We start from the raw sequence: 282,341 nt of genomic DNA on the forward strand, positions 1-282,341 counted from the left end.
GTCTCAGTATTTAATGTATCAAATTTTTTAATTGATTCAATTATCACTTCGGGCTTAAAATTTTTAAGTAGTTCTAAATATAAGTTTTTGTTTGTGTCTTTGTTTTTTAATACTAAATTACCTACAACCTTATACCAGATAAATCAGGATCATTTGGTCTTCTTGAATATCCAAGATTTTGTTATTAATAGATATCATTATATGACATAAAGCATGATGGGATCAAGTATAATAAGGTAGGGATCAGGTAGTGGCACAGCTGGTTGAGCACACATTATAATGTTCAAAGATCGAGGTTCAAGCTCCTAGTCCCCACTTGCAGGTGGAAAGCTTTGTGAGTGGTGTAGCAGTGTTGCAAATCTCTCTCTCTCTCTCTCTCTTTCTCCCTCTCTACCACCCACTTCCCTCTTGATTTCTGGCTGTCTCTAATAAATAAGTAAATAAAGATAATTTTAAAAAATTAAGTATAATAAGGTAAATCCCAACCATGGCTTTTTCACAGAAAAACAAGCTCCCAATTACCTTAGTTATAATAATTATCAATTGCCTTCTTAAACCCTAAGACTACAAGGAACCTTCCCCATTCTCTTTAAAAATCTTTGTTTCTTCCAGTCCTGAAGCCTCTGGGACTTTGCTTGTATTTCTTGATGCCACTCCTCTTGACCCTGTTACACTACCTCTCAACTAAATCAATGCAACCAGTGTCACCATGCCACGCTATGCTGCCACTGCCTTTTTGCTTTGGATTATACCCAGAGGCGCCAAGCCTGAGATATCAACCTTCCAACTCCAGTAATCTGGTGAGACTTTTCCTAACACATGGGACTACTTAGTTTCACTTCAGATGGTGCTTTCTCTAGCAAAGGTACAGATTCTAGATATAAGCTAGGGCCTAGGGGACTGGGTACATGTATACTTGTATCCATAAATTAGGAGCAATTATATACCTACCTTAGAGTAAAAGTGCTTAATAGTTCACTGTGATTAGATTTAGAATTATTTAGCTCAGCAATCTCGTAGAAAGGTCTAAAAATGACACCATAGATTTTCTAATCAAATATATTTTTTAATTTTTTATATTTATTTATTTATTTCCTTTTATTGCCCTTGTTGTTTTTCTAGTCAAATATTTTTTACTTAAGCTCAGACGCCCTCCTCTCCTACCACTTACTTGCCTCAATCACTCTATCTACTCAACTAATTATACAAAAGAAAGTAAGGTAAACCTCTTACTCTCTTCTGACAGCATGACATTATTGTTACCTTTTGATAATATTTAGAAAAAAACATTGTATACCGTTGGACAAAAGATATAATGGCAAAAGAATTTATCAACTACAGGACAATTATTGTCTCTATATGACAACCTTTATTAGAATCACCAAACAAGCAAATGTTGTAAAACTCAAGGTTAACTTGGTCCCCATTAAAATCCTAGTTGTATTTCCTCCCTAACTTGAGGCCAGACCCCATAAACCTAACACTGGTTTGGATACAACAAAAGGCATACAACACTTTAACAATTGGGAAAAAGCCTAAGCTTTTCAGGTAAAGGGACCACAAAAGTTGGAAAAGGGCAAGAGACTGGCTCAATTAATGATGGCCTTCTTGGTCAATACCATCATCTGGGGCTCTAGTCAGGGAATTTTTAGATTCCCCTATAGATTCAATGGGCCTGGAATGCTAATAGGTCCCTCTCTCTGCCATCAGGAACATCACTATAAGCCCTCTTGTGGGCTTCTTTAAGACTATACCCTCACTATGAACTACCAACAGTAGGGACTGCCCCACTCACCAAAGGGAGGCTGGGTCATCCTACTCTGCCACTTGAGGAAGACTGATCCTGAAATGAGTGCAGCCTACAATTTTCCCAGCTATGACTGTGGACTGGAAACACTGACTGACAAGAGACTCAGAGGTTACACAGGCACCTGTCTAAATATGAATAGATATGGGCCCCAGGTCAGTTTAATGTAGTAAATAGTTATTGGTATTTATATATTTCTTCAAGTTTTGGGAGCTACTCTCTGCACTGATCCAACTTTCTAATTCTGTTCTCAACTCTGACACCATCTTCCCAGAAAATATTTTTAGATTGCCTCGATGTTAGCTATCAAGCTCCAGCAAAAATTACCAAAGTTGTGGGCCCCTAGAAACATAACTAAAATAGACTTCCTAGCTTTTCACCCTAAAATCCCTATTCCTATCTGCTCTATTCCTACTTTACTGTTGCTGTTTATTAAACATTTTATCCTCCATTATATCTTACCTTCTTCCAGCCACCAATTTGCGGATGCTACTGTGATTCCATCCTCACTTCCTTAGGCAGATGATTTCACCAGAGTGTCTTGGAACCTCACCTGAAGCCAGAACTCCCACCTTCTGTACCCCGAAAAGAATTTTGGTTCATACTTCCAGAGGGGTCAATGTTAGGGTAAGATGAGCAGAGGGCTCTGAACTCTGAGAAAAACAAAGAGTAAGGACTTCTGGGAGGCATGGCCATGGAATAACTAACTGGGACAAAATCACCTCTCCTCCCAAAACAACAAATAAATACAAGAGACCCAACTTAAGTCATAATCTACAGCTGAAAGTTCTGCAGCCTCAGGTGGGTGCTCATGTGCATTTGGAGTGAAAAGGGGTGTGGGCACAGGCTGAAGAACAGCAAAGTCAAATCAGAGCTCTGGGCCCTGTGGGTGCTGAGCTGCACCATTTTGGCTCTTTCAGTTTAAGCACAGCAAGCAACATTGTTCCTAGTGCCAGAAGAAAAGAGACAGGGGCTTAAAACCTCTTAGTCTTAGACTAAGGGGTGGGGGGGGGGGCTTTAGCCTTCTGAATTCAAGGAAAGGACACAACATAAAATAGGGAATGTATGACCACAAGACAGCCCAAAACAACCACCTCACAATCCGGTCCCACACACCTCAGATCATACAAGCAAAACAAACCTAGAGTCACAAGAGCTCCACCTGCTGGCCATCAATAACCAGCACAAAGCATGTGCAAGCAGAGAAACAGAACTAAACAGCCAACTATGCCATATCAGCTAGACAGAAATGAAACAGAGGAAACCCAAGGAATTACAGATTTAGATAGACTCTCAGAAACAGACTACACAGAACTCATTTTGAGGACTCTCCAAGAATTTAAGCAAGAATTAAAAGAGCATGTTACTATGGAAATAAAACACACAGGAGAGGAACTTATAACAGAGATCACTAAGTTCTTGAAAGAACTTCAGTCAGAACTCCAGGGAGTAAAAGACACCCCAACTGCAACCCATGCTCAGGCAGAAGGCTTAGCAAATAGATTCATACATTCAGAAGAAACAATCTCCAGTCCAGAAGATACAGCCAGGCCACTCTTTCAATTCAAAGATGAAGGAGAAGAATGGTTTAGAAAGACTGAAGCAACTCTCTGTGAAACTGCAGACTCCATAAAAAGATCGAATATAAGAGTGATAGGTATAGTAAGATAGAGCATATGTCACATGTATCTATAAATTAGGGCAAAACATACCTGAAAGCAAAAATATACAATAGTCTGTAGTGAGTCAGTATCAAGTTCATAATGAAATAGTGTCCACTTAGACTTAGATTACCCTCCTCACCTACTTCCTATTACAGTTCTCTCACTCAGTCCAAAGCTAACTTTAGCAAAGCAAGGACTGCAAAAGCTGAATCAGGGCAAGAGACTGGCATACTTTAACGATGACTCTTCAGTCACTATCAGGCCACCCCATCAGCTGGGGCCCTATTTGGGGAGTCTCGAGACTCCCAAACAGACCTGATAGATCTAGACCTCAAATAAATCCCTCTCTCCATTGTTACTGGTCATCTCTATCAGGAACAACAAGATAGACCCCTTTGTGGGCCCCCATAGGACCTTGCCCTCAACCTGGATCAACGATAGTAGAGAATGTTCCATCCTCTGAAGGAAGTATGGACAACATACTCTATGATAAACCTGAGGAAGATGGGTCGATACTGGGGCAGCATGGAATGTTCCTACTCTTGACCACAGAATGTGAGCTCAGATCTAGAGGGATGTAGAGGTCACACAGGCTCCTAAGCTAATTATGGGCCCCAGATCACATCAAATTGATAGGGTTTACAGTAATATTTATACTCCTTTCCCATACTAGGGAGCTAGCCTCTTCCCTGATCCAGCTCTCTGGTCCTTTTCCCAGCCAAGACTTCATCTCCCCAGACAATAATTAGGATTCTCCTGCATATCAGATTTCAGGCTCAGGCAAAAAAACAAAACAAAACAACAACAAAAAAACACACTAGTATAGCTACAGGCCCTTTGAAATATAAATAAAATATGTCTCCTAACTATCTACAAAATGGAGGACCCCCCCCCCCAACGCTTCACCTGCACTATTCCAGACTTTAGGTCCATAATTGTACAACAGTTTGTTTGGCTTTGTATATTAACTCTCTTTTCAGCCACCAGGTTCCAGATGCTAACAGGATTCAACCAGACTTCCCTGGACAGACAACCCCACCAATGTGCCTTGGAGCTCCACTTCCCCAGAGCCCTTCCCCACTAGGGAAAGAGAGAGACAGGATGGGAGTATGAATCGACCTGTCAACGCCCATGTTCAGAGGGGAAGCAATTACAGAAGCCAGACCTTCAACCTTCTGCATCCCACAATGATCTTGGGTCCATACTCCTAGAGAGTTAGAGTAGGAAATCTATCAGGGGAGGAGTTGGTATACAGAGGTCTGGTGGTGGGAACTGTGTGAAGCTGTACCCCTCTTATCCTATGGTTTTGTCAATGTTTCCTTTTTATAAATAATTTAAAAAAAAAAGAGTGGTAGGTATATCTGAAGAGGAAGACAAGGCCAAAGACCCAGAGTCCATTTTCAGAGCAATTTTAGCTGAGAACTTCCCTCACCAAGGAAACCATCAGAACATTCTCATCCAAGAGGCAGAACAATCACCCAGATTTATAAATACAAAAAAGACCAATGCCAAGGCACATTACTGTAAAACTATCAAAAGTTAACAACAAGGAAAAAAAATTGCTGGCTGCTAGGCAAAGGAAAGAAGTTACATACAAAGGCAGAGCTATAAGACTTTCATCAGATTTCTCTTTACAAATTTTAGAGGCAAGGAGAGAGTGGAATGACATATTCAAAGTTCTTTTTTTTTTTTTCTAGGACATGTACTTTATTTTTTTTTTTAATTTAAGAAAGGATTAATTAACAAAACCATAAGGTAAGAGGGGTATAACTCCACACAATTCCCACCACCCAATCTCCATAACCCACCCCCTCCCCTGATAGCTTTCCCATTCTCTAGCCCTCTGGGAGCATGGACCCAGGGTCATTGAGGGTTGCAGAAGGTAGAAGGTCTGGCTTCTGTAATTGCTTCCCCGCTGAACATGGGTGTTGACTGGTCGGTCCATACTCCCAGTCTGCCTCTCTCTTTCCCTAGTAGGGTGGGTCTCTGGGGAAGCTGAGCTCCAGGACACATTGGTGGGGTCTTCAATCCAGGGAAGCCCGGCCAGCATCCTGGTGGCATCTGGAACCTGGTGATTGAAAAGAGAGTTAACATACAAAGCCAAATAAATTGTTGAGCAATCATGGACCCAAAACTTGGAATAGTGGAGAGGAAGTGTTAGGGAGGTACTCACTGCAAACTCTAGTGTACTTCTGCTTTCAGGTATATATTTTGCAGTATATGGATACGTGTGAACATAAGCTCTCTCTCACAGAAACTGGTGTATATCTAGGTTATGGGACTTTGTTAGAAAGTGAATCACCTGAGATGAAATTAGAGTGTACTTTAAAAGGAAAGGTCTCACTCGAGTAATGAAGCTGAAGAGTTGTCATTCCACACATGAAGTCTCTGGACACAGTCTGAAGTGAAGCATGTTGAGGTGGCAATCATTGCGTTGGTTAGGTTGTGATCAGCGGATGCAATATCATTTGGTATGGATTGGGAGACGCATACGGGAAAATGAGCCCTATCCAAGGGTTCCAGGACTGGGGGAAGTAGGGGCTCTATAGTGGAGATGTGAGGTTCCTGCTGTCTTAGGGTTCAAAAAGACAATCGATAGTTAATGTTATCATCACATTATTTGTTAATTGGGTTAACTTTGAAAAGTCCTTTTGTTATGGTTTGCTGTACAGTACCCAGTATCTTGTATATAGCTGTGCTATTGAATGCTTCTAATCTACTTGGTCTAGGCTTTTGAGAGAGCCCGCATATCAAATACACAGCCTATATATTAAAAAGATTCAGTTTGTGTTTTGAAAAACTTTGAGACATACAATTGATTTTCCCCCTCTCATATTAATCAACTACTGATTTATATGTCTACATTTTTCTAGGAGTGTACATAAACACCATTCCCACCACCAAAAGACTGTGACCCATCCCTCCTACCCACTCCCACCCCCCGACATATTCAAAGTTCTAAAGGAGAGGAAATTCCAACCATTAATATTGTATCCTACAAAATTATCCTTCAAATATGAAGGAGAAATAAAGGTTTTCTCAAATATTCAAGAAGTAAAGGAATTTGCCACAATCAACCCCAGCTTACAACAACTACTGAATCAAGTCCCACCAGAGAAAGGAGGAAGCAAAGGAATACATGTTCCAAACACCAAATTGCAGATGATACCATGATGCTAATTTGACTCACCTGGACAGACAAGTTCACCAGTGTACCCTGGAACCTCACCTCTCCAGAGCCCTGCCCCAGTAGGGAAAGATGGGGACAGGCTGGGAGCATGGATCAACCTATTAATGTCCATGTTCATCAGAGAAGCAATTACAGAAACCAGACCTCCCACCTTCTGCACCCAATAATGACCCTGGGTCCATGCTCCCAGAGGAATAAAGAATAGAAAGCTTCCAGTGGAGGGAATAGGATATGGAACTCTGGTGGTGGGAAAATGTGTGGAATTTCACTTCTCTTATTCTATGGTTTTGTCGATATTTTCTATTTTACAAATAAAAGAAAAAAGAAAAAGAAAATAAAACAACAAACAAAAAGGAAGGACAGTCTAGAAACATTTCCATTAAAGTCATAAATAATAAGAGGAGCCCATCAACACCATTATTTTTAAGCATTGTTTGAACTGAAGTTCTAACTGATCTAAACAGGCCAGAAAATAAACTCATTTCCCTTCCCTCAGCTATAACCCTGGACAAGACAGTTAAGTGGCAGAGAGTGGACGGGTGTATAAAGATAAAATATGAGAGGAAATATGTAGAAGTTGATCCTGCCCTCCTTCCTATCCTAAATCTCCCAGGCTGAAGCAGCAGGATGAAGCCAAGGGAGGGCATAATCTCAAGCTATCAATGAACTTTAGAGCTTTTATTATTAAACTGGGTTGCACCTTGAAATTGATGAACTGAGACTACTCTTATGACCTGCAGTAATTGAAGAGTTTTATAATCTAAGAGTTACTGGAAAATCTATGAGAACTTAAACAAGCACACTGAGTGGGTTTGATAGGACCACAAGAGAAATCATAAAGGTAGTTTATGATTGTACCCTGTTGAGTTCATTTTTTTTGTGATGTGGCAATTACTCCTCCCCTATGAGAAATGGTGAGTAAAAACACTCCAGGCTGTTTAATGGAGAACAGAAATGAAAAACGGAAACCCAGGCATTCTCATTGTGACTGGCCAACACAAAGCACTCTTATTTATTTCATCTAAATTATAAACCTAGTGTAGAAGAGACTCAAGAAAATATTTTGTCATTAGTATGCCGTTGGTATCAAAAAAAGGTAACCATCTGACTCCCAGGTGTCAGACATGGCTGCTGGTGAGAACATTTTGGTCAAAGTGGTGTCATCATGACATCTACAATTTAACCAGCCCTCCATGAAACAACTTGATTCCTCTATCTGTTTCTCTACACCTCCTAAGGAGTTACCAGGACTGGAAAGTAATAATTCTCTGATTGCTGCAGTGACTAAGGAGGAAATGCCTGATAATTCAGTGTCCACAGTATTCAGGAAAATCGGATTTGCAGTAGCACATACATCACATGCTCATTAAAGATTATGCTAAGTAAATCTCTTGCAAGAGCTGGTGTGTGGCTGTGTTTTTGTTGTTGTTGTTGTTTTTTGCAGTCTTTCAATTTTTTTCTTACTCATTTGCAAGCTCATTTCCCATTCCCAATGACCTTCTTCTCTTAAAGGGCAACATTCATTGAGTATAGCCCCAAAGGCTAAGGAAACAGCTTAGTGGTTAGTGGTTATGCAAAAATGCTTCCATGCCTGAGGCTCCAAGCTCCTAGGCTCAAACTTCTGCACCACCATGAGCCAGAGCTGGGCAATGCTATGTCATTCATCTTCATTTGTTTTTAGTAAAATAGTTTATGAACTATTTTGTGTTAATATAATTTAATGTCAATAAGTGGCACTGTCAGAAAGAGAGGATGAATAAATATGGGATGATCTCATAAATAGACAAAAGCTGAGAAATAAGAACAGAAGGGAAAACACAAAGCAGAACTTGGACTGGAATTGGTATACTGCACCAAAGTAAAAGACTCTGGGGTGTGTGTGCATGGGGGCGGGTGTTCAGGTCCTGCAACAGGATGGCAGAGGAGGACATGATGGGGGGGGCAGACTGTTAGGTGAAAAACTGAGAAATGTTACACATGTATCAACTATTGTATTTTACTGTTAACTGTAAACCATTAATCCCCCAATAAAGAAAAATAAAATAAAATAAACAAACAAAAATAAGTGTCATTGTACTATAAAGTTTACTCTACTCTTTATTTACTTTTCCTTTTCTTCAGCAGGCACTGTGTTCTCCTCCAGCCAAATGCTTCTAATGACTGAACTAGTAGTAGCTCATGGTGTGTATTCATCCCTCCCACAATGATGAGCAACCAGATTTTTTTTTTGACATGAAACCAAGAAGTACTTGATACAATCTACATTTGCCACACAATGAATCTGTGTGATGTTTTCTTTGAGGTACATACAAAAAAAGAAGCAAATGAACAAACAACAATAACAACAAAAAAAACTCAGCAGGATTACTGGGCTTTGGGGTTCATTTATCTGTATCTAGATTTAGAATTTAACTAAACAGGCACAGTCCTCTTTGAACCAGCTGCAACAGTCACTCTCCCACAATCTACTAGGTTTTTATTTCTTTTTTTGCCTCCAGGGTTATCACTGGGGCTCAATGCCTACACTATGAATTGATTGCTCCTAGCAGCCATTTTTCCATTTGTTGTTGTTGTTGGATAGGACAGAGAGAAATGGAGAGAGAAGGGGAAGAGAGACAGGGAGTGAAAGATAGATACCTGCACACTTACTTCATTCTTTGTGAAGTGACCTCCCTTCAGGTGGGGAGCCGGGGGTTCGAACCGAGATCCTTACACTGGTCCTTGCTCTTTGAGCCATGTGCACTTAACCCAGTGCCCAGCCCCCTCTACTAGGACTTATGATCTCTATGATCCACTGAGTATATAGCCCTCTAACTGGTGGGGGCTATAGTACTAGCTTGAAGAAACCTGCCTAGCCTTTAGTATTGCCTTTGTTTTCATCCATTTTTAAAGCCTGTTACTCTTCTGTCAGTGTTGACTCTACACTTCCTCAGTAGAGGGAAATATAATGGTAAATTATTCACTTAGGATAGTCTAGTCTTTTCTTGTTTCCTACTGACAATGCAAAGGTCAGTTTATAAGGAAATACCAAACTCAAAAATAAAAAATTGTCCTCGGTTATTCAACAAAAACAGCACAAAATAAATGTCTTCATGCACAGCAAAAGAAACCATCATTCAGATAAAGAGAATTATCCTCACAGAATGGGAGAATATATGCAATACATCAGACAAGAGGCTTGTAACCAAACTATATGAAGAGGTCACCAAACTTAGCAACAAAAAAGCAAATGACCCAGTCCAAAAGTGGGGAGAGGATATGAACCGAATATTCATTACAGAAGAAAAATACAGAAGGCCAGCAGACATATGGAAAATTGCTCCAAATCACTGATTGCCAGATAAATGTAAATAAAGACAACAATGAGATACCACATCACTCCTGTGAAAAACAACAGTAACAACAAATGCTGGAGAGGTTTTGGGGACAAAGGAACCCTCCTACACTGATGGTGGGAACGTAAATTGATCCGATCCCTGTGGAGAGCAGTCTGGTGAACCCTCACAAGGCTAGAAATGGACCTTTCTTATAATCCAGTAATTCCTCTCCTTGGGATATATCCTAAGGAGTTAAACACACTTATCCAAAAGGATATGTGTACACCTATGTTCATAGCAGCGCAACTGATAATAGCCAAAATCTGGAAATAACCCAGATGTCTAAGAACAGATGAGTGGCTGAGAAAGTTGTGGTATATATAAATAATGGAATACTACTCAGCTACTAAGAATTTTTAATCCACCTTCTGCAACCCATCTTGGATGGAACTTGAAGAAATTACATTAAGTGAGATAGGCCAGAAAAAGAAAGATGAGTATGGGATGAGCCCACTCATAAACAGAAGTTGAGAAAGAATAACAGAAAGGGAAATTTAACTGAGTTTAACTGAGTTTGAAGTATTGCACCAAAGTAAATAACTCTAGGGTGGAGGGAGGATAGATTCTCAGTTCCAGTGTAGGGGGTAGGTTGGGGGGTAGGGACACAGACCTTTGGTGGTCGAAATGGTGTCCATATACACTCCTATTAACTTATAGTCTTAGAAATCACTATTTATTCAGTATGAGAGGGTGAAAACAGATTGAATGTCTTGAGATTTTTAATGCATAGACTTGAGTTCTGAGTATATATTCCTTTACTCTAAGCACTTAAGGTTTCAAATGAGCAAGCTGATTGAATTTTAACACTGGGTTTAAATTGTTAAAGCATTTCTAATAATAACTTTTTTCTGAAATATTATATCACCTGTAATTGTAGACCAGAGCAACTGGTCTTGTCAGCATATAAGATATAGTTCTTTGTCAATGTAACCAGTACCACCTCAACACATTTCACTTCAGACTGTGTCCAGGGACACCTGGTGTGGAATGTGAACCCTTCAGCTCCAGCACTCTGGTGAGACCATTCTTAGTTCAAAGGACTCCTCAAGACCATATGGGATGGTGCACCTCCTAACAAAGCCACAGAACCTAAATGTAGATCAGGGCCCATAAGACAGAACACATGTGCATATGTACCCATAAATTGGGGGAAATATATACCTCAAAGCAAAAGTGCACAATAGTTTGCAGTGATCCAAAACATCAAGCAAGTAGAAAGACCAAAAAAAAAAAAGACACCATAAAATGATACTTATATACTTTTCCCATATTTGGGAGCTACTCTCTGCCCTGATCCAGCTTTCTAGTCCTTTTTCCAACTCGGACACCATCTCCCTAGATAATACCTTTGATCCACCTATGGTAGCATTGTGCTAAGGCAAAAATTAGTAAAGTCACGGGCTCCTTGGGATATACCTAAAATAACCCTTTTCCAAAATGGAGACCCCAAAACTCATCTGCTATATTCTTGCCTTTAGGTTCATGACAAGTCAACAATTGTTTCTGCTTTTTATCTTAATGCTTTTTCAGTCACCAAGTTGAACATGCGACCATGATGCCAACCTGACTTTCTTAGACAGAGGACTTCACCAATGTACCCTGGACCCCCACCTCTCCAGAGCCCTGCCTCACTAGGGAAAGACAGAGACAGGCTGGGAGTATGGATCAACCTGCCACCGCCCATATTCAGTGGAGAGGCAATTATAGAAACCAGACCTTCCACTTTCTGTACCCCACAATGATCCTGTGGGTCCATGCTCCCAGAGGGATAGAGAGTGGGAGGGCTTTCAGAAGGTGGGAGGGGTGGGATGTAGAGTTCTGGTGGTGGGAGTTATGTGGAACTGTACCCCTCTTATCTTACTGTCTTATCAATTTTTATTTTATAAATAAATTAATTTAAGAAAGATCATTTGTAAATAACATTAAATGACATAAATCATGGCAAGGTCTTGTATGATACAATAAATCTTAACCATCCTAAATAACTCGATTATAATAATAATTATCTTTTGCCTTTTTGAACTCTAAGACAGCAAGAAGATTTCCTTATGCTCTGTAAACCTCGTATTACTCCCAGTCCTGGAGCCTCTGGGGCTTTGCTTTTTTTTTTTTTCTTCATATTTCTCTTGATCCATACCATTTGATACTGCATCTGCTGGTCTCAACCAAATCAATGCAACCAGTGCCACCTCGACATGTTTCACTTTGGACTATGTCCAGAGATACCAGGCCTGATATGTCAACCCTCCAGCTCCAATACTCTGGTGAGACCTTTCCTAGCTCACAGGGATCCTTGGTTCCATTTCAGGTAGCACATATCCTAACAAAATTACAGAACCTAGATACAGACCAGGGACCATGAGGTAGGGCACATGTGCACAAGTATATATAAGTTAGAGGAAAATATATACCTCAAAGTAAAAGGGCACAATAGTTTAAAGTGACTCAGTAAGTGCAGCAAAAAAATAGAAAGAGGCGGCTAGGTGGGGCAAACTTGGCTGAGAGCACATAGCTCCCAGGCCCACCTGCAGGTGGAAGCTTTGTAAGTGGTGAAGCAGTGCTGCAGGTGTCTCTGTCTCTTCCCCTTACTATCTCCCCCCTCTCAAATTCTGACTGTCTCTATCCAACATGCAAAGATAATACAAAAAAAAAAAATTTAAAGTAGAAAGACCTACAAAGGAAACCACAAAGTACTTAATCAAATATTTTCTACTTAGACCTAGATACCCTCCTCATATACTACTTATTCCTCTTTCCTCAATCATTCTAAAGCTAACTCTGTTAGATAAAGTAAGGAATACAAAAGCTGGATAAGGGCAAGAGACTGGCACACATTAATGACGGTCCTTTTGGTCACTAGCAGGCCACTCCATCATCTGAGGCCCTAGTCAGGAAATGCTGGATTTGTCACAAAGATATGATGGGCCTAGACCTCTAACAAATCCCTCTTTCCACCATCACTGGTCATCTCCATCAGGAACAACATCATAAACCCTCTTGTGGGCCTCTACAGGACCTTACACTCACTGTAGAACAATAATGGTAGAATCTGCCCCACTTTTGGAAGGGACGCTGGGTCCTGGAATGAGTGCCATCTAGAATGTTCCTATCTGTGACCGTGGAATGTGAGCTCAGACTGACAGGGATCCAGAGGTTACACAGGCTCCTGTACTAAATATGAATAAACATGTGTCTTGGTCAGATTGCTGATATTTATAGTTAATGGTATTAATATTTGGGAGCTACTCTCTGACCTGATCCAGGTCTCTAGTCCTATTAGCAACTCAGACACCATCTTCCCAGACAATACTTTTAGCCCACTTGCAAATTAGCTATGGAGCTCAGGCAAAAATTAGTAAAATCATGGGCCCTTTGGAATATACCTAATATAGACTTCCTAGCTTCTTACAGCATGAAGACGCTAAGTCTCATCTAGTCTATTCTTACCTTTAGGTTCCTGATTATTAAACAATTTGTCCTCCTTTGTATCTTAATGCTTTTCAGCCACCAAGTTGCGGATGCTTTTATGACACCAACCTGACTTCCCTAGGCAGATGGCCTCACCAATGTGTCCTGGAACCTCACCTCTCCAGAGCCCTACCTCACTTGAGAAAGATATAAACAGGTTGAGAGTATGGATAAACCTGTTAACACCAATGTCCTGCAGGAAAGCAACTACAGAAGCCACCCCATAAAGATCTTTGGTCCATAACCCCAGAGGGATAAAGAAGAGGGAACTTTCCAATGGAGGGGATGGGAAATAGAACTCTGGTGGTGGGAATTGTGCTTCTCTTATCCAACAATCTTGTCGATCATTATTAAATCACTAGTAAAAAATTTTAAAGCCACATACACAAAAAAAGAAATGAATACATACATGAGAATACAAAGAATACATACATGAGTGGTCATTACCATGGTTTACCACCTTTCTATAGTGCAGGCGTGATGTAGAATTTAGTTCTTGACCTTCATTTCTTACTTTCAATTAATCCCTAGGTGGTTTTATTTGGGTATCTAGCCTTAAATATCACTTATATGTTGATGACTCCCAAGTTTATAAGCCAGTCTGGAATTCCAGAAATTCCATAATTCTATACACAACTCTCTATTGAGTCTCTCCTTGAAATCATAATATAGTTTGTATCCTGCTCAATAACAAGTCGTCGGTTTGCTTTATCTCATATTCTATATCTGATATAACTGAATTTAGTTTGAAAATTCGACCACTTTACCCACAACCACCACAGTCTAAGTCACCACCTTTTCTTCCCTAGCAATGGCCAGAGCCTCCAAACAGACACCCTTTTTTCTACCCTTATCACATTCATTTATCCTGAACAATTTGATGCTGGTAAAATGTGAGATTATATGTATTTACTGCTCAAAAGTGCTGAGTAACTTTCCAGTTCATCCAGAGTTAAGGCCTTCATCATCAGACCCCCTAGTCCTCTTTAACATAATCTTCTTCCACTATCCTCTCTATTCACTCCCTTCTAGACACACCGGCCTTCTTACTGTTCCACAAAGATTTTTGTACTTTGCACTCCATCTTCCTTTAATGCTCTTACCTCAAATAGTAATACTCTATCCCTTTCAAGTCTTTGTTTATAAGAGCCTTACATTTCACTGTCTACTCTGAACAATTCATGATTCTCTTAACTGCATTTTTATCTATATAAAAGGTTATATCATCAACCTATCTTATATCTTCAATTTCCCTTGATTCTTCTTGCCCATCACTGCCTCTATTTAACCCACTTCTAGCAATCAGAAAGCCAATAAGTATTCATTGTTGACTTGCCATGTGCCAGTCACAGAGTGTGGAACAGTGAAAAACACAGCAAATCAGGAGTCGGGTAGTAGTGCAGCGGGTTAAGCGCAGGTGGCACCAAGTGCAAGGAAAGGCATAAGGTTCCTGGTTCGAGCCCCCAGCTCCCCACCTGCTGGGGAGTTGCTTCAGAGGTGGTAAAGCAGGTGTGCAGTTGTCTATCTTTCTCTCCCCCTCTCTGTCTTCCCCTCCTCTCTCCATTTCTCTCTGTCCTATCCAGCAATGATGACAGCAATAATAACTAAAACAATAAAACAAGGGCAACAAAAGGGAATGAATAAATAAATATTTAAAAAATAAAAACACAGCAAATCAAAGACAGTCTTTGTCTTTGAGGTACTCAGTATCTAGTGGGGAACTAGAAAGGTAGAAAATAACATAGTCTACAAAGAGTGACAGAAACATAGACAGTCACTTCCTCTAGTAACATCTCTTGTATCTATTCCATGGTTGACAGTGATGCATATAATGTTAAATGCATAATACAATGTGAAAATAAAGTGCTAACTTGATTTAAATTTTTAAAAAGAACAAATGAGAGAAAGAAAGAAAAGAATACAAGGAGAAAAAAGAGAGAGAAAGGAAGGAAAGAAGGAAGGAAAGGAGGGAGGGAGGGAGGGAGGGAGGGAGGGAGGAAGGGAAGAAGGGAGGGGAAAACATGGGTTTAAAATGATGCACTTCAAATCATGAACTGCAATTGCAGCCCTACCAGAATAAAAATCCAGACCAGACCTGGCAAGAGCAGCAGGTGTTCTGCAGAACAGCCTTTTTTTTTTTTTTTTTTTTTTAAGAAAGGAGACATTAACAAAACCATAGAATAAGACGGGTACAGTTCCGCACAATTCCCATAACCCGATCTCCATATCCCATCCCCTCCCCTGATAGCCTTCCCATTCTCTATCTCTCTGGGAGTATGGATCCAGGGTCGTTGTGGGTTGCAGAGGGTGGAAGGTCTGGTTTCTGTAATTGCTTCCCCGCTGAACATGGGCATGTGACTGATAGATCCATACTCCTAGTCTGCCTCTCTCTTTCCCTAGTAGGGTGGGGCTCTGGGGAAGCGGAGCTCCAGGACACTTGATGGGGTCATAGAATAGCCTTTCTATCCCATCTTCCCCTATGTTAGAGTAACCTTGCCTAGAACACATTTCTCCTTCTGCTAAAAATTCTTTCCCACTCTCTTTACATAAACCTTCTACTTTCTACAGCCCATTGCAGCAAGTTTCTACTAGCTAGGTGGCATGCTTACTGATTCAGATCATGTAATAAAGTCAATTAGATTTCTAAATTTGTTCAGAAGAATTTTTAAATGATACCACCACATGCAAAGAAAAATGTCTTATTCTTGTGTTGTGCCATCTCTCCAAGAACAGTAGTCTTAAATTTACCTAATGTGTTCATATACTGAATCATTTGACTTAAATTATCACACAATAAGTGATTTTAAAAGATAACATATTGGCCAGGAGTAGATAGCATAATGGTTATGCAAAGAGACTCTCATGCCTGAGGCTCTAAAGTCCCAAGTTCAATCCCCTGCACTACCATAAACCAGAGTTGCTCAGTGCTCTGGAAAAAAGAAACAAGCAAAAAACAAATTAATTAAAGATAACATAACCACAATAACTATCTACTCAACATATTCTACATGCGAAGCACTATAGTAGATAGCATGTTCATATCTCTATTTTATAAAGATTTTATTTATTTATTAATGAGAAAGGAGGAGAGAGAGTCAGACATCACTGTTATATGTGCTGCTGGGGATCAAACTCAGGACCTCATGCTTGAGAGTTTAATGCTTTATCCACTGTGCCACCTCTCAGACCACCATTCATTATCTCTAGACTGTGGAGAACTGCCCTTTAGATATTGATCTCACAGAGATCAAGCAAATGGTCTAGAATACAAGTTGTGGGGATTGAGGAGGAATGAGTCAGAGTTCAGATTCAAACTCTGCTTCCAAAATTCCTATTTCCAAAATCTCTCCCCTTTTTGAAACTGTGAATCCAAAGGAACATAAGGCTATATACAACACAGAATCCTGACACTGATTAATTGAGATACACACACACACACACACACACACACACACACACACACACACACTTTCTTTATCTCAGGGTCAAGGTTAGCACTTCATACAATCTGAGTGATTCTGGATCAGTCCCTACTCAAACTTTTTTTTTTTTTGCCTCCAGGGTTATTGCTGGGGCTCAGTGCCTGCACCATGAATCCACTGCTCCTGGAGGCCATTTTCCCCCTTTTGTTGCCCTTGTTGTTGTAGCCTTGTTGTGGTTATTATTGTTGATGTAGTTCATTGTTGGATAGGACAGAGAAAAATGGAGAGAGGAGGGGAAGACAGAGAGGAGAAGAGAAAGATAGACACCTGCAGACCTGCTTCACTGCCTGTGAAGCGACTCCCCTGCAGGTGGGGAGCCAGGTCCTGGAACCAGGATCCTTCTGCCAGTCCTTGTGCTTTGTGCCACTTGCACTTAACCTGCTGAGCTACCGCCCGACCCCCTCAAACTTATTATTTAAGGTTAAATGGCTCTTTCCATGCTACTTTGTACACATGAGTATAAATCCTGTCCCAAGGACACATCAGCACAGTCTAGCCCCTCCCCCTTTGTAGTAGCTGTCATACTATGTCCCTCCGCAGCTCTTCCTCACTCCACCCTAACTGCCAACACTTTAAACCCCTACCCTTAATCTACTTCTTCAATAGGATCTTCCCCAAGCACCACTGTCTTCCAAATGTTTTGAAAACTCCTGCTTAACCACTCATTTGTTACTGTAGAATCTGCTCCTGGGGATTGTTCTCTTTTGATAAATATGCCCTGTCCCACCAATCGGATAGCCATAATCTATCAGCTTCTCTGAAACTGGAAATGCAATTGTTAGCTCTCATGTAATAATTACCTAGAGCACTGAAACAATATACTTGGAAGAGAAAAACAACACTGATCCCCAATAGCTATGGATGACATCCTTATGCCTACCCCCGTCACAGGCTGAACAAGAAATCTGACAGGAAATCATGAGGTGGCAGCTCCCTGCTAGCATGGTAATGAATTAGGATCATGCTGATCAACATCTCCGTTCCCATCAACACGACACAATTACAAATCTATTTCCAGGGCCAACTCCATTCAACCCACCAGATGTCTCTGAGTATTCCATAATTCATTTGGTTTCATTATTAAAGAATCAGACATGTTGAAATGGAAAAGTGGGGTGCTCGTGGATGGTGGTGGAAATGATCCTAAAATGAGGGAGAGAGTGTTCTGCAGACACCTGCCAGGGGGAGATGAGAAGCTGTACCCTGTGTCAATAGCCATATTATAAACCTTTTGCCCTCCACAATAAAATGTGGGGGGAAAGAGGGAAGCTGAGGAATACTGCGCGTGCGCACACACACACACACACACACACACACACACACACACACACACACACACACACACACTGGCCATGGATGCAGATATTAAGAGCAAAACAGGCACAAAAGAAGTGATGACAGTCACCAGAAGCTGAAAGAGGTCTTTCTGAATTCTAGCCCTAAAGCTTCTAGGGAGAGTAGAGGCCTATCAACAACACTTTGCTTTGGGACAAGTGAAATTGATCTTGAACCTCCAGTGTCTAGAAATGTTGAACTTTTGACATTTTAAGTCGCAGAGTTCATTTGTAACATTTTTTTTAATAACATGGGGAAACTAATGTATGGGGTAAATGGCCTAAAGTCAAATCATAGAACTAGGTTCAACCAGAACTCCAATCCAGGTCCTCTTTTAAAGGTATTTTTTTATGAACATGAGGGAGAGGAGGAGAGGTAGAGAGAACTAGACCATCACTGTGGCATATGTGATGACAGGAATTAAATCCAGGACCTCGTTTTTTATTTAAGGAGTTGACATTTTTAATTGGATTAATGGTTTACAGTAAATACAGTTTTTGATGTGGGTGTAAAATTTCTCAGTTTTATGTAAAACACTCTTACCTCCTTGCTAGGTCCTCCTCTACCATTATGAACCAGGACCTGAAGCCCACCCCACAGAGTCCTTACACAGAGTACAATATAGCAAACTCAGTCCAAGTTCTACTTTGTATTTCCCCTTTCTGTTCTCATTATTCAACTTATGTCCATGAGTGAGATCATCCCATACTCATCCTTCTCTTTCTGACTTATCTCACTTAACATGATTCCTTCAAGTTTCATCCAAGATGAGATGAAGAAGGTGAATTTGCCATTTTTAATGTCTAAGTAGTATTCCGTTGTGTATATATGCCACAGCTTTCTCAGCCACTCATCTTTTGTTAGACACCTGGGTTGCTTCCAGGTTTTGGTTATTATAAATTGTGCTTCTATGAACATAAGTATATACAGATCTTTTTGGATGAGTGTGTTTAGTTCCTCAGGATATATCACCAGGAGAGGAACTGGAGAGTCATAAAGGGTAGAGAACATCATAATTTTAAGTCCAGTGCTCTAGTCATTGTGCTGCCTTCCAGGAAACCAGGTCCTATGACTTTAAATCCCAAACCCCCACTTGCAGGGGGGTCACTTCACAGGTGGTGAAGCAGGTCTGCAGGTGTCTACCTTTCTCTTCCCCTGTCTTCCCGTCCTCTCTTGATTTCTCTCTGTCCTATCCAACAACAATGACAGCAATAACAACAAGAACAACAATAATAAACAACAAGGGCAACAAAAGGGAAAACATAACTTCCAGGAGTGGTGGATTCATGGTGTGGGCACCTAGCCCCAGCGATAACCCTGGAGGAAAAAAGAAAAAAGAAAAGAATGAAAAGAAAAAACAAATCCTAAACCTGGGTCATCCTGGAGATGTTTCTCTTCCACCTCCTTCTCTGACAGATGATTCATTAGAAACCCCACCAGCAATGAAGTAATGCCCGTGTTAAGTCTCAATGTACTCCACTGGTGACAAGGGTTCCATCCATTTAACCCAGTCCCAGGCCTAGCAAGGATATAAGAGCCAGAAAGGGCAAGGCACCAATTACAGTGCATAATGCTTGGTCTGCTGAGTGAAGGGTAAATAGCAAGTGTGACCTTTTATACTTATACTACATATAGGTTACAGGGTCTACTACTTAGTTGAAAACCTTCTCCAAACCACTTCAAAGAATGAACAGTATAGCTGACCACCAGCAAACTCAGATTGTTTTTTGACACATTGAACCACACTCAATGCTTACATATTTCTAAAATGTTAGAACTTTCCATCTAATGAGGACACCTGAAGGACTCCATAAAATAGTGAATGGCATTTACCATTATTATTCAATAGGAGGAATATACTAAGCAACCAAATTCTAAGTGGTCCTCTATTTGGTGGATTGACAGGTTGTTTGCAATATTCTTATTTACCACCATGCCACAAACATTTTGACTGGTTTTCTAATATACTGATATATGTTTAGCACCAGGCCAGGTACCAAGCAGAATAAACCTTGAGTCATCGACCCTCTTTCTGATGCCCATGCAAGAATAATCGGTCTCTCCATAGTCGTGATGTCTCATCTGCTACTCCTGGAACATTAAATCATTGTAAGTCACAGGCAAGTCCCCTGAGATGGCCCATCTCTGCCCTTTGTGAGGGCATAACTCACAATACATGGGAATAATTAAAGCCTGAGTTGATCTGTTGAGTCATCATTGAGCAGAAACCATACAGCAGTCAGTCATCACGCTTGTTCTTCCTGTCCCTTCTCATTAAAGCCCTCCAAGCAAGCTTATCGACCCCTTCTGTGGTCCTTGGGGTGAATCAGGTTTGTAACTTTTTTTTTATCATTATTTAGTATTTTCTTAGTGCCTGCACCATGCCAGATTGACAAATTGCTTGGCATGTGTTTATTCTGCAGATATTCCAAGTATACTTAGTCACTGCCAGTGTTCTTCCAGTGTTGAAACTACCACAGAGGAAACATGCACTTGACCTGAACTCGAGTGTTGGCTCTTTTCAGTAAATGTAAACAAAGCAGAAATGCTTGCCATCAGAGAAACAGTTTCAAAACGAAGACCAGGTCAAAACATGAGCAGCAGATGGGGCTTGAGAGCCAAAGATGAAAAATCTAGAATGCATTCAAACTCCATATATCAGTATTGACTGAGCTCCATGCCATCTTAATGCCTTTTACTACGTCTCGGTTCCAATTCGAAATGCATATTAAAGCAAGCCACACTGCAAAGAACAGAGGGGCTAGAAGAGTAAACTACCCATAGCTTAGTGATCGTTATTCATTAATTATTCAGGAACTGGAGCTACTCTTCACAAACGTTAAAACCAGTGACAGCAAAGAAAAATGCCTTCTGTTTGGAGGATAGGAAGGAGTAGTGCTATTTGGGGTTGATGCTGGCATGATATCTAGCAGAGCATGACAGGTTTAGTAGATAAATAATGTGATGTAGTATCATGCAAACTGTTAGCAGTGTATTAGAAGGCTCAAGTATTCCCTAGAGGGCATTTACATCGGATTTGCTATGATTGCAATATCTGCACAGTGATGCATTACGTGTTTTATTCTCTTTATTATATGTTTTCATTACTTTGTGTGTTAGAATGCAATAAAGAAAGCTAAAGCAATAAAGGCTGATTGATAATAATAATTCTGCAAAGATGCAACTTCCTTTCTAAAGTAGTTCCTGAGTCAGAAGAAGCAATGGCATCCAATCGGCTGTTCCTTTGTTGAGATTTTTATCTTCTCTTCTGATAAAAGGACAGTAATTGGTTTGGAAGCAGCTTTAGTGACAGCTGGCATTGTATGGTAAGGGAGGAGGAAGGTTAGAAGAGAGTGTATTCTATTTAGAATGCTGGAACCTGTCTCTGGTTCCACTTTCTGCTTCTATTAATCCTTTCATATTCTACAATTAAGTATCTGGTGTCTCTTCTAAAGGAAATAAAAATAACCTTTCAGCATCAGTATTATTTGGGGTCTTTCACTCTTGTAAGTTATCCTACATTTTAAAGTTTGTTTAAAATTCCTCCCAAAGGATTCTCTTCAGTGGTTCTCAAAATGAAACCATACCAATCAGAAACTTAATACCCATGTGTATGTGAGGGATGGGGAAGAGTTCCAGCCTAAATTTAAAATGAACTTCAGGACTGGGAAGAGGGTGCAGTGGTCATGCAAAGATAGCATAATGGCTCTGTAAAAGATTTTCATGTCCAAGGCCTTGAGGATCCAGGTTTAATCCCCAGTACCACTATAACCCAGAGCTGTGCAGTGCTCTGATAAAGTGATAAGCAAACAAACAAGAGTTTATGACTACACACACATGAAAAACTAGTGGAATGGTCTGTAAGTAGATCTTCCACAGCCATCTTGTTTGGTATAGTTTATTTGTGGGCATCTGGAGGTGTAATTGAGCTGGAAACACAGGCTGGTATTGGAGCTGTTGGAGGGAAGAACTTCAGATAGAAACTGAATAAAGGGGACTTTAAAGTACTCAAGAGATTAATTGTTTTGCTCAAATGGGAAAAATATAACAACACTGAGTCAGGACAAGCACTTCTCACCCATTTTTTTAAAAAAATATTTCTTTTTTATGATCTTATTTATTTACTTAGAATACAGAAAGAAATTGAGAGGAGAAAGAGAGATAGAGAAGGAGAGACACACCTGTAGCACTGTTTCACTGCTTGTGAAGCTTCCCCCTGCAGGTGGGTACAGAGTCTTGTGTGTATTATTATTATTATTATCATTATTATTATTATTTTACACCAGTATCCTGGCTTATGGTGGTGTGAGGGATTGAATCTAGGACTTCAGAACCTCAGGAATGAAAGTCTCTTTGCATAACCATTATGCTATCTACCCCTGTCTGGGAGCAGTGTCTTGAACCCAGGACTTTTAATGTGTAGGTTCAAACAGGTGCACCACCACATGGTCCCCCATCCCACCCATACCAAGCACAGAATGATTCTATTCCAGTAAAGATGCCTGGAGACACACCAGTACTCTCAGCTCCCAAAGAATCTTCTGCTGTGGGAACACAAAGAGAGAACACCTAGCCCTGACAATGCAGATCAGCACCTGTGGGGCAGACACCAGTCTCAGAGATGTGGCGACACATGGTTTAAATTATTTGAAAAGCAACAAACTCAGAGTAGAGCAATGCAGAGAAGTGGAGCTGAGAACACCTGTAAGTCATCTCTCAAAACTTCCCAGAAGGACTCCCAGAGCATTCTGCAGAGAATTGAGTTCCTGTATTATGTAGGTATGGGCATGAGTCAGTAAATTTTGTGGGTAATCAACATCAAGTAAATTTGTACCCAAAAGTAGATGAGGATGTGAGAAACTTAGGCTATTTGTGAAGTACAGGGAAATTATATTTGATTTGCAAAGGGCAGACATTCACTATATGAATTTTCCAAAAGGTCCAAGCAAGTTAAACAACGGTCACCAAAAGACACTAGTCCTTGTTTAGGAACAAGGCAATGATATGTGTAGGTCAGGCCAGTGAGCCCTCATATGTCAGGGAATCATTGCAGAGGATGGCAGAAAGAGCATGGATACCTTGGGAGCACATAAACTGTGTACGATGTTTATAGAACATTGCTTATTTAAGAAACAATGAGAAAGGGACCAGATGGTAGCACACTGGGTTAAGCGCACATGGCGCAAAGCACACAGACCAGCCATGAACGGTATAAGGATCCCAGTTTGAGCCCCCAGCTCCCCACCTGCAGGGAGTTTGTTTCACAAGTGGTGAAGCAGGTTTGCAGGTGTCTACCTTTCTCTCGCCCCCCCTCTGTCTTCCCCTCCTCTCTATTTTTCTCTTTCCTATCCAACAACAACTCCAGCAATGACAACAACAAAAATAAACAACAAGGGCAACAAGAGGGGGAAAAAAATAGCCTCCAGGAGCCATGGATTTGAAGTGCAGGCACTGAGCCCCAGCAATAACCCTGGGGGATATATATATCAATGAGAAAACTTGTTTGTTGTTGAGCCAGATGTTGTTGTACATGGGCCGCGGAGAAGAGAGAGGGGGTCCGGAGCGAAGAGGAAACACAAATCTTTATTTGTGCTGGCACCTCAGAGTTGGGTGCTAGAGAAGCAGGTTGGGCCACGTGGAGGTAGTGAAAATGGCCGCCTCACGCAGTAACCTTTCCTGCGTCTGAACACCAGAGTGAAGCGCTAGCAAGAGAAAGAGGTGCGGAAGAAGAAGGGCTTTTATAGGAGCAGCTTTCACGAGAATGGGAATGGGGAGGAGTAACCATAGCACTCCAGGATAGGATGATAACTCTCGTGAGAATGGGAGGGGGGAGGAGTGACCAAAGCACTCCAGATATCGTGGGGATATAGACAATGTCCTGAGGGCATAACATGGCTGAACAGGCACTCCGAGAATGTCCCAACTCTCGCGGGAACTAGCAGTAGCCTGAGGAGACAACATGGCAGATGTGACTGCATCGGCATAATTTCCCAGCACTTGTTAAAGATTGCAAGGTGGGGGTGGGGGGCAATTAGTGTGAGCACACATGTTACAAAGTGCAATGACCTAGGTTCAAGTCCCTGGTCCCCACCTGTTAGGGAAAAGCTTTGAATGTGGTAAAGCAGGGCTACAGGTGTCTCTCTGTCTCTCTCCCTATCTTCCCCTCCCCTCTAGATTTCTGGCTCTCTATCCAGTAAATAAAGATAAAAAAACAAACTTAAAAAGATTACATATTCCTATGCCTCAGAGATCCTTGGTCAGCTCAGATAATTTACAAGCCTCCGTGCCCATATAACATAATCTTGATGGAAGTAGTCTTTAAACCACCCTGGAAAATGTCCTCATAGAAGTATCTGTCCAAGTGATCGATTAAGAAGGTTATCTGTCTGCACTTTGAAGCTAGAACCAGGCCATCATCAAGGGAATTAGTGAGGCTATAACTGGGAAAGAGGGAACTCTCTATAAGGCAGAGCAAAGGAAGAAAGATAGCACAGAACACTGTAACCAGACACAGGTCAGAAGATAGGAAGTCAGAAGAAGCAGAGAGAAGAGGAGGCAGGCAACAAGACCGTGGACAAGCAGGGGTACCAAGTCATAGCTTGTAGATGATGCCTTATTTTATTTATATTATCACCATCACAAATTCTCTCTGGGGCTTGCTGCCTGCATGATGAATCCACTGTGCCTGGCTGCCATCCCCTCCTTTTTTTTTTCCCCCTATTTGATAGGACAGACAGAAATTGAGAGGAGGAGAGAGACAGAAAGAGAAAGGAAGCACCTATAGCACTGCATCACTACTTGATGCAGGTGGAAACTGGGAGCTTAAACCCAGGTCCCTGTGCATGGTAGCTATGTGTATTCAACAGGGTATACCCCTGCCTGCCTGGCTCCCTCCATAATGTCCTTGACCTGGTGTTAGAGGCCACATTTTTAGCTGGGCAGTAATGTAAACCCATCAAGCGATAACTACATCTAACTAACAATTTCAGTAGTTTCTGTTGCCATTATATGTGACAGGTATGGTTCCAGGGATGGGAAAAAAATCTTAAATGAATGTTCCATAACTAGTAGCATTGCTTGCTACTGATCTGTAGGTGCTAGTTTGAAGAAGCTTTTGACTTCTTTGCAGATGCTATTCCTCAGAAGGTACATTGTGAACCAACCAAGTATGATACAGAGTTCTGGTGGTGGGAGCTGTGTGGAATTGTACCCCTCTTATCCTATGGTCTTGTCAATATTTCCATTTTATAAATAATTTTTGTAAAAGAAAAAAAAGGAAGTGCATGTGTTTTGGCAGCAAAAAGAAAGATTCTAATTCAGCTTCTACTCACAAAATAGGTGAAACTGAGAGAGTTATTTAACTTCTTGGTCCATTAACTGCTTGTTCCGTAAATGGGGATGGTTAGGGCCAGATGGTGGTACACCCAGCTGAGTGCACATATTACTGTGCACAAGTACCTGGCTTCAAGCCCCTATTCCTCACCTGGAGGTGGGGAGCTTCACGAGTGGTGAAACAGTGCTGCGGGTATCTCTTTGTCTCTTTTTCTCTCCCTCTCTATCCCACCCACACATTCTCTGTATCTTTATCAAATTTTTAAAAAGGAGAAAAAAAATGGTTTCTGCATATGGTGGATTTGCCATGCATACACCAGACCCCAGAAATAACCCTAGTGGCAATAAATATATTAAAATAAAATGAGGACGATTGTACCAGTTTATAAATAATCTTGTAAACAAATATTAAATCACTTAAAAAAAGGAACTTATTTTACCAAATGGGAGAAGATATTTGTACATCCCATGTCTGACAAGGGATTAAAGTCTAAAATATATAGTGAAAGTAAGCAACTCAGTAAAGGGGGGGTGGCTCAGAAATAGGTGTCTATGTGTAAATCTGGTACATGACAGTTATGGCACTGTAGATCAGTAGGTAATAATATAAGCATGGAAAAATGGAGCTTGATGCTTTCATTTTTCTTCTTTCTCCCTGAATTGCTTGGGCTATTAGTAACCTTTTAGAATTCTTTTGCTCTATTTCCTTGCGGTTGGGATTTTAATAGAGATTACTTTGAACCTATAAGTTACTTTAAGTAACATGACCATTTTAACAATGTTTATTCTTCCAATCCATGAGCATGACACACACCTCCTGTTCTTTCTTATTACTTTTTAAATTGTTTCTTATTTTTTTATTGATTTAATAATGATCTACAAGACTGTAGGATAAGAGGGGGTATAATTCCACACAATTCTCACCACCAGAGTTCATCCCTTACATTGGAAGCTTCCCTATTCTTTTTGATTGCAGAGTAGTATTCCATGGAATAGATATCCAGTAACTTCTTTAGCCAGTCAACTGATAATGGCCACCTAGGCTGCTTCCACTCTTTGGCTATTGTGAATAGTACAGCTATGAACATAGGGATGCATATGTCCCTTCTAATTAGTGCTTGAGTGTCCACTGGATAAATACCTGAGTGGTACCACTGGATCATAAGTTAATTCCATTTTTATTTGTGTAAGGACTCTCCATACAGTTTTCCAAAGGGGTTGTACCAGTTTGCATTCCCACCAGCAGTGTAACAGAGTTCCCTTTTCTCTATAATCTCTTCAACACCTGTCATTTCCTGGTTTGTTGATTTAAGCCATTCTCTCAGGTGTGAGATGATATCTCACTGTAGTTTAAATATGCATTTCTCTAATGATAACTGAAGTGGACCATTTCTTAATTTGTCCATGGGTTATGTGTATCTCTTCTTTAGAAAACTGTCTGTTTAGTTCTTTGTCCCACTTTTTTCTTGGTTTCTTTTTGCTTCTTTTATAGATTTCTACCAATTCTGTATTAGATGTTTGATATCAACTGTTTGTTGTGTGATGTAAAAATATCCTCTCCCATTTACTGGGTTGCCTGGTTATCCTTGAGTAGTTTGCTTTTGATGTAGAGAAGCCTTCTAGTTGCATGTAATCCATTTATTTACTCTTGTTTTCATTCCCATGTCCAAGGGCTTGAGTCTCCAAATGCGTCTCTAATGTGAAGGTCCTGCAAAATTTCCTTGACATTTCTTCTTCTTTTTCTTTCTTTTTTTTTTTTTACTGACATTTTCTTCTATAAATTTTAGAGTTTCTACTCTAATATATAGATCTTTAATGCCTTTTTATTTGACCTTGGTGTACAGTGTTAAGTGGTGGTCTAGTTTCGTTTTTTCAACTTGTGGCTGTCCAATTTTCCCAGCACCATCTATTGAAGAGACCTTCTTTATCCCATTGAATGATTTTGGCCACTTCACGTATTAGGTGGTTATATATGTGATTAGCTTATGTTGAAGCATCTATATATGATTGGGATGTATCAACTATGAGGAATATTTTCTTCAAAGGTTCCACTATACCCATCACCATTCCTGGGCCCTGCCCACACATGGAACACTCAGACTAAATAAGAATCTAGTCAACTATTCTTGGGACAGAGAGTTATACAGATCATATACAAACTAACCAAAAAAAACAAAACAAAAACTAGGGGGGGATAAATTAAAATATAAAATATGGCGTATTGCACCAAAGTAAAAGACTCTGGGATGGGTGGGTGGGGAGAATACAGATCCAAGAAGGATGACAGAGAACCTAGTGGGGGTTGTATTGTTATATGGAAAACTGGGAAATGTTATGCATGTACAAACTATTGTATTTACTATCAAATGTAAAACATTAATTCCCCAATAAAGCAATTAAATAAATATATATATATAATTTTAAAAACTTGAAAAAAATGACTTGTACAAAACCAAAACCTTGTGGTCTGGGAGGTGGCGCAGTGGATAAAGCATCGGACTCTCATGCATGAGGTCCTGAGTTCAATTCTCAGGAGCACATATACCAAAGTGATGACTGGTTCTTTCTCTCCTCCTATATTTTTCATTAATAAATAAATAAAATCTTTAAAAAAAATCTTTGAGTTTTAGACACTTTCTCAGCTACAAAGCCTTTATGTGTCTCCAGCCTTAATTAGAGGAAGATAGCCTTGTCTTCCATTCTGCATAGGCACTAGGAGATGTCAGTACTCAACAAAGAAGAAGCAAAAATAAAAGAATATAGCCAAAGCAGGAAGAGGAAACTTCAAGTATTTTTTTTGCCAAGTTTTGCTTTTGAAATCCTAAACTGCAAGCTGAACCATATGGTTCAACATACCTTTCTGACTAATGGTATCTCTCTTGGGTACAAGTCAGTGATGCATATGTCTTTCTGGGAATGGCCATGTTTTCAGAAGTCTGTCCTTTCCAAGTTTGCTCACATTTGATGGAAGGAAAACCTTGTGAAAAGGAAAAACATTCAAGAGTCATTAGTAGTCATACTTGTAAGCTTTCATGCTTACCCCACAATGCCCCAAGCAGGCCTCCCTGTGGATACTGAAATCTTACTCTTGCTGAGATTTCCCAGCATGCTCTAGGATTAGCAAGTAAAGCCAAATATTAAGAGGAAAATCTTGAAAATCCTCCAGTGCCTGGAGTGGAATCAAATCAGACAAGCTCTCCACTCTGGTACCAGCCAGCTGGGCTGCCAATACTGACCCAGCCCAGACTGAGGAGACTCATTATGAGGTGAAGCCTGTAATGTTCCCACAATGTGTTGTGGTCTCAAAAATGGAGGAAATGAAGGATATAAAACAGTGGGAAAGTTTGCAGAAATAACAGTTAATATTTATTCCAGGCATTCATCTGGACAAGGCAGCGCTGGAATGTTTTTCCCTTAGCATTTCTTTCTGCCCTCAAGGTCTTCTATTGGGTAAGATTCTGAAGTCCTTAATCATAGCAGCTACATACTGTGTCTCCATTTTAAACTAAATGTTGCTTTTGCCGAAGTAAGTGCTGGACTCAGAAAAGAGCTGACATTAAGATGAAAAATAAAAATAAAAGCTGAGCTGAAATGACAGAAATGTGAAAGCCTATATTTCCAGTCAAATGAATTTTATTAAGCCACATTTTAGTGTCTTCTTTATGTATTCTACATGGTAGCTCAGATTGTGAAAATTACAAAATAAAAATTAAGTGGCTGTGTAATGTCTGACTTGTCAGTTTTTCCACCTGGCGTTTATTTCCTTTGCAGTATTGACTCTGTCTCAAGGAAGGGATGCATGAAATACAGTAAGCCACCTGTCATACCTAGTGGGATGGGAAGGGTAGTGGGCTGGAAGGACGGGACTTTGCTCTCTAAACCTACCCCTGCTACTTTATGCGTGTGACCTTAATAAAATCCCTATGGTTCCTTGGACCTTCTTTGGGTTCAAAGTCTACAGGCAGACAATGCTACTCATTCTCAGTGAAGAAAACAGAGTTGCTTTTTTTATTTTTTACTTTATTTTATTTGTTCATTTGGTCTATGGTTTTTGTTTTACTAGAAGACTGCTCAGCTCTGGCTTATGGTGGTTCTGGGGAATGAACCCAGGACTTTTTATATCTCAGGCATAAAAGACTTTTTAAAATTTTTTTATATTTATTTTCCCTTTTGTTGCCCTTGTTTTTTTTATTGTTGTTGTAGTTATTATTGTTGTTTTTATTTATGTCATCGTTGTTAGGACAGAGAGAAATGGAGAGAGGAGGGAAAGACAGAGAGGGGGAGAGAAAGACAGACACCTGCAGACCTGCTTCACCACCTGTGAGGCGACTCTGCTGCAGGTGGGGAGCGGGGGGGCTTGAACCTGGATCCTTATGCAGGTCCTTGTGCTTTGTGCCACTTGTGCTTAACTCCCTGTTCTACAGCCTGACTCCCAAGTCTTTTTTTTTTCCCATAAGCATTATGCTATCTCCCCAGCCATTGAAAAACAGTTTGTAAGTGTTGTCACTGAAGAAGAAAGTCTCTAGGCAAAAGAAAAGCATATCTGACAAATACTCCAGACTAAAAAAAATATTAATAGCCGGTTTGACTGTCAAGTGAAAATGGTGCTCATAAAAATGTTTTGAATACAGGTAGATCAAGTGTTGCTGGTTGGCTGTTTTGTTTTACTCTATTTTGGTGTTTTGTTTGTTTGTACGTTCTATATGTAACAAGGGATTTTCTTTTTACTCCCCATATCATCACTTAGAATATTTAGAATACATGTACATGTTTGGAGTAGACAGCAGAGTGGTTATTAAAACACTCTTATGCCTGAGGCTCCAGAGTTCCAAGTTCAGTCCTCCACAGCATCATAAGCCAGAGGTGATAAATGTGCTGATAAAAAGAAAGCAAAAAAAAAATACATGTACGTAAAGATCAAGATTTAATACAATTAATACTTTATGCTTCATAAGGATCATTAAATAAAACTCTTGTTTTATTCTCTCAGTGCATATAGGTGAAGAATAGTGTGCTCTGATACTGTGGCTAGTGATACTACTTTGATGTGTGCTACAGTACCAGCCATTTTACCTTCTACAGCTTTTTTTATGATTACTGTAAATGTTAACACAGTGAAAAAAAGAAATAAGAAAAAGATGAGAATGCTTTGACCTCAAAGAACCCCTTGGAAATGTCTCACAGATCATCCACCATCCACAGACAGTACCTTGCTAACCATTCATTAATATAAAGCCAGGAAAGTGACACATTCAGCTTCAGGATAGCAGATAGACATTAGGAAAAAAAATCAAAGGGACCCACTGTTAAAATTCAATCTAATGGGAGTCAGATGGTAGCTCAGCGAGTTAAGTGCATGTGGCACAAAGCACAAGGGCCAGCGTAAGGATCCTGGTTCAAGGCCCCAGTTCCCCACCTGCAGGGGGCGTTGCTTCACAAATGGTGAAGCAGGTCTGCAGGTGTCTTTCCTCCTCTCTGTCTTCCTCTCCTCTCTCCATTTCTCTCTGTCCTATCCAACAACGACTACAACAATAAAACAACTAGGGCAACAAAAGGGGATAAATAAGTATTTTTTTAAAAATTCAATCTGAGCACCAATTTGAAGTCTTAAGCATTTAGACTGAAGGAATGTATATACTCAGCCTGTGGTCTATGCATCAAGAAGTTTGAGACATTCAATCCATTTTTCCCCTCTCATGTTAATTACATAGTGATTTGTGAGACTATAAATTAATAGGAGTGTATATTACCAAAGGTCTGTGTCCCTCCTCCTTCCTCCCACAGTGAAGTTGAACATCTATTCTGACCCCTCCACCCACAGATTTTTACTTTGGTGCCCTAATCCAAACTCAGTCAGATTCTGCTTTTGAGTTTCCTTTTCTGTTCTTCTTTCTCAACTTCTGTTTATGAGTGGGATCATCCCATACTCTTCTTTGTTTTTCTGATTTATCTCACTTAACATAATTCCTTCTAGCTCTATCTAAGATGGGTACACAGACATGCTAGGCTTAGACCTCTAACAGATCCCTTTCTCCACTGTCTGGGAGATGTATAGTCAATAATACTGGCATTACATAAATGCTGCTTTCTGCTTAATTGCCTCAGTCTGTCCCAATTGTCTATCTAAAAAGTCAACAACAAGAGTAACAGGGAATATTTCAAAGAAATCATAACAATCATAATCACACATGGGCAGTGTTCAAAACATAAATTCAGGAAGCTGAACTAACACCTAAATTCCTGACCCAAAATAGCACCCACCAAGACACATCACAGTAATACTGTCCAAAAGCAAAAACAAGGAAAAAAAAATTCAGGCTGCTAAGGAAAGGAAGAAAGGCACATACAGGAGCAGAATCATCAGACTTTTGTTAGATATCACATCAAAAACCATAGAGGCAAGGAGGGAGTACAATGACATATTCAGAGTATTAACAGTTAAAAACTGTCAGCCACAAATACTGTATCCTGATAATTATCCCTCAAGTATGAGGGAGAAGTTAAGATATTTTCAAATATTCAGAAACTGAAGGAATTCACCACTACTAATCCTGCCTTATAAGGATTACTGAGATGAGGTCTACATGAAAAGGAAAAGCAAATGAATTTCAGCTTTTAATGAGATGATCAGTATTCTACTCAGAAATGTAGAAATTTAACCTACAGGACTATTTTTAAAAAGAGGAAACTAGTTTTTTACAGACCTCTCTAGAATAGAAAAAATTTGGAATCAATTTAAATATATAATAAGTAAATGTTGAAATAATACGAGAATATATCAGATATAAAATATAGTCCAAAAAAGCATAACATGGAATTGTACCTAGATTTTGATTGCAACCATGTAATATTCAGATATATTGTGAATGTAGGAACTTAGCAAATCAGTGGTTAAGAAACTATGAGTGATATTTCTTTTAATTTTTTTAATTATATTTATTTTCCCTTTTGTTGCCCTTGTTTTTATTTTGCTATTGTTATTGATGTTGTCATTGTTGGATAGGACAGAAAGAAATGGAGAGAGGAGGGGAAGAGAAAGACACCTGCAGGCCTGCTTCACTGCCTGTGAAGTGACTCCCCTGCAGGTGAGGAGCAGGGGGTTAGAACCGGGATCCTTATGCTGGTCCTTGTGCTTTGCACCACGTGCGCTTAGCTGCACTATCACCCAACTCCCAATATTTCTTCTTACTATCTTTATTTTAATTACTTTATTAATACTTATTTCTTTGTGTAATGATAAAAAGAAGTAAAGAATCCCATTCTGGCATATGCAGTGATGGGGCTCAAACTCAGGACCTCACACATGCAAGTCTTGTATTCTGCCACTGAACTGCTACTTTATTTTCGTAATAAAATTTATGTCAGCATAAACAGCAGGAAAGACTTGACTGCCCTAAAGTAACTAAACCCATATCTTACCAACGATAATTTGCAAAACTGTAGGCATCCATCTGACTCGTTCTCTTGCATCAATAAACTAAATGAAAGCCAGTCAGATCTAGCAGTCAGAGGCCCAGTCTAATCTACTATGTATAAACATTTCTACACTTCAAAGATGATCTAGTAAATGGTTTTAGAAACCTATTCAGGGTGTCCTATTTGAGGCTTGAAAGCACATATAAGTAAAAAAAAAAAAAAGATGGAATGTACCATGTGCCAGTGAGATCTCATGCACTGCCAAAGTGTGTTTGATTTGGTATGACAATTAAAAAAAAACTATTTGGCATTATCTAATAATGCAGAATATATTTTATATACTATTACCATACCATACTATAACCAAATACCCAACAGAAATTCATATGCATGTTTAATAAATACATTTAATAATAGCATTGATTGTGGATAAATATTAGCATTATATGTCACTGACACAAATTAGAAACTGCCCAAATGCTATCAATGGAATGAATAAATTATGGTACAGAAACCCATTAAAGTGCTAACTGACAACTGGAATGAACAATCTACAATTATATATATGCAGCTGGTTGATTTTCACAATGTTTAAGGAGTTTAGTCAGATGCAACAGAGTATCTACTATAGATTTGACGCCATTTATATCAATATAAAACCAGACAAAATAAGTCTGTTTTTAGGGACCAGGGTAATAGTTTTCCTTGAAAGTACAAAGAGAAATCCTGAAAAGGATGTGATGAGGTTTCTGGAATGTTTACTATCTATTGATCCAAATTCTGGTTAAATGATTGTGTTTAATTTATAGAAATGTACCAAACTGTACTCATATGTGTACTTTTCTATAGTGCATATTATGCTGTAATGGTCTTTTTGTAAAGTCTACAGGCTTTAAAAAGCTTTGAAAGTGTTACCAGGAGCTTTATTTTTCATGTTGCCTCTGAAGAGAGGACCAGTTGGCAGAGTTAGTATAGTGTTGTTAAGTTTACAATGAACTAGAAAATCTGGGTTGTATAGCATGGTGCATCTGGGGAACTTTGTATGGTTTGTGTGATTACTGCAAGTCATGAAGTCGAAAGTTCTCAATAAATTTTGTTTCCTCTATTGTGTACTGTCTTATGATTGGCAAAGAAATGAAATAAAGAATCAAGAAGGCCAGAATGCCCTCTGTGAGTATAAAATGTATTTCCAATATGGCATACAACTATACTTCCATCCAAAGTTGTACAGGGTTGATGAGAAGTCCAAGCTATGATTTGGATTTTTATATGATTTGGAGAGCTAGTGTGGATCTCTTTGCCAGTTAGAAAAAAGCAACTGAAAATATATTTCCACTTAGATCCCTGAGGGATGAAAAGAAAACTTTTATCCAAGAGAGGAAAAAAGGAAGCATCTTGTCAACTTAAAGATGTAGTCCAAAAAAAAAAAAAAAAAAGTAGTCCAGATCCTCTGGCCACCTAAATGAGTATAATTTTCCTTTAATTTTCACACAAGTCCCATAAATTCTTGAGTTGACAGAATTTCTATTAAGAATTACAATTATGAAAACATGGCAGCCACAAGTTCTGGCACTTGTTGTTTTATGAGATGGTTTAGCTACATGTAAATGACTCTTCCTCAAAGAATGGTAGATAACAATTAGGAGAAGTCAAATGTACCTTAAATATATACTGTGTGAAGGTGAAGCATCAATGACCCAGAGCTTCTTTTCTTTGAGTCAACCAGTTAGATTGGTCGGTTGGAGAGAAATGGCAAGAGTATGGAATAACTTTGGCAGGTGAAGACTGAGTCTTGACTTGTGTGAGAAAATAAATAAGGAAATAAACATATCAATGTGGGGAGACTCAAGTTCAAATGGACCACATGGCCTGAATATGCATAAATATCTTCTTTCTCTTTCATTTGTTTGGACATATAAGAAAAAAAATTGAAGGAAAAAAATTAAAGGAGTATATACTTCCCTTTGAAGAAAAAAAGGTTAAGAGAAGGTAAGAGAATTGTGAAGGAAGGCATATTCTAGGGCCCAACACAGAAAAGGAGTCTAATGAAGTCAAGAGTCTTAATAATTTAAGTAAAATGCTGATGGCATAACAGACATAAGATTTTACTATAAATGCCCAAAGATTACTAATAGTTTAGTATTTGATAAATCAGTCTTCAAAAAGATAGCTTTCTGGGTTAAATCATTTTTGTGTTCTTTCCTAGACGAAACTTACTTGACAGATGATTTCTCTAGATGCTACTTACAAGTGCTTGTTAGCTGCAGTGGTATTCTTGGTTGAATTCTCCCCTTATTTGGCAGTTAGCTCCTCAGCTGCAGGCACTTTCTTGTTCCCTTTGGCTCAAAGGAAACTTTGAAATGTTTGTAGTTTCTGAAATGGAATTCTTTCAAGTTTGAATTCTAGGACACTTTAGAACCTGAATTTTATTTCACAAAATGGTAAATACCTACAATAAAAGACCAAGTGCTCACAAGAATAAATTTCAGCAAAGTCTTCTCAGATGCAAGATAAAAATGGTGTGTAAAGTGAAAATAAGAATAGCCTGACTTAGCGATGTCATTTGATTTCATTTTGTGAGTCCAAGGTTGGTCTTCTCTGAAACACGATGCCTTTTTCTTTTTGTGTTCTATATGATATTTCTCAAGCCCTAAGGTTTTTGCACATGTACCTATGTTTTGACAATGAAAAAAGAATTTCAACTATTTTAGTATTGGTTTTGAATCTCAAATTTTCTGCTAATGATAGGAGGAACATACCAGTTGCCTATATAATTGTCCCATATCATTTATATGACTTCCCAAATGAAAGGCAGGATCTAGCAAAATTGAGGTCAAATTGATTTCCAAAACTGGAATATGGTTAAATATATCATGGAGTGGGGGTCGGGCGGTGGCGCAGTGGGTTAAGCGCACGTGGCGCAAAGCGCAGGGACCGGCCTAAGGATCCCGGTTCGAGCCCCCCGCTCCCCACCTGCAGTGGAGTCGCTTCACGGGCGGTGAAGCAGGTCTGCAGGTGTCTGTCCTTCTCCCCCCCCCCTCTCTGTCTTCCCCTCCTCTCTCCGTTTCTCTCTGTCCTATCCAACAACAAAGCAACGTCAACAATGGCAATAATAAACTCAACGAGGATGCAACAACTAGGGCAACAAAAAAAAGGGGGAAAATGGCCTCCAGGAGCGGTGGATTCATGGTGCAGGCACCGAGCCCAGCAATAACCCTGGAGGGAAAAAAAAAAAAAAAAATATATATATATATCATGGAGTACCGTTAAAACATAATAAATTGACTTCCAAAACCAAGACTATGGTCTTTCATATCAGTAGAATTGCTTACTAACAGGGACCACTGTTAAAAGATGACAAGAGGAGAAAATTCAGATAATTTCCAGTGGCCATACATAGGACCATTTGGTCATCAAGTAGAATATTGACTTCAATAAACTAAAGCATAAATATTTGTATCTCAAGATGTAACTGATTAGGTCAGCAAAACAGCTCACTTGAATAGTGCACTTGCTTCACCATGAGTATGACGCAGATTTGAGATCCACACTAGCTCTCCAAATCATATAAAAATCCAAATCATAGCTTGGACTTCTCATCAACCCTGTACAACTTTGGATGGAAGTATAGTTGTATGCCATACTGGAAATACATTTTATACTCACAGAGGGCATTCTGGCCTTCTTGATTCTTTATTTCATTTCTTTGCCAATCATAAGATAGTACACAATAGAGGAAACAAAATTTATTGAGAACTTTTGACTTCGTGACTTGCAGTAATCAACTGTAATTGATCACCATTGGGTGTTGGTAATGTACTAGTTCATTATTCAGAAAATTAACAATTAAAAGGAAAGAACCAAAAAATAAAAAAATTAAAAGCAAAGAATCTTAATTCTGCCTGTGCAAACTCCTTCTCTAGGTAATTAATGTCAGGAGAATTTCAACTAGTAAATGCAGAATGAATAATATATTTAGAAAATGACTTTTCAAATCTGAATGAAATCATGGGTATGGGAAATGTTCAATACAGAAAGTTAAACCCATCAGGTAGAAATTACTGGAAAGGTTTATCATGGGGAAATGAAGCCAATTACATTTGGATCCACTGACCCATTTCAGCAGCATTTACAAAGAGACAGCCAACATTCACTTTTTCTCCAAGTGTGCAACAGGAAGTATACAGTGCCAGTCTTTAAATAGTCTTGCTAAAAGAGTTGAATCTGAATCTGTTCAACTCTCTATATTCAACTGAATATACAAAGGAAACACAAGGAGAAGAATGTGTCAAATGACACCTTAAGGTTTTAACAAGCCAGATCTAGAAAGTGGGAAATTATACAAAGAAATCAATTTGGTTTCTGCAGAAAGGAAGCATTAAAGGGAGAGAGGGCAAAAACACTCTTGTAATTTTAAAAAAGGAGTTATATGACAGTTTCTGGCCTGATCCCCAATCCAGTGCCATCCAAAGCCAAGCAGTGCTGGGTGGCCTAGTCAAAGAAAATGAAAACAGTTTACAAAAACCGTCCCAACAATAAAGTCCTGGACCAGATGTTTTTTACAAATGAATTCTACAAAACCTTCAAGGAATAATCAAAGCTTTTTCTTTTAAAATTTCCAAAAGATTGAAGACACAGGAATACTCCCAGTATCTATGAAGCCAACATCACCCTGATACCAAAAGCAGACAAGGACACAATGAAAAAAGAAAAGTACAAACCAATATCTCTGATAAACATAGATGCTAAAATATTTAACAAAATTCTAGCCAAACAGATACTGCAGTATATTAAAAAGATTGTTCTTCATGACCAAGTGGGATTTATCCCAGGGATGCAAGGTTAGTTTAATATATGTAAATCAATCAATGTGATCCACCATATCAATAAAAGCAAGGCAAAAAAAACCACACTATATTAATAGACGCAGAGAAAGCCTTTGACAAAATCCAAAATCCTTTCATGATCAAAACTCTTCAAAAAATGGGAATACGTGGAAAATTCCTTATGATAATGATGTCCATATATAGCAAACCTACAGCCAACATCATACTCAATGGTGAAAAACTGGAAGCATTCCCCCTCAGATCAGGTACTAGACAGGGATGCCCACTATCACCATTACTATACAACATAGTGTTGGAAGTTCTTGCCATAGCAATCAGGCAGGAGCAAGGAATTATGGGATACAGATTGGAAGAGGTCAAACTATCACTATTTGCAGATGATATGATAGTATAAATAAAAAACCTAAAGCATCCAACAAGAAGCTTTTGGACGTTATCAGGCAATATAGTAAGGTATCAGGCTACAAAATTAACATACAAAAGTCAGTAGCATTCCTCTATGCAAACACTAAGTTAGAAGAAGAATAAATCCAGAAATCCCTTTTACCACAGTAGCAAAAACAAAATATCTAGGAATAAACCTAACAAAAGAAGTGAAAAACCTGTATACTGAAAATTATGAGTCACTATTCACAGAAATAGAAAAATATACAAAGAAGTGGAAAGATATGCCATGTTCATGGATTGAAAGAATTAACATCATTAAAATGAATATACCACACAGAACCATATGCAAATTTAATGCAACCCCTGTCAAGGTCCCATCTTATATTTTTAGGAGAATATAACAAAAGCTACAAATGTTTATCTAGAACCAGAAAATATCTAGAATTGCCAAAACAGTCTTGAAAAGAAAGAAGAGAACTGGAAGCATCACAATCCTAGATTTCAAATTGTATTATAGGGCCATTGTAATCAAAACAGCTTGGTACTGGGACTTAGCACTAGAATGGACACACTTCCCAGTGGAATTGAATTGAGAGTCCAGAAATAAGCCCCCACACCTATAGACATATAATCTTTGACAAAGGTGCCCAGACTATTAAATGGAGAGTCTCTTCAAAAAATGGTGTAAAAAAAAAAAAAAAAAAAAAAAAAAAGGTTTTGTTGCATGGTAAAAAAAAAAAAAAAAGGTTTTGTTGCATGGTAAAAAAAAAAAAAATGGTGTTGAAAAAATTGGGTTGATATATGCAGAAGAGTGAAACTGAACCACTATATTTTACCAAATACAAAAGTAAATTCCAAGTGGATCAAGGACCTGGATGTTAGACCAGAAACTATCAGAAACTTAGAGGAAAATACTGACAGAACTCCTTTCCTGGAGTTGGACGGTAGCAGAGCGGGTTAAGCACACGTGGCGCCAAGTGCAAGGACCTGCATAAGGATCATGGTTCAAGCCCCCCGCTCCCCACCTGCAGGGGAGTCACTTCACAGGTGGTGAAGCAGGTCTGTAGGTGTCTATCTTCTCGCCCCATCTCTGTCTTCCCATCCTCTCTCCATTTCTCTCTGTCCTAACAATGATGACATCAATAATAACAATAATAACTACAACAACAGCAAAAACAAAGGGGCAAGAAAAGGGAAAAAAATATATATATATATATATATTCTTTTCCATATAAATTTTAAAGGCATCTTCAATGAAACGAATCCAATTACAAAGAAGATAAGCCAATGGGACTACATAAAATCAAGAAGCTTCTGCAGAGCTAAAGAAACCACCACCCAAACAAAGAGATCTCCCACTGAATGGGATAAGATCTTTACATGCCATACATCAGACAAGAGGCTAATAGCCAAAATATATAAAGAGTGCACAATACTCAGGACACAAAAGCAAATACCATCCAAAAATGGGGAAAACATATGAACAGAATATTCAGCAAAGAAGAAATCCAAAAGGCCAACATGAAAAAATGCTCCAAGTCATTGTCTGAGAAATACAAATAAAGACAACAATGAGATACCACTTCACTCCTGTGAGAATGTCATACAGCAGAAAAGGCAATAGCAACAAATGCTGGAGAGGTTGTGGGGATAAAAGAGCCCTCCTACACTGTTGGTGGGAATGTAAATTAATCCAACCCCTGTGGAGAGCAGTCTGGAGAAGTCTCAGAAGGCTTGAAGTGGACCTTCCCTATGACCCTGCAGTTCCTCTCCTGGGGAATACATCCTAGGGAAGCAAAAATACTCATCCAAAAAGATTTGTGTATACTTATGTTCATAGCAGCACAATTTTTTTTTTAAAACAGGCCTTTCTTTTTTTTGTATATATATTTATTTTATTTATTTATTCCCTTTTGTTGCCCTTGTTGTTTTATTGTTGTAGTTATTATTGTTGTTGTCGTTGTTGGATAGGACAGAGAGAAATGGAGAGAGGAGGGGAAGACAGAGAGGAGGAGAGAAAGATAGACACCTGCAGACCTGCTTCACCGCCTGTGAAGCGACTCCTCTGCAGGTGGGGAGCCGGGGTTCGAACCGGGATCCTTATGCCGGTCCTTGTGCTTTGCGCCACCTGCACTTAACCCGCTGCGCTACAGCCCGACTCCTGAGCAGCACAATTTTTAATAGCCAAAACCTGGAAGCAACTCAGGTGTCCAACAACAGATGAGTGACTAAGCAAATTGTGGTATGTATGGTCTATATACACAGTGGGACACTACTCAGCTATTAGAAACCTCATCTTGGATGGAGCTTGAAGGAATCATATTAAGTGAGATAAGTCAGAAAGAGAAAGATGAATATCAGATGATCTCACTCACAGACAAAAGTTGAAAAATACTACCATGATGCTTACCTGCCTTCCCTGGGCAGATGACATCACCAGTGTGTCCTGGAATCCCACCTTCCCAGAGCCTTACTTCACTAGGGAAAATGTAAGAGACAGGCTCGGGGTGTGGATATGCCTGTCAACACCCATGTCCAATTGAAAAGCAATTACAGAAGCCAGACCTCTGACCTTCTGGGCCCCTTAGAGATCTATGGTCCATATTTCCAGAGAGATAAAGAATCGGGAACCTTCAAATGGAGAGGATGGGATATGACATGCTGGTGGTGGGAACTGTATGAATTGTTCCCCTCTTATCCTACAATCTTGTTGATCATTATTAAATCACAAATAACAAAAAAAGTTGAAAAAATAAGAAAACACAAAGCTGAACTTGGATTCTGTTTGGTGTATTGCGCCAAGGTAAAGGACTTTGGGATGGGAGGGAGGGTTCAGGTCCTGGAACATGATGTCAGAGGAGCTAGAGGGAGTTGAATTGTTATGTGGAAAACTGAGAAATGTTATACATGTACAAACTACTGTATTGTATTTTTTGTTACTGTATTTTATTGTTGACTGTAAACCATTTACAATAAAAAATGAAAAAAGAAAAATAAGAACTGAAGGGGAAACACAAAGCAAAACTTGGACTGGAGTTGTTGTATTGCTCCAAAGTTAAAGACTCTGGGGTGGGGGTGGGGAGCATTCAGGTCCTAGAACATGAGAGCAGAGGACCTATCCAACCTGGGGGTTGGATTGTTATGTGGAAAACCAAGAAATGTTGAACATTTATAAACTACTGTATTTTACTATCAAATGTAAATCATTAATCCTCCAAAAAATATTTTTTAAAGTTATATGGCACATCAGGAAAATGCAATACTGGGCATTTGAATCTTCATTAAAACATACCAATTGTGCTGCTATGAACATAGGAGTACACACCTCTTTTTGGTTGCTCAACAATTTGTTTGGCTTTGTATGTTAACTCTCTTTTCAGTCACCAGGTTCCAGATACCATCAGGATGCCAGCCAGGCTTCCCTGGACTGAAGACCCCACCAATGTGTCCTGCAGCTCCGCTTCCCCAGAGACCCACCCTACTAGGGAAAGAGAGAGGCAGACTGGGAGTATGGACCGACCAGTCAACACATGTTCAGCGGGGAAGCAATTACAGAAGCCAGACCTTCTACCTTCTGCAACCCACAATGACCCTGGGTCCATGCTCCCAGAGGGATAGAGAATGGGAAAGCTATCAGGGGAGGGGATGGGATATGGAGATTGGGTGGTGGGAATTGTGTGGAGTTGTACCCCTCCTAGCCTATGGATTTGTTAATTTATCCTTTCTTAAATGAAAAAAAACCAATTACAAAAAATTTTTGAGGCAATGAAACAGATATTAGATAATTTCATTTTCTTTCTCTTTTTATTTTATTGCTACCAGGGCTTTTGCTGGGGCTTGGTGCTGATGCTCTCAGCAGCCACTTTTTCCTTTTTAAAAATTTTTTCCCCTAACATGTATTGGGACAGAGAGAAATTGAGAAAGGATGAGGAGATAGAAAGAGGGAGAGAAAGACAGACACCTACAGACCTGCTTCACCACTTGTGAAGCGACCCCCCTGCAGGTGGGGAGTGGGGGCTCAAATCCGGGTCCTGGAGCTTGGTAATATGTACACTTGACCGGGTGTGCCACCACCTGGCTCCCACTTTCAATTTTTTTAATATTAGATAATTTTAAAGGACAGCAAAAGAGGGACCAGGTGGTAGCAAACCTGGTTAAGTGTACATGTTACAATGCACAAGGACGTGGATTCAGGTTCCAGATCCCCCACCGGCAAGGTATAAGCTTCACAAATGAGGAAGAGGAAGCAGGGCTGCAGATGTCTCTCTCCTTCTCTGTATACCTCTTCCTTCTCAATTTCTCTCTGTCTATACCCAAAATATAAGATAAGATAGCATAACGTAATATACATAATATTTTGAAAAGGCAGAAAGTAAAGTGATGACTCAGCAGACAGAGAGTGGGATTTCTTTTTTTGCGGGGTGGGGGCGGGGGGGGGATTAAACATTCTTTAATGTCTTAAAAACTAAACAAAAGCTCTCAACCCCAAACTCCATTTTTAAGTACGTGACTGCAGAAGAGGAAGTGGAGTCTCTAAAGTTGATGAGTTGATTTTTCAGCCTATGCCATCGGGGCTGCCCTGCAGTGCTCTTAGATGTCCCACCATGCTTAAGAACAATTCTGGGTGTAGGCTCTCAGCATGCCCATTTGTCTGGTCAGAGTGAAACTCTTCTGCCTAGTGCTTATTCCATGTTGGAAAGCAAGAACTTGATGTGGGTCAGTCAGCACTGCACGGAAAAGCAGCTCTTTGGGGAAACATACTTATAAAATCTAAAATTGGAATCTCAAGACAGGTCAATGTTTTTTTTTTTCCCCAGTTGAGGCTTTCAGATCCTGAATTCCATGCCTGAATTCCAGGCAGAAAGGGAAATGATGGCTCAGCAGGCAGAGTGGGACTTCTATAGGAGGCTTTTGGTTGGGTCCCTAGAGCTGCTTATTCTGGAGCAGTGCTCTGATCTTCGTCACCCTTGCTCTTTTTTTCTTGTAAAATAAATATTTTGGGTTTTATAAGATAATAGTATAATGGTATGTTGTTTATGTCTTTTATTCTTTATTTTATTTTTATTTTTTTAATTTATTATTATTGGATAGAAAGAAGTCAAGAGGAAAGAGAAAGAGAAACACCTATAGTACTTCTTCATCACTCGTGAAGTTTTCCCCATGCAGGTGGGGACTAGGGGTTTAAACCCTGGTCCTTACACATTGTAACATGTGTGATCAATCAGGTGTACCACCATCCAGCCCCCCCTTTTTTTTATTAACCAGAGCACTGTTCAGCTCTGGTTTATGGTAATATATGTAATTGAACCTGGGACTTTAGAGATTCAGTCATGAAAAACTTATTGAATAACCATTATGCTATCATCTCCCTAGCCCTGTTGCAATTTTGTAAATGTGTTAGTAGTAAATCTATAGTGTTTATTGGATGAAAATACAAAATCTGTGATTTGCTTAAAAGTTTTTCAGCAAAAAAAATTAAATGTGAAAAACCTTCAAATTAGGTAGAATAAATGAAATTATAGTGACAAAATGCAATAGCTGTTGAAGGCAATGAGGGGTTATGAGGTCCATGGTATTGTTTTTCTCTGTTTTGTGTATTTATTTTTTATTATTTATTTATTCCATTTTGTTGCCCTTGTTTTATTGTTGTAGTTATTATTGTTGTTGTTATTGATGTCATCATTGTTGGATAGGACGGAAAGAAATGGAAAGAGGAGGGGAAGACAGAGAGGGGAAGAGAAAGATAGACACCTGCAGACCCGCTTTACTGCTTGTGAAGCGACTCCCCTGCAGGTGGGGAGCCAGAGGCTCAAACCGGGATCCTTACGCCAGTCCTTGCACTTTGCGTCACCTGCACTTAACCTGCTGCGCTATAGCCCAACTTCCCTTACGTATTTCTTAAACTTCTCATTTTTAGTTTTAAAAGAGTAAATTAGAGATTTTCCTTGAGCTGGAGCAATTTCTATGCGTTCTTATTGGGTGAAATGAATATATATAAATTAGGTACATATGATAATATTCTTTCCTATAGAACAATGAACTATTTGATAACACACACAGGCATGATACAAATACAGTAGATTCTTAAATAATATGTCACTCAACATCCTTTCTAATGATGTTGATAAGAAGTAAACAACTTTATCCCATCTTGAACTAGGTGACTTTCTGCAGGACCTGCTTTTGTTATTGTTCCATTTTAATAAAGTCACAGCTCCTAAGCACTGACATATATGTTCCCCCTATGACTTTCTGAGCACTGAGAATTATATAGAAAGACACATGCTAAGATATAATATGGCCTAACATATGGGTTTATATAAAATGATGTGTGTTTCAATATGAATATTTAACTCAATTTTTTCTCACATTTCCTGGCAATGGATTACTGATGGCCACATTAGAACTCTGCAAGTCTGCATTAAGTGGAAATAAGAACAGGTCAAGAGCTCCTGAGTAGCATTGCCCAATGAGCAAAAGTGAGGCAAATAGGAAGGATAAGACCTTCAAGATTGGTACTGACTGGAAATCAATACTTCAAAAAATGCACTCAAGCATTCACTAGTGTAGTGTAGCCATGGAGAACAAGGAATCAAAATGAGGTGTCAGTTGAGTGAACAACTGGGAATGAATATATTCTTTCCAAAGCCAAGGTATCTGTATCGGCAGAATCCTCACCAGCACCAAGCAACCATGGGCCAGAGGGAAAGCACTGACTAGAAGCCAACAATCTGCAGTTCATGTCTTTCCTCAGCTTGTCCACTTGGCACTGGCATACTTTGGGGAAGAAATGTGACTTCTTGGTCTCAGTGTCTACACACAGGAGACACTATGATGATCACATGAGATCATTGACTTTACAAAGTGCTTTCAAAATATCTTTCAAATGGGCTGAACATCTGAAAGGCTCAAGAAGCTTGCTGACTCCCTCCAAGACACACATACCACTTCACTTACATACATATTCACACATAGAAACATACACCTCTCACATGTGGAAATGTGAGGGAAAGGTCCACTGTCTGGGAAATCCAGGCCATCATCTCCATGAAGGTCTGAGAGGGTCGACCCCAAGCCCCCTACTTACAGGAGGGGCAGTAAGTAGGTCCTCACTCAACCCCATGACCTTATGATGGATGGAATTTTCCAGGTAGGAAATCTTCCTGCACATACTTCCTCATTCCTTTGAACAAAGGCCATAAATTACTGTGTATAGCCAATTGAAACCCACCACAAATATCCTGGCTTTGCTCAACTGCCCCCTTCCCACTGTAATTCACCCTTAGAGAAAAGCCTACCTATGCATGATGAGCTCATGACCAGAACTTATAGGGTAACTTTCCAGTTATGATCAAATACTAGATAGGTCAAGATTTAACCCTGTATTGTATATGGACTAATGATTACCTTAACCTTTTCCTAACCCTTGGGTATATCTACCTGCCTGTACCCCTGAATAAATGAGTTGTCTCTCTGAAGCTTCGCCCAGCGGTCATGATTTCCCTCTGCACACTCGCCCTCATCAGTAGGGTCCTCAGGACCCCTGGGGTGGCTTGTCTCCCCCCACTCCGAGTTTGCTGGCCGATGCAGGTAGGAGAACCATCCCCCACATGGAAATGTTGTATATGCCTAAATATGACAGCAACACAATTCTCCTACCAACTTAGACATGGGAAAACCAAGAGTTGGAGTCATTAAAGGTCAATGGTCACAGAGTAATATATGCTGAAGGTAGTTCTAGCCTAAATATATCTATTCAAAATAATCTCATTCATAACTGTTAGATACTATTTCTAAATACAATATAACACCTGGAATTGGAAAGCTTCTGAAACCAAGTATTATGGACTGAATTATGTCCTCCCGTGGTTTATGTTGGTGGTCTAGCCTCCAATGTGATGGTATTTGGAGATGGAAACTTTGGAGGTAATTATGTTTAGATAAGGTTATAACAAGGGGGTCCCCATAGGACCTTGCCCTCAACTTGGATCAACAATGGTAGAGTGTTCCATCCTCCAAAGCGAGGATGGACAATATATTCTATACTACACCTGAGGAAGATGGGTTGATATTGGGGTAGCTTGGAATGTTCCTACTTATGACCACAAGATGTGAGCTCAGATCTAGAGGGATGCAGAGGTCACATAGGCCCCTAAGCTGAATATGAGCCCCAGATCTTGTGTCCATACTCCCAGAGGGTTAAAGAATAGGAAAGCTATCAGGGTAAGAGATAGGATACAGAGTTCTGGTGGTGGGAATTGTGTGGAGTTGTACCCCTCTTATCCTATGGTTTAGTCAATGTTTCCTTTTTATAATTAAAAAATTAAAAAATATGGCAATGGGGCCCATATTATGGGGTCAATATCTTTATAAGGACACCAGAGAAATTGTGTACTTCCTGTTAGATAAGAACAAGTGAGAAGGCGGCCATCTGCAAGCAGAAAGAGAGCCATTGCCGGAAAGCGAAACTTGCTGAACCTTGAATTTGGACTATCCAGTTTCCAAAACAGTGAGCAAATAAGCATCTCTGAGTTAAGCCACCCAGACTAGGGTACTTTGCTTTGGCAGCCTGAATAAACTAAAACACCAGAATATGGGGCTCTAATTCATATTTTTATAATATCCTGGACTTTCAATATCCTAATACCATAACTTTATATTGCTAGTGTCTGATGCTAGCTGTGTGACCTTGGGAAAGTAATATAATACTTTCCAGTGTCTCTGTTTCTTTTTTTTTCACCTATCATGATAATAATGGAGTCCAGATCATATGTTATTGTGGTGATTGACTGATTTAATACAGGACCTCATCCAGAACAGTGAAAACAGACTACAAACACTTAGTAGGAGAAATGGTTATTTTTGTCAACTGTCTATTTAGTGAAACTATAAGCTCCATAAGAGACCTTATGGTCCCTTACTGACAATTGTCGCTCTAAGAACAAACAGTAAAAGAGCACGAAAGTAAATACTAGATTAATAGCTAGATGATGAGAAAGAGAAAGCTTTGACAAGAAGGAAAACACTTTCAGGTAGTACATACCTCATCTATAAATATAAACAAAAGCTATTTTCAGAGATTTTTAAGAAGAAATTTAAGGTTGGCCATTTAATTGATTGAACATACAGCCAAGATGAGGAGAGAAGAGTATAATATTCTTTGAACAACTGTCCTGTGAGCAGTAGAATGCAGCTTGGTAGGTGCTGTATCCTAGTGCCTATCAGTCTGTCTCTCTCTCTCTCTCTCTCTCTCTCTCTCTTCTTCCAGGGTTATTGCTGGGGCTCAGTGCCAGGCACTATAAATCCACTACTCTTAGTGGATATTTTCCTTTTTTTTTTAATTTGACAGGACAGAGAAATTGAGAGGAGATAGGATGAGTGATAGAGGGGGAGAGATAAAGATAGACACCTGCAGACCTACTTCACTCTCTGTGAGGCGTCCCCCCGTATATGTAGAGAGCCAGGGGATTTGAACTTGGATCCTTGCATGGGTCCTTGCCCTTAGTACTATGTGTGCTTAATGAGGTGCACCACAGTCAGGACACCTTCCATCAGTCTCTGAATAACAATCACCTAGGTTTTAGCTTTTCATTTAACTTGAACAAAATATCTTACTGGAGGAAAGTTTGGGTTGTCACAGCAATGAAGCATGTCTACTATGTTAGATGACATTTCATTTCTGAACACCTGTGGAGATGAATTCATTAACCTCAGTGCCTGGGATATTGGTTGCTGGTTATGCTGAGATGAAATGTCATGTACAAAAACTTCTTTTTCATTGTTTAATATCTAGCTGACTTCCCAGAAAACAAGAGTGACAAACACAATAGCTGTTCCAGGATGGGGTGCCAAATGCATCACTGGAAATGCATCTCGCTTGGAACTTCAGTCTCATTTTTAATGAGAAACCAATGAAAATGTGAACTCTACAATTGTCCATGTTACTTCCTCAATATGGATGATGATGAACCTTTATTTGTATTTCAATGAAATCATAAAGCAAAGGGTTGGATATGCTGTACAGCAAGAGCACCCACCAACTGCAGAAACAATCCATACCTCTGGGCAAACCTTTTTATAGCTGAAATAAGTCTGTAAGTCAATGAGAGCAGTAAATAAGTGAGATTTAAAAGTGATATGATGGCCTGTAGCTCCCAGAAGTCATAGCAGACAGAGAGCCTGTATATTCTATCACTAGGACCACAGTTGATTAATCTTCAACCATATCATATATCTCAAAGCTTCAGTGTATAATTCCCACTTTGGACAAAATTACCTAAAGAAATTTAGTGATATTGCTCTGCTCTTGAAGTACAGATACCCCAAAACAAGACAGGAAAAATATCCTCTAATCCGATCCAATCCTATCTCAGTTGCATGATTTCACTCATATGTGGAATATGGAGAAAACAAATGATGGATAAATAAATAAAGTGATAATAAACTTTTGGGCCATGAGGCCAGTCAGTGGTTACAACAAGAGAAGCAAGCGAAAGTGAGGGTAGATAGCATAATGGTTATGCAAAGACTCTCATACCTGAGGCTCAAAGTCCCAGGTTCAATATCCTGCACCACCATAAACCAGAGTTGAGCAGTGCTCTGGTAAAAATAATAATAACAATTACTTAAATTAAAAATGATATCTAAAAAAGAAGTAGGAAAGACATGGGAGCTAGATGGGGAGGGAGTTCTAATTGGAACAGAGGGAATGCACATGATGCCTTTCAATTATGCACATCTGAAACCGATGTAACATATGGCATTAAAAACAAAGTAAAGCCTGCCCATAGTAAAGACAAAATACTGTCATATTCTACAATATGCATGAACTTTGAGGACATACATCCATGCCAAGTGAGATACACCAATCCTGGAAGAACAAATACTATGTATGTGACTACACTAAGGTCATCAAACCCAAACAAGCAGAAAGTAGGATGGCAGTTGTCAGTAGTTTGGAGAAGGGAGAAGTAGGGAACTACCACTCAATGAGTATCAAGTTCCATTCATGCAACATAAGAGTTTTAGAGACCTATTGCATGACACCATTCATACAAAGCTGTACAGGGTTCACATATGCTAAGAGGCAGGTTTTATATTAGAATTTTTTAAACCAGGATTAAAAAACACTAGTCCTCAACTTGGATCAACAATGGTAGAGAGTGTTCCATCCTCCAAACGAAGGATGGACAACATACTCTATGCTACACCTGAGGAAGATGGGTCGATATTGGGGCAGCTTGGAATGTTCCAACTGATGACCACAGAATGTGAGCTCAGATCTAGAGGGATATAGAGGTCACATAGGCTCCTAAGCTGAATATGGGCCTCAGATCACATCAAATTGATGGGGTTTACAGTCAACAATATTTATACCCCTTCCCCATGTTAAGGAGCTACTCTCTTCCCTGATCCAGCTTTCTGCTCCTTTTCCCAGCTATGACATCATCTCCCCCAGACAATAATTAGGATTCACCTGCAAATCAGATTTCAGGCTCATGGGAAAAAAAGAAAAAGAAGGAAATAAAAAACTAGTATAGCCACAGACCCTTTCGAATATAACTAAAATATGCCTATTAGCTATCTACAAAATGGAGGAATACCCCTCCCAACTCTTAATCTGCACTATTCCAGCCTTTAGTTCCATGACTGTCAACAATTTGTTTGGCTTTGTATGTTAACTCTCTTTTCAGCCACCAGGTTCCAGATGCTAGCATGATGCTGACGAGACTTCCCTGGACAGACAACCCCACCAATGTGTCCTGGAGCTCTGCTTCCCCAGAGCCCTTCCCTACTAGGGAAAGAGAAAGACAGGCTGGGAGTATGGATCGACCTGTCAAAGCCCATGTTCAGTGGGGAAGCAATTACAGAAGCCAGACCTTCCACCTTCTGCATCCCACAATGACCTTGGGTCCATACTCCCAGAGCGTTAAAGAACAGGAAAGCTATCAGCGGAGAAAGAAAGGAAAGCATTTTAGTTTCATATAATCACATTTATTTACTTTTGTTTTCATTCCCCATGCCCAAGGGTTTGAGTCTCCTACAAAGTTTCACCAACATTTTCTTCTATAAATTTTAGTTTCTGGTCTAATATCTAGATCTTTAATGCATTTTTATTTGACTTTGTTCATGATGTATGTTGATATGTGGTAGTCTAGTTTCATTTTTCTACTTGTGGGTGTCCAATATTCCCAGCACCTTATGTTGAAGAAACCTTCTTTACCCTATTGACAGATTTACTTTTCTTTTTTTTTTTTTTTGTAGGCAGTATCTCTTTATTCATGCAGGACGCAGCACAATCTAAGACGAGCTAAGCTAAACTAAAGGTAAAGTACCGACAGATTTACTTTTCAATAAACTATTTTAAAAATAATTTAAAATAATAATAATTAAAATAATTGAAAGTATAAATCTCAAGGAATAAATAGTCACAGATAAGAATCAATTCAAGGTAGTAGAGCGGTAGCGCAGTGGGCTAAGTGCATGTAGTACAAAGTGCAAGGACCAGCGAAAGGATCCTGGTGCGAGCCCCCAGCTACCCACCTGCAGGGGAGTTGCTTCACAAGTGGTGAAGCAAGTCTGCAGGTGTCTGTCTTTCTCTCCCCCTTCTGTCTTCTCCTCCTCTCTCCATTTCTCTCTATCCTATCTAAAAACGACAACATCAATACCAACAACAATAATAACTACTACAACAATGAAAATCAACAATGGCAACAAATGGGAAAATAAATTTAAAAAAAAAATCTACTCAAGAGGAAATCAGGAAACTCCAGAAGTATCTGGGTAATTTATGCAAAGTGTAGAACAAATTCAGAGGAATGTAGTCTATAGATGGGATTAAGAAATGTGACGACAGAATAAAGGTTCAACACACACTGAACAAGATAGCAGGCAGAGAGGATGGTTAAAAAGTGATAAGTAGCTAACCACTGGGCACTATTTTTTAAAATACTTTATATACTTTTAATGAGAGAGATACAGAGTGAAAGACCAGAACACCACTCAGCTCTGACCAATGGTGGTGCTAGGGACTGAATCTAGGACATCAGAACTTCAGGCATGAGTCTTTTGCTTAACCATTATGCTGTCTCCACAGCCTTGGGACTCTGTTCACCTGGATGTAATGTTTATTCCCTACATGAGAAAATGTCCTAAAGAGACCAAATAGTATATTTTACTTCTCTATGTTTGAACTACAATATTGGAAGATTTTAAGAATTTTCTATGAGACTGCAAAACACGATGTCAGAAACAGAATAGAGTCTTTGTGTTGAGAGTAGGCAGATGTATAGCATGGGATAAAAAAAATAAAAAAAAAAAACTTTGACCATGCCTAACCTATTATTTTTTCACACTGATTTTACACAAGCTATATCCAGAGATGGTGAATCTTAAAAACAAAAGCACCAGCAGATTAAGTAGCTCACTTGGATATCATGCTGCTTTGCCATGTGCACAAGCCAGGTTGGAGTCTGGCCCCCACTGTGTTGGAGAAAGCTTTGGTGCTGTGTTTTTTCACTCTCTGCCTTTCTGTCTTTAAAAAAGAAAAAAAAAGTCCTCTTTGAAACCAACACCTTTTTAGGTGGACATAAGATGAATCTAAACTGATCCATGGAGAATCAGCCCTCAGGCAGCTGGAGGGGTTGAACAGCCAGGTGTCTCATTCAGAGCCCCCTCTGCTCTGTCGTCTTTCCTCCCAATTCCACAGCATCTTGCATCAGCTATGACAACGGCTGAGGGCTAAACACAAGTCTCCTCACCTCAGGCTCAAGCCTGAATTTGAGTTCAAAATGAATCAGTTGCACCTGTCTCTACCTGGCAGCCAGGGCTGCACTTGCAGGACCTCATTTCCATCAGCCTGGGCTGTCTAAGGTGTCTGTAAGGGTCAGCAATGATGGGAAAGTCTTATGATAGTTGTGGAAAAAATAAATAACATGCAAAAAACTTCTGCTTGTAGCCTAAAAGGGAGCATGGCCATATGGAGTTGGGCTCCTGGAACCAGAAGCCAGGGATCCCTGGATAGCAGTGGGCAGTGGACAGAGTGATTGAAAGGAATACTATGCAGCTATTAAGAACAATGAACCCACCTTCTCTGACCCATCTTGGATGGAGCTAGAAGGAATTATGTTAAGTCAGCTAAGTCAGAAAGATAAAGATGAGTATGGGATGATGCCACTCATCAACAGAAATTGAGAAAGAAGAACAGAAAGGTAAACTAAAAGCAGGATCTGATTAAATCGAGAGTAGGGCACTAAAGTAAAAATACTGTGGTGAGGGGGAGGGTAGACATTCGGGTTCCCGGGGCAGTGGGATGGAGGGGGTGGGACACAGTCTTTTGGTGGTGAGAATGGTGTTTACGTACACTCCTATTAAAGTGTAGTCATATAAACCACTATTTAATTAATATGAGAGGGGAAAATTGATCATAAACACAGAGTCTTTTTAATACATAGGCTGAGTCTTTGATGTGTTGACTCTCTCAAAAGCCTAGACCAGGGAGAACAGGAGCAACTGGTAGCACAGCTATATACAAGATGCTGGGTATTATACAGCAAACCCTAACAAAGGGACTTTTCAAAGTTAACCTAATTACCAAATAATGTGATGATAACAATAACTATCCATTGTCTTCTTGAACCCTAAGACAGCAGGAACCTCACATTTCCACTATAGAGCCTATATTTTCCCCAGTCCTGGAATCTTAGGGTGGGGCTCACTTTACTGCATGCTTCTCTCAAATAATATTGCATCCGCGGATCGTAGCCTAATCAACGCAACGAGTACCACCCCAGCATGCTTCACTTCAGACTGTGTCCAGAGACTTCAGGTGTGGAATGACAACCCTTCAGCTTCATCACTCGGGTGTTTTTTCTTATGAATTTTTTTATTAGTGATTTACAAAATTGTGAAATAACAAGGGTATAATTACAGTTCCTGTCACCAGAGTTCTGTGTCTCCATTCTCTCCATTGGAAACTGTAATAGTTCTAAGATCACAGATATGGGTTGATTACTAATTTCTACATCTATCTACACACACACACACACACACACACACACACACACACACACACACACACACACACACACACACACATATATATATATATATATATATATATATATATATATATGTATACCCTTTTTTTTACCAAAGCACTGCTCAGTTCTGGCTTATGGTGGTGTGAAGGTGGGATGCATTGGATTGACCTTCTCGTGGTGCATCCCGTGAGTACCCATTCATTGGGGAAACTAACGATCCTTCCTAGCCGACTGAATCCACATGGATCCCAGTCACTTTCAAAGCCAGCAACAAGCAGCTCCTGACAGCTTTCAACCTGACCTGTTGACTGGCTACAGAAGAAGGGCAAACGCTAGAAGAAGAAGTGGTGTGGAGGGATTGATCCTGGGACTCTGGAGCCTCAGGTACAAAAGTATCTTTGCATAACCATTATGCTATCTACCCCTGCCCTATTTGCTCATTTTTCTATGGCCCTGCCTTCTCTTCCTAAGTCATAACTACTACTTCTGAGTGTCTCTGTTTCCCCCTTTCCAGGTCCTGATGGAATTTAAGTTCAAAGCCCAATGGTCATCTTCTCCTAACATTTACCCCTCTGGGAGTATTAACCAATGATCTTTATGGGGTGCAGAAAGCAGAAGGTCTGGCTTCTGCAATTGCTTCTCCGCTGTACATGGATGTTGACAGAGCAATCTATACCCCCAGCCTGTTTCTGTCTTTCCCTAGTGGGGCAGGGGTCTGGAGAGGTGAAGTTCTAAGACACATTGGTGAGATCATCTGCCCAGGGAGGTCAGGATTAAATTGTAGTAACATCTGCAACTTGATGGCTGAAAGGCAGTAAGATATAAAGCAGAAGAAAAAGTTTAATAAACATGACCCATAAAGTAGGAGTAGAGCAGATGGGAATAGGGATTTTAAGGGTAGATAAATCCTAGAAGGTCTATTTTAGATATGTTCCTAGTTGCCCATGAACCAGTAATGTTTCCTGGAGCTTGATAAATGCTTTCACTTTCTACCATGGGCTTATCCAGAAGTTTATTAAAAGGCACACGCTAGAAATTAAATTTCCACTAATATAAGAATATCCAGAGATCATCTGTCCTGTTTTCCCATTCTTATCTAGACACAAGAAGGAGATGATGTGCTGATGACCAGATGCTTCTTCCAAGAAGGACTTCTGCCCAACTGTGGGCAGTAGCATGAAAAGACAACTTGGGCTACCAGTTTCTTCCAAGTCTGCCTCAGCTGTAGAAAGCCGCCACACTGAAGAACATGCATCTCGTGACCAGGCAGTAAAGCTGCAGCCCCTGTGGTTCTAATGCAGAACACCTCTGATGGACCTCACTTGCTCTAGAATTCCCAGCCATAGTAGCCAACTTCTCTGTCTGGCCTATATCTGTTGAACAACTTCTTCTGATGATCCTACTCTTTCCTCTTCCTTTCATGGGTCTCAATTCCAGATGAAGTTCTTATGCCCCAAACTTCTTCCTAGTATCTGCTTCTGGATGATTCAACTAGAAGCATAGCACGAGACATCCCTTTCCAAGATGGAAAAGTATCCCTTGGACCTTGGCAGTCAGGCTCAGGTCCCCTCTCCCATCTTGGAGGGCAGTGAGAGATGACTTGGTACTACTGCCTCTGCCACATGTTTGGGTTACCAACCCATTTTCTTCTTTGCCTCCAGGATTATTGCTGGGGCTCAGCACCTGCACCACAAATCCACTGAAGGCCATTTGTTTTCCTATTTTGTTGCCCATGTTGTTGTTATTGTTGCCACTGATGTTGTTGTTGTTGTTGGATAGGACAGAGAGAAATCTAGAGAGGAGGGGAGACAGAGAAGGAGAAAGATAGACACCTGCAGACCTGCTTTACTACCCGTGAAGCAACCCCCACCCCCTGAAGGTGGGGAGCCAGGGGCTCGAACCAGGATCCTTACGTTGGTCCTTGTGCTTTGCACCATGTGCGCTTAACCCACTGCTCTACCGCCTGACCCCACACCTACTCTTAATTTTAAGAAATGCTTGATGCCAGCAGGTTACCATTCAGTGCAGTCAGTGAAAAACAAGGGGATTTTTATTCTAGGGGTATGTGAGAAACTTTTTTTTTAAATTTTTTATTTAAGAAAGGATTAGTGAACAAAAACATAAGGTAGGAGGGGTACAACTCCACACAATTCCCACCACCAAATCCCCATAACCCACCCCCTCCCATGGTAGCTTTCCCATTCTCTAGCCCTCTGGGAGCATGGACCCAGGGTCGTTGAGGGTTGCAGAAGGTAGAAGGTCTGGCTTCTGTAATTACTTCCCCGCTGAACATGGGCGTTGACTGGTCGGTCCGTACTCCCAGTCTGTGAGAAACTTTTATGAGAAAGAGACTGAACAGTCCTGATGACACAGTATATTTTATCACACAGTATATACAGATGTCACCCACTATCCAGAGTAGAATGTTCTACTAACCTGTTAATAATGAAGTCAGCTCCTTCACTTCATCTTGTATGGAACTAGAAGGAATCATTGTTAACTGAGATAAGTAAAAAAAAAAAAAGAATAAGTATGGGATATGGGATGATCTCTTTTATAGGTGGAACTTAGGAGCAAAGACCAAAAGCAAAAACACATGATGGGACTTGAACTGGCTGAGGTGTATTGTACTGAAGCAAAGGACTCTGGGAGAAGAGCAGAAGGGAGGGAGTGGAGAAGGTGTAGGGAAACTGGTTTATGATGCTGGAACAGGACCTAAATAGAGATAAAGAGTGTTTTGCTGGCATCTATCTTTGGGGGAATGAGAAATTGTATCCTTGTGTCAACAACTCTACTGTAAACCATTACCCTCTCAATAAAATTATTTGGAAAAAATAAAAAAATAGAGAAAAAATGTTCTTTTTAGTAGGGTTTCATTGGTTATTTTGTGGGTCCTAGAATGCTCAAATTTTTTCTATAGAAACAAATAGCATTCCCAGACTACAAAAGCAAGCTTCCAGATCATACCCAATGAAGACATTTTAATTTTGAACAGCCAGGGAAATTGTGCAATTCAGAATCTAAATACTCATACTACAATGGTCTCAAAGTCAATGATTCAGTGTATACATCTACAACTTTTAAATTGGCTGATTATTTTGGCAGCACTTAAAGCATTTTGCAAATGTTTTGGTATTTGTGAACTCAAAGAAAAAAAAAAGGATAACTGATGAAGACTCATGAGAAAGTAGATTACAAATCTATAAATTCCAAAATGTTGATCAACACATACTGTCTGTGATGAGGGCCAAATGATATCACCAGGGCCATATAACCTAGAAGAGTGTTAGTATTAACTCCCAAAGACAAAGATCACACACACACACACACGCACACACACACACACACACACACACACACATACATACACACACACAAACACACACACACACACACCTGTGGGAAATATAAAGCAGAAGATGACTTTTCATTTTGATACAGCACATTATCCTCTGCATCCACTTCGCTCCAAATTATTAATTCTATTATCTTTTTCTTAGTTTTGTCTTCTATTTTTCTTGTGCATAAAGTCAAGAGAACTCGAATGTGATGCTTTCAGGGTGAGAAAAAAATATTTCAAAACAATTAGATGATAGCACTATTGCAGAAGTATAATCAAATGCTACAAATTGGAAAGTGATAGTTGTCGATAAAGACTTTTTTTATCTAGCTCATAGTACCAAACTAAAAAAAAAAAAAAAAAAAAAAAAGGAATTTCATTTTGTCAAAAGTAAAACAACTGGCATTATTAGAAGCAAGATGCCACTGTCAACTAATATAAATAAGTCAGTTCTTGTGGAAATTTAAGTATTCATTCATTCATTCATTTTTACTAGAACACTGTTCAGCTCTAACTTAGTGATCAGTCTCAAGCATGTCTTTTGCATAACCACTGCACTATCTCACCAGCCCTATAAACCCATCGTTTTAAAGCTCAAACGAAAGATACAGTTAATCTTACATAATTACATAAAGATTCCTTGAACATGGTGATAAAATAATAGTCTTTTTGAAGAAACTTACAGTATACAAATGTGTTTGGGAAACAAGCTGTGCTTGGGCAACACTTGCCTTGGCCTTCTCCCACCTTGAAGGTCATTTACCTTTTCAGAGCATTTCTTCCACCCAAGGTGTTCAAAACCTCTCCTGGAATATAGACAGAGAGGTAAGAGAGCTGTCCAAGGCGTGAACAACAGAGAAGACAGTGCTAGGTTCTCAGGTCTCCTTCAGCACATGGGTTCTCTTATTTTTCCAAAATATACACCTTGTGGCATTGCCAAAAATATGTAGGCACAAAAGGATAGGCATCACCAGCATCATTTTAGTACCACAAAGGGGAAAAGTAAGCCTGTAAGTTTGTGCCAGCAGCTGCAATTTGTCAGGGCCAGGAATTATGCTTCTCTTTCAGCTCTCCATGTGGTCGCTCACAGAATCCCACTTTGAATATCCTCAGGATTCCACACACCCCTCTCATGATCCCCAATCTCTATCAATACTCTAGCTAGAATGCTCATCAGAGGCCGCATGGGTGGAGTTAATCATCTCTAACTGGTTGCTCTGCTTCTAGTCTTGCTCCCCTCAAGTTATCTTCCATGGCATCACACATTACAATTTAAAATAGAAATCAAATCTGGTCCTCCCCCCCCACCACCACCCCCACCCCATGAAGTTGAAGATCCACCCTCACTCACCCTCAACCCAGGGTTTTTACTTTGGTGCCCTACTCCAAATTTAATCATACACTGCTTTGAGTTTCCCTTTCTGTTATTCTTTCTCAACTTCTGTTGATGAGTGGGATCATCCCATATACATCTTTATCTTTCTGACTTAGCTCACTTAACATAATTCCTTCTAGCTCCATCCAAGATGGGTCAGAGAAGGTGAGTTCATTGTTCTTAATAGCTGCATAGTACTCTATTGTGTATATATACCACAGCTTTCTCAGCCACTCAACTGTTGTTGGGTACCTGGGTTGATTCCAAGTTTAGCTACACAAATTATGCTGCTATGAACATAGCTGTACACATTTCTTTTGAGGTGGGTGTTATGGAGACCTTGGGGTATATCCCCAGGAGAGGAATTACTGGTCATATGGAAGGTCCATGTCTAGCCTTGTGAGAGTTCTCCAGACTGCTCTCCACAGAGGCTGGACCAATTTACATTCCCACCAGCAGTGCGGAAGGGTTCCTCTGTCCCCACAGCCTCTCCAGCATTTGTTGCTGCTGGATGGGGTCATTTGATTTTTTGTTGCTAAATTTGCTGAGCTCATTCTATATTTTGGGTATTATTCTCTTGTCTGATGTATAGCATGTGAAGATCTTTTCCCATTCTGTGAGGGGTCTCTTTGTTTGTGTGATAGTTTCTTTGGCTGTGTAGAAGCTTTTCAATTTGATATAGTCCCATTGGTTTGTTTCTGCTTTAGTCTTCCTTGCAATTGAGTTTGTTTCATCAAAGATGTCCTTGAGGTCTAGGTGGGAAAGTGTTCTCTCTCCTGAACTGCTAGCCTGTGCTTGAAGTAAAAAACAAGCAAGAAGCAAATATTATTACTCATGAATATTCTGGTGTGTCATAGTTAAGTCTTGATTTTTCTCACTCATTCACGTCCAATTTCAAGTCTTCCTGTCTTCCTGTTTCTGCTATCTCTGCAGCAAAGCTTCGTTTCTGTTCCATTTTAGCACAATCGTGGTTTCTAAGATGGAATCCAGTGATCACCCATGTCAGGTTTTGTGCAGTGGAATGTGCCTGAGCAGACCCTACAGCTCGGCTGCAACAATGGTCCTACAGGAAAGGGGGGAGGCAGGCTTGGAGCAGGTGTGTGCAGCAAAGCATGGGGACTGAACCATCAGCTGACTAGGAGATGAGAGTGTTGTGGGTACAGCGCGGGGCTCACTGCAGTCTCTACTCCTAGCAGATGGCACAAGTACATGGCAGTAAATGGGATGAAACGTCATCCCCATTTGCCTTTATGTGCCTTTTTAAAATCCTTTCTTCAGCATATACGTGAACAACAACAAAAAATTCCTCTATGATCCTTTTTAAACTCTATTGTTATGCAATGAACTATTCAAAAAGAAAAGACTTTCCAAACAGAGCCTCATGAAAGAAAAGGCCTAATATATATTTATTCTTTCTGTAATCCTTATGGGAATTTGGAAGGTGTAAATTCTTCTCTGCCATGTAAATGTATCACACATCTCTCCAATCTTACTTCAAACACACTGGGTAGAGCCAGCTATCATCACTAGCTAGCACGAGTTCATAAAGCTAAGAACAAAACAAAACAAAAGCTACATACCATACATTCATTATTTCTTTTATCTGTTAATCTTTCGAACAATAATGCTTAGTACCTCCTTCAGTACACACACTTTCAAACTTCCTCATTCACAGGAAAAGATGCAGCCAATCACACCCAACAGTTTATTGTCCTTAAAGCTAAATTTGAGCTTACAGGCAGTTTCCACGCCTACATGCTTCCTGAAGGCAGCTGCAAATTTTTAGCCAAAGATAGTGCCAAGATGAACTTTCCCATGCAGTTTCAATTTTTAGAAATGCCAAGTGTATTTTTTGAAGACAACTAGCTATATTGATATTTGTAAAGATACTTTCTGAAAGACTGCACATGCACATGTCACTTTCTCTCTCCCTCTCAACACCCCTTCTCAGTTTATCTCTATAAAAAATAAAAATTAAATTAAAAAAAAATTTTTAAATAAAAATAGGTGAGCAATGGATTTGCTGTGCAGGTACTGAACCCCAGCAACAATCCTGGTGCATAATAATAATAATAATAATAATAATAATACAATAAAAAAACAAGTGTGTACACTTTTTAAAGAGTATTTTTATAATTCCTTTTAACCAGAGCACTATTCAGCTCTAGCCTATGGTGGTGCAAAGGATTGAATATATATATATATTTTTTTTAACAAAAACAATCTAAAGAAAGAACTCAAATGTTTTATTCTTTCAACTGAAACTAGTACTTAGGAATTATAGGAAATAGTTTCCATTATAGGAAATAGTTCCCTTAGTGAGAAAGTACTGCAAACATAGGTGCCCTTGTGTCTACTGTGAGCAAGACCAGATCTCCTACCCTGTGATGACCAGAACTGCACTTTGCTGCAGGACAATCTCTATTTTTTTACAATGGTTCACTCACTGCTGTGTAGCTGCTTTGCGCATCTTAAAGACTATCATCATAGCACCAGGATGCCAACACAAAGGAAAACAAACAAAAAGAAAAGAGAGAGGGAGATATACGTACACAGGTATTTAGAACTATAGTGCTAATTTAAATAAAAAAATTAAAAGACTTAAAAAATTAGTTGGAGAGAATTAGCATATTGGCAGGGTGTGTGCCATTCTATGTGCACAGTCCAGGCCCAAGCACAGGTACCACATAGGAGGGGCACCATGGCACTGGGGAAGCTCCAGTGCTATGGTATCAATCTCTTTACCTGAATGAAAAAGTGGCTGGGCGCCCATTGTATTAAAGGAAGCTTTAGTGATGTGAACTCCTTCATTCTCTCTGTCTCTTTGCCTCTATCTAAAATTATATATATATATATATATATATATACATATATATATGTATATATATATATATATATATAATTTGATACTGGTGTCAGTAATAATATAGCCTCGCAAAAGAAATTAACATTTTCTACATTGGGATTTTTTTTTACAAGAGTTTGTGACTGCTGAGTATTAGATATAAGGATAATCATCGTAGAGGTATTATAAACATACAGATAGAAAAATAGTTATGCATGTACAAACTATTGTATTTACTGTTGAATGTAAAACATTAATTCCCAAATAAAGAAATTAAAAAAAAGAAATAGCAAAAAAAAAAAAAAGAAAGAAAAATAGTTGAAGGGTGGGGGTAGATAGCATAATGGCTATGTAAACAAAATCTCACACCTGAGGTTCCAAAGTCTCAGATTCAATCCCCCACACAAGAAAGAAAAGAAAAAGAAAAATAGTTCAAGTGGTATATATCAAATTTTAACTATTATTATGTACAAATAAATGTGAAAATCCATTAGTTATTTTCCCTTCTGTTGTTCAACTGTATGTCTCAAGCTTCAATAATAGGCACCTATACTTTCATAACCATTTGTCTCAGTCTTCTTTTTCAGAAAAATAAAACACTTTAGAGGTGTCGAATTCATGAATGGAATTTTAGTGCTTCTATCCAGTCACCCACAAGTGAAATTTTATTCCAATTAATTCATAAAACCAACTAAGTGTGAAAAGGAAAATGGGTGGTTCCCTTATACAGCAATACTTGTTTCTCTTCTTATTATTTCTGCCTATATAGGAAACTGCTTGAGGAAAATTTTTCCAACCATATACATACTCTAGATACTTGCAGCTAAAAATTCAAAATTTCCCATTCCTACATAATAATTTCTAATGAAATCAGACAGCTGGGAAAAAAATGTCTGAGTGGAAGTGAGAAATACAACAAGCAGGGGAAGAGAAATTGAGAAGAGAAATTGATCCAACTTTTCTGATAACTCCCAAAGTTAAAAGAAAAAAAAAAAAAATCCCTTCTCCTTACTCCAACTCCTGGTGACAGTGGAAAATAGCAGCAGGGGAGGAAACCAGACCTTGATTTGACTGTGAGGTAGCCAGGCTGGCAGCTGTAGGGCTGACATGGCTATATGGCACAGCAGTAAAAGGCCTGCGAAAGCCACACATTTACCATCAGTCTGGCAGCATTTCCCTTTCATGGCTCAGGGATTTAGTTTGCCTCTGTATGAGGCAACAACAAGGACTCCAAATGGACCAAACATTTTTATATTAGTGTCAACAGCACTAACACAGCTTCAGCTGGCAGAAGAGTGGGAAACCAAGATTATCTGTATTATTTACTCCAAAGAAACCAACTGAGCACCATCTGTTCTTAGCCACTGCCCCACAATGTAGTCTTTTCTATACTACTTCCTTGTTCTGCTACTGTGCACAATCCCTTGGTCTTCGCCCAAGAACCTGAAGACCCAATGTTTTTCTGAACACAGTGATTTGGAAAGTTAATTTCAACAGGTATTGAATAACACAGAAGAGTCCAGTGTTGCAAATATTATTATTATTATATTATTAATTGCCCAGCTGCAAAACTTAGTCACTCTTTCATTCACTCATTCTGAGACTGCAAGAATTCCTGTATAGAGCATGGAGAAACAATGAAGGAGACATCATAGAAAACCAATATTCATGCACTCTGGGGCCTATAGAGTGGTTCAAACTCATAAAAGTAAAATAGGGAAACCTACTGAATTAGCAATATCAAATAAGGTTACATACAGCAAAGAGAAGGGCTGGCTATTTAGCTCTGGTTATTTAGCTCAGTGTTCAAATGGGTGCTTCATGTGTATGAGGCCCTGGGTTTAACCCTTGGTACCACCAACACCACACCTCAAAAGAATAAAGAAACGAGGTCAACAACAAGTTCCCAAAATAACTACAAATCATGTGAAGTATCCACATCTATGTCTGGTTGCTTTTTATTAAAACAAAGGCCTTTCAGGAAATGAACCATCTTTCCCAAAGACTAGAGAAATAATATTAGTAAGTCAACTAAGACTAAAAGCCAGATCCACAGTTACTACCACACTACATTTATCTATATGGACTGTAAAGGGGAATGGGAAAATGTGGTCCTTCAAGGGAGAAAAACACAGGAGCATTTCACCCCCAAGTTAATTTAAAAAATAACAAAACAAAACACCCACTCATGCAGGTAGCTCAAAATTTATTTACAACTGTGTCACAAGAGCATTAAAACTGGGGGAGGAGAATCACATTTATATACTAGGTTAAGAAGACAGGAATCACAATTTTAAAAGATGCCAAAGCTTTCCAAAAATTAATATGAGAATGAGATAAGAGTTAGTGGCTCAGAGAAACATGCAGTGCCCACAACTCTCACTAACCTGAAAGCATCAAATGACACCCCCCCTTGTCTATGTTACTAATGTCGCTGTAATTACACTCATAGTAAGAAGCAAAGTCAATTAGAAAAACAATGCAAGACTTTGCTGGCAGTAGAGATTCAATATAAGCTCAGTAATCAGCTCCTGCAAACATGCAGAAGCAGTGACAGGGAGAAATCAGTTGTCCCTGACTGCTTTGCTGAGTAGGTGGGCAGTAAAAGGCAAGGTAAACACAGGGAGGCTGAACAAAATCACATTAAGGTTTTCATGGTCAGTTAACGAAGGCCGAATGCAAGTAAATGTTTTCTCACAGACCCTGGAAGAAAAAGAAAACAAACATTACCACCAGCAGCCAAACAACATCCAAAGGTTCTGTAGTTAAAAAAAAGAACACTTATGGGACTTATGATTTAAAGTCCCAATGAAATGATTTAATTTTTGAGTTGCATGGCATTTGATTTATGAAATAGTTTCTGTCAATAATGTCATGGCTTGTTGAATTATGGCTCGTCAGCTGTGTTCTTAGAGTCAGGCTACCATGGGTCATCATGCATAATAGTGCTCACAAATATTGTTATCTACCTCCTTGGTTACAGCAAGGACAGGAAGAGCACTGTGTGGAGCAGAGCAATTTAAATGGAAATGTATGGGGTGCTGTTGTATTATGCAGCAAGAATGTGACTTCTAAGGGGGACCTTGAGGAAGGGAAATGACTAAATGAATCCCTTCCTCCCAACTACATGAAAAGGGCAAAGAAATCTTTATCAAGCCACCCAAATGCTAGGTCAAGCTACATTGGACATTTGGACTATTGCTGTTCTAACAGTCTGGGAGACGTAACTCTGAGACTGCCTCAGAGATCACAGCAAGTGCTCAAGTGCCCTTGAAGATACAAGATTTAGAGTTTCCACAGCATCACACAAGACCTTACTTATTGGTGGAAAAGAAAATTTGCAGTGATCCCACCCAAGGTGCATCACGAAAACAGGACTCAAGAAACCCAAAATAAAAATTTAAGATATAAACATGAAAATACATAGAATAAGATGAGAAGAATGTGACTTGGATTTTTATAGGTTTAAAAAAATAATAATAAGTATCAGCAGCTAGGGAGGTGGCTCAGTAAGTAGAGAACAAGATGCCTGAGAGCCTGGGTTGGATCCATGGCACCACATGTGCCAGAGAGGTGCACTGATCTCGGTCTATTTCTCTCTCTCTCTCTCTCACCCTCTCTCTCTCTTTCTCTCTCTCTCTCTCACCCTTAGCCTCTCTCTGCCCCCTCCCTCTCTCCCTTTGTCATAAAATAAATAAATAAAAATGTCAGCCTAATTTATCTACACAGCCTACACTTACCAGAGGCCTACTGCTAAAGTGTCTATGTGACATTTCAAGAATTTTTCCTTTCTGTAACTTTCTTTTTAACTCTACTGTGTTTTCTGCCTTCTACTTTTCTTTCTCTAGCCTTCAATGCTTTATTGGTTCCATTATTTCCTGCAAAAAACAACTCTGAGTTGAGGCATAGATTTCCTCTCTGATTTCCTGTGGGAGCTCAATTGAGCTTTCTCTCTGAACTTACAAATGTCATTCTTAATATGTTCTTTATACTAATCTTTTGCCCATCTGTTATTTGTCAAACTTTTTTCCTTTCCATTTATATAGAAAAGTTCTAGTTATTTGGAATACTATATTCCTTGAGCCTTTAATGTAATATTTCTGTAGTATTTCAAAGCCTGGTTTTATTTTAGGAGAAGGCAGTGACAAATTAATCTATATAATGTTGATATTCTTTTAAAAAATGTTATTTATTTATTTATTCCCTTTTGTTGCCCTTGTTTTCTTGTTGTAGTTATTACTGTTGTTGTTGTTATTGATGCTATAATTGTTGGATAGGACAGAGAGAAATGGAGAGAGGAGGGGAAGACAGAGAGGGGGAGAGAAAGATAGACACCTGCAGACCTGCTTCACCGCTTGTGAAGCGACTCTCCTGCAGGTGGAGAGCTGGGGGCTCAAACTGGGATCCTTAGGCTGGTCCTTGTGCTTTGTGCCACCTGCGCTTAACCCACTGCACTACCACCCGACTCCCTGTTAATATTCTTTTATCTTCTTTCTTTCTCTCTCATTTCTTCCCTTCTCTTTTCTCTCAATGTATTTCTTTTACTTTTTTCCCAACCAATGTTACTGCGGGGGCTTAATGCCTGCATGATTCCTCAGTTCCCAGTGGCCATTTTTCTTTTTTGATAGAAGGTGAGAGACAGAATGAGAGAGAGAGAAAGACAGCAAAGAAGAGAGACACCTGTAGCACTGTTCCACTGCTTGTGAAGCTTCCTCCCTGCAGGTAGAACCAAATCAAGGGCTTGAACATGGTACTGTATGCACTCTATAGGGTGGCCCACTGCCTGGTTCCTGCATTATTTTCACGCCCACCAAGAATGCATGGAAGAAGCTGTCTTCTTATTGACAGAGTATATTGTCAATCTTTTTGTGTCAAATAGACAAGAAATGATATTTTAGTTATGTTCTTAACTTGCATTCTTTCTAAACATATCAATTAATCGAGTCTTTCATGCAAAGATATCTTTGTTCCGAGAGGTCTGGTTTATTCTCTATCAAATCTTGTTCGCTGTCTTTGACTCATTTTTGCTCATTATTTCAAATCCAACAGTTATTCATCGAATGCTTTTATACACAGTGATATTAAATTCAGTATCTAGGCATTTTCACATATCAAATTATTTGGCACTAAATGTCTTTGTTGTCTTAGGTGCTCCCCAATTGCAGTAAGTTCCAGTATCAGTTGTATGTTGGCATATATCACTGAACAGAAAACAACCAAAGAGCCCTGAACTGATATAATATAAAACTGATGAAATATGGAACATATATTACCATAAGGAGGGCTAAATTAGCAGTATATGTGAGGAAATAAGACTGGGAAATTATGTTAGATGTTGCAAAGAGTTACCGGATTTGGAAAACAACAACAAATAATCTTAAAAACACAGACCATAATAAAGCATAACCAGACAACAACAACAACAAATTATAGGGTGTTCTGGAAAAAAAGACATGGAGCCCAGAAGAGGAAATGATGTGAGCCAGGGTAAGGGCATGGGCGGCAAGATAAAAATAGATGGTCAAAGAAACCTCTCTGCAATAGGATGCAAGGAAATAGAGAAAAAGCATGTGGGAATTTAAGAGGGGAAAGGAATAAACCAGTCTAAAAGCTCTAAGGGGAGAGCAGTTAGTTCCTGGAGATTTCAAAGAACACTAGAAAATTAGTGTATGTGGCGGGGGGGGGGGGGTGGCGATATGAAGAGCAGCAGGAGAGAAAGACAGAGAGAATGTGAGCCAGCCAAGGGATAAAGCCCCAGAGGAATTTAGGTCATAGGACTTGGAAGGCTACTCCAAGGGCTTCTAATCCAAGTGATTAGAGAGAAGGGAGTCAATAGAGGGTTTTGAGAAAACTGATGGGATCTGACCTCCACATTAAAAGATCAATCTAGGTGGGCAAGGAAACCATCTAGGAGATTTTCAACAATATAGGTGCACACTGGTAGAGGTGGGAAGCAGGATTACAGTGGGGAGAGTGGTGAAAAATTGTTGCATTGGACACATTTTTTTTCCTTTGGACACATTTTGAGAAAGAATCTAGGATAACTGGTTGTAGAGACAGTAAGAAATAGTTTGCGCCATTACACAAACTAGGAAAGAGTACAGTTAGAGATTTGAGGTCAAGGTGAACAAAGATTAAATATAATAGTTGACACTGAAATGTACAGTATGTATGGAAGCAAGGGAAAAAAAGGATAGATAAATGCATATGTAAGTATAAAGTTTGAAGATAGGATTCTAGGCAAGAAATAGAAATTAGGGGGCAATGAGTCTATAATATTTAATTTCCTGAGAATGAATGAGGCTACCAACATATTAAGTGAACATAATATTAGGAATGGGGTCTAAAGTGAATCCAAGACAATTTTGAGAGGACAGGATGCAGAGGATTCAACAAAGAAGAATTAAAAGGAATGAGCTATATAAAAACCCAGGAAAACATTGTGTCTCAGAAGCCAAGTTCAAAAAAAAAAAAAAAATCAAAGAGAAAGTGGTTCACCATGACATGTGATGCTAAGAGGTCAAAAATGGAAGATTAAAAATAACCATATGATGGGAAATTATAAATAACCATAAATGGGAAACTGGGAAAAAAAGAAGAAGAAATAACCATATGAGGTTGGGATAGATAGCATAATGGCTATGCAAAAAGATTTTCATGCCGGAGGCTCCAAAGTCCCAGGGTCACTCCCTAAATAACTGTCATGGGCTAGAGAGATGCTTAGCAGGTAGGTGCCAGATATGTGTTTTGATTCTTTTCTCTCTCCTCCACATTGTCCCTGTTCTGAGCATTACAGTGGTACACAGGATGGGTATAAATAGTATATTTATACTAGACATATAAAGACATGCATTATAAATAGACATATAAAGTATGCATTCTTTGCAATTTTGTTTACATTCGAGTGTCTCAATGACATATTCATTTGTACAGTTTGTCAATTTAAACAATTAGCTGACATTCAAGAAAAGATGCCTGTAAAATTTCTAATACTGCCTTATCAGAAGTAATCCTTTGTTCATCATGTATCAAAGGTGATTTCTAGGATTTCTAAGTCATCAAGCACTTGGTTAGTTTGCTGTATTTTATCAGTTTAAAGATTTTTTAAAAAAATATTTATTTATTCCCTTTTGTTGACCTTAATGTTTTATTGTTGTAGTTATTATTGTTGTTGTTATTGCTGTCGTTGTTGTTGGATAGGACATAGAGAAATGGAGAGAGGAGGGGAAGATAGAGGGGGAGAGAAAGATAGACACCTACAGACCTGCTTCACGGCTTGTGAAGCAACTCCCCTGCAGGTGGGGAGCCAGGGGCTCAAACCGGGATCCTTACACCAGTCCTTGTGCTTTGAGCCACGTGTGCTTATTAACCCGCTGCCCTACCGCCCGACTCCCAGTTTAAAGTTTTTTTAACCACTCCATTTTTAAGGTTGGTACAAACACATTTGGACTTTAAAATGTGAATCCCACTGCAGTTAGTTTTGATTCTGTATACACTGCAAACCTTACAATCATACATATTCTGAAGCTTTAGTGCTGGTTCAATAACAAATTGAGCATGCAAAACACATTAAACATATAACACCACTGCAAGGTTTTCTTCACAGAAATCTGTAAAGACATTTCATTTTCCAAAAGCACCCTTTTTGCTCTTGGATCTCTGAAAAAAGTCATTCTGTAGTGAAAAATTAAATACTGGTTTCTTTAATGTGTGATTTCAGTGGAAGAATATATAACTAAAGAATGCCTACTATTTTATAACCACATTTTACTTAAAGTCTTCCTTAAAAAAATTCATTTGTTTTTGTTGTGAGTATAAGCAAGGAGTGATCAAAAGCTTTACAGTCCAGGCAATCACAGAGAACAAAGGGCAGTTGTTATTTTTCACTGTGATTGACCAGCGCTAGAATCAGGGCTTTCCCCCTTTCTCAGAAGCTATTGTGGAATTTACAGTAATCACCCTGGTTGGCTGCCCACCACACAGATGAACAGCATATCAGGGGGAAAAAAATGTATCTGAGGAGAAGGCCACACCGTATTTTTTAAGTTCTCATTGTTTTTAGTCTTCAACTTTGAAAGATTTTTTAGAGAAGAAAAAACTCACCCAGCTGTTTCGGCTATTCATACTGCTATAGCCTCCAAAAGGCTCGAGGCCACCTGGTTGACTTCTGCCTTGGAGTTGGTCCAGAAAAGCATTATTTACCCTTTAAAACAATGAAAAATGTTTGTAAGTGGAAAGCTAGCTGCAGGGCTGAGGGATTTTTGAGAACCTAATGTACTGTATGAACTGACTGTGGGGATTGCCTCCCTTCTTCAGTTTAAAGGAAATCTACAGAAACTGCTTTTCACATTAACCATATGACAAGCTGTTAACAACCTTTTGCTGGACCTGGTGCCAGTCCCAGCTCAGGCCAAGGAAGCCACATTTCTTACAGTTTCACTCACCTACCTGCTACCAGTTCAGCAGGAACCTTGGTCATTGAAGCAACTATACTCTTAGGGGCCATGTCAGGAGTGAGCCCCAGAAACTGAGGAAAGATAGACACCTCAGCTAGGACTGAAATACGATGTGAAACCCAGTGTAACTCTGTAACTTGAGACAGATGGCCCTCGCATCTACCCTGCACCCCACTGCCTATCTTACTAAACTAAATTCTGTAAGAGAAAGGGAGAGCACCTGGTTGAGTGCACATGTTACAGTGCACAAGGACCTGGGTTTGAACCCCTGCTCCCCACCTGCAGGAGGAAAGCTTCATAAGTGGTGAAGTGGGGCTGCAGGTGTCTCTCTGTCTCTCTCCCTCTCTATCTGATCCTTCCTCTCAATTTCTCTCTGTCCTATCCAGTAATAAATAAATAAAAATATACTTAAAAAACAGTATAAAAGAGAGAGAGAGAGAGAGAGAGAGATGAAAATGGGAAGAGTGTGAGAACAAGAAAACTATCAGAGGAGGAAAGTCCAAACTTTCAAAAGAAGGAATGGGTACACATTTCCCTGTGATTTAGTCATACTTGAAAGAAACAGCAAAGTAAGCAGAACTATAAAGACTGTGTTATCTGAGAAGTGGTGCAGTGATAGAGTTCTGGATTTAGAAGTGTGGTCCCTGGTTTGATCACTGTTATCACATGTGCCATAGTGCTGCTCTGGCCTCTATCTCTCCTTTCCCTTTCTCTGTATCTATCTCTCTCTATTGGGATAAGTAAAATAAATTTTCCTAAAATCATTCATTTAAAAAATAAGGTAAAAAATGTACTCAGTACAAAGGGGAGAAAAGTTAACTGTAGAGTAATAGTTAGAATGTATTTTTGAAGTTGGCTATGTGGACATTCACTTTATAACTAGTTATTCTAAGTCTCTGCATCATAGAATTTTAAGTCCCCAGTTTATGACTGACTCCTATCCTCTGATGGCTCATCTTCACTGAAGACCTAGTGTCTCTATGTTGTTCCTTCAACAACACCCTGTGATGTAGCTACATATCTTCTGAGCTGATCTTACTGATAATCTGTTGGCGCCAAGTTCTTTTCTTCATCTTGCTATTTCATGTAGTCAGAGGCCTTTACTGCCTCATTTACTCTAACTCCTGATCCGCAGAAAAAAGGCTCCACTGAGTGTCCAGATGTTTAACTGATGAATGGAGTGTCCGTGTCTACAGACACACAACCCTGGACAGACCTGATCTCATCAGCTGAATCATCCAGGCATGTGGTCCCCGCCTCCACCTGCTGTTGTCACTGACTACTGCCACAATCCAAAGTCACCCAAGCTGGTGAACATAGGCTGTCAAATAGCTCACTGTCAACTGCCTTCCTTCACTCAAACTCTGCAATACTGACAGCTTGCCAAGAACACAAAAGGTGACATGATTCACTTTTAAACATCAGTCACTAAAAGAACACAGCAGAGCACCTGAGCTTTCCTATATATGCAGGGAGTGTTCCTAAGTGTCTGCTACAATATGGATCAGCCAGAGACCATGAGTGGTAGAGAAATTATTTTTCTCAATTCCTACTGAAAACTCCAATATGCAAAATAGAACACTAGTTGATTACTTTGTTCATTAGATATAGAAACCACAGGCATTATTGCTAGTGCTACATATATTATAAGGCTGATGCTCTAGAGTTTATTCTGCAGGTTAATCCAAATAAAAACTATTGTTCCTTGAGGGCCTCATCTGTTGTTTCTCTAATTCTGATAGCCCTTTCCTCCATAGTTGTCTTCATTTCTGTGATTATTAGGTTTATCATTGCTTGCATACTTTTATTACGTAAGGTTACTTCTGACTGATTTGGAGTTTCTTCTAGGATCCGGTCTTGATTCATTGTGGTAGCGATTTTATTTGCTCTTGATCTAACCATTTTTTACGTGTTTTTTTATTTTTCTATTCTGTCGTTCTTCAATTGTTGTGTTTTGAGTACAAGCCACGGTAGACTAAATACCTTTATGATAAATGCAGTCACCAACCTCAGAAATTACAACAATAGTAACGTAAGCAAGGATTGATGCTTTTCAGCCAATACCAGTTAGCCAAACAACACCTCCAGTTCAAGAAAAATAGCAACCAAATCCAAAAGAAAAAGAAAGAGAAAGGAAAAAAGGGAAAGCAAGAATAGACAATTATGCAAATCTACTGTCCACTGTAAATTCTAGGGATAGCAAGGGGAGAAAAGGAAGTAGAGAAGAGAGACACACACAGAGGCAGCTGCTGGTGTGAGCTCCAAAAAGCAGTGGCTTGTGACCTAGGATTCTGTGGATAGGATAGGATACTGGGCCATCAGCAGGAGGGTGAATAAGGGGTCCTAAGTGTGATACCAAGGAGGGGTCCTATAGCTCAGTGTTGGGTTAGAAAACAGAGATCAGGAGGAAAAAGAAAGAAAATCTTTTGATTATTTCTGAAGATCACCTCTCCCCCAAGCCTAGAACAAGCCCTCAGAGGCTGGACAGCCACTCCAAGCAGGCTTTCCCATATTAGGGAACTACTCTTTTCCCTGACCCAGCTTTCTGTTCCTTTTCCAGCCATGACATCATCTCACCAGATAATAACATGGATCCATCTGCATATCAGATTTCAGGCTCAGGGAAAAAAAAAGTAGTATAGCCACAGGCCCTTTGGACTATAACTAAAATAAGCCTACTAGCTATCTATAAAATGGAGGACACCCCAACTCTTCATCTGCACTATTCCAGCCCTTAGGTCCATGATTGGTCCACAATTTGTTTGGCTTTGTATGTTAACTCTCTTTTCAATCAACAGATTCTAGATGCAAGCATGATGCCAACCAGACTTCCCTGGACAGACAACCTCACCAATGTGTCCTGGAGCTCAGCCTCCCCAGACCCCTTCCCCACTAGGGAAAGAGAGAGACAGGCTGGGAGTACGGATCAACCTGTCAAAGCCCATGTTCAGTGGGGAAGCAATTACAGAAGCCAGACCTTGAACCTTCTGCATCCCACAATGACCTTGGGTCCATACTCCTAGAGAGTTAAAGAATAGGAAAGCTATCAGGGAAGAGGATGGGATACAGAGTTCTGGTGGTGGGAATTGTGCGAAGTTGTACCCCTCTTATCCTATGGTTTAGTCAATGTTTCCTTTTTATAAATAAAAAATTTAAAAAAAAACTATCATTCAAGGATGAGTCAGGTTACAATAAATCAGTTCATGCCAGTTCTTGTTTTTTCTTGCTTATGATTCAGTCCCTTTCAAGCCCTGGACTCTTATCCCCTGTCTCTTCTTTCTGGGGTTTCTACTTTTTTCTTAGTCATTGGTGCTTGAGGGGTGGTCGTGAGCACAAGACCTTTGTAGAGAGTGGTCACTTGTACACACCATGTATGAGTATGAGGCCATACCCACCAAATATTACAAATGTGTAAAATTTTGTCACATAACAACAACAACAAAAAAAAGAGTCACACATTGGGTCAGGTGCAGGTTTCAAGCTCAGTGTTTCAGAGTTCTTTGGAAATTTTGTAAAGAACTCTGAGAGTTTTCTTTTAAAAACTTGGGGCAGGGGGGTTGGGCAGTAGCACAGCAGGTTAAGTATACGTGGCACAAAGCTCAAGAACTGGCATAAGGATCCCAGTTTGAGTCCCCGGCTCCCCACCTGCAGAGGGCATCTCTTCACAAGTAGTGAAGCAGATCTGAAGGTGTCTCTCTTTCTCTCCCCCTCTCTATCTTCCCCTCCTCTCTCCATTTCTCTCTGTCCTATCCAATAACAATGACAGCAATGAAAACAATAATAACCACAACAATGATAAAAACTTCTTCTAGTGTTTGCCCTTCTTCCGTAGCCAGTCAACAGCGTCAGGTTGAGCCTGATGTCTGCTTGTTGCTGGCTTTGAAAGTGACTGGGATCCATGTGGATTCAGTCGGCTAGGAAGGATCGTCAGTTTCCCCAATAAATGGGTACTCACGGGATGCACCACGAGAAGGTCGATCCAATAACAAGGGCAACAAAAAGTAAAATAAATAAATAAACAAAAAAATTTTTAAAAAAGAAAGAAAGAAAGAACTTGGGGCTGAGTTTTCTGTTCTGTGAACTTCTAAACAGCAGAAAGCACTTTGTATTTTTTAACATCATAAAATTAGGTCTCTGAGGTAAACCGAACTTAAGTTTCCTACACACTTACTACATAGCTAGCTAATGTTGTGGTCCCTAGCAGGAATGGACATAGTTACTCAGTAAATGGTCACTAAATGGTTAACATATTATATGATAATGACATGCTAATGATGTAAGTTTCATATAGTAACATGAGAAAGTGTACTGCTAACTCTAAAGGGCAATGTAAGTATAAGCTCCCTTCCAAAACTGATGGAGGGGGCTAGGTGGTGGTGCACCTGGTTGAGCACACACATTACCATATGCAAGGACCAGAGTTCAAGTGTCCAGCCTCATCTGCAGGGGGAAGATTCACCAGCAGGAGAAACAGTGTTACGTTTCCCCTCTCTATCACCCCTTTCCCTCTCAACTCTGTCTCTATCCAAATTGAATGAATGAATGAACGAACGAATGAACAGGTTGAGGCATGGCTTACATCCTTTATAAAAAAAAAAAGAATTGTTTTCAAGACTTAGTCATTTATTTCAAATTTGATTACTGAGCTTATTATCCAAAGAGATTTCCTTATGAATTAGATGTAGATCTATATTTAATCAGAAGCAATAGAGAGAAAATAAAGTCTGTAAAATAAGTAGCCCCACAACATGAAAATAAACTGAAAGAGTGGTTTGGGAGGTGGTGCAGTAGATAAAGCATTGGATTCTCAACCATGAGGTCCTGAGTTCGATCCCCAGCAGCACAAGTACCAGAGTGATGTCTGGTTCTTTCTCTCCTCTTATTTTTCTCATGAATAAATAAATTCTTTAAAAATAAATAAATAAAGGGGGGGCGGATCCAAGATGGTGACTTGCAAGCAGCGGCCTGCATGAGCTCCAACAAGCAGAAGCTTGTGACCAGGGATTACCTGGATATATGTATGATACTGGGCCATCAGCAGGAGGGTGAATAAAGGGTCCTAAGTTATGAGACCACTCTTGGGTTACAAAACAGAGGCCAGGAGGTAAAAAAAAAAAAAAAAAAAAAAGAAAAAACAATCTTTTGATTATTTCTGAAGCTCATGGCCCCCAACCCCAGAACCAGCCTCCAGGGGCTGGAGAGCTGCTCTTAACAGGCTCCCTGCTGAGCTATTTCACCAAGATTCCTGGCTCACCAGTGGTGTCATTCCAAATCTTTTTTCTTTTTGTTTTCCTTCTCTCTTTTTAAGTGGCTGGAGCTCTATTTGAGTGACAAAATACCTGACCAATCAGAGCTTCACCCCTGCCTGGGAAAGACTACCTGGAGGGTTTTTTTTTTTTTTTTTGGGGGGGGGAATACTTCTTACAATTGGCTGTCTGATCTGGAGCAGTCCAGCTGCAAACTTACTGTTAGGGTTTTTTACTCTATCCTATTTTATTATTACTATTATTATATACATGTGTCGCTTTTGCCACCTTCTTCTTCTTTTAATTTATTTTTTATTTAAGAAAGGAAAAATTAACAAAAACCATAGGGTAGGAGGGGTACAATTCCACACAATTCCCACCACCCAATCTCCATATCCCATCCCCTCCTCCCCTGATAGCTTTCCCATTCTCTATCTTCTATAGGTTGACCAAAATTAACTGCTGTTGTTTTCTCCATTGCTAGGTGACCAGGTGTCCTATCCAGTGTGAGAGGAACTTGTTTCTCTCTACCTCTTCCCTCCACTCTCCTTTCTCCCTCTTCCTAACTAATTAAATAAAATAAATAAATAACCCTTTCCTTTCACTGCTTTTTTTCTTTTTCTTTTTTCTTCTTCTTGTCTTCTTTCCTTCCTTCCTTCCTCCTTCTTTTACTTTCTGAATTCACTGATACTCGTTTGTGAATTATTTTGGGGAAGAAATCTGACTCAGAGTGGACTCTCTCTGTGTGTCTCTCTTCTCTACTTCCCTTTGTCCCCTTGCTATCCCTAGAATTTACAGTGGACAGTAGATTTGCATAATTTTCTATTCTTGCTTTCCCTTTTTTCCTTTCTCTTTCTTTTTCCTTTGGATTTGGTTGCTATTTTTTCTTGGATTGGACATGTTATTTGACTAGCTGGTATTGGCTGAACTGAATCAATCCTTGCTTATGTTACTATTGTTGTAATTTCTGAGGTTGGGAACTGCATTTGTCATAAAAGTATTTAGTATAGCTTGTACTCAAAACACAACAACTAAAGAACAACAGAACAGAAAAATAAAAAACACATCAATAAAAAAAATGGTTAAATCAAGAGCAAATAAAACTGCTACCACTGACCAAAGAAGTGAATGACTTGTATACTGAAAACTATGAGTCACTATTCAAGGAAATAGAAAATGATACCAAGAAATGGAAAGACATTCCATGCTCATGGATTAGAAGGATAAATATCATCAAAATGAATATTCTCCCCAGAGCCATATACAAATTTAACGAAAAACTCATCAAAGTTCCACCAAGCTTCTTTAAGAGAAAAGAACAAAAATTACAATCATTTATCTGGAACCAGAAAACAAAAATTGCCAAAAAAAAAAACAGAATTGCCAAAAAAATCTTGAAAAAAAGAAACAGAAATGGAGGCATCACACTCCCAGATCACAAAATATATTATAAGGCCATCATCATAAAAAAAAAAAATGATTGAATGTCTCAAACCTTTTATATCACAAACTTAGTCTTTTTAATACATAGGCTGAGCCTTTGATATGTTGACTCTCTTAACAGCTTAGACCAAGGAGAATAGAAGCAACCAGTGGCACAGCAATGTCAAAGGACATAAATCATGATGATGTTGTGTATGATACAGCAAATCCTAACAAAGGGATATTTCAAAGTTAACCCAACTGCCAAATTATGTGATTACAGAATTAACTATCTATTGTCTTCTTAAACCCTAAGACAGCAGGAACCTCCTGCTTCCTCTATAGAGCCCTATATTTCCCCCAGTCCTGGAACCTCTAGGGTGGGGCTCACTTGCCTTCATGCTTCTCTCAAGTCATACCAAATGATATTGCATCCACCCACCCCAACCTAATCAACGCAATGAGTACCACCTCAGCATACTTCACTTCAGACTGTGTCCAGAGACATCAGGCATGGAATATCAACCTTTCACCCCATTACTTGGGTGAAACCTTTCCTTTCATAGTATTCTCAAGGTCCATTCCAAGAGGTTCACTTCCTAACAAAATTACAAAACCCTGGATATAGGCCAGGTCCCGTGAGATAGAACATATGTTCACATGTATCCATAAATTAGGACAAAATATATACCTGAAAGCAAAAGTACACAATAGTATGCAGCGAGTCAGTATCAAGTTCATAATGAAATAGTGTTTACTTAGACTTAGATACCCTCCTCACCTACTTCCTATTACAGTTCTCTCACTCATTCCAAAGCTAACCCCATCAAAGCAAGGACTGAAAAGTTGAATAAGGGCAAGAGACTGGCATACTTTAAAGGTGACTCTTTAGTCACTATCAGGCCACCACATCAGCTAGGCCCTATTCGGGGAGTTGTGAGATTCCCAAACAGATATGATGGGTCTGGACCTTGAATAAATCCCCTCTCCATTGTTTTTTTTTCCTAGTACTTTTTGTTTTTTTAAAGAAAGGATAAATTAACAAAACCATAGGATAGGAGGGGTACAACTCCACACAATTCCCACCACCCAATCTCCATATCCCACCCCCTCCCCTGATAGCTTTCCCATTCTCTATCCCTCTGGGAGCATGGACCCAGGGTCCTTGAGGGTTGCAGAAGGTAGAAGGTCTGGCTTCTGTAATTGCTTCCCCGCTGAACAAGGACGTTGACTGATCAGTCCATACTCCCAGTCTGTCTCTCTCTTTCCCTAGTAGGGTGGGTCTCTGGGGAAGCGGAGCTGCAGGACACATTGGTGGGGTCTTCAGTCCAGGGAAGCATGGCCGGAATCCTGATGACATCTGGAACCTGGTGGCTGAAAGAGAGTTAACATATAAATCCAAACAAATTGTTGAGCAATCATGGACCCAAAGGTTGGAATAGTGGAGAGGAAGTGTTAGGGGGATACTCACTGCAAACTCTAGTGTACTTCTGCTTTCAGGTATATATTTTGCACTTGTTTATGGATACGTGTGAACATATGCTCTCTCTCACAGAACCTGGTGTATATCTAGGTTTTGGGACTTCGTTACAAAAGTGAACCACCTGAGATGGAATTAGAGAATACTATGAAAGGAAAGGTCTCACCCGAGTAATGAAGCTGAAGGGTTGTCATTCCACACATGAAGTCTCTGGACACAGTCTGAAGTGAAGCATGTTGAGGTGGCAATCATTGCATTGATTAGGTTGCGATCAGCAGATGCAATATTATTTGATATGGATTGGGAGAGGCATACGGGAATATTATTTGATATGGATTGGGAGAGGCATAGTAGGCCCTATCCAAGGGTTCCAGGACTGGGGGAAGTAGAGGCTCTATAGTGGAGATGTGAAGTTCCTGCTGTCTTAGGGTTCAAAAAGACGATCGATAGTTAATGTTATCATCACATTATTTGGTAATTGGGTTAACTTTGAAAAGTCCTTTTGTTAGGGTTTGCTGTACAGTATCCAGTATCTTATATATAGCTGTGCTATTGGTTGCTTCTGATCTACTTGGTCTAGGCTTTTGAGAGAGTCCTCATATCAGTTACACAGCCTATATATTAAAAAGATTCAGTCTGTGTTTTAAAAAACTTTGAGACATACAATTAATTTCCCTTCTCTCATATTAATTAACTAGTGATTTATATGACTACATTTTATACATTTATATGACTACATTTTACTAGGAGTGTACATAAACACCATTCCCACCACCAAAAGACTGTGACCCATCCTTCCCACCCACTCCCACCCCCCACTGCCCCAGGAAGCCGCATGTCTACCCCTCACCACAGGGTTTTTACTTTGGTGCCCTGACCAAAATTTGGTCAGGTCCTGCTTTTAGTTTCCCTTTCAGATCTTCTTACTCAACTTCTGTTGATGAGTGGGATCATCCCATACTCATCTTTATCTTTCTGACTTAGCTCACTTAACATAATTCCTTCTAGCTCTGTCCAAGATGGGTCAGAGAAGGTGGGTTCATTGTTCTTGATAGCTGCATAGTATTCCACTGTGTATATATACCACAGATTTCTCAGCCACTCATCTGTTGTTGGGCACCTGGGTTGCTTCCAGGTTTTAGCTATTATGAATTGTGCTGCTATGAACATAGGAGTACACACCTCTTTTTGGTTGGGTGTTATGGAGTCCTTGAGGTATAATCCCAGAAGAGGAATTACTGCATCATATGGAAGGTGCATGTCTAGCCCTGTGAGAGTTTTCCAGACTGCTCTCCACAGAGGCTGTAACAATTTACATTCCCACCAGCAATGCAAAAGGGTTCCTCTGTCCCCACAACCTCTCCATCATTTGTTGCTGCTGTCCTTTTTGATGTATGCCATTCTTGCAGGAGTGAGGTGGTATCTTAGTGTTGTCTTAATTTGCATTTCTCTGACAATCAGTGACCTAGAGCAGTTTTTCATATGTTTGTTAGCCTTTTGGATCTCCTCTGAGGTGAATGTTTTGTTCATATTCTCTGCCCATTTTTGGATGGGGTCATTTGCTTTTTTGGTGCTAAGTTTGCTGAGCTCTTTATATATTTTGGTGATTAGTTTCTTGTCTGATGTCTGGCATGTGAAGATCTTCTCCCATTCTGTGAGGGATCTCTCTGTTTGTTTAATAGTTTCTTTGGATGTGCAGAAGCTTTTCAATTTGATGTAGTCCCATTGGTTTATTTCTGCTTTAGTCTTCCTTGCAATTGGGTTTGATTCATCAAAGATGTCCTTGAGGTGTATGTGGGAAAGTGTTTTACCAATGTTTTCCTCTAAGTATTTGATTGTTTCTGGTCTGACATCCAGGTCTTTGATGCATTTGGAGTTGATTTTTGTTTCTGGTGAGATAAAGTTGTTCAATTTCATTCTTCTGCATGTTACAACCCAGTTTTCCCAGCACCATTTATTGAAGAGAGCCTCCTTCTTCCATTTGTTAAGTGAGCTAAGTTAGAAAGATAAAGATGAGTATGGGATGACCCCATTCACCAACAGAAGTTGAGAAAGAAGATCTGAAAGGGAAACTAAAAGCAGGATCTGACTAAATTGAAAGTAGGGCACCAAAGTAAAAACCTTGTGGTGAGGGGTAGACATGCGGCTTCCTGGGCCAGTGGGGAGTAGGGGTGGGTGAGAGGGATGGGACACAATGTTTTGGTGGTGGGAATGGTGTTTATGTACACTCCTAGTAAAGTGTAGTCATATAAATCACGAGTTAATTAATATGACAGGGGGGAAATTAATTGTATGTCTCGAAGTTTTTAAAACACAGACTGAGTCTTTTTAATATAGAGGCTGTGTATTTGATATGCAGACTCTCTCAAAAGCCTAGACCAAGTAGATCAGAAGCAACCGGTGGCACAGCTATATACAAGATACCGGGTACTACACAGCAAACCCTAACAAAAGGACTTTTCAAAGTTAACCAAATTACCCAATAATGTGATGACAACATTAACTATCCATTGTCTTTTTGAACCCTAAGACAGCAGGAACCTCACATCTCCACTAGAGAGCCTATATTTCCCCCAGTCCTGGAACCTTAGGATAGGGCCCACTTCCCACATGCCTCTCCCAATCCATATCAAATAATATTGCATCTGCTGATCGCAACCTAATCAACGCAATGATTGCCACCTCAATATGCTTCAGCTCAGACTGTGTCTAGAGACTTCACGTGTGGAATGACAACCCTTCAGCTTCATTACTCGGGTGAGACCTTTCCTTTCATAGTATTCTCTAATTCCATCTCAGGTGGTTCACTTTCTAACAAAGTCCCAAAACCTAGATATACACCAGGTTCTGTGAGAGAGAGGATATGTTCACACGTATCCATAAACAAGTGCAAAATATATACCTGAAAGCAGAAGTATACTAGAGTTTGCAGTGAGTAACCCCCTAACACTTCCTCTCCACTATTCCAACCTTTGGGTCCATGATTGCTCAACAATTTGTTTGGATTTGTATGTTAACTCTCTTTTCAACCACCAAGATTCCGGCCATGCTTCCCTGGACTGAAGACCCCACCAATGTGTCCTGCAGCTCCGCTTCCCCAGAGACCCACCCTACTAGGGAAAGAGAGAGGCACACTGGGAGTATGGACCAACCAATCAACGTCCTTGTCAGCGGGGAAGCAATTACAGAAGCCAGACCTTCCACCTTCTGCAACCCTCAAGGACCCTGGGTCCATGCTCCCAGAGGGATAGAGAATGGGAAAGCTATCAGGGGAGGGGGTGGGATATGGAGATTGGGTGGTGGGAATTGTATGGAGTTGTACCCCTCCTATCCTATTGTTTTGTTAACTTATCCTTTCTTAAATAAAAAATAAATTAAAAAAAAAGAAAACTAATTTTAAAAAAATAATAATAATAAATAAATAAACTGAAAGAATAAGGGTCAGAATACCTATAACAAAAAAGTAATATTTTCCACCTTTAATCAAGTAACTTGTTCCTTCATTGAGTGCCATGGATGATTAATTTCTTAGCAAGGAGATCTACTAATGTGACATGCCATTATCTTTAAGATGCTTAAAGCCATACAATCCCATTAATCCAAAAAAAAAAAAAATCCAGAGAAATACCTGGCTACTACTAGAAAACAATATTATCTAAATACAATATTAAGTGTTTAATAAAATGACTTTTGAAGAAAAAACGAGGAGCAAGGGAGCAGGTGATGGTGTACTTGGTTGAGCATACACTACCATGCCTGAGGACCCAGGTTCAACCCCAGCTCCCCACCTGCAGGAAGAATGCCAATCTGTAGGTGTCTTTCTCCCTCCCTCTCTATCTCTTCTCCCCCTCTCAATTTCTCTCTGTCTTGTCAAATAAAAACAGAAAAGGGGGTGGAGGCTATCAGAAGCAGCAGACTTGGTGTCACTTTTTTTAAATAACAAAAACCCAATTTAAAAAATATCTCATTTATAGCTTTATAAAAAGTGACCTATTGTAAATTCATGTCATCTATCAAAAAATGTTTTAAAGTGTGTGTGTGTGTGTGTGTGTGTGTCTGTGTGTGTGTGTCTGTGTGTGTGTGGCAACTGGCATCCTCAAGCATACAAAACTCCATAATATAAAGACAAAAAGAAAATATAGATTCTGAAACTATTCTAAAAATTGTGCAAAAACTTACACATAACTGATAACTGATTTAACCAGTGATGTTTATCTTATTGGTCATTTTTACCTCCTTTGTTCAGACTGGTGGAATCTAATTCTTTCTTCTTCCTGTTGCTGTCGCTTAAATTCCAGTAATTCACCCTAGGAACAATAAAAACATTAAAATATGGTTTCAATTAATATGACTGTATAGAACACACTCAAATAGAATACTTATTTAACCCTATTGGTACAATATTTCATTTTTGAAAGTTTTACTTAAGTGCCATTTCCATGTGAAATTACTTTTACTTAACTGTATAGCACAATTAATCATACTTTAGTAAATCAGTATCACAGAGTGTAAAATCATGGGATGAAAAGCTAGTATGGGATCCAGGCAGTGGGAATTAAAGCATATATTACAATGCACAATGACAAAGGTCCAAGCCCCTTATCCTCAACTGCAGGGGGTAGTTTCACAAGCAGTGAAGCAATGCTACGGGTCTCTCTCTCCCTATATCCACCCTCTTGATGTCTGTCTCCATTAAAAAACATAAATAAAATATTTTAAAAAGCCTATGTAAATGGTCAAGGTCGTAAGACAATAGGTGAAAGAAAGAGGAAAACACAATATGGAGGGGTAGAGTGGTGGTGTACCTGTTTGAGCGCACAAGCCATAATGTGCAAGGACCAGGGTTCGAGCTCCCAGTCCTTACCTGCAGGGGGAAAGCTTTGCTAGTGGTGAAGTAGCATTGAAGGTGTCTGTCTGTTGCCCTATCATTCCCTACCCTCTCGATTTCTAACTGTCTTTATCCAATAAATATAGATAATTTTATTTTATTATTTTTTAAAAAAGCAATATAAAAAAAAACAATGTGAATCAAGTCTACCTGTATCTTACAAAGAACAAATTAAATCAGCTCCTTAAGGAATGTCAGGCATTACCTTTTCTTAGTATTTTCTGGCATTTCTTTCCCAACAAATATTATAGTGCAATTCTATTATGAAACATACTCCATCAGAAAGAATAAGCACTCACCTATAACTGACAAGTTAAGGTCTAATACTAGTCTAATTTTGAACTCCCTGAAGAAAATCTTTGCTTTAAATAGGAGATCATTTTACTACAACTAACTAAATCTCTAGGTTAAGAAAATTTGGAGGACCTAGTGGGAGTTGTATTGTTATGTGGAAAACTGAGAAATGTTATGCATGTACAAACTATTGTATTTACTGTTGACTGTAAAACATTAATCCCCCAATAAAGAAATTAAGATAAAAAGAGGGAAAGAGACAGAGAGAGACAATCGCAGCCCTGCTTCACCATTTGTGAAACCTGCCCCCTGCAGTTGGGGACCAGGGGCTTGAACCTGGATCCTGGCACACTGTAATGTGAGTGCTTAAGCAGGTGAGCCACTGCCAGACCCCCTGATTCTGTCTCTCTTTCTCTTCTCCCCCTCATTAATAAATCTTTTAAAAATATTTTTAAAAGAAAAAGCTGATCACCTAGCATGCTGGTAACACAAAATTCATTCCCTCTGTAATTTCTTCCAGTTTTATTTTGGCTATTCCTTTGAGTACTCGATACCTCTAAGACAAGGTAAATACTTCTACAAAGTGAGGTAAAATTCAAATCTATGAATTTCATTCCTAGCACAGAACTTAAAAATAATTAAAGAGAATAAATTCTTAAAGAAAAAATTTTTTAAAAGTAACAAAGAAAAGGAAAATTTGACTAACTTCTTGGAAGAGGCAACTTAACTTCTGAACTCAGTTTGTTTTTTACAGCATCAAACAGAAGTGGGAGTCAGAATTCCTCCACTACTCAACTTTTACCTTGAAAAGGACTGCATTTTAACCTCATTTCAAAGACAGGGAAGAAAAAAGGCAGAAAGAAGAGAATTATTAGGTCCATGTCTTAAATTATTGCAAGAGTTCAGGATATTTCTGATAGAGAAATTTCTATCATATCTTGATAAGCATACACCAAGAAGGTAGAAACTAAAGCTTTGAAATATGAAAATAATAGGGGCTAAGGGATAATTCATTCAGTAGAGCCTGTGCCTTACCATGCTCAAGATGCTAGGATCGGGGAGTCGGGCTGTAGCACAGCGGGTTAAGTGCAGGTGGCGCAAAGCACAAGGACCGGCATAAGGATCCTGGTTCGAACCCCGGCTCCCCACCTGCAGGGGGAGTCGCTTCACAGGCAGTGAAGCAGGTCTGCAGGTATCTATCTTTCTCTCCTCCTCTCTGTCTTCCCCTCCTCTCTCCATTTCTCTCTGTCCTATCCAACAACAACAATAACTACAACAATAAAACAACAAGGGCAACAAAAGGGAATAAATAAAATAAATATTTAAAAAAAAAGATGTAGGATCACACTCTGACATGAAACATTAGCACCGTGAATGATATGGGGAAGGGAGGTCAAAGGATAGCAGGTTGGTTAAGTGGTATAGTAATGTCTTTCTACTGCACACTCAAGAGTAGAGTAGAGAATTAGGCCTGGGGACTGGGTGGCGGTGGATGCATACAATTATGCACCCAGCCTTTAAAAAAAGAAGTAGAGAATAGAAAGAGAGATGAGGACAGAAAACTTAGGTGGTGGTACACCTAGTTAAGCACACACTATACTGCACAAGGACCCAGGTTTAAGCTTCTGGTCCCCACCTGCTGGGAGGAAGCTTTACAAGGGGTGAAGTAGAGATGCAGGTGTCTCTTTGTCTCTCTCTCTCTATCTCTCCCTCCCCTCTCAATTTCTCTCTGTCTCTATCTAATAATAAACAAATGATTAAAAAAAAAAAAAACAGGGAGTCGAGCGGTACAGGTTAAGTGCACATGGTGCAAAGCGCAAGGACCAGCGTAAGGATCCCAGTTCGAGCCCCTGGCTCCCCACCTGAAGGGGAGTCGCTTCACAGGTGGTCAAGCAGGTCTGCAGGTGTCTATCTTTCTCTCCCCCTCTGTCTTCCCCTCCTATCTCCACTTCTCTCTGTCCTTTCCAACAACATCAGTAGCAACAACAGTAACTACAACAATAAGAAAAAGGGCAACAAAAGGGAATAAATAAATATCAACATAAAAATAAATAAATAAACAAAGAAAACTTATTTAAAATATAATAGAAAACTTTCCAAATCTAGCGAAAGAACTAAGTACAAAAGTGCAGGAAACTAAGAGAACATCAAACTATTTCAATGCAGCAACCTATATAACAAGACACCTATCAGTGAAACTACCAAGAGTTTAAACAAATAAAGAACATTAAAGGCAGCTAGGGGAAAAGTATAAAGTATTCCCAACACATAACCTACAGCTATTCTTTAGATATAAAGGTCTTCACAGACAAACAAAACTAAAATATTTTGCCACCATTAAGTGTCCCTTACAGGAAATTTTGCAAGAAGTTTGCCTATCCAAATCTAAATAACAAAGTTTACTGTGTGTGTGTGTATACACCAGAATATTAAAGTCATAATGGCAATAGTAAGCATTCATAAATTAATAGTTAAACTTGATGTGATGAATAGAACTCACCTATCAAAAGTCACAAAATGTTCAGATGCAAACCACAACTATATGTTATTTTACAAAAAAAAAAATTTTAAGTTAAATTATAAAAACAAACATAGGCTCAAACAAATAGGAACTGGTACCCCAAGCCAATGGGGAAAAAAAAAAACATAAAAAAGCAGGTCCAATATATTTCTATCAAATGAAATAGACACCTGGCCAAAAAAAATAAATAAAAAATATATATACAAGAAGATTTAATAATTTCTAATTTATACCCACCCAACATATCAATACCTGACTATAAAGTAAATCATTAACAGATCTATAGAAAGATATTGCCAGCAACAAAATAATATTAGGGTCAATATTTTCATTTTATAAAATAAATAAAATAATTTAGGGGATGCTAACATCCACTTAATAGTAATAAATGTATCATACACACAAGAAGGAAAGAAAGGCCCTTCAAATGACAAATTAAAAAGATGAACTAAAAATGTTTTTTATATATATTTAATTAATTAATTTATTTTTATTGTTGTTGCTATTGATGCCGTTGTTGTTGGATAGGACAGAGAGAAATGGAGAGAGGAGGGGAATACAGAGAGGGGGAGAGAAAGACAGACACCTGCAGACCTGCTTCACTGTGAAGCGACTCCCCTGCAGGTGGGGAGTGGGGGCTCGAAGGGGCTACTTACACAATCCTTGCACTTTGCGCCATGTGCGCTTAACCTGCACTATCGCCCAACTCCCTTGAAAAGATTTTTTGAGTGTTCTACACTCAAACATCAGAATACATGTTCTCTTAATCAATCATATCACATTCTAAGTCTAGAACATATGTTGGGACATAAAAAAGTATTAATAAACTCATGAAGATTCAAATTATGGGCTGGTAAGAGCTCACTTAAGTAGTTTGCTGCTTTGTCATGTGCATGACCCAGTTATAGGCCAACCCTCTAGAAATTTGAAGGAAACTTCAGTGTTGTAATCTCCTTCACACTTTCTCTGCCTCTCTGTTTTTGTCTATCTTAAAAAAAAAAAAAAAATCTTCCTGGATCAGTGAAATCTCAGCAGTGAAAAAAAATTGAAATCAACACCAAACATCTCTTCAAATTACAGTAATATGAAACTAGAAGTCAAAGAAAAGTGAAAAAATGGGAGTCAGATGGTAGAGCGCAGTGGGTTAAGCACATGTGGCGCCAAGCTCAAGGACCCCTGTAAGGATCCGGGTTGGAGCCCCCAGCTCCCCACCTGCAGGGGAATCACTTCATAAGCGGTGAAGCAGGTCTGCAGGTATCTATCTTCCTTTTCCTCTCCCCCTCTCTCTTCCCCTCCTCTTTCCATTTCTCTCTGTCCTATCCGACGACAACATCAATAATGACGACATCAAAAACAACAATAATAATTACAACAATAAAACAACAAGGGCAACAAAAGGAAATTAAAACATTTAAAAAAAAAGAAAAGTGAAAAATTAGAAAGGGTGAAATCACAGCTTGGTGGAAAATCACACAATTGCTGAACAACTATTGAGTCAATGAAGATATCAAAGTAAAATCTAACAGCTTATTATGAGTCAGGTTTGGATCTACTATGACATGGGGATGTAAGAATAAATAAAACATCAGATTACTACTCCTCTAGGTACTTTCTATTCTAAAAAGAAGGAAGCAACAAAACAAGTGAGAAAAATATCCCATTGGAATACTGCACAGAGAATCAAACATTCTGGTGTAAGGCAGCATAACACAGTTACTACTACAGTTCTAGGTAGAAGGCAAGCTAAAGACCTGATATAAACCAAGAAAAAAGAAAAAAAAAATCCATGACCAAACAGAAAAGGCAGCAAAGGAGAGGAAGAATACAGGCTGGAAACTGCCTGGAAATTCAAAGTAACTGTCTTTTTTTTTTTTTTTTTTTAACAAATATAAATCAGAACAATGAAGTGAAAATTTTCTCCTAACATGTTGACAAAAGCTAGAGAGACTTCATAGAGCATTAGATACATTCATACACTTTGAGGGAAATTAGTGAAGACTAATTTAGTTTTGTTTTTTTTTTACTTTTTAAAAAATATTTATTCTCTTTTGTTGCCCTGGTTGTTTTATTGTTGTAGTTATTGATGTCGTTGTTGGATAGGACAGAGAGAAATGGATAGGGGAGGGGAAGATAGGAGGAGAGAAAGATAGCGACACCTGCAGACCTGCTTCACTGCTTGTGAAATGACACCCCTGCAGGTGGGGAGCCGGGGGCTTGAACCGGGATCCTTACACCATAAATAAATATTTTAAAAGAATAATACGTGAGTCGGGCGGTAGCGCAGCGGGTTAAGCACAGGTGGCGCTAAGCACAAGGACCAGCGGAAGGATCCCAGTTCGAGCCCCCGGCTCCCCACCTGCAGGGGAGTCACTTCACAGGCGGTGAAGCAGGTCTGCAGGTGTCTGTCTTTCTCTCCCCCTCTCTGTCTTCCCCTCCTCTCTCCATTTCTCTCTGTCCTATCCAACAACAATGACATCAATAATAACTACAACAACAAAACAACAAGGGCAACAAAAGGAATAAATAAATAAATAAAATTTAAAAAAAAGAATAATACACTGGAGAAGCAGGGTGGTAAGAGGGGGTGGGTGGTGGTACACCAGGTTGAGCTCACATGTTACCATTAGTTGAGGGCCTGGGTTTGAGCCCTAATTTAGTTTTTTGAGGACAATAGCAATACCCATTAACAGGCAAAAAGTACACATTATTTGCAGAAGTGTTCAAAGATATACATGTAAGGATAGTCATAACCATCAAGTTTAGACAGTGAAAGTTCAAGGAAAAGTCTGAATGATTATCAATAAGAAATCGGCACAACTGTGGTCTGGGGGGGGGGGGTGACACAATGAGTAATGCATCAAGTTCTCAAGCATGAGGTTCCAAGTTCAGTTTCTGGCTTTGCAAGTACCAAAGTGATATCTGGTAAATAAATAAATAAATAAAATCCTTCTTTTTGCAGGATAGAGAAATTAAGAAAGGAGGAGATAGAGACAAAGATGCCTGCAGCACTGTTTCACCACTTGTGAAGCTTCCCCCTGAAGATGGGGGGGTCAGGGACTTGAAACAGCATCCTTGCACATTAGGTAGCATGTACACTCAACTGGATGTGCCACCGTCTGGCCCCAATAGATAAAATCTTTAAAAAAAGAAAGGGAAGGAAGGAAGGAAGGAAGGAAGGAAGGAAGGAAGGAAGGAAGGAAGGAAGGAAGGAAGGAAGGAAGGAAGGAAGGAAGGAAAGAAGGAAGGAAGGAAGGGGCACAGTAAGGTAGACCATCTACACAATGGAGTACTATGTAACAATTACAAAAAGTAAGACAAGGGGGCCAGGTGGTGGCACACCTGCTTGAGCGCACACGTTACAAAGCATGAGGACCCAGCTTCCCCACCTTCAGAGGGAAGCTTCACGATTGGTGAAGCAGGGTTGCAGGTATCTCTCTGTCTCTTCCCCTCTACTTCCCACTCCCCTCTCCATTTCTCTCTCTCTGTCTCAAATTAATAACAAATAAACAAATAAAAACCTCCATTCAGGAGACATTTTCTATTTTCCTGGTGCTTTCCTTCATTTAAAAATTCCAATGTATTTACTGTCAAATGTAAAACATTAACTCCCAACAGAGGAAAAAAAAAATTTATTTATTTATTCCCTTTTGTTGCCCTTGTTGTTTTATTGTTGTAGTTATTATTGTTGTTGTCATTGTTTTTGGATAGGACAGAGATAAATGGAGAGAGGAGGGGAAGACGGGGAGAGAGAGAGAGAGAGAGAGAAAAACACCTGCAGACCTGCTTCACCACTTGTGAAGCAACTCTCCTGCAGGTGGGGAGCCCAGGGCTCGAACCGGGATCCTTAAACCGCACCCTTGCGCATTGCATCATGTGTGCTTAATCCGTTGTGCTACCACCCGACTCCTGGGGAAAACGTTTTTTTTTTTAATTCCTATGTATATATAGGTTTCTTTGTAATTTTTCAGTTTACTATATCAGTCCGTTTATTAAAATACATTGCTTTACTGGGGAAACTGTTATCACAGGTGTACCATTTCACACCTTCCCGTGACAGATGTCAGCACACCACACTTTTTACCAGCTTGTCCTCTTCCTCCAGTAAGTCCTCTCCACCCTTGCAGCCTTCCTCTTGAGACCTCCTTTAAAGTTCTTAAATCTGCTGCAATACACCCTTCTTAATTAAGTTTCACCTAGTATTTCCCCTTTCTCTGTTTCCTATGTCCCACCTATGAAGATCACCTTGTGTCCATCCAATACTTCTGACTTATTTCACTTAACAAAATTCCTTCATGCTCCATACAAATTTTAGCAAAGAAGAAAATGTCATCACTCCTTACAGCTGAGGAGTATTTCCACTGTGATCTGCATAGTGTTTAACACTTGCAAGATGTAAAAGAAAACAAGGCACTACATTTATGAAACCAGAAAAAGGAAGAAGAGGGGACTAGAAGAGAACAACAAATATCAATGAGCTGGCAGGTGGTTCACCAGGTAGAGTGCACCCTTTAACACACATGAGAGCCTGAGCTCAAGCCCCGGGCCACTAAATGGGAACACCTGACTGGAGTGGGGGCAGGAGGAGATCATCTTCACGAGTGATGGAGCAGTGCTGCAATGTCTCTGTCTCTCACCTTCTATCAGAGGAAAGGAAAAACTGACCACCGGGATTGGTAGAGTAGTATAGGCACTGAGCCCCAGTGATAACCCTGGTGGTAGTAATAACTACAAGAGTCTCCCTATTAAGAGTCAAGGACAGAGGAGACAAGAGAGCTCAGAGGAGGAGGGTGATCAGGTGGGGGTCGGGGTTGCTAATGAGGTATCACTATATGGAAGCAGTGCTCCAGATGGCAGAAGGGGAGTTTGGCATTGTTGCAGTCAGAAAATTATTCTATAACTAGCAAAGCATGTTTACAGGGAGGGACTTGTTTTCCTTTGGTGCTATGAAGGATAATTTTAACAAATTAATTTGTTCTGCAGAACTGACAGCCACTATGGATGCATTCACATGCCTTCACAAGCATATTCTTGGTTCATTTACGGGGTTCTCACGCAGAAGCACAACACTGAGTTGAGCAGAGAGGAAAACAAGTTGTTCTTGTTCCAAGGACTGAGCTTTGGATATTAAGGAAATTAAAGCGATCTAAGCAGGAGGGACACGATGCACATCGGAAACTGCCAAGTCCCATCCTTTTCCACAGGTATTTAAACATCCAGCATTTTCCAGACACCTGGATTCATGCTGCAGGTTCAGATACTAAGATGGCAACAGCTTCAACCTGAAGGAAATTACAGGATAATGAGGGAGACAAACCCAGAAACAAGAGTGAAACGAAGCAGGGAGAAAAGCATTGCTGAAAACTTCATGCACCACTACGTGGAAATACAAAGGAAGGGTAGTAAACAAGAGAAGCAGGAGCAAATGTTGCTGCTTGATGCCGAACACTTTAAACAGGTCTGTGAAGGCTCCAGAGGGAAGAACGTGCTACTTACTACTCTAGCTCAGCTCCCCACATCAGACAGAGGTCTGTGCAGAAAGATAGCCTCACTGTATGAGAAACTGTCTGGGGCAGGGAGATAGCTCAGTAGATGGCATATGTTTCTTGCTGTGTGGGAGACCCTGAGTCCTGGCACCACAGAAAGCAGCCTGATATCCCTGTGGTGAAATACCTCCTTGAAACCCAGAAAATAGGATGAAAAGAAAAAAAAGAGAGAGAGGCTGGGAGGGCACTTACTGGTGTTATACATGTTCGAGGCCCTTTCACCTCCTAGTGCCATGTAAGAAAAATAATTAAATAGCCAGGTGTGTGGTGCAGGTTCAAGCCTGTCCCCCAACACACAGAAGGAAGGTTTGGTGTTGTGGTGTCTCTCACTCCGCCCTCCCTCTGTTTCTCTATCTAAAAAATATAGTAAATAAATAAAATCTTAAGAAATGCCAAGAGCAATTGGCCAGGCACTGGCACACCTGGTTGAGAACACGTTATAATGCTCAAGGACCCGGGTTCAAGCCCCCAGTCCCCAACTGTAGTGGGGGCATTTCACAAGTGGTAAAGCAGAAATACAGGTTTATTTCTCTCTCTCTCTCTCTCTCTCTCTCTCTCTCTCTCTCTCTCTCTCCCTCACTCTCTCTCTCCCTCCCTCCCTATCCCCCCCTTCTCTCTGACTCCATTAAATAAATCAATAAACAATTTCAAAAGAGAAAATTAAATAACAATGTTAATTTAAAAAGAAAAAACTGGGGGCCAGATGGTGGCACACCTGGTTGAGTGCACATGTCACAGTGCGTAAGGACACAGGTTCAAGCCCCCGGTCCCCACCTGCAGGGGGAAAGCTTCGCAAGTGGTGAAGCAGTGCGGCAGGTGTCTCTCTGTCTCTCTCCTTCTCTATCACCCCTTTCCCTCTTGATTTTCGGCTGTCTATATCCAATAAATAAATAAAGATTTAAAATAATTTTTTAAAGAAAAACTATAAAAAAAAAACTATAAAAAACTAAAGCAGAACTCTCTACAAACAGATTCGGGTGTCTATATAAATGAGGTCAACACTTAAGATGGTACCATGGCCTCCTACTGGCCCTCCTGAGGGAAGGGCTACACTGCTGGAAAGCTGCATACGGGTTCTTTGGAGAGATGGCCAATCCACCATCGTGATGGCCAATCTACCTATTGCTTGCCATAGGTTGTGGAAATCACTTCTATCTATCAATTTACAGAAGGGCCAACAACACAACAGGCAGGTGTGGGAAAGGCCAGATGCTTGAGTGAACTGATGTGTCTTGAGTGAAAGTCAAGCTCTGTAGCAAAGCTTCAGTGCAGTAGGTGAAGACTAGGGTAGGCTTATTTTACAAGCATGTCTCAATCCCAGTGAGGCATGTTCCGACACAGTTCAGCCTAATTTATATAAACATTATGGTACCATTGCCAAAGCAAAACACACTTCTCCCAGGAGAGGCTGATCTCTCCATACAAGAGGAAAAGGGCAGTAGACACAGGAGAGCTGATACAGTAGATGTTAAAGAACTCTGATTTTGATTTTTTTTTTTTAATACAGAAGACTGGTCTTTGGGGGAGGAGAGACAGTATACAGAGAAGCCCTGACCCTAGGTTTCCTACAGTAACATCAAAACAGACTGGTCCTGAATTGAGTGCAGCCTAGAATGTTCCCAGCTGTGATCATGAACTGTGAACACAGACTGACAGGGACTTGGAGGTTGAACAAGTTCCTGTGCTAAATATGAATGTATATAGGCCCTGGGTCAGGTTGATGAGATAAATAGTTAATTCTGTTTATATACTTTCTTCAAGTTTGGAGCTACTCTCTGCCCTAGTTCAGCTTTCTAGCCCTATTCTCAATTCCATCTTCCGAGACAATATTTTTAGTCCACCTGCATGTTAGTTATTAAGCTTAGGCCAAAATTACTAAAGTCATGGGACCCTAGGAACATACCTAAAATAGACCTCATAGCTCCTTTCCACAAGAAGATATCTATTTCCATCTGCTCTATTCCAACTTTTTGGTTCCTGTTCATTAAACATTTTATCCTGCTTTATATCTTACTGCCTTTTAGCCACCAAGTTGCAGATGCTACTATGATTCCATTCTGACTTTCATTCTGGGCAGATGACTTCACGAATGTGTCCTGGAACCCCACATCTCCAGAGCCCTAACCCACTAAGGAAAGATAGAAACAGGCTGGCAGTATGGATTGAACTGCTTATACCAATGTCCAGCAGAGAAGCAATTACAGACACCAGAACTCCCACCTTCTACACCCCCATAAAGAAATTTGGTCTATAATTCCAGAAGGGGAGAAATGTTAGGGGAAGATGAGAAGAGGGCTCTGAACTCCAATTCCATCAGGATTCAGAGAGAGAAGAGGAAAAAAGGAAGGACATTTGGAAGTAGCAATAGGCGTAGATGTGACTTAGAAAGGAAAAAGAATGCAGGACCATAGGAAAAAAATGGCAAGTATATCGAAATATAACTATAGAAGTAATAGTCAACCCATATCTGTGACCTTGTAAAAACTACTGCAGTTTCCAATCCAATATTTTTACACTTAGAAAGTTGTTTAGAATATTATAATCAAAGAGTTCTTTTGCTGTTTCTCACTAGTAATACTATAAGGATGTTTTCAGTCATTTTAATACTTAGTTGTATAGTCCTTGTTCATCAAACACAAATTTTTATCCATACTTTCAAAGGTTCTTGTTTATTCTTGTGACTGTCCTCAGAACTGAACGTTTTTCAAATTCCCAGGTTCCACAGATTTTTAAAATTATTCGTTCATTCTTCCCTCATTCATTTATAAGAGGTAGCATAGGGTAAATCTCAGGAATTGTCCCCAGAACTGCATATACCAGTGATGTTTTGTTTCTCTTTCTCATTAATAAATGGATATTTGTTTTAATAAAGTTCCATTTTTATTTTTGTCTTACAAAGTATACTTAATTTGGGGACTGGGTGGTGGCACACTGGGTTGAGTGCACATGTTACAATACACAAGGACCAGAGTTCAAGACCTGGTTCCCACCTGAAAGGGGAAAGCTTCGTAAGTGGTGAAGCTGTGCTGCACATGTCTCTCTGTCCCTCTCCATCTCCCCACTCCCCTCTAATTTTTCAACTCTATATAAATAAATAAAATAAAATATACCTAATTCATCATTGAAGCATATATACATAAAATGCTGTGTAATTATGTTCCTAGAGTCTTATAATAATGTAAAGAAATGTTAAATCATTAAAAATAACACTTTTTGGTGAGTTTAATGCTGCGCTGTTTTTTGGGGGGGCAGGGAGATAATATGTATTCTAAGAAATTATTTTAATTCCAACTCACTATGGTTTTTCTTAAAGACAGAGACAGAGATAGTGAAAGAGATCAGAACACTGAAGCCTCCAATGTGATGGAATCCAGACTTGAACCTGATTTCTGTGCATGATAAAGCAGCACACAATCCAAGAGAGCTATTTTACCAGCCCTACAGTTTTTTCTTAATTGATAGTTGATGTTTAAATTTATAAGGAGCCAAGTGGTGGCCCACCTGGTTGAGCACACAGGTTACAATGAGCAAGGACCCAGGTTCAAGCCCCCAATCCCCACCTGCAGGAGTGAAGCAGTTCTGTAGGTATCTCTCTGTCTCTCTCCCTATCACCCCCTTTCCCTCTCAATTTCTGGCTGTCTCTATCCAATAAATAAATAAATAAAGATATTTTTTAAAAATGTATTAATTTCTTCTTCCATATTTGTAAGGGTCATATTCTTTTTCTCTCATAACAAACCCTCTTTGCGTGATAAGATTTAAGAAAAATTACAATATAAAGCTAGACTAAATTCCTAGGCTAAATCTTACCTCATCTTGGTAAATTATTTCAAAGAAAAATATCATTAATTAGAACGGTCTTTGTGATGTAACCTCTTAAGAGTTTCTTCCTGTATGTACACACATGCACACATACATGCCCTTTATCCAACTGTGACAGCACAGGAGTTAGTTAAATATTAATTTTAAATTACTTCATCTTTTTCTTTCTCTGGAACAGTTTACAAAGCATAACAAAAAAAATCTAGTGGAACTGTCTATTACATCATCCATGTTTAGATTGCCAGGGGAAAAGTAGTTCCTAGAAAACTTTAGAAATCACTTGCATTTTCATTTGCATTGTGACTCTGAGTTATTTCAAATTTATATGCATTTCTACAAAATTGTTCATTTAATCCACACATTCAATTTGTTTAATGTTACCCATGGTAATAAAATTTAATCTTTCTAGATCTATGGTTCCATCCCCTCATTTATAATACTCTATATTTGCATTTTCACTAATCTCTTCTTGATTAGACTTGATGAAGATTTGTCCATTTTGTTGACCTTATCAAAGAACAAGCTACTGGATTTTTGTAACAACTGTTTCTTGAAGTTTTATCATTAACTTCTGTTCTTATCTTAATTACTTCCTTCAGTATCATTTAATGTCCTTATCCTACATTCATGAGTTGGATACTTAATTCATTTGTTTTTTTAGTACTGACTGGATTTAAAAGTTATGATTATTTTTTTCTCTGAATATAACACATCAGCATGGCTGGGCACTGTATTTCCCATATAGTTCCTTCACCATACATTTCTGTGTGGTTTATAATACTTTTCTGATACCCAATAATTGAAGTATTTTCTTAACTTTTGTCTTGCTTTTATTTTGAAAATGGCTATATAAAACCAAAACCCATGCAAAGCAGTAAGTATATTCAACCTCTCAAGCTTTTATTTTTCTAATTCCAGAGGGGTAGAAAAGAAAGCACTAGGTAAGAACTATGGAATTGAGATGGGGGCAGGGCTACCAAACTTTAGTGGATGGTGATTATGGTGATTTATACATACCATGTGTGGATGCAAAATTCTACCCCAGTGTAGTCCGGGAGGTGGTGCAGTGGATAAAGCATTGGACTCTCAAGCATGAGGTCCTGGTTCAATCCCTGGCAGCACATGTACCAGAGTGATGTCTGGTTCTTTCTCTCTCTCTCCTTCTATCTTTCTCATTAATAAATAATTAAAATCTTTTTTAAAATGTTAAAAAAATCCTACCCCAGATATCTTTTCTTTTTTCCAGCCATTCACCCATCCAACTTTCCTTCCTTCCTTCCTTTCTCTCTCTCTTTTTTCTTTCTCTAGGGTTATTGCTGGGGCTCAGTGCTGGCACTATGAATTCACTGTTCCTGGCAGCCATTTTTCATTTTTTTATTGGATAGAATGGAGAGAAATTGAGAGGGGTAGGGGAGATAGAGATGGGGAAGAGAGAGAGAGAGAGAGTCCTGCAGTCCTGCTTCACTGTTTGTGAGGCAACCCCCCTGCAGGTGGGGAGCTGGAGTCCTTGCATGGGTCCTTGCACTTCCTACTAAGTGTGCTTAACCCTGTGCACCACCACCCCACAAGCTCCAGAAATCTTATAATTCTGCAAAGCACTGTTAAATCACTAATAAAAAAAGTAGAACAAAATAATAAGGTAGAATAAACCAGTGACTTCCTTATGCATTCTACTGTTATTGAAGTCCCTAAAGATAGAATTATGCATGTGCTAAAGTTATTCATAGTGCTAAAAATTAAAAGAGAAATAAATATTTAAAAGATTATACAATAAAAATGTTTAATCAATAACCAGAAAATATGTGTGTATCAATATTTGTTTAATTCCAGAAGAAAAGAAAAGCATAATTAAGGAAGAAAAAAAAAACACCTTAATTTTCACTGTTTAAAATAACTACTCAGCCTGAAAATTAAATCCCAGATCTGATTTTCTAATCTGTTGAGCAGTTATCTTTGTGAAATTTTCTACTTTTAATTGTTTTCACATTCCAAATGCATACAACAAACTTTATCAAACATTACTTAAAATTCCCTAAAAGCTGTTACAAGATAAATCAAACCTGCATTGACTTCACAACAACCTCCTAGTATTTCAGGACTTCACAGTATCAGATTAACAATTCCATGTTACTTCACAGATATTACTGAAAATACACCATATGTATATATAAGGTATATGTATATTAAATATGTATATCTTTCATGATGTTAAGAACTAGACTCTTTAGTATAAAATTGCACATTTTGCTATGGACTTCAATATGAGACCCTTAAAAATATCTTTTTTTGTTTGTTTTTTCTTTTCCTCTTTTTTTTGTAGTTATTATTATCATTGTTGGATAGGACAGAGGGAAATGGAGAGAGATGGGGAAGACAGAGAGGGGGAGAGAAAGATAGACACCTGCAGACCTGCTTCACCTCCTGTGAAGTGACTCCCCTGCAGGTGGGGAGCTGGGGGCTTGAACCAGGATCCTTATTCCAGTCCTTGCACTTTGTGCCACCTGCGCTTAACCCACTGCACTACTGCCCGACTCCTGAGACCCTTAACAATAAAAGACACTTGGGGGCCCAGCAAGATAGCCAACCTGAATAGTATGGCTGCTTTCTCATGTGCACAACCTAGGTTCAAGTCCCCCACTGCACCGGGGGTGGGGGAGCTTCTATACTGTGGTATCCTTCTCCCCTCTCTATCTGAAAAAAAAAAAAACTGATTTGGAGCAGTGACAAAAAATATATATTTTTTAGAGTTCCAACGGACAACTCTCAAGCCTGTGATTCTGAGATTCTGAAGTCCCAGGTTCAGGTCCAACCCCTGGCATCACCAGAAGCCAGTGCTCTAGTAAAAATAGAATAAGATAAAATAAAAATAAGATGCCAACAGATAAAAATACCTCGTAAAGGTTGGATGGTGGTGTAACTGGTTAAGTGCATGTATTACCATGAACAAGGATGTAGGTTTAAGCCCCCCTGGTCCCCACCTACAGGAAGAAAGCTTTACAAGTGGTGAAGTGGTGCTACATATGTTTCTCTGTATCTCACTCCCCCTCTCTATCTCCCCTTCTATCTCAATTTCTCTCTATTCTATCAAATAGTACAGTTAAAAATTAATAAAAAATAATAAAAATAAATATTTAAAAATATTTCCTGTTTTTATACTGTTTTCATGATAACTTAATAGTTGACTTTATAACAACTTACATAATTTCTTCAATAATTTGACTACTATCTATGCACAAGATAGTTTAGTGGCATAGTCATTTCTACTATATGCTTGGTGAGACTGAGTAAATAAAGGGTTGGCCACCGTTGGGAGGTAGAGAACATTCGAAAGGGTAAACTTATAGCTGCAATGATGAACACATAGAGCAGGAAGATAAATTAGAAAATAAGAGTGGGGAGCAATGACATCATCTTCTCAGAAAATAAGTTGGATCCACCTGCATATCAAATTTCAGGCTCAGAGAAAGAAAAAACTGTATAGTCACAGGCCATTTGGAATATAACAAAAATATGCCTACTAGCTGTCTACAAAATAGAGACCCCCCCCCCAACTCCTCATCTGCACTATTCCAGTCTTTAGGTTCATGATTAGTCAATAATTTATTTGGTTTTATATGTTAACTCTCTTTTCAGCCACCAGGTTCTAGATGCTGCCATGATGCCAACTAGATTTCCCTGGACAGATAACCCCACCAATGAATGTGTCCTGGAGCCCTGCTTCCCCAGATCCCCTCCCCACTAGGGAAAGAGAGAGGCAGGCATACAGATGCCAGACCTTCAACCTTCTGCATCCCATAATGACCTTGGGTCCATACTCCCAGAGGGATTAAGAATAGGAAGTCTGGGAGTTGGGTTGTAGCGCAGTGGGTTAAGCGCAGGTGGTGCAAAGCACAAGGACCTGCATAAGGATCCCAGTTCGAGCCTCCAGCTACCCACCAGCACGGTAGTCGCTGTCTATCTTTCTCTTCTCTCTGTCGTCCCCTCCTCTCTCCAATTCTCTCTATCCTATCCAACAAATACAACATCAATAATAACTACAACAATAAAACAAGGGCAACAAAAATGAAAAATAAATAAATTATATATATAAATCTTTTTAAAAAAGAATAGGAAGTCTGTCAGGGGAGGGGATGAGATGCGGAATTCTGGTGGTGGGAATCGTGTGGAGTTGTACCCCTCTTATCCTATGGTTTTGTCAATGTTTCCTTTTTATAAATAAATATAAATAAATACATAAGTTTTAAAGAAAAGAAAAGAAAAGAAAAGAAAAGAAAAGAAAAGAAAAGGAAAGAAAAGAAGAGTGGGGTACTGAATCAAGTGGCACTTTGGAGGGGCAGTGTTCATCCTCATCCTATGCTGAAGAGCTTCTGCCCCTAAACAAACTTACATGTTAAAGGCAGGTAGAAGCACCAAGTTACAACACTAAATAGTTTTAGTTACCAAACCATAAATTCTATATACTAATAAGGATGACTCATAAGCACTTTTATAGGAGACTCTGAATTCACTTTGCGGATATCTGTTACTTGAAATACTTGGAATCTCTCATCTGTCTGTATATGCATGCCTTACTGTAATTTTGTTTGTTTGTTTTTGAATATTTATTTATTTTTTTAATTCCCTTTTGTTCCCCTTGTTTTATTATTGTTGTTGTAATTAATTTCATCGTTGTTGGATAGGACAGAGAGAAACGGAAAGAGGAAGGGAAGACAGAAAAGGGTAGAGAAAGCTAGACACCTGCAGACCTGCTTCACCACTTGTGAAGTGACTCCCCTACAGGTGGGGAGCTTGGGCAGGAACTGGGATCCCTATGCCAGTCCTTGTGTGTTGGGTAGTATGCCAGCTCCCCCTGGCTTCTGCTTAACCAAACACCAGTATGTCTGTATGAGATTAATTTGATCCCATTCAAAGCAGCGGTCTATTTACATAAATCACTTTTACATTTACATAAAGCACCACACTCCCTCCAGGGCATTAGTGGTTTAGTGGTAAAATTCTCACCTGCTCCGCCCCCTCTCCTTGTCACACCTGATCCTCTCCTTGTCACATCCTGATCTTCCACCAGTCACTTTTCGCTCCACCCTCTCTATGTCACATCCTCTTTCCACCCTACTTGGAGAGTATAAAAACAGCTGCTCTTCTGATTAAAGACTCTTGGAAATTGCTTTCCGGCTGCGAGAGTTCCAGAGTTTCTGCGAAGTTAGTGCAGCAAGAGTTCCTGATCCCTCTCCCACGCAGCAGCCTAGATCTGCTCCAGTTGAGTTCTCTCCAACCCAGAGAGCACCAGCTCAGGAAGAAGCACCCTCAGGCTATCCCGGCACTTGTGCTTTGCGCCACGTACACTTAATCTGCTGAGCTACCGCCTGACTCCCACTGCCTTACTGTAATTTAGATGAACATTTAAGTCAGTCTTATAACTACTGCATATGTCTGTTAGTATTCTCTGGGTGCTCTTTTGTAATTTCATATATCTTTGGTTTGAAAAATGATAGTGATATGGTTGTATTGTAGATCAGAGGACACAATTGTTTGTTTCTATTACTTTCTCCATGACTACAACAGTTACACATTTATCCCCTGTAAGCCCAAGATTCAAGAGAGTTTTGACAGAAGTAACCACATTGCCATCCTCATAAAATACCTGTTTATGGGAGTCGGGCGGTAGCACAGCAGGCTAAGTGCAGGTGGTGCAAAGCACAAGGACCTGCATAAGGATCCCGGATCAAGCCCCCAGCTCCCCACTTGCAGGGGAGTCGCTTCACAGGTGGTGAAGCAGGTCTGCAGGTGTCTATCTTTCTCTCCCTCTCTCTGTCTCCCCTCCCCTCTCCATTTCTCTCTGTCCTATCCAACAGCAATGACATCAATAACAACAACAATATTAGCTACAACAAGGGAAACAAAAGGGAATAAATAAATAAATAAATATTTTTTAAAAATTAAAACATACCTGTTTATCTCACTGTATTTCTTTTCTTTTCCTTTCTTTCTTTCTTTCTTTCTTTCTTTCTTTCTTTCTTTCTTTCTTTCTTTCTTTCTTTTTGCCACCAGGGTATTGCTGGAGTTTGGTGCCAGCACTACAAAACCACCACTTCTGGTGGCCATTTTTTCTTGTTTATTTTTTTCTTTCTAAATTTTGTTAGATAGGACAGAGAGAATTTGAGAGAGGAAGGCCAAATAGAGAAAGTGAGAGAGGGCAGGGATAAATTGCATAATAGTTATACAAAGAAACTTTCATGCCTGAGGCTCCAATGTTACAGGTCCTATCTCAGCACCACCATGAACCAGAGCTAAGCAGTGCTCTGGTAAAAAGAGCGAGAGAAAAGGAGAGAGATAGGGGCTCAAGCAGTGGTGCACCTCATTGAGCACAGTACCCAGGTTCAAGCCCCTAGTCCCCACCTGTTGGGGGAAAGCTTTGTAAGAGGTGAAGCAGTTCTGCAGGTGTCTCTCTGTCTCTTTCCCTCTCTATCTCCCCCTTCTCTCTCAATTTCTGACTGTCTCGATCCAATAAAGATAATTAAAAAAAAAATTAAGTGGTCCAGAAAGTGGTGCAGTGGACTCTCAAGCATAAGGTCCTGAGTTCGGTCCCTAGCAGCACATGTACCAGAGTGATGACTGGTTCTTTTTCTCTCTCCTCCTCCTATCTTTCTCGTGAATAAATACATAGTCTTTTAAAAAAATTAAAAGAAGAGAGAAAAGAAGAGAGAGAGACAGACAAAGAAGGGAAAGAGAAAGACAGACAACTGCATACCTGTTTCACCACTCATGAAGCATCCCCTCCTGCAGGTGGGAAGCAGGGACTTGAACCTAGGTCCTTGAGTTTGGTAATATGTGCTCTTAATCAGATAAGGAACTGCCCTGCCCCTCATTGTCTATTTTTAATGCTTGTGTTATTTCATCAAAATTTTCATGTATTGAAATGCTTCCGTTCAGAAAGCCTTCAAGATTATCTAGTTTCACATGCAAACCATCAACAATGTCTAACAGCATCTTGTGAATACCTTCTGCTGTTGCTCCTCTTTCATCTTCTGCAATTTTCGGTTTTCTTCTTCCTTTACAGAATCTTTGTATGCCTGACTCCTGGACTGCAAAAAAACATATATTAAAAAAAACATGTAAAAAGGCATCACCACAATCTATTGGTCTGTCAAACACCAATTCTACTAACTCAATCTCTGTACTGAACATACAGTAAGATCTCCTTATACATTTGCTTATTGAGTGACTTCTGTATATGTCTGAGCATGTCCGTTGGGATATATATATATATATATATATATCCATCCAGCACATTTTAAAGGATGATCTAAATGCTTGCTTAATTAAGCTTTTTAAAAATACCCCCTCAGTGTGGTCTGGGAGGTGGCGTAGTGATAAAGCTTTAGACTCTCAAGCATGGGGTCCTCGGTTCCATCCCTGGCAGCACATGTGCCAGAGTAGTGATGTCTGGTTCTTTCTCTCTCCTCCTGTCTTTCTCATAAATAAAATAAAATAAAATAAAATAAAATTACCCCCTCAGAGATAATCAATATAGTTTATAGAAAAATATAACAATTATTACTATTATTATTTTAAAGAAAGTGACTTTACACTGCTTGTTAATGGTATTCTATAAATAAATAGCTTGTCAATGAGTGACTCATACACATAATTCCAAAGTCACATTTCTTTTTTCTTTTGGCTCCAGGGTTATCGCTCAGGCTTGGTGTTGGCACTATGAATCTACTGGTCCTGTCAGCTATTTTTTTCCTTTTTATTAGATAGGACAGAGAAAAACTGAGAAGGGAAGGGGAGGTACAGAGAGAGAAAGACACCTTCAGACCTGTGTCACCACTTGTGCAGCAACAAACCCCCCCTCCTGCAGGTGGGGAGCCAGGAGCTCAACCGGGATCCTTGCACAGGTTCTTGTGCTTGGTACTAAGTACGCTTAAACCCGTGTGCTACAGCCTGGCCTCCGGAAACATTTCTTTTTAAGTCTCTGCTTCCCTAATACACACCTGAAGCTCTTTTCTATTTCTGAGAGATAAAGTTTGGAGAAAGGACCAGAAAGCTGGATCAGGGAAGAGAGTAGCTCCCTAATATGGGAAAAGGATATAAATATTGTTGACTGTAAACCCCACCAATTTGATCTGATCTGGGGCCCATATTCAGCTTAGGAGCCTATTTGACCTCTGCATCCCTGTAGATCTGAGCTCACATTCTGTGGTTCTGTAGGAACGTGTTCCAAGCTGCCTCAGTTTCAGGACCCATCTTCCTCAGGTGAAACATAAAGTATGTTATTCATCCTACCTTTGGAGGATAGAATTTTCTCTATCAAGGTCCTATGGAGGAGTATGGGTCAACCTGTCAACGCCCATGTTCAGCGGGGAAGTGATTATAGAAGCGATTATACTGTCTGCACCCCATAATGACCCTGGGTCCATGCTCCCAGAGGGATAAAGAACAGTAAAACTATCAGGGGAGGGGATGGGATATAGAGTCTGGTGGTGGGAATTGTATGGAGTTGTACCACTCTTATCCTATGGTTTTTGTCAGCGTTCCTTTTTATAAATAATTTTTTTAAAAAATTCTGTTTAGTAACACAAGAGTCATCACTTCTAGCTTGATTAGGACCTCAAGGAGGAGCCTTAGAGCCCAGCACACAGCAGGATGTCCTTCTGTCCCACTGGCTAAGGGCCTCATACACTGGCATAAGGACCACATATTCTATAATTTATGAGGTTTATAGTATTCTGACTAACCCTTCACCATATGTTTTCTCTGTCTTGCCTGGATTTGTGGCCCGGCCTCTGTAGAGAGGCCAGATTGATAAGTAATCTGTAGGAAACTCTATTGTTCGCCTAAAACTATTAGCAGCATCACAGCAGCATGTTACATATTCATGCCTAGCTCTTTGGACTAATAATCTATAAAGCTTATGGAAACTGGTCCTACTTTTGCCCCTAACTTTTCTTAAGCAGTTCTTAATCCATTCCTCACTTCTGTCAGTATAAAAATTTAAATAAATAAATAAATAAATAAATATTTCCATCAACTTTCCAAAAAGGGAGAGAAGCTTTCATGATGATATCCTCTATAATGCTTCTAATTAGAATAGTAGAACTCCAGATGTGTTCAGAAAGTCCCCAAATCCTGCTACATTAGATAAGGAAACACATCCAATTTTTGCCTCCAGGGTTATCGCTGGGACTTGGTGCCTGTACTATGAATCCACTGCTCCTGGAGGCCAGCTTTTTCCATTTTGTTGCCCTTGTTGTTACTGTTTGATAGGACAAAAAGAAATCGAGAGAGGAGGGGAAGACAGAGAGGGGGAGAGAAAGATAGACACCTGCAGACCTGCTTCACTGCTCGTGAAGTGACACCCCTGTAGGTGGGGAGCTGGGGGCTCAAACTGCGGTCCTTACGCTGGTCCTTGTGTGTTGTGCCATATGCACTTAGCCCACTGCACTACCACCTGGGTCCCAAGAATTTATTTATTTATTCATGAGAAAGACAGAAGCAAGAGAAAGAACCAGACATCACTCTGGTATATGTACTGCCAAGGATAGAGCTTGGGACCTCTTGGTTGAAAATCCAATACTTTATCCACTGTGCCACCTCCCAGACCACTCCAATAACTTTTTCTTACCTACATCCTAAACACAAGGTGAATGTGACCAAATAGAGGAGGTAAGGAGTGCTTTCTATTTGAAAAGGTTAGTTTTCACTGCAACTATTCTAAATATGACCTCAAAAAGGAAAGGATATGACAGGACACATTTTTCTATCCAAGAGATTAAAAGGAGTGAAATATCTAGTTAAAGTCTATATGGTGACTTGATTCTACTTGCATTTTCTGAATTCTATTTGTATGCCTCCCTTTCAAATATATACACTTTGTGGTTCTTTGGTCAGATATGGGCCCAAGTTTTTAGATTCAGAAGCAATGTTCACTAGTCTGCAAGGTTACAGAAACTGAGAAGACACACAGCACCTTAACTATGAAAAGTTCAAAGTGACTTATAAGCCTAATGTTTGCTTACACAGCTCTGATCACCAGACAAGGCAGGAAGTTTCTGTTTAAAAACAATAGGAGAGAGGGAACAGAAGATAGTTATTTTTCTTTTCGTGCTAAATCCTAGAGATTTTTAACTAATAGTATTCACATAGTTTTTCTATTGTTAAATAGTAACGTAATGCTGTATTTAAACTACACTTATTATTCAAATTAGTAAACTGGCTGAATTTTAACACTTGACTTAAATTGTTAAAGCATTTCTAATAATAACTTGTTTTTGAAACATTAAATCACCTATAATCTTAGACCAGGGAGACCAGAAGCAACTGGTCTTATCATTATATAACATACAGTTATTTGTAATATGTCCATTCAACCAGGTGCGCCACCACCTGGACCCAACATATAGTTATTTGTAAATATATTAAATAACATAAATCATGGTAAGGTCTTATATGGCAGAGTAAATCTTAACCATGGGATTTTCAAAGTAAATGAAGTTGCCAAATAACTTGGTTATAATAATAATCATCTACTGCTTTCTTAAACTCTAAGACAGTGAGAAAACCTTCCTCATTCTCTATAAAACCTGTATTTCTCCCAGTCCTGAAACTTCTGGTGCTTTATTCATTTTCCTTCATGTTTCTCTTGATCCATACCAACTGATACTGCATCTGCTGATCTCAAACAAATCAAGGCAGCCTCAACATGTTTCCTTTCACACTGTGTCCAGAAACACCTGGCCTGGGATATCAACCTCCCAGCTCCAATACTCTGCCACCAAGTTATAGATGCTACCATGATGCCAACCTGTCTTCCCTGGGGAGACAACCTCACCAATGTGTTCTGGAACCAATGTGTCCCCAGAGCCTTACCCCACTAAGGAAAGATAGAAATAGGCTGAGAGTATGGATTGACCTGTCAACACCCATGTCCAGTGGAGAAGCAATTATAGAAACCAGACCTCCCACCTTCTGCTTCCCATAAAGATCTTTGGTCCATACTCCCAGAGGGATAAAGAATAGCGAACCTTCCAATGAAGGGGATGGGATACAGAAATCTGGTCATGGGAACTGTATGGAATTGTACCCCTCTTACCCCACAATCTTGTTGATCATTATTACATCACTAATAAAAAAGGGGGGGGGGAAAACTAAACTTATTATTATTCAACTAAAATACAAACTGTCCCACATTATCCTCCAAAAGTCAGACTGATAATATATTCATTCAACAAACAATAACTAAGTCTACTGGTAAGACACAATGCCAGAGTTTAGGCCCAGCCTAGAATGGAAGTTAGACAGTAAGACTAACGATCAAAGCATAGTAGGCATTTTGACAAGAGGATGATCAAAAGGTCATTTAATTAAACTGGTGAAGGACACATTCTCAAGATGGATGATACTACATTATGTTTTAAACAATAAATAGATATCAGGTTTAGAAGAAGGAAGGGCATGGGGTGAAAAGTTAAAAAACAGCCCTGTATGGCTTGCTTCCGCAGCTATCACAAAGAACCACACTCTGGGTGGCTTAAACAACAGAAAGTTATTGTCTCACAGACCTGGAGGCTGAGAGTCCAAAATTAACAAGTCTGAAAGCTGAGGGATGTAAGGGAACAATGGAGGCTTCTTTCTTTAACTCACCAATGGCTCCCTTCGAACTGTGTCTGTTTCCATTATCATCCCTCTGTACATGTCTGTCTCCCAAGTTCAAACTTCACCTTTTTGCAAGGTCATCATTCATACAGGATTAGATCCACCATATGAATTCATTTTTACTTCACTATGTCTGTCAAGATCCACTCTCCACTTAAGGTTGCATCCTGAAGTATTTGAGATTCAAACTTCAACATGGAACTTATGGAATTTTAGGGGACAGTTCAATCCATGTGAGTATGAAGATGTTATTTGAATATGGTGGAACAAAGATGTTTCTGGTCCCTTCTTCTCTCAAGAGTTAGCCTAAACAGAGGAAAATAGAAAACTCTATAGAAGAAGAAGAAATGGAGAAAGAAAGAGAGGAGAAAGAGGAATAAGGAAAGAAATGGTAAGTGATTTAAAAAGGAAAAAAGAATATCTAAAGACTTGCTGGTGAGTGACAGAGGACACAAAGAGACAGTTCCTCCACAAAGAAGTGTGAAGTAGGGGCCTGGCGGTGGTGCACTTGATTGAGCACATATGTTACAGTGCACAAGGACCTGGGTTCAAGCTCCTGGTCCCCACCTGCAGGGGGAAAGTTTCACAAGTGGTGAAGCAAGGCTGCAGGTGTCTCTCTGTCTCTCACCCTCCCTATTTTCCCCTTTCCTCTTGATTTCTGGCTGTCTCTATCCAATAAATAAAGATTTTAAAAAAGGAGAAGTGTGAAGTCCCAAGAAACAGATGCATCAGCTACTGGGGAAAACAGGCAGACAACAGGAGATGCCCATGCTGCTCTGGCTTGGAAAATGTTGGTGCTAATTCTTTCAATCCAGTGTATACTCTGGATAAACTAGATCAGGCACACCTAGTTCAGAAGGCAGTAGTGATCCAACCCCACATCGAGAATGAAAGCGTTGACATAAAATCCCACATACTGAGTAGTGAGCCTTTGAAGCTTTCTTCTGCTCTCTGCACGGTTTCCTCTGAGAGACAAAGATGAGATTTATCCGTAAAGCCAGAACAGAGTATCTTAAGTTACGGGGGGTGGGGGGGGGAGAGCTCTTGGAAATCATAACTATGCCCCTTCTCTCTACAAAAGACAAGCCAGTAAAATAATTAAAAGATAAAGTCTTGTGTGATAAGAGGTGTTTTAGGGAACATAAAGCTTATATATATATATATATATATATATATATATATATATATATATATATATATATATGTTGCACTATAACCCCCTTCCTAATAAAGAGTTCCTAAAGATCTTGCAATTTCCAAAAGGATACGAACAATATAGCATCTCTTGTTTTAATGTTTGATTTTTGGCCCCATTCTTTACACACAGGACTCTTGCAACTCCCATAAGTTGTGTGAAGCACAAGGACTAGAACAAGGATTCCATTTCAGCCCCCAGCTCCCCACCTGCAGGGGGGCTAGCTTCACAAGTGGTAAATCAGGTCTACAGGTGTCGGTCTTTCTCTCCCCCTCTCTATCTTCCCCTCCTCTCTCAATTTCTCTCTGTCCTATCCAACAACAACAGCAGTAACAGCAACAACAATGGAAAAAAGATGGCCTCCAGGAGCTCAGTGGATGGCACCGAGCCCCAGTGATAACCCTGAAGAAAAAAAATGTCATGCTAAAGGAAAGACTCGAATAATAAATTATAGTATAATGAGACTAGAGGTAAGAAATTAATAAGATCTAAATTAATTAGGCAAAAGAGCACTATTGTGCAGGCATTGAGCCCCAGCAACAACCGTGGAAACAATAAAAAAATAACATAAAATCAAGAAGGGAGACCATTATTCTGGTTAACCAATACACAGAGCCAAATAGCAAAAGAAACACTTGGGCACTATGCTGTGGGGTAAAATGTGGCCCCCAAACATGGCCACATGTTACCCCTGAAGCCACAAATGTTTATGTAGTTTAAAAAAAAAAACCTTGCAGCAACTGGGGCTCTTGAGATGAGAAGCTCCTGGCCGATCCAAGTGGGAGCAGTGTGACCACAAAGCTCTGTGGAAGAGGAAGGCAGGAAGGTCAAATAGTTGAGAGGTGACAAGAGGATGAGAGGATGAAGGTGATGCAGCCTCGACAGGGAGCCAAGGAGATGCCAGCACCACCAGGAAAAGCTAGCAGAGGCAGAGAACAGAATGGCCTCCAGGTTGGTGTGAGACTGTTTCGTGTTATTTTAAGTCACTAAAACTACAGTAATTTGTTATAGCAGCAATGGAAAATAAATACAAGGAATTTAGAGTAGTGGAGTGGAAGTAAAATTGAATAGATGTGAGAGACAGTGCATTTTTAACTTATTAAAGAACATGTGACACAGGAATAAAAATTAAAGTAACCAAATAGTGCAAAATGTACATAAGTATAAGCTCATAGTAAACACATGAGCTATTGAGCAGTGTTCCTCAGACACTACTTTTTTTTTCTTTTTTTCATTTTATTTTATGATTATTATTTTTTTTAATTCTTTAACTCAGACACTATTAATGACACAAATCACTCAAAGTAAAGGATTCTGGGGAAAGAGGACAGGGCAGGGTTTCATTGTCCTGGTGCATGATGGTGGAAAAGGCCCTAATTTGGGGATAAAAGTGTTTTGTAGACACCCATCATGGGAAAATGAGAAATCATACCCATATGTCAACAACTGTACTATAAACCATTAACCTTCCAGTAAAAGGGTGAAAGAAAAAAAAAGATGCAGGTTCTGATGGAATCTGGGGGGCAGAGATTTTTCTGCATTTTTATGATCCCCCAGATAATTCATATGGACCACACTTAGGGTGGTCCAATTGCAAGAATCTATGCTTGCAGAGATGGGGAGATGGAGGGAGAGGTGAAGAGCAGAAAGCAGAAAGGGTTTTGTGCTAGAAGCTAAGGTATTTTGCCTTTATTCCTGAAGACAGAGGAAGCCACTAGGCACTGAATAGGATGTATATGTATATTGTATATATATGCTATTCTCTATGGAAGAATCTAAAACAGAGGCAGAAAGCTGGAGACTAGACACTGTCTCATGTACAAGTGGAAATATCCTGTGATAATGGCAGAATGGACATGGAAATACTAGTACTTCCACCTGCATGGACAGTATAGGAATTATATCAATCCATGGGTAGGTGAGCATCAAAAAGTACCATTTGTTTGAATTCTTCTTGTTCAATACCTAAAAGAGTTTTCTTGGAGTCTTTCTTATTCACACAATTACACATTTTTTATTGAATTCCCAACTGCCAAAACAGATCCACATTTAAATAAGTCTAGAAAGAACAAATGCTAGAGTAAAATTCCATTCTGCAGTAAAGTTTAATTAAAAAAAAAAAAAAATGTCAGCCAGGAAGATAGCATGGTTATGCAAAAGATTTCCAAGCTTGAGGCTCCCAGGTCCCAGGTTCAACTCCTGGCACCAGAATAAGCCAGAGCTGAGCAGTACTTTAGTTTAAGAAAAAGATGAAATTGATACATTACAGTACAACATTGTCCATAGAGATGGGTATCACATCATGCTCACGTTATGTCAGCTGGACAGAGTCAAGGCAAATTGCATCTCTTTTTCCTCACTTCACAAAAGTGTAAGGTACACATTTTATTTTCCTTACCCATCAGAAATGGTTCTGCAAAGCATTCTCAGAGGAACTATATGCATATGGATCAGACAGAATGAGCAGAGTACATTATGGGTAAAGAAATTGGCTACATATATCGACCACCAACAAATTATTAATAGTTCAGTGTCAAAATGGGAACAGCTAATGAATGCAGTTCATAAGGAACCACCTTGGGTCCAATCCGGCTCCATATTTTCTATTAATAGCTCTGAGGATTGTGTGACTAATCTCCAGAAAATGCAGCTCTGGGATACATTACTAATGCTTGGAACGGCGACATTAAAATTCAGTATGACCTTGTTAGACTGAAGAAACAAGACAAAATCAGTAGAGTGAGTGTACACAATTCTTCCAGGTGTTTCAAAGTAGAGAATTCAGGGGGCCTTGACTCAAGAAATCACAACCCTCTATGCAGCTAAACACCCTCTATGAGCTATTCCAACTCTGTTGCCCCTCCACTTGCTCACAATCCAAGAGTATCTGTCAGAGACTGTCAATCTGAATGTGATTTAACTCTACTACCTGTAGCTTCTTTATTCTTAACTCTAGATCTCTGGAATGATGGGACAGAGATCTGATATGACTTGTAGAGCCCACACTAGCATATTCAAACTTCAGAACATCACATTAACAGCATGAAAAAATATATATAATATATATATATATGTATGACTTATGGGTAAGAATATAATGATCCTTCCCCAAAAAAGTGCTAATAATACCTTCCTGATATTATAAAATATGGATACTAAAGGGAAAGGGATGGGAGTAAAAGAAAATGAAGATCAGAGTTCTCTAATTTATCACTGACCTTCCCAAACCTTGGAAAAACTAAGCCTTTTTGAAGCTTAAACCCATCTTTTCTTCAAACTACATCCCTTCCCCAGAGTTGTGCTTAATTACACTTTTTTTCTTGTTCCTAAGTAGCCAATCAATAGTCAAGCTGTGCCAAATTCACCTTCCCAGCCAGTTGGCTGACCTGGACTCATACTGCCATCCTCTTCTCTCCTACTCTAAGTCTATAGATGAGTCACTCCTCACTTCGACTATGAAAGTCTCTTAGAGGCCCCTCTAACCTTCTTTCTAGTCCTTTAGATCTGGCCTTCTTATCATTATCAGAATAATCCACTTAAGATACAGATTTGAACATGAACTCTTCCTGCTTAACTTCTCAATAATTTCAGTGTTGACTAATGGAGAACCAAGGTCTCCAATGTAGCATACAAATGGCTACAGTGGTGTTCTGGTCAACCACACCCCCAGCTCCCTACGTTGGGTATTTCTATATATCTCAATGTCCAGAGGATACACCTAGTATTTTGTGACCTAAGGTCAGAGATGTTGAACAGTCTGCAGTATCCAAAGATGCCTACACAAAGAACTAACCTATTCAAGTGACCACTACTCAGAGACTCCTCATGGTGACTGCTTACTTCTCCAGTTTTCTAGCTCACTCCTCCATCCTGCAGCTAAACAAAACTCTTCTCTCCTAATAGAAGTGATGCATTTTCTTGCTGCCATAATCTCAATTCTTCCTTCTGTGTAGTTAACTCCACTTACCCAAGTTGAAGACTGTTGATTCTGCAGTTTATTTTGACAGGTATTTTTGTTTGGCAGTTCTGCATCCAGTCTGCTCAAGAACTCAGCAGTTTTGCTAGAAGAACAAAATAGGTGTTAATGCCTTTATAAGCATATAAAATATCATTAGTTATTATGCTGTGGGACACAAGCCTAGAATCTCATTGGGTGGTGAATAATTGTCATTGGGTGATGAATAAAATTGTCCTTGGAAAATCAATAGATTGGTCTGAGAACAAAGTTAGATACCAAAACAAAATGCTGCTGAAAGACTGCATTCTTTGCTATCCCCATCAAGATTCCCATGACATTTTTTAGGAGAATAGAACAAATACTACAAACATTTATCTGGAACCAGAAATGACCTAGGATTGCCAAAACAATCTTGAGAAGAAAGAACATAAGGCATCATACTTCTAGGTCTCAAATTGTATTATAGGGCCACTGTCATCAAAACTGCTTGGTACTGGAACATGAACAGACACACTGACCAGTGGAATAGAACTGAGAGCCCAGAAGTAAGCCCCTACACCTATGGACATCTAATCTTTGACAAAGGGGCCCAGATATTAAATGGGGAAAGCAGAGTCTCTTCAACAAATGGTGTTGGGGAAAAAATGGGTTGAAACATGCAGAAGAATGAAACTGAACCACTGTATTTCACCAAATACAAAAGTAAATTCCAAGTGGATCAAGGACTTGGATGTTAGACCACAAACTATCAGATGCTTAGAGGAAAATATTGGCAGAACTCTTTTCTGCATAAATTTTAAAGACATCTTCAATGAAACAAATCCAATTACAAAGAAGACTAAGACAAGCATAAACTTATGGGACTACATCAAGTTAAAAAGCTTCTGCACAGCTAAAAATACTACTACCCAAACCAAGAGACCCCTCATAGAATGGGAGAAGATCTTTACATGCCATATATCAGACAAGAGGCTAATAACCAGAATATATAAAGAACTTAAAAATTTAAACAACAAGACAGCAAATAACCTCATCCAAAAATGGGGAGAGGATATAGACAGAATATTCACCAAAGAAGAGATCCAAAAGGCCGAGGAACACATGAAAAAATGCTCCAAGTCTCTGATTGTCAGAGAAATGCAAATCAAGACAACAATGAGATACCACTTCACTCCTGTGAGAATGTCATACATCAGAAAAGGTAACAGCAGCAAATGCTGGAGAGGGTGTGGGATCAAAGGAACCCTCCTACACTACTGGTGGGAATGTCAATTGGTCCAACCTCTGTGGAGAGCAGTCTGGAGAACTCTCAGAAGGCTAGAAATGGACCTGCCCTATGATCCTGCAATTCCTCTCCTGGGGATATATCCTAAGGAACCCAACACACCTATCCAAAAAGATCTGTGTACACATATGTTCTTGGCAGCACAATTTGTAATAGCCAAAACCTGGAAGCAACCCAGGTGTCCAACAACAGATGAGTAGCTGAGCAAGTTGTGGTATATATACACAGTGGAATACTACTCAGCTATAAAAAATGATGACATCACCGTTTTCAGCCGATCTTGCATGGACCTTGAAAAATTCATGTTAAGTGAAATAAGTCAGAAACAGAAGGATGGATAGTCAGGCGGCAGCGCAGCAGGTTAAGCACATGTGGCGCCAAGCACAAGGACCGGCATAAGGATCTTGGTTCAAGCCCCCGGCTACCCACCTGCAAGGGAGTCGCTTCACAGGCAGTGAAGCAGGTTTGCAAGTGTCTATCTTTCTCTCTCTCTCTCTGTCATCCCTTCCTCTTTCCATATCTCTCTGTACTATCTAACAACAATGACATCAATAACAACAATAATAGCTACAACAATAAAACAATAAGGGCAACAAAAGGGAAAATAAATATTTAAAAAAAGAAACAGAATTATTAATATGGGATGATCTCACTCTCAGGCAGAAGTTGAAAAACAAGATCAGAAAAGAAAACACAAGTAGAACCTGAACTGGAATTGGCGTATTGCACCAAAGTAAAAGACGTTGGGGTGGGTGGGTGGAGAAAATACAGATCCAAGAAGGATGACAGAGGACCTAGTGGAGGTTGTATTGTTATATGGAAAACTGGGGAATGTTATGCATGTACAAACTATTTTATTTACTGTTGAATGTAAAACATTAATTCCCCAATAAAGAAATTTTTTTAAAAAGACTGCATTCTTAAAGAGCATTAGTTTTAAAAATATAAAATGAGGGGTGTGCAAAGTAGAGCCATTATTTCTTTTTTGTTTCTCTATTTTGATACAGAGGTAAATGCATCCTCAGATGCAACAGGGTGGGGGCCTTGCTTCCTATCTGAACACTGAAAGTTAGACACTCAGCTATCATTGCAGGGCTGTGACACTGCAGTATCTATGTCATTCCACACCTGGGTTGTATCTGGCCCTTCACCCTCTTTATCTGGCGGTCTACCATGAGGGTGTTTCTTCCCATGCACGAGCTCTCTGGGTTGGAGAGAACTCAACCGGAGCCAACCTGGGTTGCTGCTTACTCAACAATGCTGCTTACTCAGCGATGCAGGAGAGAGACCAGGAACTCGTGGTGGAGCTGGAACACAATGTGTCTTTATTGATCAGAGACCACACTTTTATATATTTAGAACTGGAAGTGGCAAGTCAGAAAAGGAAATAGCTAGGAAAGGGGATGGAGAAAAGGAAAGAGTGGGAAGGTAGAAAGCTTCTGTAGCAACAGTTGCTATGGTTTTAACTGGTGGGATTAATGTACCCTGCAGGCAGGGCAGTCTCAAGGTAGAAAGAAGATAGATCAGGCAATACAACAATTACGTAAATAGGCCATAGTGTCAGCAATGGAGAATGGAGCAGGGGGCCTGCCCAACATTTATCAGGCCCTTCACCCTCATTATCCCGATCATCTCTTTTTCCTCATGGCTTTACTATCAGAATGTGCAGTCCCTCCACTCTATCTAATCCTCTAGTCCTTTTTTTTAAAGATAGGCACAGATAGCAGAAAGAGAGAGAGAGAGGAAGAGACCACAGTACCAAAGCGTCCTTCAATATGGTAGAGACAAGACTCAAAATGGGTCATGCACATGGCAAAGCAGAATACAATCCAAGTGAGCTATTTTTCTGGCCCAATCTAGTAACTTTTTTTTTGAAATAGTTATTTATTTATTCCCTTTTGTTGCCCTTGTTGTTTTATTGTTGTAGTTATTATTGTTGTTATTGATGTCATTGTTGTTAGATAGGACAGAGAGAAATGGAGAGAGGAGGGGAAGTCAGAGAGAGGAAGAGAAAGATAGACACCTGCAGACCTTCTTCACTGCTTGTGAAGCAACTCCCCTGCAGGTGGGGAGCCAGGGGCTCAAACCGGGATCCTTATGGGTTCTTACACTTTGTGCCACCTGCCCCTAACCGGCTGCGCTACCGCCTGACTCCCAATCTAGTAACTTTTAACCATGTCTGGATCTCCCCAATCTAACCTCTTACCTAATCAAACAGTGAACACTAGAACTGGTTTAGTTTTCAGTAACTGAGTGGCTGTCTTCAGTGATTGCCCCATTGTGCAGACCTCTAATTTCTATTCTTGTGTGATTTTTCCTAGAGGACTTATTTTTACTTCTTCTTTCCACAGTCCCAGCCAGATACTTCACTGTGGCCTGATAATGCTTTTTATGCAGTACTAGGGAGTGAACCCAGAGCCTTGCACCTTGCACACACAGAATACTGCCTCCTGGTTCAATTTTCATTTTACATTTTTTTTTTAACTCTAAAAGATTTATTTGCTTTTAGGTGAGGAAGCCATGCAAAAGTTCTATTTATTTCTGGCATATTTAGTACTAGGGGTTGAACCTAGGGCCTCTGGGACCTCAGGCATCTAAGCCCTGTGCTCTAACACAAAGCTATCTTCCTGACCCCTATTCTGTACTTTCTTTTAGAAAGAGAAAGTGAGAGACACCAAACTTACCTATCACTCTACCATCCACTGAGTTGTCCCTCTAGGCCATGCATCTGTACTGTTCCTGGTGTTATCATGTCAGGGAGCAGACCCAGGGCCTGAGAAGTGGTAATGCATGTGCTCTACCTGCTGAGCCACCTCCTGGGTGCCAGCCTCACCCTGATTTCATATTCCACCAAATCTTTGTGGCCTTTTCCCTCCTGTCATCTTACTTTCATTAGTTGCTGCTTCCCTAACACTTTTAGGCCCAGTGCTGAGATCCAATTCATCAAGCACTGAAGACATGACATCAAAGGAAACACAAATAACCTGATATAAACAAATGGCTTGCCCTGGATGGGGGGGGGGGGGGGTTGGCAAGACAAGGAATTAGAAATTAAGCAGATGCCAACATCACTTCAAGTAATTGCTTAGATAGAACATGGCATTTGAACAAGGTCAGAGGCTTAAGCTGAGAAGGGAAGAGCAGAAAGTTAAGTGGCGAACATAACCCTAAGAAACGCCAAGGCTTTGGCGGTTGAGACAAGCAGCCTTCCCATTTGTCTGGGACTGCTTATCTCATCCAGAGTGGACAAGGAGACTAATGAAGCTGCAGAGTCTGCAAGTGGCCCCACTGTCGGCGGCTTTATGAAGTCATCAGTCAAAGTATAAAAATAAGTGAGAGTTGCCAGGAGTTTGCATGAGATTTCTGAATATCCTTGACTGAGTACAGACCACATGAGAAAGTGGTGAAAGAACACTGTGATAAGCAAAAAAAGGAACTTCAAACCAAGTTGACTGGCAGCTGTAATTGCCTTACTACCTTCCAGTGACAAACACAAGGCTGACTAGATAGCTGCCAAGCATCGGCCACGGTCCCTGTGCTAATCTTCATGGCCCCACTCATGCTCCAGAGTAAATCATAATCACACAACTCTGACTGGAACACAAGGAGGGGCCTGTGGGGAATGTGAATTACTCCCAAATACTTAACTACACAAACAACATAAATACCAAGTTATCAGTCTAATCATATGTTTATACTGTTAGTGCAGTGCCTACTATATACCTTCCACATACCAGCTTGACTGAATTAGGAACCTGGTAAAACAAATATGGAAACTCCCTCGAAAGACAAAAGGAGATATGGGGAAGTCCAACAAGACACAGTGCTAGATTCCAATGCTATGAGCCAACTTTTCCTTGGAGCTTCTTGTTCTTTGTGACCACTGTGACTCCTGTTACTTTCTGGAGAGTGATGTCCATCCCTTTTCATCATGCTGACTCAAATGTGAATATACAACCCCTTCCTTCCTTCCTCCTTCCTTCCTTCCTTCCTTTATTTATTTATTTATTTATTTATTTATTTATTTATTTAATCTATTGGGGGATTAATGGTTTACAGTTGATAGTAAAATACAACAGTTTGTACATGACCAACCATACTCATCGTTTTGTTTCTAACTTATTTCATTTAACATGATTTCTTCAAGCTTAACCCAAGATGGAGTAAAGAAGGTGAATTCACCATTTTTAATAGCTGAGTACTATTCCATTGTGTACATATATCACAACTCACTCAGCCATTCATCTGTTGTTGAAGACCTGGGTTACTTCCAAGAACCCCTTTATTAATTCTCCACAGATCTGATGATAGACTAGCAGTAAAAAAAAATTAACTAATGCCCAAACTATATTCTTTAAATGTCTTTTCTGCTTTACAGTAAGCCAATTCCTATCACTTACCCTAAAAAGGCTCTTCAGGACTACCTCTCACTTTAACATAACTCAATTGCAGCAGAAATTACAAAATATTCATTAAACCTGACCACTTCCCACACTGTTCCTAACAATTAAGTTTGACCACTATGAATCAATTGTGCTGAGGATTAAACTCCAGGCCACATACATGTGAAGCTATGTGCTCTAGCACTGAGCTACCTTCCCAGACAACATGGTTGCTTTTTCTTTTTTCATTTTTTTTCACCAATGGGCCATAAGAGGAAGTGATACATACTACCTCTAGGCCTAGCAAATCACAAACTTCCTCTGTATGTGCCTCCATGCAACTCCCAGCACAAACTTATAAAATATGCATGTATTCAAGGTGGAAAGCCTTCATCAGTTTTAGTTCTGGTATAAAGATCCCCCTAAAATCAGTTTACCAATGCTTAGGTGTGGAAGGAAAAAATATATATGCATAATCATGTTCAAGCCATTATTAGGCCTATTTTCAGCAGCAATCAGCCTACACCTATAGTAAAGCATAAAGTTGACATGTATAAGATAATCATTTCTCAATTTAAGTGATCAATTTTAAAAGTACCAGAGAACAGGAAAAGTTGAAAAGGAAAAACGGTGATCAGAGATTCAGTTAGACTTCCTAGCTACTTCAGAAACTCAGTGAAGGTAGAAGGTAGGAAGGGAAGAAGCTTATTCATCCTTGAGTTGTCTTCTTTAAAATCCAGTAACTTGCTAAACCCAGAGTTCAAAAACTAGTACTCATTTGTTCCATCACTACTATAATCTCGTAGAGTTAAAGTATTGGTGTAGTTTAGGGGGAGAAACTGAACTGTGAGAAATTCAGGAAGGGGGCTATGTGGTAGTGCACCTGGTAAAGTATATGTTATTATAGTGCACAAGGACCCGGGTTCAAGTCCCTGGTCCCCACCTTTGGGGGAAGGCTTCAGAAGTGGTGAAGCAGTACTGCAGATGTCTCTCTCTATCTCCTCCTTCTCTCTTAATTTTTCTGTCTCTATTAAGTAAATAAATTTTTTTTCATTAAGTCAGAGAAGGACAAGGATGTGGCTAGTTATAGTGTGATGTAATAGAGTATTAAAAATCTGTTAATGAAGTTTCCTCAATAGAAAACAAATTTAGGGTAGGGGGTGGATTGCGTAATGGTTATGCAAAGAGACTCTCTCATGCCTGAGGCTCTAAAGTCCCAGGTTCAATCCCCCCCACACCAAAACAAGCCAGAGCTGTGCAGTGTTCTGGTGTTTCTCTCTGCATCTCTCTCAAAAATAAAAATAAATAAATAAATAAAATACTTTAAAAAAAAAAAGAGGGGCCAGGTGGTGGCGCACCTGGTTGAGCGCACGTGTTGCAATGCTCAAGGACCCAGGTTCAAGCCCCTGGTCCACCTGCAGGGGGAAAGCTTTGCAAGTGGTAAAGTAGGTTGCAGGTGTCTTTCTGTCTCTTTTCCTCTCTCTCTCCCTTCCACTCAATTTCTGACTGTCTCTAGCCAATAAATAAATAAAGATAATAAAAAATTAATAAAAAATAGAAAAAGTAAATAAAGATAATAAAAAAAATTTAAAAAAAGAAAATAAGTTTAGAGGGCTAGGTGGTGATGCACCTAGTTAAGCACACAGAACATTTAAGCACAAGGACCTGCATAAGGATCCAGGTTCAAGCCCCTGGCTCTCCACCTGCAGGGGGGTCACTTCGCAAACAACACAGCAGGTCTGCAGGTATCCTGTCTTTCTACCTTGCCGGGGGCCAGCCCCAGCAGGTTATTAGGGTATTCTGAAAGATGACGGATGTCAGTGAGAATGAGATGAGAGACAAGTCAACTGCTTCAGGAGCAGGAGAGCGACATCTCTGTCATGTTCAGGCAGAACTTTATTTTTCATAGTTTTAAAGATTTTATTTACTTATTAATGAGAAAGCTAGAAGAGAAAGAACCAGACATCACTCTGGTACATGTGCTGCCGGGGCTTGAACTCGGGTCCTCATGCTTGAGAGTCTAGCCTTAGCCACTGTGCCACCTCCCGGACCACAGAACTTTACTTTATAGTCTCATGAGGCTTACATCATTAAAACAAAAATCACCAAGTAAGAACAGCACAGGTAGGGAACACCTCCTACTTTGTGGAACATTCACATTCCAGGGGCACTTTTCTCCCTAGAGGTCACATCACAGTTTCTATGTCTTTTGTTATTCCTGTACCTGTGTGCTAGGCAGATGTCCTATTGGTTAAGATTAATATTCTACCCGTATATGTATGCCATCCTCTTGCCCCTATGCATTAGAAGCCGTGGTTCATAAAGTTCAAGCTTGTTATGTTTCTAGGGGCCTTAAACAAATTGAACAGACCATTTTTCATAAAATCTGTTCCATTGTTTGATCAAGGAGTTTTGTTTTGTTCCTTACTGAGTAGGCACCAAGGTGGTGCTGACCTGGCCAGCCTCTCCATAAAATTAAGCTCTCTAACTGGAATGCATCTTTCTTGTATGCTCACTACGCGACCTAGGTTCTCGTGTACTATTCCTGCATAAGGAAGTGGAAGCATAGTGGTGGGTGGTAGATTAAAAGCCCACTGTATCTAGGCAGGTACCATAACTTTCTATTTATTAATTATGCTATGTAAGGTGGCCCCTCCACTATGGGAATCACCAATATTTCCCTATATTTCAGTGGGAATACTAAAGGAAGTGGTGTAGATGAAGGGTGTAGATAAAGTGGTGTAGATAAACAATTTTTCCTATTGGAACCTCCTGAAAAATTCTGCATTACTGATATTGACTGTTCCATTACGATCAATCTTAGAGACTGCAATGCAGGTTTTGTCATTATTTTTGTTATTGGTCAGGCTCCAAGCCTGGCCACAGGTAAATATTATCAAGACCACACAAAGCTTAATCCCAAACCCTATTCATAGCAAAAGGCAGGATGGTTTCAGTGTGGCCAGGAGAGTCCAGCCATGGTGAACTCCCTATGAAGCTGGTATCCTGTCAAGCAGCTCACATGGTGGAGCCTGTGCCACTTCCTCTCTACCTCCCCCTCCCCACTCAATTTCTCTCTGTCCTATCCAATAAATTGGGAAAAAATGATTTCCAGGAGCAGTGGATTCATAGTGTGATCACTGAACCCCAGTGATTACTCTGGAAGCAAAAAAAAAAAAAAAAGTTTATCTCTTTGAGAAAAAAAAAAGGAAAAAAAATATAGAAAATGTCAGAAAATGAAATATCTATCTGAATAGCCCAAAACTGCAAAAGACAATTCCTATAAGATTTTTTTTTAAGTAGTTAGAAAAACATAGAGTTAAAATAAATTTTAAAAAAAAGATAGGGTTGGAGAGAGAGCATTATGGTGATGCAAAGAGACTTTCACAATGAATTAATGAATGAATAAATAAATAATAGAAAAAGATGACTAGTGTTTTTGTTTGGTTGTTGTTTTATTTTTTATTTTTCTATCACCACGGCTTCACTACTCTGGGTCAACATTTTTCAGCCAGAAAGCAAGAAACAGACGGAAAGAAAGAACAATACAGTAGCACTAATGCTACCCCCAGTGTGGTGGGGGCTGGGCTCAAACCTGGGAATCCCATACCCTTCTGTTGGCTGTAGTTATTAATACTCAAGACATAATCTTTTTTTAAGTTCACTTAAACCAGGTGGAGCTTATAAGTCAGCACTTGCCACTGATGACACCTCAAAGCTACAAGGTGCTAGAGGCATCTACCTACCTAGTTGACCATGTCTGTCAACTTGAAAACATGACAGAACGAATGAGAACAGCCTCATAAAGATATGAAACTAGAGTGCGGGTAGACAGCATAATGGTTATGCAAACAGACAGTCAAGCCTAATGCTCCGAAGACACAGGTTCAATCCCCGCACCACCATAAGATGTGAAACTACAAGGTTGGGTGGTGATACACTCGGTTAAGCACACATAATACTAAACACAAAGATTCACACAAGGATCTGGGTACAAATCCCCCGGCTCCCCACCTGCAGGAAGGATGCTTCACAAGCTGTGAAGCTGATCTTCAGGTGTCTCTCCCTCTCTATCTCTCCCTCCCCTCTCAATTTCTCTGTCTCTATTCAATAAAATGATAAAATAAATAAAGATTTTAAATTAAATATATATGTGTATATATCCCTTGGTACTTTTTATCCGGCTGAGAGTGGGCGGGGCACTTCACCTTCTCTTATTTCCTATATCTAACACACAAACTCTAACAGCTGCCAGGTCCAGATACGTAATGCAAATGAGTGAAGTGGGTGAGGGCAGTCTGGGCCGGGATCCAGTGTTAAATGACTATTGTCATTTCAGCTGAAAATTTTAGTGAGAGCAGAGAGAATTCTGACAAACTCAAGAATCACATAAAAGAGTCAGTTGCTACTCAGTTCCAGGCCATCAATGCTCCATAGGTATACATTGCCAGAAATCCTGGTTTTGCTAGACTTAACCAAAATGCTAAACACTTGTAATGTTAAATAGCTCAGCAACTACTTCAAAAATATTTTCAACACTGTGGGACAACACTCTGCTTAGCAAAACCAAAACCAAAGCCAAAATGCAAATCAAATGTGGCCCCAAAGTCCACTTTATGTGAAAAGGTGATTTTATTTCTGCCCAAATTTGTATATTTTTTAAAGAAACAGTTATTAATGAAAGAGATGAGAGCACAGCTATTTACAAGATACTGGGTACTATACAGCAAACCCTAACAAAAGGACTTTTCAAAGTTAACCCAATTACCAAATAATGTGATGATAACATTAACTATCTGTTGGGTAGTTGCCACCTCCCCCTGGCTTCTGTTTAACCATATTCCTATATAGGGATTTACTGATACAAAGCTTTGGTTTATTTACATAAATCACTTTTACATAAAGCACTCCAGGGCATTGGTGGTTCAGTGATAGGATTCTCGCCTGCTCCACCCCCTCCTTGTCACACCCTGATCCCTTCTTTGTCACACCCTGATTTTCACCAGTCACTTTTCTCTCCACCCTCTCTATATCACATCCTGTTTCCACCCTACTTGGAGAGTATAAAAACAGCTGCTCTTCTGATTAAAGACACTTGGAAATTGCTTTCTGGCTCCGAGAGTTCCAGAGTGTATCTCCTGTGGAAGTTGGTGCAGCACGAGTTCCTGATCCCTCTCCCACACAGCAGCCTAGATCAGCTCCAGTTGAGTTCTCTCCAACCCAGAGAGCACTAGCTCAGGAAGAAGTACCCTCAGGCTATCCCGGCATCTGGCGCCCGGAACAGGGACACATAAGCAGCAGATTTTCAAGAAGACATCTTAGATAAGTACACACCTTTTGGGTATCTGCAATAGTTAAGGCACTGTGATTTTTTTCTTTCTTATTGTTTTCCTGAGATCTCTCCACCATGGAAAATCTTTTCCAAATCCTGCATTCTTTTTCCAGTATACAATTTTTATATATCTGGGACATTTTTCTTGGGGCTTCACCTTATATCCTGTTGATCATCATAGCAGCTTTTAAGGGATATATAGGGCAACCTCTCAAAAGGCTTAAGGACATAGAGGCTGAGGTCCAAGAGATAAAGGAAGTAATCATAGAACTTAACCTTAAAAACAAGAAGAAGCAAAGGCCTGTCGTGATCTTGACCCACCCTAATTCCTCTGCATCTTGCCCTGAGGCCCCTATTTTGGCATCTTGCCCTGAGGCCCCTATTTTGGCAGACACGTGTCCGAATTCTCCTTTGGACTCCACAGCCACTTCTTCGGCCACCCCCATTTTGGCAGAAACATGTCCGGAACCTCCTGCTGCCTCCACGGCTGCTTCTTCACCCACCCCTGTTTTGATAGACACATGTCCGAATTCTCCTGTAGCCTCCAAAACCACTTCTTCGGCCACTTGTCCAGAAGCTTCCACTTCGATGACTCCTCCTACCGCTACACACTTATCAGAGCAAGTCCACACATTTCCAGTCAATGTTGCCCCCAATAGACAAAAACCTCAGGCCTGGTATCCATATTCCGCCACAGACCTGAAGGAACTACGCCAGGCTGTCAAAGATGACGGTGTTCATGCCCCATGGACCAGGTCCATTTTACAAGGCCTGCTTCAGAACCTTAATACCCCTCAAGATTGGAGAGATGTGACTCGTGCTACGCTCCCAGGCCCCCTCTTCCTGCAATGGGAGGCATTCTTTCACGACGAATGTTTACAACAATCGCGGAAAAATATTCAAAATCAGCCAGAGGGTAATTTTGATGCATTGTTTGGAACAGGCCAATTAGAAACAGGGATTCAACAGGCGGAAGCCAAGTTTCCAGCGGGGTATTTTGATCAAGTACGCCTGTGTGCATTAAAAGCATGGGAGCGATTAACACCACCCATGGGAGCAGCCTCAGCCCCCATTCTCTCCCTGCAACAAGAACCTGATGAATCCCTCGCTAAATTCATTGCCAGGGTCCAGTCGAGTTTGGAAAGGAAGATTTATAATCCTGACGCTCGTTTTCTCCTTCCGCGATCCATAGTCTGGGATGGAATGCTTCTGCATTTTCGACAGGCCTGTATCACTCTTAAAAACGAACACCCAGATACTTGGATTCTAGCTACACAGGATCTCAGATCAAGCTCTTTTCAAGGACCTATGTTACAGGCCTATGCAGCTACCTTACATAAGCAAAAAGGAGCTTGCTTTCAGTGCGGTCGCCAAGGGCATTGGCGTAACCAACGTCCAGAAAATAGACCGCGACCCCGCCTCCAGTCAGGGCAACCCCACCTCCAATCAGGGCAACCCTGCCTCCAGACAGGGAATCAGAGACCACGAATGCCTTGTCCCAGATGTCAGAAAGGATTTCACTGGAGGAGAGATTGTTGGTCAAGGTTCCATAGGAATGGCACGCCTCTGCCAAATGTAAACAGGGATTTAAACTAGGTATGGGGCTTCCCTTAGCCCCGCCCCCAAGAGGGAAGGAAGTAGGTCGCCCGCTTGGTGCTGTGCCCTTCTTCCACAAACAGAAGCCCAGCTTGGGACCCAATCCATCGCTATACCCACCACGCCAAGTAACAATAACAGAGGGCGAGCAGGAGGAACCCGCGGTATGTGGGAACTTCCAGCATAGAAATAACCGGCTGGAGCAAGAGAACAGCTCGAATTCGGAACCTGAGATTTTATGGACCACCCCTGTTTTAGAAAGGGGTCACCCAACTATGACAGTAAAGATTGGTAATATTCCTTTTAAGTGTTTGATTGACACGGGAGCAGATAAGACAATATTAAGACAAGCAGAGGTCCCCCAGAGTTGGGAACTCCTCCCAGGACCACGCTTACATGGTGTTGGAGGATTGACTCAGGCATTCCACACACGAGATTCCCTTGTGTGGGAAGATCCAGAAGGGACTACCGGACGCTTTCAGCCTTTAATAGCTGATATAAGCACCAATTTATTGGGAAGAGACTTGCTGGAATCTTTAGATGTAGTGATATCCTCAGACACCTCTGCAGGACACCACACTCACTCCTGTGAGACTGCTAGACCCAACCAGCACCCCCAATACTAACTGCCACTGTTCGTAACAGAACTCCCCGCTTAGATTGGCTTTCTAATGAGCCTGTCTGGGTGGAACAGTGGCCTTTGCCTAGGGAGAAGCTAGAAATTTTTAAAAAAACTCGTCCAAGAGCAGTTATCTTTGGGACACATTCGTCATTCTCGGAGCCCATGGAATACTCCAGTCTTTGTAATTAAAAAGCGCTAAGGAAAATGGTGCCTCCTCCAAGATCTTCGTGCAGTTAATAAAACCATGCAGGTTTGGGGCTCCCCCCAAAGGGGTTGGCCTCTTGCTTCCGCAATTCCCACAGGAATTCCAATCATAGCTATTGATATACAGGATTGTTTTTTCTCTATTCCCTTACACCCACAAGATTGTAAACGTTTTGCTTTCTCTGTTCCTTCTATTAATAATGTCAGCCCTGCCCATAGATTTGAATGGGTGGTACTGCCCCAGGGCATGGCTAATAGTCCTACTATTTGTCAAGAGGTTGTTAAATCTGCCCTTTTTCCATATATTCATAAAGGCCTTAAGGTTTTTCATTATATGGATGACGTGTTAATATGGGGAGAATTAGATACAGATCTCTCCGCCCTACGTGATTTTCTAATCCCTGCCTTAAAGAGAAGTGGACTTAATGTAGCTCCTGAGAAGATACAGCTAATCCCTCCAATATCTTTCTTAGGCTCAGAGATTTCCCTAACGCAGATTCGTCCTTTAAAACCTTGTGTTACTTTTCCTTCTAATCTCACTCTTGCTTCTTTACAAAGTTTTCTTGGAAATTTGAATTGGCTTAGGCAGTATCTTTATCTGCCTACAAGCTGCCTGCAACCACTGTTCGATCTGTTAAAAGGAAACAAACAGCCCTCCTCAAAGCGTATGTTAACCCCGAAGCATCCTTGGCTCTGGAAAAAGTTAACCAGGCTCTCCAGGACATGCACCTCGTTTGATTCTCCCCCTCCTCTCCAGTAAATCTTCTAATCTTTAACTCCACCCCCACGGTAGTGGGGGCATTGTGGCAGAAACATGGTGTTCTCGAATGGCTTCATACGCCAGTAGGTGGAGCTCCAAGACTCCTTACCGAGATTGATGCCTTAGCATTTATGGTTCGCCAAGGAAGAAACAGATCGGTTCAGGTCTTAGGAAGGGAACCAGATTCAATCATTCTTCCCTTTTCTCTCACTGATACAGAATGGCTCATACGCCACCATTCTCGTTTTGCCATAAGTTTAATGGGTTTTCCAGGACAATTAGATAATCATTTTCCCTCTAATAATTTGATAGCTTCTTTACCTCTGTTGCCTCTACTAGTACCTAAACTTTTCTCTCGAGATCCCATCCCCTCTGCTCCTACAGTGTTCACTGATGGTGGAAAAAAGGGAGCTGCTGCCCTTATATATTATCCAGACCAGCAATACCCCAAACCTCTCTTTACTGAACTTCCTGATAATTCCCCTCAGTACAAAGAACTTTATGCTGTTTTCCTTGCATTAAAAGCTGTACCAGAATCCTTCAACCTTTTTTCTGACAGTGTGTATACTGTTAACTTACTTCCATGGCTTGCTCGATCTTATGTAAGAATTGATGACAACCCACTTTCTCCTCTTTTAATTCAAATTGCCTCTATGCTCTGTTCTCGAACCCATCCACTGTATGTTCAGCACCTACGTTCCCACAGCCCTCTTCCTGGTCCCCTGTCTGAAGGGAATGCTGCAGCAGACAGCCTTGCCTCCACAGGAATTCTCCTAGCCTCTGTCTCTAATCCTGCTGACTTTCATTCCCTAACCCATGTTAATCTTAAAGGTCTTCAAGCTCGATTTCCTGATATTCCTCTGCCACAGTTAAAACGTATTCTTGCTACATGTTCCTCCTGTGCAGGTCTAATCAAAACACCTGCTATTCAGACTCTAGGGGTTAATCCTCGAGGTTTAAAAGCCAACGCTCTTTGGCAAATTGATGTTACCCACATACCTAACTTTGGCAAACAAAAATATGTGTTCGTCTCAATTGATACCTTCTCTAAGTTTATCTGGGCTACAGCTCAGACTGGAGAAAACTCAAAAAAGCTTATAAGCCATATGCTGCTCTCCTGTTTTGCTGTAAGTCTTCAACTTAAAACGGATAATGGACCTGCTTTTACCAGCAAACAATTTAAAGATTTTTGTTCCCTCTGGAACATTACTCATACTACAGGCATTCCGTATAATCCACAGGGACAAGGCATTGTTGAGAGGGCCCATCAAACTCTTAAGGCTCAATTAAATAAAGAAAAAGGGGAAATGTACCCCCCTAATATCCAGCTGGCAAAAGCCTTAACTACATTAAATCTCTTTAATATTTACAAAAACTCCAACCAACCTCCTATAATTCTTCATTGGCAAACACCACCCACCCTCCCAGCTATTAAAGTCAAATGGAAAGACCCACTTGATAAAATTTGGAAAGGACCTGACCCCCTGTTGACTATGGGGAGGGGTTTCGCATGTATTTTTCCACAAAATTACTCCAAGCCTGTTTGGGTTCCTGCCCGCCATGTTCGGCAATACCCACATGATGACGCTGATATCCCTGAAGAACAAGAAACACTGCAAGAAGACTGGCTGCAAGAGGACTGGCTACAGGATGCACCCCAGGATCCATAATACAGCATGGCAAAATCAAAAAAAAAAAAAAAAATCTGATTCACAGAACTCTTCCCATGCCACCGAATGAATGTCTTATGCTATGACTGGCCAGTTGTGTTTTGTGAGTGAGTGAAAAAAAAAAATTGAGTGAGTTGATTGACCAAAATTTTTGTATGACCCATTGTGCTCAGAGTACTCTGAAAGTTAACTGACTTTGTATCAAACGGCTGGACGCAGCCATGGTTTCTGGAGACGTCCAGAAACAGTCCAAAAATTGTTCATTCCCCCTTTTGATTTCTTTTTTAAGTCTTGATATCAATATGAAATGTTTAGTCTTAAACTGTGTGAGTAAAGATGGTTCAACTATGACAGTAGTTCTAAATTCACATTTGAAATGATATATCTTATTTACAAGTTTTTCTCCTCCTGTGTGTTATAAACTATATGTTTAATATGCGTGTTTCAAGTTTGGTAAACATTAACTTAACAGTTAAATTGTAACTTCGAAGTTACATTTTTATGAGAAGAGGTAAAATCAATTCATTTAAGTAACTGAGTGTTTAAGGTAAAACTCTAAATATTCAATGTGACAATTCATCATCTCCTAAGTTAAAATACAGATTCTCTATACAGGACATTTTTGGAGGGCCCCCAAAAATGTCCTGTAAGCTATCTTGTGGAAATTAATCCACAACAAATTTGGCATCAATCTGATATTGTAAATGTACCAAAAAAAAAATTGTCACTAAAATGTGTTAACTCTAGTAACCTGAGTTTGCTTAAAAACCCAATGTAAAAATAGTTAAGAATCAATATATGTAACTTAAATTCGGTATGAAAACTTTGCTATATAAAGACTGCTACATGAGGTCACGTAAGATGACCTTTACACGAAATTATAAAGATACCTAAACCAGTTATAATCATTGAGTTATCAATTGTAGTAAACTTCTAATTTGTTACAAAGTTTTTTCATAAGTAATTGACTACAGCTATGACAAGCCTTCGCATAAAGAAGCATCTGCTCATATAGAATCCCCAGAAATCCATCTTGGACCCCTGACTTCTGACATCACCCACAATTACAGCCATCCCCCGAAACCCATGATGTGACCTGACACGATCTAGAGAACCTGATTCACAGACTCCGAAGGACAAGACTTTCCTACTGCCTTTCTCTCAACCATCGGTGTCTGCTCTTCCTGCTTCTGTTTCGCCCACCATGTTTTGGCGGTTCCAGGTCACTCTCTGTAGAGAAGAAAAGTTCCAGTGGCCGTCCTCCTCCATCAAGATAGACGTGTGGCATTTATTTCCTGGCCGTTGACATTGGACTGATGCTTCTAAAGAACTTGCTGGACACTCCTTTTATACTGCTGGACTTCTTGAAGAATGACTGTAGCAGTTCATAGAACTTACCACCAGCTGACTCGGGATTTTGTAATACCAGATCACCCCTCTAGCCCCTCGGCTTATCAGGCCCCCACTCCTCCACCCATCAGGCTCACTCTGTCTCTTGCTACTCTTACTTATCCCTCCGTCTTGTGCTAGTTCTTTTTAAAGACACTTACACACTATCATTCTGCTTTCTTCCCAACAGGTTTCCGTTCACCCCTACACTGCTATTCCCCTGACAGAGATGAAGCCTTATACAGACATTGACCCTGTTATATATGGCCATTAAGTAAGAGGAAGATGTTGGGGAATTGTGAGGATATGGTTGAGCTTGGAAGGGCTTGAGCCTGAGGGGTGTGTCAATCCTGTTAGTCTCTCTCTCCACGGAGAGGTTGAGCAAGGAGGGACAGTAGAACCCCCAAAAAGATGTGCCTCTTATCAGTCTCCCTGCCTCACAAAGTGCCCCGCACTCCTGATACTATGGCAAAAAGTTAAAAAGAAAGGGGGAGATGTTGGGTAGTTGCCACCTCCCCCTGGCTTCTGTTTAACCATATGCCTATATAGGGATTTACTGATCCAAAGCTTTGGTTTATTTACATAAATCACTTTTACATAAAGCACTCCAGGGCATTGGTGGTTCAGTGATAGGATTCTCGCCTGCTCCACCCCCTCCTTGTCACACCCTGATCCCTTCTTTGTCACACCCTGATTTTCACCAGTCATTTTTCTCTCCACCCTCTCTATATCACATCCTGTTTCCACCCTACTTGGAGAGTATAAAAACAGCTGCTCTTCTGATTAAAGACACTTGGAAATTGCTTTCTGGCTCCGAGAGTTCCAGAGTGTATCCCCTGTGGAAGTTGGTGCAGCACGAGTTCCTGATCCCTCTCCCACACAGCAGCCTAGATCAGCTCCAGTTGAGTTCTCTCCAACCCAGAGAGCACTAGCTCGGGAAGAAGTACCCTCAGGCTATCCCGGCAACTATCCATTGTCTTTTTGAACCCTAAGACAGCAGGAACCTCACATCTCCACTATAGAACCTCTACTTCCCCCAGTCCTGGAACCTTAGGATAGGGCCCACTTTCCTGCATGCCTCTCCCAATCCATATCAAATAATATTGCATCAGCCAATCACAACCTAATCAACGCAACGATTGCTACCTCAACATGCTTCAGCTCAGACTGTGTCCAGAGACTTACACTGAAAATGGATTCCAGAAGAATTTAAAGACCGGTGCTGTCTTTGTTGATCTCACAGCAGCCTATGACACGGTCTGGCACCGTGGTCTCCTAGTCAAGATCTCAAGATGCCTGCCTCCATGGGTGGCCAAAACAGAAGATTCCGGGTGCATCTGGGTGACAAGTCTAGCAGATAGAGACTTGTCTCAAGTGGCCTCCCCCAGGGCTCTGTTCTGGCTCCTACGCTATTTAATATTTACATCAATGACCTTCCAGAAACTTCTTCAAGGAAGTTCATCTACCCCGATGACATCTGCTGTGCAACTCAGGCATCCAAGTTTGACATCCTCGAGGAAATACTCACGAAAGACATGTCTCTGATATCTGATTACTGTAAAAAACGGCGACTAATCCCTAGCACTGCAAAAACGGTATCATCTGTTTTCCATCTACACCATGCCTCGGCCTCGAGTGAGCTTAATGTGCAGCTTGACGATACGAGAATCCGACATGAAGCCCACCCAGCCAGTCTATCTTGGCGTTACTCTCGATCGCACCCTGTCATTTCACGAACATCTCATAAAAACTGCAGCAAAGGTGGGTGCGAGGAATAACATCATTGCAAGACTGGCCAGCTCCTCATGGGGCGCGAGCGCTTCCACACTACGATCATCATCTCTGGCATTATGCTATTCCACTGCAGAATACTGTGCCCCAGTATGGTTCCGTAGCCCCCATGTCCACTTGGTCGATTCCAAATTATATTCCTCCATGAGGATAATTTCTGGAACCATCCGTTCCACCCCGGTTCCATGGCTGCCAGTTCTTAGCAACATCGCCCCGCCAGATATTCTTTGGGATGCAGCATCATCTAAGTTCATTTCCCACATCTATGCTCGACTGGACCTGCCAATATACGCGGATATCTTCGCCCATCCTGTCCAAAGCTTGACGTCTTGTCATCCAATCTGGTCCCCTACGCCTACAATGAACTTCTCTGTTCCAGACTCTTGGAAATAGAGTTGGCAGTCAGCTGAGGTAAATAACAAACACCTCATCACAGACCCCTGCAAGCGTCAACCCGGCTTTGACCTAGCACGTTATGATTGGGCCCTCCTCAATCGCTATCGAACAGGCCATGGCCGGTGCGCCGCTATGTTCCATCACTGGGGAGCCAGAGACAACCCGAACTGCCCCTGCGGCTACAGACAGACTATGACCCACATAGTCAATGACTGCCACCTCTCCATATTCAAAAGAGGTCTCGAAACTTTACATCAGGCTCAACCTGATGCTGTTGACTGGCTACGGAAGAAGGGCTAACGCTAGAAGAAGGTGTGGAATGACAACCCTTCAGCTTCATTACTCGGGTGAGACCTTTCCTTTCATAGCATTCTCTAATTCCATCCCAGGTGGTTCACTTTCTAACAAAGTCCCAAAACCTAGATATACACCAGGTTCTGTGAGAGAGAGCATATGTTCACACGTATCCATAAACAAGTGCAAAATATATACCTGAAAGCAGAAGTACACTAGAGTTTGCAGTGAGTACCCCCCCCCAACACTTCCTCTCCACTATTCCAAGCTTTGGGTCCATGATTGCTCAACAATTTGTTTGGCTTTGTATGTTAACTCTCTTTTCAGCCACCAGGTTCCAGATGCCATCAGGATGCCAGCCATGCTTCCCTGGACTGAAGACCCCACCAATGTGTCCTGGAGCTCCGTTTCCCCAGAGACCCACCCTACTAGGAAAAGAGAGAGGCACACTAGGAGTATGGACCGACCAGTCAACGTCCATGTTCAGCGGGGAAGCAATTACAGAAGCCAGACCTTCCATCTTCTGCAACCCACAATGACCCTGGGTCCATGCTCCCAGAGGGATAGAGAATGGGAAAACTATCAGGGGAGGGGATGGGATACGGAGATTGGGTGGTGGGAATTGTGTGGAGTTGTACCCCTCCTACCTTATGGTTTTGTTAATTTATCCTTTCTTAAATAAAAAAATAAATTAAAAAAAAAAAGAAAGAGATGAGAGAAAGAGAATCATAGCATCACTCTGGCACTTAATTATTAACTTTATATTCACTAAAAAGAAATAAATAATGTTGTCTATTAAACAGGGAGATTCAGAAATAGCTACTAATACTGGTCTACATGACAGCTAACAGTAGGAAAAAGAAGGTATATCATATTTCAAACTGATGCCAAATATTAGTCTGTTACTTTTTAAAAAATATTTTCTTTATTTATGTATTTATTATTGGATAGTGACAAGAGAGAAATTGAGAGAAGTGGGGGAAAATAGAGAGGGAGAGACAGAGATACCTGTAGCCCTGCTTTACTACTTATGAGACCAGGGGCTTAAACCTGGGTCCTTGTGTGCTATAGTGCGTGCTCTCAGCCAGATGCACCACTGCTTGGCCCCAAGTCTATTATTTCAATTATGTGTGTCAGTGTTCATAAATAAAAATAGTGGAGTACTACTATAAGAGCAAAAGTAAATGGTTTATGACTAACAGAAGGCAAAAGTTTTAGTGTGAAGTACATATATATGTCTTTAAATCAATTAGGAAAAGGCATCCCAATATAAAAGTGACCAGCAGTAGAAACCTGTACTTCACAGAGAAAAGAAAATAACAATAAAAAGGCCATCAACAACAACTTGGAACTTAACTTGTACTTACTCATGTGTCAAGTCCTATTGTAACCATATTACATATATCATCTTCATGTCAGCCCTTTAAGGTGTTACAGTCTCTGAATGATGTAATTTGCTCAAAATTATAGAGTCAACAAATTTCAAATTGAGGATAAGACCCTGGGTGTCTGGCAGCAGGTTCCACCTTGCAGCCACTATACTTGATTGCGTCTCATGAGGACTATCTATGTGAAAAGTACAGTCTCACTAATAATTGGAGATATGAAAATTAAAACAAGATGGCATTTCACACCTGCAAGAATGGCAAAATAATAAGCACCATGTTATATGCTAGGAAGGGTGCCTAATGAAATTGGCCCTCTTATAAATTGCTAATGGGAGGGCAAACTAGTGTTACCACTTCAGAGACCAATTTGACAATACTCAATAGAGTTGAATGTGTGCACAATATCTGGGCACTTACTCTAGAGAAACTCTTGCATAGTCACTTATTCAGCCTAAGACCATTTGTAAAAGCCCTAGAGATTGAGAGGGAAGATAGAGAAAGAGAAGGGGATAAAGAATAGAAAGGAAAGGAGGATGGAAGGGAAGAAGGGAGTGAACTAGAACTATGAGAGAGAAAGAAATTAAAAAAAGAAAGAAAGGGAGGAAGGAAAGAAGGAAGGAAAAAAGAAAGAAAAAGACCAAAGGGAGGAAAAACCTTAAAAGACCTGAAACTGTGATAAAAATAACTAAAGGGAGTTGGGCGGTAGTGCAGCGAGTTAAGCTCAGGTGGCGCAAAGCACAAGGGTCAGTGCGAGGATTCCGGTTGGAGCCCCTGGCTCCCCACCTGTAGGGGAGTCACTTCACAAGCGGTGAAGCAGGTCTGCAGGTGTCTATCTTTCTCTCTCTCACTCTCTGTCTTTCTCTCCTCTTTCCATTTCTCTCTGTCCTATCCAACAACGACTACAACAATAAAACAAGGGGCAACAAAAGGGAATAAGTAAATAAATAAATACTTTTTTAAAAATAACTAAAATACAAAATAGCATTCTGGACTCAATAATTGTGGAAAATTACAAAAATGTGCATGACATCTGAGAACTGCTCTAATACATCAGACTTCAAAGCTATTATGAACTAATCTGATACGGTTTAACTTTGTACCACAGGTGGACATCAAGAGCCCCATAAAACATGCAGTTCACATATGTGCACCCAAAAAATTACCAAATATTCCCTTCACTCACCAAATGAATTACAGTTGTTTCATTACTAATTAAAGCTCTGTATTCACTCTAGTCTCATCTCTTATCCATAAGGCTTATTGAGTTGCCCCAAAATAGAACCAACTCCACATTCAGAAAGCAACCAATCCATAGCAATTCCCTGCTGCTTCTTAGACGTTTCTCTAAATGATCAGCCAAAGCCTAAATCCTAATAAGTTCTTTCTAACAACTGTCCGGTTGCACGTGGGGGAGAGAGAAGAAACCGGAGCAGAAAGGTAACATAAATCTTTATTCACGTGGATGCCTCAGAGTTGGGTGAGAGGACAGTGGTTTAGGCCATGTGGAGCTAGCAAAATGGCTGCCTCCTGCTATGCACAGCAGCCCTTCTCTGGGTCAAGTCGAGGAGGAGAGAAGGGGAGCAAGAGAGAGAAAGGCGGAAGCAGGAGGGCTTTTATGGGAGAAATTCTGGAAGTGGCAAGTCGGGATGGGATTGGCTAGGAAAGGGGGTGGAGAGAACAAGGCACTCTGGGAAGGCAGAAAGCTTCCATAGCAATTGTTGCTAGGGTTTCAGCTCTCGCGGGAATGGGTGATACCCTGAGGGGGCAACGTGACGGATATCTATAAATAAAACTTGCATGGAAATATAATGTTTTGTGGGCCCTGCCAATGTTCTACCGCATCTGCACAATATCCCAACAAACAATCTCTCTGAGATGCCAGTGTTTCCTTTGCTGTGTGTTCTCTTTTGCTACTAAGAGTAATAAACTCAACCTGTTTTACTGCAATTATGTCCCTAATGGTTTTCTGCTGAACGGCATTAAAAACCGTTACAACGCTTCTCTCCATTTCTCTCTGTCCTATTCAACAACAATGACATCAATAATAACAACAATAATAACTACAACAATAAAACAAAAAGGGCAACAAAACAGAATAAATAAATAAATATTTTTAAAATATCATAAAAAAAAACTGTCACAAAACCAGACAAGTGGGTATTGCTAGGGAGAGATGAAGGGAGAACAGATTAGAATAAAGGAGGGGTGTTACCGGTCATCTCTATCAGGAACAAGAAAACAGACCCCTTTGTAGGCCCCCATAGGACCTTGCCCTCAATTTGGATCAACAACAACGGTAGAGAATGTTCCATCCTCCAAAGGGAGGATAAACAACATACTTTATGCTACACCTGAGGAAGATAGGTCCTGATATTGGGGCAGCTTGGAACATTCCTACTTAATACCACAGAATGCAAGGTCAGATCTACAGTGATGAAGAGGTCACACAGGCTCCTAAGCTAATTATGGGCCCCAGATCAGATCAAATCCATGGGGTTTACAGTCAACAATATTTATACCCCTTTCCCATATTAGAGAGCTACTCTCTTCCCTGATCCAGCTTTCTGTTCCTTTTCCAGCCATGACATCATCTCCCCAGACAATAAATTGGATCCACTGGCATATCAGATTTCAGGCTCAGGGGCAAAGAGAAAAAGGAGGAGGAAGAGGAGAAGAAGAAGAAGAAGAAGAAGAAGAAGAAGAAGAAGAAGAAGAAGAAGAAGAAGAAGAAGAAGGAGAAGGAGAAGGAGAAGGAGAAGGAGAAGGAGAAGGAGAAGGAGAAGAAGAAAGGAGAAGGAGGAGGAGAAGGAGAAAACTAATATATACACAGACCCTTTGGAATTTAACTAAAATATGCCTACTAGCTGTCTATAAAATGGAGGACACCCCCCAACTCTTAATCTGCCCTATTCCAGCCTTTAGGTCCATGACTGTCAACAATTTGTTTGGCTTTGTATCTTAACTCTCTTATCAACCACCAGGTTCCAGATGCTAGCATGATACTGACCAGACTTTGCTGGACAGACAACCCCACCAATATGTCCTGGAGCTCTGCTTCCCCAGAGCCCTTCCCCACTAGGGAAAAAGAGAGACAGGCTGGGAGTATGGATCGACCTGTCAACGCCTATGTTCAGCAGGGAAGCAATTACAGAAGCCAGACCTTCTACCTTCTGCATCCCACAATGACCTTGGGTCCATACTCCCAGAGGATTAAGGAGTAGGAAAGCTATCAGGGGAGGGGATAGGATAAGTATATCTGGTGCTGTGAATTGTGTGGAGGTGTACCCCTCTTATCCTATTGTTTTGTCAATGTTTCCTTTTTATAAATAAAAAATTTAAAAAAAAAAAAGAATAAAGGAGGGGGAATGGTTTAGAGTGAAAGGGCAACACTTCAGGTGTCTCTGTGATATATCTTTTCACAAAATGAACCCCATGTAGACAGCATCTTAGGAATATGACTATAAAAGTTTTATATACTTTTCTGTGAGTTTAAATTTCTTGCTGGGGCTGAGTGGTGGCGCACCTGGTTGAGTGTACATGTTACAATGTGCAAGGACCTAGGTTTGAGCCTCTGGTCCCCACCTGCAGGGGGAAAGCTTTGCAAGTGGTAAAGCAGTGTTGCAGATGTCTCTCTGTCTCTCTCCCTCTCTATTACCTCCTTCCCTCTCAGTTTCTGGCTATCTTTATAAATAAATAAATAAAGATTTAAAAAATAATGAATTGCCTGTCAAAGAAAAGGAAAAAGCACCTCCACCATGGTGCTGTTTGCTGGGAGAAAGCTTGACAGATACTACTCTCAGTTCCACAGAACAATAGCTTCTAAAGTGCCGGTAGGAAGGCCTGTGTGGACCTGGCTCAGGAGAATAATTTGTGGTGCTTCTTAGAATTACTGGACTCAAGACCTGGAATTTCTAATTCAGTATGCCTGGGATAGGACTGGGAACTGGTGTTTCTTAAAAGCACTCCTGGTGATCTTGAGAACTAGTACTGTAGTGGTGCAGATGGATATTTAATATGCATAATTATCATAGGTCTACATGACTCTCATTGAATGATATGAATAATTCATATCACATAATACTTTTGAAAACAAAAATATATTTGCAACCCATTGCAGAAGTACTATCTAACAGTAAATTCTTGTATCTTGTAAGAGTTTCATAAGCCACTGTCAGGAGATTTATGCAAGCAAAAATTTGGTTACATTATATGTGAATTCATATGAGCAAAATAAGTATTTTATTAGTCTCCACTTTGTGCTTAAAAATAAGACTTCCTAACCACTTCTTACATGAAGACCTTTAGTTCCATCTTCTCTATTCCTACCTTTAGGTTCCTTATTATTAATTTGTCCTGCTTTATATTTTACTACTTTTCAGCCACCAAGTTGCTGATGGTGAATCTGAGTTCCCTGATTCTGACCATGATTCTGACTTCCCTGGGCAGACAACCTCACCAATGTTTCCTGGAACCCCACCTCCCCAGAGCCCCACCCCACTAGGGAAAGATAGAAACAGACTGAGGGTATGGATCAACCTGTCCATGTTCAGCAGAGAAGCAATTACAGAAGCTAGACCTCCCAACTTCTGCATCCCATAAATAATTTTTGTCCATATTCCCAGAGAGGGATAAAGAATACGGAAGCTTCCAATGGAGGTGACAGGATACAGAACTCTGGTGATGGAAATTGTATGGAATTGTACCCCTCTTATCCTACAAACTTGCCAATCATTATTAAATAACTAATAAAAATAAATAAAGAAATAAATAAGAAATAACAGGTTACAGGACTATGTAAACATGTGTTATTTTGCCTAAGTCAGTTTCATATAAGTGAGTATGAACAAAAAAAGCACTCAGGGCTGGGGTAGATAGTGTAATGGTTTTGCAAAAAGACTCTTATACCTGAGGCTCCATAGTCCCAGGCTCAATACCCTTAGCATCATAAGCCAGAGCTGAGCAGGGTATAAAAAAAACAGGCACTCAGACACCTATAAAAACTCACAGAGCCAACTTAAATGGTAAAGTGACAGAAAATGTACTGGGATGGTCATAAAATTTTATTTTAGGGTGGTCGGGCGGTGGCGCAGTGGGTTGAGCGCATGTGGCACAAAGCGCAGGGACCAGTATAAGGATCCCGGTTCAAGCCCCTGGCTCCCCACCTGCAGGGGAGTCGCTTCACAGGTGGTGAAGCAGGTCTGCAGGTGTCTTTTCTTTCTCTCCCTCTCTCTGTCTTCCCCTCCTCTCTCCATTTCTCTCTGTCCTATCCAACAACGAACAACATCAACAATGGCAATGATAATAACCACAACGAGGCTACAACAACAAGGGCAACAAAAAGGGGGAAAAGATGGCCCCCAGAAGCGGTGGATTCATGGTGCAGGCACCAAGCCCAGTAATAACCATGGAGGAAAAAAAAAATATTTTAAAGATAACAATTGCAAGAAGTATGAAACAAAACAAGGATGTGAAGCAGTAATACTGAGAGGGCTAAATTCTGTATCTTAAATATAATACAACTATACCACATATTTTAAATGACTCTCCTCATTTAATTGGTCATTAGTACTTTAACTTGTTTAAAGAGTTGTTTATTTTGTTAGTGGGAAGGGAGGGAAACCAGAACACCAATCGGCTCTGATAGAATTGGTTTCAGACAGGCTGGGGTTATGGGTTGACCTGCCAATGCCCATGTCCAGCAGAGAAGCAATTATAGAAGCCAGAATGCCCACCTTTTGCACCCCATAAAGAATTATGGTCCAGCTACCCTATGACCCTGCAATTCCTCTCCTGGGGATATATCCTAAGGAACCCAACACATCCATCCAAAAAGATCTGTGTACACATATGTTCTTGGCAGCACAATTTGTAATAGCCAAAACCTGGAAGCAACCCAGGTGTCCAACAACAGATGAGTGGCTGAGCAAGTTGTGGTATATATACACAATGGAATACTACTCAGCTGTAAAAAAATGGTGACTTCACCGTTTTCATCTGATCTTGGATGGACCTTGAAAAAATCATGTTGAGTGAAATAAGTCAGAAACAGAAGGATGAATATGGGATGATCTCACTCTCAGCCCAAAGTTGAAAAACAAGATTAGAAAAGAAAACACAAGTAGAACCTGAAATGGAATTGGCGTATTGCACCCAAGTAAAAGACTCTGGGGTGGGTGGGTGGGTTGGTAGAATACAGGTCCATGAAGGATGATGAATGACATAGTGGGGGTTGTATTGTTAAATGGGAATCTGGGGAATGTTATGCATGTACAAACTATTGTATTTACTGTTGAATGTAAAACATTAATTCCCCAATAAAGAAATAAATTATAAAAAAAAAAAAAAAGAATTATGGTCCAGAGGCTGGGTGGACCATAATTGCCTGGTCAAGTGCACATGTTATAATGTGCAAGGGGCTGGGTTTGAGTTCCCCATCCCCACCTGCAGGGGGAAAGCTTTGTAAGTGGTGAAGCAGAGTTGCAGATATCTCTCTCCCTATCTCCCCTCCCCTATTGATTTCTGTCTCTATCCAATAAATAAATAAAGATTTAAAAAAAAAAAAAAAAGAATTCTGCTCCGTAATCCCAGCGAGGGGAAGAAATATTAGGGGAAAATAAACCAGAGGGCTCTGAACTTCAATTCTATCAAGACCTAGAGAGAGAAAAGGAAAAAGGAAGACATTCGTAATAGGTGTTACTTAGAAAAGAAAAAAAGAGAGAAGGTGCTCTGGGAGGTGGTGCAATGGATAAAGCACTGGACTTTCAAGCATGAGGTCCTGAGTTCAATTCCTGGCAGCACATGTACCACAGTGATGTCTGGTTCTTTCTCTCTCTCTCTCCTCCTATCTTTCTCATGAATAAATAAATAAAATCTTAAAAAGAAGAAGAGAAGGCAGAACCATAGAAAAAATGAGCAAATATATATATATATATATACATGTATATATATATATGTATATATATACACATATATATACATATATATATATGTATATATATATATATATATATATATATATGGAAATAATAGTCAACCTATATCTGTGACCTTGGGAGAACTACTGCAGTTTCCAATGAAGGGCATGAGGACACAGAACTCTGGTGGTGGGAACAGTGTGGAATTATACCCCAGTTATTTCATAATTTTGTAAACCTAAAAAAAAAAAGAAAGAAAGAAAGAAAGAATTGGTTTCAGAGAGCTGGGGAGATAGCATAATGAATATAAAAAAAGATTTTCATATCTGGGGCCAGGCCATGGCACAGCAGATTAAGTGCACATAGTATGAAGCTCAAGGACCAGCAAGGAGATCCTGGTTCGAGCACCCAGTTCCCCACCTACAGGGGGGTCACTTCATAAGTGGTGAAGAAAGTCTTCAGGTGTCTATCTTCTCTCTCCCTCTGTCTCCCCCTCCTCTTTCAGTTTCTCTCTATCCTATCCAATAAACTAGAAAAATTGGCTACCAGGAGCACTGATTTGTAGTGCTGGCACTGAGCCCCAGTGATAACCCTGAAGGCAAAGAAAAAAAAAGATTTTCATATCTGAGGCTCTGAAGTCCCAGGTTCAATCCCCAGCACCACCATAAGCCAGAGCTAAGCAGTGCTCTGGTGTCTGTCTGTCTGTCTGTCTGACTCTCTTTCATTAATATATATATATAATAAAATATTTTTAAGAGAAGTGGTGTTGGGATCAAAATTGGATCCTTAGACTTGTGAGTCTTATACTCTACCATTGTCCTATTTCCTTGACAATACTTTAAATTTTCTCTTTATCATTTTATTGTGGGTGAGGGGTTAATGGTTTACAGAACAGTTGTTGACACATGGATACAGTTTCTTATCTCCCTGTGATAGGCATCTCACCATCATGCATCAGGATCTCAAATCCCCACTCCCACCCCCCACCCAGCTCCCTCCCTACATTCTCTCCCCAGGGTCCACTGTTTTTGTGCAATATAACATACCCACTCCAACACCAGTTGAGTGGCTAAGAATATTGTGGTACATATATACAGTGAAATACTATTCAGCTGTTAAGAATGATGAAGTCATCTCCTTCATCTTCTCTTGTATGGAGCTTGAAGGAATCATGTTAAGTGAGATAAGCCAGAAAAGAGGAGGGTAAATACCTGGTGATCTCATTTACAGACAGAATTTAAGAAACAAAGATAGAAAGGGAGATACATTAATTTTTAACAACAAATGTAGTATATAAATTTAATTATGAGTCATAAAATAGGAACAGGAAACAGAAAAACAAAGAATAAAACATAAGATCTTATATAACATCCTTCTCAACATTACTCCTTCCTCCAGACAAAAACACCATGACATGTCAGGTGTGTTTTCTTTCAGTCTATTTTCTATTAAGTGACAAATGTCCACCCAGGATGATAAGCAGTAATTTACTCTGGATTGAAAACTGATAAAGCAGAGACTTTTTCCCCAAAATATGTTGTTTTGTCTTTTTTTGTGGGGGGGGGGAGCTTAATGGTTTACAGTGCAGTGATACAATTTCTCATCTCACAAGACAGGTGTCTGCAAAATACTCTCACCCCCAAATTAGGTCCAGCATCATATACCAGGGACTGAAAGCACCCACTCCCGTCACTCCTCTCCCTGTTGTTCTTCCCCAGAGTCCCTTACTTTAATGCAATACACTAAACTCAGTCCAAGTTTTACTTTATACTTTCCCCTTTCCATTCCTGTTTAAGTTTTGTCCATGAGTGAGAGCATCCCATAATCATCCTTCTCTTTCTGACTTATCTCACTTAACACGATTCCTTCAAGCTCTAGCCAAGAGGAGGTGAAGAAGGTGAATTCATCGTTCTTAATAGCTGAGTAGTATTCCATTGTGTATATAGACCACAACTTTCTTAGACATTCATCTGTTGTTGAACACCTAGGTTCCTTCCAAATTTGGGCTATTACAAATTGTGCTGCTATAAACATAGGTATACATAGATCTTTTTGGATGAGTATGTTTGGTTCCTTAAGACATATCCCCATGAGAAGAATTGCTGGGTCATAGAGTAGGTCCACTTCTAGCCTTCTTAGAGTTCTCCAAACTGCTCTCCACAGGAGTTGACTAATTTGCCTTCTCGCCAGCAGCGTAAAAGGGTTCCTTTATTCCTGCAACCTCTCTAATATGTTTCTTAACTTCCCAGACCAATAGCTAAATGACATTTCTCAGCTTCCCAGGCAATTAGATGTTGCCACACATATGGTTAGTGGAATGCAAGCAAAAGTATGAGACGCCTGGTGTGAAACATAAATTCCTTCTCATGTAATGGTTAAACCTCTTTTCTTCTTATCTGTAATGGTGCCAGATAAAGGAGCTTAGAAATCATTTGTTAAAGATGACAAAACCTCAGAGAAAGAGAGAGAGAAACATGCCACAGGAACAGTCTCCTCCTGTTCCATAGCATGAGGGTTAAAACCTGGGGCTGTACATATGACAAGGCAAGCACCCTACCCAGTGAATTATATCTCCAGTCCAAAATGAATAGTTTGATTTTCACTAACTACTTTGAAAACTAAATGGGATACTTTAAAATGTTTATACTTCTACTCCCAAGGAACTTACTATTTCACCTGTAGCTTCAATTTTTTTTCCTGATACCTATGGAGAATATATGGGTGGAAAATGACTAACAGGGCCCTGAGATTAGACACATCCCAAGGTAGAGAGACAGTAACCACAGTCACCATACAGTTGATCAGAAGAAGTCAAGGTGGGAACACACACATAGGACACCCCTAGCTAGGGCAGTGTCAAGTTTGTGCCCCCCCAACCCATGTTTCAAGGAGTATTTATTTGTAAGACTTATGCATTATATGACATTGTTCAGACAAAACAACAGGGGTTATCTACTACATAAACAAAGATCAGAATACATTTCTAAGGGAGAAAACATCAGGGTAAAGGTACTTAAAACTGTCATTATCCAAATGTCATAATGTCAGGTACATTCTTTTGACGCCATAAGATATTAAGTTTAAAATACTCTTAGCCATATGCAGCTATTAAAAACAATGAACCCAGGAGTCGGGCAGTAGCGCAGCGGGTTAAGAGCACGTGGCACAAAGCGCAAGGACCTGCATAAAAATCCCACTTCAAGCCACTGGCGCCCCACCTGCAGGGGAGTCGCTTCACAGGTGGTAAAGCACATCTGCAGGTGTCTATCTTTGTCTCCCCCTCTCTGTCTTCCCCTCCTCTCTCCATTTCTCTCTGTCCTATCCAGAAATGACATCAATAACAACAACAATAATAACTAAAACAATAAAACAACCAGGGCAACAAAAGGAAATAAATAAATATTTTTTAAAAAGAACAATGAACCCACCTTCTCTACCTCATCTTGGACAGAGCTAGAAGGAATTATGTTAAGTGAGCTAAGTCAGAAAGATAAAGATGAGTATGGGATGATCTCACTCATCAACAGAAGTTGAGAAAAAAGAACAGAAAGGGAAAATAAAAGCAGGATTTGACTAAATCTGGAGTAGGGCACCAAAGTAAAAACCCTGGGGTAAGGGTGAAGGTGGATATTGGGCTTCCTGGGGCACCAGGGTGGTGGTGGGATGGGACACAGTCTTTTGATGGTGGGAATGGTGTTTATGTATACTCCTATTAATTTGTAGTCATATAAATCACTATTTAATTAATATGAAAGGGGGAAAATTGATTGTATGTCTCAAACTTTTTAAAGCACAGACTGAGTCTTTTAATACACAGGCTGAGTCATTTTTTTTTTCAGCTTTCCTTTGTATTTCTTTTTTTTTTTTAATTTTTTTTTTTTATTTAAGAAAGGATTAATTAACAAAACCATAGGGTAGGAGGGGTACAACTCCACACAATTCCCACCACCCAATCTCCATATCCCACCCCCTCCCCCGATAGCTTTCCCACTCTCTATCCCTCTGGGAGCATGGACCCAGGGTCATTGTGGGTTGCAGAAGGTAGAAGGTCTGGCTTCTGTAATTGCTTCCCCGCTGAACATGGGTGTTGACTGGTCGGTCCATACTCCCCAGGCTGAGTCTTTGATATGTTGACTCTCTCAAAAGTTTAGACCATGGAGAACAGAAGCAACCGGTGGCACAGCTATAGACAAATAATGTCAAAGGGCATAAATTATGGTGATGTGTATGATACAGCAAATCCTAACAAAGGGATATTTCAAAGGTAACCCAACTGCCAAATTATGTGATTATAGCAATAACTATCTATTGTCTTCTTAAACCCTAAGACAGCAGGAACCTCCTGCTTCCTCTATAGAGCCTATATTTCCCCCAGTCCTGGAACCTCTAGGGTGGGGCTCACTTGCCTTCATGCTTCTCTCAAGTCATACCAAATGATATTGCATCCGCCCACCCCAACCTAATCAACACAATGAGTACCACCTCAGCATGCTTCACTTCAGACTGTGTCCAGAGACATCAGGCGTGGAATATCAACCTTTCACCCTCATTACTCGGGTGAAACCTTTCCTTTCCTATTCTCAAAGTCCATTCCAAGAGGTTCACTTCCTAACAAAATTACAAAACCCTGGATATAGGTCAGGTCCCGTGAGATAGAACATATGTTCACATATATCCATAAATTAGGACAAAACATATACCTGAAAGTAAAAGTACACAATAGTCTGCAGTGAGTCAGTATCAAGTTCATAATGAAATAGTGTCTACTTAAACTTAGATACCCTTCTCACCTACTTCCTATTACAGTTCTCTCACTCACTCCAAAACCCCATCAAAGCAAGGACTGAAAAACTGAATAAGGGCAAGAGACTGGCATACTTTAATGATGACTCTTTAGTCACTATTAGGCCATCCCATCAGCTGGGGCCCTAGTTGAGGAGTCCTGAGATTCCCAAACAGACATGATGGGCCTAGACCTCAATAAATCCCTTTTTCCATTGTTATTGGTTATCTCTATCAGGAACAACAAAATTGACTCCTTTGTGGGCCCCCAAGTTGTAGGCCCTCACCTTGGATCAACAACAGTAGAGAATGTTCCATCCTCCTAAGGGAGTATGGACAACATACTCTATGCTACACCTGAGTAAGATGGGTCCTGATATTGAGGCAGCTTGGAACATTCCTACTGATGACCACAGAATGCACGGTCAGATCTACAGGGATGCAGAGGTCACACAGTCTCCTAAGCTGATTATGGGCCCCAGACCAAATCAAATGATGGGGTTTACAGTCAATAATATTTATACCCCTTCCTCATATTAGGGAGCTACTCTCTTCCCTATCCAGCTTTCTGTTCCTTTTCCAGCTATGACATCGTCTTCCTAAACAATAACTAGGATCTACCTGCATATCAGATTTCAGGCTCACGGAAAAAAAAAAACAAAAAAACTACTATAGCCACAGGCCCTTTGGAATATAACTAAAATATGCCTACTAGCTATCTACAAAATGGAGGAACCCCCCCCCCCCAACTCTTCATCTGCACTATTCCAGCCCTTAGGTCCATGATTGTCCAACAATTTGTTTGGCTTTGTATGTTAACTCTCTTTTCAGCCACCAGGTTTCAGATGCTACAATGATGCCAATCAGATTTCCCTGGACAGACAAACCCACCAATGTGTCCAGGAGCTCCACTACCCCAAAGAGCCACCCTACTAGGAAAGGAGAGAGGCAGGCTGGGAGTATGGATCGACCAGTCAACACCCATGTTCAGTGAGGAAGCAATTACAGAAGCCAGACCTTCTACCTTCTGCATCCCACAATGACTGTGGGTCCATACTCCCAGAGGATTAAAGAATAGGAAAGTTATCAGGGGAGGGGATGGGATATGGAGGGATCTGGTGGTGGGAATTCTGTGGAGTTGAACCCCTCTTATCCTATGGTTTTGTAAATGTTTCCTTTTTATAAATAAAAAAGGAGAAAAATAGAAATAAAGATAATAAAAAATAAATAAATGCTGGAATGTGGGGGAGACAGCATAATGGTTATGCAAACAGGCTCTAATGCATAAGGCTCCTAAATCCCAGGTTCAATCCCCCTCACCACCATAAGCCAGAGCTGAGCAATGTTCTGGTCTCTCTCTCTCTCTCTCTCTCTCTGTCTGTCTCTCTCTCTCACTCAAATAAAATATTTAAAAAAATAAATTAAATAAAATACTCTTAGCCCACCTGCATGTTAGCTGTTGGGCTCAGGCAGTCATGGACCTCTTGGGACACATCTAAAATAGACTTCCCAGCTTCTTCCAACATGAAGACCCCAAATCTCATCTGCTATACTCTTACCTTTAGATTCCTGATTATTAAACACTTTGCTCCGCTTTATATTTTAATGCTTTTTAGCTACCAAATTGTAGATGTTACCATGATACCAACCTGACTTCACCAGTGTATCCTGGAAACCCACTTTCCCAGAGCCCTACTCAACTAGGGAAAGATAGAAACAGGCTGGAAGGTATGGATGACCTGCAAATACCCATGTCCAATGGAGAAGTAATTACAAAAGTCAGACCTTCTGCACCTCATAAAGATCTTTGGTTCATAGCCCTAGAGGGATAAAGAATAGGGAGACTTCTAATAGAGGGGAGAGGATATGGAACTCGGTGGTGTGAACTGAATTGTATGAAACTGTACCCCTTATCCCATAGTCTTGTCAATCAATGTTAAATCAATTTAAAAAAAAGATATTGAGTTTATTCCAGTTATTCCATGTACAATCTCCAGACCATTATGGGTGCAGCCAGACAACAGAGTTATGGGTGATTAATGTGGCAATCCAACCCTCTGCCCCCTGTGAGAAGGGTTGTCTGAAATATCCAGACTTTACCGTAGAGCCGGATTTTTGTGGTAATGGGACAGAGCCTGAAATACAGGCCTCATGATTTATTACTAGTCAAAAGAATGCACCTGTACATATTTTGCAAACATAGGTGCAAAGGTAACAATTAATCGGGTTTCTAATAATAAGTATCAGAAAACTTGTACAACAGATAGCCATTAAAAATGTAATTAGCAGGGGTAGATAACGGTTATGCAAAGAGACACTCGTGCCTGAGGCTTCAAAATCCCAGATTCAGTCCCCTGAACCACCATAAACCAGAGCTGAGCAGTGGTCTGGTCAAAAAAAAAAAAAAATCTCTTTGTGGTCCGGGAGGTGGCGCAGTGGTAAAGCTTTGGACTCTCAAGCATGAGGTCCCCAAGTTCGATCCCCGGCAGCACATGTGCCAGAGTGATGTCTGGTTCTTTCTCTCTCCTCCTTTCTCATAAATAAATAAAATCTTTTAAAAAATGTAATTGAAATGTTTAAGTTGTTAAAGTTTAAAATTTCTTCTTGCTTAATTTTTATACTTATTCCATTTATCCAGTGAGGGGTACTTTCTAGAATTTTGATTTTTTGTGTGTAAGTTTACTGAGCATTTCTGAGGTGTTAGTCATGAGTTAGCATTTATAAGAAATGTATCTTTGTATATGGGGTATATCATATTATAGCTAGATCCTTATAATCATAGTGAATCATTGTTTCTTAAATCCTATCTTCCTTACACAGTTTTTTGGCTTATGTAATCTGTTAGTACTTACAGAGAACTTGTTAAATAAAAGGAATTTTTTATAAACCCATAGTCTACATCACAGATGCAAACACTTTTATATACTCAAATCTTTGTATTTACAATTCATATTTTGTCTTGAATTATATTTTCATCTGTACAAAATACTCTTTATCCTGTTCAATGTTTTTCACCTTGAATTCAATTTTGTCTTTTTATTTCTATTTTTATATACATCTTCCTTTCCTAATGAAAGAAAAATACAAAGACAGACCAGAGCACTTGCTCAGCTAAGGCTTGCAGTGGTGATGGGGACTGAGCCTGGAACCACAGAACCTCAAATATAAAAGTCTTTCGCATAACCATTATGTTGTCTCCTCAGCCCTAATTTTGTTTTTTTAATACTACTATACCTCCTTCTCTGGTTATTCATTTATGAACATATTTCTATGCCTTTATACTTCAACTATTATTTTATAGATAACTTATAGTAATATTATAGTTAGATTATTTGTATTTTATTATTGTAATATTTTATTTACTTACTGATTTTGGATAGAGACAGAAAAATTGAGAGGCCAAGCCTCAGCAATAAGCCTGGTGTCAAAAGAAAAGAAGAGAGGGAGAGAAGACAGTGTTGGCAAAGATAATAATGAAGTTATTCCAGTGTTGAGGAGATGAAAAGGAGTCAGAAGTCATAGTGTGAGGGGCATATGATAAATACCTATAAAAAGATAATGGTTTATCTCAGTTAACATAATTCCTTCCAGTTCCATCCAAGATAAAGAAAAGGAGATTTTAACTTTCTTTTTTTTTTTTGATTTTTCTTTTTTCTTTCTTTATGTATTTCCTTTTGTTGCCCTTGTTGTTTTATTGTTGTAGTTATTATTGATGTTGTTGTTGGGTAGGACAGAGAGAAATGGAGAGAGGAGGGGAAGACAGAGAGGGGGAGAGAAAGACAGACACCTGCAGACCTGCTTCACCGCTTGTGAAGTGACTCCCCTGCAGGTGGGGAGCCAGGGGATTGAACTGGGATCCTTAGGCTGGTCCTTGCGCTAAGCGCCACCTGCACTTAAGAAAGAGAGAAAGAAAGATGAAGAGAAAGAAAGAAAGAAAGAAAGAAAGAAAGAAAGAAAGAAAGAAAGAAAGAAAGAACAACTTTTTAGTCTTATCTTACTGAGCATATACATTACCATGCAAAAGGAGCTGGGTTCAAGCCCCCAGTCCCCACCTGCACAAGCTTCACAAGTGGTAAGGCAATGCTACAGGCTCCTATTTCTATCTCTCCCCTCCTCTTTCAATTTTTATGTCTTATCAAAATAAATTAATTAAATTTTAAAAACTATTTCAGTCTTATTGTAGCCGACATAATTGGGATATTTCTGTCTCTGCAAGTTTGCTTCATTAGCATGAACTGGGAAGTCACGAATAGGATGACTTTCAACTCACCTTACTTGGACTATAAAATGTGAGGTTGGATTTAAACCTACCATATGGAGAAGGGATCAATTTAGCCCATAAGTGTCTCTTGGAAGCTCCCATGAAGGGCATTAGAAGCTTTGTGAGCATATTACAAGACAAAGTTAGGGCATAAGTGTGCATATTCAGCAGACCTGCCTGCATCCTCAGCTCTCAAGAGCCAAAATAGATGCAGATGTGCCTCCAAGGAACTAATCACACCATTATTCAAATGGAAGTAAATGAGATGCACAGTTCTGATGGCAAAAATGAAAACTTCCCAACATTTCAATCAATACGCTGAGCTGATGATGTGCTTTAGGAGTCCAAGGGTCCTGTTTTACAATGAGTTTGGTTCCATGAGCTTCTTCAGATGGAGGTTTAGGAATTCACCCCATCCCTCTCCCCTAGAAATGGCAGAAGTTGTACCTAGGAGTATCATACAGCCAGGAGAGGCCACAGAATCCCACTTACCCTGCAGGAAGAAGTTTGGCTATAGTACTGACCTAGACCTACAAAGGATGCCATTCATATATATTGAAAACCAAAGAAAGGAGATACTTTCTCAGCTTTTCTCTCTCCTGCTCTAGGAAGAATGTAAATGTGTAAAGGCCAGTTTTGCCCAACTGGTTTTTGTCAGAACTGACCTACCCTATTCTTTCTTCCTAATTACCTCATAGCACTAAAATACTTCTCAGCCCCCACCCTAGCCAGAAAATTCTGACCTTCAAAGCACCCCAGGGGCTGGGGAGATAATAGAGTAGAGCAGCACATGGTGCCTCTGTGACTATCCACAGCTCTCTACCTATGCAATGAGGATGATACATCCATAATAAAGTTGACCTGAAAATTAAAGGGAAAAAATATAATATGACTAATATACTTGATACTCCACAGGTCCTTAAAGCTCCAGCAGTTTGGTGCTTCTTTGCTTATTTAAAAGGGTCAAACACATTGTGTGTGGGGGGGGGGGAACTATACAAATGTATAACCTATTACATTAGGTTTATTTAATTTTTAATTTTTTATTTATTTATTTGTTTTTGGATAGAGACAGAGATATATTGAGAGAGAGAAGGAGGAGATAGAGAGGAAGAGAGACAGAGAGATGCCTGCAGACCTGCTTCACTGCCTGTGAAGCAACTCCCCTGCAGGTGGGGAGTCGGGGGCTTGAACCTGTATTCTAAAGATCCTTGAGCTTAACTAATTTAACCGGAAGTACTACCGCCTGACTCTCACATTAGGTTTATTTTTTTATTATCTTTATTTATTTATTGGTCAGAGACAGCCAGAAATTGAGAGGGAAGGGGGCAATAGAGAAAAAAAGAGAGAGACCTGCAGCACTGCTTCACCAGTTGTGAAGCTTTCCCCACGCAGGTGGGGAACAGGGGCTCAAACCTGTGTCTTTGCACACTGTCACATGTGCGCTTAACCAGGTGCACCACCACCCAGCCCTCTATTACATTAGGTTTAGATATAAACTCATATTTGAATAATTAAAGGATATCCATTTCTGGGGTTAGGCGGTGGGGCATTCAGTTGAGTGCACATATTATCATGTGTAAGGATCCAGGTTCAAGTCCCTGGTCCCTACCTTCAGTAGAGTAAGCTTTATGAGCAGTAAAGCAGTACTACAGGTCTGCCTCTCTCTCTCTCTCCCCTCCTTCTCTCTCAATTTCTCTCTATATTATCAAATGTAAAATACGGCAAAAAAAAAAAAAGATACTCATTTCTTACCAACAATATTTTCCCTAACACCTCCCTTCCTCAGCCCCACAAAATCCATGTGGCTACCCTCCACTCACGCTGCCCTAGCCCCCCACTACTGGGGTAATACTTATAAATCAAGCCTGTCTCCATATGTAACAAAAATGCATTGTTAGAGGAATGGCTATAACCCTTAACATAAAATTCCATTTAAAAATGTGAATGCTGAGAATTCTTTTATTTAATGTTTTATTTAAAAAAACATATTTTTGATACAAAAAAAAATAAAGAAAACCCAGCTGGGGGAGAAGATAGCATAGAGTTATGCAAAAATACTTTCATGTCTGAAGTTTCTCTTTTTTTATATATTTATTTATTTTCCCGTTTGTTGCCATTGTTGTTTTTTTTTTAATTGTTATTGATGTCATTGTTAGGACAGAGAGAAATAGAGAGAGGAAAGGAAGACAGAGATGGGGAGAGAAAGACAGGCACCTGCAAACCTGCTTCACCGCCTGTGAAGGGACTCCCCTGAAGGTGAGGAGCCAGGGGCTGGAACCAGGAGTCTTATGCTGGTCCTTGCACTTTGCGCCATGTGCGCTTAACCCATTGTGCTACCTCTTCCCTATGCCTGAAGTTTCATGCCCAGGTTCAATCCCCTGTACCACCATAGGCGAGAGCTGAGCAGTGCTCTAGTGAAAGGAGATAAAAACAAAATCAGAAGCAAGCAAGCTGTAAAATTTATGAGAACATGGTGGTTATCTTTGGGAGGAGGGAGGGTGGGGACACAGAACTTTGGTGCTGGGTGTGGTGTGAAACTATACATTGTAATCTTAAGGTCCTGTAACAAAAAGAAACTTTTTTTTAATTTATTTTCCCTTTTGTTGCCCTTGTTGTTTTTCATTGTTATTGTAGTTATTATTTTTTTGTTATTGATGTCGTTGTTGTTAGATAGGACAACATAGAGAAATGGAGAGAGGAAGGGAAGACAGAGAGGGGGAGAGAAAGAGAGGCACCTGCAGACCTGCTTCACTGCCTGTGAAGCGACTCCCCTGCAGGTGGGGAGCAGAGGGCTCGAACCGGTATCCTTATGCCGGTCCTTGCACTTTCCACCACGTGCGCTTAACCCACTGCACTACCGCCAGACTCCTCCCCAAAAAAAAATTTAAGAGAAAAAAACAAACAAAAGTTTGTTCAGACCCTCAAATTTACCAATGATACTGGTGAAAAGAAACAAGATTCTGAAAAATATCCAATTTTATGTTAAGCAAAAAATAATTTCAGAGAGTAGAAATAATGAAGTAAAAAAAAAAAAAGATCAAAGTTAGATGCCCATTTCCACTCTTCACTTCCATGCTGAAATTCCAGTCTATCCCCAGCCAGAGTAGCAGACTTAATGCACCATTAATCCGGCCTGCTTTCTGCCACCAACTGAAATAGTCACAGTCATTCGATTTTTAAGGGAAAGACAGGGCTGCACAAGTACATTCCAGAGGTCTTTTGATAAAACCCATCCTGTGTGCTCCATCTGCATGTACAATCTGCTTGCGTATTTTCAGCCAGCTTGCATGGGCAGATTAATGCATACAATTAGAAAGCAACCTCACAGGCATTCAATAAACTGCCTTCATTATTATACTCAGGAGAGTCCCTTTGGATGTCAATAAAAGCCTAGTTTTCTGCCTGTTAGCTAAATAATTGACAACACTAAAAATAATCAGAAGCAAATGAACAGAATGGGGGACAAGGTGTTTAGGAAGAATGTACTAAGATGTTCATGGTGCTGTCCTGGGATGCTACCATGAGTGTTTTCTCCAGAGACTTGGACTTGTAGTCTGCTCAAGTTCATGGTTGCCCTTCTCCATAGGGGGGAAAGCATACCCTTGGTCTGATATATAAACCATGCATCAGAGCAGGCTGAGACTCAAAAGGACATGAGGTATTGACTAGTCTGATTAGTCTGAAAGAATTTGTGTTTGTATGTTGTGTTCATTTGACAGTTGCAAGAAAATTTAATTTGGAAGGAGAAGAGAGGTAGGGAAGTCTGATTGGTCTGGTGTAGTCTTTATGTTACTGAAATTCTAACAGCTCTCCCAGACAATATTTCTCCCATAAATGGACTGTAAGAAGGTATGATAAAGACTTGTTCTACAAGGAATTTATCTTTTTCTAAGAAGCCCCTATCATATTTCTAGCCATATAATGGCCATTCATTTCATGAGTAATGGGCCTTTTGATTTCAAAATTAGTTTAAAACATATACCATTAAAAAAAAAAAAAACCTCACATATGTACTACTTCTTGTGTTCCTCAATAGGCTTTAAAAATCAATTTGAGACACTTCTCATTTTTAACCAACTTCTCTTTTTCCTGGCTAGCTAAGACTCTCACAATAAGCAGAAGAAAGAATGAGAGTGAAATGTGCATGTAATTGAATTCAGCTCCACCGATAGTGTGTGAGATGACTGAGGGTAAAACTTTTTTTTTCTTTTTTTTTTTTTTGCCTTTTACAGAAAAGCATGATTGATTGCTCAGGCTTAATAAAACACAAACTCAAGAAGCTGGAATACAATCAAAGAAAGGAGGGTGGATAACACAACTTCTGACATCCTGTGAAATTCCAAGCATCTCATCCTTCACTTTACCATGTGTAAAACTCTGCAGAGAATGGATTTGTTCAGTTTCCAAATCCTATATTCAACACCTCTCCTTCATAAACAGGCCTTCCTTTTTCCAGTGTAAAACTGGGGTACCACAGGATAAATCACACATATTCTTGTGATTCTGGGCAACTAATACCACCCACTACAGCTTCTTATCACCTTCAATTCCTCTGGCTGGGCCTAGGAATAAGCTATCTATCCTATCTTCATGAAAGAAAGCAGTAACACACACAGGGCTTTAATATAATCCCTCCCTCATGCCATCTCTCTAAAATAGCCTATTTCTTTTGGCATGTTGCTTTCTACAAGTCTCACCTCCATGCCTGCCTTTTAAGAGTAGAGAAAGGAAGGATATGGATTCTATAAGTAAAATGAAGGTAATACCTATTTTAAATTCAACAGGATAATTACTTTTTTGGTACTTCCCTCCCTGCCCCTGCCCATCTCAATCTCTCATCCATTTTCTGGCCCAGGTAACAGAGGCCAAGTACGAGATTTGCTAACGGGCAAAGTGAAGTCCAGGGAAACTAAATTTCCATCTGCATTTCTGAGTTCTGAAGAAAGACAGAGCTGTCTCTAGCCAAGGCAACAGAATTTCAGCAGAGTGAGAAAATCAAAGGGCACTGTACTTAGAGGAGGAACACATTTTAGGGCATCATTTATACTCACCTCAACATCAGAATGATCTTAAATCCTGCAAGTAAATTACAAAGATGGGAAGAGCAAAAAGTAGGCAATCAGGGAACAACTAATATGAAAGCTGAAAGTCAATTACTAGTTCTGATAGAACCAGAACTTCATTTTTTTTCATATTTATTTATTCCCCATTTGTTGCCCTTGTTGTTTTATTGTTGTTGTTGTTGATGTCGTTGTTATTGTATAGGACAGAGAGAAATGGAGAGGAGGGGAAGACAGAGAAAGATAGACACCTGCAGACCTGCTTCACCACTTGTGAAGCGACTCCACTGCAGGTGGGGAGCCAGGAGCTCGAACTCGGATCCTACAACAGTCCTTATGCTTCGCACCACATGCGCTTAACCTGATACGCTACCACCTGACTCCTGGAACCAGAACTTTCTATGCATTCACTACAAAATAAGGTGCATGGCCTCCTGCAACCAAGGAACCCTTTAAAGTTCCAATGTCCCGTAAAAATCCAGGCATTATTAAAAATATTTTCATAAGATTATTTATTTATTTAGTATTGGATAGAGACAGAGAGAAATTGAGGGGGTAGAAGAAGATAGAGAGGGAAAGAGACAGAGAAACACCTGCAGCCACACTTCACCACTCATGAAGCTTTCCCCCTGCAGGTGGGGACCAGGGGTTTGAACCTGGGTCCTTGTGTACCATAATGTGTGCACTTAACCAAGTGTACCACTGCCTGGCCCCAGATATTTATTTATTCCCTACAAACCATTTGTGGAAGAAACACTTCAATCTCTATTTTTAAAAAATTCAAATTTAAAGAGGTGGGTAGGAGTAGATAGCATAATGGTTCTTCTTCTTCTAGCGTTTGCCCTTCTTCCGTAGCCAGTCAACAGCATCAGGTTGAGCCTGATGTAAAGTTTCGAGACCTCCTTTGAATCTGGAGAGGTGGCAGTCGTTGACTATGTGGGTCATAGTCTGTCTGTAGCCGCAGGGGCAGTACGGGTCATCTCTGGCTCCCCAGCGATGGAACATAGCGGCGCACTGGCCATGGCCTGTTCGATAGCGATTGAGGAGAGCCCAGTCATAACGTGCTAGGTCAAAGCCGGGTTGACGCTTGCAGGGGTCTGTGATGAGGTGTTTGTTCTTTACCTCAGCTGACTGCCAGCTCTGTTTCCAAGAGTCTGGAACAGAGAAGTTCAGTGCAGGCGTAGGGGACCAGATTGGGTGACGAGATGTCAAGCGTTGAACAGGGTGGGTCCTGCTCTTGGAGCATAATGGTTATGCAAAGTGACTCATGCCTGAGGCTCCAAAGTCTCAGGTTCAATCCCCCCACCCCCACCCCACCACTGCCACCTCCACCACAAGCCAGAGCTGAGCAATGTTCTGGTAAAAAATAAAATTTTGTAATTCAAAGAGGTTTAGTAAATTGTGTAAGGTTACACAGAGCCAGATTATGTGGTTATAACTTTGAACCCTGATCAATTTAGTTTTATAATAATTGTACCATCTTTGGAATTAAATAAGGGTCAAAAAGACAGATCTTTAGTTTTGTTTATTTTTTGAGGCAGTGTACAGTTACTGAAAGTTAGGACACAAGCTTATCTCTACAGCCTGTAACAATAAGAGCCTATAACATTAAGAGTAACCCCACATATATTTAAAAAAAAAAAAGCCCCATGCTCTATGGTCACCAATGGGAAGATTTGTCAACAATCACAAGAGCATCTCAATTCTTATCTATAAAACTATACATCTGGGAGTTGGGTGGTAGCACAGCAGGTTAAGCACACATGGCACAAAACTCAAGGACCGGATCCCGGTTCGAGCCCCCGGCTCTCCACCTGCAAGGGGAGTTGCTTCACAAGCAATGAAGCAGGTCTTCAGGTGTCTGTCTTTCTCTCCCCCTCTGTCTCCCTTCCTCTCTCCATTTCTTTCTGTCCTATCCAACAATGACATCAATAACAACAACAATAATAGCTACAACAATAAAACAACAAGGGCAACAAAAGGGAATAAATATTAATAAATAAATAAATAACTATAATTCTGTAATAGTCTTTAGCCTATTAGATAAGAGATCCCTAGTTCTAGTTGCACACTTCTTTCCAGACACTCTTCCTTGTGTGGTGTTTTGGAAGTTAACATAATCAGAAGTACCTTGGATTACCCAAGGTGTCAAGCTCTCTGATTACATCAACCAGGAAATTGCTCAAATTTATCAGTTCTGCTTCTTGTTTTGTTTTATATGATGTGTACAAATCAGACCTGGAGGGGGCCAAGTGGTGGCACACCTGGTTAAGTGCACATAGTACAATTCACACCTGGAGCCTGTTGGCTGGGGTATAACCAGAAGGGAGGGTTGTGCTAACCGGGATTCAGGAAGGGGGGAGGTTAGAAGAGTGGCGATGGGACTGCCAGCATAGCTGGGGGAACTGACCACACCACACCTGGTAGCCAAGCATGGTCACCTGAGGCTGTGCTAGATAATGTGAGTCATCAGCAATGGTAGAGCCTTTAGTTCAAAAAGGAATCAGTTATTCTGGAAGTCTATATGATCACTCCCAGCTATAAGAGCCCCTATGCTAACAGACTGTTGGGGGGGGTGGTAGATAGCATAATGGCTATACAAAAGACTTTCATGCCTAAGACTCTGAAGTCCCAAGTTCAATCCTTAGTATTACCATAAGACAGAACTGAGCAGCATTCTGATGAAAAAGAAAATTGATTAATCAAAGAGCCAGGTGGTGGATCCTGGTAGAGTATACATGTTGCACAAGGACCAAGGTTCAATCCCTTACTTCCCATATGAAAGAGAGAAGCTTCACCAGTGGTAAATCAGTGCTGTAGGTGTCTTTCTCCATTTCTGTCCCTCTCTCCCCTCAGCCTCTCTCTGACTCTACCCAAAATGAAATAGAAATTTTAAAAATCCATAAGATCACATGAGCCTCAATCACAGAGTATTCTGTCAGTGACCATGGTGACAGTGACATGGTGGCAGGCACCCTCACTTCCAAGGAGACAATCTCCTAGTATGAAGGAACCTGGATTTCAGCCTAGGGCCTGAGTACATGCCCTGGGCCACACCTACTCCTAATCACAGAGCCACAGGGTTAAGTCTGTTAACACCTCATCACAGACCCCTGCAAGCGTCAACCCGGCTTTGACCTAGCACGTTATGATTGGGCCCTCCTCAATCGCTATCCAACAGGCCATGGCCGGTGCGCTGCTATGTTCCATCGCTGGGGAGCCAGAGACGACCCGAACTGCCCCTGCGGCTACAGACAGACTATGATCCACATAGTCAACGACTGCCACCTCTCCAGATTCAAAGGAGGTCTTGAAACTTTACATCAGGCTCAACCTGACGCTGTTGACTGGCTACGGAAGAAGGGCAAACGCTAGAAGAAGAAGGGTTAACTCACCATGTTTCTGGGGCTTCATTGCATAACATAGAAAACCCACACAGGACAGAACTCAAACTTGGACATTTTTCAGAAATTTTCATAAATACTACAATCTGACCCAACAAACAAAGAATTTTGTTTTAACCCAATCAGCAAAGTGGTAACAATTTCACTTAGAATTATATTATAAGAAAGAGAGAGAGAGAAAGGAAGAGAGAAAGGAAGGAAGGAAGAAAGGAATTATACAGGAGCTCCGCAGTGGTATACCACGTTTAGCACACGTTACCATGAGCAAGGACCCAGTTTCAAGCCCTGCTTCCGACCTACAGGAAAGTTACACAAGCAATGAAATAGTGTCATAGATATTTCTCATTCTCTCACCTCTATCTCACCCTCCCCTCTCAAAATCTCTGTCCTATCAAATAACAAATAATAGTAATAATTTTTTTTTAATAAACCAATTATACTGGGCCATAAGAAATAAGTTTAGGGAGTTGGGCAGTAGCACAGTGGGTTAAGCACAGGTGGCTCAAAGCACAAGGACAGGCCTAAGGATCCCAGTTCGAGCCCCCAGCTCCCCACCTGCAGGGGAGTCACTTCACAGGCGGTGAAGCAGGTCTGCAGGTGTGTCTGTCTTTCTCTCTCCCCTCTGTTTTCCCCTCCTCTCTCCATTTCTCTCTGTCCTATACAACAATGACGACATCAATAACAACAGTAATAACTACAACAATAAAACAAGGGCAACAAAATGAAATAAATATTTTTAAAAAGAAAGTTATTTAAAAAAAGAAATGTTTAATGTATTTGTAGTACAGATAAAAAGAAGCTGTAAAAGCTATTGTTTTACTATTAAGGGTGCCCTCCCTACCCATTATTTCTTTATACTATTAGCACTCAGCTCATTAGATTTAGCTAATGAATAGACACTTTGAGCTAAAGAGGATATTTTCAAAACTGAAGAATCCATCCTCACAGATTTAAGTGATTCCCCATGGGGGAGATTTTTCTAAGAACAAAGATATTTAATTAAATCATTTATTTATCATTTTTGTTTTATTTGTTTGTTTGTTTTGCCATCAGGATTATGGCTGGGATTTCCAGCCTACATACTTCCACTGCTCCTGGAGGACTCTTGTTCCATATATATATGACATATGAGAGACAGAAAGGAGAGTCATTCTTTCAGTTTGGTAGCTACTCTTGCCCTAATCCAGCTTTCTATCCCTATTGTCAACTCCATCTTCCCAGCCAATACTTTTAGGTCACCTGCATGTTAGCTATCAAGCTCAAGCAAAAATGACTAAAGTCCTGGGTCCCAAGGAACACACCTAAAATAGATGTCCTAGCTTCTTACCATCATAAGATCCTGATTCTTATCTACTCTAATCCTTCTTTTTGATTCCTGATGACTAAACATTTTGCCCTGTTTTTTTATTTTTTCTTTATTTTTTCTTAGATTTATTTATTCCCTTTTGTTGCTCTTGCTGTTTTATTGTTGTAGTTATTCTTGTTGTTCTTGATGTCGTATAGGACAGAGAGAAGTGGAGAGAGGAGGGGAATACAGAGAGGGGGAGAGAAAGATAGACACCTGCAGACCTGCTTCACCACTTGTGAAGAAGCTACTCCCCTGCAGGTGGGGAGCTGGGCTCCAACCAGGATTCTTCTGCCAGTCTTTGGCGCTTTGCGCCATGTGTGCTTAACCCGCTGCGCTACCGCCTGACTCCCCACTTTCCCGTTTTATATCTTACTGCCTTCTAGCCACAAAGTTGCAGATACTACTACAATTCCATCCTAACCTTCCTGGGCAGATAATCTCACCGATACTTCCTGGAACCTCACCTCTCCAGAGCTCTACCCCACTAGGGGAAGATAGAAACAGGCTTGGGGTATGGATGGACCTGCCAGCACCCATGTCCAGCAGAGTAACAATTACAAAAGTCAGAACTTCCATCTTCTGCACCCCAAAAAGAATTTTGATCCAGGAACGGGTGGTGAAACACCTGGTTGGGCACACATGTTACAGTATGCAAGGACCCGGATTTGAGCCCCTGGACCCCACCTGCAAAGGGGAAAACCTTTACGAGTAGTGATGTAGTGCTACAGGTATCTCTCTGTGTCTCTCCCTGTTTACCACCCCCTTCCCTCTCAAATTCTGGCTGTCTCTATCCAATAAATAAATAAAGATAATAAAAAAGAAAGCCTTAAGAAAAAAAGAATTTTGATTCATACTCCCAAAGGGAAAGAAATATTAGGGGAAGATGACTGGTGGGCTCTGAACTCCAATTCTACCAGGACCCAGAGAAAGAAAAGGGTTCAGAAAGGGAGGACATTCATAACATGTGACTTAGGAAGAAAAAGCAAGACCAAGAAAATAATGGGGAAATATATATAAATATAGTTACAGAAATAACCATCAACCGATTATTTGTGACCTTGGGAGAACTACAGCAGTTTGCAGTGGAGAGAATGGGGACCTGTACAGAAAGAACTTTGCTGTTGGGAATGGTGGGGAGATAACCCCTGTTATCTCTAAATTTTGTAAATAAATATTAGATAAGAAAAGTTTCAAAAAGAAAGTAAGATAGAAAAAGAAAGGGTGGCTGGGCAGTGGCCTACCCAATTAAGTACACACAGTACTGAACGAAAGGATACACGCAAGCCCCTGCTCCCCATCTCCAGGGGTAATGCTTCACAAGCGGTGAAGAGGGCCTGCGCAGTTGTCTTTCTCTCCCTATCTCTGTCTTCCCCTTCTCTCTGAATTTCTCTCCTAATTAGTTTTTAAAAAAAATTTTTAAAGGTCACCGAAAGCGTTGGATTCATAATGCCGGCACCAAGCCCCAGGAACTAGAGGCAAAGAAAAGAAGGAAAGAAAGAAAGGAAGAGTGGAGGTCAGGCGGTAGCGCAGCAGGTTTAGCACACATAGTGTAAGTATGAATCTGGGTTTGAGCCTCCGGCTCCCCACCTACAGGAGGTTCGCTTCACAAACGGTGAAGGAGGGCTGCAGAATTATCTTTCTCTCCCCCTCTGTCTCCCCTCCTCCCTCGGTCCTATCCAACAACAACATCAATGACAACAATAACAACAATAACGACGAGGGCAACAAAATGGGGAGAAAATTAAAAAAAATAAAAAGGAATTAAAAAAAAAAGGCAAGGAAGGAAGGAAGGAAGGAAGGAAGGAAGGAAGGAAGGAAGGAAGGAAGGTGAGTCACCACAGAATTGCAGCACTGCTCCACTGCTTGGGAAGTGCCCCCCCCACCCCCAGTATAAGTGCTCCTGTGCCGGTGGCTAGTGCAGACTGGAACCCAAATCCTTATACATATATGTGTGCTACTTCCAGACCCCAGAACAAAGGTGTTTTGCTTTTTTGGTTTGTTTTCAGCAGCCTGGTATTGCTTTTGGAGGTTGTACCTGATGGAAGTGCTGCTCTGCATGCCTATCTTCACCTCCAGAGAATTCTGCCTGGTGTAGCTGTTGTGCAACAGAGGACAGGCCACTGGTGTGCAGGCATGGCGCCCAGCAGGAAGCCAGGGGCGGGTCTGTCACCGCCTGCTGCAGCGATGACCCCTGACCCTACGTCATTGGTCACTGCGGTGGCGACCCTTGACCCCAGTGAAGCTCAGAGGTTCTGCCCCCAGGCGCCCGCCATGCTGCTGCAGGTCGGCGCCTGGGAGCCACTTTTATACGCAGTGTTTCTATTCCACTGGCCATGAAAGGGCACTTGGCTGAGTAAAGATGTCTGCGATTTGATAATCTGGTTTACACCGTGACACACTTTGATTATAAGATTTATCAGCCAACCCCAGGCACTTTAGCATGTTGATGACATCAAGATAAAAGAAGGTGAATATTAAGTGTGGGTAGAAAGGAAACAGACTTTCATATCTGAGGCTCTGAGGTCGCAGGTTCAATACCCAGCACCACTGAAAGCTAGAGCTAAGCAGTGCCCTGGTAAAATAAGTAAATAAATATCCTTTTTTTTAAAAAAAAAAAAAAAAAAAGGCAGTCTGGGAGATGGTACAGTGGATAAAGCACTGGATTTTCAAATGTGAGGTCCTACGTTCAGTCCCTGGCAGCACATGTACCAGAGTGATGTCTGGTTCTCTCTCTCTCTCTCTCTCTCTCTCTCTCTCTCCTGTCTTTATCATTAATAAATAAATAAAATCTTTTTAAAAAGGAAACAAACTTACTATTGCCGGTGTTCACAAAAGGCTTCTCTTCTGAGTTGTTCTTGAAGTCTTTGTTTCTCCTCCATTTTGTTGCTCTGAAATTGCAAGATATCAAAATGGAATCTGTTTGGGAAGCTTTTTAAAGCAAAGTACTGGTGTAAAGTTATGCAACACCCCAAATCCTTAGGTTTAAGTGATATTAGGCCTGGGAGAGTGAGTATATAAAAAGGCGTTCATGCCTGAGGAAACAAAGGTCCCAGGTTCAATCCCCAGCACCACCATAAGCTAGAGTTGAGCAGTGCTCTGGTAAAATAAATAAATATAATCAACCTCACTTGTCCAGTACTGACTACCAGGGTTACTATAACAATGTCTCTCACAATCCATGGCTCCCCTCTCCCAAATGACTGGTTTCATCACAGAATCCACACTTTACATTTTTGTTCTTTCACTCAAAGGATAGCAACATATATTTTTCTTTAGACATTCTTTTTAATGCTCTAAGGGAAACACAAAATTTCCACACCAATGGAAATAGTAATAAATGGATAAATAGTACATACAAAATTTATATATACAGTAACATTCCACCAAAACATTCAGGAAAAGATTTTCAATAACCCAACTCAACTCCCATCTGACTAAAAATTAAGTACTTAAAGCTGTTGAGAGACTGAACAGTGAATGTCATTTAAAAAAAAAATCCATCCCCTTGAATAGAAAAGAGTTCTGTTTTTAATAAGTTATTTGGAGAGCCTAGAGACAAAGAACTTCATATTTGACATTACTGTCACCATGACTCTGGCATATTTTAACCCAACTTAACACACAAAAAAAACTTGCTTTAGTTCACTATGAAATAACTCATTAAAACAAAAACTTGCCTATGAGAAACATTTATACAAAAAAAAAGTGTAATAGGGAACTGAAAAAATTTGTATGATGTAGAAGAGATTTGAAATTTATAGTGAGTCGGGCAGTAGCGCAGCAAGTTAAGCGCACGTGGCACAAAGCACAAGGACCAGCGCAAGGATCCAGGTTCAAGCCCCTGGCTCCCCACCTGCAGGGGAGTCCCTTCACAGGCAGTGAAGCAGGTCTGCAGGTGTCTATCTTTCTCTCCCACTCTCTGTCTTCCCCTCTTGTCTCCACTTCTCTCTGTCCTATCCAACAATGACAACAATAATAACTACAACAACAAGGGCAACAAAAGGGAATAAATAAATTAAAAATGTTTTGAAAGATGTTGAAATTTATAGTGAATCCAAAAGAAACAACAGTTGGATTTTCTTTAAAAAAAAAAAAAAAAAAGAATTAGACTTGCCCAGCAGGAAGACCTGTGATGAGAATAATGGCGGTCTGGGTTGCAATAGACTTTCATGCCTGAGGCACCAGAGGTCCCAGGTTCAATCCCCAGCACCACCATAAACTAGAGCTGAGCAATGTTCTGGTTGGGGGAGGGAGATGAAGGGGAAGAAAGAGAAATAGAAATCATTATTTTCAGACCTTGACATAGTTTGACTCCATCTTTGAAAGAAGAAAATAATTTTTAAAAAATTCCATATTCTCATATTGTTTATTGCTAAGAAGGTGTTCGTTCACACAGAAATACTTGCTAGTTTCACTTTGAAAGCTAAAATAGATGGTTTTTGTTGCAGAAAAAAAATGGAGGTTGACTATTGTTAGAGGCAGTAACTCTAGAATAGTTATAAGTATAGTTGCTTTTTGAGTTTGAGTTTTAAGAATAGTTTAAATATAGTTGCTTTTTGCCCTCCTGCCCAGTGAGGTGGAAAATTCCTTGCCCTTTTCCCCTCAACAGAACCTAAACAGTGAAGGCCATCAATTATTTTGAATGACCCTGCAGCGGACAGGCCTCCTCATGACCTCTGCATAGGAATACTGTTACCAGATAGTTAAAACAGATGGCCTGATAAAATTGCAAACAGATGGCCGGGTGGTCCCAACAGAGAAAATAAATGTGGTGACCCCCACTTTGCCCGGGACCTATTGGTCTGGTGTGATGTTTAAAACTAGCCCATGCTTTGCTCTGAATGGATCAGGCTTTTGCTAAGTTTGAAATGATTGGATATAGGCTGATAAGGTGATGTGTTCCCCCTCCCTGAGTGTAGTCTGAATTCCTATAAATTGTATGGTTTGAGCTTTGTTCAGGGTCGAGCTTGGTAGACTAACACCAGTCACCATCTCGGCCCGGATTGCAATTCGTGAATAAACATCTTTTGCTTCCTTGCAGTGGATGGTGGTTTGATTTCGCTCTTTAACAACTATGACATCACAAGAAGAAATACAAAGCATTTGGAGTGTTAATGAACCATAGAACTCTAGGAAGCAAACTAATAGAGATATGTGAAACAAAATAAACGTCATCTCAATCTAGAAAAATATCCTGACTCATATGATAAGTTAAAAAGATATATATTTAAAAGTTGGGGAGGGGGGCAAATGGTGCCACACCTGGTTAAGTGCTCAAAGACCTGGGTTCAAGCAGGGGGAAAGCTTCACAAGTGGTGAAGTAGTGTTGCAAGTCTCTCTCTTCTCTCTCTCTCTCTCTCTCTATCTATCTCCTCTCCCCCCCTTCTTTCTTTTTTTTAACCAGAGCACTGTTCAGCTCTGGTTTATGGTGGTGTGGGGGATTGAACCTGGGACTTTGGAGCCTCAGGCATGAGGGCCTGTTTGCATGACTACTATGCTGTCTACCCTCTGCCCTCTCTTATTTCCCCCACAATCACTCTCTCCCTTTCTCTCTCCCTTCACTCTCAATTTCTCTCTGTTCTATCAAATAAAATAAATAAATTTATATATCTGTTGGTCAGGGGGGCCAGGAGGTGGCACACCTAGTTAAGCGCTTACATTATAGGGTGCAAGGACCTGGGTTCAATCCCCCGTCCCCACCTGCAAGGGAAAAACTTAACAAATGGTGGAGCAGCACTGCAGGAGTCTCTCTGCTTCTCTCCTTCTCTATCTCCTCCTCTAAATTTCTCTGTCTCTATCCAATAATAAATAAATAAATAATATTTTTAAAAATTGGGCAGAGAGTCGGGCGGTAGCAGAGTGGGTTAAGCACACATGGTACAAAGTGCAAACAACAGCTAAGGTTCCCGGTTCAAAGCTAATATATATTAGCTTTGTGAAAAGCAGGGAAAGAAAAGCACCTAGAGACCAAGGCTGCATTCCTTTGCAATGTCAGAAATTGGAAGAAAAAAAAACTTTAATCTCTTAACATGTCATTGAATTCAACTCACAAAAACAGTAACACAGTAGCTAAATTATATTTAAGTGTCTATTTACCCCTCCGAAGTTGATGAAACTGAGGAAATAGCAAAATGATTATGCAAAAAGACTTATGATGGTTATGCCTGAGGCTCACAGGTCCCAGATTAAATCCCTAATATTACCTTGTATCAGAACTGAGCAGTGATCTGGTTAAAATTAAAGAGATTTTTTTTAAGAAGTTGATGGAGGGCAGGGGTAGATAGCATAATGGTTATGCAAACAAACTGCCATGCCTGAGGCTCTGAGTCCCAGGTTCAATCCCCCACACCACCATAAGCCAGAGCTGACCAGTGCTCTGGTAAAAAAAAAAAAAAAAAAAAGGGAAGTTGATGGAGAAGTAGTTAGTATGTAGATGAGGGAGATAGCATAATGATTCTGCCAAGGGGCTCTCATGTTCCAAAGTCCCTGGTTCAATCCCCTGAACCACCATAAGCCAGAGTTGAGCAGTACTCTGGATATATACATATACATATACATATACATATACATATACATATACATATACATATACATATACATATACATATACATATACATATACATATACATATACATATACATACAGGAGATAGCGCAGTGGCTAAGGCACTAGACTCTCAGGCATGAGGTCAATCCCCAACAGCACATGTACCAGAGTGATGTCTGTTTCCTTCTCTCTCCTATATTTCTCAATAAGTAAATATAATCTTTAATATATATGAGTAAATGATAAATTACATTCAATATCTACCACGTAGTTAACTGTTTTAGCATATACTATTTCAAATACTTGGATTTAGATTGTTTACATTTTCAATGAGTTAAGGAAATACTCAAATATACTCTCACATATATACACAATGCAAAATATCAGGAACATAGTATAGGAGATGGCATAGTTATTATGCAAAAGGCTTTAATGCCTGAGACTCTGAAGTCCCAAGTTCAGTTCCCTGCACTATCATAAGCCAGAGCTGAGCAGTGCTCTAGTAAAAAGATAATAATAATAATATAAAAATAAATCAGGTGGTGGTATACTTACTGTGTTCAAGAACCCAGTCCCTACCTGCAAGGGCTAAGTTTCATAAACATTAGGGCAGTACTACAGGTGACCTCTTTCTGCCTCTACTATTAAAGAATAACCGAGTGGAGGATTCACTGTGTTGGCACTGAACCCCAGCTAGAACCCTGGTGGCAAAAAAAAAGGGGGGGGGATCAGTTATAGGTCTTCCATCAATAAACTAAAATGCAGTATCATTGAATCTCGCTTACTTAACATTTATCAAATGTCTACCATATGTTTACTACTATATTAGATGTCAAAAATATAGACATGAATGGAGAAGTCTCTAACCTGGATATTTTCAAAGGCTTGCTGGAGACGTAGATAAGAAAGTAGAGATGTAATGTAATGTGAATGTACTTTGTAGCTGGGAAAAGCTCTAAACAGTTCAGTACTGATTGTGTGCCCCTTTAAGTGCAGACCCCATCATGTGCAGAAGATGATGGACCATTTCTGACATCAAGTTCATGGAAGAATACACTCTTTTTTTCCTTTTTGAAACTGGCTTTGTAACTTTCCTCAGACTCCCTTCAAGAGGGTGATGACCCTCTCCTCTCCTCTCCCGGATCAACTAGGAATACAAAAGGAGACCACCGGGGACCGAAACAAGACAGGACTATAATGACCACATGAACCCAGAAAATCACTGGTGAGTACAAACATGTGTGACTGGTGACAGAGAGGAGAGAGGGGCCTGAGAGATTAAGTGACTGCTAACAGTTCAGCAGTTTATCAATTGAGACACCACCTCCAGTACGCTCCACCAACAAGGGAACAGCTGAAGGGAGGAGAGGACTCCCCAGAGACTCACCAAGTGCAACTCTGAGTCTCCATTGCTACTACCCTCAGAATCTGGAGCAGCGGCAGGGAGGGACACCAGGGGACAGAGATCTAACCAGGAAACTCAGGAGAAGACCTATACCTCCATGGCATAGCTGAGGGGCTGTGAAAGTCTCTTTGCATAACCACTGGATTATCTCTGCCACACCCTGCTTTATCTTTGTCAGGAGTCAGTGATTAAGCTGAAGCCTATTGATAGTTTAAAAGCCCTCAGGCTCCCATAGCCTACAGGGAAGAAAAAAAAAAAGAGGCTTTTAAACCACTGAGCTCCAAATCAGAGATTTAAATACTATTGAAACAACTGTTAACTTTCACCACTGTGAACCCTTTAATTAACTTACTTAGACACAAGTCAATCCAGGCATTAGTGAACAATAATTTGAAAAGTACTGATAAAGGGACCTCATAACATAATATATAAAATGGTTAAAACAACAAGAAGAAATATTGGAGAAACGAACCAGGACAAGAGTCCAGCTAAAAGTCCTCCAGAGGGTGAAGCACAAAACAACGAGTTCAACATCCAAACATTAGCTAAGGAAATAATAACAGGAGTGAGTAAAGAATTTGAAAAAATTATAATCAGAAATACAGGAACAACAAATGAGAATATGGAAGAAAATACTAATTACCTCATGGTTACTAGAGAGCTGAAAGCTGAAATCGCTAAGCTAAGAGTGCAACTAGCAAAACAAGCTAAAACAGTATCAGAGCAGGGCAACAAAATAGATGAACTCCAGAAAACAGTAGAGGGCAGAGAGAATAGAACCTATGAGGCTGAAGACAGAATTAGCAAGATTGAGGATGAATTAGAGACAACTAAAAAAGAAGTAAGAGATCTCAAAAAGAGATTAATAGATGCTGAAAACAACAACAAAGTCCTATGGGATGACTTCAAAAGAAACAATATAGGCATTATTGGCATACCAGAGGAAGAAAGAGAAGGAGAGGAAGAAAGCATTTTCCAGGCGAAAATAGCTGAAAATTTCTCTAGTCTAGACAACATCAAAGACATAAAGATTCAAGAAGCCCAGAGGGTCTCAAACAGAATTAACCCAGACCTAAAGACACCAATACATGTCATACTTAGAATGGAAAGGAATAAGGATAAAGAAAGGATCCTCAAGGCTGCAAGAGAAAAACAAAGAGTCACCTATAAAGGAAAACCCATAAGATTAGCAGCAGATTTCTCCATACAAACACTACAGGCCAGAAGAGAATGGCAAGATATCTATCGAGTGCTCAATGAGAAAGGCTTTCAGCCAAGAATACTATATCCTGCTAGACTGTCATTCAGACTAGATGGAGGCATCAAAACCTTCTCAGACAAGCAACAGTTGAAGGAATCAACTATCACCAAGCCTGCCCTGAAAGAAATTCTGAAAGGTCTCCTATAAACAATCGGACCACCACAAATAGGACATATATCAAAAAACTCTACAAGAATGGTGTTAAAATATCTTCAATCTTTGATATCAATAAATGTCAATGGCCTGAATTCACCTATTAAAAGACACAGAGTAGGAAGATGGATCAGAAAACACAACCCAACAATATGCTGTCTACAGGAAACCCACCTAACTCAACAAGACAAACACAGACTTAAAGTGAAAGGATGGAAAACAATCATACAAGCCAATGGCCCGCAAAAAAGAGCAGGAGCAGCTATTCTCATATCTGACATGATATACTTTAAAATAGATAAGATTAAAAAAGATAGGAATGGACACTACTTAATGCTCAGAGGATCAGTCAATCAAGAGGACTTAACAATTATTAACATCTATGCACCCAATGAGAAGCCATCTAAATATATCAAACTTCTACTGAAAGAGCTACAGCAATATATTAACAGTAACACAATCATAATAGGGGACTTCAACACCCCACTCTCTCAACTTGACAGATCATCCAGGCAGAAAATAAATAAAGACATAAGGGAGCTAAATGAAGAGATAGATAAACTAGAACTATTGGGCATTTTCAGAGTCATTCATCCCAAGAAACTGGAATACACATTTTACCCAAATCCACATGGGTCATTCTCAAGGAAAGACCATATGTTAGGCCACAAAGACAGCATCAGCCAATTAAAGAGCATGTAAATCATTCCAAGCATCTTCTCAGACCACAGTGGAATTAAACTAACACTTAACAATCAACAAAAGATTAGTAACAGTCCCAAAATGTGGAAGCTCAACAGTACACTGCTTAACAACTTCTGGGTCAAAGAGGAAATCAAGGAAGAAATCAAAATGTTTCGAGAGGTCAATGAAAATGAAGACACAAGCTATCAAAATATTTGGGACATAGCTAAAGCAGTCCTAAGAGGGAAGTTCATAGCTATACAAGCACACATTAGGAAACAAGAAAAAGCACAAATAAACAGCCTGATTGCACATCTTAAAGACCTAGAAGAAGAACAACAAAGGAACCCTAAAGCAACGAGAAGGTCAGAAATCAGTAAAGTTAGGGCAGAAATAAATAACATTGAGAATAGGAAAACCATACAAAAGATCAACGAAAGTAAATGTTGGTTCTTCGAAAGAGTATGCAAAATTGACAAACTTTTAGCCAGGGATTCACAAAACAAAAAAGGGAGAAGACCCAAATAAATTGGATAGTAAATGAAAGAGGAGATATCACAACAGACACTGCAGAAATTCAACATATCATGCAAGGCTTCTATGAATAACTATATGCCACCAAGCTAGAGAACCTGGAAAAAATGGATGATTTCCTAGATACCTACTAACTTCCAAAACTAAGTAAAGAGGAAGTGGATAACATGAACAGGCCCATCACAGCTAATGAAATTGAAACAGTTACCAAAAATCTCCCCAAAAATAAAAGTCCTGGACCAGATGGTTTTACAAATGAATTCTACAAAACCTTCAAAGAAGAACTAATACCTCTTCTTTTAAAAGTCTTCCAGAAGATTGAAGACACTGGAATACTCCCTGCCAGCTTCTATGAAGCCAACATCATCACTCTTGTACTAAACACAGACAAGGACACAACCAAAAAAGAAAACTACAGACCAATATCTCTAATGAACATAGATGCAAAAATATTGAACAAAATTCTAGCCAACCGGATACAGCAGTATATCAAAAAGACTGTTCATCATGACCAAGTGGGGTTTATCCCAGGCATGCAAGGTTGGTTTAATATACGTAAATCAATCAATGTGATCCACCACATCAACAAAAGCAAGACCAAAAACAACATGGTCATATCAATAGATGCAGAGAAAGCCTTTGACAAAATACAACATCCCTTTATGATCAAAACAGTACAAAAAGTGGGAATAGATGGAAAATTCCTGAAGATAGTGGAGTCTATATATAGCAAACCTACAGCCAACATCATACTCAATGGTGAAAAACTGGAAGCATTTCCACTCAGATCAGGTACTAGACAGGGCTACCCACTATCACCATTACTATTCAACATAGAGTTGGAATTTCTTGCCATAGCAATCAGGCAGGAGCAAGGAATTAAAGGGATACAGATTGGAAGAGAAGAAATCAAACTCTCCTTATTTGCAGATGACATGATAGTATACATGGAAAAACCTAAGGAATCCAGCAAGAAGCTTTTGGAAATCATCAGGCAATACAGTAAGGTGTCAGGCTATAAAATTAACATTCAAAAGTCAGTGGCATTCCTCTATGCAAACACTAAGTTAGAAGAAATTGAAATCCAGAAATCAATTCCTTTTACTATAGCAACAAAAACAATAAAATATCTAGGAGTAAACCTAACCAAAGAAGTGAAAGACTTGTATACTGAAAATTATGAGTCACTACTCAAGGAAATTGAAAAAGACGCAAAGAAGTGGAAAGCTATTCCGTGTTTATGGGTTGGAAGAATTAACATCATCAAAATGAATATACTACCCAGAGCCATCTACAAATTTAATGCTATCCCCATCAATATCCCAAGCACATTTTTTAGGAGAACAGAACAAATGCTACAAATGTTTATCTGGAACCAGAAACGACCTAGAATTGCCAAAACAATCATGAGAAAAAAGAACAGAAGAGGAGGCATCACACTCCCAGATCTCAAACTGTATTATAGGGCCATTGTCATCAAAACTGCTTGGTACTGGAACATGAATAGACACACTGACCAGTGGAATAGAATTGAGAGCCCAGAAATGAGGCCCCACATCTATGGACATCTAATCTTTGACAAAGGGGCCCAGACTATTACATGGGGAAAGCAGAGTCTCTTCAGCAAATGGTGTTGGAAACAATGGGTTGAAACATGCAGAAGAATGAAACTGAACCACTGTATTTCACCAAATACAAAAGTAAATTCCAAGTGGATCAAGGACTTGGATGTTAGACCACAAACTATCAGATACTTAGAGGAAAATATTGGAAAAACTCTTTTCTGCATAAATTTTAAAGACATTTTCAATGAAACGAATCCAATTACAAAGAAGACTAAGGCAAGTATAAACCTATGGGACTACATCAAATTAAAAAGCTTCTTCACAGCAAAAGAAACCACTACCCAAACCAAGGGACCCCTCACAGAATGGGAGAAGATCTTTACATGCCATACATCAGATAAGAGTTTAATAAGCAACATATATAAAGAGCTTGCCAGACTCAACAACAAGACAACAAATAACCCCATCCAAAAATGGGGGGAGGACTTGTACAGAATATTCACCACAGAAGAGATCCAAAAGGCTGAGAAACACATGAAAAAATGCTCCAAGTCTCTGATTGTCAGAGAAATGCAAATAAAGACAACAATGAGATATCACTTCACTCCTGTGAGAATGTCATACATCAGAAAAGGTAACAGCAGCAAATGCTGGAGAGGCTGTGGGGTCAAAGGAACCCTCCTACACTGCTGGTGGGAATGTCAGTTGGTCCAAACTCTGTGGAGAACAGTCTGGAGAACTCTCAGAAGGCTAGAAATGGACCTGCCCTATGATCCTGCAATTCCTCTCCTGGGGATATATCCTAAGGAACCCAACACATCCATCCAAAAATATCTGTGTACACATATGTTTTTGGCAGCACAATTTGTAGTAGCCAAAACCTGGAAACAACCCAGGTGTCCAACAACAGATGAGTGGCTGAGCAAGTTGTGGTCTATATACACAATGGAATACTACTTAGCTGTAAAAAAAATGGTGACTTTACCATTTTCAGGCGATCTTGGATGGACCTTGAAAAAATCATGTTGAGTGACATAAGTCAGAAACAGAAGGATGAATATGGGATGATCTCACTCTCAGGCAGAAGTTGAAAAACAAGATCAGACAAGAAAACACAAGTAGAACCTGAAATGGAATTGGCGTATTGCACAAAAGTAAAAGACTCTGGGGTGGGTGGGTGGGGAGAATACAGGTCCATGAAGGATGATAAATGACATAGTGGGGGTTGTATTGTTAAATGGGAAACTGGGGAATGTTATGCATGTACAAACTATTGTATTTACTGTTGAATGTAAAACATTAATTCCCCAATAAAGAAATAAATTTAAAAAATAAAAAAAAGAGGCTGATGACCAAACAGAAGGATGAGAAAGAACCATGAATTCAAATGGGCAAGTAAGAACGCAGCCAGTTTTAATCAAGCAAGAATTTCCCAGCAGGAGTCAGAAGTAATGGGAGCAGAGCTATGGCACACCAAGGTAGAGGTTCCTCACTGAACAGGGGGAATGAGCAGAGAGGGCTAACAAGACTAAAACAAGAATCATTGCACCAAGCTTGCATCCTTCATCAAGGTATCATCAGTCACCAATCTGTTGCACACAAAACTGACTGCCTAGATGGAGAATGTGTTTCTGATTTGCACCAAAGTGGTGGCCCTGCATGAGAAAAAGCTGATACTTAGAGAATGTTCAGTATTACAAAAGCAAAAGAGAATTGCCAGAGAACACGCCCCCTCCCCCAGAATCTCACAAATATATTGAAAAGTGTCTGTGGTAAAATTGGTAGAAGATAAAGCTAAGAAAGTAGGAAAGTTATAAAGGAATTTATGTGCTGAGCAAGGGAGTTTGTATTTCATTAAAGGCAGTGATGGGCCATCGTGCTATATTAAACAGTATAGTAAACAGATCACTCTGAAAGTAACACAGAGGAAAAACTGAAGAAAGGGCAACAGAATTACTGTTCTCACAGTAATCTAGATCATAAATTATAAGTCCCAAATTAAGGCTGCATGGATAGAGAAGATAAGATATGGGAGACAGAAGTAAGAAGGAAAATTAAAAAAGACAATGATAGGGTCAGGGAAGTGGTGCAGTGGAGAAAGCACTGGACCCTCAACCATGAGGTCCTGAGTTCAGTCCCCGGCAGCACATGTACCAGAGTGATGTCTGGTTCTCTCTCTCCTTCTGTCTTTCTCATGAATAAATAAATAAAATCTTTTAAAAATAAAATCAAGGTTTAAAAAAGAGCAATGATGGGAGTGGGGGGATGGCACAGCAGGTTAAGTGCACATGGCATGAAGCATAAAGGCCGGCTTAAGGATCCCGGTTCGAGCCCCTGGCTCCCCACGAGTCGCTTCACAGGTGGTGAAGCAGGTCTGTAGGTGTCTATCTTTCTCCCCCCCTCTCTGTCTTCCCCTCCTCTCTCCACTTCTCTCTGTCCTATCTAACAATGACAACATCAATAACAACAACAAAATAATACAACAAGGGCAACAAAATGGAAAATAAATAAATATTAAAAAAGGCAATGACTACATGAATGTAGGGTGAGTAGGAAAAGAGGGAAGTGTACTGTATAACTTGCATCCAAATAAATATATTAGTTCAACTTCGAAGCTGCTAGATTTGAGAGATACTTAGGGAACATCTACAGAGAAATATCAAGCATACAGTAAAATATAGGGTTCTGGAATTCAGGACTAGGGTCTAGCCTGACAGTCTGGAGTTCAGAAATCATCAGCACAAGCAATAATTCAATATATATGATAGAGACAGAAAGAAACTGGGAGAGAGAAAGAGCCTCAGCATTGCTTCATCACTTAAGAGGCTCCACTCCTGTAGGTAGGGACCAGGGGGGCCTTAAACTTGGGTCCTTGCACATGGTAATGTGTACACTCAACTGGATGAGTCACCACTTAGCCCCTGAAATAACTAAATCCTTAAATGTGAGGGCTTATATCTAATGGTAGAGTGCAATAGACACAGGAAGATTAGAGGAAACCAACAAACAGCTCTTAGGGAACATTGATTACAGTAAAATAAGTGGAAGAAAAGAATCCACAGGGGTGGAATTCGAAAGACAAAGTACTTAATAATGAACCCAGAGTCTCTACCTGGGGGGGTGGGTTGCTTCAAGAGCAGTGGAGCAAACTGCAGATGTCTCTCTCCCCCTCCTCTCACCCTTTTCCTCTGTCTCTGTCATCATCATTATAAAAACAATTTAAAGTATATGTTAGGAAGAGTCTCCATTTGAAACAGAAGGCAAATTTAATGCCCCCCAGCCCCCATAACAAAGGTGAAGATTCAACAAATGGAGGTTCCTAACCCAGGGGATCTTAGCATGACCTGGGCAGTGCTACCTAGCTCAGGAGATTACTGAAAAGGGAGTGCATAGACTGGGAGAGGCTAAGCCAAGGTGCATGGGATACCACTGAAGCAAACAGAATAGACAGGGGGCACTTTGTTTTTAGGATGGGAGATTTAAGTATAATTATGTCCTGAGAGGGGGAAAAAAAGGACAAAAAATACAAGGACTTGTGCCCCAGAAAGTAGTACATCCAGTGTTTCCAGACTTGCAAGTATGAGGTTCCTGGTTCAATCTTCAGCATCACTTATATACCAGAGTGATGTTCCAGTTTTCTCTCACACATAATTCATTCTCTCTCTCTTTCTCCCTCTCTCTCTCTATCTCCCTCTCTCTCTCTCCCCACTTTCCATCTCAATCTCTGTCTCTTTGCAAAAATAAATAAATAAATAAATAAACAGAATTGTCAAATGAGATCATGTCAAAATGTTTGCATTTATAACTAATTAGATGAAGGTGCCCTTGTTGAGCACCTACAAGTGCTGAGCATTGTACTAAGGTCTTTTCACATATTTCATCCTTTGGTCCTACTAGTCCTCTTACTATTTTGTTAATATACCCACTTTACAAACCAAGAAAATAAGGCAGAAAAGCTAATGGCAACCCTCTGAGGATTACATCTGCACTCCAGAGATATCAATAGTATTCCACCATTAAGAGATTAACGAATAGGATCCTAAGCAACTAGTCTCTGCTTGGAGGGAGGAGGCTTCACAAGTGGTGGAGCAGTGCTGCAGGTGTCTCTCTTTTGCTCTTCTTCTCTATCTCCCCCTTCCATTTCCATTTATCTCAGTCTCTGTCCAAAATAAAATTTAAAAGGAGAGCCAGGTGTTGGCATGCATGGTTGAGTACACAAGGACTCAGATTCAAGTCCCTGGTCCTCACCAGCAGGAGGAAAGTTAAACAAGTAGTGGAGCATAGCTGCAGGTCTCTCTGTCTGTCTCTCTCTCTCTCCTTTCTCAATTTCTTTCTCTACCCAAAATAAATATTAAAAACATACAAAAAGGGGGCTGAGTGGTGGCGTTGAGTGCATGTTACAAAAATATAAATAATAATAATGATAATGAAATGCATGATATTGAAGGCAAATTCTGGGATAAAACTGGTGTTTCTTAAAAGTTTTCATAAATGGAAAAATTCCCCAGAAAAAGAAATTAAAAGCTCCCTTGGCTAACAGATTTTTTTAAAAGCACATGGGTTTTACTTATTAAAAATAGCACAATTATGTTTAATTTGTAATGGTCAGAATGATTCTCACTGGGCTAAAAACAAGGTGTCAGCAGGGTTGCTTTCCTTAGGGAGAATCTGTTCCCTTGCTTCTATCAGCTTCTGGAGGTAGCCTGCATTGACTGGCCCCCTTTTTCCATCTTTAGAAGTGGTAATGGGAGACTGAACCTTTCTTCTGCTGCCAGCTCTTCACAGTCTCAACTTCTCCCTCCCTCCTCCAGTTTAAGGACTCCTGTGATTACATTAGCCCTGTCTGTATATGGCAGGTTTTTTTGCTCTGTCTGAAGGTAAACTGACCTTGTTCCATCTGCAGACTTAAATCTCCTTTGTTGTACAACATAATGTATTCCTAGACTCTATGGATTAAGAGCATGAAAGGGTGGGGGAATGGGGCATTCTGCCTAGGACATGGGTTATAGACCACTTTTAAATAAGAATCAGATACTATTAGGTCAGATAATTCATAATCATTGTCCCCCTTAACCCTCTAGTGTTTGGCTTTGGAATGTGGACAGTGGGGAGGGTGGAGGAGGGCTGCTTTCACTTAGGGCCAGGCAGTGGTGTGCTGACTAGTGATTAACCACCAGCTCTGTCAGGGTGGAGTGGAGGTTGGTCTGTAACATTAGCTGATTTCTATGAGAAAAAAACACTCCCTACATGAGCCATCTCAAGGACTAAGTACCCCAAAATTCTAAAAATTTTAACAGTCCAGTCTCCAGTACACCCCTGAGAAAATGTACTCTAGTACAGGGAAAACGAATCTGACAAAACACTCCCATCCACACCCCCTTCTTCACCTTGACCTCATAAACTTGACCAAATGCTAAAGAGATGGACCCCTTTCACATTCCTGGGTTTAACAAGGATTAAAGATACCTAGAAGTAAGTTAAGAAGTGAAGAAGCTCCATTTGGGAATGCAATTTATTCTCTCCCCAATGTGACAGGATACAGAGGGTGACCAAACAGAATGAGGTCTCCTGCTCCTTGGTGACCCTTTCCAGAGGAGGGAAAGCTGGAGGGCAAAAGGAGGAGATCAAGGCCTAAGGTAAAAGACCACTGAAATAGCACTTGGATTTGCCATGTATGCAGTCCAGGTTCGAGCCCAGCCACTATACATCGAAGGGAGCACTGGCGCTGTAGTGTCTCTCTCTCTTTCTGGCTTTCTATAGATAGAGATCTCTCTCTCTCTCTCTCTCTCTCTCTATATATATATATATATATATATAATAAAAAATTGTATATATATATATAAATGTATTTATTTTATCAAAAACTGCATATATATGCAGTTGACTTGGATTCACCTTGGCTCAGAGTCCCTGGAAAACAGCCATTTGCGTGGGGAAGAGGGCTGTATTTTGCAGGCGGGTGTTTATGTGGGTGCTTGTTGTGCATTTTTAAAGAGTAAGTGCTCCATAAGCACGGCCATTATTGCTTCCCATAGCAATTTGCACACTGGCAATGTGAAGTATGACATTTCTAGGTGGCTAATGTCAATTTTTCTTTTACTTGACACAAGCTACTAAGCAGGCTTACATTTAGTATGAAAAGCCACAGATTTATATGCAACAGGAAGAACTAGGTCATGGTGGTAGTGCAGGCCAATTAGAGAAATCAAGTCTGTGGAAGGACCATGGTGGGCCGCTGCTTCTCGTGTAAAGTGGTTTAAGTAGCTTAGATTTGTGCTCCCAGAACCTTGTGTCTAGAAGGGTCATCTGTGGGTACTCATTCAGATGGAGAATCTATGGCATGGAAGGTGGCACAGGATTTACAACTCCAACCCCAGTCTCTCTCTCTCTCTCTCTCTCTCTCTCAACATTTTTTAGAGATGCAGATTCTGGTTGAGAAAAGTCTGGAATGAGGCTTAAGATTCCATATTTCTTGTGTTTTTGTTGTTCTCACCAGGGGTTTGACACCCTGTGCTAACTTTTTCACAAAGATAGAAAGATACACCCAGAGAAAGACACCATAATATTGAAGCTTTTCCCCAGGCTGGAACTTGGATAGGAAGGACATGGTAAAGCAGGCACCTTGTTAGGTGAGTGATCTCTCCAGCCCCAAGATTCTGCATTTCTAACAAAGGATGCCTGTGCAGCTGATTCAGGAACCAAATTTTGAATGTGAGGGTTCTACATGTCATCATGCCTCAGCCATCTCTCACTTCGTGGAAGACTTAAGCTAACAGTCACTACAGTTATCACACTGAATAAGCCAAGCCACTTAATATCCATGCAATTAATGTTTGCTATACATCTAGTTACTATGGTATAACTTGGAAAGGAGAAAAATGTTCACTCTCATAGAAAAAAATTGTTTCAACCACACGCATTTATCAATAGTATACATTATTTGACCCAGAAAGAAGCACTAGCAGTCTGGGAGGTAGCACAGTAGGTAACACACTGGACCTTTAATCATGAGGTCCTGAGTTCAATCCCAAGCAATACATGTGCTAGAGTTATGTTCTGGTTCTCCCTCCTTCCCCTCCTCCTTCCACAAACAAATAAATATGAAAAAAAGGAAGGGGGGAAGGAAGAAAAACTAAATGACCCACACGATAACCAGTTGTAAATATTAAATAACAGCTAATCAATTACTTCAGTTCATTACAACACAGTAATTCTCCAGGATCCTCAAACCTCTTGATTCCATTTCTGGTGATGTTTTCATGATTGTCTTAGTTTCACCTGAAACAGGTAGATTGTACCATGTAAAAGGAACACCTCTATAATCACAGGACCATAATGTGTACTTGCCTTTAATGGTGACACTGGGGAAGCAGGAAGACTCGTATAAAATAGAATGGAGGTCATGGGGGAGGCAGCATAATGGTAATGGTTACGCAAAAAAAAAACTTTAATGCCTGGGAGTGGGACAGTGGTACACTGGGTTAAGTGTATATAGTACTAAGCACAAGGACTTATGCAGGGATCCTGGTCTGAGCCCCCACTCCTCACCTGCAAGGTAGATGATTCACAAGAGGGAAAGCAGGTCTGCAGTTGTCTATCTTTTGCTTTCCCTCTCTTTCTCCCACTCCCCTCTCAATTTCTCTCTGTCCTATCAAATAAAATAGAAAGGAAGAAAAAAAAATAGCTTGACGGGAGCAGAGTATTTATTCATAGTACTGGCACCTAACCCTGGTGGCAATTAGAAAAAGAAAAGGCTATTGTACAAGAAATCATTTCAGTGAACATTTATTAGCTAATCAGCTGGAAACTGATTGCTGAATCAAGCTTTATAAACATAATTCTTAATTTTTTTTTACATCCAGTCATTTCTTTATATTTCCTCATAGATCTAGTCTCCTCTCCCCACCTCAGCCTACATTTCTACAAATGAAGCATCTACAACTCCTTGTGCATCTGGCCTTGTGAGAAGAGGTAGGACTGACAGAATCATTTTAAAGTAGGTCAGGGAGAAGTGGAGACCTGTTCAGCCTCGAATTGCTGAGCAGAACACCTTCCAACAAACTTGAACTACTCCCCAGCCAAGCAGAAAGCCACTGAAGGTCGGGGTGAGGGGGTGGAGGGAGTAGATTAACATAATGGTTATGCAAAGAGGCTCTCATGCCTGAGTCTCCAAAGTTCAAGGTTTAAACCTCACCACCAACAAAAGCCAGAGTTGAGCAGTGCTCTGGTAAAAAAAAAAAAAAAAAAAAAAAAAAAGCCATTCAGGGAGAAAAACCACTCACACTCTGATAACAGGAGTATAAGTTCACACCTTTCCCACAACAGAGTTCTGTGTTCCCATTCTCTCCATTGGAAACTGCAGTAGTTTTCCCAAGATGATAGACATGGACTGACTGTTATTTCTATAATTATCTATCTATAGTTATAGGTGTTTGCCTGTTTTTTCCTATGGTCCTGCCTTCTCTTCCTTTCTAACTCACACCTACTACTTCTGAATGTCTTTCCTTTATTTTTATTATTATTTATAAAAAGAAAACAATGACAAAAACCATAGGGTAAGAGGGGTACAACTCCACACAATTCCCACCACCAGAACTACATATCCCATCCCCTCCCTTGACAGCTTTCCTATTCTTTATCCCTCTGGGACCATGGACCCAGGATCATTATGGGGTGCAGAAGGTGGAAGGTCTGGCTTCTGTAATTGCTTCCCTGCTGAACATAGGCATTGGCAGGTCAATCCATACTCCCACCGCCTGTCTCGCTCTTTCCCTAGTAGGACAGGGCTTTGGGGAAGCGGGGCTCCAGGACACATTGGTGGGGTTGTCTATTAGTGAAGACGTATAATTACTTGGTAAGCAGGTTGAAAATTTGACCAACATTTAAGCTTTAAAATAAAAGGGGGCCAAGTAGTGGTGTACCTGGTTGAGTGCACATGTTACAGTGCTCAAGGACCCAGGTTCAAGCCCCCCCCCACTTGCAGGGGGAAAGCTTTTTGAGTGGTGAAGTGGTACTTCAAGTGTCTTCCTGTCTCTCTCCCTCTCAGTCTCCCCCTTCTTCTTGATTTCTGGCTGTCTCTAATAAATAAAGATAGTAAAAAAAAATTTTTTTAATTTTTTTTATATTTATTTTATTTATTTATTCCCTTTTGTTGCCTTTGTTGTTTTATTGTTGTAGTTATTATTGTTGTTGTCGTTGTTGGATAGGACAGAGAGAAATGGAGAGAGGAGGGGAAGACAGAGAAGAGGAGAGAAAGATAGGCACCTGCAGACCTGCTTCACCGCCTGTGAAGCGACTCCCCTGCAGGTGGGGAGCCGGGGTTCGAACCGGGATCCTTATGCCGGTCCTTGTGCTTTGCGCCACCTGCGCTTAACCCGCTGTGCTACAGCCCGACTCCCGGTAAAAAAAATTTTTAATAGAATAAAGAAGGGAGAATGGACTACAGAGACAGACAGCAGAAATAGGACCTTTTCCGTGACATACACCTGCAGTAGGCATCATACTTGGTAGTCAGTACCATTATTTAACCCTTTGACCCCAACTTCTTTTTTAAATTTTTTATTAGTGATTTAATATTGATTTACAAAACTGTAAGATAATAGATCTGTAATTTTATATAGTTCCCACCACTAGAGTTCTGTTTCCCATTCTCTGCAGTGAAGGGTTCCCTATTCCTTATCCCTCCCAAAATTCTTTATGAGGTGCAGAAGGTGGAAAGTCTGGCTTCTGTAACTGCTTCTCTGCTGGGCATGGATGTTGGCAGGGAGACCACTCCCTGCCTGTTTCTATCTTTCCCTGGTGGGTTAGTGCTCTGGAGAGGTGATTGACCCCAACTTCTAATACTTGAAGCCTACTACAACTTTGTTTTGTATAGAATGGCAATAGAAGGAGGCATGAGGTAAAAGAACGCTATATATATTTCCTTTCTTTCAAGATGAAATATCTATTTTGCCACCAGGATTGTAACAAGGGCTTGATGTTACCACTTCTGGTGGTCTCTCTCTCTCTCTTTCTCCTTTCTTCTTTTAAGATTTTATTTATTTATTAATGAGTAAGATAGGAGGGGGTGGGGGAGATAGCATAATGGTTATGCAAACAGACTCTCATGCCTGAGGCTCCAAAGGTTCAATTCCCCCATACCATCATAAGCCAGAGCTGAGCAGTGTTCTGGTGTTTCTGTGTGTGTGTGTGTGTGTGTGTGTGTGTGTGTGTGTGTGTGTGTGTCTTTCTGCATCACTCTCAAAAAAATAAATTAAAAAAATATTTTTAAAAATTTTTTAAAAAGGGGAGCTGGGCAGTAGCGCGGCAGGTTTAAGTGCAGGTGGTACAAAGTGCAAGGATCAGCGTGAGGATCCTGGTTCAAGCCCCCAGCTTCCCAACTGCAGGGGAGTCCCTTCATAGGCAGTGAAGCAGGTCTGCAGTCATCTATCTTTCTCTCCCCCTCTCTGTCTTCCCCTCCTCTCTCCATTTCTCTCTGTCCTATCTAACGACATCAATAACAACAACAATAATAACAACAAAACAAGGGCAACAAAAGGGAAAATAAATAAATATTTAAGAAGTAATTTAAAAAATTAAAAAGAAAGAAAGGTAAGAGGAGAGAGAGAAAGATCCAGACATCACTCTGGTACATGTGCTGTTGGGGATTGAATTTGGGACCTCATGCTTGAGAGTGCAGTGTTTTATCCAGTGTACCACCTCCAGGACCACTCTTTCTTTCTTTCTTTAATACAAAGGGTGAGAATAGAGAGCAAAGACAGAGACTCCATAGCATAGCACTGTTCCACCAATTGTCAAGCTTCCCATCTGCACATGCTGCCATGTAGTAGACATGGGCTCAAATCCTTGCTCATGGTAGCATACATGCTACAACATGTGAGCCACCTCCCAGCCCATGAACATTTTTAAAAGACATTTTCTTAGAAATCTCAAAGTTTTCATTGAGCTGTGTGGTGGCACACCTGGTAGAGCCTACAGGTTACTATGCTTAAGGACCCAGATTCAAATCCCTGGCCCCAAGAGGAAAGCTTCACAAGTGGTGAAGCAGTGCTGAAGGTGCCTCTGTTTCACCCTCTCTATCTTCCCCTCCCCTCTCAATTTCTATCAATTTTTTCTATCAAATAATTTTTAAAAAAAGATTTCACAGTTTTCATTTTAGTGTCAAAATTTAAATGCATCACTCTCAGATTTAGAATAGATCATGTTGGGGCCAAGTGATGGCATACCTGGTTAAGCACACACATTACAGTGTGCAAGGGCCCAGGTTCAAACCCCCAGTCCCCACCTGCATGGGGAAACTTTCATCACTGGTGAAGCAGGCTACAGTTGTCTCTCTGTCTCTCTTCCTCCCTGTCTCCTCCTCCCCTTTCAATTTCCTTCTGTCTCTACTATATATATATAATTTTTTAAAATATATATATATATTGTGTCATTAATACTGAAAGATCAGTCGTGCCCCCCTTTTTTTTTTCTTTTATCTGTCAAGAGCTATATTCACCTATTCCACATTCACCCTGAGAAGTTCACTGTTTAGATGTAAACATGGCAGTGAGCCACTAACTTCCATTGTCACTGATTGTTTTGCCTATGAGGCAGGTATCCAGCTACCACTTTGACCATTCACCTGGGAGGCAAGACAAATGATAAGAACTCTACTTGGACTGAATTTGAATCCTCTTCTATTTATTGACTGTTGAGTACTAGTTATTTTCTCTCTCTCTCTCTCTCTCAGTTTTCATCATGCAAGTTTGAGTGTAAGTATATACTGGGGAGTTGGGCGGTAGCACAGCAGGTTAAGCGCACATAGTGCAAAGCACAGGAAACAGCGTAATAATCCTGGTTCGAGCCCCCAGCTCTCCACCTGCAGGGGAGTCGCTTCACAGGAGGTGAAGCAGGTCTGCAGGTGTCTGTCTTTCTCTCCCCCTCTCTGCCTTCCCCTCCTCTCTTCATTTCTCTCTGTCCTATCCAACAACGATGACAACAATAATAACCACAACTGCAACAAAAGGGTAAATAAATAAATAATTTTTTTTAATTTTTTTAAAAAAAGAATAGTATATTATTGTGGTCCAGGAGGTGGCACAGTGATAAGGCTTTGGACTCTCAAGTATGAGGTCCTGAGACCCCGCAGCACATGTGCCAGAGTGATGTCTGGTTCTTTCTCTCTTCTCCTATATTTCTCGTAAATAAATAAAATCTTTTTTTTAAAAAAAAAAGAGAGAATAGTATATACTCCATACAATTATTGTGATGATCAAGACAGTTACCCATAGACTTCTTCTAGGAGAGAACCTGTCACAGTAAATGTTAGCTAGCCACCCTCTCCACTGACTTACCTTCTCTCTCTGAATTGCCTTCATTTTTTGGATTGCAGCTTCTTCAGCTTCTTTCTTGATTCTCATAGATTGCTCTCTTTTTAGCTAAATTGTATTGAGATCACAGAGGATAAAAACTGGTTACTATTTCTCTATACAAACCTCTGAAACACAAAATTATGCACAGGTAAATTATGGTATTGTTTCTGCTATATCTTGCCATGATTATAGACTGTTACTTCAAACTGCTTAGATCACTACTCAGATCCTCCCCATAAAATTCTCCCTTTTGTGTTTCTTCCTTGGTCTCTTGTCTTCTCCCACCCCAGCCACTCTGGGTAGAGAAACAAAGAATGTATATGTGTGTGTGTGTATGGGGGTGGGAGAGAGGGGAGTAATTTTCTAAATTATATAATTCAGAGTTCATTGTGAAAATGGCTGGGCTTCTTATAAATGTTTTTGTACTACTTACACAAAGTAAACAAATCAGAATATTTAAAATGAGGTAGAGAGGTAACTTTTTTTTTAATTGGATAGACACAGCCAGAAATTGATAGGGAAGGAAGTTATAGAAAGGGAAAGATACAGAGAGACTCCTGCAGTTCTGCTTCACCACTTGTGAAGTTTTCTCCCTGCAGGTGGGGAACAGGGACTCGAACCTGGGTCTGTGAGCACTATAACGTATGCACTCAACCAGGTGCACCACCACCCGGCCCCTGAGAGGTAACTTAAACTATAAAGTAAAATCCTTAACATGGGGTCCTGCTGACCATTAAAAAGTTTGGATAATTCTAGATTCTTTATACGTTTTACTTCCTAGTTTCTTTAATTTGTAAGAGTATTCTTTTGTGGTTGGTTTAAAGGTTTCAGGCTTTTGGTAAAGGTACCATGCTATTCTATGGTTATTAGAAAGTACTAATACTCCATTTCCTTGCCAAAAGTCAACTAGAAGAGATGGAGTCTAACCTTTTGCTGATATTTAGATTGTATCAGTTGTAGTTGTTGTTTCTGCCTGACTTCAGCCTCTGATTGGCTTCCACCTAAAAAAAAAAAAAAGTCACAAAGGTGAAACATGAATATTAAACTGAAATGTCAACCATCAGAGACTAATTAATAAATGATAAGTCTATACCAGGGACTTCTTTAATATTTTTACTCCCCTGGAAATAAGATATAACCACTTTTTTTTTTTAAATAAGACATTAAAGAAGGCATTTGCTTTGAAGAGAAACAGCCTGACAGAAAGGTGGACCCATATTGCTAAAAGAAGAGGACAGTATTACTAAAGCTTGTCATCAGTATAGGAATTCAACTTTTTTTTTTTTTAGGTTGAACTTTCACACTAAACAAGAAAGAGTGCCTGTCTTAGAAATTCTAGAACATTTCCTTTATCTTGAGTATGAACATTCCTTAACCTTGGAAAGATGATGATTGGTCATGTTTCTCTTGCTTTTCTTCTTTTGACTCTATGGCCTTATGTTCAAGTATCAAAACTCAGACAGTCCACAGGAATCTTGTCACTAGACAGGTACATAGTCTATTAGAACTTTTTTTTTCCCCTCCAGGATTATCACTGGGTTTCAAGGTCAACAAGTCCTCTGCTCCTAGAGGCTATTTTTTCCCATTTTTTATTGAATAGGAAAGAGAGAAATTAAGAGAGGAGTGGGAAATAGAGAGGAGGAAAGAAAGAGAGATACCTGCAGATCTGCTTGTGAAGATCTTTCACTACTTGTGAAGTGACCCCCCCTGTAGCTGGGGAGCCAGGGGCCTGAACTGGGATCCTTGTGCTTCCTATTATGTGCACTTAACCTGGTGTGCTACCTACCACCCAGCCCCTAAACTTTTTTTTTTTAACTTTAATGGATATGCTATTATTCCAATCAGTGCTATCAACTGTCAACTCATACAACTTATTGTTCTTTCTTTTTTTTAATTAATTAATTTTTTGCCTCCAGGGTTATTGCTGGGGCTCAGTGCCTGCACCATGAATCCACTGCTCTTGGAGGTTATTTTTTTCTCTTTTGTTGCCCTTGTTTTATAGTTGTTGTGGTTATTGTTGTTATTGATGTCACTGTTGTTGGATAGGATAGAGAGAAATGGAGAAAGGAGTGGAAGATAGACAGGGAGAGAGAAAGACAAGACACCTGCAGACCTGCTTCACTGCTTGTGAAGCTACTCCCCTGCCCGTGCAGGTGGGAAGCTGGGGGCTCAAACCAGGATCCTTACATTGTTCCTTGCACTTAGCACCATGTGCACTTAACCCGCTGCACTACTGCCCAGCCACCTTTTTAATTTCTTTATTTGGAGATTTATGTTTTACAGTGGACAGTAAATATTGTAGTTTGTACATGCATAACATTTCCCAGTTTTCCACATAAGATTACAACCCCCACTAGATCCTCTGACATCATGTTCCAGGACCTGAACCTTCCCCCCACCTATCCACCCCAGAGTCTTTTACTTTGGTGTTCTTTTTTTAGATATTAGAAACAAACAAACAAACAAAAATCTATAACTCTTAATACTGTGCATGTTTTCCCTTTAAAACCAAAGTAATTTGGGCCATAAATCCTTGCAGTTTGACAATCTCTTAAGAACTGCTTTGAAATAATTCTCCGGTGCTTTGGGGACTAAAAGTGTCAGCTCTCTGAGAGATTTACTCTCAGAAAAAAGTACAGTAAAATAATTTGCATTCACCATAGTTTTTATAATTGAACTGACAAAGACACCATAGCACCTGTTTCGCTTTGGTCTTTTAGTCTTTGTTGCAGGGGCTGGGAGAATGAGAAAGAAACACTAAGGACTCTAGATGTGTTTAGCTAATGTTACTTCCAGTATCTCTTGGGACCATTTTAATATTTTAATGAATTGAGAAAGAGAAGAACAGTTGAGAATTAGAATGAGTAGAGACATATCTAAGCAGTTGCAGGTTTTGCCCAAAATTCATCTCAAAGTTAAAACATTGTAGAATTTTCTTTACAACCCACCTAGCATCTTTGTAACCATATCCTTTAATAATTACTAGAGATAGTATATAAAGAAAGTTGCAGGGCGGAGGGTAGATAGCATAATGGCTATGCAAAGCAGACTCTCATGCCTGAGGCTCCAAAGTCCCAGGTTCAACCCCCCACACAACCATAAACCAGAGCTGAACAGTGCTCTGGTTAAAAAAATAAAAATAAAAATAAAGAAAGTTGCATTGAGACTCCTGCTCATTTTTGCTGATGGTAACGAAATAATAAAGTGCCAATTGCTCCAAATTTCAAGGTGAACTGCCTAGTTCCGTAAGCAAAATCTGTAACCAGATAATTAAAAAACAATTTGGGGGAGTCGAGCAGTAGTGCAGCAGGTTAAGTGCACGTGGTGCAAAGCTCAAGGACCAGCATAAGGATCCTAGTTCGAGCCCCCAGCTCCCCACCTGCAGGGGAGTTGCTTCACAGGTGGTGAAGCAGGTCTGCAGGTGTCTATCTCTTTCTCCCCCTCTGTCTTCCTCTCCTCTCTCCAATTCTCTCCTATCCAACAACGACGACATCAACAACTACTACAACAATAAAACAACAAGGGCAACAAAAAAGGAATAAATTAAATAAATAAATATTTTTAAAAAGTTTGGGAAGCCTTAACCTGGAAAATTCCTACAAAATGTCTTTGTGAATTTCAGTGTGTATGTGTGTAGGAACCTTTCTGTGAAGGTGAGCAATAAAGATGAATTGAGATTCAATTGGAGAGCTCCATTTGCACCTCCAAGAAAACAAAGGTCCTAGTGGACCCACACCTTGGAAAGTTAGAGTTAATGGCAAGAGGCTACAGTCAACTTCTTGTTCAGATGGATCATCAAAAAGAATTAGCTACATGGCAAACAGCCTGTTTTCTTAGAATTTGTGTGGAAGGAAAAAAAGACGTTACGTGTTCCCTGTACTTGCAATCTGGGGTGTCATGAAAGTGAATGCCTACCTAAAGTTGTCTTTAAGGGGCTTGCCATGAAGGCCACCTAGAGGAACAACAGAAGCAACAGCGATGGTCAAACACAAACCAACAGTGTAGCCCAGCACTGTCATCAATAAAGAATATCATCCCTATCAGGGGACCTGGGTGAGAGAGAACAGCAGGGAATGAAGAACTCTGAAGAACTCAACTCCAAGTAGAGGGGAGAATGTACAGTAAACATAGAGCATGACTTGAAGAAACTAGGATAGTGTACTGCAGACTTCTAATTCTCTCTCTCTCTCTCTCTCTGTCTCCTGTGTGTATATTTTGCCAGGAACTTGTGCTTATGTGATTTCACTGTTCCTAGGAAAATTTATTCATCCTTTTAATTTCAGATAAATATAGAGAGAGAGGCAGAGACAGACACCAACCACAGCACTTCTCCACCACCTGTGGAATTTCCCCCAGTGTCATGGTGATCACATGTGGTAGCAGATCTCACACCTGTAGCTTCCTATCTGGGTAGCTATTTCCCACCCATTCCCCAATCTCTTAACTCCCCTTTTTCCTTTGTCCCAAAGGGGTCAGAATCTTCTTAGAGAAAAAATTCAGCCATGTCCCTACTTCCATTGCTAGATTTCCACCCAAAATAGGCCTGGGCTGGAGCAGGAATGAAATCTTCATCTTCATTAGCAAGAGTTTTGGCCAATGTCTTGAGATGAAAATAAATTACGAAAATGATACTATTTCATGCCCAGTATTAGCTTAACAGCTTTGTGATTTGAAGAAGGTTGTTTTTCTTTTATTTTTTTATTTATTTTCTACCAGGTTTTTCATTGGGCCTTGGTGCTCGCACTATGGATCTACAATTCCTGGTGGCCAATTTCCCCTCTTTTTTTTTCTAAGTACAGAGAAAAATTAAGAAGAAAGGAGATAGAGAGGGAGAGAAAAATATAAACCTGCAGGTTCAATCCCTCACACCACCATAAACCATAGCTGAGCAGTGTTCTGGTGTTTCTCTCTGTATCTCTTTCTCTCTCTCTCTCTCTCTGTATCTCTCTCAAAAAGAAAATAAAGAAATAAATTAAAGGACCAGCTACAAAGGATGGAACTATTTTCTGATTTTAACCCTCAAGTCTGACTTGTTCAGCATAAAGGCTTAAAATTAATTAATCCCCCCAATAAATACAGTGGAATCACAGTGACGACACTATTAATTCCACCTTCTTGTTTTTCAATTAGTTTACTTTACCTGCATCTTGGAGTGAGGTGAAGGAGAGTCTCTCAAGCTACTGGGACAGCAAGTCGTCCCCAGTTAGACTAGACATGTTTGTACTAGCTAAATCTAGAATTGTGCAGTCAGCCCTGTAATTTCTCAGCCGCTGTTAGAACAACATGAGACATTCCCAGAAGGTGGGATCCCTATTGAATGATTCAAACACCAACCGGCACAGGCAGCCCAGACAATTCATTACCCCAGTAGCACGTGCTCGAGGGGCCCAAAGGTCTCTGTCTGGAATGAAAATGCAGGTGATGTTTCTCTGGAAACCTACCACTGAGTCTCCAGCTGACTCTCATCTTAGTTTAGAAATTGACTCTACATTCTTTCTTTTCATATGAGTATTCAACTGTCATAATTAATACTCTTATGATAACTTTCCCTCCATCCCCAATCAATGCAATGACAGGGCATATGCAGTCTAGATTTCTTCAGCATTGAATGCCTTAGAAGCTCTGAATTATCTAGAAATTAAGCCAAAACTCAAGTGCAATATAACTGTACCATAATACATTTGCTGCTTACCCCCCCAAAAAAAAATCAGAAATGACAATATAGTTATATATTTAAGTGTTCCAACTTTAAATTCATCCCATTCCAAAAACAGCTGAATTCAGCAACCAATAACACACAAAAACAGACACATGCAAGGTGCTAACAGGCTCCTCAGGTGACCCTGCCTTTCTCTGCTCAGACACCTGGCTTTCTGACTTACCTAGCCGCCTCGGCACCAGGCTGACTGGCTTCGCTCTGTGTTGCTCCTTCCATTTTTCCAGGCTCTCCAGCTCTTGCTCTGCAACTAAACCAGATGAAAAATTTCAAATTACCCTTGACTAGAATGTTAAAAAGGAAAATGATCCCTTGAAAACATGGCAGCCATCAGGAAACAACTAACTGCGTGTGACACAAGTGACAGGTACCCAATAAAGGAAGATGCCATCCAGGTGATGGCACACACATTATAGTGTGCAAGGACCTGGGTTCAAGCCCCAGTACCTACCTACAGCATGGATGCTTCATTAACAGTAAAATAATATTGCAACTGTTTATCTCTTTCTTTATCTCCCCCTTCCCCCCTCTAACTTCAATAAAAAAAAAAAATCTGCACAGAAGGTTCACATTGGAAAAGTGATCTGAACCCCTCAAAAACTAAGGAGTTCAGCTACTTATCCTATCCCGGTATTCTTAAAATGTTGTATCAAAGGAGCCAGGTGGTGGTGCACCAGGTTGAAAGCACACATTACCATGTACAAGGATCCAGGTTCAAGCCCCCTGCCCCCACCTGTGGGGGGCAGGGGGAGAATCTTCACCAGAAGTGAAGCTCTGCTGCAGGTTTCTCTCTTTCTCTCTCCTCTTCCCTTTCAATTTTCTCTATCAAACAAAAAGAAGAGGGGGGGGGGGAATGGCCACCAGGAGTGGTAGATTCATTGTGCAGGAACTGATACCCAGTGATAACCATGGTGAAAAAAAATTGCTTGTAAATTTTGTATCAAATTAATGTTAAGAGCTTCCTATTTAAAAATGTGTGTGAGTGGTCCAAGAGGTGGCACAATGGATAAAGAATTAGACTCTCAAGCATGAGGTCCTGAGTTCGATCCCCTCAGCACATGTACCAGAGTGATGTTTGGTTCTTTCTCTCTCTCCTCCCACCTTTCTAATAAATAAATAATCTTTTTTAGAAAGGGGGGAGCGGGTGGCAGTGCACCTGGTTGAGCGCACACGTTACAATGCATATGGACCCAGGTTCAAGCCCCTAGTCCCCACCTTCATGAGGAAAGCTTCACAAGTGGTGAAGCAGGGCTGCAGGTGTCCTTCTATCTCTCACCCTCTCTATCTCCCCATTCCCTCTCAATTTCTGGCTGTCTCTATCCAATAAACAAAGAAAGATAATAATAAAAAATTTAAAGTATGTGAAATCAGAATATAATTAAATATGAACTTTACACATACACACACAGATAACTTGTCACACACAGGAAAACACATTCCTAGAGAATTCTGGTGCTCATATTTACTATATTTTAAATGTTTACTTGGGGAGGTTGGGTTCACTGGCAGAGCAGCAATGCTCATTCCACAGATGCACAGGGTAACACCAGGGGGCGACAGAGATGCTAGCTTTTTATTTTTGTTTGTTTACCAGAGCACTTCAGCTCTGGCTTATGGGGGGGGGGGGGGTGCGGAGACTGAACATGGGACTTTGGAGCCTCAGACATGAGAGTCACTTTACATAACCATTATGCTATCTACCTCCACCTGAGATGCTAGTTCTGTTTTCCCAGGGCATGCCCTCACTCCCCACTACCTGACTGTACCAAATATTAATTTATAATATGTTTAATAATTACTGATAAAAGTAGCCTCAAAAAAAAAAAAAAATCCAAACTAGACTGACTTAAAATTCCTGTGACATGTTTGAATTAAAAGACCATCAGAAAAAAAATAAAATTAAATTAAATTAAAAAGACCATCAGAGTGAAAGCTTTGGGATTCTGTGGGTCAGTGGCTACAAGGCAGTTGTCCTTCCATCTGCATAACTGTGATCCTCATTCTCTGCACTGACTCTGGTGTGCCACACAGGGGCCACCACCTGTCTGGTGGAGACCCTTTACAACAGAGGTGGGCAACCTTTTTTCTGCCAAGGACCATTTGGATACTTATAACATCATTCATGGGCCTTACCAAATGATCAGTTAAAAAATCAGCATTTAATATTGCTATGGAAAAGCTCCTAGATTTATTGAATTTATTGAAGGGCCAGACCCGATTTAGAAAGTCTCATTCCTCTTGTGTGTGTATGTCCAACATTAAATTAAATTTTCTACCAGTGAGGTAATTAAAGAGACAACACCCTCAGTGACAGCACCATAGTTTGACATGATCAAGCATCATAACTTATCTGTGAGCTTAATATACTATAGTTGTTCTTCCAAATCTAAAGTTTAATGACTTCAGATACTAAGATTTGTTTTTCTGCAGTTTAAATATGTTTCACAGGACTAGGCAATGGCACACCTGGTTGAATACACATGTTATCATGCCCAACAACCCAGGTTCAAGCCCCTAGTCTCAGCTTGCATGGGAGGAAGCTGCATGAGCAATGAAGCAGTGCTTGCAGATATTTCTTTCTCTGTCTCTAACTCCCCTTCCTATCTCAGGTTCTCTCTGTCTCTACCCAATAAATAATAATAATAATAATAATAAAACATGTTCCACAACTACTAGGTACAAGAACCACAAAGGAAAATAATAATAATAATAATAATAATAATAATAAAGAAGGTACTGTTCCTACCACCAAAAGTTATAAGCGAGAGGTAGAAACAGCAATACATGAATAAATATAGCTGAGGAGAGACTCTAGCTACAAAATTATGGGGTCATTTTACAATTAACTTGTTGTATAACTTCTCTGTCCTGGGCTAGAAGATAGCTCACCCAGTAGAGTGCATACTTTACCAAGTACAAGGACCAAGAATCACATCCTGGCACCAAATGGGAGTACCATTAACAGCAGAGAAACTCAAGAGACAGTGGAGTGGGGAGTGGCTCTGTACTGTTACTACCTTTCTATCTGAAAAAAAAAATTATGAAAAAAAGTTGCCCAGGAGCAGTGGAATTTCATGTGTGCAAGGTTCTGGCACTACAAAAAGAAAAGAAAAAAATAATAATAGTCACAAGTTCAATAAAAATATCTATACTCTGTCATTCAACTTGACAAGAATGAGATGCATCTGTGGCAAGGAGGAGGGAGGGTATGTGGAACTATTTAAGCCCAACTGAAATCTGAAATCTACAGTCATGCCATAATTTTTGCCATTAACACAGAGAAACAAATTTAGAAGCATTTATAATAAGACGATTTTTAAACAGTTTTTTAATTTTTTTAATTTATTATTATCTTTACATATTGGATAGAGACAGCCAGAAAACAAGAGGGAGGAGGGTGACAGGGAGAGAGATAGACACCTGCAGCCCTGCTTCACCACTCGTAAAACTTTCCCCCTGCAGGTGAGGACCAGGGGCTCGAACCTGGATCCCTGAGCACTGTAACACATGCGCTCAACCAGGTGTGCCACCACTCGGCCCCAATAAAATTATTATTTTTTTTTTAAAGTTTTTTTTATATATATTTATTTTATTTATTTTTTCCCTTTTGTTGCCCTTGTTGTTTTATTGTTGTAGTTATTATTGTTGTTGTTGTTGTTGTTGGATAGGACAGAGAGAAATGGAGAGAGGGAGGGGAAGACAGAGAGGAGGAGAGAAAGATAGACACCTGCAGACCTGCTTCACCGCCTGTGAAGCGACTCCCCTGCAGGTGGGGAGCCGGGGTTCGAACCGGGTAAAATTATTTTTAAAGTATAATTAAAATTGTTAAAGTTAAAAAGAAAAATAACTTGAGCTTTGGTTTCTCTATAAAAGTCAAACAATAGGGAGTCGGGCGGTAGCACAGCTGGGTAAGCACACGTGGCATGAAGTGCAAAGACCGGCTTAAGGATCCTGGTTCAAGCCCCTCAGCTCTCCACCTGCAGGGGAGTCCCTTCACAGGGAGTGAAGCAGGTCTGCTGGTGTCTATCTTTGTTTCCTTCTCTCTTTCTTCCCCACCTCTCTCCATTTCTCTCTGTCTTATCTAACAACAACAACATCAATAACAATAATAATAACTACAACAACAATAAAAAACAAGTGCAAAAAAGGGGGGGAAGTCAGACAATAAAAGTATTACAGATCAGAGTGAATCACTTGCATTCATAAGAGAGAGAGAAGTAGGCTCATTGTTAAATGAGTAAATATACATACTCCTTTGTATCCGACTTCTTCGATTCTCATTTGGTGTTATCAAGGTGTATGCCCCTGTGCTAGAAAGAAGTGGGGAAAAGAAATGATTATCATGAGAAGTACTAAGATTTATCAGTCAGCATACAGTCTTGTTCCTAATATACTGTACCCATGATCATCACCATCAAATAAGCATCACGAAAGAGCATCATTTTTCTTAAAACTCAGGTCTGTTTTCCTAGAACTTACAATGCAGTTGTCAAAGCAAAAGAAAATGCATGTGGCCCAATGTAGAAATCAAAGGAGCTGGCAACGAATGCATAATGGCTGCTTCCTGGTAGGCTCTTAAAGACTGGCAGTAGGGCACAATGCCTCTCTCAGAGGTGCTCAGGCGAAGGACCACCCTTTGAGATGCCTCTAGATTGGCATTTCCTCTGTGCCACTCATTTTAGGTCCTATGTCCCTTTTTACATACTTACTAGGTATAAGAACCACAAAAGAAGGGGAAAAAAAAAAAAGAGTAAAGTACTGTTCCTACCATCAAAAGTTACAAGAGGGAAAAAAAGTGATAAAAGGTAGAGATCAAAGTACATAAATGAACATAGCTGAGGAGCGATTCCTTAGTTACAGAATTATGGGTTTTCTGATTGTTTTTTTTTTTGGGGGGTTGACATTTTTCAAAAATCATGTATTTCCCACAAACTGGAAATGCAGCTCATTTGTAATGTAGCACTTCCTTTTGGGGATAATCAAAGTCAAGAAGCAAAACTTTGCTGAGGAACTAAACCAGGGATGGAACACATAATGGTTATGCAAACAGACTTTCATGCCTGAGGCTCCAAAGTCCCAGGTTTTGTTTTGTTTTTTTGCCTCCAGGGTTATTGCTGGGGCTCAGTGCCTATACTGACATCCTCAAGGATGTTCAACATCCTCGAGGAAACACTCACGAAAGACATGTCTCTGATATCTGATATCTCTGATATCTGGTTACTGTAAAAAATGGCAATTAATCCCTAGCACTGCAAAAACAGTATCATCTGTTTTCCATCTACACCATGCCTCGGCCTCGCGTGAGCTTAATGTGCAGCTTGGCGATACGAGAATCCGGCATGAAGCCCAGCCAGTCTATCTTGGCGTTACTCTCGATCTCACCCTGTCATTTCACGAACATCTCATAAAAACTGCAGCAAAGGTGGGTGCGAGGAATAACATCATTGCAAGACTGGCCAGCTCCTCATGGGGCACGAGCGCTCCCACACTACGGTCATCATCTCTGGCATTATGCTATTCCACTGCAGAATACTGTGCCCCAGTATGGTTCCGTAGCCCCCATGTCCACTTGGTCGATTCCAAATTATATTCCTCCATGAAGATAATTTCTGGAACCATCCGTTCCACCCCGGTTCCATGGCTGCCAGTTCTTAGCAACATTGCCCCGCCAGATATTCGTCGGGATGCGGCATCATCTAAGTTCATTTCCCACATCTACACTCGACCGGACCTGCCAATATACGCGGATATCTTCGCCCACCCTGTCCAACGCTTGACGTCTCGTCACCCAATCTGGTCCCCTACGCCTACACTGAACTTCTCTGTTCCAGTCTCTTGGAAACAGAGTTGGCAGTCAGCTGAGGTAAAGAACAAACACCTCATCACAGACCCCTGCAAGCGTCAACCCGGCTTTGACCTAGCACGTTATGATTGGGCCCTCCTCAATCGCTATCGAACAGGCCATGGCCAGTGCACCGCTATGTTCCATCGCTGGGGAGCCAGAGACGACCCGAACTGCCCCTGCGGCTACAGACAGACTATGACCCACATAGTCAACGACTGCCACCTCTCTAGATTCAAAGGAGGTCTCGAAACTTTACATCAGGCTCAACCTGACGCTGTTGACTGGCTACGGAAGAAGGGCAAATGCTAGAAGAAGAAGTGCCTGTACCATGAATCCACTGCTCCTAGAGGCCATTTTATTTCCCCTTTTTTGTTACCCTTGTTGTAGCCTTGTTGTGGTTATTATTTTTGTTGTTGATGTCATTTGTTGTTGGCTAGGACAGAGAGAAATTGAGAGAGGAGGGGAAGACAGAGAGGGGGAGAGAATGACAGTCACCTGCAGACCTGCTTCACCGCCTGTGAATCGACTCTCCTGCAGGTGGGGAGCCGAGGGCTGGAACCCGGATCCTTACGCCTGTCCTTGCGCTTGGCGCCACTTGCGCTTAACCCACTGCGCTACTGCCCGACCCCCAAGTCCCAGGTTTAATCCCAGGCACCACCATAAACCACAGCTGAACAATGCTCTGGTATTTCTCTGTGTGTGTCTCTCTGCATCTCTCTCAAAAATAAAATAAATGAAATATTAAAAAAACAACTAAACCAGGCAAGAAGATTTTATATGTCCTTAATTACTGAAGCATGGGTTAATAAATGTCATATCTCAGTGAAACTGTCACCAATAAACCTCAGAAACTTTCTGCAAGGGGGCTGGGTGGTGGCACACCAGGTTAAGCACACATAGTACAAAGCACAAGGACAGTTACAAATATCCTGGTTTGAGCCTTTGGCTCCCCACCTGCAGGGGTCACTTCAAAAGCTGTGAAGCTAGTCTGCAGGTGTTTATCTTTCTCTTTCCCTCTCTATCTTCTCCTCCTCTCTCAAGTTCTCTCTGTTCTATCAAATGAAATGGAAAAAAATAACCGCCAGGAGCAGTAGATTCATAGTGCCCACATCAAACCCCAGCGATAACACTGGAGGCAAAAAAAAAAAAAAAAAAGTTTCTGCAAAAGATTTCTCTTGATTTGTTTTTGATTGTGGTAGAAGGGGCTCCTCATATATGTACGGCATCACTGCTTCAGGGTTAGCTTTCCCATTCTTTCTATTTGGAGGGTGTAGGGGACAGATACCACAGGACTGACCTATTGTCCATGGAGCTTTTCCCAGTGCTCTGATGCTTACTTGTGGTGCCAAGGCTCAAACCCAAAATCTTGCACATTATAAGGCTTGCATTGGATCGACCTTCCCGTGGTGCATCCCGTGAGTACCCATTCATTGGGGAAACTGATAACCCTTCCTAGCCGACTGAATCCACATGGATCCCAGTCACTTTCAAAGCCATTAACTGGCTACGGAAGAAGGGCAAACGCTAGAAGAAGAAGATAAGGCTTGCATACTCTACCAGGTGAACTGTCATCCTCCTGAGGCTTCGCTTTGATATGTAAAGAATCTAAACTGAGGACTAAGGGATCCTGGAGGCTATCAAAAGTAAGTCCCAGTTTCTGTCTTGAGGTAAAGGGCGGTAATTTGTGGTGGTTGTTGTTGTTGTTTGGGGTGGGGGGTTAATGGTTTATAGCACAGTCTTTGACACATAGACATTTGTCAGGTCCCCTTGATAGGTGTATGGGAGATAATCCCCCATCATGCACCAGGACCCCAGTGTCCCTTCATCCCATCCTTTCCCCTCTTTCCCCAGAGTCCTTTGCTTTGGTAAAATACACTACACCCAGTCCGTTTCACCTTGTGTTTTCCCTTACTATCCAAGTTTCTTAAACTCCACCTATAAGTGAAATGACTTGGTATTAAGTCTTTCTCTTTTTGGCTTATCTCACTCAACATAATACCTTCAAGTTCTGACCAACATATGCAAAGGAGATGACCTCATCATTTTTAATGGCTACTTAAGTGGCTTTTATTCCTTAAAATCTGCTGCATTGAGCCCCCTTCCCTCTTCACACCGTGGCACAGAGGAGGACAACTTCATATTAACTCGCTCTTTTGAAATCTTGCTTAAGATTATATCAAGAAATCTAGGTCTAGGTTGGGTGGGGGTAGATAGATAGCATAATGGTTATGCAAACAGACTCATGCCTAATGCTCTGAAATCCCAGGTTCAATCCCCAGCACCACCATAAACCAGAGCTGATCAGTGCTCTGGTAAAAATTTAAAAATAATAAAATAAAAATAGTCTAGGTCTTCACTAAGAAATGCAAAGTACTGGGAGTCAGGCGGTAGCACAACTGGTTAAGCGCATGTGGTGCAAAGTGCAAGGACCAGCATAAGAGTCCTGGTTCAAGCCCCCGGCTCCCCACCTGCAGAGGAGTCACTTCACAGGTGGTGAAGCAGGTCTGCAGGTGTCTATCTTTCTCTCCCCTCTCTGTCTTCCCCTCCTCTCTCCATTTCTCTCTGTCCTATCCAACAACAAATGGCATTAACAACAACAATAATAACTACAACAACAATAAAAAACAACAAGGGCAACAAAAGGGAAAATAAATAAATAAAATAAAATAAATTTTAAAAAGAAAGGAAGAAATGCAAAGTACTATCTACTAGGGGCTAGTAATTACTTGTGTACCCTGTCAGCAGCAGGTATAACAGTGAACACCATGAAGAGATCAAAGAGACTTCCCTGCATTCCTACACATGAACTCTCCTGTACACCCATGCCTGCCTTCAGAGTCACAGGCCATTCTTCTAGAAGGTGCCTCCCCCCTCAAAAAAAAAAGAAATAAGAAACTTTTCCTCTATGAAAAACTGCTCAGTTTAACTTGCTATTGCCACATGTGATAGACCCAGTTTTGTCGCTTCAAATAGAGGATCAGAGATACTACATTAAAGTAGAAATCAAGAGGCTTGAAAACATTCACAACTTAAGAGAACAAAAAGTATGCTTGATGCAGTAGTTGTCTACACCAAGCTTCTGCACTATGCCAGGCACCAAGTAATTGTTCAATCAATACAGACTGAACTTGAGCTGAGGTGAAGGCATAGACCCAGTCTGGATTAGGGGTGGCTCTTCTATGAGGTGATGTTTCTGGTCTCCAGACTCAAGCATGCTCCATAGATCAAAGATAAAAGAATAGCAGCAGGTTTCAGCCTACATGTGCATTCAGTTCCAGGAAAATATTATGGATAAACAAAATCAGCTTGAAAGTGTAAATTAAAAAAAGAAAAAAACTCAGATGCTCTTAGAAGTCTCTCCTCAGCATGGGACGTATAGCTTCAAAGAACAAATTAGCAAAGATTGAATGGGAAAGGCCACAAATGCAGATTAACAGAAGCCATTTCTCCCTTATCTCATTATTTTTTCCTAGCAGCCAGCCTTCAGCCAGCTTCAAACTGGGCTTTAATTTTAGACTTGTAAATGGGAGGTGTGCAACCACCCTCGCATGCAAATGGGGCTGCCTGGATGCCAGATTACCGAATATGTATCAGCAGACATTGCATGTGTAGCCTAGCATGCACACAGTGCTCTGAATACAAAATGAGGAGAGTGCAGCTAGAAATTAATCCCCTGTCTACTGCATAGTCTTTGTTCACCCTAGAAAAAAAATTTACACTCTGCAATTGCTATTTCTTAAAAAAAAAAAAAAATTTTTTGAGGGGAGTCGGGCGGTAGCGCAGCAGGTTAAGCGCACATGGCGCAAAGCACAAGGACCGGTGTAAGGATCCCTGTTCAACCCCCGGCTCCCCACCCGCAGGGGAGTCACTTCACAAGTGGTGAAGCAGGTCTGCAGGTGTCTTTCTCTCCCCACTCTGTCTTCCCCTCCTCTCTCCATTTCTCTCTGTCCTATCCAACAATAACAATAATAACTACAACAATAAAACAACAAGTGCAACAAAAGGGAATAAATAAATATTTTTTAAATGCTATAAAAAATTTAGACTTGCCATTCTGGGTGGGGGTAGTACCTGTAAATCTGAATATGTTGCAATTCAAATTCAGCAGTCATTAAGATGAGACACAAGATAGTGAAAAGACACACATTACCAGGCATATGGACCTGTGTTCTAGCCCCTGCTCCCCACCAAAGGGAGAGAAGCTTCACGAGCAGTAAAGCAGGTCTGCACTTGTCTCTCCTCTCCTCCTGTATCCTCTCCCTTCTCAGTATGTTGTATAAAATAAAAAACTTAAAAGAAGAAAAAAGAAAAGTGGGCTCCAGGAGCATATAGGCACTAAGCCCTAATGATAGCCCTAGTAGCAATAAAGAATAATAATAATAATAATAATAATAATAATAATAATAATGACAATGAATGAGATAAGTGAATTTAAATGCCAAGCAAAAATAAGTGTAGTCTCCACGAGCAGGTATGGCACAGACTCCTCACCATGCCAGGGAGTTGCCTACAGTACAGATCACTGTTCTGAAACTTGAACTTGCATGTGAATCACCTGGCTCTTGCGAAAGTACAGTTTCTCATTCCTTAGGTCTGAAGTGGGTACAATGACTTATATTTTTACCAACCACTACCTCCCCTGCCAGTAATACTGATAGCCTTGACCACTGATAGCGATGAATCAAGTTGAAGAGAATCTAGGAATTAAAAAATCAATGATAAAGACACAAAGACTAGATGGGGCAATAGTCCCCAGATTATATGCTTTATCATGTGCGAAGATCCAAGTGTGTGTATTCTGGGCCACACAGAGCATCTACATCAGTGAAACAGTCTTCTCTCTCTCTCTTCATCTGGCATTTTCTCCTTCTCTGCCTCTGTCTGAAATTTCAGGTTTCCAGGACCAAAACCCCAGCCAAAAATAAATAAATAAATAAATAAATAAATATAAATTAAACTTAAATTAGGGGTTGGGCAGTGGCACACCCAGTAGAGCGCATGTTACCATGCACAAGGATCTAATTTGAGCCCCTACTCCCCACCTGCAGGAGGAACACTCCACCAGTAGTGAAACAGGTCTGCAAGTGTCTACCTTTCTCTCTCCCTCTCTATATCCCTATCCCCTTTCAATTTCTCTCTTTGTCAACTTAAAAAAGAAAGGAAGGAAGGGAGGGAGGAGGAAGGGAAGGAGGAAGAAAAGGGGACTCTAGGAGAAGTAGATTCATAATGCTGGCGCTGAGCCCCAGTGACAAGCCTGGTGGTGAGAATGAAAGGAAGGAAAGAAAGAAGAAAATCTTACATTATACGGCAAAAGCCACAAGAGTGATTAAACAGTAACAGGCTGAGCCTGAAACTAAAACCAACAACTTTTGTCTTAGAACAGTTAGGTGTCTCCCCCTAACTTTTTTTAGTTAAATAAAGGAGTCCAGAAAGCAGAGCACCTGTCAGTAATACGTGAGGCTCTGGGTTTGATCCCTGGGATCACCTGGAACTCCTGGATGGCACAGTGGTGCTATGAACTTACACATTCTCTCTGTATTTATCTCTCACTATCTCATTCTAAAAATAGAAAAAAGAAAAGTTGGCCTAGAGGAGACTGACTCAGTGGCAACATGCATTTGTGAGTCTCCACACCACACACAATATATATATATATATATATATATATATATATATATATATATGCATAAAATAATTATCTTTTGTATTGGATAGAGACAGCCAGAAATCGAGAGGGTAAGACAAATTGAGAGACAGAGAGAGACCTGTAGCCCTGCTTCACCACTTGCAAAGCTTTCCCTCTGCAGGTGGGAACCAGGGACTCGAACCCGGGTCCTTGAGCACTGTAACATGTGCGCTCAACCAGGTGTGCCACCACCTGGTCCCCTCAGCCTCTTTTTTAAAGGAAGATTATTTTTCCCTTTTGTTGCCCTTTTTTATTGTGGTAATTATCATTGTTGTTGTTACTGATGTCGTGGTTGTTGTTGGATAGGACAGAGAGAAATGGAGAGAGGAGGGAAAGATAGAGAGAGGGGGAAAGAAAGACACCTGCAGAACTGCTTCACTGCCTGTGAAGCGACTCCCCTGCAGGTGGGGAGCCTGGGGCTCGAACTGGGATCCTTATGTAGGCTGGTCCTGCGCTTCGCACCACATGTGCTTAACCCACTGCACTACCGCCCAACCCCCTTAAAGGAGGATTTTTTAAATTTTTGTTTATTTACTCATTTATTGCTAGACACAGAGAAAAAAAATGAGAGGAAAGAGAGAGATAGGGTGTCCTGAAGCTTTCCTCCTGCAGATAGGGATCAGGGTCTTGAACCTGGGTCCTTGTGCATTGTGTTCTGTGCATTTAACCAGGTGTACCACCACCCAGCCCCTAACTTCCATCTTCTTGATAGACTTCTAAACAAAGTAATCTTGGTCTGGGAGGTGGTGCAGTAGATAAAACATCAGACTCTCAAGCATGAGGTCTCAAGTGCAATCCCAAACAAAGTAATTTTAAGAGCACCTACTGTGATCTTTCATGTTAAAGGCTTATGAAGAATAAGAAAATATTAAAACAAAAAAAAAGAAAAAAGAAAAACAGAGGGTCCAGGTGGTGGTGCACCTGGTTGAGTGCACATGTTACAGTTTGCAAGGACCCAGGTTCGAGCCCCCATCTCCCACCTTCAGGGGGAAAGCTTCACAAGTGGTGAAGCAGTGCTGCAGGTGTCCCTCTGTCTCTCTCCCTCTCTATCATCCCTTCCCTCTCAATTTCTGACTGTCTCTATCCAACAAATAAAGATTAAAAGATTAAAATAAAAAAAAAAAACAGACTTGAACCACTTTTGACATCTATTAGCATTAGAGAAAAGGAAAGAGAACCAGAGCATCTCTTTGGCACAATACTAAGGATTGGATGTAGGACCTCATGTTCTTGGGTCCAAAATGCTAACCACTGCAATAACTCCCAGGCTACTATGTTAACATATGGTTTTTATGTATTTTTTAGTTATAAACCATTCACAAAATCACCAAAGCACACCACAAAGATATCCAAAGATTCTAAATGGGATGGTAAAAGTAGTCAGAGATCTAAAGAGTCACAGAAGCTTGTGAGAGGAAGAAAATTTCAGTGAATAAGTAGCAAGTTGAGACTTGAAAATAGCATTTAAAAAAATTTTTTAAACATTTTATTTATTTATTAATGAGAAAGATAGGAGGAGAGAGAGAAAGTACCAGACATCACTCTGGTACATGTGCTGCTGGGGATCAAACTCAGGACCTCATGCTTGAGAGTCCAATGCTCTATCCACTGCGCCACCTCCCGGACCACAGGATTTTTGTGTTTTCTACTTGCGTTTTCTTTTCTGATCTTGTTTTTCAACTTCTGCCTGAGAGTGAGATTATCCCATATTCATCCTATTGCACCCAAGTAAAAGACTCTGGGGTGGGTGGGTGGGGAGAATACAGGTCCATGAAGGATGATAAATGACATAGTGGGGGTTGTATTGTTAAATGGGAAACTGGGGAATGTTATGCATGTACAAACTATTGTATTTACTGTTGAATGTAAAACATTAATTCCCCAATAAAGAAATAATTTTTAAAAAAAATAGGGAGCAATGTTCAGCAAGGAAGCAATTATAGAAGCCAGACCTTCTACCTTCTGCAACCCTCAATGACCCTGGGTCCATGCTCCCAGAGGGATAGAGAATGTGAAAGCTACTGGGGAGGGGACGGGATATGGAGATTGGGTGGTGGGAATTGTGTAGAATTGTACCCCTCTCACCCTATGGTTTTGTTAATTAAAAAAAAAAAAATAGGGAGCAGGTTGGTGGTGCACTGGATTAAGCACACATAGTACGAAGTGTAAGGATCCAAGCAAGGATCCTGGCTTAAGCTCCTGGCTCCCCACCTGCGGGAGGGTTGCCTCACAAGCAGTGAAGCAGGTCTGCAGGAGCCTATCTTTCACAAAGAAATGGCCACAGGAGCAGTGGATTCATAGTGTAGGCACCGAGCCCCAGTGATAACCTTAGAAGCAAAATAATAGTAATAATATTATAACTAAAATTTTGAAAAAAGAAATATTTAAGAAAATCTGTTTTAAAAAAGAAAAGAAACAGAAAGGCAGAGAGAGAGACTCCAGCACCAAAGCATCCTTCAATGTGATGGGAACCAGGCTCAAACTCGAGTCTCGCAAAAATAATAATAATAATTAATTAATTAATTAATTAAATCTTAAAACAGGAAAAAGTTTCTTTTCTTTTACTTTCTTTTTTCTTTTTTTTTTTTTTTAACCAGAGCACTGCTCAGCTGTGGCTCATAGTGGTGTGGGATTGAATCTGGGGCTTTGGAGCCTCAGGCATGAGAGTCTCTTTGCATAACCATTATGCTAATCTGCCCCCACCCCAGGAAAACATTTCTTTGCTAAGAGAAAAAAATTTTTAAGATTTTATTTATTGACTGATGAGAAAAATAAGAGAAAGAAAGAACCAGACATCTCTCTGGTACATGTGCTGCCGGGGATTGAACTCAAGACCTCATGCTTGAGAGTCTAATGCTTTATCCACTGCACCACCTCTAGGACCACTGCTAAGAGAAATTTAAGACATGTAAATCAATATGTGTGTGTGTGTGTGTGTGTGTTTAAAAAATAGAAATAAAGAAAAAAATTAACAGAGAATTTCCAAGTTCTCTCTTAGGAAAATGCTAGAAAATATTTGGAAGAAAACCAACCAGTTTGTAAAAAAAAAAATCAATATTAAATTTAATGAAATGCTTTCAACTAAAAGCTTCTGACTTCAGCAGTCTTATCAGGGCTCTGTTCTGGCTCCTACGCTATTTAATATTTACATCAATGACCTCCCAGAAACTTCTTCAAGGAAGTTCATCTACCCTGATGACATCTGCTGTGCAACTCAGGCATCCAAGTTCGACATCCTCGAGGAAACACTCACGAAAGACATGTCTCTGATATCTGATTACTGTAAAAAATGGCGACTAATCCCTAGCACTGCAAAAACGGTATCATCTGTTTTCCATCTACACCATGCCTCGGCCTCGAGTGAGCTTAATGTGCAGCTTGACGATACGAGAATCCGGCATGAAGCCCAGTCAGTCTATCTTGGCGTTACTCTCAATTGCACTCTGTCATTTCACAAACATCTCATAAAAACTGCAGCAAAGGTGGGCGCGAGGAATAACATCATTGCAAGACTGGCCAGCTCCTCATGGGGCGTGAGCGCTCCCACACTACGATCATCATCTCTGGCATTATGCTATTCCACTGCAGAATACTGTGCCCCAGTATGGTTCCGTAGCCCCCATGTCCACTTGGTCGATTCCAAATTATATTCCTCCATGAGGATAATTTCTGGAACCATCCATTCCACCCCGGTTCCATGGCTGCCAGTTCTTAGCAACATCGCCCCGCCAGATATTCGTCGGATGTGGCATCATCTAAGTTCATTTCCCACGTCTACGCTCGACCGGACCTGCCAATATACGCGGTATCTTCGCCCACCCTGTCCAACGCTTGACGTCTCGTCACCCAATCTGGTCCCCTACGCCTACACTGAACTTCTCTGTTCCAGACTCTTGGAAACAGAGTTGGCAGTCAGCTGAGGTAAAGAACAAACACCTCATCACAGACCCCTGCAAGCGTCAACCCGGCTTTGACCTAGCATGTTATGATTGGGCCCTCCTCAATCGCCATCGAACAGGCCATGGCCGGTGCGCCGCTATGTGCTATGTTCCATCGCTGGGGAGCCAGAGACGACCCGAACTGCCCCTGCGGCTACAGACAGACTATAACCCACATAATCAACGACTGCCACCTCTCCAGATTCAAAGGAGGTCTCGAAACTTTACATCAGGCTCAACCTGACGCTGTGGACTGGCTACGGAAGAAGGGCAAACGCTAGAAGAAGAATCAGAGTTCTGTGTTGTGTCTGCATATCTGCACATTACATATTGGCCATGGGTTGACCTACCAGCCTTTTCCTAAGACTAGTGATTCAAGTATGACATTCTCAGACTTAAATCTAAACATAATGCCAGGCTTCAGGACAGTGTCACCAGTACTAAATATTTCATCTTAGAGAATTCCTTAGCAATCTCCTTAGCAATATTCTATTGGCTTAAAATGCCAAATATGAAACATAACATTCAGAAGACAGCAAGTAATTAAGCTTCTTTTCCTTGTATTGCTGTAAGAAAAGAAACTTGTCTGAGGATTCCCTTTTTATTTTTTAACATCATGTGGCAGAGCATAATGCCTTAACAGATACAGATAGTCGGCCCTTATCTCTTAGCTTTTCCTTGACACAAGTAACAAGTATAACTTATTCATGTTTTCAGCCAATTAGTTTCCACCCACACCAAGGCCCTCTGCTGTTTTAACCTTTGTGCCATCTCTTTCAACAGCCTGACTCTCACAGCTGCTGATCTAGACAAGGCCAGCCTACCTATATTTAGTATTCTGGTCATTTCCTGATTAAGCAACATTCAAGCTACCGAAATAAATGTATATCTTTGGAAATGAGTTTCCTTAATTATCTCATTGAAATTTAGCGACATATCTCCACTTGCAAGATTATTTTCCTTTCCAGCTACCCACAATGAGATAGAGGAAGGGAAAATAGATAAAGGCAGCCCAAGACACAGAGAAAACCATTTTTCCACACCCAGATAACAGATAAAGGAAAGCTTTACATAAGAAATGGCTTCCTTGTGAATTCTCTGTGAAACACCACTACCACTTCTCTTGGGTACGTTCTTGCACAATTGTTAAAATTTTTTTGTCAATAAACACTCTGAAAAAAAAAGTTAAGTTGAAGTTATAAAAAAACATCTTGGCTGGCTACAAGTCTTAAATAAATACATCCCTTTGGTATGTACAAACTGCAGCAGATGTAATTCAGATGTCTAATTAGGAACAACACTGGTATGACCAAAAAAGAAAAATAGTCAAGAACAATAGTTCAGAAAGAGGCAGAGAATTAAGGTCCAAACAATATAATTTTAGGTGGAATACTGGACTTATGAAGTCTACTGTCCTACAAAGAAATTGGTTTGAGGTTTTCATAATTAGAGAAAAACCTTTTTCTTGAATGAAACTAGGGAAAAAAGCTTTTTATTATATTTTTATTTTTTATTTCCTTAGTCAATGGTACTTAATAGAGATTTGTTTTCTAGATATGGTTTTCCATATTGTTTTTTGCAACCTAATCTTCAGTGCAGGAACCTGAAGCCTTTTGTTTCTTACCAATGTGAATCAAACTTCTTGAGATAATTGAGTGTCTGAGGTATTTTATACAAAGATCATCTTCCTAGGGAAAACAAAAAAATGAAAAAAATGACACCAGCCAGAGTGAACCATCTTAGCTCCTAAGCCTGTGATGCTAGCAGTCTGCATTAGTGGTGTGGAAGGGCTTGTGAAGTCTCTTTGGTCTCAGACTCTGCCAAGTCCATGGCATAAAAGACGAGCATGAAGACAGTTCTGTAACTCACAATTTCTTTTTTTAATAATAATTTATTTATTCCTGAGAGAGATAGGAGGAGAGAAAGAACCAGACATCACTCTGGTACACGTGCTGTGGGGGATCGAACTCGGGACCTCATGGTTAAGAATCCTATGCTTTATCCACTGTGCCACCTCCCGGACCATGTAACTCACAATTTCTATTAGAAGGATCGACAAATACTCAGAGGGAAGAGATAAATAAGAATACTAGGGTGGGAGAGGGAACATAATGGTTACACAGAGACTCTCATGCCTGAGGCTTCAATGTCTCAGGTTCAATCTTCTGTACCTCCTTAAGTTAGAGTTGAGCAGTGCACTGGTAAAAAAACATAAAAAGTAAATAAACAAACAAGAAATCAACAGGTCACTAACACTTTTGTTCATAGAATGCCATTATTTAAAGGAGAAAAAGAAGCACATGTGACCAACCACCCACCCAAATAGACCCATGGCTTAGTAAAACAATATATTTATGCCAGTTAGAAAAAGTATCCTTCAGGTAGGGGTAGATAGTGTAAAGAATTATACGGAGACTCTCATGCCTGAGGCTCCAAAGTTCCAGGTTTGATCCCCTACACCACCATAAGCAAGTGCTAAGCAGTGCTCTGGTAAAAAAACAAACAAAAACAAACAAACAAACAAAAAAACCTAAAGGCACATACCTAATATCCCAAGTCTACCACATAAACCAAAGCTGACCAGTGCTCTGTGTGGGCTCTCTCTCTCTCTCTCTCATTCTCTCTCTCGTTCTCTCTCTCTCTGTGTCATAAATAAATATCTTTTTGGAGAGTGGGTGGTGACAAACCTGGTTGAGCACACGTTACAGAACAAGGACCTGGGTTTGAACCCCCAGTCCCCATCTGCAGGGGGAAGCTTCTTGAGCAGTGAAGCAGTGCTACAGGTATCTGTCTCTCCCTCTCTATCACCCCCTTTCCTCGATTTTTGGCTGTCTGTATGTATCCAATAAATAAATAAAGATGATACCAAAAAAATTTTTTATTTATAAATTATATCTTTTAGAACCAAGGTGATAGCTCACCAGGTAGGGCATATGCTTTCATATTGAATGTGGCTCAGGGTTGAACCTTAGCAGAATAAAGAGGTACTGGTGTTCTGCCATTTCCTCTTCTGTCCTGTTTCTCTCTCTGAATGAAGTGATCCAGAGGGATGAAATTGCACACAGAGATCTCAACTCTGACATAAAAAAAGAGCCCTTTTTTCACGTGGAGGTAAGTCACATTACAGCACGGAGTTTGATATATGCATTTCAGTCGCAAAATATCATATTTAGCCAGGGAAATCTGTGAAAGGACCAACCTACACAATCATACAAGATAGACCTGAAATATAAAACAGGTCATATGTAATCATGTAGAAATACACAGATACACTAGAGAAAGAGAGAGACAGGCTGGGCATATGGGTCCACCTGACAAGGTCCATGTCCAGCAGATAATCAATTACAGAAGCCAGACCTTCCAGCTTCTGCACCCCTTAATGACCCTGGGTCCATACTCCCAGAAGGGTAAATGTTAGGGCAAGATGACCATAGGATTCTGAACTCCAATTCTATCAGGATCCAGAGAGAGAAAAGAAAAAAATTAAAATAATTTTAAAAGAAGGACATTCAGAAGTAGTAGGTGTGGCTTAGAAGGGAAGAGAAGGCAGGGCCATAGGAAAATGGGCAAATATATATAAATATAGACAGACAGATAATTATAGAAATAATAGTCAAGGGAGTTAGATGGTAGCGCAGCCAGTTAAGCACATGTGGCACGAAGCACAAGGATCAGCAGATCCTCATTCGAGCCCCCGACTCCCCACCTGCAGGGGAGTCCCTTCACAAGTGGTGAAGCAGGCCTGCAGGTGTCTTATCTTTCTCTCCCCATCTTTGTCTTCCCCTCCTCTCTCCATTTCTCTCTGTCCTAACAACGACAACATCAATAACAACAACAATAATAACAACAATAAAAAAACAAGGGCCTGAGATCCCCAGTTCAATCTCTGGAGCCACTATAAGCCAAAACTGAGCAGTACTCTTCTCTCTCCCTCTCTTTCCCTCTGTGTGTGTGTGTGTGTGTGTTTCATAAAAAATAAAGTGATGAGGGTAGGGCGGTAGCGCAGAGGGTTAAGTGTACATGGCACAAAATGCAAGGACTGGCATAAGAATTCCTGTTCAAGCTCCCGGCTCCCCATCTGCAGGGGAGTCGCTTCACAAGCAGTGAAGCAGGTCTGCAAGTGTCTATCATTCTCTCCCCCTCTCTGTCTTCCCCTCCTCCCTCGATTTCTCTCTGTCCTATCCAACAACAATGACATCAATAACAACAATAATAATAACCACAACAACAATAAAACAGAAGTGCAACAAAAGGGGAAAATGGCCTCCAGGAGCAGTGGATTTATATCCACTAGGCCCCAGCAATAACCCTGAAGGCAAGTAAATAAATAAAATAAATAAAGTGATAAGTCTTTTTTAAAAGATGATTAGCATTTGCATATAATCATCTATATGTTTTTACTAATAATGGAAACAAAGCTATGTCTATATATCTATATATATGATTGTACTGATTAATGGGAGACAAAAGAGAGGACTAGAGCAGCACTCTAGTACATGTGATGCCAGGAGTCAGAGTGAGGACTTCAGGCTTCTGAGTCTAAAATTTTATCTACTATACTACCCTGGACCACTAAATCCATATATCTTAAGAACTGTTCTTGGGTGGGGGTAGATAGCATAATGGTTACGCAAAGAGACTCTCATATCTGAGGCTTCGCCCTCCTAGGTTCAATCCCCCAGACCACCATAAACCAGAGATAATCAGTACTCAGGCAAAAAAAAAAGGGGGGGGGAGTCAGGCGGTAGCACAGCAGTTAAGTGCAGGTGGCACAAAGCACAAGGATCAGCATAAGGATCCTGGTTCAAGCCCCTGGCTCCCCACCTGTAGGGGAGTTGATTCACAAGTGGTGAAGCGGGTCTGCAGGTGTCTGTCTTTCTCCTCCACCCACCTCCCCATCTCCCCGTTTTCTATCCATTTCTCTCTGTCCTATACAACGACAACATCAATAACAACAACAATAATAACTATAACAATAAAACAACAAGGACAACAAAAAGGGAAAATGAATAAATAACTATTAAAAAAAGAACTGTTCTTCAAGGCTACTTAAAAGGAGAAAGCCAGGTGACCTAACGGTGTTATATCTAAATCTCTGCATAGAACACCTAAAAATATAGTCTATCTTTTAGTTTTGATTTTTGAAATAAACATATACTCATATTAAAAAATGCAAAAGAAAAGTAACACGTTTAAAAATCACTCATAATCTCACTCCTTAGAGATTACCAAATGCAGTCCTATTTGGACATATTTCAGTTCAATCTATAGCCTATGCATACTACAGCACAGTTATCACGTCTTAAGTGAAACTTCCTTTATTAATAAGTACTTTTTCCAGTTATACATGTAATAAGCTTAATATTTGTTATATAATATTTCATAACATGGATGCATCACAATAGAACCACTCAACCAGTTCATTTAAGTTGTTTATTATAACTAAGTAACCTTCAATCGTAAGACATAAAGCTTTGCAGTAATCATTATCCAGAAGAGACCTCTAATAGTCCTCTAAAATCAATACTCTGAATAGGAATGTGGACTGCATTTAAATTTCTCTTTCTTAAGTCTCCCATTTGCATTTCCCAAACATGGCAAGTGTCTGTTCTTTTGCTGCCTGATGCTCAACTCTTAAACCTGGAGAAAGCCAGGCCCTACCTACCTTTGTTTCCATCCTCTCCTTGTTAGTACCACTCCTGTATTATTCAGGTTGACATTGTGTCCGATTAAAAAAAAAAAAACTATAGTCTTCAACCTTCTTTATAGTTGAGTATGATCATGTGGATAAGTCTGGAGACTCAAGATATAAGTCAGAACCACTGACAAGTTCTAGGGAAGCTCCTTTTAAATAGAGATACACAGGAAAAGCTTTCCACTGCCTTCTTTCCTGGAAGACTGAAGTGTTAGCTGACATCTGGGCAACTGCATTGTCAATAAAGCAGCCTCAGTATGGGAGGCATGCATCAGAAAGAGCAGAGCAGAAGGAAGAAATCTGGTGCCCAGTGACTACAAAATCCCCGTTATTGGGTAAAAATGTTGGACTCCAAATCCCAATTCTCTTACTTCCTGACTACAAATTTGAACTGATTTTTTTTTTCAAAATTTCACCTGTAAATGGAGATAACAGTCGTCTATCCTTTAAAGAGTAGACATAAAATCCATAATATGGGCAAATATCATCCAATCCAACAGAGAAGAAGAGAAGAAACGAAAAGGGAAAGGAGAAGGGATGGGACGGGGAAAGAGGGAAGGAGGGAGAAAGAAAGTAGCTGTGGAAGGAAGGAATGAAGGAAGGAACAAAAGGAGAAAGGAGAAAACATGGCAAGATTGAGTTGAAGTCACTCTGCCTGACTACTGGGCCAAGACTTCTATCTTCTCTCTGAGCTCCCGGTCCTCAGAATTTCAGGTCTGGAGTACAGTCTGCACCAATAGCTCCCTTTTTAGGCCTTTGTGAGGATACCACCACCAGCTTACAAATGGCAGATGTTGGGTCTTCTCAGCCTCAAAAATCATGTGAATAGAAGCAATTACAGAAGCCAGACCTTCAACCTTCTGCATCCCACAATGACTGTGGGTCCATACTCCCAGAGGGTTAAAGAATAGGAAAGCTATCAGGAGAGGGAGGGGATGGGATACAGAGTTTTGGTGGTGGCAATTGTGTGGAATTGTACCCCTCTTATCCTATGGTTTAGTCAATGTTTCCTTTTTATAAATAAAATTTTTTTAAAAAATCATGTGACTATAATTTGCCAAGGTTTTATGACTTATTGGAGAGCCCTGACTAAAACACCAAGTAAAAAGTCTTAAAGAATGTATAGACTGCCTCACAATCTAGATTTGAAGATATGATGATTGGATAGTAGGTTATACATCTTTGGGAAGAGTACTGCATAAAATGTTGTCCAAGATTCCATGATTAGAGCAAGATTTATTTTATTTTATTATTTTTTAATATTTATTTATTTTCCCTTTTGTTGCCCTTGTTTTTTATTGTACTTATTATTGTTGTTGTTATTGATGTTGTCATTGTTAGATAGGACAGAGAGAAATGGAGAGAGGAGGGAAAGACAGAAAAGGGGAGAGAAAGATAGACACTTGAAGACCTGCTTCACTGATTGTGAAACAACCCCCCTGCAGGTGGGGAGCCAGGGGTTCGATCCTTACGCCGGTCCTTGTGCTTTGTGCCATTTGTACTTAACCCGCTGCTCTACCACCCGACTCCCAAGCAAGATTTCTTTACACAACAAAATAATAAGGTGGTATGAAAAACAGCATCTGTCTCTACGATAGCAATACTATTTTAAAGTAATGACTAGGAAGAGAGCTTACCTCCTCTTGCCTGTCACAGATCATTGGCAATAATGCTCAAAGGGCATGGTGGCTCTAAGGCTTTCTATTTGGCACAAGAAGTCAAAGGGCAAGGACAGTAATAGAGGACATATGTGTAACTTGGACTGGATGTATCATATTGCACCAAAGCAAAGGACATTGGGGACAGAGGGCAAAGAACAAGATGAAGGGACATTGGGGTCCTGATATGTCTCTGAGACACCAATCAAGGGGAGATGAGAGGCTGTGTGTATGTGTTAAAGACTGTATTGTGAACCATTAAACCCTCCCATAAAATAAATAAATATAACATTTTTTCATAATCACTCATCTGTCCTGTACTCATGTAACAACTGCCTTGTAAATCATTGTTTCTCCCAAGAAACTGATTAAAAAGAAAAATCATATAACAGAAATAAATATGCCTTTGTATCATACCATCTGAAGAGTTTCTTTTTTTATCTTTTGTTTATTTATTGGATAGAGACAGTCAGAAATCAAGAGGGAAGAGGGAGACAGATAAGGAGAGAAAGAGAGTCACCTGCAGCACTGCATTAGCACTTGTAAATTTTTCCCCTTGCAGGTGGAGATTGGGGGCTTTAACCAGGGTCCTTGCACATTGTAACGAGTGCTCAACCAGGTGCGCCAACACTGCCCCCCTGAAGAGTTTATTTCTAAGTGTTGGAACTGCAGGGGATGTTTAAAAGGTGAAATATTCAGAATAAGGGGTTCTTGAAACAAGTCTTTTTTTTTTTTTTACAAGATTAGGTAGCACAGGAATTTGCTGTCTCTGATTCTATAGCAAAACACACTAGAAAATACTAGCCCTTCAGTTTTAATGATAGTAAATGTCTTCAGCTTTTCATAGGATTTTAATGGATTGTCTTTTAAGTATTCTTGGGGGGGAGGGGAAGATTTTACAAACATTCAGAACAAAGGAACCATCTTCCCTTGATTCTCTGATATAGAACAAACACTTCAGTGAAGTCTTCTTTTGATGATTTTTTTTTTTCCTGGTAAGCTTTTGTTTCAGATTCAAATATATTCTGAATAGATGCAATTAACCTTAACAATATGTATAACCTTCCAGCACTACTGACTTTGAAGTAAGTAACCTCACTGTGTAATTGAACTAAGTTTCTTTTTTCTCATTTCTGTTATGTCTCTGCTGATTATTATAGGTATTATGTGTTTTCAAGCCTTCATCATCCTGTTGATTTATTGTTTCACTGTTTCAACTGTCAAAGACTTTTTGAAAAATACCCACTCATTTTTGATGATATTATATTTGAACAAAAATGATTGCTCCCCAAGATTTGGCAGACTGCAAATGATTACCATACTGAGGAGTGAAATCTAATGCATAAAAGTTGGAAATTCATTCTAAACAGAACCATAATTTCTACACTACTGCATGAACTGAAAGGAAAATTTGATCTAACCAGATTAAAATGCCTTTTCTTTTCTCCCACTCCAACATCTTCTTCTGCCATACATGGAACTATACATTTCACGCTGTGGGTGGTTGCCCACTAATGGGTCATGAAATCTGTTTAATGAATTTATTTTTAATGAATATGAACATAAAATGTCAGAGTCTATCACAGATAGCAGGGGTGAGAACTGCTTTGTGAAATGTGTTTAGTTGTCTATATCCTTTTATATACCCTTACATATATTAGCATTCCCTTATTCTAGCTTTGAATAGAAATTCAAAAGATCGGTGGGAGTCACTTCACAAACAGTGAAGCAGGTCTGCAGGTGTCTATCTTTCTCTCCCCCTCTCTGTCTTCCCCTTCTCTCTCTACTTCTCTCTGTCCTATCCAACAATGACGACATGAATAACAACAACAATAACAACAACAATAAAAAAATAAGGGCAACAAAAGGGAATAAAATATTTTTTAAAAATTAAAAAAAAAACTATAAATGAATGTCACATGACAGTATCACTATTGTGGGGGAAGTGAGACCAAGGTATTTCTCCCCCATCATGTCTGGTTCACCATGGGGTGTTCCACAAAGAATTTGGGAGACCACAATCTCAGACATACTAAACTTATTTTTCCCCTTTTGTGCCCTTGTTATTCATTGTTGCTGTTATTTTTTTTAATTTCTTTATTGGGGAATTAATGTTTTACATTCAACAGTAAATACAATAGTTTGATGTTGCTGTTATTACTGTTGTTATTGCTGTTGTTGTTGTTCTTGGATAGGACAGAAGTGGAGAGAGGAGGGGAAGGCAGAGAGGAAGAGAGAAAGACGAACACCTGCAGACCTGCTCCTGCTTTACCGCTTGTGAAGGGACCGTCCTGCAGGTGGGGAGACGAACCTCGAACAGGGATTCTTACGCCAGTCCTTGTACTTAACCCGCTACTCTACTGCTCGCCCCCCCCCAACTTTTATTCAGGAAAAAGAAAACACATGTGTAGACATGCCAGCCATTCAGACAAAATGGCATGCACTGGTTCAGGCTTAGCTCTTTTACAGACTCTTTTATTATTACTATTGCTGTGGTTATTATTGTTGTTGGATAGAACAGAGAGAAATGGAGAGAGGAGGAGAGAAAGAGAGACACCTACAGACCTACTTCACTGCTTGCGAGCAACTCCCCTGCAGGTGGGGAGCTGGAGGCTTGAACCGGGATCATTAGTCCGGTCCTTGTACTTTGCGCCACATGTGCTTAACCCACTGTGCTACCATCTGACTCCCATTTTATAGACTTTCTAAGGACCCTGCCTTCTCTTCCATTCTAAGCCATGCCTACATCTATTACTACACTTCTGGTGGTCTTTCCCCCCCCCCCCCCTTTAAGTAAGGGAAACAAAGAGCCTGACTTCCACTCAGATGATCTCCAGATTCTCTTCTTTCAGTGATGGGGCAAAATCAAAGGTTTCCGGTCAAAAAGTTCCAGGTCCTAATCTTTCCCGTGCATAACTAGTTTGCAGAATCCCTGTGTCCTTGATCTGAAAAACTGGCAACTAATAAAAATTAATTAGCATTGCTTCTCGGCCTTTTGGTTAAGATCAAGTGTAAAAATTAATTAGCTATACTGTCACTCTGTCCATTTTCCATGTCATGTTCAGAATTTAGACTTTGGTAGATGGACTCATGTGTGAGTGTTGGTTCTTTTATTTAAAAAGTCATGAGCTAGGGCCAAAGAGATAGCATAATGGTTGTGCAAAAAAGTCTTTCATGCCTGAAGTACTAATGGTCTCAGATTCAATCCCCAACACCACCACAAGCCAGAGCTGAGTAGTACTCTGGCAAAATAAATTAATAGTCATGAACACTTGAGAAATCACTGCATTTAAGCTTTCAAGACTCAGCTTTCTCATCTGTAAAATGGCTATTTTATCTGTAAAGTAGTTATTATGAAGAAAGAATTTAATACTTGTGGCATGCATAGTGACATCTTGGGGGGAGAGAAGAGCTAGGTTCCTCTAGTGGGCAGAAAGCAGAGATGGGAGAAAAATCCAGAAAGTTAGCAGAAACCCTCTTCCCACCCTGGGGAATTATAAAGTATCACCATAAGAAAGAAGAAGCTAGGTTGATTTACCAAACTCATATGATACAATAGAGAAAAATAAAAATGTTCCCCATCATATAAAAGGCTGGGACACATGCAGGCTTTTGATTTTTCTCCATCATTGGTGAAAAAAGGCATTTGGGGCTATTTCCATAGCATAGGATTGAGAGTTGGAGACAGAAGTGTACAAGTTATTGATGGTTCTCTTGGTATTGATTCTAGTCTCTAGGGTGCCTAATCTAACTACTCAGGGTCACAAGTAATCTATTTTATGTTACCACTATATTATAAATACTTCACATTTTTTTCATTTCAAAATAAGTCAAAAAGTAATAATAAGAAAACAGTCAGAGCTCTACTGATTAGATTGATTGTAGGATCTGGCAATTATTGAAACACCTTCTCAGTTCAGTGAGCCATGTCATTATCATTAAGAGTTAAATACTTTGCTGTTGTACAAACTTTTAAGAGCTTCTTCCCTTTGCTTAGAAATTTGAATTACTCTCTAAATGAACCATCATCTATACTAAGCCATCAAGAAGCTTTCTCATTACATTCAAATCACAGATTTTCTCTTCCAGTGTACTATTATTTCATAGTGCCAAAAGAAACTTTGGCATTCCATTCTCCATGCTGCCATGCTATCTAGCACCTGTGGACTTCCCTAAGTTTGTGGAAGCTTATAGTCATTTTAAGGTTGTCTTCTGTGACTAGTTTGGAGTTAAATATGGTGATTCAAATAAAAATGACTTATGAAGTGTTTAGGATTTATTTTTGTAAGAGAATTAGCAAGAGCACCTTTTTATATATGTGGTGTCAGGGATCAAATCTAGGAACTCATGAATGTAAACCTTGCACTCAACTGCTGAGCCACTTCCCCAGCCAGAAGAAGTTTTTTATAATCCTTCTGAGAAATCAGATATGACTCCAGGTAGCCTGGGAGGTGGTACAATGGATACAGTGCTGAATTTCCATGCATGATATTCTGAATTCAAGCCCCAGGATCACATCTGCAGAGTAATGCTTTAGTCTTTTTTTGTCTCTCTCTCATAAATAATGCCTTGCTTTATTTTTCTTATATTTGACAGGACAGAGAGAAATATAGAGAGAAGTGGGGGGGGGGGAGGAGAAAGACACCTGCGACATGGCTTTACTTTTTGTGACTGGGAGCTTGAACCTAGGGCCTTGTGCATGGTAATGTGTGTGTTCAACCAAGTGCACCACAACCAGTCTTCAATAAGTCTTTTCTAAAAAGGAAATAACCTCATAATTCAGAATGTACATAACAATTATTAGTTATGTTTATAAAAATTGAAATACTCCTAAAAAATGTGCTTGGGATCTTGATGGGGATAGCATTAAATTTGTAGATGGCTCTGGGTAATATATTCATTTTGATGATGTTAATTCTTCCAACCCATGAACATGGAATATCTTTCCACTTCTTTGTGTCTTTTTCAATTTCTTTGAGTAGTGACTCATAATTTTCAGTATACAAGTCTTTCACTTCTTTGGTTAGGTTTATTCCTAGATATTTTATTGTTTTTGTTGCTATAGAAAAAGGAACTGATTTCTGGATTTCAATTTCTTCTAACTTAGTGTTTGCATAGAGGAATGCCACTGACTTTTGAATGTTAATTTTATAGCCTGACACCTTACTGTATTGCCCGATGATTTCCAAAAGCTTCTTGCTGGATTCCTACATCAAATTAAAAAGCTTCTTCACAGCAAAAGAAACCACTACCCAAATCAAGAGACCCCTCACAGAATGGGAGAAGATCTTTACATGCCATACATCAGATAAGAGTTTAATAACCAACATATATAAAGAGCTTGCCAGACTCAACAACAAGACAACAAATAACCCCATCCAAAAATGGGGGGAGGACTTGGACAGAATATTCACCACAGAAGAGATCCAAAAGGCCGAGAAACACATGAAAAAATGCTCCAAGTCTCTGATTGTCAGAGAAATGCAAATCAAGACAACAATGAGATATCACTTCACTCCTGTGAGAATGTCACACATCAGAAAAGGTAACAGCAGCAAATGCTGGAGAGGGTGTGGGGTCAAAGGAACCCTCCTGCACTGCTGGTGGGAATGTCAATTGGTCCAACCTCTGTGGAGAACAGTCTGGAGAACTCTCAGAAGGCTAGAAATGGACCTACCCTATGACCCTGCAATTCCCCTCCTGGGGATATATCCTAAGGAACCCAACACATCCATCCAAAAAGATCTGTGTACACATATGTTCTTGGCAGCACAATTTGTAATAGCCAAAACCTGGAAGCAACCCAGGTGTCCAACAACAGATGAGTGGCTGAGCAAGTTGTGGTATATATACACAATGGAATACTACTCAGTTGTAAAAAATGGTGACTTCACCGTTTTCAGCCGATCTTGGATGGACCTTGAAAAAATCATGTTGAGTGAAATAAGTCAGAAACAGAAGGATAAATACGGGATGATCTCACTCTCAGGCCGAAGTTGAAAAACAAGATTAGAAAAGAAAACACAAGTCGAACCTGAAATGGAATTGGAGTATTACACCAAAGTAAAAGACTCTGGGGTGGGTGGGTGGGTGGGGAGAATACAGGTCCATGAAAAATGATGAATGAAATAGTGGGGGTTGTATTGTTAAATGGGAATCTGGGGAATGTTATGCATGTAAAAAAAAAAAAAAAAGAAGAAGAAGAAGAAGTAGAAACGCAAAGCAAAAATTGACTGAGTTTGGAGTATGGCACCAAAGTAAGAAAGCAGAAGTACACTAGAGTTTGCAGTGAGTACCTCCCTAATACTTCCTCTCCACTTTTCCAAGCTTTAGGTCCATGATTGCTCAACAATTTGTTTGGCTTTGTATGTTAACTCTCTTTTCAGTCACCAGGTTCCAGGCGTCATCAGGATGCCGGCCAGACTTCCCTGGATTGAAGACACCACCAATATGTCCTGGAGCTCAGCTTCCCCAGAGACCCGCCCTACTAGGGAAAGAGAGAGGCAGACTGGGAGTATGGACCGACCAGTCAACGCCCATGTTCAGTGGGGAAGCAATTACAGAAGCCAGACCTTCCACCTTCTGCAACCCACAATGATCCTGGGTCTATGCTCCCAGAGGGATAGAGAATGGGAAAGCTACCATGGGAGGGGGTGGGATATGGAGATTGGGCGGTGGGAATTGTGTGGAGTTGTACAAAAAAAAATAAAAAATAAAAAATAAATAAAAAAAAAATTGAAATACTATAACAATGATTATGTTAGTCTATAACCTACTTCGTATTCTAGTATGTTATGTACACAATGCTCTCTATAGGAGTTAAAAAAAAAAAAAAGCAAAACCAGGAACTAGTCATTAGCAAGTGATCTTAGCAAACCATCCTCTACTTTCACTTTCCCTTGAGAGTCTGAGGATGAAGAACAGGAAAAGTATTTGTTACTAGGGTTGTCTCCTTCTCTGGAATATGTGCACATTAATATTCTGAATTTGTGGTCCAGGAGATAGTGCAGTAGATAAAGCACTGGACTCTCAAGCATGAGGTCATGAGTTCAGTACCTGCAGCACATGTACCAGTGATGTCTGGTTCTTTCTCTCTCTTTTGCTTCCTATCTTTCTCATGAATAAGTAAATAAAATCTTTAAAAAATATATTTGGGGGAGTCGGGCTGTAGCGCAGTGGGTTAAGCACACGTGGCACAAAGCACAAGCACCTGCGTAAGGATCCTGGTTCGAGCCTCCGGCTCCCCACCTACAGGGAAGTCGTTTCACAGGTAGTGAAGCAGGTCTGCAGGTAGACTTCCCCCTCTCTGTCTTCCCCTCCTCTCTCTATTTCTTTCTGTCCTATCCAAAAACGATGACTTCAGTAACAACAACAGTAACTGCAGCAATAAAACAAAAAGGGCAACAAAAGGGAATAGATGAATAAAAACATATATATATATATATACATATACACATACACATACATATACACATACATAGATATATATTCTGGGGGGTCGGGCAGTAGTATAATGGGTTAAGCGCACATGGCACGAAGCACAAGGACCTGCGTAAGGATCCTGGTTTGAGCCCCTGGCTTCCCACCTGCAGAGGGGGGGTCAGTTCACAAGCGGTGAAGCAGGTCTGCAGGTGTCTCCCCCTCTTTCTCTCCCCCTCTCTGTCTTCCCTTCCACTCTCCATTTCTTTCTGTCCTATCCAATAACAACATCATCAGTGACAACAATAATAATAACCACAACAATGATAAAACAACAAGGGCAAAAAAAAAAGGGGGGGAGGAATAGCCTCCAGGAGCAGTGGATTCATGGTGCAGACACCAAGTCCGAGCAATAACCCTGGAGGATATATATATATATATATATATATATATATATATATATATATGATAGAACTCAGAAAAAAAATTTTTTTCTGAATTCTAGCTAAATGAGTGTGGTTTGCTAAAAAAAAGAGTCCAGCCCCATCAGCTGGGGTCCTATTCAGGGAGTCCTGAGATTCCCAAATAGGCATGATGGGCCTAGACCTCGAATAAATCCCTCTCTTCATTGTTACCAGTCATCTCTATCAGGAACAATAAAATTGACCCCTTTGTGGGCCCCCATAGGACCTTGCCCTCAACTTGGATCAACAATGGTAGAGAATGTTCCATCCTCCGAAGGGAGGATGGACAACATACTCTATGCTACACCTGAGGAAGATGGGTCCTGATATTGGGGCAGCTTGGAATGTTCCTACTGATGACCACAGAATGTGAGCTCAGATCTACAGGGATGCAGAGGTCACTTAGGCTCCTAAGCTGAATATGGGCCCCAGATCACATTAAATCAATGGGGTTTACAGTCAACAATATGTATACACCTTTCCCATATTTAGGAGCTACTCTCTTCCCTATCGAGCTTTCTGGTCCTTTTTCCAGCCATGATATCATCTCCCCAGACTATAACTAGGATCCACCTGCATATCAGATTTCAGACTGAGGGGAAAAAAAAGAACTAGTATAGCCACAGGCTCTTTGAAATATAACTAAAATATGCCTACTAGCTATCTACAGAAAGGAGACACCCCCTAACTCTTCATCTACACTACTCCAGCCTTTAGGTTTATGATTAGTCAACAACTTATTTGGCTTTATATGTTAACTATTTTCAACCACCAGGCTCCAGATGCTACAATGATGCCAACCAGACTTCCCTAGACAGACAACCCCACCAATGTGTCCTGGAGGCCCGATTCCCCTGCCCCACAAGGGAAAGAGAGAGGTAGGCTGGGAGTATGTATTGACTTGTCAATGCCCATGTCCAGCTGGATAGCAATTACAGAAGACAGACTTTCTACTTTCTGCACCCAACAATGACCTTGGGTCCATATTCCCAGAGGGTTAAAAAATAGGAAAGCTATCAGGGGAGGGGATGGGATACAGAGCTCTGGTGATGGGAATTTTGTGAAGTTGTACACCTCTTATCCTATGTTTTTTTCAGTGTTTCCTTTTTATAAATTAAAGAGTCCAGCCTGAATAAATAAGCATACGGACTCAGTGGGCCTTGCATCTTACAATGCTTCTCCCTGGTAGACACTGAAAGAGTAGTCCCCCAGAGATTATATGGGGCCAGAAGGGTGTTGCTCTCAGATTTGAGGAAGTAGATCTCTCATCCTGAATGTACTTGTCTCTTGTTTCTGAGCAAACTGTCATCTAAATAACTAACAGCTTTTATTTGGAGTCAACAAGTTAAAACAAACAAAAAATATAATTGTGAGAACTACTGATCTTAGAATAAGAAAAATAGAGAATTCCCTGAGTCCCAAGGGAAGGGGTTTTTCCAGTACATATGTACAGCACTCCAACAGCAGACACAGTTGTACAGTCATAGTGGTTCAGGTATGTGGTAGCTTTAAAAATTGTGCCATACTGACTCCTCCAAACTGCACTCATGGGGGGGAATTCCTATGAAGGAGAAAAGGGGAGCATGCAGGAGTAGCCTGGGAAAGTTTTCAGCACATGGCCTGAAACCTATTAGAGAAAGACAAGGAGGATTGTGTAGGAAGAGCCTCAACTGCCAGACCATTCTAGAAACCCTTAGGTAGATGAATGGAGAGTCATCTGCAAAAGCTGCCCAGTAGAATTAGTCCCATGGGGGTCAGGAATGGGTGCTGGCTGGGAGGAATACAGAGGTGGAAGTGTACCCTCAAAGCAAGTTGAAGGTAGTAGTTGGGACTGTAAGTTGACTATATCCCCACAGTAAGTTATTTCGAAGAACTTGTGCAAAGGGCTAGGGAGATTAACATAATGGTTATGCAAAAAAGACTTTGATGCCTAAGTCCCAGATTCAGTACCCAGTGCCCCCATTGTAAACCAATGCTAAGCAGTGCTCTGGTGAAAACAAAAACAAGACAACTGAATAGCACATTTTCCAGGCTGCCACAGAGCCCACTTAAACTTCTGTGGTATAATAAAATAAATATTTTGTTTGGTCCATAGTACAGAATTCCAAGTGATAAGAGTGCCATCAAGAGCCAGTACAATTATCTCTGTATAGTTGGGGGTCTCCAGGATAAGAGCTAATTTGCCATAAAAACCAACCAGGTGGGGGCCAGGCGGTGGCACACCTGGTTAAGCTCACACATTACAATGTGCAAGGACCAAGGTTCAAGTCCCTGGTCCCCACCTGCAGGGGGAAAGCTTCACGAGTGGTGAAGCAGGGCTGTGAGTGTCTTTCTCTCCATCTCTATCTCCCCCTCCACTCTCAATTTCTCTCTGTCTCTATCTAACAAATAAATTAAAACAAGTTTAATTTAAATTAAATATATATATATATAACTGTGTGATTAGAGATGGAAACGCTGCCTGACCTCACCTCTCTAGATCTCTACCCCACTAGGGAAAGATAGAAACAGGCTGGAGTTATGGATTGACCTGCCAACACCCAAGTCCAGTGGAGAAGCAATTACAGAAACCAGACCTCCCACCTTTTGCACCCCCAAGACAACTTGATCCATACTCCCGGTCAGGGAAAAGTGATAGGAGGAAGAGGACAAGAGGGCTCTGAACTCCAGTTCCATCAGGTCACTGAGAGAGAGGATGAAAGGAGAGAGATATTTGGATGTAGTAATAGGGTTATGTGTGGCTTGGAGGGGAAGAGAGGACTGGACCTGGAAGAAAAAGGGGGAAAATACGTACAACTGTAGACAGATAGTTGTAGAGATGACAGTTAATCCAGTCTGCAACATTGGGAGAACCTTGGTAGCTTGCAATGGAGGGACTTGGGATTCAGAACTCTGGTGTAGGGGTGGTGTGGAATTATACCCCTATAGACATGTAGTTTTATAAATAAATATTGAATCATTAATAAAAAAATTTAAAAAGTGGTCCAGGAGGTGGAGCAATGGGTAAAGCATTAGACTCTAAAGCATGAAGTCCTGAGTTCAATTCATGGCAGCACATGTACTGGAGTGATGTCTGGCTCTTTCTCTCCTCCTATCTTTCTCATTAATAAGTAAATAAATAAAATCTTTTTGTTTTTTGTTTTTTTTCTTTTTACCAGAGCACTGTTCAGCTCTGGCTTATGGCGGTGTGGGGGATTGAACCTGGGACTTGAGAGCCTCAGGCATGAATGTCTCTTTACATAACCATTATGCTATACCCCCACCCAATAAATAAAATCTTTAAAAAATTCAGACTATTGTACGTTACTGTTGACTGTAAATGTCCTAATAAAAAAATTAAAAAGAGAAAGAATGAAAGGAAGAAAGAAAAGAAGGAAGAAGGAAGAGAGAAAGGAAAAAACAGAAAGAAAGAAAGAAAAAACAAAACACTGCCTGACCTTATAACCCCAGTATTTAACACGGTATATTTCTTCTACTTGGCTGTTCTTGAGCTGTGTCCTTTACAATAAACTAATCTTAAGAATAGTCTGTGACTAACAAAAATGTATCATGACTTTTCTGACAACCCACTAGTAAATGGTTGACCCTGGGGAAGCGGAAAGACATAGAAACCCCCCAGTTTGTAGTCAGTCTAGTAGAAGTCCAGGTAGTATAAAGATCCTATTTGTAGCTGTGGTCAGAAACAGGAGCAGTCTTGTGAGACAGACTTTTCACTTGGTGGGGGTCTGTGCTAACTCTGAGTAGTTAGTGTCAGAATTGAATTGCAGTTAGCTGCTGCTGGAATGATGTATTTGATGTCAGAAAACCACACAATTCCTAATTACCCTATAAATTACAGCTCAAACGGCACCTCTTGGGAAAGTGTTTTCTGCTCCAAAGACTAGTTCAGGCTCTGGCCTTCCTATGTACACTTAAAGCTCATACAAAGAGTTACTGAGTAATTAGCTAGTAACTGTCCCCATCAATTAGACGATAAGCTTGTAAGCGCTTCTATTCAGTAGTTATTTGTCCCTGTTAATTTTATAGTTAAATATTTAAAACTGTTACATAGTTGTGTGGATTTAAGGAGATAGTAAAAGTAATGTACTTCTAATTTTTTTGTTGTTGTTGTTATCAGAGCACTGTTCAGCTCTGGCTTATGGTGGTGTGGGGGATTAAACCTGGGACTTTGGAGCCTCAGTCATGAGAGTTTCTTTGCATAACCATTATGCTATCTACCCCCACCTGGTAATGCACTTCTATACACTAGGCACTCTGTTTTCTATTATAATTGCATCGTAATTTCTATTATAATTGCACTACACTTCTCCATGAGCCATGAACATGTTGAGGTAAACTGAGCTCATATATAAATTATGCCAAAGTAACCTGCCCAGCAGCCTGAGATGTGACCTAGTCACAGAGTACAGGACTTGTGGGCATGATGTCCTGAGTTCAAATCTCTGCTGCTACATATACCAGAGTGATGCTTTATTCTCTCTTTCTCTCGCTCATTAATGAAGAAATCTTCAAATTGTATTATAAGACTCCACATTGTGGGTTCATTTTCATATTACCTCTTTCTCCCTTTCAAATAATGTCCAGTTAAAAGATCACATCCAGCTCGAAACCCAAGGACCAGTGTAAGGATCCCAGTTGGAGCTCCCTGCTCCCCACCTGTAGAAAAGTCACTTCACAAATGGTGAAGTAGGTGTCTGTCTTTCTCTCCCCCTCTCTGTCTTCCCCTCCTCTCTCCATTTCTCTGTGTCCTAACAACAATGGCATCAATAACAACAACAATAATAACTACAACAACAGTGAAAAAACAAGGGCAACAAAAAGAGAGAGAGAGAAAAAATATATATATATATAGAGAGAGAGAGAGAACTGGGGGGTTGGGGTGGGGGGACCCAGTGATAGCACAGCGGGTTAAGTGCAAAGCTCAAGGACCGGCTTAAGGATTCCGGTTCAGCCCAGACTCCTCACCTGCAGGGAAGTCACTTCACAAGCTGTGAAGCAGGTCTGCAGGTGTCTGTCTTTTTCTCCCCCTCTGTCTTCCCCTCCTCTCTCCATTTCTGTCTTATCCAACAACGATGACAACAATAGCTACAACAATAAACAAGGGCAACAAAAAGGAAAATAAATAAAATATAAAAAACGTTTAGGAAGTCGGGCGGTAGCGCAGCGGGTTAAACGCACGTGGGGCAAAGCCCAAGGACCAGCGAAAGGATCCAGGTTCAGGCCTCGGCTCCCCACCTGCAGGGGAGTCGCTTCACAGGCAGTGAAGCAGGTCTGTAGGTGTCTTTCTCTGCCCCTCTCTCTGTCTTCCCCTCCTCTCTCAATTTCTCTCTGTTCTATCCAACAACGACGACATCAATAATAACTACAACAATAAAAAAAATTTAATTAAAAAAACACATCCAAATATGGCTACAGACAGATATTAGGAAGAAGTGATCTCTAGGGGCTCAGTGGTGGCATACCTGGTAAAGCATACTTGTTACAATGCTCAAAGACCCAGGTTCAAGCCCCCTGCTCCCACCTGCAGGGGGAAAGCTTTATGAGTGGTGAAGTAGTGCTGCATGTGTATCTCCCTCTCCCTCCCTCCCTACCCATTCCCTCTCAATTTCTTTCTGTCTCTATCTAATAAATAAAGAAAATAACAGAAGGATGAATATGGGATGATCTCACTCTCAGGCAGAAGTTGAAAAACAAGATCAGAAAAGAAAACACAAGTAGAACCTGAAATGGATTTGACATACCGCACCAAAGTAAAAGACTCTGGGGTGGGTGGGTGGGGAGAATACAGGTCCATGAAGGATGATAGAGGACCTAGTGGGGGTTGTATTGTTATATGGGAAACTGGGGAATGTTATGCATGTGCAACCTATTGTATTTACTGTTGAATGTAAAACATTAATTCCTCAATTAATTAATTAATTAATTAATTAAATATAAAGGGGAGGGGGAAGGAGAGGAGGAGAGATCTTTGTACTAATATCATCAGCAAGAGCCCACTGCCCAAAACTGAGAAAAGTCAGGTAGGAATTTCTCCCAGAAAAGCGTATACCTTACTCTTATATTTACCTAGATATACATTAAGTAAACATAAGATGTTTACAACAATAAAAATAATGAAGGGGGGGTAAAGGAGAAAGATCATTCAGATTAGAAGTTTGTATGAGTTCCTTCTTTTTTTTTTTTTTTTGCTACAAAGATACAGCATGTTTTATTTATAAAATTACCCTAAATATAAAATTTATATAGACATTCTCCTGTCATAAAAAGATTATGCAAGGTCTCCATTGCTACTCAGTTTAAAAGAAGTATTTTAAAAACATAGGAAGCCCCCACCTGCAGAGAGGTCGCTTTGCAAGTGGTGAAGCAAGTCTGCAAGTATCTGTCTTTCTCTCCCCCATCTGTCTTCCCTTACTCTCTCAGTTTCTCTCTGTCCTAAGTAACAACAGCAACAATAACAGCAACAACAATGGAAAAAAGATGGTCACCATGAGCTGTGGATTCCTGGTGCCAGCACCAAGTCCCAGGGATAACCCTGGAGGAAAAAAAATAACAAACAAACAAAAGGAATCACTGGGCACTAAGTCCCCAATGCTAAATTGTATGACATCTCAGTAGGGGGGGGGACTGGGGAGACAGCATAATGGTTATGCAAAAGACTTCCATATGAGACTGAGGCTCCAAAGTCCCAGGTTCAATCCCCAACACCACCATATGCCAGAGCTGAGCAGTGCTCTGGTTGCTCTGTGTGTATCTTTCTCTGTCTCTTTGTCATGAAAATCAAATAAAATATTTTTTAAAAGAAGCAGTGTGGGAGAATTCAGACATTTACAGCTATTAGTTTATAAAATGAAAATTTAAGGAGCTTTATAGCTCCTTAGCAACTAGGTTATCTGAACTCATTAATTTTTAATTAATCTTAATTTAAAAGATTGTCACTGGATAACCTAGAACATAGCCATTTTGCATTTCATGAAATAAAAAATGTGATATTGTAAGTAGAAGTGACAGATGGAATAGCTTTACATGAAGGAAAAAAAAAAAAACTCCAAGGGCATTCTCTCAGTGATTCTGTGCACTGTGTTATAGTTGAAAATTAAATGAAAAAATCTCTCAGTGGTCAGGTGGTAGCACAGCAAGTTAAGCGCACGTGGTGCAAAAGTGCAAGGACCTGAACAGTTAGGATTCCAGTTCGATCTCCAGGCTCCCTACCTGTAGGGGAGTCACTTCACAGGCAGAGAAGCAGATCTGCAGGCATCTCTCTGTCTCTCTTCCTCTCTATCTCCCCCTTCTCTCTCAATTTCTCTCTGTCTCTATCCAACAACAAATAAAAAAAAATGAAAAAGAAAAATCTCTCAGTGGAAGAAAATCTTTTCCTGAGTCCCACACTCAGTGACAAAGTACTAAAACTCAACTCATCTCAGTTACTTCAGTTATAGGACAGTCAATTCCCAAAGATAGTTTTTCAGGTTGCAAATAGTGATCTTGGTCAAATAGTCAGTTCAGGCACAACCCAGAACATTTAGCAAGTAATTGACCCCTGCTCAGAAAAAAGCCAAAAATCATACACAGGAGTAAAGATAAGTAGAACCTGAAATGGAATTGGCATATTGCACCAAGTAAAAGACTCTGGGGTGGGTGGATGGGGAGAATACAGGTCCATGAAGGATGATAAATGACATAGTGGAGGTTGTATTGTTAAATGGGAAACTGGGGAATGTTATGCATGTACAAACTATTGTATTTACTGTTGAATGTAAAACATTAATTTCCCAATAAAGAAATAATTTTTTTTTAAAAAAAGGAGTAAAGATGACTGTAACCCCACAGGAATCCTTTGTGATTTCAGCCCCCAACCCCTGAAAAAACACAGGAAATTGAGGGCTTTTTTTTTTTTTTAACTGTGTGACTGGCATATGGATAATTAGGGACAAGGCAAAACAATAACAACTAACAGTGACTGGGAAAGAAAATATGAGTTAGTAACTACTAAATTTTTTGAATTCAAATACAGTCACAAATTTAGCCTTGCCTTAGAATCTATGAGAGATCCTCAGGAATCACTTTCTTGAAGTGCCTTAAAATCTATTTATAGGGGGGGCCTGGTGGTGGTGTACCTGGATAAGCGCACACATTACCAGGTGCAAGGACCTAGGTTCAAGCACTTGTTCCCCACTTGCAGGGAGAAAGCTTCAGAAGAAATGAAGCCTGTTGGGGCCAGGTGGTGGCACATGGCTTGAGCGCACATGTTACAATGTACAAGGACCCAGGTTCCAGCCCCTGGTCCCCACCTGCAGGGGAGAAGCTTTGCAAGTGGTAAAACAGGGCTGCAGGTGTCTCTCTTTCTTTCTCCCTCTCTATCTCCCTCTACCCTCTCAATTTCTGACTGTCTCTATCCAATAAATAAAGATAATTTAAAAATTAAAAAAGAAGAAGCATATCTGCAATTCTCTCTCTCTCCCTACCTCCCTCTTCCCTCTACATTTCTCTGTCTTATCAAATAAAATAAATAAAGTTTTTAAAAAATATTTTTTATTTTTTTATTGGGGAATTAATGTTTTACATTCAACAGTAAGTACAATAGTTTGTACATGCATAACATTCCCCAGTTTCCCATATAGCAATACAACCCCCACTAGGTCCTCTGAATCCTTCTTGGACCTGTATTCTCCCCACCCATCCACCCCAGAGTCTTTTACTTTGGTGCGATACGCAAAAAAAAAATAAATTTTGAATCCTTCAGAGGGAAGGGGTTGTATTGTTATATGGGAAACTGGGGAATGTTATGCATGTATAAACCAATGTACTTACTGTTAAATGTAAAACATCAATTCTCCAATAAAAAAAAAGAAAAAAAATTTTTTAATTAATAAATTTTAAGGGAGCTGGGCGGTAGTGCAGCTGGTTAAGCGCACATGGCGCAAAGCACAAGGGCTGGTGTAAAAATCACGGTTTGAGCCCCTAGCTCCCCACGTGCAGGGTGGTTAGTTCACAGGCGGTGAAGCAGGTGTTCGGGTGTATATCTTTCTCTCCCCCTCTCTGTCTTCCCCTCCTCTCTCGATTTCTCTCTGTCCTATCCAAGGACAACAATAACAAGCGCAACAACAAGGGCAACAAAATGGGAAAAATGGCCTCCAGGAGCAGTGGATTTATAGTGCAAGCACTGAGTCCCAGAAATAACCCTGGAAGCAAAAAAAAAAAAATTAAGAAAAATTAAAATAAAATTTAAAAAAGAAAAAATTATTTATATGTAGGTAGGTGTTTTAAATCATTGTGTTCTTATAAGGTACAAACATTCCACTTAAGGATGATAGCACAGTACTTGTTAAATAAGTATTTGTTATTTGTTATAAGTATTTATTAAATGAATTTATAGTTATCAGCACTCGGCATTCACATGACACTGTTTCATACACATATACACATACGTATACACATACACATACTCACTCATTGGAAAAGAAGCCATGAGAAGTCGGCATGACCTTTATTTTTAAGTAATGAGGGAACTGAGGCATAAAATAGCTAAACACCTTGTTGAAGTTGAATGAGCTAATAATGGCAGAATCAAAGCCAAGTCTGCATGACAGCAAGACCTAGCCTCCTATGCAAGTGAAGAAACGCAAACAAAGCTAAATGTCAACACTTTACCATATAAAGTCACATGCCTAGGATGTGATTTTGCCCAGTGGATAAAGTGATAGACTCTCTAGCGTCCGGTACAGTGTGACCCCCAGCATCACAGTATGTTAGAGCAATGCTCTGATTCTTTCTTCCTTACTTTCCCCTCTCCCTTACTAAATAAAAACAAGTGCCTTTTAAATTGCATATTAAAAGTGAACAAATAACAATGCACTATTAAGCATTTAACCTAATCCTTAATCTTTCATCAGAAAACACTTCTAATTTCCCTCTCCAAAATGAATCAAGACATCTTAATGGATCTTTGTTGTTGATTTTATTGAGATGCTATTTGCTGTCCAGCCATTTTCCTTGGTTCCCCTCTTCTCTGAAAAAAAGAGTAAAAGTAAATAGTAGAAATATATAGATGAGTTTTGTAAAAGATAGCCAAACTCTATGTATTCTCTAACAGTCTATTTGCAATTCTTAGAAATCACAAAAATAGTATGCTGTGAAGTCACCAGTTATCAGTGCCTTGATAATTATCTAGAAAACTGCACCTTTCTGAGAAATCTGCCCAAGCCAGATTCTAGGAAGATTTAGTACTAGGTAAGAAAACAGATTTAGCGTGGGGGTACATAGCATAATGGTTATGCAAAGAGACTCTCATGCCTATGGCTCCAAAGTTCTAGGTCCAATCCCTTGCACCACCATATACTGGAGCTGAACAGTACTTTGGTCCATGCCCCCCCCAAAAAAATCTATTTATCGTTACCATGAGACTGCATGTCCATGGCCTCTGCTATATTAAATGCTACATGGAAATGTAGATTATTTGAAATTGATGAACTAGACTGAGACATAGCTCCCTTGGGTAGTACACCACCTAGGTTAAAGCCTTGCCTTCACCACATATCTCTTTCACTCTCCCTTCAGCCTCTCTACTTCTAATAAGAAAGAAAGAAAGAAAGAAAGAAAGAAAGAAAGAAAGAAAGAAAGAAAGAAAGACAGAAAGGAAGAAAGAAGGAAAGGAAGAAAGAAAGAAGGAAAGGAAGAAAGGAAGAAAGAAAGAAAGAAAAAAGGGAAGAAAGAAAGAAAAAGGAAAGAAAGAAAGAAAGAAAGAAAGAAAGAAAGAAAGAAAGAAAGAAAGGAGGGCTGGGCAGTGGCACACCCAGTCAAGTGCACATATAACCATGTACAAGGGCAGGGATTCAAGCACCCTCTTGCTACCAGCCAGAGGGATGCTTCACAAAAGGTGAAACAGGTCTATAGGTGTTTCTCTCTTTCGCTCCCTCTCTATCCCTCCCTCCCTTCTCAATTTCTCTCTGTCCTATCCAATAAAATTGAAAGAAAGAAAAAAAAAAAGGAAAAATGTCCGCTGGGAGCTCCAGCAATAACCTGGGTAGCAAAAAAAAAGTTAATGAGCTTCTGTGGTGGTGTAATACCTGTTGTTCTAAGGAGACAAACTGCTGCTGCAGTGTCTACCTCAAATCACCAAGATCATCCACCAGACCCAAGAATAACCCTAAGCTGAATATTATTCAAAGCTTGGTATTTATGGGATCTTGAAAAAATAAAGGGATGAAAGAAAACCTCTTGTCTATATATAACCTTGGTCACAAGGTTATACATATTGCTCCTTAGCAACCAGAGTTTGTCTTTCAAGTAGGTAGAAGTTGATGAGAAAGAGAAGTGAAAATGAAACCATTTTGACAACTTAAGTTCACAGAGGCAGCACTTCAAAAGCAAAGATGTCTTTACAAACTATACTGTTGCTCTAAAGAAACTCATTCCAGTGGTCCAGGTAGCACCACTGATAATACATTTGGACTTTCAAGCATGAGATACTGAGCTCAATCCCCAGCAGCACATGCGCTAGAGTGATGTAAGGGTAATTCTCTCTCTCTCCTCTTACCTTTCTCATTAATAAATAAATAAAAGCCTTGAAGGAGAAGAAGCAGAAGAAGCAGCTCATTCCATAAGGCAGTGGAAAGTAAGGGCTGCTGACACTTCCTGTAACAATTGTTTCAAGGACACCCACTGCAGACCCAACCAAGAATAACTGTCATTGCCTGCTCCTTTATGGAGCAGCCACTTTGCCAGGGACTAGACACACTGCCATCAATCAGCCACACCCAGGCTCTCTCCCGAAGTCTTCAGAGACTCCTTGGTCCAGAAGCTCCATGAGATGCAAGCAGGCTTATAAAAAGAATATTTGGGAAGTCGGGTTGTAGTGCAGCGGGTTAAGCGCAGGTGGGAGCACCAGGACCAGTGTAAGGATCTTGGTTCAAGCCCCTAGCTCCCCACCTGCAGTTCTGCAGGTGTCTTTCTCTCCCCTTCTCTGTCTTCCCCTCTTCTCCCCATTTCTCTCTGTCCTATCTAGCAACGACGACATCAGTAACAACAGCAATAACAGCTACAACAATAAAAAATAAGGGAAACAAAAGGGAATAAATAAATATTAAAAAAAGAAGAAGAAGAAGAATATTTGGACCTCCTTCCACACAGCAGATTCCCTCTTTCCCCTTATTCGTGGCAACTGATGTAGAGGGATATCATTAAGAGCACCATGTTTCGCTAGTGGTGAAGCCATACTGCAGATGTGTCTCTTTCCTCTATCCCCCCTCCACACTCAAATTCTGTCTGTCCTCCCAGAGAGAGAGAAAGAGGAAGCAACAATGTATTCATCATGCAGGCACTGAGACCCAACAATGCCCGTGGTGGCAATAAAAAAAAAGTTTAATAATTCATTATTTACTAATTACACAGAGATAGAGAGGGAGAAGGTGAAAGATACCACAGCACCAAAGCTTCCTCCACTATGATGTAGGTTAGGCTCAGACCTATGTTGCACACATTGCAAAGCAGCACATTATCCAAGTGATATTTTGCTGCTCCCCACACACACAATTTTTTAAAATTAAAAAATAGGTGGGAGGGTCAAGATGGTGGCTTGAAGGTAGCAACCAGACATGTTCTCCAAAAATCTGATTCAAATGCTGGAGATTCCAAGTGGGAGCAGGATTTCCAAACCTGAAGGAGATAAAGGAGGAGGAGGAGACAAAGAGGAACCATGGTAAAATATTATAACTCATCTATAAACCAGCAAAAAGGAGCTGAAAAGGACAAAGGAAAAGCAAACCCCACCAAATTGCAGATGCTACCATGATGCCAACCTGACTTCTCTGGGCAGACAATCTCACCAATGAGTCCTGGAACCCCACCTCCCTAAAACCCTACCCCACTAGGAAGAGATAGAAACAGGCTGAGGTGTGCTAGCTTCAGAAGCACATATACTAAAATTGGAATGATACAGAAATTAGCGTGGCCCCTGTGCAAGGATGACATGCAAATTTGTGAATTGTTCCATATTAAAAAAAAAAAAAAAACGGCTGAGGGTATTGATCAATCTGTGCTCACCCATGTCAAGTGGAGAAGCAATTACAAAATCAGACATCCCACCTTCTGCACCCCATAAAGATCTTTGGTCCATACTCCCAGAGGGCTAAAGAACAGGGAAGCTTCCAATGAAAGGGATGTGGTACTCTGGTGGTGAGAACTGTATGGAATTGTACCCCTTATCCCACAATCTTGTCATTATTAAATCAGAAAGAAAGAGAGGAAGAAAGAAGAAAGAAAAGAAAGGAAGGAAAGAAAGAAAGAAAGAAAGAGAGGAAGGAAGGAAGGAAGGAAGGAAAGAAGAAAGACAGAAAGGAAGGAAGGAAGGAAGGAAGGAAGGATGGAAGGAAGGAAGGAAGACAGGAAGAGAAAGAGAAAAAGAAACACACTTCTGCCATCTTGAGGCCTGTGCGGTGGGGACAAGGTTCAAACCTGTCACATGACAAAGCAGCCCATTATTTAAGTAAGCCGTTTCACTGGCCCTACTGGACATGTAAAGCTACTGGACATGTAAAGGTCTACTGGACATGTAAAGCTACAATTATGGCTAGGAGGCTGTGGTCCAAAGCCATCATTGCTGGCTATAAGCGGGGCCTCCATATCAAGGGGGAACCACAGAGCTCTTCTTAAAATCAAAGGTGTTTATGCTTGAGATGAACTAGAAAACTACCTCAGCAAGAGATGGGTTTATGCATACAAAGCAAAGAACAACACGGTGACTCCTGGTGGCAAACCTAACAAAACCTGAGTAATCTGGGGAAAGGGGACAGGTGCTCATGCCAACAGTGGGATGGTTTGTGCCAAGTTCTGCAGCAACCTTCCTGCTTAAGGCCACTGGACACAGACTCCGTGCCATGCTATACCCATCAAGGATTTAGATTTACTGAAAAATAAATGAAATCATAAATTTGGAAAGAAAGAAAAAAATTTTTTTTCAGACAAACTAAGGGTCTGGGGGCCAGCCAGTGAGCACCCAGTTGAGCATAGTTTATAATGTGCAAGGACTGGGGTTCAAGCCCTAGCCCCCCACACACACATACCTGCAGGGGGGAAACTTCACAACTGAGTAAGCAGATTTCTCTATCTCTATCCAATAAGCATACAAACAGACAGACAAACTAAATTAGGACTCTGAAAGCACTTAGAAAATTAATAAGAAGCCCAGGTGGTTCCTACATACCCATTTCTTTAACTCTACAAACAGCCTTCAGTCATGTTCTTAAAAGAAAGAAGTGCTATTAAGTCACTAATAAAAAATTAATTAATTAGTGTCCTGGAGCTCAGCTTCCCCAGAGACCCATTCTACTAGGGAAAGAGAGAGGCAGACTGGGAGTATGGACCGACCAGTCAACGCCCATGTTCAGCGAGGAAGCAATTACAGAAGCCAGACCTTCTACCTTCTGCAACCCTCAATGACCCTGGGTCCATGCTCCCAGAGGGATAGAGAATGGGAAAGCTATCGGGGGAGGGGGGGAGGGGGTGGGATATGGAGATTGGGCGGTGGGAATTGTGTGGAGTTGTACCCCTCCTACCCTATGGTTTTGTTAATTAATCCTTTCTTAAATAAAAAAATTAAAAAAATAAATAAATAAAAATAAAAGAGAAAAAAAATTAATTAATTAAACACAAAGCAGGGCAGTGGATAGATAGCATAATGGCTATGCAAAGAGACTCATGCTGAGGCTTGAAAGTCCCAGATTCAGTCCCTAGCACCACCATAAACCAGAGCTGAGTCGTGCTCTGGTATAATAATAATAATAATAATAATAATAATAATAATAATAATAATAAATAAAAATAAAATATTTTCATGTCTGAGGCTCCAAGATCCCAGGTTCAATCCCAGGCACCACCATAAACCAGCACTGAGCAGTGCTGTGGTTAAATAAATGAACTCACTCAGCCATTTAGCCAAGAGCTGCAGGCTGGCTTTGAGTTGGAGTATTTTTAAATGAGTCTTCGTTTTTTTAGAGCCCCTGCTAGTGGGTCCATATGGTGTCAGACTCTTAAGTCTACTCAGAACTGGGGCTCCCAGTGGGGCAAGTAGAGATACTTACAGCCTCTGCTCCTGGCTTCCCCGGGAAGTACCCTGCGGGACGTCCTCCAAAGCTTGCTTGGGACCCTGCAGCTGAGCTGGGTCCCGGGGCTGCATAGAGGGTTTCTGGGCCAAGAAGGAGGAGCCGGGCCCCGAGCCCACCACCTTACTGCGGGTGGACATGGTTCAGAGACGCACATCCAAAGGCAAGGTGAGGGCTGGCAAGCTCAGAGTCTAGAAGTGCAGTTCCCAGGGGGGAAGGGGCAGCAGTTTTAACAGCTGAGTTTCGATTCCTAGCTACCAGCTGCGGACTGAGCCCGCCCAGAGCTTCTCGGTTCCCAGGGTCACCAAACCGCCCTTTGACCCACCCCCCAACGCCTGCATCTTGAATTAAGTTGGTTTAGCTGCTCTAGGTGAGTCAATTTAGGAGCTCCCAAACAGCTCAGAGGGTTGTGACCAGCCTCCCCTGGCATTTGGCGAATTATCAAGGAGACTAGAATTGTTAAACGGATAACTCTTACATTGGGGCCACTACTATATATTGGAGACTGTAAACAATGTATTCATCCTCCGACGCCAAGATCAGGTCGATAATTAAAATCAACTTAACAAAAAAAAAAGTGCCTTTGATCAGTAATGGCTGGTATGTGGTGTCTGTGTGGATACTTTCAAGTTAAGGGATATGGAAAGTGAAATCAAAAGCAAAACACAAAAGGAAGCTGAGAGGCATGCTGGGCTGAGTCCTCAACACTGCTAAGCAATTGATCAGACTTTCAAGAAATATTGATTAAATCCTTGTTCTGTGCCAAGACTCTGTCCTGTCGAGAGAAAGAATTTATTTAATATTTACCAGAGCACTGCTCAACTCTGGTTTATAGTAGTTTGGGAGACTGAACCTGGGACTTCTGAGCCTCAGGCTTGAGGATCTTTTGCATATTAATCCTGGCCCTCTTTTTTTTGGTTTTTTTTTTTTTTTTTTAAATATAGATTTATAAGATTCTGTATCTTAGTTCTGGGAGCAAGTCCTGGTATCTCTCTTTTTCCACTTAATTGGGGGTTAATGAATTACAGTACAGTTGTTGACACATAAGTACAACCTCTCATCTCTCCATAAGGGTTGCAAGACATTCTCTCCAGCAACCTAAATCTCTTTCTTTCATCATGACTCAGAACCTAGCACCCCACTATCCCAACCCTCCAACCCTCTCCTTCCCCCACAATCCTTTACTTTAGTATAATATGCCACACCCTTTCTGCCCTTGCTACTTTTTTTTTTTTTTTTTTTGCCTCCAGGGTTATTGCTGGAGCTCAGAGCCTGCACTAGGAATCCACTCCTCCTGGAGGCTATTTTTTTCCCCTTTTGTTGCCCTGGTTGTTTTATCATTGTTGTGGTTATTAGTATTGTTATTGTAATAGTTGTTGTTTAGCTTTGTGAATGAGTAGAAGACTGAAGCATTCAACAAGAAGAGAGATAGGTTTGGGTTGGAAGTGAAAGAATTTTATTTAGGAACTTCCAGGATCTGGTTTAGAACTCAGAAATGTGGATCTATTTCTTTTTCTGGGGCTTTTTTTTTTTCTTCCCCAACTGGGAAATCACTTTTTTTTTTTTTTTTTTGCCAGAGCACTGATCAGCTCTGGTTTATGGTGGTGCAGGGTATTTAAACCTGGGGATTTAGAGTATAAGGCATGAGACTCTTTTTACATAACCATTATGCTATCTACCCCCCCCCCCCCGCCCCTGGAATTCTTTTTTCTTTTCTTCTTTTTGGCTTAGTTTATTCTTTTTTATTATTATTTTATATTTTTTTCTTTACTGGGGGATTAATGGTTTACAGTCAACAGTAAAATAGTCATTTGTACATGTGTAATAATTCTCAGTTATCCATATAACAGTTCAACCTCCATTTGTGCTCCAGGACCTAAGCTTTCCACCACCACCACCACCCCCAACCTCAGAGTCTTCTACTTTGGTGCAATACACCAACTCCAGTCCAAGTTCTGCTTTGTGTTTTCCCTTCTGTTCTTATTTGTTCTGGAATTCTGATTTCAAAGGAGAAAACAACCAATTTAGTAACTGAATTAAATTCAAAGTTTGAATAAGGGAGAAACCAAATAAAAAAAAAAGTGGACATCCTCGCCTAGTTTCTAATAGCACTAGTTTGCATTTCTACCAACAGTGTAATGGAGTTTCTCTTTCTCCATATTCTTCCAACATTTCTCTTCTCATTTTATTGATGGAGCTCAAGAAATTGGGAGTGGAAGGGAAATTTCTCAGCATAATAAAGGCTGTAGATGACAAACCCATGGCTAACATAGTGCTCAATTAGGAAAAATTGAAAACTTTCCCTCTAAAATCAGGAACTAGGCAAGAATGTTCACTTTCACCACTCCTATTCAACATAGTCCTAGAAGTCTTTGCCAAGAAAGAGATATTAAAGGAATCCAAATTAGGAAGGATGAAGTTAGATTATCATTATTTGCAGATGATATTCTGTTATACCTAGAAGACCCCAAAAACCCTGCCAAAAAAAAAAAAAAAGGAGGTAGAGGACCTTTACAATGAAAACTGTACACCTGAGGAAGATGGGTCCAATATTGGAGCAGCTTGGAATGTTCCTACTCATGATCACAGAAATGTGAGCTCAGATCTACAGGGATGCAGAGGTCACACAGACTCCTAAGCTGAATATGGGCCACAGACCAAATCAAATCTCCAGTCAATAATATTTATACCCCTTCCTCATATTAGGGAGCTACTCTCTTCCCTATCCAGCTTTCTGTTCCTTTTCCAGCTATGACATCATCTTCCTAAACAATAACTTGGATCCACCTGCATATCAGATTTCAGGCTCAAGGGAAAACAACAACAATGACAACAACAAAAGAAACCTAGTATAACCACAGGCCCTTTGGAATAGAACTAAAATATGCCTACTAAATCTGCAAAATGGAGCCCCCCCCCCCAATTCTTCATCTGCACTATTTCAGCCTTTAGGTCCATGATTGTCCAACAATTTGTTTGGTTTTGTATGTTAACTCTCTTTTCAGCCACCAGGCTCCAGGTGCCAGCATGATGCCAACCAGATTTCCCTGGACAGACAACCCCACCAGTATGTCCTGGATCTTTGATTCCCCAGAACCCCGCCCCACTAGGGAAAGAGAGAGACAGGCTGGGAGTATGGATCAACCAATCAACACCCATGTTCAGTGGGGAAGCAATTACAGAAGCCAGACCTTCCACCTTCTGCACCCCACAATGACCCTGGGTCCACAGTCTCAAAGGGTTAAAGAATAGGAAAGCTATCAGGGGAGGGGATGGGATACGGAGTTCTGGTGGTGGGAATTGTGTGAAGTTGTACCCCTCTTATCCTATGGTTTAGTCAATGTTTCCTTTCCTTTTTTTTTTTTTACCCAGAGCACTGACCAGCTCTGGTTTACAGTGGTGCAGGGGATGAAACCTGGGACTTCGAAGCTTCAGGCATGGCAGTCTGTTTGCATAACTGTTACGCTATCTACCCCTGCCCAATGTTTCCTTTTTATAAATAAAAAATTAAATTAAAAATAAACAATAATAATAAAAAGAAATGCAAACTATAGTGGTTTATCTATCGGGTGGGGGTAGGGATGGGGACACAGACCTTTGGTGATGGGAGTGGTAAAAATAAATTTAAAAATTTTTAAATGTTTTATACAGACAAAAAATAAAATTTTTCCCATAAGGGCTGGGAAAAATTGTAGTGTTATGTAGGAGACTTGCATGTGAAATAGAAAAGAAAAAGAGAATGTAAGGCAAAGAAAATGCTAACTAACCAAATTGTAGAGAGAAAAGCAGCCACAGATAACTGAAAAAGGTCTAAACTTTCTCTACCTCCCAGAAGTATATCTTATCCTGACATGTCATAAAACTTCTAAACCCTGTAGACTAACCTTCCCCCTTTTCCACAGCTATGTAGGGAAAGATACCAGTAACTAAGGAAACCAGACCCTGAGCAATAGGTATAGTCCCACCTCGTTAACCTTGCAGACTCTGCCTCTGTGAGATGCTTTCTGCTCTCAGCTTGCAGCCCCCTATATAAGCTGTACCTTCCCTTTGTTCAGCCCAGAATTCTTTAAAAGCACAAGCTCTTTCTGTGGCCAGTTAGCATTAATAAAGTTTCCCCTCTTTCCTAATCCGCATGGCTCTCCAGTCTCTAGTCTAGTTTGCCACATCAGGTCTCAGGTTCAGTCCCCTGAGTTAGAGTTGAGTGGCATTCTGGTAAAAGAAAGACAGAAGGGAAGGAAGGAAGGAAGGAAGGAAGGAAGGAAGGAAGGAAGGAAGGAAGGAAGGGAGGAAGGGAGGGAGGGAGGGAAAGAGAAAGAGGAGGAGGAGAAAAGAAAAAAGAGAAGGAGAAGGAGAAGGGGAAAAAAGAGAAGGGGAAAAAAGAGAAGGAGAGAAACAAAAAAAAAGTCATCTTTATTTATTTTTATTTTTTTATCTTTATTTATTTATTGGATAGAGACAGCCAGAAATAGAGAGGGAAGGGGGTGATAGAGAGGGAGAGACAGAGAGACACCTGCAGCCCTGCTTCACCACTCGCAAAGCTTTCCCCATGCAGGTGGGGACCGGGTGCTCCAACCCGGGTCCTTGCACATTGCAACATGTGCACTCAACCAGGTACACCACCGCCCGGCCCTGAAAAAAGTCATCTTTAATTCAAACAAAAAATATTTATTGAATGATTAGCATCTGCCACTCATCCTGTCAGACTCCAGAACTATGGTGGAGACCAACAGAAATCTTGTTGTATTTATTGTTGTTGTTGTTATTGATATCATTGTTGTTGGATTGGACAGAAAGAAGTGGAGAGAGGAGGGGAAGACAGAGGGAGAGAGAAAGATAGATACCTGCAAATCTGCTTCACTGCTTGTGAAACAACTCCCCTGCAGGTAGGGAGCCGGGGGCTCGAACCAGGATCCTTAAGCCGGTCCTTGCGCTTCACACTTTGTGCGCTTAACCCACTGCACTACCACCTGACTCCTTGTTACTTAAATTTTTTAACCTGAATCTGCTCATCTCAAGTTTAGAGTGGTGCTGGGGATTAAATTTGGGAGCTCAGAGCTTTTCTTTTCTTTCTTCTTCTTTTTTTTTAACCAGAGGACTGATCAGCTCTGGTTTATGGTGGTTTAGGGGACTGAACCTGGGACTTTAGAGTCTCTTTGCAGAACCATTATGCTATCTACCCCTGCCCTATTTCTTCTCCTTCTGGTGACACTGTCTACTGTCATTGAAGGGAAATATTAATGAGAAATGTAGAAATGTGTTGTCACCAAGTGGCAAGTGGCTGGATTTCTTTTCAAATTTAAACTTTAGAAATAGATAATAACTTCTAATTCTGGTCTCTATGGAGCAGCTATCAAAGACCTCTGCCAAAAGCATGGATAAAAGGAATTTCCCTCAATGTAGGTAAACTGCTGAAGATCTGTCAGGCTGTAGGAGAGAGATCCCCGAACAATTTTTTGAGTCACAAGAAATGAATCAAACAGAAACTCTCCACAATGCTGCCCACTTTTTTTTTTTTTTCCTTCCCCAATCACTGTGCTTTTCTAGAAATACCACCTTTTAGGGAACTTCCAATTGTTCAGATACTTTAATAATTTAACAATTTTGTGTAAGAATTTATTGTCTATTATGAACATAAGTTGGAGAGGGGCAGTGGTGCTGGGGAGACACCATAATGGTTCTGCAAAAGACTTGCATGCCTGAAGCTCTGAGTACCCAAGTTCAATCCCCAGCACCATCATAAACTAGAACTGAGCAGTGCTCTGGCCTCTCTTTCTCTTCCTCACTAAAATAAAATACATTAAATATTATTTAAGGTAAATAACTTAGCAAGAATCACCTAGGTAAGACACTGGTGCAAAAGGAAAAGCAGAAGGCCAACCCTTGAGTCCTAGAAGAATCATTTAGACTTTTGTGACCTCAGGCACCCACTGAAACTCTCTGAGCTCAGTTTCTTCATTAGTGAGATAGAAATACCAATCATAGTAACACCCCTATCCAATCTACCTTTAGGGGTTTTTGAGAACAAAATGAGATAGCAGATGTGAAAGCAGCTCATAAATTGTACCTTGATACAGTGTAAGTGGTAGGGTTTTTTTTTTCTTTTCCTTAACTGTCAATGCAAGGGTTGTATTTATGTTTTCTAATAATACTTAAATTTGTCCTCAAAGAATTCCCAGCTTCTGTTCCAGCAACTCTTGACTCCCAGTTACTAAGACATTACAGAATTACCCTGATGGTGTTTCATCTTGAAGTGTTTTTCAGAACAGAAATAGAGCAGTACATAAAGTCTTACCTACCCAAGTGCATGACTCCGAAGTGCACCCCTAGTAAAGCTGGAGCTCTGATGACATAACTGGAGGTAAGGAGTACTCCTCAGACATTCTGGGACACTATTTCATCACTTATTTCATTATTTTTTTGCCTCCAAGGTTATTGTTGGGGCTCAGTGCCTGCACCATGAATCCACTGCTCCTGGAGGCTATTCTTTTCCCTTTTGTTGCCCTTGTTGTTTTATCCTTATTGTGGTTATCGTTGTTGTTGTTGTTGGATAGGATAGAGAGAAATGGAGAGAGGAGGCAAGGACAGAGAGGGGGAGAGAAAGACAGACACCTGCAGACCTGCTTCACTGTTTGTGAGGTGACCCCTTGCAGGTGGGGAGCCGGGGGCTCAAACTGGGATCCTTAGGCTGGTCCTTGCACCATGTGTGCTTAACCCACTGTGCTACCGCTACCGCCTGACCCCCCCCCCACTTATTTTATTTTATATACCATTAAGGTTATCTCTAAGGCTGGATGCTTTCTTGACACTTGCACTCCCAGTGGCCATTTTCTTTCTATCTTTCTACTCTCTCTCTCTCTCCCTCTCCGTCTCACTCTCTCTTTCCCATTCCTTCCCTCCCTCTTTTCCTATTTGCTCTTTCCTCCTCTCTTTCCCTCTCCTCTCTCTCCCTCTCTCTCTTTCTCTTTTCCTTTCTCTACCCCCTTCCTCCCTCTTCCCCCCCTCATAGAGACTGAGAGAAGTAAAGAGAATAGGGACGAGAAGAAGAAAGAGAGGCACCTGCAACATTACTTCACCATTCATGAAGTTTCTCCCCAGCATGTGGGGACTAAGGGCTTGAACTGCTAGTCCTCATGCAAGGTAACATGTATGCTCTACCAGGTACACCACCTCCTAGTCTCAGTTTTCACTCCCCCCACCCATGTTCTCTGGAAGATGACCAGAGTTCCATGTTTAAGGTAAAAGCTTAGGTTTCTCCTATTTGGCTTGATTTGAAGGAGCCATATTAGAAATTTCCATGGGGGCCAGGTGGTGGCACACCTGGTTGAGCGCACATGGACCCAGGTTCGAGCTCCTGTCCCCACCTGCAGGGGGAAAGCTTTGCAAGTGGGGCAGCAGGCCTGCAGGTGTCTCTCTGTCTCTTTCCCTCTCTGTCTCCCCCTTCCTCTTGACTTCTGGCTGTCTCTATCCAATAAATAAATAAAGATAATAAAATATAAACAAATAAATAAATAGAAATTCCCATGGTCTTTGCTCCCAGGGTATGGTGTGGGGTTGGATATAACACATGGCACAAGTTGGAGTTCAAGTAGCTCTCTAAGTTTATGATTTCTCTCCTTAAAGTGCTGAAGACAGTGCCTGGCAATGGTTGAAATAAGGGCATAGTGGGGGCTAGGTGGTGACGCACCCGGTAGAGCACTCATCATCGTGTACAAGGACCCAGGTTCAAGTCACCAGTCCCCATCTGCAGGGAGGCATTTCATAAGCATTGAAATAGTGTTGAAGTCTCTCTCTCACACACATACCAGATTACTGCTTAGCTCAGGCATGGAGTCTCTTTGCATAACCATTATGCTATCTCCTTTGCCCTCTCTCTCCCTGTCACTCCCTTTCCTCTCAGTTTCCTTCTGTATTCTAAATAATTAAATTTTAAGAAAATAATTGAATGCAGTCTGAAAAAAGGGACCAGGATCTATGTTACCTATAAAGGGTTTGCCTTTCAAACTTAGGTTGTCAGACAGACCTGTTTTCAGATCTTGGCTCCACCACTTACTTACAGCTTAGAGGCTTGAGCTGAATTACTAACCATTTTGGGGCTTTGGTTTCTTCAACTGTAAAAGGGAAATTAAAGTCACAAAAGGGGTCATTTTAACATAATGGTACTGAAACTTTGGTGGTAAGTGTTGACACACACACACACACACTGAGAAATTATACTTCCCAAATCTCATAACAATGTTAGTAAACCTTTTTTTTGCTCCAGGGTTACTGCTGGGGCTCAGTGCAGGCATTACCAATCCACTGCTCCTGGAGGCCATCTTTTTCTATTTTATTGGATAGGAGAGAGAGAAATTGAGAGGGGAGGTGGAGATAGAGAGGGGGAGAAAGATAGACACCTGGAGACTTGCTTCACCACTTTTGAAGAGACCACCTGCAAGTGGGGAGCCAGGGGCTCAAACTGGAATCCTTGCAGGTCTTTGCACTTTGTATTATGTCCACTTAACCCAGTGCACTACCACCTGTCCCCTAAATTAATCATTTTTAAATTTCTATAAAGATTTATGAGAAAGTGGTCCGGGAGATGATGCAGTGGTAAAGCTTTGGACTCTCAAGCATGAGGTCCCAAGTTTGATCCCTGGCAGCACATGCGCCAGAGTGATGTCTGGTTATTTCTCTCTCCTTCTATCTTTCTCGTAAGTAAATAAAATCTTCAACAACAACAACAAAAAGATTTATGAGAGACAGAGAGAAAGAGAAGCAGAGCATTGCTCTAGCACATAGGGTGCCAGGAATAGAACTTGGACCTCATGCTTATCATGAGCCACTTTGCCACCTCCCAGACTGCAATAAATACATAGTTTTAAAAATTATAATTATTTGAAAAATCTATACACTTAACAGAACATTAACATTAATTATTAATGTGCCTTAAGGAGCAGCTTCTATTTGCTTTTTGTCAAGAAAGATATTAAACAGAAGTTGGCCTAGAGGGGTCAAAAATAGGCAAAGTATAAGGAGACTTCTGGAACTTCTTTTTTTTTTTTTTTTAGATAGAGGCAGAGAGAGAGAGAGACTACAAGCACCAAAATTTCCCTCAGTGCAGTGGGGACTGGGATAGAGCCTGGGTCACACACATAACAGAGCAGCATACTATCCAAATGAGCTATTTCACCAGCTCAAACATCTTTAAAAAAGAAAGAAAGAAAAAAATTTATTTATTTACTAATAAGGGGGAAAGAGAGAGAGCCAGAGCATCACCCTAGCATATACCATCCCCAGGATTGAACTCAAGAGCTCATGTTTGAGAGCCATATATATTTGTCTTTCTCTTTCTCTCTTTTGTTCTTCTAAGACTTTATTTATTTATTAGTGAGAGAGATAGGAGATAGAGAGAGAACTAAAGCACCACTCTGATACATATGTTGCTGGGGATCAAACTCCAGTTTCATGCTTGAGAATCCAGTGCTTTACCTATTGTGTCATCTCCCATACTGTCAGCTTCCAGTGTTTTATCTACTTGAATATCCAAATACTGTATAGCTTTGGTAGATCCTTTTTCAGAATATTAGGCTAAGGGCTGTGGAGATTGTACAATGGTTATGCACAAAGATTTTCATGCCTGAGGCACTAAAGGCTGAAGGTTCAAACTTTAGCACCACCATAGACCAAAGCTGAGCAGTACTCTGGTAAAATAAATAACTAAATAAAAATTAATCAATTAATTTAAAAAGAGCATTAGACTAAGACCACAAGGCTGTATGCAAGAAGAACAAGTTGGCTTTTTAGTAGTTTGTAATAAAGTAGATGTTGTATGGTGCAACTGGGGGATCTTCAGATGGTTCATGAGGAAAGGATAATGAAATATGTACTGTTGGGAAATTGTGAGGATGTGGTAGAGCCTGGCAGGGCTTGACCTGAAGAGTGTGTCTACCCTGTCTGTCTCTCTCTCTACGGAGAGGTTGAGCAAGGAGGGATAGGAGTAACCCCAAAGGTTTGCCCTGTCTTATCAGACTCCCTGCCTCACAAAGCACCCCTTATTCCTGATACTATGGCCATTAGATAAAAAGAAAGGGGGAGATGTCGGGAAATTGTGAGGAGCCTCACAAAGCACCCTGCATTTTTCTGCCTCCAGGAGCCTGGCATTCCTTAAAACATTAAGCCAGCTCCCTGCTCCACCCTGCATTCCTGATATTATGGCCTATCTACATAATCATTGTTTTGCCTGAAAGATCCCTACCCATTCCATTCCTTTAATCTATCTCCTTTCTATCCTCAAGACTCTCCCTGCCTGCAGGGTATTATTAATCCTACCAGTTAAAACCCTCTCAAGAGTGGCTAAGGAAGTTCCTACCTTTCCAGCCCCTTTTTGCCTTTCTCTATCCCTTTCCTAGCTATTTCTGTTTCTGGCTTACCACTTCCGGGTCTGCCCTTTAAAAGCCTTGGCTCTCTAATCAATAAAGAAATTACATTGTCTCACCACCATGAGCTTGGTTCTTGAGTCATCTCCCTCACATCGCTGAGTGAGTAGCAGCCCAGGCTGGCTCCAGTCGAGTTCTCTCCAACCCAGAGAGTATGCGCTTGGGAAGAGGCACTCCCATGCTAGCCCGGTAATGTACACTGGATGTACTAAGATGTAGGCTATTGTCGTGAATTTAATACTTAAAACTTTTCAGGTCCAGAAGATGGTGCAGTGGATAAAACATTGGACTCTCAAGCACAAGGTCCTGAGTTCAATCCCTGCAGCACATGTACCAGAGTGATGTCTGGTTCTTTCTATCTCTCTTTATATCTTTCTCATTAATTAATATATAAAATATTTTTTAAAATACCTAAAACTTTCTGGAGAAATGTGAAAAAGGAAGGATATCAAATATATTTATTAATGTAAGAAATTCCAAACTGTTTAGGTAGTGTTATCAGAATTCCTTCCAAACACTTCTCCCATCTGCCTGTCAGAATCTAGTAGCATTTGAACCCAGTGCAGCTGTTTCCCAGGGATCTCACAAGAACTAGATGGGCATTGTGGCCTAGTGTTGTGAAGAATAAAAGTGTGATGACAAGCAAACCCATTTCCACCATAAGTTGTCAGTGGCTATAATGTGGGAAGAACAAGCAAAATGCTAGAAAGTACAACTTGTACTGTGTTGATATCAGACAGAGGTTTGGTAGTTCAGTTTTGTTTAGAATAATTCAATAGGCTTTGTTTTTAAAAAAAATCACATATACATGCAAAGTCTGGTCATAAAATAAAAGTTGAAACCCAATTTTAAAAAGATTTTTTAGTTGTGTTTATTGGAATGCATATATATATATATATATATATATATATATATATTACAAAAGACCTCAGATTTTCAGACATTATTTCCCTTTTAGGTGTATTTAATACAAGAAAATTCTGCTTCTAAGTTATGGAATGCCAATCTTGAGTTTTAAACTTACTAGAAAGAAAATAAGTGAAACTATAGCACACACCCTATTATAAATTGTAATAAGTGGATTAGTTCTTGAATATCATGAATAGTCTGTGCTTTAAGCCAGATGTTTAGTTCTGCCCAAACTGTTCACTCATGATGCAGTGCTCTAAAAAGATGATGGACACTAATATTTAGGAATTTTAAGCAAGAAAGTTGTTAATATAGTTACTTCCATGATGGGGTAGAGGGCAGATAGCATAATGGTTATACAAAGAGACTCGTACCTGAGGCTCCAAAGTCCCAGGTTCAACAGTGTACTCTGTTAAAAAAAAAAAAAAAAAAAAAAAAAAAAACAGAAAAAAAACTTCATGATGTTGAAAGAATTATTTAATGCATATAAATCTCAGTTTCCTTCTCCACAAAACCTCTTATCTGTTTATTTTTAAACAGTTTTAGAGTTAAATCTGATCATTCTACACTGGAAATCAAAAAGTAATATATAACAAGTTAAAAGTGCCATACTATGTAAATTGGCAGATAATGCTGTAGCATGGATTAGTGAGATGGTAACATTGATACAGCTAATGTAAGTATATTCTATATAAGGTTAAAAAGAAGTTAAAAAATTTACATATGGGGCTAGGAGGTGGAGCACCCAGTTGAGAACACACATTACCATGCAAAAGGACCCGAGATCCCTGCAGAGGGGAACTTTATAAGCCATAGTGCAGTGCTATCTCTTTTTCTGGCCCTCCCTACCTCTCCCTTTCTTCTCAATTTTCTGTCTCTGTTAAAAAATAATTTTTTAGTAAAATAATAATAGCCACCAGGAGCAGTGGCTATTCATAGTGCAGGCACCATGCCACAGTAATGACTATGGTGGCAAAAAAAAAAAAAGAAAGTTAACACAGGATTTCTTTAAAAAAAAAAAAAAGAGTAATGCTGGATTTTCAATTTCAGAGATAAAACAAGCAACTCAAAATATGGCATAATTGTATACACATTTACTTAGACATCCATTGAGTTCCTGTTATATGTCAGAACAATATATATGTTATATATTGTTAGACACTTTTACGTGTATTGTGTTAATGTCAGAAGCAAGTTTGAAATCCTCTCTACTGCTCTCTTCACTATAATAGTTACTCTTTTATCATGCTGGACATTTTAAAGGAGACCTTATCAAACAAGAAAGTGAAGATAAAAAGGTGTTGCTTTATTCCATTCAAGATATAGCAGAACACAAGTAGGGTAGCTTATAAACAGCTCACAGTTCTGAGAGCTGAAACTCTTGAAAGAAAGAAAGAGAGAGAGAGAGAAACAGAGAGAGAGGAAGGAAGGAAGGAAGGAAGGAAGGAAGGAAGGAAGGAAGGAAGGAAGGAGGGAGGGAGGGAGGAAGGAAGGAAGGGAGCAATGAAGGAAGAAAGTCCAAGATTCTGACACCTGGATGGTTTGATGAAGACCCCTTTCCAAGTCACAAACTTCTAGTTCTATCCTCACATTGCAAAAGCAATTAGAGAGTTCTCTTTTTAACCAGAGCACTGCTCAGCTCTGGTTTATGGTGGTACCAGGGAATTAACCTGGGATTTTGGAACTTTGGAACTTCAGGTATGAGAGTCTATTTGCATAACCATTATGCTGTGCAGGGCTAACATCCCGGGCGAGAGACCAGGAACTCATGGCAGTGTGGTAATACAATTTTTTATTCAGGCGGACTGGGTGTGAGCACAGCGGGTTAAGCCACATGGCACCAAACCGCAATGGCCACCTCCCTTTCTGCATGCTAGCCCTTCTCCAGGTCAGGAAGCAGGAAAGAAAAAGAGAAGAGAGCAAAACCAGGAACAGAAGTGGGTTTTATGGGATAAAGCCGGAAGTGGCTGGAGATGGCTAGGAAAGAGGGTGGAGAAAAGAAAAAGGCATGCTGGGAACTTCCTTAGCTACTGTTGCTATGGTTTTAGCCGGTGGGAATAATGTACCCTGCAGGCAGGGCGGGTCTAGAGGTAGAAAGAAGATAGATCAGGCAAAACAATGGTTACGTAAATAGATCATAGTGTCAGCAATGGAGGATGGAGCAGGGGGTTGCCCGAAGATGCTGTCTACCCCTGCCCTATGGAATTTCTTTCAAAAACTCATTAGTCCCATCCTTGGCCTTCCTTGACTTTCTGATAATTCTTATAATTGCCTCTGAAAACACATGGCCTTTCCCTAGTGTGTCTATGCATCTCCAAATCTCTCTCCCATGTAAGGACATGGAACCACCCTTATTCAGTCTGACATCTTAACTCACATGTCTACAAAGGCTTCATTTCCACATAAGGCCACACTGACAAGTACAGGAGTAGGTCTTCAGTGTATCTCTGTGGGATGCAATTCAGCTCAAAACCAAGAGAGAGTAGGCTCAAACCTGGGTGTGCATGGCAAAACAGGTGCACTATACAGGTGAGCTATCTTGCTGATCCCCACAACAAAAGTTTTTAAAACTGCTACCACTAAAACATTTTTTTTAAACCAGAGCACTGCTCCTGTCTGGCTTATGGTGGTGGTGGGAGGGGGTGGGTGGGGCGGGGATTTGAACCTAGAACTAGAGAGCCTCAAACATGAGAGTTTGTTTGCATAATCATTATGCTATCTACCCATTTTCCCCACCACTAAAATATTTAAATGCAAATTGTAGACACTTAGCTCAATTATTCCTAAATACTTCAATATGTATTTCCTAAAAATACTTTGCCACATCGTCATAATATATCAAAAAAAAAATGAAGAAAGTAACACGAATGCATACTACCAAGTAAGCCACAGTAGTCTTTCAAATTTGACCAGCTGCTCTCCAAAATCCTTCATAGGAAAGCAAGCCTGCTGACAAAAACCAAACTTCTTCCCTCCCACTTCCATTTCTTCATAATCCAGGATCCAATCTAGGACCTTTTGGCAGCCCTGTCTCTAAACCTTTTCAAGCAATAACCCTTTATACTTTTCACTTGTTTCTAATATCCTTGACATTCTCTTTGCAAAATTTCTGTCTTCATGTTCTCTTGAGATTCTGATAAAACTCTGCATTTTTGGACAGGAATGCCACAGCCGAAGTACTCTTGTTTTCAATGTGCATCATACTGGGAAGCATTGATAGCAGATTGTCTCATCATTGGCAGTGTGAACTATTATCACATGGCTAAGATGTTACATACTGGGTTTCTCTACTGCAGAGCTCATGAATAATCAATAAGCAATTGATATGCAGTTTGTGAGGAGATACTTTGAGACTATGTTAATATCCAAGTCCTCATCAAACTTTTACCTACCGATTTTAGCATTTAACATCTCTTTTTTTTTTGCCTGAATCATTTTATTATTGCAAAACAGGAATATCTAGCTCCATCATCCCTCTGACATTTGTTAGCAGACTTTCTGCTTCAAGAAAGAACTTTTTCTTTTCCCTCATTTTCATTTATATATAAGGACTCATGGATATTTATTTTATTCCTTGGGTCACAATCTATCACTATCGTTACTCATTTTGACTGTCACATGTAGCTCACGAAAGTCACTTCTTGCTAGCCCTTGTGTCCTTTAAACATACTTCCAAGTACATTTTAGTACAAATGAAGCTCTAGACTTTGGGAATAAACGTAAGGAAGCCTTATTTTATTTTATATTTAAGACTTTATTTATTTGTTAATGAGAAAAATTGGAGAAGAGAAAGTACTAAACATTACTCTGGTACATGTGCTGCCAGAGATTCAACTTAGGACTTCATGCTTAAAAGTCCAGTGTTTTATCTGCTGCTGTGCCACCTCCCGGACCACTGGAAGCCTTATTTCAAAAGGAGCAGGAGGAATAGAAGGAGAGCTTCCACATGCTATAACTCACCACTTTCTACAGACTTCACTGAAAGCACTTTGTTTTTTCATTTGTCTTCTCTTAATTTTTATTTGGAGAGATGTTTGTATGACAGTTGTTATCTTAGCGGTATAATATCACATCTCCCCCAAATATATACAGACATACCTCACTTATCACTGAAGTGCCATCTCCTCACCATAGGCTATAATAACCCCATTCTTTTTATTGTTTTTAAAGATTTATTAATTTATTCCCTGTTGTTGCCCTTGTTGTTTTATTGTTGTAGTTATTGATGTCGTCATTGTTAGGACAGAGATAAATGGAGAGAGGAGGGTAAGACAGAGAGGGGGAGAGAAAGATAGACACCTGCAGACCTGCTTCACCATTTGTGAAGTGACTCCCCTGCAGGTGGGGAGCTGGGGGCTTGAACTGGGGTCCTTATGCTGGTCCTTGCTTTGTGCCATGTATGCTTAACCCGCTGCACTCTTTTTACTTTTTTATTTGTTACCAGAGCTCTGCTCAGCCTTGGTTTATAGTGGTGCCAGAGATTGAACCTAAGGCCTCTGTGTCTCAAGCATAAGAATCTGTTAGATATCAGCTGGGGCCCTATTCAGAGAATCCTGAGATTCCCAAACAGACATGATAGGCCTAGACCTCGAATAAATCCCTTCCTCCATTGTTACCAGTCATTTCTATCAGGAACAACACAATAGACCCCTTTGTTGGCCCCCATAGAACCTTGCCCTCAATTTGGATCAACAATGGTAGGGGGGATGGACAACATACTATATGCTACACCTGAGGAAGATGGGTCCTGTTATTGGGGCAGCTTGGAATGTTCCTACTGATGACCACAGAATGTGAGCTCAGATCTACAGGGATGCAGAGGTCACTTAGGCTCCTAAGCTGAATATGGGCCCCAGATCACATTAAATCAATGGGGTTTACAGTCAACAATATTTATACACCTTTCCCATATTTGGGAGCTACTCTCTTCCCTATCCAGCTTTCTGGTCCTTTTTCCAGCGATGATATCATCTCCCCAGACTATAACTAGGATCCACCTGCATATCAGATTTCAGACTCAGGGAAAAAAAAAACAAACTAGTATAGCCACAGGCCCTTTGAAATATAACTAAAATATGCCTACTAGCTATCTACAAAATGGAGACACACACCCCCCCAACTCTTCATCTGCACTATTCTAGCCTTTAGGTCCATGATTGGTCAACAATTTGTTTGGCTTTGTATGTTAACTCTCTTTTCAACCACCAGGTTCCAGACTTTCCTGGACAGACAACCCCACCAATGTGTCCTGGAGCTCTGATTTCCCAGAGCCCTTCCCCACTAGGGAAAGAGAGAGACAGGCTGGGAATATGGATCGAACTTTAACACCCATGTTTAGCAGGGAAGCAATTATAGAAGCCAGACCTTCAACCTTCTGTATCCCACAATGACCAAGGGTCCATACTCCCAGAGGGTTAAAGAATAGGAAAGCTATCAGGGGAGGGGAGGGGATACAGAGTTCTGGTGGTAGGAACTGTGTTAAGTTGTACCCCTCTTATCCTATGGTTTAGTCAATGTTTTCTTTTTATAAATAATTTTTTTTTAAAAAAATCTGTTAGATAAACCACTATGCTATCTCCCAGACTCCCTCTCATTTTCCCTATTTGTGTCCTCAGATCTGCTGATACAGACCCAGGTTTATTGTTTAACTAGTTCTTACATTCCACTTTCAAGTGATAGCTCTGGGGTCTGTCTTTCTCCTTCTAACTTAGTTAACTTAGCATAGTACCCCATAGTTTCAACTATGTTGCAGTAAACTTTTTTTTTTCCTCATAGCTGAGTAATATTTCACTGTGTATTGATACCACAACTTCCTTATCCATTTCTTTGTCATTAGGCACTTGGGTTGTTGTCATTATCCACTTTTGGTTGTTGTGCATAAATCCCTTCAAATAAATGTGTGTTTTGTTTGTTTTGTTTTGTTGAATAGATGCCTGAGAGGAATTGCCAGATTATATGTATTGTCTGTTGTTAATAGTTTGAGAAATCTCCATACTGTTTTTTGATAGGGACAAGGCCAATTTACATTCCCCAAAATAGTGTAAAGTCTTCCTTTTCTTATTGTATTGTATTGTATTGTATTGTATTGTATTGTATTGTATTGTATTGTATTGTATTGTATTGTATTGTATTACCAGAGCACTGCTCAGCTCTGGCTTATGGTGGTGTGGGGGTATTAAACCTGTGACTTTGGAACCTCAGGCATGAGAGTCTGTTTGCATAACCATTTTGCTGTCTACCCCCGCCCAAGTGTTCCTTTTCTTCTAAATTCATACCAGTACTTGCTTCTGCCCTTGTTTGTATAGGCCATTCTATAGGTGTGATGTGGTATATTATCTTGATTTTCATTTCTTTGATAAGAAGTGATAATGAGTGGTTCAGGAGGTGGCGCAATGGATAAAGCACTGGACTCTCAAGCTTGAGGTCTCAAGTTCAATCCCCAGCAGCATATGTACCAGAATGATAGCTGGTTCTTTCTCTCTCTCCTCCTATCTTACTCATTAATAAATAAATAAAATCTTAAAAAAAGAAAAAATGGTGCGGGTGGTGGTGCAGTGGATAAAGCATTGGATTCTGAACCATGAGGTCTTGAGTTTGATTCCCGGCAACACATGTACCAGAATGATGTCTGGTTCTTTCTCTTCTCCTATCTTTCTCATGAATAAATAAATAAATTCTTTAAAAAAGTGATAATGAGCTTTTTCATATACTTGTTTGCCATCTATATATCTTCTGTAATGATGCCTTTGTTCAGATCTTCTCCTTTTCTGGAGGGAGTTGTTTGTTATTGTATTCTGTGAGTTCTCTATATCTTGGTTATTAGCCCTTTGTTCAACATATAGTCATCAAATATGTTCTCCCATTCAGTATACTGTCTTTTTGTTTTGTGATAGATTCTTTGGCTATGCAGAAGCTTCTCAGTTTGCTATAACCCACTGGCTTGTTTTTGCTTTTTTTTTTTTTTTCCTGTTATTAGACTGGAGTCTCCAAAGACACCTCTAATTATTTTTTTTATTAATGATTTGATAAGGATTAACAAGATTGTAAGATAACAGGGGTACAATTCAATACAGTTCCTACTACCAAAATTCCTTACCCCATGTCCCATCCCCTCCATGGAAACTTTCTATTCTTTATCCCTCCTGGAATATGGGACAACATTCTTTATGGGGAGCACAAGGTGGAAAGTCTGGCTTCCGTGATTGCTTCTCCACAGTACATGGACGTGGGCATACCCCAGTCTGTTTCTGTCTTCCTCTAGTGGAGAAAGGCTCTGGAGAGACACCTGCAACTTTAATATCATGAAATGTTTTGCCATTTTTCTCTATGTGTTTTACGGTTTCCTCTATGTGTTTTCCTCTATGTGTTTTATGGTTTCCAGTCTAGCATCTTAACATTTGATCAATTTTGAGTTAACTTTTATGTATGTTGAGATATAATATACTCTAAATTCTCATCATTCTTCTGTTTCATTTTTCTGTTGGTGGTTATCCAATTGTCCCAAAACCATTTATTGAAACAATTCTTTTTTTCTCTATCCTTAACTCTGGGCCTTTTTGTTATAAATTACTCATATATGTGAGGGTTTATTTCTGGGCTCTTAATTCTACTTAATTTATTTGCATGCCTATTTTTATTCTAGTAACTCACAGTTTTGATTACTATGGCTCAGTAAAATAATTTGAAGTCAGAAAGTGTGATACTTTCATTTATGCTTTATTTATTTATTTATTTTCCTTACCAGAGCACAGTTCAGTACAGGGGATTGAACCTAGGATTTTGGAGCTTCTGGCATGAGAGTCTCTTTGCATAACCATTAAGGTATCTACCCTCACCCTATTTTGGTCTTGTTAAACCCTGAACAAAGAACCCAGCAAAACTCTCCTTAGATTTCTGATCTGTAAGTTAATAAATGGCTTTTAATTGATTCCACTGAACTGTGATGGTTTGTTATTGCAATCATAGAAAACAGAAATAGAGTCACTGGTATCAATATAAAAACACATGTTTAAACTAATTCTAATTGAATACTGCTGGGTCTTTCTAATTTTCCCTTCTTCTATCTCTACATTGAAAAAAAAAAAACTTGAGTAACCTGATTCTTTTTATCTTCAAGATACTAATTTGCTCAATCCCATTTACATGAAGCTCCACAGCACATGGTGTTGGTAGGGGCAGGGGCTGTTGTCACTAGTTCTGTTTTTTTACCCCTGACTCTCTCACACACTGGGTAAAGTAACTCCTAGACTCTTGGCCTTCCTATTCATAGTGTCCAAACTAGAGAAGTCACCCCAGACCCTTGCCATCTTTCCTGTAGTCCAGAGGGTTTATGTTTAGGTATCTGCATTTTCATTGTTTGGGCATTATTTTAGAGAGCAGTTCTCCCTTAAGCAGTAGCACCACTTTTGACTGTAACAGAGCTATTGTTGCCATCATCATGACATAGGATTTATAGTACATTGTACTACTATGTTGTGACACAGCCCATGAACAGGACTTTGGGACATTAGCACATGGTTGAGGCTGACCTTGAGAACACAAATAGCATATGGCTGATGGACTTATGTAAACCAAGTGATTACATAAACCAAGTGATTTAACATCCAGGCAGCATAAGTCCAGCCTCCCCCACACCCCTCCTGCTTGTGGGCAGGCCAATTTGGCTTCCTAGGACCCGCCAAGCTACCTCTCCTGGGAGATAACACGTGGAGCTAAACTTTGATAATTTATGGATTCAAAGGCCTGGCCTACTCTTTTGCCTATAATTGCCTATCTTGCTGTACTGCCTTGTAATAAACCTTGATGGTCTAAACCCTGTGATAAACCACACCCCCATGAAGTCTTTATTTATTTTTGTTAATTACAACATCACTGAATTAATGTTCTGAGGGGAATTCCATATGAAGACTACACTGCTTGCTTTCCAACCACTGCTTTAGTGACGGAAAGCACAGAAGAGTCACACACCCAGAGAGGCAGCTGAGACTTCATTTTGCCTAAAAATCTTCAAGATATGATAGACTCTCATATCCAATTTTCGAGGGTGTTTGTTTTGTTTGATAGAAACAGAATTTGAGAGGGAAGAGCAGATAGAGAAGGAGACACCTGCAGTACTGATTCACCACTTGTGAAGCTTCTCCCCCTGCAGGTAGGGACTGGAAGCTTGAATGTCGGTCCCTGTATGTGGTAATGCAGGCACTCAGCTAGGTGTGCCACTCCCAGCACTTCCTTCCTCCTGCCTGAAGCCCCTTAGAAACACTTTTGAATTTATGCTAGTGAAGTGGGAACAGCCTTTGGGTGGGGTTGTTCAGATCCACTCAGAGATTTCTCCTTTCACTAACTTCTCCAGCAAAAGTCACTCCTATCACTCTGAAAAGCCCAAAGGCTTTTTAGCAATTTTGTGCCAGGAACTGAGGACAAAGACCAAATATATTTGTTATCATGCAACAGCTGGAAATATATCTTCCATGTGTTTTACCTCCTTTTGGGCTAGATTTGGGAGAATGTAGAACATAACACATTTTAATTATAATAGGAAGGTAATGCCTGGAACTTGTTTTGCTATCTAGTAGAAAAACACCTCCTTCTCTCAACTATAAAGTTGGCTGAGCAACAAGGACAAAATGATTATATATTCACCCTAGTCTTTCAATAAAGGCAGAAGGAGTTTTCCATTTCAAATTTGCTTTGTTTTTGTACCACATGTGGGTTAATTAGATAAAACCATGTCATATGCCAGATTCAATCAGCCTGAAAATAATCAGAAAACCGGTTTGGCATTGTTTATGCTGTTTTGGCTCAGAGAGACAAAAGCCCCCAATGTAAATTGGCTCTAGAAAAATAACATATGTGTACTTGTGCCAGCTTTCCTTTCATGGGATTATCTCTAACTGGCACCTGAGCAGTGGATGCAGCTCTGGGTGACCAGTAGACAAATCGACATGATGTAGCTGCCCATTCTCTATGATCAGACAGTGGGCATGCCCATGAACAACACTGAGTCTGCTATCTTTGACACATGCCAAAGCCAGCTTGGCAGCCGTCAGTAGTCAGTCAACTGGAAATACATGAAGTTTAAAACTGAAAATATTTTGGGGGGGGAGGGGTTATTCTTTTCTGACTTCCCTTAGGTTTTCTTTTTTCTTTTTCTTCTTTTTTTTTTTTTTTTTAGTCTCTTATAAGACTAGAAATAAAGTCCTGAAACCACTCCTTGGTTGTCTCTTCTTGTAGGTAGTTCAGTGAAATGTCATTAAAAGGAAGAAAGAGCATTTTTATAATTTCCTGTTGAGTTCCAAAGGGTATGTATTTTAGCAAATATCCAAGTAATAGGAGTGAGGAATATTTTTTAAATTTTATTTATTTATTTATTTTTGGCTCAAGGGTTGTCACTGGAGCTTGATATCTGCTGGGGCTCAGTGTCTGCACTACGAATCCACTGCTCCTGGAGGCCATTTTTTCCCCTTTTGTTGCCCTTGTTGTTTATCATTGTGGTTATTGTGAAGTGACACCCCCCCCTGCCTGCAGTTGGGGAACCAGGGGCTTGAACCTGGATCCTTGAGCAGGTCCTTGTGCTTCTCACCATGTGCGCTTAACCTGTGTCGTTATATACCTTAAAAGGGGTTGGAAGTGGGAGCTGCTGCGACTCTTAAAGGGATTCACAGCGGGAGCTGGGAACTAAACAGTACAAAGTTTATTAGGGTGAAATAGGCAAAAGACAAATTAAGCACTTATCATAAAGGGTTAAAAGTATACTAGCTCCATGAGGTCTGAGTATAGTTATCAAAACTTTAGCCCCATTACATAAACAATTATCAGCTCTGGTAAAGGTTGCTCATGGCTGTAGAGGGGTCTAAAAGTTCACCAGCTAGCAGAGTCAACTGTGTTCAGTTCCCAGGAGAAGTAGCTATGCCAGGATACCTGGTGCACCTCTGCTGAAATACCTCTCACCAGGAGAAGAAACCTCAGCCAAAGAGCAATGTGCTCAAAGTCCCTTGCTTTTATACATTCTCTTCCTGAAGTACCTCTTCAGGGTGATGTGACCTCATTTGTATGCTAATAGTCCCAAACTCCTGTTGGGGTCACAACTAACCAGCTGAGCTACTGCCTGGCCCCAGGAATAGTCTTTTTAAAAACTTAACTATTGAGGGTGGGGGTATAGCACAATGGTTATGCAAAGAGATTTTTATGCCTGAGGCTCTCAAGACCCACACTGCCATAAGCCAGAGCGGAGCAGTGCTCTGATTAAAATAAATAATAATAGTGGTCTGGGAGGTGGCACAGTGATAAAGCTTTGGACTCTCAAGGATGAGGTCCTAAGTTTGATCCCCAGCAGCACATGTACCAGAGTGGTGTCTGGTTCTTTCTCTCTCCTATCTTCCTCATTAAAAAATAACTAAAATATTTTAATAAATAAATAAATAATAATAGGAGTCAGGCGGTAGCAGGGGGGTCACTGCACAAGCAGTGAAACATGTCATTAATGTTCGGGGCTCCAGCAGGGCGGGCTACCTTCGCGGCGGTAGACAGAGATGACCAGAGACACACGGCTGGGCAGAGAGGCTTTATTCACGAGTGGGCAAACATGTGCTCTCCTGTCTTTCTGCTCTGGTGGCAGAGAGAGACCCTTAAACTAATCACCACACAGATCTGTCCTGCACTCCCTCACGCAGCTGCGCCAAGAACTCTGGCACTCTGTAGGAGTTCTGGGGGTGGGGAGAAGGGCACCCGCGAAACTAGCAAGGACCAAACCAATTCTCCTGGCGGGCAGAGAGCAAGACCAAACGAATGTGAAACATACAACAGAAACAGGTCTGCAGGTATCTATCTCTTCCTCCCTCTGTCCTATCCAACAATGACGACATCAATAACAACAACAATAATAGCTACAATAAAAACAAGGGCAACGGGATCAACTAGGAATACCAAAGGAGACCACCTGGGACCGAAACAAGACAGGACTTGAATGACCACAGAAACCCACTAAATCACCAGTGAGTACAAAAACGTATGGCTGGTGACAGAGAGGAGAGAGGAGCGTAAAGAGATTAAGTGACTGCTAACAGTCCAGCAGTTTATCAGTTGAGAGACCACCTCCAGTATGCTCCACCAACAAGGGGACAGCTGAAGGGAGGAGAGGACTCCCCAGACACTCACCAAATGCAACTCTGAGTCTCCATTGCTACTGCCCTCAGAATCTGGAGCAGCAACAGGGAGGGACACGAGGGGACAGAGATCTAACCAGGAAACTCAGGAGAAAACCTATACCTCCGTGGTATAGCTGAGAGGCTGTGAAAGTCTCTTTGCATAACCACTGGATTATCTCTGCCACACCCTGCTTTATCTCTTGGTCAGGAGTCAGTGATTAAGCTTCTTCTAGCGTTTGCCCTTCTTCCATAGCCAGTCAACAGCGTCAGGTTGAGCCTGATGTAAAGTTTCGAAACCTCCTTTGAATCTGGAGAGGTGGCAGTCGTTGACTATGTGGGTCATAGTCTGTCTGTAGCCACAGGGGCAGTTCGGGTCGTCTCTGGCTCCCCAGCGATGGAACATAGCAGCGCACCGGCCATGGCCTGTTCGATAGAGATTGAGGAGGGCCCAATCATAACGTGCTAGGTCAAAGCCGGGTTGACGCTTGCAGGGGTCTGTGATGAGGTGTTTGTTCTTTACCTCAGCTGACTGCCAACTCTGTTTCCAAGAGACTGGAACAGAGAAGTTCAGTGTAGGCATAGGGGACCAGATTGGGTGACGAGATGTCAAGCATTGGACAGGGTGGGCAAAGATATCCGCGTATATTGGCAGGTCCAGTCGAGCGTAGACGTGGGAAATGAACTTAGATGATGCCGCATCCCGACGAATATCTGGCGGGGCGATGTTGCTAAGAACTGGCAGCCATGGAACCAGGGTTGAACGGACGGTTCCAGAAATTATCCTCATGGAGGAATATAATTTAGAATCGACCAAGTGGACATGGGGGTTATGGAACCATACTGGGGCACAGTATTCTGCAGTGGAATAGCATAATGCCAGAGATGATGATCGTAGTGTGGGAGCGCTCGCGCCCCATGAGCAGCTGGCCAGTCTTGCAATGATGTTATTCCTCGCGCCCACCTTTGCTGCAGTTTTTATGAGATGTTCGTGAAATGACAGGGTGCAATCGAGAGTAACGCCAAGATAGACTGGCTGGGCTTCTCATATCGCCAAGCTGCACATTAAGCTCACGCGAGGCCGAGGCATGGTGTAGATGGAAAACAGATGATACCGTTTTTGCAGTGCTAGGGATTAGTCGCCATTTTTTACAGTAATCAGATATCAGAGACATGTCTTTCGTGAGTGTTTCCTCGAGGATGTCGAACTTGGATGCCTGAGTTGCACAGCAGATGTCATCTGCGTAGATGAACTTCCTTGAAGAAGTTTCTGGAAGGTCATTGATGTAAATATTAAATAGGTAGGAGCCAGAACAGAGCCCTGGGGGAGGCCACTTGAGACAAGTCTCCATCTGCTAGACTTGTCACCCAGATGCACCCGGAATCTTCTGTTTTGGAGAAGAAACAATATAGTGTTGGCCACCCATGGAGGCAGGCATCTTGAGATCTTGACTAGGAGACCACAGTGCCAGACCGTGTCATAGGCTGCTGTGAGATCAACAAAGAACAGCACCTGTCTTTAAATTCTTCTGGAATCCATTTCAATGTAAGTTGAGAGGGCCAGGGCTTGTTCGCAGGTAGATCTTCCTGGGCGGAAACCAGCTTGGGTGGGTGATAGGAATTTCTCTGTAAGAGGAGAAATACGTGACAAAAGCAGCCTCTCAAGGAGTTTGTAACACACGGAGAGGAGAGAAATTGGTCTATAGCTGGCGGCCAGTGTTGGGTCTTTCTTTGGTTTCAAAACTGCTATTATCTTCACACAACGCCAAATTTTTGGCATAGATTCAGATTCCAAGATGTGGGACAGGAATGAAGTGAGCCACTTCTTTGCCATGGGGCCCAAGTTAAGAATGAGTTCTGGGGTGATGTTATCATAGCCAGCAGCTGTTCCTGGTTTAACCCTCTTCAAAGCGTCTTCCAGTTCAGACAGTGTAAAGGGAGAGAGTTTTGGAGATGGACAAGATAAACGGAAGTGGGATGACCACTCATGGGAAATTTCTCTTTTCCAGACTAGGTCGATCTTAGCACGTCCAACTTGAGTTAGGTGACTGGCCACTGAGTTTGGAGATACGGGAGGATGGGAGACGGGAGGGGGTTGGCTACCGGGACCCAGACTATGAAGAAGCTTCCAGGCCTTCCTACTTGAGTGGGTGAAGTTCAGACTTTCCGTGAGTTGTTGCCAGAGGGCTTGTCGTGCTGCATCCAGGGAGGCAATGAGATGGTCAGCCACATCTGGGTCGCCCGACTCATCATATTGCTTTAGTAGTTGCTCGCATTCAGCATCAACAAGGCGTATAGTTAGCACGTCTCCCACGAGGAATGGCTTGGGAAGCTGCTTTGAAGATGGCTTGGTGGAAGTGCCTGTAGGAATCTTCAGAGGGGATAGAGTTAATTGGAATTGCAGGAATAGATTTGTTGGTAAGATCACTGAACAGATGCCAGTTTGCTTTCCGAAAGTTCTATCTTAGTTTCTCCGAGCACAGAATCAGTGGGAGCTGGAGACCAATGTGGATGATAGTTGAGCGGTGATGACTGTGCGGGAAGATCTTGAGAACGTGTCTCATAGCGTGAAAGGCTTAGCCGTTGACTGTGCTAATCCAGCACAGGTCAGGTGATGAGTCTTTATTCCATCTAGCACTGTGAGGAGAGCCTGGTGATTAAGCTGAAGCCTATTGATAGTTTAAAAGCCCTCAGGCTCCCATAGCCTACAGGGAAGAAAAAAAAGAGGCTTTTAAACCACTGAACTCCAACTCAGGGATTTAAATACTATTGAAACAACTGTTAACTTCTACCGCTGTGAACCCTTTAATTACATTACTTAGACACAAGTCAATCCAGGCAACAGTGATCAGTAATTTGAAAAGTACTGATAAAGGGAACTCATAACATAATACATAAAATGGTTAAAACAACAAGAAATATTGGAGAATCAAACCAGGACAAGAGTCCAGCTAAAAGACCTCCAGAGGGTGAAGCACAAAATAATGAGTTCAACATCCAAACATTAGCTAAGGAAATAATAACAGGAGTGAGTAAAGAATTTGAAAAAATTGTAATCAGTAATACAGGAACAACAAATGAGAATATGGAAGAAAATACTAATTATCTTATGGTTATTAGAGAGCTGAAAGCTGAAATTGCTGAGCTAAGAATGCAACTAGCTGAACAAGCTAAAAAAGTATCAGAGCAGGGCAACAAAATAGATGAACTCCAGAAAACAGTAGAGGGCAGAGAGAACAGAATCTATGAGGCTGAAGACAGATTTAACAAGATTGAGGATGAATTAGAGACAACTAAAAAAGAAGTAAGAGATCTCAAAAAGAGATTAAGAGATGCTGAAAACAACAACAGAGTCCTAAGGGATGACTTCAAAAGAAACAATATATGCATTATTGGCTTACCAGAGGAAGGAAGAGAAGGAGAGGAAGAAAGCATTTTCCAGGCCATAGTAGCTGACACAAGCTATAAAAACATTTGAGACACAGCTAATGCATTACTAAGAGGGAAGTTCATAGCTATACAAGCACACATTAGGAAACAAGAAAAAGCACAAATAAACAGCCTGATAGCACATCTTAAAGACCTAGAAGAAGAACAACAAAGGAACCCAAAGGCAACCAGAAGGACAGAAATCACTAAAGTTAGGGCAGAAATAAATAACATTGAGAATAAGAAAACCATACAAAAGATCAACGAAAGTAAATGTTGGTTCTATGAAAGAGTGAACAAAATCAACAAACCTTTAGCCAGACTCACAAAACAAAAAAGGGAGAAGACCCAAATAAGTCGGATAGTAATTGAAAGAGGAGATATCACAACAGACACTGCAGAAATTCAACATAACATGCGAGGCTTCTAAGAACAACTATTTGCCACCAAGCTAGAGAACCTGGAAAAAATGGATGATTTCCTAGATATCTACCAACTTCCAAAACTAAGTCAAGAGGAAGTGGGTAACATGAACAGGCCCATCACAGCTAATTGAAATTGAAACAGTTATCAAAAATCTCCCCAGAAATAAAAGTCCTGGACCAGTTTTACAAATGAATTCTACAAAACCTTCAAAGAAGAACTAATACCTCTTCTTTTAAAAGTCTTCCAGAAGATTGAAGACACTGGAATAGTCCCTGCCAGCTTCTATGAAGCCAACATCATCACTCTTGTACTAAACACAGACAAGGACACTACAAATAAAGAAAACTACAGACCAATATCTCTGATGAACATAGATGCGAAAATATTGAACAAAATTCTAGCCAATCGGATACAGCAGTATATCAAAAAGATTGTTCATCATGACCAAGTGGGGTTTATCCCAGGCATGCAAGGTTGGTTTAATATACGTAAGTCAATCAATGTGATCCACCACATCAACAAAAGCAAGACCAAAAACCACATGGTCATATCAATAGATGCAGAGAAAGCCTTTGACAAAATATAATATCCCTTTATGATCAAAACACTACAAAAAAAATGGGAATAGATGGAAAATTCCTCAAGATAGTGGAGTCTATATATAGCAAACCTACAGCCAACATCATACTCAATGGTGAAAAACTGGAAGCATTTCCCCTTAGGTCAGGTACTAGACAGGGCTGCTCACCATTACTATTCAACATAGTGTTGGAAGTTCTTGCCATAGCAATCAGGCAGGAGCAAGGAATTCAAGAGATACAGATTGGAAGAGAAACCAAGAGACCCCTCACAGAATGGGAGAAGATCTTTACATGCCAAACCAAGAGACCCCTCACAGAATGGGAGAAGATCTTTACATGCCATACATCAGATAAGAGTTTAATAACCAATATATATAAAGAGCTTGCCAGACTCAACAAGAAGACAACAAATAACCCCATCCAAAAATGGGGGGAGGACTTGGACTGAATATTCACCACAGAAGAGATCCAAAAGGCCGAGAAACACATGAAAAAATGCTCCAAGTCTCTGATTGTCAGAGAAATGCAAATCAAGACAACAATGAGATATCACTTCACTCCTGTGAGAATGCCATACATCAGAAAAGGTAACAGCAACAAATGCTGAAGAGGACGTGGGGTTAAAGTAACCCTCCTGCACTGCTGGTGGGAATGTCAATTGGTCCAACCTCTGTGGAGAACAGTCTGGAGAACTCTCAGAAGGCTAGAAATGGACCTACCTGATGATCCTGCAATTCCTCTCCTGGGGATATATCCTAAGGAACCCAACACATCCATCCAAAAAGATCTGTGTACACATATGTTCTTGGCAGCACAATTTTTTTTTCTTTTTTCATTAATTTCTGCCTCCAGGGCTACCGCTGGGGCTCAGTGACTGCACTACAAATCTACTGCTCCTGGCGGCCATTTTATTTTCCCTTTTGCTTTCTTTTTTCTTTCTTCCTTCCTTCCTTTCTTTTTTTTTTTTTTTTGCCTCCAAAGTTATTGAAGGAGCTTGGTACCTGCTCCATGAATCCACTGCTCCTAGAGGCCAAATTTTTTCCCTTTTATTGCCCTTGTTGTTTTATCATTCTTGTGGTTATTACTGTCGTTGTTGTTGGATAGGACAGAGAGAAATGGAGAGAGGAGGGGAAGACAGAGAGGGGGAGAGAAAGATAGACACCTGCAGACTTGCTTCACCACTTGTGAGGAGACCTCCCCCCCCGCAGGTGGGGAGTTGGGGAGTCGGGGACTCGAACCCAGATCCTTACCAGTCCCTGTGCTTCATGCCATGTGCGCTTAACACACTGCGCTACTGGCCATAGTAAGGATTTTTTTTTTTTTTAACTAGGGCACTGTTCAGCTCTGGCTTATGGTGGTGTGGGGGACTGAACCTGGGACTTTGGAGCCTCAGGCATAAGTGTTTGCTTGCATAACTATTATGCTATCTACCCTCTGCCCCATAGTATTTTAAATAAAGAAAAAAATACTCAATTTTTATTTATTGATTTTTTTTGAGAAACTATAAGTTCAAGTCTAGGTTAGACACTAGGGTTAATAAAGATGAGTATAGCACAATTCCCACCTAGAAAAACTCCTTGCCTAGTGGGAGATTTGATGTATAAATACTTTGGTGTGGTAAGTGAAAAAGATAGCGCTACTGGAATTAGAAAAGATGGCAGTGGGGCACCTGGTTGAGTGTATGCATTCTTGGGCAGCACAATTTGTAATAGCCAAAACCTGGAAGCAACCCAGGTATCCAACAACAGATGAGTGGCTGAGCAAGTTGTGGTCTATACATACAATGGAATACTACTCAGCTGTAAAAAATGGTGACTTCACCATTTTCAGCCGATCTTGGATGGACCTTGAAAAATTCATGTTAAATGAAATAAGTCAGAAACAGAAGGATGAATATGGGATGATCTCACTGTCAGGCAGAAGTTGAAAAACAAGATCAGAAGAGAAAACACAAGTAGAACCTGAAATGTAATTGGCATATCGCACCAAAGTAAAAGACTCTGGGGCGGGTGGGTGGGAGAATACAGGTCCATGAAGGATGATAAATGACGTAGTGTGGGTTGTATTGTTAAATGGGAAACTGGGGAAATGTTATGCATGAACAAATTATTGTATTTATTGTTAAATGTAAAACATTAATTCCCCAATAAAGAAATAAATTTAAAAAAAAACAAGGGCAACAAGAGGGAATAAATAAATAACTATTTTTTATTTATTTATTTTTTTAATTAATTTATTTATTTTTTATTTTTTTATTTAAGAAAGGATTAATTAACAAAACCATAGGGTAGGAGGGGTACAACTCCACACAATTCCCACCGCCAAGTCTCCATATCCCACCCCCTCCCCCGATAGCTTTCCCATTCTCTATCCCTCTGGGAGCATGGACCCAGGGTCATTGAGGGTTGCAGAAGGTAGAAGGTCTGGCTTCTGTAATTGCTTCCTCGCTGAACATGGGCGTTGACTGGTCGGTCCATACTCCCAGTCTGCCTCTCTCTTTCCCTAGTAGGATGGGTCTCTGGGGAAGCTGAGCTCCAGGACACATTGGTGGTGTCTTCAATCCAGGGAAGTCTGGCGGGCATCCTGATGACACCTGGAACCTGGTGACTGAAAAGAGAGTTAACATACAAAGCCAAACAAATTGTTGAGCAATCATGGACCCAAAGCTTGGAAAAGTGGAGAGGAAGTATTAGGGAGATACTCACTGCAAACTCTAGTATACTTCTGCTTTCTTACTTTGGTGCCATATTCCAAACTCAGTCAATTTCTGCTTTGCGTTTCTACTTCTTTTTTTTTTTTTTTACATGCATAACATTCCCCAGATTCCCATTTAGCAATATAACCCCCACTATTTCATTCATCATTTTTCATGGACCTGTATTCTCCCCACCCACCCACCCACCCCAGAGTCTTTTACTTTGGTGTAATACTCCAATTCCATTTCAGGTTCAACTTGTGTTTTCTTTTCTAGTCTTGTTTTTCAACTTCGGCCTGAGAGTGAGATCATCCCATATTCATCCTTCTGTTTCTGACTTATTTCACTCAACATGATTTTTTCAAGGTCCATCCAAGATCGGCTGAAAACGGTGAAGTCACCATTTTTTACAGCTGAGTAGTATTCCATTGTGTATATATAACACAACTTGCTCAGCCACTCATCTGTTGTTGGACACCTGGGTTGCTTCCAGGTTTGGCTATTACAAATTGTGCTGCCAAGAACATATGTGTACACAGATCTTTTTGGATGGATGTGTTGGGTTCCTTAGGATATATCCCCAGGAGGGGGATTGCAGGGTCATAGGGTAGGTCCATTTCTAGCCTTCTGAGAGTTCTCCAGACTGTTCTCCACAGAGGTTGGACCAATTGACATTCCCACCAGCAGTGCAGGAGGGTTCCTTTGACCCCACACCCTCTCCAGCATTTGCTGCTGTTACCTTTTCTGATGTGTGACATTCTCACAGGAGTGAAGTGATATCTCATTGTTGTCTTGATTTGCATTTCTCTGACAATCAGAGACTTGGAGCATTTTTTCATGTGTTTCTCGGCCTTTTGGATCTCTTCTGTGGTGAATATTCTGTCCAATTCCTCCCCCCATTTTTGGATGGGGTTATTTGTTGTCTTGTTGTTGAGTCTGGTAAGCTCTTTATATATGTTGGTTATTAAACTCTTATCTGATGTATGGCATGTAAAGATCTTATCCCATTCTGTGAGGGGTCTCTTGATTTGGGTAGTGGTTTCTTTTGCTGTGAAGAAGCTTTTTAATTTGATGTAGTCCCATAGGTTTATACTTGCCTTAGTCTTCCTTGTAATTGGATTCGTTTCATTGAAAATGTCTTTAAAATTTATGCGGAAAAAAGTTCTTCCAATATTTTCCTCTAAGTATCTGATAGTTTCTGGTCTAACATCCAAGTCCTTGATCCACTTGGAATTTACTTTTGTATTTGGTGAAATACAGTGATTCAGCTTCATTCTTCTGCATGTTTCAACCCATTGTTTCCAACACCATTTGTTGAAGAGACTCTGCTTTCCCCATGTAATAGTCTGGACCCCTTTGTCAAAGACTAGATGTCCATAGGTGTGGGGCCTCATTTCTGGGCTCTCAATTCTATTCCACTGGTCAGTGTGTCTGTTCATGTTCCAGTACCAAGCAGTTTTGATGACAATGGCCCTATAATATAGTTTGAGATCTGGCAGTGTGATGCCTCCGGTTTTGTTCTTTTTTCTCAAGATTGTTTTGGCAATTCTAGGTCGTTTCTGGTTCCAGATAAACATTTGTAGCATTTGTTCTATTCTCCTAAAAAATGTGCTTGGGATCTTGATGGGGATAGCATTAAATATGTAGATGGCTCTGGGTAATATATTCATTTTGATGATGTTAATTCTTCCAACCCATGAGCATGGAATATCTTTCCACTTCTTTGTGTCTTTTTTAATTTCTTTGAGTAGTGACTCATAATTTTCAGTATACAAGTCTTTCACTTCTTTGGTTAGGTTTATTCCTAGATATTTTATTGTTTTTGTTGCTATAGAAAAAGGAACTGATTTCTGGATTTCAATTTCTTCTAACTTAGTGTTTGCATAGAGGAATGCCACTGACTTTTGAATGTTAATTTTATAGCCTGACACATTACTGTATTGCCTGATGATTTCCAAAAGCTTCTTGCTAGATTCCTTAGGTTTTTCCATGTATACTATCATGTCATCTGCAAATAAGGAGAGTTTGACTTCTTCTCTTCCAATCTGTATGCCTTTAATTCCTTGCTCCTGCCTGATTGCTATGGCAAGAGCTTCCAACACTATGTTGAATAGTAATGGTGATAGTGGGCAGCCCTGTCTAGTACCTGATCTGAGGGGAAATGCTTCCAGTTTTTCACCATTGAGTATGATGTTGGCTGTAGGTTTGCTATATATAGACTCCACTATCTTCAGGAATTTTCCATCTATTCCTATTTTTTGTAGTGTTTTGATCATAAAGGGATGTTGTATTTTGTCAAAGGCTTTCTCTGCATCTATTGATATGACCATGTGGTTTTTGGTCTTGCTTTTGTTGATGTGGTGGATCACATTGATTGATTTACGTATATTAAACCAACCTTGCATGCCTGGGATAAACCCCACTTGGTCATGATGAACAATCTTTTTGATATACTGCTGTATCCGGTTGGCTAGAATTTTGTTCAATATTTTTGCATCTATGTTCATTAGAGATATTGGTCTGTAGTTTTCTTTTTTGGTTGTGTCCCTGTCTGCTTTTGGTATCAGGGTGATGTTGGCTTCATAGAAGCTGGCAGGGAGTATTCCAGTGTCTTCAATCTTCTGGAATACTTTTAAAAGTAGAGGTATTAGTTCTTCTTTGAAAGTTTTGTAGAATTCATTTGTAAAACCATCTGGTCCAGGACTTTTATTTTTGGAAGATTTTTGATAACTGTTTCAATTTCATTAGCTGTGATGGGCCTGTTCATGTTATCGACTTCCTCTTTACTTAGTTTTGGAAGTTGGTAGGTATCTAGGAAATCATTCATTTCTTCCAGGTTCTCTAGCTTGGTGGCAGATAGTTGTTCATAGAAGCCTCGCATGATATGTTGAATTTCTGCAGTGTCTGTTGTGATATCTCTTCTTTCATTTACTATCCGATTTATTTGGGTCTTCTCCCTTTTTTGTTTTGTGAGTCTGGCTAAAGGTTTGTCGATTTTGTTTACTCTTTCAAAGAACCAACATTTACTTTCATTGATCTTTTGTATGGTTTTCCTATTCTCAATGTTATTTATTTCTGCCCTAACTTTAGTAATTTCTGTCCTTCTGGTTGCCTTTGGGTTCCTTTGTTGTTCTTCTTCTAGGTCTTTAAGATGTGCAATCAGGCTGCTAATTTGTGCCTTTTCTTTTTTCCTAATGTGTGCTTGTATAGCTATGAACTTCCCTCTTAGGTCTGCTTTAGCTGTGTCCCAAATATTTTGATAGCTTGTGTCTTCATTTTCATTGAACTCTCGAAACATTTTGATTTCTTCCTTGATTTCCTCTTTGACCCAGAAGTTGTTAAGAAGTGTACTGTTGAGCTTCCACATTTTGGCACTGTTACTAATCTTTTGTTGATTGTTAAGTGTTAGTTTAATTCCACTGTGGTCTGAGAAGATGCTTGGGATGATTTCAGCGCTCTTGAATAGGCTGATGCTGTCTTTGTGGCCTAACATATGGTCTATCCTTGAGAATGATCCATGTGTATTTGAGTAAAATGTGTATTCCAGTTTCTTGGGATGAATGACTCTGAAAATGTCCAATAGTTCTAGTTTATCTATCTCTTCATTTAGCTCCCTTATGTCTTTACTGATTTTCTTCCTGGATGATCTGTCAAGTTGAGAGAGTGGGGTGTTGAAGTCCCCTACTATGATTGTGTTACTGTTAATATACTGCTGTAGCTCTTTCAGTAGAAGTTTGATGTATTTAGATGGCTTCTCATTGGGTGCATAGATATTAATAATTGTTAAGTCCTCTTGATTGACTGATCCTCTGAGCATTAAGTAGTGTCCATTCCTATCTTTTTTAATCTTATCTATTTTAAAGTCTATCATGTCAGATATGAGAATAGCTGTTCCTGCCCTTTTTTGTGGGCCATTGGCTTGAATGATGGTTTTCCTTCCTTTCACTTTAAGTCTGTGTTTGTCTTGTTGCATTAGGTAAGTTTCCTGTAGACAACATATTGTTGGGTTGTGTTTTCTGATCCATCTTCCTACTCTGTGTCTTTTAATAGGTGAATTCAGGCCATTCACATTTATTGATATCAAAGATTGAAGATATTTTAACGCCATTCTTGTAGAGTTTTAGAGTGTTTTGATATATGTCCTATTTGTGGTGGTCCAATTGTTTATAGGAGACCTTTCAGAACTTCTTTCAAGGCAGGCTTGGTGATGGTTGCTTCCTTCAACTGTTGCTTGTCTGAGAAGGTTTTGATGTTTCCATCTAGTCTGAATGGCAATCTAGCAGGATATAGTATTCTTGGCTGAAAGCCTTTCTCATTGAGCACTCGATAGATATCTTGCCATTCTCTTCTGGCCTGTAGTGTTTGTATGGAGAAGTCTGCTGCTAATCTTATGGGTTTTCCTTTGTAGGTGACTCTTTGTTTTTCTCTTGCAGCCTTGAGGATCCTTTCTTTATCCTTATTCCTTTCCAATCTAAGTATGACATGTCTTGGTGTCTTTAGGTCTGGGTTAATTCTGTTTGGGACCCTCTGGGCTTCTTGAATCTTTATGTCTTTGGTGTTGTCTAGACTAGAGAAATTTTCAGCTATTATGGCCTGGAGAATGCTTTCTTCCTCCCCTTCTCTTTCTTCCTCTGGTAAGCCAATAATGCGTATATTGTTTCTTTTGAAGTCATCCCATAGGACTCTGTTGTTGTTTTCAGCATCTCTTAATCTCTTTTTGAGGTCTTTTACTTCTTCTTTAGTTGTCTCTAATTCATCCTCAATCTTGCTAATTCTGTCTTCAGCCTCATTGATTCTATTCTCTCTGCCCTCTACTGCTTTCTGGAGTTCATCTATTTTGTTGCCCTGCTCTGATACTGTTTTAGCTTGTTCAGCTAGTTGCCTTCTTAGCCCAGCAATTTCAGCTTTCAGCTCTCTAATAACCATAAGATAATTAGTATTTTCTTCCATATTCTCATTTGTTGTTCCTGTATTACTGATTACAATTTTTTCAAATTCTTTACTCACTCCTGTTATTATTTCCTTAGCTAATGTTTGGATGTTGAACTGGTTGTTTTGTGCTTCGCCCTCTGGAGGACTTTTAGCTGGACTCTTGTCCTGGTTCGAGTCTCCAATATTTTTTCTTGTTGTTTTAACCATTTTATATAAGTTATCAGTTTTTTCAATCCCTGAGTTGGAGTTCAGTGGTGTAAAAGCCTTTTTTTTTTTTTCCCCTGTAGGCTATGGTAGCCTGAGGGCTTTTAAACTATCAATAGGCTTCTTGGCTTAATCACTGACTCCTGACCAAGAGATAAAGCAGGGTGTGGCAGAGATAATCCAGTGGTTATGCTAAGAGACTTTCACAGCCCTTCAGCTATGCCACCGATGTATAGGTCTTCTCCTGAGTTTCCTGGTTAGATCTCTGTGCCCTGGTGTCCCTCCCTTTTGCTGCTCCAGATTCTGAGGGTCGTAGCAATGGAGACTCAGAGTTGTACTTGGTGAGTCTCTGGGGAGTCCTTTCCTCCCTTCAGCTGTCCCTTTGTTGGTGGAGCAGACTGGAGGTGGTGTTTCCACTGACAAACTGTCGAACTGTTAGCAGTCACTTAATCTCTCCTTAGGCCCCTCTCTCCTCTCTGTCACCAGCCATGCGTGTTTGTACTCACGGGTGATTTACTGGGTTTCTGTGGTCATTCTAGTCCTGTCTTGTTTCGGTCCGGGTGGTCTCCTTTGGTATTCCTAGTTGATCCGGGAGAGGAGAGGAGAGGAGAGAAAGCGATCTGCTGCTCGTAGCTCCGCCTCCGGAAGTCGAATCCATAAATAACTATTTAAAAACATATTTTAAAATGATAAAAAATTAAAAAAAAAAACAGCCATTGAAAAAAGAAAAAAACTTAACCCCAGGAGAGGGAGATAGCATAATAGTTGTGCAAAATGACTTGCATGCATGCCTGAGGCTCCAAAGTCCCAAGTTCAACCCCCACACCACCATAAGCCGGAGCTGAACAGTGCTCTGGTAACAACAAACACTCACATATCCAAACAAACAACAACAAAAACAAACAAAGGTGCTGTACCCAGTTGAGTGCATATGTTATTATGCTTAGAGATTTGGCTTTAAGTTTCTGGTCCCCACCTGTGCGTGTGTGTGAGAGGGGGTTCATGAGTAGTGGAGTAGGTTGAAAGTGTCTTTTCCTTTCTCTCTCTCTCCCCTTCTCTCTCTCCCCCTTTCCTGTCCTATTTCTTTGTTTCTATCATAATTTTTAAAAAGGACGAAGTATGGGAGGGAAGACAGGAAAGGAAGGAAAAGAAAAGATGACAACTGCGAGTGGTAGATTTGCTGTACAGGCACCAAGCCCCAAGGATAACCCTAGTTGCCAAAAAAAAAAAAAACAAAAAACCAAACATTTTATTAACGAAAAAAATTCAAATTGCCTAGTTTTCCCTTCTTTTTTTTAAATAATATTTTTAAATATTTATTTCATTTTGTTGCCCTTGTTGTTTTATTGTTGTAGTTACTATTGTCGTCATTGTTGTATAGTACAGAGAGAAATGCAGAGAGGAGGGGAAGACAGAGAGGGGGAGAGAAAGATAGACACCTGTAGACCTGCTTCACCACCTGTGAAGCGACTCCCTTGCAGGTGGGGAGCCGGGGGCTCAAACAAGCATCCTTATGTTGGTCCTTGAGCTTTGCGCACCTGCGCTTAACCCACTGCACTACCACCTGATTCCCAGTTTTCCCTTCTTTTTGTGTTATGTTGCCATCTGATATTGTGGCCCAGGAAGCAGCACAATGGATAAAATGTTGGACTCTCAAGCATAAGATCCTGACTTTGATTCCTGATATTGCAAGTGCCAGATTGATGCTCTGGTTCTCTCTCTCTCTAGACACACACACACACACACACACACACACACACACACGAATCAATCTCTGGTGGGAAAACTGAGTCTCCACAGAGACTTTCCAAGAATATTTTAAACAACAAATATTCAAAACATTTTTAGAAGATGTTATTTATTTACTAATGAGAGATAGGAAGAGAGAAAGATAACCAGGACATCACTCTGGCATATGTGCTGCCATGATTTGAACTATGGATCTCTTGCTTGAGAGTCCAGTGCTTTCCCAGTATGTCACCTCCCAGATAACTTAGAACATCCTTTTTTTTTTTTTTTAAAGATTTTATTTATTTCTAAGAAAGATAGGTGGAGAGAGAAAGAACCAGACATCACTCTGGCACATGTGCTGTCCTAACCAACAACAACAACATCAATATTAACTACAACAACAACAACAAAAAGGGAAACAAAAGGGAATAAATATTTTAAAAAGTACTGAAAAAATGAAAAAAAAAAGAAAAAGGAAATAAAAAAAATGCAATGGACAATAAAATGAAAGCAGAGACAGTGATACTCATATCCAATGTATTGTTGAGAAACAGTACATCGCTCAACAACTATTGGGTAAAAGAGGAAATTAAAATTCCTGGAAACTAATAAAAATGAAGATACAAGCTATCAAAATATTTGGGATACAGCTAAAGCTAAGAGACAAATTTGCTGACATACAGGCACACATTAGGAATCAAGAAAAATCTCGAATAAATAGCCTGACTTCTCACCTACAGGATCTAGAAAAAAAAGAACAAAGAAAACCTAAAGGAGGCAAAGGGAGTGAAATAACAAAAAATCAACAGAAATAAACAACATTGAAAATAAGAAAAACATGCAAAAGATCAATGAAGCTAGGAGCCAGTTCTTTGAAAGAGTAAACAAAATTGGCAAACACTTGGCCAGGCTCACTAAAAGAAAAAGGGAGAAGACACAAATAAATCATATTGTAGGGGGCCTGGCAGTGGCACACCTCGTTAAGTACACAGACTACAGTGCACAAGGACTTGGGTTCAAGCCCCTGGTCCCCACCTCCAGGGGGAAAGCTTCACAAGTGGTGAAGCAGGGCTGCAGGTTTCTCTCTGTCTCTCCTCTCCTCTCCTCTCCTCTCCTCTCCTCTCCTCTCCTCTCCTCTCCTCTCCTCTCCTCTCCTCTCCTCTCCTCTCCTCTCCTCTCCCCTCCCCTCCCCTCCTCTCCTCTCTCTTCTCAGTTTCTCTGTCTCTATCCAATAATAATAAATAAATAAAACTTAAAATAAATCATATTGTAAATGAAAGAGGCAAGATCATAACAGACAATACAGAAATCCACAGTATAATCTGAAGCTTCTATGAACAACTATATACCACCAGACTGGAGAACCTAGAGGAAATGGACCCATTCTTAGAAACACACACACCTTGCAGGAGGAGCTGCAAAACATAAATAGACCATTCACTAGAATGGTGCCAAAGAAATTGAAAAGAGTAATTAAAAACCTCCCTAATGGGAGTCAGGTGGTAGCTCAGCAGGTTAAGTGTATGTGGAGCAAAGCGCAAGGACTGTCATAAGGATCCCGGTTCAAGCCCTGGCTCCCCACCTGCAGGGGAAGTCACTTCACAGCAACAAATGCTGGTGTGGGGTCAAAGGAACCCTCCTGCACTGCTGGTGGGAATGTCAGTTGGTCCAACCTCTGTGGAGAACAGTCTGGAGAACTCTCAGAAAGCTAGAAATGGACCTACCTGATGATCCTGCAATTCCTCTCCTGGGGATATATCCTAAGGAACCCAACACACCCATCCAAAAAGATCTGTGTACACATATGTTCTTGGCAGCACAATTTGTAATAGCCAAAACCTGGAAGCAACCCAGGTGTCCAACAACAGATGAGTGGCTGAGCAAGTTGTGGTCTATACATACAATGGAATACTACTCAGCTGTAAAAAATGGTGACTTCACCGTTTTCAGCCGATCTTGGATGGACCTTGAAAAATTCATGTTAAGTGAAATAAGTCAGAAACAGAAGGATGAATATGGGATGATCTCACTCTCAGGCAGAAGTTGAGAAACAAGATCAGAAGAGAAAACACAAGTAGAACCTGAAATGGAATTGGCATATTGCACCAAAGTAAAAGACTCTGGTGGGTAGGTGGGAAGAATACCGATCCAAGAAGGATGACAGAGGACCTAGTAGGGGTTGTATTGTTATATGGGAAACTGGGAAACGTTATGCATGTAGAAACTATTATATTTACTGTCAAATGTAAAACATTAATTCCCCAATAAAGAAATTAAAACATTAAAAAAAATGCTTTACACTGGCAACCTAAAAAAAAAAAAAGAAAGAAAAAGAAAGGAAAGAAGGAATGACTGCTGAGACTGGTAGAACCATATTGCAGGCACAGTGCAATAGCCATAACCCTGTGGGGAAGAAAAAGCCACAGGAAGATAATACAAAATCTATAACTACTATTTTTCATACTCATAAGTTTAGTTGTAATTAAACAGTTTAATATTTGAAAGCAACTTGGAGCAATGCCTTCTTAATGGGTAATGTAGAATGAATGTCATAATATTATTATAATATCTAATTATTTAATAGCTGATGAAGAAGAGAAGCTTTAATTTCTAATGTGTAATACCGAACACAGTGAATAAATAAAGGATGAAAGTAACATAAGTGTGTAGATAAAACTGCAGCACGAACTATTTCTGTAAATATGCCACACAGGTTTGAGCACAACCAACCAGGCTTTAAGAGTTTCATTCTATCACTATGTTAGGTGAGTTGAGAGAAAAACATGATGAAATTCAAGTTAATATTCTACACAGATACTTTAGTTTTCCTTTGAAGAATACTATCACAGAGAACTTGAGACTGAAAATCAAATGGATCACACACAATGGTAAACAAATTAACAATGAATAGTGTTGATTCATCAAGTAGTTTTCTCCCTGTTAACACCAAGAGTATCTACTGTTAGTTTATACTTAACAAAAAGCAAGTTAAACATTTCTAGCTTTTAAGTTTAAATGGAGCTGGAGTCATACAATGAATATTTTCTACTAGACCAATATTTTGACAGATTAATCCAATAGGTATAAGTGGACACAAACAGAACTGAATTAAAAAAAAAAATTCAGGTGGCTGTAAGTTGTTGTACTAAGTGTTCCCTAACAGATCTAACTTTAAACCAAGGTGAAAGCTTTTCTCTTAGAAACAACATCCTGTAATATAAAATCTGACCTTAAAAATGCACATTGTCAAAAGTCATTTTTTAAAAAAAACTTAGAATGTTTTTAACCATACTATTGCTTTTAGTGCATTTTTAGGCTTTTTTTTTTAAATCTATGATGTAAATAAAAACAAGTTAATCTACAGATTTAGCTCACTGATATAGATATTCAGTACATAGTAAATTTTCTAGACAGAATGTTGGTGGATTATCCAAATCGCCCCTGAATCAGCAACAGTTGTTCTTTTAGGGGCTAGAAGAGATGTTTATTATTACTCAGGCATTTTCAAAAGGTATAATTTTTTTGTTTGTTGGTTTGTCACCATGTTATTGCTGGGTTTCAGTGCCTGCAGAATACTACCATTATCTGCAACCATCCCTGAGACCACTTGGAGCTAAAGTATATATGTTTTCTTAATGCATGTTAAGAGGATTTCATGTTGATTCTCTTAAGAGTAGTTTCTTTTTCTTTTTTTAAAATATTTTTAATTATCTTTATTTATTTATAGGATAGAGACAGGTAGAAATCAAGAGGGAAGGGGGTGATAGGGAGGGAGAGAGACAGAGAGACAGCTTTGCTTCACCATTTGTGAAGCTTTCCCCATGCAGGTGGGAACCAGAGAATTGAACCAGTGTCCTTCCGCATTGTAACATGTGCACTCAACCAGGTGCACCACTATCTGGCCCCTAAAGAGTAGTTTCTTAAAGTAATTTGAAAAAATAAATTATGGGCAGGGGAGATAAGATAATTGTTATGCAAAAGATAATCATGGCCAAGGCTCTGAAGTCCCAGGTGCAATCCACAATACCATCAGAAACCAGAATTGAGTAGTGCTCTGGCAAAATAATAATAATGATGATGATGATGATAATAATAATAATAAATAGAATAAATGAATTAAATACAGAAAATTTTAGATATAGTACCTCAAGAGGATGGCAGAAATCTTGAAGCTTAAAGAAACTATGAATATATTAAAATGTAATTTTATTTGCATTTATTGCATAATATTAAATACTTATATACCATATATGGATCCCTTTGAGTAAAGTGACAAGTATTTTGGTAAAGTCTTGGTACTATTACTTGCAAATAGTACTTACACAAAGTACTTACACAAAGCTTTGAATAATGCCATCAGGTGTTTTCCTATCCACTCAACATTTCCATAATAGTGCTTCCTGTGATCATTTAAGAAGTTGTTAATGTTTTTATTGGTATGTAGAAAACTGAGAAATGTTATGCATGTACAAACTGTTGTATTCACTGTCAAATGTAAAATATTAATCCCCCAATAAAGAAAAAAAAAGTGGGACAAGGGAACAATGTGACATATATTCTTCTGGACTGGGAGATATGTGCTAGGCTGCAAGCAGCTGGCAGCCACAGGAAAAAAAAAGTTGTTAATGTTTCTGAGGAAGTAAAAAAATATATACTTGTAGAAGTCAACTGGAAGTCATTAAATATAAACATGTATTAGTGTCAGCTGTTTTTCATAGCCTTCTATTTTATCAATTATCTTTGTAGTTCGAATGACTTTTACATTGTTGGGGGGGGAATTAAGTAAAGGCAAAGTCTCTGAGCCCCAGTTAAAATGTGTCATTATTATTGTATATGCACACACACACACACACACACACACACACACACACACACACACACCAGCTCCTATGAATTCAAAATGTTTCACAATTCACTGTTTTTGCTTAATTTGTTTGATATACTGTGACTTTTGCTCAGCCTTCATACTGTGGTAATATGAAGCTTCTTACCTATAAATTGAGAAAGGATCAAAATTCATCTCTAAGTTTTTCCCCTGACATAGCTTGTGATTGTAAATCTTATCCACAACCCCAACCAAGACCAGATGGTCACCTTTGGTTCTTTGGTTCACATTATTATGATGGGCTGACTTCTCTGTGTTTCTTTGCCAACTTCACTCAGAATCACTGTGACATCTAACGGGGTAGCTATATATATATAATTATTATTATTATTATAAAAGGAGGAGAGAGAGAAAGAGCCAGACATCACTCTGGTACATGTGCTGCCAGGGATTGAACTCAAGAACTCATGCTTGAGAGTCTAGTTTCTTAGCCACTGCACCACCTCCCGGACCACGTTAGCCTATGTCTTATAAGCCTTTATATTCACCATAAATATTTATGTCCATTATCAACCCAAAGAATACTTAGGCAATATATGATACTGCACTAAAACGGGAAATAAAGGTCTATCAATTAAGTTTCTTGTTTTGGATTCAGTCTTTTATCGTAGACTTCATGCAGAAGAGTGGTCTAATTCTAAAGAGAAATGAGTTATAAAAGTAATAATTATCGTTACTTATTGAACATTAATCCCCCCTATGTATCCGGGTTCAGCAATATTATTTTCTTTATATTTTATATTATTTTATTACTAAACAACTCTAAATTAGTAAATATTTAGTTATGAACTAACAGGATTTTTTTTTTTTGTTATTGCCACCAGAGTTATTGCTGGGGTTTGGTGTTTATACTATGAATCAACTGTTTAAGGCAACTATTTTTTTTTCTTTTTCTTTCTCCCTTTCTATTTTTATTAGATAGAAATTAAAAGGGAGAAAGAAACATAGATACCAGCAAACCTGCTTTACCACTCGTGAAGTGTCCCTCCTGAAGGCCCTAGCAGGGGATCGAACCCAGGTGTTTGTATATTGTAATATATGTGTTTAACCAGGTGAGCCACAGCGCAGCTCTCTGAACTAGCAGGATTTTTTTTTTTTTTTGCATCAAGTTGGTGAAGTTATTGAAAAATAACATTTTCACTCTCTGCCAGGATGTCATGGAAGCATTTTGAATAGATTTCAAAAATGCTGGTGAGGAATTGAAATTTCTCTATATTTTTGATAGTACAGATGAGAATTTAAACTATAATCCTGATTTTTTTTTCCCCCTCCAGGGTTATTGCTGGGGCTCGGTGTCTGCACTACGAAACCACTGCTCCTGGAGGCTATTTTTCCCATTTTGTTACCTTTGTTGTTGTGCTTGTTGTAGTTGTTATTGTTGTCATAGCTGTTGTTGTTGGATAGGACAGAGAGAAATGGAGAGAGGAGGGGAAGACAGAGAGGAGCAGAGAAAGATAGACACCTGAGGACCTGCTTTACTGCCTGTGAGCGACCTCCTGCACGTGGGGAGCTGGGGGGTCCAACTGGGATCCTTACTCTGGCCCTTGTGCTTTGTGCCATGTGCACTTAACCTGCTGTGCTACCGCCCCACTCCCTGTTTGTTTGTTTTAACCCTAGATGCTTTTTAAAATTTCTTCTGACAACTTCTTCATTAGGGAAATAATGAAACAAGAACTACAATTAGAATATCCATGAGCTATTGATACAATAATGCTGTGTGCCAAATGAATATTTTTTAGCAGAACACAGTAAACATGTTTCTTGTCAAACTATGGGCTGGCTACTTATATTGTCTTAGCTGGCTAGTGTTTCCACTCTGAACACCCTTCTGTTTCTTGAGTACTTTGAATTAATTGCACAGGGTAGTTTCTGGAACTTACTATATATAGAGGAATCTCAGTTTTCTACACTTTCATCTTCTAACAAGGAATGAGGGTATTGGTAGCACAGGAGTGGCAAGAATCCAAGAGAGTACAGACTTACAAATCTCTTGAGGCATAGATTAATTGAAGCAGCTACACATCAGCCATATTCTACTAATGAAAGCAAATCACAAGATGATCCTGGGATCATGTAGTTGGGAACTAGACTGAGAAAAACAAAAGAAAAAAAAACTGCAAAGTTTCATTTCTTGGGGACAAATACAAAAATATATAAAGAAATGGAAGAAATTTGGTAATCAGTCAACCAAAGGAAATCTTTCGATTATGGACCTTAACAGCTTGTTCAGAGCTTCTAGCAGGGGAACACAACCACTCTCTACCCTCCACCTAAGTCCGTCTCTATTTGGAGAACTTCAACCTATTCCCCAGAGCGTGAAGCTTTGGGTGGGACACACATGGAAAGGTGAGGGAGGAAGGGGAAACCCGCCTACCTAGTCAGATCAGACAAACAACCCTGCTGATCAATGGGAGACAGATGTCGCAGACAAGTAGCACTCACATCCAAGCTTTCAATTATGTAATGAAATTAACATTCCCATCCTCTGTTCCAAACAACAACAACAAAAATCTCCCTAATAGTTACACTGAAGTGTATTTACTGTCCAGTGGATATTGTAAGAGAATCTTAATACCCAACAAGAATGAAAAAGAACAAAAAGTGATAAATGTTAAACGGTTAGTTGAATAGCAAAATGTAATGATCGCTATTATTTTTTTTGAGTACATACGAATCTATACCTCTTAGAGTGGGCGTGGACGAAACCTTTACATCATAAAGTTAACACTGAGATCAATAACAGTTTCTTAGGCCAACAGTAGGAAACACTCTGACTTTGTTTATTTTCAGTAGCAGCTCATACCTATGCATTTTCCACTTTAAAACCTGGCAAATTCAGTCTTCTTATACATTTTTATTGGGGGGAATTTTTTCAGCACTTGATGCTTGCTCATCAGAGGAGCTGTTGGGTATAGGGATGGGGTGGGGAGGGTGTAAAAGAAGGAGTGAGTGGACAGAAGTAAAAGACCTAGGGTGCTCATGAAAGCAAGGGCAGGAGTAATTAATTATAAGACAACAAAGGGTAACAGTGCCAACCAGCAGCAGGGTCAGCAGAGAAGCATATCCAGACCCCCCCCCACACACACACATATCAATTCCTACCCCTCTCAATCTAGAGCCAGTTCTGTAATTAACATTAGCATCAAGTCCTCTTCCACAACACTTTGGGACTGGGCATGGCCAGCAGGCAGCTGACTCCACTATCAATCATAGTATCAGTCATTTGTTTATAGTCAGTGTTTATAGTACTCATTGTTTATGACACTTGTTATGCCTCCCGGAACTAATTGACTTTAAGTACTGAGGTACTACTATACTCTTAATTGTATGCACAGAACTAGCAGGAAATTTATAATAATAACTACATTAAAACACTATACATCAGGCGGGGATAGATAGCATAGTGGTTATGCAAAGAGACTGTCATGTCTGAAGCTCCAAAGTCCCATGTTCAATCACCTGCACAACCATAAGCCAGAGCTGAGCAGTGCTCTGCTGTTTCTCTGTGTCTTTCTCTCTCTGCATCTCTCTCAAAAATAAAATAAATAAAATACCTTAAAAATTCATTAAAAAACACAATACATCATCAGTTGCTGAAAATTTCTATTCTGATTTATGTTTATAAAATTTCTGGGGCCAAACAATGTGTAGCTCAGCCAGTTAAGAGATCACATTATAGTGCACAAGGACCGAGGTTCAAGCACCTGGCCTCCACCTGCAGGCGGAAAGCTTCATGAGTGGTGCAGCAGGGTTGCAGGTATCTCTCTGTCTCTCAGAGAGGGAAAGGGAGAGGGAGAAAAGAGAGAGAGAGGAGAGAGAGAGAGAGGCTTCTTTAAAAAAAAAACAATTAAAGATAGTAGTAGGTAGTGGCTGCTTGAGGCAGCAATGGACCTGGGGTCAAATCTTAAAGCAGAGAGCAAAGAGATCTTAATAGGTTGAGGTCTGAGCTGAAGCTTAGTGGTCCTGAACTTTCTGCCCTTTACCTTACTATGCTTCCCCTTGATGGGTTCTCCTTTCTCCTCTTTTCCTGACCTCTGCTCTGGAAACTTCCTTCCACTTCTTGATCAGGGTTAGTGGCTCCCCTAACCTAATTCATAGCCTTTTCTTTAATTTGTCTCCCTGAGTCAGAATGTTGGACACATGTTATTTCCCTGGCAGATAAGGAACATTTGGAGAGGTTATTGGGTGTACTCAGGAACACAGTTGAGAATAAAATTAGATCATATACTGGATTTCAGGTTTCTTCTGTCCTTCTCTAGTTATCTTTACGCAGCTGTAGACTATAAGTGCCTCTGTTCTGGCCTGTGTCAGTGTCAGTGCTACCTTTCTCCTAGACTGCAAATTTCCCCAGGCCCTGTTTAGGCTTGCAAATGTTAAAAAAAATAAAAAAAGTCCTTATTTGGTTGTCTTCATGCAATGATAATATTGTCTCATGAATAATACTAAGTGCCAGTGTGTCATAGGGTTTCTTGGATATTTGCTGTAACTTCCTCTTAAGTTCACATAGGATATAAAATTCTACACCAAAATCAAGTATTTGTACTGGTTCTTTCAGAGAAGTAGAAGGACTCTCTCTGCATTTGAGACCTTCCTGGGCTAACATCCTTATTTTGATTCTTCAATAAATTCAACTGAAAACCTAAGTATAGGGTGCCAGACTGGTGCAGAGGGTAGAGTGCACAAGTCACCATGAGCAAGGATGCCAGTTCAAACCCCAGCTCCCCATCATCAGGAGGGAAATTTCGAGAACAGTTAAGCAGTACTGCAGGTGTCTCTTTTTCTTCTACATTCCCCTCCCCCTTCAATTTCTCTTTGTTCAATCAAATAAAAAGAAAGGAAAAAAGAAGTGAAATAAAAGGCCATCGGAAGCAGTTGGATTAATTGTGTAGGCGCCAGCCATAATAATCTTGGTGACAACACACAAAGAATCCTAAATGTATTCTGTTCATTTTCCAGTTAACAATATCAACTAAAATGATTAAGTTGGCAGATACTCAAAACTTTTAATGGTTAATGAAAAAATACTTTCTTTCTTGAAAGCTACTTTTGCAATGGGTTGAAAGGGCATTGCTGCTGCCAAGTTGGAACAGGAATTGGAAAATGTTGTCTGGGATAAACAGTTCATTCATTTTTGTCCCAAAGGGAAGGAAAGTTAAAAAATCAATAATATGGTGTATCCTTCTGTAGTCAAGTCAGTAGAAAGTCAACTGGGGAGTGAAATTTATACCCATTTGCTTACAAGTTTCTTCTTGCTAATGTTTCAAATATACCCAGCCGTTCTTATGGGGGGCGGGGCGGGTCATTTGGGGGTGGGTTAAGAAAAATGCATCTTCCAGTGTCATCAGGGATGGGAAAACTGTGGCATCCAAAGCAAGTATGATCAGTAGTTGGGAACTAGAGGGAGAGGGAGAGGGAGTGATCACAGCACCAAAGCTTCCTTCAGTGAAGTGGGGCTGGGCTTGAACCTGAGCCTTGTTCATGGCAAAGCAGCACACCGTCCAAGTGAGCTATTTCGCCCACGCAGGCATTGCATCTAGACTCTAATAAAACACCAATATCGAGACTATAGAACTCTTTTTTTTTTTAAGATTTTATTTATTTATTTATTCATGAGAAATGACAGGAAAGAGAGAGAAAGAACCAGACATCACTCTGGTACATGTGCTGCTGGGAACTGAACTTGGGACCTCATGCTTGAGAGTCCAATGC

The 282,341-nt window shown here is 40.3% G+C and overlaps 1 protein-coding gene, 1 non-coding gene and 1 pseudogene across 5 annotated transcripts; 2 read left to right on the plus strand and 1 right to left on the minus strand.

Moving 5' to 3' along the window:
• Positions 1-63,095: 63,095 nt before the first annotated feature.
• On the minus strand, positions 63,096-234,568 carry EPSTI1 (epithelial stromal interaction 1). Of its 4 annotated transcripts, XM_016194658.2 has the most exons (12): positions 234,265-234,567; positions 192,737-192,795; positions 188,652-188,735; positions 183,697-183,770; positions 182,752-182,835; positions 161,082-161,155; positions 111,396-111,489; positions 104,598-104,630; positions 101,577-101,660; positions 81,744-81,817; positions 69,010-69,109; positions 63,470-63,609 (listed from the first exon to the last, which is right to left on the minus strand). In XM_016194658.2, the coding sequence occupies exons 1-12, from the start codon at positions 234,423-234,425 to the stop codon at positions 63,601-63,603; spliced, it is 930 nt and encodes a 309-aa protein (XP_016050144.1). In that variant the 5' UTR covers positions 234,426-234,567; the 3' UTR covers positions 63,470-63,600. The 4 variants fall into 4 exon arrangements, with proteins under 4 accessions (XP_060050752.1, XP_016050144.1, XP_060050753.1 ...); XM_060194769.1 differs by lacking the exon at positions 69,010-69,109 and having other exon boundaries at positions 63,096-63,609; positions 234,265-234,568; XM_060194770.1 differs by lacking the exon at positions 104,598-104,630 and having other exon boundaries at positions 234,265-234,566.
• Positions 232,081-232,184, plus strand: LOC132539622 (U6 spliceosomal RNA). Its single transcript, XR_009550960.1, has one exon. It is a non-coding gene; the product is annotated as a U6 spliceosomal RNA (small nuclear RNA).
• LOC103126917 (large ribosomal subunit protein eL33-like) lies at positions 232,751-233,085 on the plus strand (annotated as a pseudogene).
• Positions 234,569-282,341: the final 47,773 nt, after the last annotated feature.

The sequence above is a fragment of the Erinaceus europaeus genome, chromosome 7 (genome assembly GCF_950295315.1).
Source record: "Erinaceus europaeus chromosome 7, mEriEur2.1, whole genome shotgun sequence".
NCBI classification, from domain to species: Eukaryota; Metazoa; Chordata; class Mammalia; order Eulipotyphla; family Erinaceidae; genus Erinaceus; species Erinaceus europaeus.

Excerpts from the sequence above, each read along its gene's own strand:
- EPSTI1 (XM_060194769.1), bottom strand. The coding sequence starts at position 234,425 with ATGTCCACCCGCAGTAAGGTGGTGGGCTCGGGGCCCGGCTCCTCCTTC. Across the intron at positions 161,156-182,751 it reads AGGCAATTCAGAGAGAGAAG|AGCAACAAAATGGAGGAGAA; the intron begins GTAAGTCAGTGG and ends TTGCAATTTCAG. Across the intron at positions 81,818-101,576 it reads AAGAGGAGCAACAGCAGAAG|GGTGAATTACTGGAATTTAA; the intron begins GTATTCACAAGA and ends TATTGTTCCTAG.